The 288358-nt window shown below is 47.9% G+C and overlaps 2 protein-coding genes and 1 long non-coding RNA gene across 13 annotated transcripts in view; all 3 read right to left on the bottom strand.

The window, feature by feature from the left end:
• Positions 1-4870, bottom strand: part of LOC149327964 (uncharacterized) — an 11053-nt gene extending 6183 nt beyond the window's left edge. The window contains exons 1-2 of the long non-coding RNA XR_016286303.1: positions 4773-4870; positions 3425-3502 (exon numbers count right to left, since the gene is read on the bottom strand). This is a non-coding gene — a long non-coding RNA (uncharacterized LOC149327964). The remainder of the gene's footprint in view (positions 1-3424; positions 3503-4772) is intronic.
• A 132170-nt stretch (positions 4871-137040) lies between these two features.
• On the bottom strand, positions 137041-259224 carry LOC149327962 (uncharacterized). Of its 9 annotated transcripts, none has more exons than XR_016286233.1 (13): positions 258998-259224; positions 251519-251636; positions 248475-248632; positions 247991-248151; positions 242953-243092; positions 237014-237154; positions 235975-236026; positions 235440-235586; positions 234210-234337; positions 230045-230192; positions 229170-229352; positions 227828-227987; positions 227248-227539 (listed from the first exon to the last, which is right to left on the bottom strand). XR_016286233.1 is itself a non-coding variant. In XM_089563236.1 (5 exons), the coding sequence occupies exons 1-4, from the start codon at positions 232798-232800 to the stop codon at positions 227842-227844; spliced, it is 444 nt and encodes a 147-aa protein (XP_089419362.1). In that variant the 5' UTR covers positions 232801-232862; the 3' UTR covers positions 137041-137470; positions 227828-227841. The 9 variants fall into 9 exon arrangements, 4 of the variants coding, with proteins under 4 accessions (XP_089419362.1, XP_089419361.1, XP_089419364.1 ...); XR_016286236.1 differs by having other exon boundaries at positions 229170-229263; XM_089563236.1 differs by lacking the exons at positions 227248-227539; positions 234210-234337; positions 235440-235586; ... (5 more) ...; positions 251519-251636; positions 258998-259224 and adding exons at positions 137041-137470; positions 232745-232862 and having other exon boundaries at positions 229170-229263.
• On the bottom strand, positions 151042-195243 carry LOC149327963 (uncharacterized). Of its 3 annotated transcripts, none has more exons than XM_089563231.1 (15): positions 194610-195243; positions 188138-188255; positions 186618-186775; positions 185904-186064; positions 180901-181040; positions 176474-176614; positions 175436-175487; positions 174905-175051; positions 173918-174045; positions 168509-168602; positions 160890-161033; positions 159524-159643; positions 157895-158004; positions 154977-155079; positions 151042-151173 (listed from the first exon to the last, which is right to left on the bottom strand). In XM_089563231.1, the coding sequence occupies exons 10-14, from the start codon at positions 168569-168571 to the stop codon at positions 155049-155051; spliced, it is 468 nt and encodes a 155-aa protein (XP_089419357.1). In that variant the 5' UTR covers positions 168572-168602; positions 173918-174045; positions 174905-175051; positions 175436-175487; positions 176474-176614; positions 180901-181040; positions 185904-186064; positions 186618-186775; positions 188138-188255; positions 194610-195243; the 3' UTR covers positions 151042-151173; positions 154977-155048. The 3 variants fall into 3 exon arrangements, with proteins under 3 accessions (XP_089419357.1, XP_089419358.1, XP_089419359.1); XM_089563232.1 differs by having other exon boundaries at positions 151055-151173; positions 153171-155079; XM_089563233.1 differs by lacking the exons at positions 151042-151173; positions 154977-155079 and adding an exon at positions 169335-169482 and having other exon boundaries at positions 157899-158004.
• Positions 259225-288358: the final 29134 nt, after the last annotated feature.

The following is a 288358-nucleotide window of genomic DNA, read 5'->3' as shown; positions in this document are numbered from 1 at the left end:
CCTCCAAATATGTGCACAAGCCGTCCAGGAAGCTCATCAGACTATGACCTTGACACATATGAACTCAGGATCTCTGGAAAAAAAATATCCCACTACGAACTGCTTGTTTACGCAGTAATGCCTCTTCTGAGTGATTATATTTAATCGAAGTTTGTACCAGACTGCTGAAATCAATGTTTGAAATACAGCAGACATTGCTCAATAAAGAGTATACCGAAGAGTAATTCGCATCATTTGCGTTGAAGTGTTTCTTCCAAATTTTCATAATTTAATGCTTTTCGGCCGTATGAATTCCGGGACAAGGGGCGAGGGAATCACCCATTATCAGGAGGCCCATGATAAAGGGAATGTAAGCTAGCGCAAAGAGATATCACCTGTTTTGCGGTCTCCACAAACGCGGGGGCTGTCTGGTTCAGTCAGCCGAACTGCGCGCGCGCGCGCATCGAGGCACCCTAGGCAGGGAGGGTTGGCTAACAGCGCCACGAACTGGCGGCGGTGAAAGGTGAGAACTAGCCCCGAAGCGCAGGCCGTAAGAAAGAGCGCGCGCGTCACCCCTCTAGCCCGGCCATGCCGGTGGTGGCACCGCCACTACTCGCAGACGGCGCGAGATGGTCGCCCAGCTCTTCGGCGTGACGTCACACAGCGGTCATGCGAAAGGTCAATGGTGGCACCGCACCGGCACGGCAAAGGCTTGAAAGTGCAAGTAGTATTGCTTCGCAATAAAAAAAGCTCTGCCTTAATGAGCTAAGGCCCATACATCCACAAAGCCATTTTATACGTTACATTGATAGATCGCTGGGAGTTATACATCATGGTGCAGTGTTGAGCTGTTAGTTAAGCGATGAGCCACTACCGTGCGATGGCAGGTGCTCCAAGTGGCAGGCCTTACGGAGCGACCAATCATTAAAGACTGTCACGTGTCACGATGGACAGCTTGCGCACTATGCGGTGGGCGGGTTGTGATGACGCAGCAAGGTCACGTGACCTAGGTGGCCAACTTGCCTCCTCGGTTGATCACTTGGCGCCACCTCCTTGCCGACCACGCTGACGCTGGGTTTCTTGCAAAACGGGGCCTTTTACGCTATCGCTTTAAAAATGCAAAATGTTTCATTATTAAAAAAAAAATCTGAATGTAATTGTTTATGCGCTACTTTATTATAAGTTTATTTGTTACTTATTCAACAAAAGTGATTGATTTGTGTTAAGGGCTAAGCAAGATCAATTCTGTTCTGGTCAAATGTTTAGGAGAATCCCCCAAGGTGGAGTAGATTTTGTAACAAGGGAGTAATTACTCATTGACGTCCACACAAGCGCAGCCATACGGCTATAAAGGAAAGCTAAAGAGCTTTCACAGAAACTTCGCAGTTAAAGGAAAATTGCCGTCCCAGTTAGCTCAGTTCGTAGAGCGACTGCTCCGGTGAAGCGTTGGTCCCGGGTTCGAACCCCGGACCAGGACGAATTTTTCACAGGAGCACGACTTTCAAAGTAAGTAGGTATCAGAAGATTGGTTGCCCATTAGGCTGAGGTGGGTATGCAGAGGCAAAGCATCCAAACGCAATATATCGCTACAGTCCGATTGCAGTAACTTTAATGATATATAGGCTTTCGATACAGGCTGTCGAACCAAAGCTTGAAACAATGCCAAGAGAAACGAAATACTGGAGGAACTGTAATATGGTTTTAGGCAGATGAGACATTGGGAGGATAACCTCTGTGTGCTAAAACACTCTAAGTAAATAGTTACGACGTTGGACTTCCTTCCCTAAAAAAGGCGCGTACAATAACTTCACCGCTCAATAGCACCATGACTTTCCCACGGAAGAGCGGTTTGCTTGGGACCCAATATTGCTCGTAAGATTTATATACAACATTATTGGCTTCAAAAAGGCTTAGTAGATGAAGCCACGGAAAGAGTCAGGACAGGGGTGCCCCTTGCACTCAATATTCATAATAAGTACATAGCTCGGAATAAAGACATTTTACCTTTAGCACAGCTTGATTAATAAGAAGCTGAACCAAAAACAGCCCATTGTCACCTGAGGTTAATTCACTTGAATAATGACGTATATGAGCTACATCTGCTCCCGGATATCTGTGAAACGCGAGCCGCCAATATTGTATTCCGAATCCTTCCTTGAAAATCCGCAATTGTGATAAAAATGGGAGCACAGCTGTTATAGTATAAATACCGGTATATGGTGCACTGGAAAGTGCGAATATTTCGTGGTGTGAAATCATGAAGAAAGATAATAGTTGAAACCCGCGAGGAACGCATCCAGATTAAACGAAAGAAAACGGATCCTTAATGTATCACACACTATTGTGAATATAGAGTGGACGTGAAGTGGTCTGAGGACTCTGCAGCGGTAGAATTTTCTCTGTGGAATTTTTTTCTAAATGGGTACTGCGCCTGACATCCACTGTGCTACAGACATGAGAGCTTAACTAAAGAACGATGCCAAATAACCTCTTGGGGCCCATGGAATGACAACAACCGAAGCTACACAAGCTTATATGTCTAGGTAGTGTTTTCAGACACGAGAAGTATGTAGAAAAATATCCTTTGGGAAGCGCCTGAGAAAAAAAAATTGTAAAGACCCGTAGAGCTAAAGCCTTCTTGTAGAGCAGGAGCCTGAATACATCGTGAAGGAAAAGTAAGAGAAAGCTTAGAAGGAAATAAAAAGGCGAAAGGACAGAATTGGAAATCATAAAGAACATGGGAAAGAAAATCCGCGAAATCAAACTGTTAACTCTAACAATGAAGTGGCAGCTCAAAAATAAAAAAAACAATGCGAATACAGAGTTGCAAAGCGCACATTGTGTACTTAAATTCTGCATGAAAAATCAAAAACTGGTAGTACCTATGATCAAAAACATATATTTGTTTCGCGTAAGGAAGCAATGTTAGAAACCTTAAAATGTTCCAGCTGACTGTAAAGCTCTACATCTGGATATAAAAGAGGACTTAGTGAGCTTTTCAAAACCTGTGGGTGTCAAGGTGAAAGCAAAAGAAATTCACTTATCAGCATTGGAGACAATCAAGGGAAGACTGTATCAGTTCTAGTAAAATGATTAAGGAATACTTTCATAAATAGGAAGAGAAATATAATTAATATTGTGAGAGAACAAAAGTGAAATATCTGGGGGTAATAGAAATGCAATGTTTGAAAGTCGAAAAAAGAAGGAAGAAGAAAATAAAAAAATCGGTCACATTATTAATTATTCCTCTCTAAGAATGCACTCTGCGACGCCAAAATTTTACATTTATCTCTCTATATAACACTCCAGCAGCATAATAGAGGGGTCTCAAAATTCCCAAAATATTAACCAAATAGTCCGCGTAGCCTGCCCTCAAGTATTCCTTCGGCTGACGCTAATGATTTTGTCCCATTTGGAAGGGTAGTTTTAAAAATTTCATACATACCGAATATCACCAGCGCCACCAGCACAATTGCACGAACTGAAGACATAGTTGTAGGCTGCGGCTGGCGCTAGGCAATCCCTAAAAAAAATAGGCGAAACTATTATAATCAAAAGCCCAAGATCCACTGGATATATTAAAGGGATCGAGGAAACACTTGTATTTCAATATTTCGCTGAATAAAAACGAATCGTCTGGCTGCCTCTGCCTGCCTGACATTTAATCCGCAGCAAGAGACACATTTACTGTCGTTTACTGTCGGGAATTTTTATTCAGAATCTATCGGCCAGCACATTCAAAAGCACTGGATCCATACCGACATGTGCATCTTCCCGCCGTTATTATCTCAATGCAGCTTTAGCATGACTTACTGGACCTGCTGTAGAAAAACTGTCTCGACGCCCGCATTTCACTTGTAATATCGTCCGGTAAAGCCGATATCTCTATTTCGTTCTTCGGGCTTTTCAACCTGAAGAAAGCTCTGCTTTCGGTGAGAGTAGTGTCTTTGCTATCGGAATGCGGTACCCTATTCATAGCAGCAAACTTCTATTTTTTGCCTCTATTCCTTTATGGTATCGTGATTTTGAGTATAAAATGTCATATTTGCGTAACAACAGCATCTCTGGCCCAAACAAACGCATGTTTTGCCAGTGCGAATCCAGCGTTGTCATTTTACGGCACTGCTAGTTAGCGGAGTGGTACACTCATCCAATGCCGCGCGATTCCTGAAAGCACAATTGCGACGCTACTCAAAACCCTTCATCTTCTTCTTTGGGCTAGCGTATCGCAGAAAAAATAATGATCTAAGTAGTAACTTGCACAATGCATATATCAACATATTGACTTTTCGAGCAGACACTCATACTGGAAGGTTATTGCTGATATTACCACTTTCCGAGATATAGTCGTCAGTTATCAATAACATGCTTTCACAAAATTTTGAAATTCCAATAGCCACTGGTAATTCTTGATACCGACGAAGGCAAACGATCACATTAAGCAGTTTTCATGCCCCAAAAAATTTCGTGACCCGCTTTGAAGGCAGCCGGGAATAAATATATGCACACAAACTAATATCAAGCAACTTACACACAGCATCATTAAAAATAAAACAATCCGCCCCTCAAATCAGAAAATTGAATATCCTTGGCCATTATCGTCTTCTCTTCATAGTGCCGACGCCGGCACTTTTGTGTACATCGTTTACAAAGTTAGAGCACCCAATTTGCACCTAGCAGGTGTCTGAGGTAGAAACCAGAAACCTTAAAATATTGATGTTTTCATGCTCTACTTTAAGTTTTCATGCTCTACTTTAAGTTTAAATTTTCTAGTGCGACTGCCGGTTTCTCACCTTTCTTCGAATCTTGTATTTGAAGATAACTGACCACAGAGATAGCACTGAAAAGTGTGAAAGCCAACCTTGCAGTCCTCTTCCCATACGCCGATCGGCCGTATATTTATAGCAGCTCTCTCTCTGTGAGCCACATTGACGCGACGGAAATAGCAGGGGTGACTAAACGGGAACAGACCTGACTGAGCTGCTAAACATAGACGCGTCAGCTGCTGTGCGCCCATTGTGAAAGCGACGGAAGTGAGACGTGTTGTTGAACTGTCTGATTGCAAAAAACAACGCGAAAAAGCTGGAGGTCAAAGAAAAAAGGCAAGAGATGCCAGCAAAGTAAATACTGGAAGAAAAAAAATGTCACACTGTTAGTCAGCTACTTTCAAGAAATGCCCTAGTGTACACAATATCCACGCTGTCAAAAAGTTCGCCCTTGGGGAGGGTAAGGCGTAGACCGCCTCAACTGTGACCCGTCTTCCCACTAGAGAGTACTAAAACACATTTATTTCATTGGGGCAGTCAGCCTACACACAGTGTCCATCAAAACTTAGAATTCGGTGCACTGCGGTTTGCACACATAAAAAGAGCTGCATAAAGTATAGAGGAACCATAAACATACAGCATGTATACAAGACGAAAATTTACGGCTCAGAAATAACAAAACACTGAGGCACAAAGCATCAGTTCTGAACAGAGAGGAATAATTCAGAATCGGAGTCAGAATCAGCTTGCAGTTATAAAAAAGAAAATACAGGGTGTACATATTTATATAGAAGTAGGTCCCGTGGTCAGTGACTGTCCTGGGACCTCCTTACAATTAATTATATTTACAGACTAATAAATTATAAATAGTTTCACGCAAGGAAACGGGAGGATGCAAAAGTGAATAAATATGCCAGAGTAGACGTGCAAAAACAATAAAGAGGAAGGAAGAGCGAAATAATTGTTCAGGCTTGGTTCAAGATCAGGAAAGTTGCACCTTGGATGTGAACTAAAGACGGCGGAGGTTCGACTCCGCGGATCACACACGACAATCTGAATCTCTCCAAAGCGCACTGCTTTTACGGGACGGAGCCCGCCTCTTTATGGGCATCTCTAGATTGCGAACTCTAGATTTTCTGGTTAATTCTGGATTGCTAAATGCTGCGAAGGCCCAACATTATTACCATATATCGATATTGGTATACTAACATCGTCTTTCGCTGGAAGAAACCTGATTCTATCGGCGTCTGTTTAAATATGTTTTCTCAATGCGCCATTGTCAGAGCCCTGCTGGCATTTTTATTCAATTGCCAGATTTTACGGCGCTTTGGAAAACTTCACGTTCATTGGCGCTCAACCATGCGCCAGCAGTTTGCGCGAACGCTTACAAATGCAGGCTATTTAGTGCGCGAGCCCAAGTATGGGAACGTGGCAAGTTGGAATAACAGCTGATAAACCGCTTGATCAAACTTGACATCTGATTTGAGCAACTTATGCAGTGTCAAAAATGATTTCAGAGAATTTAAAATTACGCCAAACCTGCTTCCTCTCCATATGTTCAAATGCAAGCCTCCTGTGCTGTGGTACTAGCTTGCGCAGCTGCGCACATAGGACGCCAGAAATCCGCGGCACACGTGATAGATTCCGTCACCGTGGATAGAAGGCACCAAGAGTCGAGCCTATATGCTAACACATTCTTCTCCGAGTAACTGGCTCTGACCACCCGTGATTAGTTTTGCTTGCCTTTAAAATCTTCCCTGAAGTCAGAGTTGCCCAGTGGTCAGTTCTCATTTTCAGGACCTTCATAGATTATGCGCCGGATTTTAAATTTGTGCTTACATTTCCGGATAGTTCGGAGGTTTATTTCTTAATTTGCAATTTATTTCAGGAGTTTGATTTTTGATAGATATTTTTCAATGACTGCTACACCAATCTTTCGGGTTTTATACTCGGCTGTTAGAACTTGTTAAAGCAAGACACGATATGCCTGCTTTCTAATTGTTGATGGGGGCAACACCACAACACAGCATCTTTCAGTGCGTAAATTAGGCAATTTATAGGAATGTTACGTTTTTCGATACAAGCATCGCCAATATGCACCATTTGCAACCGTATGTTATCAGTGATCCACACATCAAAACCATACAAATGGCAAGCTGGCTATGCCTGCCTGCCTTCCCTGAAGTTTGTTGTTTATTAGAACAGAACCACAAATAATTTTCAAAACTTCTCTTCCTGCACTTTGCCCACTGATGGCAGTGAGGCCAAAGCCAAGCAATCTTCAGGTAGAAGACAGGAAATAGGGCTTTTTAGTAAGGCATATAGCGCCCATAGCAGAGACCGCAGTAAGTGGGTTTTCAGATAAGTATTCAGTCACATAATTATGGATGATGTTTTCATGGTTTTGGAATTTGCTTCAAAAAATATTTTCTAACATTTCGTGCAGAGTCCTCCTCGATTCTAGGGGCCCGTGTATGGAGCGATGTTACGCTACGTTAAAGAACCCCAGGTTGTCGAAGTTTCCGGTGCCCTTCACTACGGTGTCCCTGATAGCCTGAGTTGCTTGGGGACGTTAAACCCCCATAAACCACAACGCACATCCGGCGTTAAGTTTAGCCTGTTTTTACAGCTGTGTTCTGGCTATGTGCATGTTGGGTAAGCTAGACACATTAGATGGTAGAAGTACGTCACAAGGAACATCCTGCATAGCGTTTAGTAAGCTTTAAATACATGTTGACGCTAAACGTTTTTTTTTGTGTGTGAGATATATTGCGGTGCACTTTGTGAGTTTATAGCCCAGAATAGCGCGAAAAAACAAGGTAGTAGTGCTGCATGGGGTCAGGTCAGTCAGAGTTCAGCAGCGGTAACATTGACAAGAGTATATTGGCCCTCGATTTCGAACAAACATCCGGTGACGATGCCACCCTAAGAGTGAGTCATTGACCTCGAGGCAACGTCAAGAACTCTTATCACATACGGACATTGCGTCCGATTAGGTATGATTTTTTATGCAAGTTTAGAAAAGGTCTTTCCTCAACTTGTTTCCAGAGTAGCTTTTACCTGGTTCATCATATTACTCAAATCTCTTCACTCGCCAGAACCCCCTGCGAGAGGCATGATCACCCACGTTACAGTTCATGATATCTCGAAGCCAAGTACGGAAACCAATTGTCATCTATAAGGAAAGCTTTTGAAAGCTGGTCATATACTTCAAGCATTGAAGTGAGGGTTAAGATCTAAGCCGAGAAAACGCACTGTTATTACAATGATGATGTTAGAAAAAAATGGCATCTTGTCTTTCTGGCCGCATCGTAGCAGCTAATAGCATGGACCTTTCATTCAGTCACGTCCGACCACCTTCTGTTCTTGAGGTACCTCTTTACGCCGGGGGTCATCAGAGAACTATTTTGTTTACACAAGCTATGATATTAAAAAGCAATTACGGCGCATGACGTATAGTCCACTCCAGCTATGTATACCCAGGCATAGGGCTTCATGTTTGCAACGCCGGTTGCATTTAGCTAGCTCTTGCAGATCACGCCTGTGTGATTCGTTCAAGAAACTCAGTTCCTGCTGTGATAATAAATGCAAAGCTGCTTCCAGGCGGCTAGAAATGCGTAATGATATCCCTGCACGTGCGGCGATACTCACAATCAGTATTGGTTTCAATTGTATGGATCGCGAGACAGGGTTTTTACCTGCCCTATGCTAAAAAGGTCCCATCAATTTTGTGTTTTCCGTGGGAAGCCGATAAGAGCTACAACGGGTGTTTCAGAGAAGACATTAATTTTCAAAAATAGGTTTCGTCAAAAATATTGCTTTGCGGAATAGAGTTACCAGTGCTGGTGGACACCGGAAAGCCGGTGGAATTTCTTTAGAAGTAAGTTGTTTAACAAATTTCAGATAATTAAATTTTTAATTATCACAGGTATTCAACTGGTTGCAAATAGAGGTTTGAAGCCGGTAATTAGTGATAGCCATATCAGTTCTGAGAATTTCGAAGACGCGATTATCCTTGGCACTGTGGCTCGATAAAATACGGCTACATCGCGCGAAAATACATGCGTCTTCGAGCAGCGTGCAGGCAAGCCAATCTTCCAGTGCACGCAAATTATAAAAATAGCCAAATTTTTTAAAGCCACAGCACAAAGGTAATCTCGTGTTCAGCGTTCTAAGAACTCATATAGTTTTTAGAACGCTATGGGGGATTCTCCTAAACATTTCACCAACGGCCGGCTACAAAACTCATTGTTCTGTATCGTGCGCTGTGCTCCAACGTTTGCAAAACAAACACAGCCAGTAATTACAACTAGGCGCCTTACTCTAAGAGTTTAAAACATCATCATTGAAAAATATTTAGGCACCTTACTACGGCTCTCCGCTTTTTGGGTGTTCGTCAAAACTGGTAATACTACGCTGCAAAAGCAAGATTTTTACCACCAAGAACCTATCTTTGAGAATTATTCAAATGGTGGAGACAGCTAGCTCCGAGTAGCAACGCGTTGGCTTCACCATTCGTTTTAGCTTTGAGCGCATCGAAACTTACGAGCGTTGCGCTATGCTTCAGTTTTCTTTGTTTTGTTCGCATTGCCGGCTCTTTGCATTGGCTCACGCTAGGGGAATGAAGAGGGATGCGGAAATACTTAGCTGGAACGGAGTTTAGCGCGAGGATCAAATATCCTGTGTAGTGACCCCGAAGAGAGGTTGGTGTTTCTTTTATTAATTTCTCCATTATTTCTGACAGTAATTGCTATTTGCTTGCACGCAATTCTTCGAAAAAAATGCATTTCAACTGCTTTTCAAAAGTAATTTTCCATGCATGACGTACGTACAACAGCGGTCTTATCAGCTTCTGAAGGATGCGTGCGCATGTAAAGGAAAGATTCTCCACCTCCTCTACAATCGACTACCGAGAGCGTCTCTCCGAAGGCTCTCTGTTTCATCCTCCTCCTCACCAGCAGGATCTTCGTCGCTTAAGTCCATTTCTTTCCTGATACCCCCTTGCGCGAAACACACAGCTAGCCTCAGTCATATTTTCCTGTCGTCTTGGCTGTTACGCGATCTTTCTTTTTCGCCGAACACTTGCGCCGCATTCAGGATGTCGAGAAGATATTGGTTTCATTGGCGTGGTTCATCGGTTTAACATCCCAAGGCAACTCAGCCTGTGTGGGACGCCCTAGTAGAGGGCTTTAGAAATTTCGGTCCTCAAGCATTTCGCCTCCATAAAAGTGCGACAGCCGCGGCCGGGATCGAACTTGCGTCTCCCGGTTCAGCAGCCCAGATCCATAACCACCGAGCCACCACAGTGGCATGGGTGACAAGATATATGTCCAGCTGAGGGCGGCCCACGTTGCTGAAGACAGTGTTTCGCTACGGCTGTCACTCATCTTGCCGGCGCCAGCGTGACGACTCCCCCTCATGTTCGCGCTGTTCTGTAGCACTCAAACTGCTATTCTTCGATCCGCACGTAAGCACAACTACACAAAGGGCTCGCTACGTTTGCTTGCGGGGGTGATTCGACCACGGACCGGAAATTTGCCTCTAATCTCTGAGGCGTGTTTTACTGGAGAAAAATGATCAGGAATTAACATTATTTAACAAGAATGACTCTTTGCACTCAGATATTCAAGGAGAAAAATGATTATTACGACGACATACTGAGAACTCCGAGATGTACTGCCACATCAAGGCAATGTCTGCTGCGTGGCCGCATCTACCCGTGTAAAGAGTTAGAAAGGCTGGGGATTATTCGCTGCATATTGTGGGGAGATCCAAATACGAGCTCCGTAGGACTGAAATGTCTAGATTACAAGTCTGGGGTAACGCCCAATGCTGCACGAAGGCCGATTCAAGGGTTTGCGGCTTCGCAGGGTCATACTGTATGCGTTCTCAGAGATGACATGAAGTCAATCAATCACTCCCAACACTTTTGAGCTGCTCACGAAACAATATCAAATTGTGTCAGATTGCTGTCCATATTTTATTTATTAATGTGTGTTTGTTAACGCGGTAGTGCTGGGGCTCCCGTTCTGCTGAAACTCCGGTGTCATCAGTGGTGTCGGTGTCGTCATGATGAAAATAGCAGATGACGCACAAGCGTGCTAGGGCGCGCAGCCTTGTAAGTTCATTACAGCGTGCGCCCCATGGAATGTGCCAACCTGAATTGCAGTTCAAAAGTATCTTCTGCAGAGCTAGTTGGTCTGAATCGTTCATATTTAAAACTTCGCGAACAAAACAAGGACCGAGCAAGAACACAGTAACACACACAAGCGCAGACTTTCAACTTTTATTCGAAAACATTGCCGCAGTCTTTTTATACCCTCTGTGGATACCATCAACACACCCCAAACAATCCGTAACATTTAAAACACGTGCGCTTATCTCCTCTAAATGTCCCAAACAATCAATGATAATGGTCAGGCGCCTTAGAAGCACACAAGTGAATCAGAAACACGCGCAAATTTTACCTCAAATAAGACGAAGATCGCGAGCCACGTGCCTTGTCCACGACATGTCGAACACGCCAAGAAGCATAGATAATAACAACAAAATGAAGACATAAACATGGTAAAAGGCAAAGGAGAGATCACTAAAACCTCAGCAAAAATGCGAGACCAACAGGAACGCGGAAAAACAACTATGAGGCCACTAAATTGGAGCTAAAAAATAAATTGGAGCTAAAAATATTGATAATCTCATTCCTCAATGAACATAAGCCATCTAAAACATGAAAGTAGTGTAAAGTGAGAACCTAAACAGAGAAAGCTAACAGAGTGACGCATGAACCCTACAGGACTAAGAGGAAGGCGAACATCTAACCATGATGGTATGCATTTCTCCCTTCTAGAAACTCGATTTCTTTATCAGACAGGTGAATTGACAGCGTTCTCACACATCGATCTGCACTCTTAGCAATAAGAAAGGCCTTAATTATTTCTCTTTCTGTCTTTCCTCCGGCTTTTGAAAGGAATTCAGCATCTTTTAAAACCCCCCACAGTCGCGTTTTACGCACTTCACGCAGTGAATGGCCATATTTCTTCCTGATTTACTTGACGAATTGCGCTCATGCGCACTCGCCCTTTCATTAAAGTAACGCCCTTTTTGGCCGATGTGCGTACATCTGGCCACAAGATAAGAGAACTTGATAAACGACTTCAGAGGCGCATTATGTGTACATGGTGTTGTGGCTTACTCTGCACTCTTGTCGCCTACCTTCACTATTCATCATGGCGCACACCCTAGACAACTTACACGGTGCCGAGAACACATGCGGACATCATATCTGCCTGCTATTTTCTTTAGATTATGCGACCATGCATTCACCGCGTGTCATGAGTGCTTCCAACACTTTTTAAAATTATTGTACGTGTTATTTCTCTTCGAGATAATTGGTCTTCAAATACTGCATAAGCCGAAGCCAAGCTAATGTACCTACTTTAGACAGACGATTACCACTACGAGTAGAAACTAAGTATCGAAACCGCACAATTATCTAAAAGGTGCGAAAGTAAAATTGATCAGCCGGTTATCTTCGTAATATACGCTAGACTATGCTTCGTGACTCGTCGAGAGGGTGCCGTAGCCATGGCGCAAAGCTGAAAAGAAAAACAGGTGTGAAAACATAAAATATTTATAATTTCCACAACACTTGTGAAATAGTGCTTTATGTGGATGGAAACTTGTGCGGCCCCCATTATGGGTTTTATTGTGCGGCCCCCATTATGGGCCCTTTACTGCCAGATGAAAACAGATACAAGAGGTAATCTACGGCTCCTACGAAAGTTATTCATTAGTGCGAACTGTTTAATCTTACTCAGACTGTCCTTTCAGATAGAATGAAAAGACCACAGAATGAACAATAGTAATTCATATTATGCAGTGTTGTCGGCCCGGTCAGTATTAAAGATAGAACTTATGCAGGCGTTGCAATCACAAGACCACCTAAATGACAGAAGCTCTGCGTGCATCCACATGCGATCCAGTCACCAGCGACCAGGAGTACGCCCGAGGCCTCCGGCTCAGTTGTAGTTCGCCCTAACAACTCAGCCATCACCTCAGTTGTGTACATATATATGCATTCGCTTGTGTAGTAAGCAATGTGATCTAGTGATTGACTATATGAAACAGAATTTCTTTGTCATCCCTGTGACCGGCTTCGATTTATGCAATTGCTTGTGGTCCATAACGCGACAAATAAATAAACTACCCTAACAACATCTCTCTGAACCATGCCTCTTCTGGTGCTTATTAAAATAAAGAAAAGACAGTTAACCGATAATGCTCCCCCCCCCCCCCCCAAGTTTTCTGCCACATAAAGCCCTATTTCACAAATCTTGTGGAAATGATAAATATTTTACATTTTCATGCTCGTTTTTCTTCTCAGCTTTGCGCCATGACTATACCACCCTCTCGACGACTCGCTAAGCACGCTCTAGCAAATATTATGAAGAGCTTCGGCTGATGAATTCTACTTTCGCAATGAGGAAAAAATTTCATGTAATTTTACCTCTGAAATAATTGTGCGTTTTCGATACTACTTATGTTATACTCGTAGTGGTGCTCATATGTCTAAACGAGGTACATTAGCTTGGCTTGAGTTTAAGTAGTATTTGAAGACCAATTATCTAGAAGAGAAATAACACGTACAATAATGTAAAAAAGTTTTGGAAGCACTCATGACCACTTGTGGAGCCTAACAAACTTACAATTGCAATGAGTCGTCCGAAAAAATCATAGCTTCCTGCTAACTTTTTGCCTCATATGTCGCTGCTTTACAGAAGGCAAATTTCAAATTTTAGTGCTGTTCAGTACAAAACCAAACATTTTGTATGCTGTTTATTTCATAGGTGTTGTGTTGCTTTTTATTTTAACCCTATAGTAGCCCTTGCTTCTAGTCTCTCCAAAAATTGAATTCTAACGGAGCCTACATAATGTGGGTGTTTAAATTCGAAAGAAAAAACTTCCGAGCTCTGCCCACACCGGGCACATGTTCTGGTTAGACATTTTTGACCACTGTTGATGACGAGTTTCTTTTCATGAGACATCTAGTTTTTTGGTTTATGCAGCATATTTGAACACTAAGATGCGATAAAAACATGCAAGGGGCACTTAATATCCGCCTTAGGGGTACAACGCCATAGCATTATTGGTTTATTGCCTATCTGCGCTTAATTGACCAATCTCTACTTTACTTTCATAGATCGCTGGGAGCCCTCATACCACTCCTGGCGCCGTGGTGGAGCGGTAATAGAATCGCCACTTACCCGGGTAGTGGCTTTTTCAAACAAAGCCACTGGTGGGGCTGGGGACTCAAATTGTTCTCTACGAGGAACATGACGCGTTCTGTCATTAATTTAACCGCCGCCTTCAACGGTGCGCACTTTGCCCACATCCCGTTATTTATGTTGGCACATTCCATTGTGAGCAGGCTTGGATGACCTTACAAAGTTGCGCGACCTAGCACGGTTGTGCGCCATCTCCATTTTTCCGTCATGACGACACCGACACCACAGACGGCACAGGAGTTTTAGCAGAACGGGAGCTTCAGCACTATCTCGGTAACAAACACAAATTATTAAATAAATTACGGATACCAATTTCAGACAATGTGATAAGGTTCCGTGAGCAGCACAAAAGTGTTGGGAGTGATTGAGTGACTTCATGTCATCTCTGAGAACGCAGAGAGTATGACTTTGCGAAGTCGCAAACCCTGTAATCGCCCTTCGTGCAGCATTGCGCGTGACATCAGAGTTGTAATCCGGACACTTCAGTTCGGTGGAGCTCGTGTTTGCATCTCATCACATTATGCAGTGAAAAATGCCCAGCCTTTTTAACTCTTTGCACGGGTAGATTCGGCCACGCACCAGATATTGCCCTGATGTGGCAATACATCTAGAAGGCCTCAGTAAGTGGTCGTAATAATCATTTTTCTCCTTGAATCTCTCTGTGCAAAGAGTCATCCTTGTTAAATAATGTTAATTCCTGATCATTTTCCCCCAGTAAAACACATCTCACAGATAGAGGTAAACTTCATGTGCGTGGTCGAGTCGCACCCGCAATCAATCCTAGCAAGCCCTCTGTGTAGTTGTGTTTCCGTGCGGGCTCGAAGAATAGCAATTTGCGTGTTACAGAACAACGCGAACATGAGGGATGGAGTCGTCACGCTAGCGCCGGCAAGATTACTGGCAGTTGGAGCGACACGTTGGCTTCATCAACGCGTGCCGCCCTCAACAGGCTATCTCATATCATGTCGCCGAAACCAACGCGGTGGCTCAGCGGTTATGGTTCTCGGCTGCTGACCCGGAAGAGGTGGATTCGATCCCGGCCGCGGCTGTCGCACTTCGATGGGGGCGAAATGTTTGAGGCCCCTGGGCTGTGCGATGTCAGAGCAGGTTAAACAACACCAGTTGGCCAAAATTTCTGAAGTCCTCTACTAGGGTGTCCGTCGCAGCCTGTGTCGCTTTGGGAAACGAAACCAATCAAACCAAGGTCATATCGCCATCCTGAATGCGGCGCAAGTGTTCGGCGAAAAAACAGGGTCGCGTAACCACGAACAGTTTCCAAAATACGACTGAGGCTAACTTCGTGCTTCGCACAAGAGGGTATTAGGAAGGATGGATGGATGGATGGAAACAACTTTATTAAACACATACACAAAAAATCTTCCAGAGTGGTCCCCTACTGGCCCAGGAGTTTACGGGCTTGTGCTTCACGTGAAGCCCGATCCACCAGCCATTTCTGGCCGGCGGGCTGAGCGGTCTGTAAAGCAGCCTTCCAGGAAGAATGGGTGAGATTGGGGAGGGGGGGGTACTGCCTTTGGGGAAGGACATTCCCAAAGGTAGTGGAAAAGTGTGGATCTGGGCACGCCACAGGTGGTACATTCAGGAGGAAAGGTGGGGTGAAAGCATGAGAGACGGTGGGGGGAAATAAAACAGCCTGTCTGCAATTGTCGCCATGTGGCGCTGGATGAGATCGACAAGGTATTGTCGGGTGGTGGCAGTTTCATGCGGCTGAGTTTGTAAAATGTGGTGATTTGGTGATATGTAGAGAGGACCGATGGGGCTTCTTGCGCAGGGTTGGGTGCCTGATCATCCGGGGTCCGGGAGGAGAGTTCTCGGGCCAGCGCGTGAACGCGCTCATTACCGGGGATCGAGGCATGCTCAGGGACCCACGACAGAGTAACCGTTCGGTCGAGAGAGATGACTGTGGCAAGAATACGGAGTGCTGCCGGCGTCGCCACGCCCTTTAGGTAATGGCGGTAGGCTGCCTGGGAGTATGCAAATTTCGGTTACGTTTTTGTCAATGGTGGAGTGGGCGAGAGCTAGTGCGATGGCGGCTCCCTCCGCTTCTGCAGGCGAATTAGTCCGGATAGTGGCGGCCGCCCCCACTGTGCCGTCTTCATAGGCTGCGACTGCCGTGAAATATCCTGGTTTAGAATTTTCTGCCGCGTCGACATAAAGGATATCGGAGCGGTTGCTGTATGTTTTCGCGTAATAGCTCGCTCGTGCCTGCCGCCTACCCTGATGGAGACTAGCGCTCATATTGCGCGGTAGAGGCTTCTGATATATGTGATCCTGAGTGCGCAGAGAAATCATGTAAGGTGTAGGACTCTTTGCGGTGGGAATGGGTGGATTGAGACGTAGCTGTCTCAGTAGGCATTGTCCTGTTTCCGTGCGACTCAAGCGGACTAATTGGTTGGTGCGTTGAGCGTCTATTAATTAGATCACTGTATTGTGGGTACCAGTGACCAGGAGACGTTTCGTGCTAACCGTCCGTGGAAGACGTAGGGCAGAGGTGACAGCCGTACGTAGTAGGATGTCTGCCTGCTGTGTTTGCCGCTGAGTGAGTATGTGGTATGGGAGGTGGGAGCAGTGTACTTCAGCGACGAAGTTCCTGCCGATGAGGAGGATGCTAAGGCAGAGCGCCTTCGGCGAGACGTTCGCGGTGGTAGATTTTAGAGGAGAGTGGTGAAATTGTCCTTTAAAAGCGACCGCAACCTGAAGTGGCTGATATAACCGCGTTTGTACGTCATGCATGCATGGAAAAATTACCTTTGAAGAGCAGTTGCAATACACTATATTTCCGAAAAATTTCGCGGATTGAAATAGAAATTACTGCCAGAAATAATAAAATTAGCAGAAGGGACACCAACCTCTCTTCAGATGCACCACATAGGATATTTGATCCTCGCACTAAACTCCGTTCCAGCTAAGTATTTCCGCATCCCACTTCTTTCCACTTGCATGAACCAATGCAAAGAGCCGGCCATTCGAAAAAAAAACAAAGAAAATTGAAGCATAGCGCAACACTAAAAAGTTGCGCTGCGCTCAAAACTAAAATGAGCGGTGGACCCAGCGCCTTGCTGCTCAGAGCTGGCTGTCTCCGCCGTTTTAATGATTCTCAAAAATAGGTTCTTGGGGGCATAAATCTTGCTTTTGCAGTATAGTGTTAACAGTTTTGGGGAACACCAGAAAACCGGTGAGTCGTAGTATGGTGGCTAACTAATTTTTAATGATGAAGCTCTAAAGTATTATAGTTAGGCGCTTAGTTTCAATTACTAGCTTCATCTGTTTCGCAGAAGTTCGAGCACAGCGCAGGGCAGGAAACAATAGGTTTCGTCGCTGATCGTGAATACTAGCCATATCAGTTTTTAGAATGTTAAAAACAAATTTACCTTTGGTGCTGTGGCTTGACAAAATTGGGCTCATTGGCGTGTACTGGAAAGTTTGGCTTGCCTGCACGCTCTTTGAAATCGCATGTATAGTTTGCACGATGTAGCTGTGTTTTATTGAGCCACAGTACCGAGGATAGTCGCATTTTCTAAATTCCAAAAACTGATATGGCTATTACTAGCGACCGGCTTGAAACCTGTGTTTGCAACCAGTTGCCTACCTGTGCTAGCGAAAAAAGTTAATTATCTGAAAGTAATTAACTAGCTTACTCCTTTAGAAACTCCACTAGCTTTCTCGTTTCCGCCAGCACTGGCAACTGTATGCCGCAAAGAAATATTTTTACCCCAGAATGCCTCTTTTTGAAAATTACAGTCTTCTCTGAAACACCTTTTTGTAGCGCATATCAGCTTCCAACAGAAGACACTGAATCGAGGCGACCTTTTTACCATCAGGCAGGTAACCACCCTGCCTCCCGTGAGTACAATTGGCAATGCATGCCATCCAAACCAGTACCTAATGTGTGTATCATGACACGTGCAGGGATATTATCAGGCAATTCGACTGCCTGTAAACAGCTTTGCATTGATTATCACAGCAGAAACTGAGTTTCTTGAACTAATCACACAGGCCTGAACAACAAGAGCAAGAGCTAGCTAACAGCTACCGGCGTTGTACACATGAAGCACTGTGCCTGGGTATACATCGCTCGAGTGGACTGTACGTCCTGCACCGTACTTGCTTTCGAATATCATAGTAGTTGTCTGATGACCCGCGGTGTAAAGAGGTACCGTATGAACATAAGATGGTCGGACGTGACTGAATGAAAGGTCCATATTATTAGCTGCTACGGTGCGTGCCAAAAAGATAAGATTCCATTTTTCTAACATCATCATGATAATAACCGTGCGTTTTCTCCGCTTTAAATTTTAACCCTCACTTCTGTGCTTGAAATATATGAGCAGCTCGCAAAAGCGTCCCTTATAGTTGAGAATTTATCACTCTGCATGGTTGCCGTATTTGGCTTCGAGATATCATGAACTGTAACGTGGGTGACCATGCCTTTTGAATGGGGTTTTGACGTGCAAACTGTTTTCAGTAATATGATAAACCATATGAAAACAACTCTAGGAACAAGTTGAGCAAATTCGTTTTCTAAACTTTCGTAGAACATTATACCTAACCGGATGCAAAGACAGTATAGCAGTTCTTGTCATTCCTTCGAGGTCAATGACTCACTCTTAGCGTGGCATTGCCACCGCATTTTTGCTTGAAATCAAGGGCCATCATGCTCTTGGACATGTTAGGAGCTCCTGAACTCTGACTGACCTGGTCCCATGCAGCAATACTACCTTGTTTTTTCGCGCAATCCTGGGCTATAAACTCACAATGTATACGGCAATATATCTCACATAAAGAAAGTCTGCCGTGAACATGTTTTTAAACCTTACTAAACACTATCCAGGATATTCCTTGCCGTCTATAGTGTCTAGCTTACCCAAAATACACATAGCCAGAACACAGCTGTAAAGCAGGCTAAACTTAATGCAAAATGTGGGTTCTTGTTTATGGTTTACAGGGGTTTAATGTCCCACAGCAACTCAGGCAATGAGGGACGCCGTAGTGAATGGCTCCGGAAGTTTCGACCACTTGGTGTTCTGTAACATGGTCTGGCATCCAGAATTATGCCTCCATCGATATACGACAGCCGCGGCCGGCAGCGAACCCGCGTCTTTCGGGTCACTGTGTTGTGTCGGCTGCTGCAGCTCATCGAAACTGTTAGGCACTGGCATGTCAGCCTCCTGGAAATATTCTGTTGGGTATAACAATTGTTTAATGTTAAAGGAAAATTTCCTAGCGCAAGGCCGGTCAGAGCGTAAGCCAATGCCCTTTGAAGTAAAGATGGTGCTTGGCCAAATGTTTCTATTCGGCAGAAAAAAAATACCTATCACGTTATAAACAAAGAACGGGAGACAGAGAAAGCGCGAGGCAGCGCACAGTTTCGTCCCAGCATTAGTGGTGAAGGTAACCATACAGCAACATCTTTACAAGTCCGATTCAAATAGAAAGACTTAGAAAGTGAATAAAAATGATAGGTCCGGCATGTGGCACTGATCATAGCAGGCAGGTGTAAACAAGCGGTTTTACAGCACAATAACAACCTAATTTTTGTTATTTTAACCTTTTATTATTTGTATAAAGCACTGAAAACCATAGATCGTTTTACCGACTAATCGGCTGCATATCTGGCAAACTTCTTATTGGATCATTTTATCCTTCTCAGATATGTTAGGCGAAGGAGTGCGGATGCGGAGTGACAATGTGGAGATTCCACTCCACGATTAAGTGTATCGCGCACTGTTCACAATTCGGTGAGCTATTCGGTAGCGAACGGTTTATTATTAAATAGAAACAGTATTCCCATCGAAGCATCCCGCCGTGGCACTGCTTGCAGAATAACACGCCAAGTCACCAGACGTGGCTTCTGACCAGTCCATATCGCGCGATAACGACTTATACGGAAAGTGAGCGTCAAATTTAATTTGCTACAGTTATCTGCAAATGAATAGAATTATTTTCGATTCCTGAGACCAAAGTATAGGAATACGAAATGCCTGCTGCATATAGACGCTAAGAAGCACTTTAATAGCGGTGTTGATCACGCGGTTCTTTTTTATGTTCTCCCCTTCCTGTTCTGCCGGGGGCATCGGACATTGATTAATAAACTATCCACAATTTATTACCGTCTATTCAGAATGCAAAACCTTCTCCAAAGTCTTTGTGCGGCCCAAGTATAGGCCCAGGTATTCGTTCTATCCAGTTGTCTCCATTGGTGGACTGCGTATCCTCAAGCGTTTCTCTTCCCCTCAAGGTTCTGCTGACTCAGTGGTTCTTTCATTGTCTCCTACCTTCAAATTGCAACACAGCTTGCTCGTTTCATATGGCTGTGCGGTCGTGTCCGCTGCGTGCTCCTGCGACCAGACTTCTTCCGCTGGTAGGCTTCAGAATCCCTAACCAGTCGGAACTGTTCAGCTGTAAAAAGTGCCTTCCACTTTGTGGACTAGTTATTCGTACTCAGACAAATATTAATTCACATGTACACACTGCTCTTTTCCTTGCGTAATTGTGCGAAGGTTGGACGGACATGAACGTCAAGACCTTTTACAACCCGCATAGCTGCCGTGGTAAGGCGACTACCGCCTCGGTTTATAACCGACAAGTGAACTGTAAGGAAGGAGATCCGCAGTGACAAAATCGTCCACGTTATTGTCAGTCACTTACCGTTCACATCTAAAAAAATTATCCGTTATTGCACTGGTCATAGTCTGCACATCGAAACGAATTTATTAAGCTCATATTCCTCCGTCTGTATTTCAGAGCCCCCGTAAGATGTCTTCACCTCGAATAATTTGATGCATTAGACAACGGGAATCGGACCATGGATTATTGTAGCATAGTTCCTTCACTGGTACAGTCAGAACAGGAAAACAAGTGCCAGTCATGGAGTCAATAAGAGCCAGGTTACGGCAAGCGCCTTATTTTACAGACGCGCGACAGTGATACACCGTGTTTATTGCCTGAAAAAGCCCAGACATCTTTATTGCGCAGTATATATCCTCTCCTATGCAACCTATCTCAATGGTCTTACCTGTATTCCTCACTAGCCATTCTTTTTACTTCACCTTGCTTTTTCACGTGTTTACCTTGTCATTACCCTCTGAATACTGCCTGCCCGCTCCTTCACCTGAGGCCTGAACGAAGAGCAGGAAGACAAAAGCGACGAAAAGAGTCGAGGGGGACTCTGCACGGAACGTTAGAAAATATTTTTTGCAAGCAAGCTCCAAACCATGAGACCATCATCGATGATTATGTGATTGAATGCTTATCCGAAAACTCACTGTGCTCGTCCATATCTGCGCTATATGCCTCACTAAAATGCAATGCTTCCTATCTCCTACCTGCCGACCGCTCGGAATTTGCTTCACTGCCATCTGTGCGCAAAGCACAAGAAGGAAATGTTTGAAAATTATTTGTAGTTCTGTTCTAATAAACAACAAACTTCAGGGAAGGCAGGCATTACCAGCTTGCCATTTGTATGGTTTAGATGCGTGGATCACTGATACGATATGGTTGCAAATGGTGCAGATTGGCAATGCTTGTATCGAAAAACGTAACATTTCTATAAATTGCCTAATGTACGCACTGAAAGATACTGTGTTGTGGTGTTGGCCCACATCAACAATTAGAAAGCAGGCATATCGTGTCTTGCTTTAACAAGTTCTAACAGCCGAGTATAAAACCCGAAAGATTGGTGTAGCAGTCATGGAAAAATATCTATCAAAAATCAAGCTCCTAAAAATAAATTTAAAATTAAGAAATAGTCCATTCGAACCATCGGGAAATGTAAGCACAAATTTAAACTCCGGCGCATAATCTATGAAGGTCCTGAAAATGAGAACTGACCACTGGTCAACTCCGACATTAAGGAAGATTTTGAAGGCAACCAAAAATAATCACGGGTGGTCAGAGCCAGTTATTCGGAGAAGAATGTGTTAGCATATAGGCTCGACTCGTGGTGCCTTCTATCCACGGTGACGGAATCTATCACGTGTGCCACGGATTTCTGGCGTCCTATGTGCGCAGCTGCGCAAGCTAGTACCATAGCACAGGAGGCTTGCATTTGAACATATGGAGAGGAAGCAGGTTTGGCGCAATTTGAAATTCTCTGAAATCATTTTTGACACTGCATAAGTTGCTCAAATCAGATGTCAAGTTTGATCAAGCGGTTTATCAACTGTCATTCAAACTGGCCACGTGTCCGAACTTGGGCTCGCGCACTGAACTGCATGCATTTGTAAGCGTTCGCGCACACTGCTGGCTCGTGGCTGAGCGTCAATGAACGCGAAGTTTTCCAAAGCGCAGCAAAAGCTGCCAGTTGAATAAAGGGGCAGCAGGGCTGTGACGACGGCGCATTTAGAAAACATATTTAATCAGACGCCGATATAATCAAGTTTTTTCCAGTGGAAGACGATGCTAGTGTTGCAGAATTTGTGTATGGTAACAATGTTGGACCTTCGCAGCATTTGGCAATCTAGAATTGGCCACAAAATATAGAATTCTCTATCTAGAGGCGGGCTCCGGCCCGTAAAACCAGTGCGCTTTGGAGAGATTCAGTTTCTCGTGCATCCTCCACGAAGCCGAACCTCAGCCGTTGTTCACATCCCCGACGCAACTTTGTCTTGAACCAAGCCTGAACATTATTTCGCTCCTCCTTTTTCTTTTTTGTTTTTGCACGTCTACTCCGGCATATTTATTCACTTTTGTATCCTCCCGTTTCCTTGCGTAAAAGTATTTGTAATTTAATAATATGTAATTGTAATTATTTGTAAGCAGGTCCCTGTACAGTCACTGACTACGGGATCTCCTTCTGTATAATTCAGTACACCCTGTATTTTCTTTTTTATAACAAGAAGCTGATTATGACTCCGATTCTGAATTATTCCTCTCTGTTCAGAACTAATGCTTTGTGCCTCAGTGTCTTGTAATTTTTAAGCGGTAGAGTTTTGTGTTGTATACATAGAATATGCTTATGCTTAGTCTATACTTTATGCAGCTTTTTCTACGTATGCAAAGCTCAGTGGCCCGAATTTCCTCTTAAAGGGCAGCTGCAGCACTTTTTTGAAAATTTCGCGATATTCAAGGATTCAAATCTGCATAGGCTGTGGGTAAAGCATGCCAAGTGTTTTTGCACTAGCATTTAAAATAGTAACGAAATCGACGATTTAATTTTGCGCTTCTCCTCAATGCACCGGCGGAGTGCAGGAAAACTCAGCGTGACGTCACAGAAGGTATGATTTTAAATTACCGCTGTCATCAGCCACACCCTGCCCTGACGCGTTAGACGCTGCCAAACAACTCTCGCATGGTTCGCATTCGGTGACGTTGGTTTTTTTCCCTCAAAGCAGGCGTTTGTGCGTTGGAAATGCACCGATACCTTCGATGACGTCATCATGCGCCCCCCTACTTGGTGTTGTGCGCTGCGGAGAAGCTTGAAGGGCATCCAGATTTTAATCGGCGATTACTTCACTATTTCAATTGCTAGCCCAAAAAGACTTTGCATGCTTTACCTGCAAGTTTCACACATTCGACTCTCTCAAGCTCGTTGATTTCTAAAACCTATGCAGTTTCCCTTTAAGGGAGGGGATGAGAGAGGATTGCTATAAAAACCCGGCCGATCGGCGTACGAGAAGAGGACTGAAAGGCTAGCTTTCACAATTTTTGTTCTAACTCTGTGGTCACATATTTTGAGTTAGAAGATGCTAACGAAGGTGAGAAATTGCAGTCACACTAGAAAATTGAAACTTCAGTGTGCGAAATCTTTGCCTGCGTTGTTCTTTCCGTCTAAACATGAATATTTTTAAGGATTATAGTTGCTGCCTAAGACACATTTTAGGTGCGAATTCGGCGTTCTAACTTTGTAAACGATGTACACAAATGAGCTAACGTCGGCATTTTAACAGATTATGGTATTGAAGAAGGTTATTTAATTTTCTCATTTCATGGGACGATTGTATGAGGTCTGATGGTGCACTGCATAAGCTGCATTATAAGATCTCGTGTGCATACATTTATTCCTGGCTGCCGTCAAAGGTGCAACCAAATTTATTTTGGGGCAGGAATACTGGTTTTCGTGATCAGTTTCTTTCTGCGGTATCGAAAATTACTAGTGGCTGTTTAGAATTTCACTATTTTTTTAGAGCATGTTATATATAAGCGACGACTAGATCTCTGAAAGCGATAATATCAGCAATACCCTTGCAGTGTGAAAGTCTGCTTGAATAGTCGATTTGTTAATATATGCATTGTGCAAGTGACTATTAAGATCCCTATTTTTTCTGCTAAACGCTGGTCCAGAACTGAAGATGAAGGCTTTCGAGTATCAACACAACTGTGCTTTCAAGAAGCTCACGGCCTGGGAAGAGTATACCGCTCAGCTGACTACAATTGGCATAAATGCCAACCTTTTATTCGCGCTGGCAAACATGCATTCATTTGGGCCTGAGATACTGTTCTTGCGCACATATGCCATTTTTTTTACTCAAAATCACGATACTCTAAAGGAATACGAAGAAAAATAAAACCTGGCTGGTACGAATAACGTACCGCTTTCCGATAGCCGACATCACTCTCACGAAAACCGGAGCTTTCTTCAGGTAGCAAGGCCTGAAGAAAGAAACATACAGGTATATATGGAATTTACTGTACTATTTTGCAAGCAAAATGTGGTTATTGAGACTCTATTTTCTACCGCAGATTCAACAAGCTATGCTAAATCTTCATTCGCGTCCCTCATAGCCTGAGTCGCTTTGGGACGTTAAACCCCAATAAACCAAATCTTCATTGATATGCAAAACGGTTGATCGCTGCACATTTCGGGATGGACCGAATGCTTTTGATGTGCTGGCGGATAGATTCTGAATTCAAATTCCCAGCCATAAATGTGCCTCTTGGTGCGGAATAAATGCCAAACCAGGCTGAGGGAGCCAGACTATCTGTTTTGATTTAGCACAACATTGCGATGTATTGTTTTCTTGATCTCTTGAATAAGGCCACTGGAACTTGGGTTTTTGCTTACGATAATTTCACCTGTTTTTTTAGGGATTGGCTAGGACCAGCCATAGCCTGCAACTATGTCTCCAGTTGTTGCACTTGCGTGGCTGGAGCTGGCAGTATTCGGTATGTATGAAATTTTGCAATCAACCCTTCCAAATAGGAGGGCACATTCATTAGCGCTAGTCGAAGGAACATTGGAGGGCAGGTTAGGTGGAGTGTTTGGAAATATTTTCATGAGAAAAGTTGACCACCAGGTTCTTTCTTTTTTACGTTCTGCTGTTCTGGTTCAGACGTGGAGCTATCAAAATTAATTACAGAATCCACAATTTATTACCGTCCATGCATAATTTCAAGAGAGAACTTCTAGGTCTTTTTGAGGTCTGACTGGAGGGCGCGCATATTCGTTCTATCCTGGCATCTTCCTTGATCGACTTCGTTATCTCGAAGCATTCTGTCTGGTTCCTGCACTTTCAAGTCTACCTTTCAAGGAAGGTGCATGCTCCTGAGGCTAGCGTTTTTTCTCCGCAGCTAGCGGTCCGCCCGGCGCCAGCCCTAGGAAACTTCAAACAGATGGAACATATTAAGTACAAGAAGTCATTGCCACTTCCGAGGTCGTTTTTTTCGTTCACAGAGAAAAAATAATACACAGTTACACTCACCACTCTTCATTGTGCACGGGAAAGAAGGTAAGACGGACGCGAACGTGAAGTTCTTTTTCATCCCGCTAAGGCTCCATGCTAACGTGACTACCGCTTCTGTTTCTGCTTGCTAAGTAAACAGTACGGGAGTAGAATCATCGTGACTCAGTCTACCTGGTTATTCCAGTTAATTTCCGTCCACCACTGAAAAGAATGATCCGCTATTGCGCAGCTCATAGTCACCATGTGGAATCAAATTTCTTCAGCTCACATTTCTTCGCATTGCAGAGACGCACCTAGATTTCTCTTTACCTAGGGTAATTTGAAGCACCCTGAAGAGAACGGACAAAATAAAACGCGGCATGGATATTCAGAGCTCGGTTTCCAAACTGATCCAGTCGGAACAAAACAAGTCTTGCCAAAGAGGAGGCAGGAAGAAGAAACAAGCTGGTGTGCACGTATGGTGTTGATTTAGGGATCGGTATATATCAAGTTCCGACCCGCGCCTGCTGCACAAATGCACGGCTGTAAAACAATGCGTATATTACCAAAAATGCGTCGAGCCATATTTAGTGTGTATTAGATATAATAACCTAACGCAATCATCTCCAAGATTTCAAATGGGTTACTGACCTGCAATTACTCTTACTACATGTTGCTTTCTTCACTTGTACGCGTAAGAGTGCAGGCAGCATTATCATTACCCATGACTGCTGCCTGCGCTCTTCTTCACCTTCTGAGACCTGAACGCAGAGTACGAAGCGCAGCCCTACGAGCAGAATCAAGGATGACTCAGCATCAACTATCACAAAATTGTTTTGCGACCAAGCTCTAAAACAAGACAGCATCAACCTCATTTTAGATAATAAATACTTTTCTCAACATTCACTAATTGTGCTTAGTGAATTACGCGAGGGATGCCGATCTAAAATCCAATATTACCTCTTCCTGCCTGCCGACCACTGGGCTGGGAATTCTTAGTCTATCTGACAGCGCAATCTTACTATCAGTGCACAAAGCGGTCCCAACAATTTTTTCAAGTTATTCGTGGTTATGTGCCCATACAGAACAAATGCAAGACAGTCCAGGAGGGGATTACCTGTTTGCGATTGACATGGGCTTCATTCGTGGATCACTAAAAATCAAGCTTTGTAAGTGGAGAAAATTGGCGATGCTAGTAGGGAAACAACCAACTTTCATTAGGGCCTCCTGATTTGCCCATGAAAATCCGCAACCACATTTGCTCAAGGCCTTCGGAAGAGTTTCACTTCGTACGTGAAATGGCACCCAATGAACCTACACTTCGATCTCTTTTCGACAGGTGTCAGTAATGACACAGTAGTTGCCTTTCATCCTCAGGCCTGCGGCCGTAAGTACCGTGTCCTTCGCCTCATGGGTACAGAATCTCAAGAGCCAGAGATGACTCATCTGCTATGTACCAATGCGCTGATATCCTTAAGCACACCGACTTCTAATGGTTGTTTAAAGCCTCTACTCAATACGGATGCTTCAAAGTGTCATCGTGCAAGATAATGCACAAATGCATATCTTCTTCAGGTGGCAGCGTCGTTAGCAGGAAGCGATAACCAGAGGGTGGTCCAGAAACCAATTCATCCCGGCAAACAAAGGCTGTTGCTACACCTCGCGCGGAGCGAGCCATTCCTGCGCCCCTTGTCCCTTTTAAATATCTAGGTGTTGCTCTCGACAGGCATCGAAGAACAATGAATTTTGGATGAAGAAAATTCAAGAACTGTCCACGTGTATGTAGAAATGGTTGGGAAGGGACCTATACATATTCTGGTACAGAAACAAATGAAATGGATTCTTGATTTGAAAAGTTGCTTCTGTTGCAGGCCCTTCGTGCTCGCGACTTACCATCCAAAGGTTATATCGTCCATTCGCAGTTTTTGTTTGCCAGTCGTCACAGAAGAGGCCTAAGCGTGATAGCTTTTTTTTTTCTGGTTGAGAAAAGGTGGTCTTACTTTGCCACATTTGCGCCTGAGGCAGGTGGTGTCAAGATTAATGTATGTCCTGGATCAATGCGACAATTTTCTGCGGGCTTTTAATTAGGTTATTTCCATGGTCAACGGGATGCGCTAGAGCGCGTCGAGTTTTGTAATAAGTGGACTCTTCTTTCCGGTTTCTGAATGCTCGCTTCAGTTTGGAATACCTTGCAAATGACCCACGTAAGCAATTCATCAAGGATTTGGCCTCCTTGAAAGACCCTACAGGCCGCCTCGCTCGCTGGAAAAAGCAAGCTCGAAAACGCAGAAACGTTACCCCAACGGAACAGGCTACTCTGAACCACTTAGCTTCTAGAACCGATATAGTCATTAAACCTGCAGACAAAGGAGGTAGCATAGTTATCCTGCCAGCCGAAAAATACAAAAAAGAAGCTTTTAGGCAACTTAACAACCCTTGTCATTATAGTAAATTAGATTCAGATCCCACTTCAGAGTTCTGCAAATTGATTCTGAACAAACTGGCAAACTTACTATCAAGAGAACTAATCACGCAGTCCGATTACCACTTCTTAAATCCGCTAAACAAACAGGCAGGACGCTTTTACCTACTTCCCAAAATCCATAAGGTTTCCGCAGAAGACTTGTTTACCGCAGATATCCCCGGCAGACCTATCGTTTCAAACAATAACACGCCCACAGAGAACTTATCAATTTTCCTGAACAACTATCTTGCAGATATTCCCACCCACCTCCCTTCCTTTGTCGAGGATACACCGCACTTTCTCCGCATAATAGAGTCTCTGAATGACGCTTCCATTATCCCAGCAGATAGCATACTTGTCACACTTGACGTCGCCGCTTTGTACACAAATATTCCCATTAATGAAGGCATCGACGCACTCTTAAAAATTCTAACTCAAAGTCCTCACCCGCACGAAACTGAAGTGTACCTCACGCTACTTGAATTGGTACTAACACTCAACTACTTTGAATTCAATTCTTCTTACTACCTTCAAGTATTTGGAACAAGCATGGGCACTCCCTTCGCACCCACCTACGCGAACATTTTTATGGGGCTACTAGAATCTAAACTTCTAAATTCATTTCTAAAAAAACCACTCATATACCTGCGGTACATAGACGATATTTTCATGATATGGGAGCATGGGGCTGAGACCCTGAAGGCATTCGTCACACATTTCAATTCATTCCACCCCAGCATTAAATTCACCTTCAACTCCTCGAAAACGCAAGTCAATTTCCTTGACACCACTGTCCATTTAGAAAATAGCAAGCTCAAAACCACACTTTACAGGAAGCCTACTGACCGACAACAATACTTAGATTTCACTAGCCATCATCCAAGACACTGCAAACAAGGTATATTCGTAGGACAGGCAACGAGACTAAGAAGAATATGTAGCGCCGACGATGACTACCTGAAACACCTCCACTCGCTAAAAAACACACTAATCACCAGAAACCATCCACAGACAACCCTTAATAATGCGTTCCAACGAGCAACCACTTTGAAACGAGATGTAGTTCTTAAAAAACGAACAAAAGCTAACAGTCAACGACCTCCTGCACTTATAACGAAATACTCAAACGCGCTTCCAAACATAAACAATATCCTGCGGAAATACCACCCCATTTTAACTGGTAACGACTGTCTCAAGAAAATATTTCCCGACGCACCAAGGGTAACATACAGACGCAACACAAACCTGAGGGACATCCTGGTGCATGCTAGGCTCGGTAAGAAACCACCACCGACAGTAACTTCATGCTCTCGACCCAGATGCAAGACATGCAAACATTTACAAAGGGACACTACGGTTAAAAGTACGGCAAGCGATTTCAGTTTCGATATAAAGACCAGTTTTGACTGCACATCGTCCAATATTATCTACATGCTCCAGTGCTCCTACTGCCAGAAACAATATATCGGAGAAACCGGACAAACAATGAGTGCCAGATTAAACGGGCACCGGGCTGACACAACACGGAATGAACAGAAGGCAGTGTCGACCCATTTTAATCAACGCCATCACAAATTCGACGAACTCAAATTGTTCATTCTTCAGTCAGGCTTCAAATCGACTAGGGACAGAAAATACAGAGAAGCATTCCTAATCCACAAATTTAAAACACTGCAACCAACAGGGATCAACATGTCCAGAGGAAACCTGGAATCTCTCAGGTACATTCCAGGGTCAGCATAATTTTAAATTAACAAATGTCATGCACGTGGTCAGACTATTTCCTAGAACCTCACATAAGTATATTGTCGCTCCTTACACCCTTCCCAAGTCATATCTTCCACCCCATTTCCGGCCTTGTCACCCTCTTCCTTTGTTCACCTTTTTTTTCTTTTTTCTTTTTTCTTTTTTTTTTCTCCTAATCCCCTGCTACCAGTTCTCGGAAACCATGACACTCCTGTTACCCCCTCTGCCCCCACTTTTTGGCTTTCTCTGAACACGAGCCATCCCCCCCCCCTGCCTTGTCCTTCCTTGGAAATGCCCCCCTTCCTTTCTCCTTCCAGTGCCAGCCCCCCCCCCCCCTTTTTTTTTCCCCTTGTTATCATTTCCCTGTACCACGCTGACTAATCCTTTTATCTGAGTTTTGCAGGTTCACCCAGCGCCTCCCCCCCCCCCCCCCCCGTCGCAGCCCCTTCAAAGCCTTTTGTTCATTGCATACCCCCCGGATATAGGTTGTTGCACTATTGCAGCCTAGCGAATGATGATTCACCTCCCTCCCCTTCCTGACACGCATCCCCTCCCACACCACTTTCCTTCCCCACCCCCGGGGCCTTCCTCCTCGGAGCGAAGGCCCTATATAATCCCTGCCGATGATGAACGCTTTGCCCAGACGAAGACAAGTCCCCTTGTCGAAACGTTGGCTCTAGCAAACTGAGGTTTTCCCCTCCCTTGTTCATTTTGTGATCCCCTACGCCTACAAGAGTACGATAGCCGTGCCATCTATCGCTCCGGCCAAAAACACAACGACGCTGACGCTTTGTCCCGCTCTCCACTGCTGCCTAACGCTGTCTGCCACTCACCAGTCGATTGCGCTTCGTTGTCGTTTCCAAGAGATACCATGGGTAGCGAGCAACAAAAAGACCTCTGGATATCTTCGCTTGTACGCTTTCTCACCATTTCCTCGCCGGCACCTGTGCTTCGTGCCCTACGCCACCTGGCTGCTCACTTCGCCACTCGTGATGGTGTGCTGTATCGCCGGAACTACGTCTCTACCGGCCGGAAGTGGTTGCTTGTCATCCCTACCCATTTACAGTCGACATTCTGCGCTCTGTTTCACAATGACCCGCAGTCGGCTCATACCGGTGCCTTTAAAACATACACGCGACTACGTCTCCGCTATTATTGGCGCGGTATGTTCACCTACATCGGAGAGTACGTCCGCTCGTGCCCTGACTGTCAACGTCGCAAGCCCGCTCCTCACAACTCAGTCGGCCTGATGCAGCCTCTCCCTTGCCCTTCCCGTGCTTTTGAACAAGTTGGGATTGACCTCTACGGCCCTCTTCCTTACACTGCTGCTGGCAAGCACTGGGTTATTGTGGCCGTCGACCACCTCACGCATTACGGCGAAACCGCAGCCCTTCCTGCTGCTACGGCACCCCACATTGCCTCTTTCATCTTGCATCACTCCATTCTTCGCCATGGAGCGCCCCGGGAACTGCTGAGTGACCGTGGATGCGTCTTTCTGTCCGAGGTCATGGAATCTCTTCTCAAACAATGTCGAATCACTCACCACACCGCCACGGACTATCATCCTCAGACTAACGGTTTGACGGAGCGGTTTAACCGCACATTGGGCGATATGCTGTCGATGAACGTGTCTTGCGACCATTCCGACAGGGACAAGATCCTGCCGTTCATCACCTACGCCTACAACATCGCAACGCAGAGAACCACCGGTTTCTCGACTTTTTTAAGGCGAAAGCCTTTAATGTCTCATCGTTGTGAGCAGCAGTTGTCGACAGAGAATGTCACGCTTTTCAGTTGGTCGAAACGGTCGTGACGTCACAGTGCGCCAATTTCAAAAGGGGCCAACTGTACTTTGGCTAGTAACCATGCAACCAATTGAAGGGACCATATAGTGATGCTCCAAGTAAGTGGGACTGAGCTGAGTTAATTGCTTAATTACCCAATTAGCCTAATTAACTTCTCTAGTCAGGCTATATAAATAAATAAAACCTAGTAAGAAATTGGTCGAGCTCGGGAATTGAACCCCGGTCTTCGGAGTGCGAGACGAGCATGCTATCCACTCCGCCATGCCAGCTCGATGGTTTGGAATGAACAAAGGCACGTCTAGGGAATACGGTGTCTTCGCTCACTGCCATCCTCCTCCCTTCCCTTCCGGCGAGGTTTAGGTGTCCACCGAGATATGAGAGGGAAATACATTTCCTTTCCTCAAAAACCAATTTACCGACGAGCGAGGCGAAGAACCGAATGGGCGATGACGTTCTATGGACTCCCTGGCAGCGTTGCAAGACGCTCTCGCGTTCCACTCTTAGAGGCGAAGCTTAACATCTTAACCACACATCAGTGACCACACTTTAGGTCAAAAAAGTGCACCCCCCCCCCCCCCCCCCCCTGAATTTTGACGGGTGTCCACCGAGATATGTGAGACAGTTACTGCGTAATTTTCTTTCCTCAAATACAATTTTCATTTTCTTCATTACGGGCCATCTTCGTCTTTCTTCTTTCACTCCCACTTCCTCCGTTCCTCTACGGTGCGGTTCAGGTGTCCACCGAGATGACAGAGATTTACTGCGCCATTTCCTTTCCTCAAAAACCGTTGCGTTTAAACGGCAAGGCATCGCGCCGAACGGGTGGTGGCGTTCCGTGGACTCCCTGGCAGCGCTACAACACGCTGTCGCGTTCCACTCCTAAAGGCGAAGCTTAAGCTTAAGCTTAATTAGCAGTTAATTAGTATTCAGGCATTAATCAGTAATTAACCATTAATTATTGATTTGTCATCACTTAGTAATTAGTACTCAATTACATGTGACGCCACCAGTGCCACAGAAGCACTGAAAGTGGTGCGGAAAACGCTTTCGCCTCTACGCACTTTAGAAAGTCAAAGTGCCCCCTGAATTTTTTTTCTTCACCGCTCGACAATGTACTTGCTTAACGGACTAACGAGTCTGAGAGCACCACCGTTTCGGAGCCTTCCAGGCATGCCGAGGAGTGTCGCCAATTGCTCGTTCGTTGACATCTTTGGAGCAGGGGCGTCAAAATTTCCGCTTCGACCCCACCCACTCTGCTGAGAGTTTTCTACCCGGCTGTATCGTCTGGTTTCGCGTGCCGTCTACCACACCCGGCCTCTGCTCCAAACTTCTCCCCAAGTACCACGGACCTTACCGCGTCGTGGAGCGCATTTCCCCGGTCAACTAAACTGTCAACCCCGTGACACCCGCAACAGATCAACGGCGACGTAGCCGCGAGACTGTTCATGTGTCACTCCTGAAGCCATACTATGACCCGTGTTTATTGTTGTCTCCCTGGCTCGCCAGGATGACTTCGCCTTCAGCCGGGGGTGATTGTAAAGAGGAAGATGGGCAGTGGCGGCAGCCGCACCATCAGCGCACGGCGCAAGATCGTTGGGTTGATGCCCCGGAGCTCGGACCACCATTTTGGCTAGCTGTTCTTAGGCTGTTTCCCCGGAAATCTCGCTGCACTTTGTACGATTATTTTGTTCTAAATCAAGGGCGACATTAGGTTAGGAAATGTTGGCGGTTCCTGAGCCCTGAAGCAGCTGACTCGATGCAGTGGTGCGCGAAGATTACGACTCTCGTTTTTCGCATTACTGTGGACTATAAGCTCACAAAGTATACCCTTATACGGCGCACAGTCAAAAAAATTCCTCGGAATAGAGCTTTAAAACTCACTAAACAAAGTGCAGGACGTTTTTATTACATACTTCTACCTTCTACTCTACCTATCCTACCCAACAAACAGGTAACCTGAGCACAACTGTGCAAGTTGCTAAACTTATTTCCGGATGTACGTCATAGGACGCTACTAGCGGTCACCGAAGCTGTCACTGACATGCCGCACTGAAAAATTCACTCGAGATGCGAATTGATCAAAACCAAGAAAAAATCCGAACGCATGCCCGACCAGTCTGAAGTGAATGTTCAACGAAACGCGGAGGCTGCTTAGCTAAATGTTCCTGTTACGAGAAAAATATTAACGTTCACGTTTGCAACATGAAGCTGGAGAGGACGAAAGGACGCGTTGGCGCATCATTTCGCTCAGCCCATAAGGGTTATTGAACACAAATCGGCACAATCTTTACATGTGAAACGAAAGTCTAGACATTTAGAAAGTGAAACAAAAGATAATAGGTGCGGAATCTGGTGATCATCATAGCAGGTGGGCACAGTGTAGCCGAACCTTTCATTGTTATTGTAAGGTCTTGAAAAACATAGCCTCCCTTATCGACTAATGAGCTTCATTTCTGTTACACTTCACATTATGTCTTGTTATCCTTCACGGATATTTTGGGCCAAAACGTTCGCTTGCGAAGTGGTAGTGTAGGAAATCGAACGAGAAAATTAAGTTTATCGTACTCTGCTATATCTTCGGTGAGATCTTTGGTAGAGAACGGCTGCAATAAAAAAAAATGTATTTAAGGGGAATCATGCTGTCTTGGCACCAGTTAGAGAAACAAGTCTCAGCTCATCAAATGTGGCTAACGACGTGTACATATCGCGCGATCAGCCCGTTGGGGGAAATAAACCGTAACACTGACCACGGATTGAATGACTTTCTGGCTCAGAGATAAATCCGTAGCAATATGAAATGCTGAACGGACAGCTCCTTCCTTTTTTCTGTTCGCCTGTTCTGATTCAGCCGGACGCACACACAAATGAATTGCACACTTTGTGCTATCAAGAATTTGCAAATGTCTATGCAGAATTGCAGAAAAGAACTTCAGGCTCCTCTGGCCTAATGTTACAGTACTAACCTTCGGTCTATCCTGCTGTTTCTCTCGGTCTACTGTGTTTCTTCGAAGCTTTCAGTTCCCCTAAGGACCCTCTCCACCTAGTGGTTTTTCAAAGTAGCTTACCGTCACTTCGCGACACGAATGTCCTGTTTGAGATGGCCCTCCGATCAATAGTCCCTTTCAAGGGCGGTGCGTGCTCTAGTGGTCAGCGTTTTTCACTAATTTCTAGCCGTCCGTCCTGCGCCAGCCGTTCGAACTACTAGCGGCTTGAACGGCTTCACCCTGATAGGATAGGAAAGGAAAACTTTTATTGTCCAACAGAAAGAGGGTAGCCAGAGGGCTACCCGCCTAGACGACGGCCGAAAGGTCTTGACTCTCGGCGGCGGCTTCGGCCAGTCGGACGAGTTGTAACTGAGTCGCCGGGTCGGAGCTCAGTAGCAGGTCTCCCATTGATCTTTTGTGTTTATACCTCGTCCCTCCCGGGGAGCATGAGGACATTCCCATAGTATGTGGTCCAAGGTGGCCCTAAGTTCGCAGTTTGCGCATATTTCTGAAAATTGCCCTGGGTACATAAGACTCCAGAGGGCCGGGTTTGGAAAGGTGTAAGTTTGTAACCGGCGCCAGTTGATGGCTTGGTATCTGGACAAGGATCTATCCGCTGGAGAAAGTCTAGCTTGTTGGAAACGATAGTGTTGTGTAATTTCTCTGTAGGTCACCATGCGATCCCTGTCTGTAAAGACCACCTCGCTCGGGTCCGCCCGGAAAGAAAAGCCTCGGGCGAACTCGTGGGCCGTCTCATTACCAGGCAGGGATGCATGTGCTGGTGTCCAGACTAGTGTAATTTTAGTGTAATTTTCCGGTCTATTACATGACGGCCTAGAATTGTATTTGTTAGAGGGGAGACCCGGCCCCTGCTGAAATTTAGTATGGCGACTTTGGAGTCACTGATGATGTATCTCGCTTTTGTGCCTACACAGGCCAGTGCTATGGCCGCTTCCTCTGCAGTCTCTGGGTTACCCGAGAGTATGGAGGCACTTATTTTGAGGAGTTGTTTGTTATTGACGACCGCGACGGTCATCGCGTTCTTACCATACTCAGCGGCATCCACGTAGACCACGTCCTCGTCTTTGTAGGAGCAGAAGCGTTTCTCTAGCGCCTCTGCCCGCTTGGCCTGGCGCACTGAGTGATGAATAGGATGCATATTCCTGGGTAATGGGGGTACAACTATATTGTCTCGAATTTTTCCGAGCATGTCAACTTTGGCGGTTGTTCTGTTATCTCGGCTCAGATTGAGTTTTTCTAGAATGGCCCTGCCGGTTGTGGTCCCGGCTAAGCGTTCGATTTGGGACGTTCTCACTGCTTCCGTAATTTCTTCCAGGGTATTATGCATTCCTAGCTCTAGGAGGCGGTGAGTGGATGTACGGATGGGCAATCCTAGAGCTTGTTTCGTGCATCGCCTGATAATTCCATTTATATTTTCCTTTTCTGAAACTTTAAGATCAAGGAAGGGGGAAGCATACGAGATACGGCTTACTACGAATGCCTGTACCAGCCGTAGGAGATTATGCTCTTTCATGAGGTGTCTTCTGTTGGCAATCCGCTGTATGAGCCGCATAGTTTGTTGCGCGCAGTTGTTGCGCCCCAAAATATGTAGTCAATGTAGTGTCTGGTCGTCTGTGCTTGTGGATATGGTGTCCGAGTGCCCGTATCTGGACAGTTTCGCGTATGGATCCCCTCTCAAGAAAGAGATTTTAGTTGTGCGTTTTTGTGAGGTGGGAGGTGCACAAATTCCTATTTGGGAGCAGAACACTGAAGACCTCCGCGGAGGGCGTAACAGTCGCCTTTGATCGCCGCTGCTTGCAGGCTGGTTTAAATGTCCCCTATGCTCCCCTGCGTGGTCCACAGGGTGCTGTCGTCGGCGTACAGTGCTTCACCGCGAATACATTGTCATCATCCTGAAGCACCAGGTTAGCGTCACTTTCAAGGACGACGGGAGCCATCGGCTCGCCCGCGAAGTTCACCACCCTACGAATGGGATTCCCTGGCCTTACCACCGACGTGTGACACTATTCTCTACTGCAAACATAAATAAATCTTCACTATGACAACATTGGGGATACTCTTCGTACGCTTCCTGTTCGGGACAAATCTCTCACCACTACTCAACAATGTATTCTTTGACGCATTCACCTAAACAAACTGCTTAATCATGCCCGTTCATGTCTAGCGTATCCTACACTCCCCCGGTTGCCCGAATTGTATTGAATCCTATGTTAATTTGGAACATTGTATTGAATCCTATGCTAATTTGGAACATTGCCTTTTCTCGTGCCCCATTGCCACTTTGTTCCCTTTCGTCCCATACCCTTGGCCTTCAACGGGGTGGGTTTGGCTGGCCTCGACCTGACAGACTGACCAGTTAGCCCTGGTTATCCTGGCTGAAGACTTCATTTTCGCTTAATATTTTGTTGTGCATCCTCCATATGGAATCCCCATCAAATATACCTCATAAATGCCCTCGGATCCGTCCAGAACCGTGCCACTAGATTCATTCACAATACCTATTCATACCAAGTCAGCGTGTCGTCTTTAAAAGCAGAATCTGCCTTATCAACCCTTGTTATTCGTCGCCGCATTGCCAGCCTAAACCTGTTTGATAAGTTCTTTTACAGCACCCACGGTTACGCAGGCTATGTCACATCACCAGCTCGCATATCGTATCGCACTGGTCACATTCTTCAAGTTGCCCGGCCTCGGACCCATGCGACCACGTTCGCTGCCTCCTTCTTCCCCCGAGCAGCATTAGATTGGTACGGCCTTTCCCACAGCATCGCCGCTATCTCCTGCCCATCCAACTATTCCAAAGCACTAACAGATTATATTGTATGTTGAACCCACATGGCAACCATTGTACAGCCTCCCTGATTTTTAATAATATAGCGCGAGCGTCGACCGAACTGCTGGTCAGCGCCTTATAACGGCGATAAGCGTGCAACAAGGCGAGAGTTCGCGCACGCGCACGAAGGCAGAGTGTCGTCTGCTATGCTGTTCCGAGCACGAGGGCACACGCCCTGCCACAATATCAGTTCGCTAGATCCCGCCAAGCCGTAGAGCGCATGCGCATGATTAATATGTGAGACTGCATGAGACATGATTTCTTTCCCTCTTTTTTTTTTTGCCTACTACGGGAGGCCAGCCTGGCGATGCAAAGTTACGATAAGAAAAAATAAAAGGAAAGAAAGTATCACATATTAATCATGCGCATGCGCTCTACGACGTGGCGGGATTTAGCGAACTGATATTGTGGCAGGGCGTGTGTCCTCGTGCTCGGAACAGCGTAGCAGACGACGCTCAGCCTTCGTGCGCGTGCGCGAACTCTCGCCTTGTTGCACGCTTATCGCCGTTATAAGGCGCTGACCAGCAGTTTGGTCGACGCTCGCGCTATATTATTAAAAATCAGGGAGGCTGTACTTATTTTTCTGTATAATCCAGCCCTTATGTAATACCCCTACGGGGGTCTTTAAGGTAATAAACTGAACTGAACTGAACTGAAATAAGTGTTTATCTCTCCTTTATGCAACGAACTTTGCCATGCGTCATTTCTGTTCCGGTACGATTTGTTGCCCATGAGTCAGTCATTTCTAAACAGACAATATCTCTGAGATACACTGCACTGCCATAGAGCCAACGATATATAATGTTTTCTGAGGAGAGTAAAGCAATAATCAATGGAATAATATCTGTATGCCTGTCTGGAACTCAGCGGCACAATACGCTTGAGATAGAAAGGATAGTTATTTGAATTGTGTGATGCGGCTAATAAGACTCCAAGCACATGAGGCAGAGCATAATGAGTGCTTTTGCTGAAATAAAAACCTGGCTGGCGAATAGGGGTAAAGCCTGTTCCTCAGTGACGAGAGATCCGGTGAGGAACATTGCAAGAAAGAATGCTGCAGCGAACTGGAAAGAGTTCTGTTTTCAGCACTCATCACCGTGTTCGCTCGTTGTGGAAAAATATGTAAGCTTGCATTGCTTCTTAAGCTGGAATTAGGAATCAAGGACGATAATCTCATGATTGTGTTCAACATTTCGTTGCAAAAATTATCGACAGTAAAAGGTAACGACCTCTGCAGATGGCAACGTAATGCATGCGGATCTAAATACGCAGATCAAAATTTTGATACTGCCTTTAAATTTTCAGTCATGTTTATGAAATAAATTACCAATAGTTGAAATTTTTGCCCTCCTGCGCACAAAGTGTGATTAGTCTGGAAGGGAAAATAGAAGCCGTGTATGCAATTCGGAGGCCAAGATCCAGGAAGAATTGTGATATTCTGAAATTGTATGCCTATTTTGCCCACAAAAGGTGACGGAAAATGAAAGCCTATAAAGTTTTGCAAAAAAATAGCAAGCCCTGCAATCCTGCTGCTTTATTTACCCACCTTGGGCACTGGAAGTTAACTATTTCACTAAAGCCCGAAATTTTCTCTCGTAGCCAATATTCGAATGAGAATACGGAGTCCAGAGAGTATGCCGCGAAATGGAGGCACGAGGATTATGAGAGTCAATATTTAGAAAAGTGCCTAAATTACACAACAGGGAAAATTTTAAATCCCCACTATTGAAGCGTATAGGTGTCACCAAATTCGGCGCATTCTTAAAAGAAACAAACACAATCAGCGCCGCTCAGACGCATTTTGCCGGCGCGGTTGTAAAACGGGGGAGAAGGAAACCGCTAGAGAGCGACAATAGCCTTCTCTGTGTGTGGCTGCCCCCTCCACCACCGCTCGCCGGAAGGGATGAGTCAGCCACGACGCCGATTTCTCTAGAACGACGGAGTCGCTTCTACTGCTAACCGGGGAAAAGGGCGTAGCCTTGCGTGCACTAAGACCACCCTCCCCCTCTTCCCCCGCGCGTCGGCGGCGGCGCCGCAACGGAAAGATCTCGATGCTACTGGAACCCGTCACATCGGTTTGACCAATGAGGATGCGCAGCCGGCGTGAGAAAGAAAGGAGACTGAACGGCCGGCACTGAGTGTACGTGCGCGCCTACTTTGGCGCGTAGAACAAACAGACGCAGACCAAGCCTATATAAGAAGGGCGTTGACTGCTGTCAGGCTAGTCCGAACCGCCGTTTAAGCTTCGGAGAAGCGCGCCCGTGCGACTCCCGGAAGAACACCACTCGGCCAGCATCGGACCAACGAGGCAACGTGCGCCAGTCGGCGGGACGGCATGGTCGTGGACCTCTGGTCGTCGGACTGTCGCAGTGCCCTGTGAACAAATTGTGTTTTGTTTGTCTGCCTCTCTCTTGTGTTAGGGCACTTTAGATGCAATATCCATTTTGTTTTGCAGTCTTTCTCGTGTTTAACTTTGCGCTAGTTGCATTGTTGCGTCAATCACTTTGTATGTGTTTGTACTAGTGATTGTGTAATCCTGTGTATCGTACCATTGCTGTATAAACATTGTTTTGTTTGTGAACCTTTGGCTCCGACCCATTCTCTGGCTTGCGACGGGCGAAAGCTGGGACCAAACGACCAAAAACCTCTTGTCACTTGGTAGCTGCTCTCCGCTGAGCTTGCCACGCTGAGTCGAGGGCACCTCCTTCGAGTCCCAGACCGCTACCCCCACACGCTCTAATGGTGTTTGGGAACTCACGCTTAAAAGTGCGGAAGTTGGGTTACAATAGGCATTGACCACCATGTATACTCCACGTCTAACAAATAGCGACGATTAATGAAAATTTACTTCCTTGCCTTGAACAATGAAGGGAGACATGCTTGCAGATTTATTACATCAGTCTCTCTCCCTTAATCCGTCACTCGAAAATTTAGGAGCCGTATTTTTCTTTCTGGGACCGCGGTAGTCAGAAAAGTTTTTGTTTTCTCTCTGTCGCTGAATACACTTCGCTTCAGTTTTTATGTGCCCGTGTTTTTCTGATTGTGACAAAGTACAGCAGGATTTTGTGTGGTCATTTGAAAATTTAGATTTTATGCATTGCGGGATTCATGGAATGCAATTCTATGTCATTCCTTATTTTCTCTTTTGTTACTGCACGTTTAAAGGTCAATACACAGGATAATGAACAAGGGAGGGGAAAACCTCAGGTTGCTTGAGCCAACGTTTCGACAAGGGGTCTTGTCTTCGTCTGGGCAAAGCGTTCATCATTGGCAGGGATTAAATAGGGCCTTCGCTCTGAGGAGGAAGGCCCCGGGGGTGGGGAAGGAAAGTGGTGTGAGAGGGGATATGTGTCAGGAAGGGGAGGGAGGTGAGTCTTGATTCTTTAAGCTGCAATAGCGGAAAAACTTATATCCAGGGGGTGTGTAATGAACAAAGGCTTTGAAGGGACTGCGACGGGGGGTTGGCGCTGGATGGACCTGAAAAACTCAGATGAAAAACACATATCCCCTCTCACACCACTTTCCTTCCCCACCCCCGGGGCCTTCCTCCTCGGAGCGAAGGCCCTATTTAATCCCTGCCAATGATGAACGCTTTGCCCAGACGAAGACAAGTCCCCTTGTCGAAACGTTGGCTCAAGCAACCTGAGGTTTTCCCCTCCCTTGTTCATTTTTGTGATCGCAAAGGACCATCAACCACACCCTCTCTCTACAATACACAGGATAGGCAGTTTATAAACTGCAAACTCCTATTTTTATGTGCTGCGGGGCATGGGGCGTAAAAAACGAGTCTACTCTTAAGGCGACGGAAAACGTGTTGACAGCTGGTGAAGGTGGTATCATGTTCACATTTATTAGGCATTTATTTTACTCCGGTAGGCTTTATCTTCCGATCATGGAAGCAGCCTGGAAGAACCTTTGTAATTGCTCCGAGGCCGTCAACTCCTTTTCTCCCGCCACCAAGACAAGGAGCTCAGAAAACGTGAAAAAAAAAATGGGCTGTGGTTTAGCTGTGCTTAAACCTGGAGGGCTGCGAAAGCAAGATCTGCGCGTAGCCATATATTGTTGCGTCAGCTACACTGCCCACAGTCTCGCCGTTTCGCGTGCTCTTGCACAGCCATACTGCGCTTGCGCGAGGAGCAAGCGACGTCACTACGCACAGCTGGCGTGCCGGGGGTCCTGGCACGCCGGGGGCCCTGTGCGCCACTACTGAGCGTCGGAGTGGAGAAAGAGAGAGGCGATGGAGAGCGCGCGGCAGCGGCGGCGACCACGGCACGCTAGCTATGCGGCGCTACAGCACATGCGCAACTGGCGAGCGCAGCGGCGGCGCGCTAGCTTTGCGCCGTGTGACATTCCTGCTGCTCGCGCATGCACAGTATGGCCTTACCTCGGCTCCGCGAAATGGCTTCTCGACTAGCGTATGTTGCTTTCGCAACAAAAATTCAAAGAAGACGTGAGCAACACATGTTATTGAATAGAAATACTGAATTAAAACCTGCATGACAACTCAATGTGGGAACCGTTAGCTTTCATTAGCAGAAGCAGCCTGACTACGCCGAGTGCAGTGCAAAGGCCTCTCCCATGCCTTTCCAATTAATCTTGTAGTTTGCAAGCTGCGGCCACCGTAGCCCCACAAACTTCTTAATCTCATCTGAACACCTAACTTTCTGCCCCCTACTTCCCCTTCTTATACTTGCCTTCTCTTGGAATCCACTCAGTTAACCTTAAGGACCTGCGATTCTCATGCCTTCGCATTACATGCCCCGCCCAAGTCCATTTCTTTCCACTGATTTCAACAAGGATGTCATTAACGCGCGTTTGTTCCCTCACACACTTCGTCCGCTTTCGGTTTCAACGCTACGCCAATCATTTTTCTCTCCAAAGCTCGCTGCTTTGTCATTAACTTGACATGAACCCCATTCGTTAGCCTCCACGTTCCTGCCCAAAAAGAGAGTACCAGTAAGGTACAGTTGTTGTGTACTGTACTGTAAAGGTATAAATCTGCATATCAAAGAGGCTATAGTGAGCTTATCAGTAGTTATGAGTATAAGGTACAATGCAGTAAAAATTCACTCATCAGCATTGGTCACAATGGAGAGAAGACTGCATTACGGTTGTTGGAAAAGAGTAACGGAACACACACACGGAACACAAATCAAAATCTTATCATAGAGATAGAAGATTACTGTCATTGCAAAATGCAAAATATATGAAGTTTCAGTGTAAAAACAAGGAAAAATAAAGAAAAAACCGAATGATTCATTTTGCAATATGAACGGACTGCCGAGGCAACTAATTTATATTTATGTTCTCATATAATACTCTCTCAGCGTTATTTTAAAGTTTAAAATATTTTGAAATTCTGCACCTACTCCGCCCCTTTTATATTCTTTGGTTCAAAGAATGCACATGTCATTGGAAAAATTTAGTACATACCAAATATCGCCAGCACCAGCAACTGAATTCCACCAACTGCAGACATTATCGCAGGCTATGGTTGACGCTAGGAAATCCTTCAAAAATGGACAAAATTAGTGCACGCAAAAACCCTTCATACGCAAGTTAATTAGAGGGACGCAAATAACAGTTTATCGCAGTATTCTGCTTAATAAAAACGGGCTAGGTTTTTCTCGCTGCGAAGACGTTTGTCCGGCTGCAAGAAAAACACTTATTGCCGTTAGAATTGAGTTTTAACCTCTGCCAGCAGGTCAAGCACGTTAGGTCCTTACCGAAAAGGACAACGCTCTGTTCATTTTACATGAAGTGCACTAAAAATTAGCTTGTTTGATGAACGCCACAAAAACAGTGTCGATACAGCATTTGGAGAATTGGCTGGTAAAGGCGACATCTGTATTTCATTCTTCGGAATTTTCTATGTTATGAAAGAGGCTTGGTCGGCGAGAGTTATCTCTCTGCTCTCGGAATGTGGTACAGAAATGATGCATGCCTACTTCTAGAGTTCTTCGCTGTTATTTTAAGCTACGGTTACTTTGAGTAAAACGATGGCCATGTTTGCGCACCACAGCAGCTGTGGTCCAAAAGAAGGCCCGTTTCGCCATTGCGAACGAAGCGTCGACCACAGGCTACTTCCAGGTGGTAGAGTCATATACTCTACCCTAGCGGCGAAATTCCTGAAAGCACAATCTTGTTTTAGGCCACCGTTCAAGAGAAAGAATAATTCTCGTAGCACCCTTTTGCTCAAACTATATTTTCAAATTGACTGTTGACAAGGACATTGATACAGTAAAGTGACTGCTGATCTTATCATTTTGACAGATTTATTAGACAACTCTCGAATTAGGCACCTCTCGATCACCTAAAATAATGTGACCTCAGCAGTCACTAGTGGTTTTGATACTGAAGACGGCAAATGCTCCCTTAGAAAAATATTCGTACCAAGAAATAAATTTCGTGACCCTCTTGCATGGCTGACGGGATTGAAGATATGCACAAGAATTTAGATTATGCCGCTTACGCAGTGCACCATTACACCTGAGCTAGACAAACCTTTAAAGATGCCAATTAAGCAACCTCGTCCAATACCTAATCTGTGAAGCCTGACGGTGTGTGCACATCTGCGAAGATGACTTACGAAGATTAAACACCGAGTTTGCATCTAGAAGCTCTCTTAGCTAGGAACAAGAAACCTCATAAATATGAATGCTTCAGAGGATAAAATCTACAAGGCGAACAAAAGTTGGCACTGGTTTAAAATCTCAATTTTTCTGCTGCGAATACTGGTTTCTCACCTTCGTTCGGGTGTTGCAATTAAAGACTAGTTGGCCACAGCAGCTAGACTACAAAGCGTGAAAGCTCTCATTGGACTCCCGTGCCCGAACACCGTTCGGCTGGATTTTTATAGGTACTCTCTCTATGAGTGATACTGACGCCACAGAAACAGCATGGCTTTACTCCACAAGAGCGGAGGTGATTGAACTGCTAAACATAGACACGGGGTTGCCATCCGACCGTTCTTACGGTAGTAAAAAGGAGATGTGTAGCTGAAATAAGTGATTGCACAAAAAAAAATATACGCAAGAGGCGAACGACAGTAAAAGGCTAAGGACCACAAAAAGTTTGCCAGGAACAATAGATCATTATAAATAGAGACACTATTGGAAGCATTAAACATGACGCTCTCATAGCCGCAAGCCTCCCAGAAATTGATATATAGTACATATTAGTAGTAGTAGTAGTAGTAAAAGACTTTTAATCGACCATAATTTACAGGCCGAGAATTTCGACCGCCTGGGCGACCAGAAGCCGCTGTTCTTCTTCCCCTTCAGCGCCAAGCCAGTCGAGCCAGGTGGTGATGGATAGAGAGGGTGGGGGGAAGGAACCCGACTGCTGAGCAGCCGGGCAATAGAAGAGGCAATGGGCCAGGTCCGCATAGATACAGGGGCAGTTGGGACAGGAAGGCTCCGATCGATAGCGATAGAGGAAGAGGCGGGACGGAGTGATAACTGCATTCATCTGAATGTGCCGAAGAAGGCGAGACTCCGGCACCGTGAGTGAGGGATGAGGGGGAGGGTAAAGGCGTTTGTCGAGGCGGAGCTCAAGGTAGACCTCTTTTATGGTGCGGCGAAGGGTGAGTCTCCCACCGTCCTCCGAGGGCTTGGGCCAGGGGATCAACGGCGCCCGGAAAAGTGTGTCGCGGGCGAGCTGATGGGCCAGCTCATTGCCATCAATCCCTGAATGCCCAGGGACCCAGCGGAGGAAAACGATGGAAGGCTGCAGTGCGGAGACCGCTCGTTCGACCTCCTGTTGGAGAGAAGGGGTCAGGGTGCGTTTCTGTATGTGGTGTATAGCGGCTTGTGAGTCCGAATAGACTGTGTACTCTTGGAGAGAGGGAAGGAGGGAAAATGACTGGAGGGCATGCGCAATGGCGAGGACCTCGAGGGACAATGCGTCTGGAGGGTGTAGATACGGCCCGCTGGTGTGGGTTTCAAGAGCAGGGAGGTGTGGATGGTACAGGGCGTAGCCGCAGGAACCTCGAGGAGCCACGAAGGAGGCATCCGTGTAAGCTACACCCTGGGTATCAAATAGAGGGGAATGGTGCTGTGCGGCCGCATGACGACGTCCGGCGTGCCGACCAACATGTCGTTGGTCGGGAGGGGAAGGATACGAAGATTGGGAGCGGGGGTGGGAATAGGAGAGGTTAACGGGGAGATTGGAATGGGCGAGATACCCGCTTGAGTCAATAACCACTGACCCTGACGGGTAAGGGAAAGCCGGGAAGCTGCGAGTCACGATGGAGACTGAGAAGAGAACGAAGAGGATGGAAGAGGCCTGTGGCAAAGAGCTGAGTGGTAGAGGTAGTGATAGGGAGGTTCAGAGCTGCCTTGCAGAGGCCCACAAGGGCAGTCTCGAGAGCGTTAAGTTGAGTCTGAGTGAAGGAAGCGTAGGGTGCAAAGTACAAGACCTCGCTGAGGGCCAGCGCGTGGGCAACTCGGCACGCGTGAGCCTCGTGGAGACCTGAGCGTCGAGTGACCACGCGCCGCAGGATGTGAGTTACAGAGTGGCAGGTGGTGACAGCGCGGTGAAGGGATTGCACATTCTTAGCCGCATGCAAAGGGAAGCCAAAAACTTTGCACTGTGTGACGACAGGAATGGGAGAGCCAGAAAGGTGGAGAGAGACGAAGTGGTTGAGTGAGCGCTGGTAGGAGGAATGGTTGAGAAGGAGAAGCTCGGATTTCTCAGGAGCAGGAGAGAGGCCAGCGGTGGTGAGAAAGGAGTCGATGAGATCTAGGCCACGTTGCAGGGTGTCCTGTACGCGACCGGGAGAGCCAGATGAACACCAGAGAGTGATGTCATCGGCGTAAAATATATGATGCAGGTCGGGAATTTCAGCTAGCTGGGAGGCTAGAGGGGCCATAGCGAGATTGAAAAGGGTAAGAGAGAGAACAGCACCTTGAGGAGTGCCACGGGTGAGGTGGTGTGGGTTAGACAAGTGGGTATCTACTCGAAAGCGAGCCACACGTTTAGAGAGGAAGGAGCAGATATAGGAGTACATGCGGGAGCCACAATTCAAAGAGGCGAGTTGAGAAAGGATGTGATCGTGGCAAACACCGCCAAAGGCCTTGCGAACATCGACGGTCACAAGTGCGTAAATTTGAGTAGGTGTAGGGGTCAGGAACGTTTGCTGGAGAATCAGAAACATGTCCTGTGCACAGACGCGGCGTCGGAAGCCAATGAGAGAATGGGGGAAAAACTCCCGTGCCTCAAGAAAATCAGAGAGGCGAGTCAGAGCCATTCGCTCAAGGGTCTTACCAACGCACGACGTCAGGGAGATTGGGCGGAGGTTAGAGAGAGAGGGAGGTTTGCCCGGTTTTGGAATCAGAAATAAGGGAGGATGTCCAGGAGCTCGGCAAGCAGCCGCTCTCCCAGGCCTCATTGTAGGTTTGAAGGAGGAATTCTTTGGCGCAGTCAGGAAGGTTGCGAAGTGTGGTGTATGTAATGGCATCCTCACCGGGAGCCGAGCGTGTAGAATTAGCAGCCAGAGCAGATTCGAGCTCCCGGAGAGTGAAGCATTGGTCCAGATCGGGGTTAGGTCCACCCGAGTACACCGAGTAGGAGGGTGCCAGAGGGGGCGGGAGGTAGAGAGAGGCGTGTTGATCAAAAACTTCGGAGGGAGTCTCCTGAGTGAGGGCTTTAGCTAGAGTGGGAGCAAGGGCAGGCTTAGTGCCAAGGAGGGATTTAAAGAGAGACCATGCGGATCGCGAGCGCAATGCAGAATCAAGGCCATCACAAAGAGCACTCCAACGAGAGTGCTCGAGGGAGGCGCAGTGGGCGACGATCTCGGCCCGCAAAGCAGTGATCCGGGAGGAAAGTTGGGCATTGTGTGGTTGGGAGCGAAAGGAGCGTTGAAGACGTTTACGGCGACGCCATAAACGGAGAAGGTGAGGATCTGGGTCTTGGATTGGGTAACGAGAGCGAACGCGACGGCTACTGGACGTGAGCGCTGCAGAGATGCGCGACGTCCAGTCGTCGTAGGATTGAAAGGAGTCCGAGGCGAGATTAGTGCGAAAAGCATGCCAGTCAGTGTGAATAATCGGATGACAGCGAGGGATGTGGGAGAGAGAGGTGATGATATGGATGAGAAAGTGGTCACTTAGAAGAGTTTCGGCTGTCACCTGCTAGTGAAAGGAAAGTGAACCCCGAGAGAAAGTGAGGTCGGGTGTCGTAGGGCGTTGTGAGGCAGTGCCCGCTCAAGTAGGAGAACCAGGAGTATTAAGAAGGGTGAGGTGGCGTTCCTGGGCCAGACAATGGAGGAGGCGGCCGGGTTTGAGGGTTTGTGGGTAGCCCCAGAGTGTGTGAGGCGCATTAAAGTCACCACCAAAGAGGAGATGGGAGGTAGAAGAAAGACAGTGAAGGAATTTGCCCAGTGCAGAGAATAAAGAGGAAGTGACAGGTGGGTTGTAAAAAGACAAAAGGACGAGTGAGATGTGGGAAGAAGGGTGGTAATAAAGCACACCAACTAAATATTTAAGGAGGGTGGAGGGGATGTCAATTTGCTCTACGAGCACGTCACTGCGTACATAAATAGAGGCAAGTGGTGTGGCCGTAGTGGCATGGTAGGCGCGGTAGCCTGGGACATTGCGGGCCGTCCGGGTCTCCTGGAGAAGGAGAAAATGAGGTAGGGAGGGGCGGGTGAGTAGATACTGGGGGAGGGGGTGTTATTGTGGCAAAGATTTTCTCAGTTCCTCTGCACAATCTCGAGGTCCTCGCCAAACGCCATTATGATAGTGGAGAGGAACGCGATGGTACGCGTTCCTTCTTTTTTGCCGGGGGCAGTGACTCATGGACGGGTTGGAGCATAGATGCGAAGGATTCCAATTGCTTTGATTGTTCTTGGAGGGTGGTAAGGATCTGGAGAACCGAAGTTTCCAGCTGAACCAAGCGAGTGTGATGTGCCTGTGTGGTGGTTTCTACAAGGTCAGCTAAAGGGGCGATCTGGGCGCTGGAGGAAGGAGTGGTGAACGTGGCAAGGTGCTCATTTAGCTTGCTAAGCTGTGAGGTAAGAGAGGAGGTGGTTGTCTGGAGGGTTTGAGTCAAGCCATGTATCTGCTGTTGTAGATCGTGGGAAATGCGCTGCTGCTCTCGCTGCTGGCGTTCCAGCATTGCGAGCCGGAGGTCGAAGGAGCGGCTCTCGTCAGTCAAGGATGGAGAGGGTGGTGTAGTGGAAGAGAGGGACGCTGGCACCGAGGATCCTTTAACTATGGCGGCGTAGGAGCCTGGTGGTGACGTGATCGGAGATGATGGAGATTCATGATTAGAGGAGGAGGAGGAGGAGGAGGCGGGGGAGGAGGAAGGGGTGGTGGGTTGAGTGGCCCGGCGCAAAGCTAGGCGTCGGAGGAATGCAGCTTTAGCACACTCGCGTTGCTGAGCAAGGATGAAGGGGCAAGTGGGGTCGAGGGAGGGGTGGGTGTTCACCTGGCAATGAACGCACCAGGGCTGGGCACACACATGAGCGGAAGGGTCACCAGGTAGAGGAGCAGCACAGCGACGGCACTTGGCCGGAACGCTGTGCTGGGGGCATTGGTGGGCGCGATGGCCTAGAGTGAGACAACGGGTGCAGGTGGGAGGCTTAGGTTTATGAGGACGGCACAGGAAGGCAACGCGTTTGAAATAAACAAAGTGGGGGATGATGGTACCAGCGAACGTTATGAGCACTGATTGAGTGGATCCCATCATGCGAGCAGCGAGAATATCTGTTTTGAAAGATTCCAGGTCATGCATGAGGTCATCAGGAGTGAAGTGGCCCCCGACGTTATGGATGACGCCGAGGCATGAGATGGAAGGATGGGGGGTGTAAGTTTTGATGGTGACAGGCTTACCATGAAGCTGAAGATGCGTGACAGAGAGTAGGAGGTGGGCGGTGGGAGGAGAATGAGTCTTTAGAAACACAAGGCTTTGGGCTGGCCTGGCCTGAAGGGTGATGTCGGCACTGGTCTTCGAGGAAAGTTGTGTAGCGGAGGCGACTGCGGCGAGTACGTCGTAGAGAGGTAGCTTGGGGGTGAGGGTTCCAGGGGGAAGCTGGATGGCAACTGTGATGAGCTCGGCGCGGGGTCGGGCTGCGGTGGCAGGCTTACGGTTGGCACCGATGGTGGTCCAGTCGATTTCCTGGGAAGGAGTGTCGTCTGCCTGGGACGTCGTAAGGTCCATGTCTGAGTCCTCAGCCGGAGTCTCAGTGTGCGACGCGGGTGGCGGGCTGGAGGTATTGGTGTCAGTGGGACCTTTGGCTGGAGTAGGTGCAGCGGCTCCAGCGGCGGCGACGAACGCAGCCGGCTGCGACGCGTCTATGGCCCCGAAGGTCTTGGCGTCCCTTAGAGCGTGGAGTTGGCTAGGTGTGGACGCTGCGCCGACGACGAACGCTGCCGGCTGCGCCGCGGCCGTCGATCCGGTGCTCCCAGCGTCGCTCAAGGCGTGCAGTGCGGCAGGAATGTGCTCGGTTGCGTGTGCGGCGTTGAACGTACCCGTTTGAGAGACAGCTGTCGACGTGGTTGGAACAGGCCCCGCGGTGGCGGCATCGGTGGGTCTGGGCTGCAGGGACTTGGTCAGACGCTGCGTTGCGGCGGTGCAGGCGCGGCGCGTTAGGTTTAGCGAGGCGCCGCGCCGCTTCACAGTTTTGGAGACGCTTGGAGGGCCAGTTCTGCAGCGGGCCGTGATGCCGATGGTTTCCACGTGCTTCGGGAGCCTTCCTGAAGCGATTGAGTGTAAATCCAGGGGCGGGCGAGGCCCTGGACCAGGCCAGGGGCAGGTTAAAGCAGAGCGCGGTAGGCAGCCAGCTAACCAGGGCGGCGCCACCTAGCGGAATCCCTTTCACCAAAATTATCGTACATATTATTCATGGTGTAGGAAATTTCCTCAATACGTTAGGCTAGGTAAGGCGCGGATGCACTCATCGGCTACCCGCCTTCACACTACGGAGCTCTGACACACATTGATATGATTAGGCTGGTTCACCGGTGTGTCGATTGGCTCGGGAAAAGAAATTCGCGGAACGGCGGTTTGCACTGTACAAAAAGCGACAGGACGAAACTGTACAATTTCTTTTAAATAAGATGATATCAAGAGGGTTTCAAATTGGCTAGTTGGTGGTTAACATGGTCAAACATAATAGCTCTTTTGAAAAAGACCTGGGACAAAACAGGGACGACACCAACTCTCGTGCGCAAACTGTCAACTGAAGTTTTATTGCGATGAGCACACATATTTAAGCTTCACGTCATAACAGAAATCACCAAAAAACGGAGTTAAGCAGCAGTTTTTCAGTCATGTCAACAAGCATCAAAAAAGATTTTGTCCCAGCTGATTGAATTACAATCGCTAATGCTTATCCAAGAGTTGCCTTTCCTGTTTGGAAAGCAAAACAGAGGGGTCACTTACAAAGGTCTCTTTTTACCGATTCCATGCAGTAAGCTTCCCACAGCTCCGTGATTGCCCTATCTCTGGATTTCAGCAGAACTGTGGTCTGTTGGAAGTGGGGTTTGCAGCTATCGCACCTGGCGCAATGCGCCGCCCGATTTCCAGGTGAGTTAACCTGGCGACAGTTGCGGTTGTGTTCTCTCAGTCTTTCATTTAGGCATCTGCCCGTCTGGCCTACATATGCTCGGCCGCAAGATAGCGGTATCTTGTAAACCACCCCTTCATAGCACTCGACGAATCTTTTTGTGCGCCTGAAGCTAAAAGATTGCTCTTCTCTAGGACTGGCTTCTTCGTTCACCTTCGCGCACATTCCTTTTAATTTTCTTGGTGCCGAAAAAACTACTTGCACCTCATGCATCTGAGCAACGTTTTTCAAGTTGTGGGAAAGCGCACAAATGTAAGGAAGTACCACAGGTCTTTTTACCACAGGCACGGAGAAAGGCAAAAAGCAAGAAAACAAAAGGCCTGTGGTAGTACTTCCGTACATTCATGCTCTTTCCCACAACTTGAAAAAAGTTGCTCAGAGGCATGAGGTGCAAGTAGTTTTTTTCCGCAACAAGAAAATTAAAAGGAACTTGCGCGAAGGTGAACGAAGAAGCCACTCGTAGAGAAGAGCAATCTTGTGGCGTCAGGCACAAAAAAAGGTTCGTCGAGTGCTTTGAAGGGGTGGTTTACAAGATGCCGCTATCTTGCGGCCGAGCATATGTAGGCCAGACGGGCAGATGCCTAAATGAACGACTGAGAGAACACAACCGCAACTGTCGCCAGGTTAACTCGCCTGCAAATCTGGCGGCGCATTGCGCCAGGTTCGATAGCTGCAAACCCCACTTCCAACAGACCACAGTTCTGCTGAAATCCAGAGATAGGGCAATCAGGGAGCTGTGGGAAGCTTATTGCATGGAATCGGGAAAAGGGACATGTGTAAGTGACCCCTCGGTTTTGCTTTCCAAACAGGAAAGGCAACTCTTGGATAAGCATTAACGATTGTAATTCAATCAGCTAGGACAAAGTCTTTTTTTGATGCTTGTTGACATGATTGAAAAACTGCTGCTTAACTCCGTTTTTTGGTGATTTCTGTTATGACGTGAAGCTTAAATATGTGTGCTCATCGCAATAAACTTCAGTCGACAGTTTGCACACGAGAGTTTGTGTCGTCCTTGTTTTGTCCCAAGTCTTTTTCAAATGCGCAATTTTGTTTGACCAAGAAAATATCGAGTCACAAACCTTTGGCCGTGAACACGCAGGAAGAATTATAAATAACCTCACGCAAAGTGTAGGCGGATACGAGTAGTGATGAAATGCAGATTTACACAGGCAAAAACAATAGGAGCGGAAACGATATAATTGTGAAGATAAATTTCAAGGCAAGAAAAGGAAGGTATTGGAGTTGACGGCGGTGATGGACAGAAGGGTTGTGATGGAATGTCGGCGGTGGATCGGATCCACGGAAGACATCCGAGGAACTGAGTTTCTCCAAAGTGCTCTGTCACGACGGGACGACGCCCGCCTCTCCATTCCCTTTATCGAGTTAGCGTGGTGCGGCCGTCAAGGCCGCCAGCCTTTGTGTCATTTCTCTGAGGAGCCAGTTGGAAGAAGTGCGAATGTCCGGGTGGCTCACCGGTATTTTACGGGATTTATGAAGACGCTTGTGATACATGGTCTCATATGTTATTTCACTGTACCTTCCTACTCTATAGAAGTAGGCTCGTTCCTGACGTGATAAGAGAGTGTAATTTCAGACCTGATGCTGGAAGCGAAATGGTAGAACGAATAACAGCAAACAGCCGACAGTCAGTGCTTGATACCTACCTACTTTCCTGCTTTCGAGCGTAGTCAGCCGTTACAGCGGCAGTGGCTTCTTTCTAATCTCTGTTGTCAGACTTCTGGAGCATTGCCGCAAAATCTACCCATTGAAAAGTGCAGAACTAGAATTTTCCGGTAATTCTGGTCAGTTGGAACGCTGTATATGCATTTCGAAGAACGCAGTCTGGCTCGGATACAAACTAGCTCGGCTTTAAAAATTTAAAAAGGGCCACGAAGATTCCCGGAAGGACAAAGAAACTGAAGTGTAGGAATTCTTCAAAGGCTCCCAATCCAATTTACAGCCCTTCACAGCGCAATGCACTGTTTTTATATGTGGTCGAATTTTTTCACCAGAGTGAAATGGCTTTTTAACGAGCTGCGTATGTGAACTGAAAGAAATTTTAGAATTCATATTTTGCCGCCTGTTCTGGTTTCCACTGGGTTTAGATAGGAAGTAGGACTGATTATACCGACTCCAGTTGATTTCATTGCGCTTGTCATCAACGACATTATTTTCCGCTATAGTTGATCCCATCTCCGGATCTTAGATTTCACTCCGTTAGAATCCAAATGCCAATGCGAGTCAATTCCGGCGCTCATCTGTCGGCGCACAGCCTTCGCGAAAGACAAAAAAAAGATATACTTGAGGTGAAGGTCGGCATTCAATGTAGGGGCGATGCGATGGGCAGAACCTCATTCTCCGCATCTTTTGCGCACTTCGCTATCGCCACTTTTTTTTATTGCGAAATCTGGAGACGAAAACGTAGCGACATACCAAAGGCGCACGTGGACACAAAACGCTAGACAACCATAAAACAAAAGTTAAAATTCTGGCAACGAATTTAAGGCATCCATTCATGAAAGCGATTCTGCTTAAGGCCGCTGTATCTCACACTCCTCGATGGCGTTGCTGGTGGATTCATGAAACTAAGTCTTAAAAAGACCCCGCATCCTTTTCGGGGTATCTAGCTGTCATTTCTGATGGCGAAATGATGTGAAGACCCAGCAGCATTATCATATCTAGCGGGATACAAACGCCACCTTTTCGTGGCAGAACCCTCATTCCATAGTCGTCTGCCTGAATGTTTTTTTTTCTTTGTGTAATCGTCACTGTCTTCCTCTCAACGTATTCAATTGGCAGCTTTTTGCTGTTTTCCCCTCTACTTGAGTGGCAAACGCCGTAGGTAAGTGATTGACCAGGGTACCTTTCATATTCTGTCAGCTTCCTCTGTTGTGTTTCGAAAAAACTTGGTAAATTGGTAAATTGGTTTTTGAGGAAAGGAAATGGCGAGTATCTGTCTCACATATAACGGGACACGTGAACCGCGCCGTAAGGGAAGGGAGGAAGGTAGGAGTGAAAGAAGAAAGAGAAGAAGAGGTGCCGTAGTGGAGGTCTCCGGAATAATTTCAACCACCTGGGGTTCTTTAACGTGCGCTGACATCGCACAGCACACGGGCGCCTCTTGCGTTTCGCCTCCATCGAAACGCGGCCGCCGCAGTCGGTTTCGAACCCGGTTGCGGCGGCCGCGTTTCGATGGAGGTGAAACGCAAGAGGCGCAACTTCGTTGTCGTTACGCGAAACCCTGCGAAACTGGTTTGGAGCGACCACTTACAAATGCAGACAAAGCAATGCGCCAAACAAAGGTCGCGCATGTGGCGGGTACGAAGCTTATACTTGATCAAACTTGGCCTTTGATTTCAGCAAATTAGGTAGTATCACAGATGTTTTCAAACAGTACAAAACACCCCAAGCGTCCTTCCTGCCCGTATAATTACCTGCAAGCCTCTCGCGTTGTGGAGCTTGACTGCGCAGCTGCGAACATAGGACACCACAAATCCGGGGCGCATGTGGTAGGCAACGTATCAGTGGAGAGAGGCCGTCACGAGTCTGCACTATTGAAATGAGAGCCCAAATGGTGATGCATTACACTCCGCATGAATCGCTTAAATCACCAGTGAATATTTTTTGTTGTCTTCCAAACTTACGATAAGGCGCAGTTGAACAGAGGTTTTTCTTTTTCTAGATCCTCATTGCAAATGCAACCAGTTTAAATTTGTGCTTCCATTTCCCATGGTTTTAAAGTTAATTTCTTAATTTTCAGTACCCTTTAACCAGCAAGTATATCTAGCTATATATTTGCCACGACCGCCACACCAATCTTGCTTCTTTTATTCTCGTATTTTACAATATCTTTGTCAGAATGTCTGAAATGCAGAAAACACCAAAACAGCGAGTTTTTCTAGGGTAATTCAGGCGGCTTATAGGAATGTTATGTTGTTCGTTAATAGCATCGCAGGTCTGCGCCATTCGTAAAGCTGGTATTGTAGCTTTTCAAAGCTTTCATTTGCAGAGCTGGTATTTTAGTTACCCACGTATCGAACTCATCTAAAAAGCAAAATGATGAACCAAGAATTGGTATTCTGGCGTTTGTACTGTACTAAGTATCACGAACGATTTTAAAAGCTCCATGCTGCGCGTTGCGGAGTCATATTAAGATTTTGCCGCAACATACATTAAGAACCCCGAGCCCAGTGGGTGGCAGGTAGGAAGAAGGAAGAACTGCTGTTTAGTCATGTACATATAGCGCTGGCATATGGCATATGGCAGGTTCTCTCAGATGATGAATGGTAGCTTACCAATATCCCTGAAGAGAAAAGTATACATCTGTATATCTTACAGGTACTCACCTATGGGGCAGAAACGTGGAGGCTAACAAAGAGGGTTCAGTTTAAGTTAAGAACAACGCAGCGAGCTATGGAAAGGAAAATGATAGGTGTAACTTTAAGAGATCGGAAGAGGGCGGAGTGGGTGAGGGAACAAACGCGGGTTAATGACATCTTAGTTGAAATCAAGAGGAAGAAATAGGCTTGGGCAGGGCATGTAAAGCGAAGGCAAGATAACCGCTGGTCCTTAAGGGTAACGGAGTGGATTCCAAGAGAAAGCAAATGTAGCAGGGGACGGCAGAAAGTTAGGTGGGCTGATGAGATTAAGAAGTTTGCGGGGATACAGTGGCGGCAACTGACAAAGGACAGGGTTAATTGGAGAGACATGGGAGAGGCCTTTGCCCTGCAGTGGGTGTAGTCAGGCTGATGATGATGATGATGATGATATAGCGCTGAAACCAGGGCGCTCAGTCAGTGAACTTTAAAAAAAGCATTCATTTTCCTAAACGCGGCTGATGCTCTCAAAGCTCAGAGATGCGTTGCAAAGTTTGCCAAAATTTTCTAGCAGAGTTATCCTCGATCCTCCCTGTCGCGCTTCCTTTCGTACTCAGCGTTAAAACCTCAGACAAGTAAAGACAGCGGATGCAGCACGAGATCGGTAAGGAGAACGTAAATACATATAAAAGGAACATGAAATTAAATTAATGAGGTGAGAACCAAAACCGTGGACATATACGGAGCTTTGGTATGATGTAAAATACGGATTAAAGATGGCTTCAGTCGTTTGAGGCTTTAAACGGAGTGCATGACTGTGGCGCGCCTCTGTAGAAGGCGCCGGACAGAATCTGACTCTTGGGACACGGCAGGCAAAAAATCAGGCCCTACGTGCGCAGGCGACACTTTGATCTTACCGCGCTATATTTGACGGCAGTTTTGCTTCTCTTTTGTGTCAGTTCGGAAACCGTGCTAAAACAAACCATGCTACATTTCCCACTGTCCGTCGTCTTCGCAGTGCATGAAAATATAGTAGGTGAAGAGGAATTAGAGGGGTTCTGAAACCATTTTTTTAGTTGTCGACGCAAATTTACTGAGTGCAAAGACGTGATTTTATCACGGCGGTGTCTCTGGTTTACTGTTTACCTCTCGATAACCAACAAGCGGTAGTCATGTTACCGTAGAACCTGTGTGAGATACAAAAGACCTTGACGTGATCGTCTGTAAGATCTTACCTCGGATACGCGTGGAAGAGTGCTGTGTGTGCTTTAGTGGGCTTTTGGGTGTTTGGAAGGGCGAAAATTTCCCGAAGTGGTCGGCACTGGCTAGGGTGAAACTGTTCAACCGGTTAGCAGTTTGAACGGCTGGCGCAGGACTGACAGCTAGAAATGAGTGAAAAACGCTGACCACTGGAGCAAGCACCGCCCTTGAAAGGGACTCTTGATCGGACAGCCATCCCAAACGGGACATCCGTGTCGTGAATTAACAGTAGGTGACGATGAAAAAACCGCTAGGTGGGGAGGACCCCTAGGGGAACTGAAAGCTTCGAAAAAAAAAAACATAGTCGACGAAGAGAGACAGCAGGATAGACCGAAGATGAGTACTGTAACGTAAGGTCACAAGAACAACGTGAAGCTCTTGTCCACAATTCTGCATAGGCGTTTACCAATTCTTCATTGCATAAACTGTGCAATCAATTTGTGTATGCCTCCGGCTGAATCAGAACAGGCGAACAGAAAAAGGAAGAAGCTGTAGATTAACTCTGCTGCTTCAGTGCTATGTAATATCCATGTAGAACATACATTTTATATTCCTGCGGATTGATCTCTGAGCCGGAAAGCCAGTCAATTCGTGGCGCGATATCTAGCAAATTCAGCGTTGCGGTTTATTTCCGCCAACGGGCTGATCGCGCGATATGTACAAGTCGGTAGCCACATTTGATGATCTGACGCGTCATTCTATAATTGGTGCGAAGGCAACATGCTTCGACTTAACTACATTTTTTTTTCATTACAGCCACTCGCTACCAACGATTTCACCAAAGAGACGGAAGTATAAGATGAACTTATTTTTCTCATTACATTTCCTACACTACCACTCCGAAACCAAACTTTTTGGCCTAAAATATCCATGAACGGCCACAAGACACAATGTGAAGTACAACAGAAATGGAGCTCATTAGTGGATAACGGAGCCTATGCTTTTCAAGACATTATAATAACAATGAAAAGTCAGACTACATTCTGGAGTAAGACAACTGGAAGAAACCCTGCTGCTCTCATGATCACCAGGTGCCGCACCTATCATTTTTTTTTCACTTTCTAATGCGCTAAAATTTCAGTTTACTTGTATAGATTGTGCCGCCTTGTACTCTTGGACGCTAAATTTTGGGTGAAATTATGTGCCAACGCTTCCTTTCCCCGGCTCCAGCTTCTTGTTTCAAAAGTGAAAATAATTATCTTTCTCGTAACAGGGACATTTAGCTAAGCATCCTCCGCGTTTCAAAGAATATTCGTTTTTAGGGCTGGCCGGGCATACGTGGAGATTTTCTGTTGCCATTGAAAAATTCCCAACCTCGACTGAATATTTCGGCGTGACATGTCAGTGATAGTGTCGATGACCGCTAGGAGCGTCCTGTGACAAACATCCGGAAATAATTTTGGCAAGTCTCACAGCTATGTACAGGTTATCTGTTTGTTGGGTGGGACAGGTAGAGCAGGAGGTAGAAGTATGTAATAAAAACATCCTGCACTCTGTTTAGTGAGTTCCAAAGCTCTATTCAGGGTATTTTTTTTTTCTCTGCGCGCCATATAGGATATACTTTCCGAGCTTATAGCTCAGGACGGTGCGAAAAACCGCGATCGTAATGTTAGCGCATTCCTGCACGGTGTCAGCTGAAGCAAAGTTCAGGAACCGCCAACATTTCCTGAAGAAATGTCGTCCTCGATTTATAACAAAATATCCGTGCAAAGTAGTAAACATCTGGTGTCGATAACACACGCTAAAGTGAGTGAGTCTCCTGAAAGCAATGCCCCAAAGTGATACAAGGAATTTTGCATCAGGTTTAGTACAATTGTCAAGACATGTTTCGCAAATATTTTTCCTAAATTTTTTAAAAGAATAACCGGAGTACGGGCTCGATTATTACTATAATCAGGTATTATCTCTTTAATATTTCATTATGCATTAATGTCAACTTTCCAATCATATCCGTCCGACCACCATTTATCTTTGTGGTACGTGCTTACGCCTAAGGTTATTAGAGAATTACTTTGGTAATTGCTTTGGTAATCAGTTTTTTTCCTCCATGAAAGCCCCCCAAAACAAGGTTTCAGTTAGTTGTGTCAATTCATCCTGCTTCAGCCGTGTTCTGTGCGTATGCCGTGTTGTGTGTAGTATACCCTTCCCCTCGCGCGCACACTCGACAACTCCGCACGCACACCGCTTATCGTTCATGCATCTTGTCTACACCTTGGCTCCGTTGAATGACATAGACTTAGGAGCAGAGAAAAGACACAAACACACAGAACACAGACATACACGGAGAAAAGCAAACGGGTGGTTGCCGGGTCCGCGCTTCGCCGTGTGTTTCGAACAAAACCGACTCCCGCCCCTCCGGTTGTGAAAAGATGTGGAGACCCAAAAAAAGTAATGACGAGGTGGCTCGCTAACTGGGGTTGACAAACAGATGTATGAAAGGATGCGCTGGATAACAAGCTTAGGTGGTCGAGCCCATCGAGCCTCTCGATCGTTCAGTTTGCGGAGAAAATGCAACGACGCTGTTTCGTCGTTGGATGCGTACGCAGCGACTGGAGTCGAACCACGATCCGGCACAGATTGCCAGGAGATTATGAGTTGAGTCGTGTCTGGCTACAACGCATCGACCTTCCTGACATAACGGTAAAGAATGTGGTGGTTTGCGGAAGACACTTCGCTCTGGACGACTACGTCCACGACCCAAGCAACTGGGGAGAGGAAGGACAAAAGAAAAAAACGCGACGACACACCGCGAGGAGACCCAAAGAGCAAAATAGACAAAAGACCCGCCTTCCCCCCCCCTCCCCCCACCCGAAATAGACCGGGTAGCAAAATCCAACAAAATAATTCTTTTCAAGGCGGGACCATGATGTAGACCTGTGACGCACACCACCAGACACCACGCCTCGGCTAACATCGGAGGAGGAAGGGCGATTTTCCCTTGACGAGGCGCGAGACGAGGCGCGAGAGAGAAAAATCTCGAGGAGGGAACGGAAGGAGAGGAGCCTCGCTACCAGAGACTTAGAAAGTATTTTCGACCAGAGGGTGGTCCGTGGCGCTTATTTAAGGAAGGAAGATGGGAGTGAAGGAAGAAAGCGAAATAGGTGCCGTAGTGGAGGGCTCCGAAGTAATTTCGACCACATGGGGATATTTAACGTATCCGCCGCGGCGGGTTAGTGATTAAAGCACCCAGCTACTGAGCCGTAGTTCTTGTGTTTAAACGAGTCCACGGCGGCCGTGTTTTGATAGAGGCGATACGGAAATTGCGCCTCTTGTTTTGCGACGTCACTGCACGTAAAAGATCCCCAGGTGGTCGAAATTATTCTGGAGACCTCCACTACGGTACTTCTCTGTTACTTTCTTATTTCACTCCCTTCTTTATCCCAGGAGTGTTTTTTGCTTGAGTGTGGAGATAATTAGATTTCAGTGCTATATCAGAGCCGACGTATCGATAGTAGAATGAAGGAGATCAGCCTTACTGTAGAGATTGCTTATATTCGAGAGAAGTAAGGATGCACAAGTAATCGTCGAAAAATGAACATATCTCATTCAGATTACCAAAATGTTAAAACTGACGAAGGCGCTCGGTCTGACACATCAGCATCGTGCCTCTGGCATACAGCGTTTGGCAGGTTACCTTCTATAATTGTGAGGCTGACATTAGCAGTAACGTTTATTTTCTAGTAAAGGTAAGTGACATATGATTTAACAAAAAGCTAAGTGAGCACAGGGACTTGTACGAAACGTGGCGAGCATCGGTCTGGCGTACAGTCTATCAGCCGTGCTAAGGTGGTTGCACATCGCTCCAGTGAAGAATCTCGCCATACCCGTAAACACGTTCCCTATATCAATCTAATTAACTTCACTCCATCTGAAGCAGCTCCCGAAGCTTAGGCGCCGTCTGGCTGTGTGGCATTGAGGAAATGTCCTACAGTCATCCCTGCAGCTGGACTGTACTCCGAGACTAGGCTTAGGGCCTCCGGTGACGCGCTGGCGGAGGTAGCTGTGACGGTGTCGCTCGTCGCGACGGCTTCACAAGTACCTTTTTTGACACGCAGCCTGGGCTCCAGCTCCTGGTTCCTGCTTCCGGTAAAACAGTGGCTGCACACAGTCCGCCTACCCCAAATGCTCCTCAGCCCATGAGCGATCTGCCCTCTGGGCGGAACGAGGCAATGGCTAACCAGGCTCCACTTCTGGATGGGGCTTCAACCGCGCTGCTTGAGGAGGAGAGTTCTCCAATAGACCTGTCTTCATCACCTGCATCCGTGACGCCGAATTTTAGCGCTTCTCAAAACAATCCATCAGGATACACTGCAAGGATTCTTATTCGGCCAACAGCAGCTCACAAGGCATGCGTTCCGGCCTTGCGAATGCCAACCTGGTTGTGTCGACACCGAGATTGGTATCGTATAAAGTGGCCATTAAAGCTGTGGCAAACAAAAGCCTAGCAGACATTCCGAACAGGATTCTTCGGGCGAACCTGGACAAGTGTCTGGGGACCAAAGCTTTCCGTGGCTTCAAGGCTAGAACGAAATCTAGTACCATGGCACTGAGGCTCCCGACTTCGGCTGCTGTCGAGCGCCTGCAAATGTTCAAGTGTATATCAATTACAAGAGAGATGTCGGTGCCGGTCCAGGTATACCGAGTAGAAGGTTCGAACCTACAACGCTGTGTTGTTTACAACGTCGACGTTGCCGAAGACCAGGCCACCCCCAGGCTTGAGCTATACTGTCCTCCGTACCTTGTTATCCAGCTCTTGCATCGCCACACTGCAAGGCCCATCACCTCCTCCAGAAACACCTTTACTACTAGAGCTGTATTCTGCGGCCTCGGCCATAAAAACTGAGCATTGTCTAATGCTGCAGTTGTGTCAGAAGTGGCCACATGCGCCGATCACGCCCTTTTACAATGCAAGATCAAGCTAGGCCACAAGGCGCACCGTCTTTGCAAAACCGACGACCACGAGATCGCCTCTCCAACTAGCCCCACAAAACAAAAAGCAACTGAAAAGTTATGGCGTGGGATGCATAAACTCGTGCCTTCACCTGAAAATACAGCCCGATACAGACGTCCAAAAGGTTTGTGGCTACACAGTGAGATGACGACGACTGGCCGGTGCTTTCTCAGCCCAACCCATTTGCAACCCTGCCCAAGTGTTACACTTATAAAGTTCTCAAGGATCGCGGTCGCCTTGAGGCTACGCACAAGCACAGCACGCTGAAGCATCTGCATGAGGAAATGCCGCAGTTGACGGCCAAATTTCACACCTTTTAGCCGACGTTTCTAAGCTACGACAACGCCGTGAACTGCTTGCTTGTCGTAGACCAACAGAGGAATCCAGAGGAACAGAGGAACAGGTCTTCTACTGCACTGCTTGATAAGTCTACAACAACCCTCCTCCGATTTATGGTAACACAGTTACCTAGTAACCTGACATCAGTTCTTTTACAACGCTTGGACGCTTAATCGAAAATGGCTAGTACACGCTGTTGTAGAGTGCTCCAGAGGAACTGCAGAGGCCTCTCCACAAAGCTGGGAGAGCTCAAATATCGACTACGCATGAACAAGGTCTAGGTGTGAGCCCTGCTACTGCAGGAGACCAATGCCTGGCCATCCATTGCGGTCTTTAATGGATAAATGTCTTCTTCAAAGAACATGGTAGAGAAAGGGTGTGGTTGATGGTCCTTTGCGATCACAAAAATGAACAAGGGAGGGGAAAACCTCAGGTTGCTTGAGCCAACGTTTCGACAAGGGGACTTGTCTTCGTCTGGGCAAAGCGTTCATCATTGGCAGGGATTAAATAGGGCCTTCGCTCCGAGGAGGAAGGCCCCGGGGGTGGGGAAGGAAAGTGGTGTGAGAGGGGATGCGTGTCACCAAGGGGAGGGAGGTGAACCTTGATTCGTTAAGCTGCAATAGTGGAAAAACTTATATCCGGGGTGTGTGTAATGAACAAAGGCTTTGAAGGGGCTGCGACGGGGGGAGGCGCTGTAGGACCTGAAAAACTCAGATAAGAGGATTAGTCAGCGTGGTACAGGGAAATGAGAAGAAGGCAAACAACATAGGCTGGCACTGGAAGGCGGGGCATTTCCAAGGAAGGACAAGGCAGGGGGGGGGGGGGGGGGGAATGGATCGAGTTCAGAGAAAGCCAAAAAGGTGGGGCGGAGGGGGTAACAGGAATGTCATGGTTTCCGAGAACTCATAGTAGGGGATTAGGAGAAAAAAAAAAGGGGGCTGAGTCACAGGGAGACGGTGAGAAGGCCGGAAATGTGGTGGAAGATATGACGTGGGAAGGGTGCAAAGAGCGATAGTATACTCGGAAGTACTTGTATTTGGCCGTGTTGGTTCATAACTTTTCAGGAGGACACAGGGGCGCGACAAAAGACCCGGACATAGAAGCAGACAGGGACAAGCCCTTGTCCCTGTCTACCTCCACGCCCGTGCCCCCCATCCCGCCCCTGTGTCCTCCTGAAAAGATAATATACTTATGCGAGGTTCTAGGAAATGGTCTGAGCACGTGCAAGACATTTGTTAATTTAAAATTATGCTAACCCTGGAATGTACCTGAGAGATTCCAGGTTTCCTCTAGACATGTTAATCCCTGTTGGTTGCAGTGTTTTAAATTTGTGGATTAGGAATGCTTCTCTGTATTTTCTGTCCCTAGTCGATTTGAAGCCTGACTGAAGAATGAACAATTTGAGTTCGTCGAATTTGTGATGGCGTTGATTAAAATGGGTCGACACTGCCTTCTGTTCATTCCGTGTTGTGTCAGCCCGGTGCCCGTTTAATCTGGCACTCATTGTTTGCCCGGTTTCCCCGATATATTGTTTCTGGCAGAAGGAGCACTGGAGCATGTAGATAATATTGGACGATGTGCAGTCAAAACTAGTCTTTATATCGAAACTGAAATCGTTTGCCGTACTTTTAACCGTAGTGTCCCTTTGTAAATGTTTGCATGTCTTGCATCTAGGTCGAGAGCATGAAGTTACTGTCGGTGGTGGTTTCTTACCGAGCCTAGCATGCACCAGGATGTCCTTCAGGTTTGTGTTGCGTCTGTATGTAACCCTTGGTGCGTCGGGAAATATTTTCCTGAGACGGTCGTTACCAGTTGAAATGGGGTGGTATTTCCGCAGGATATTGTTTATGTTTGGAAGCGCGTTTGAGTATTTCGTTATAAGTGTAGGAGGTCGTTGACTGTTAGCTTTTGTTCGTCTTTTAAGAACTACATCTCGTTTCAAAGTGGTTGCTCGTTGGAACGCATTATTGAGGGTTGTCTGTGGATGGTTTCTGCTGATTAGTGTGTTTTTTGCGAGTGTAGGTGTTTGAGGTAGTCGTCGTCGTCGCTACATATTCTTCTTAGTCTCGTTGCCTGTTCTACGAATATACCTTGTTTGCAGTGTCTTGGATGATGGCTAGTGAAATCTAAGTATTGTTGTCGGTCAATGGGCTTCCTGTAAAGTGTGGTTTTGAGCTTGCTATTTTCTAAACGGACAGTGGTATCAAGGAAATTGACTTGCGTTTTCAAGGAGTTGAAGGTGAATTTAATGCTAGAGTGGCATGAATTGAAATGTGTGACGAATGTCTTTAGGGTCTCAGCCCCATGCTCCCATGTCATGAAAATGTCGTCTATGTAACGCAGGTATATAAGTGGTTTTTTTAGAAATGAATTTAGAAGTTGAGATTCCAGTAGCCCCATAAAAATGTTCGCGTAAGTGGGTGCGAAGGGAGTGCCCATGCTTGTTCCAAATACTTGAAGGTAGTAAGAAGAATCGAGTTCAAAGTAGTTGAGTGTTAGTACCAATTCAAGTAGCGTGAGGTACACTTCAATTTCGTGCGGGTGAGGACTTTGAGTTAGAATTTTGGAGAGTGCGTCGATACCTTCATTTATGGGAATATTTGTGTACAAAGCGGCGACGTCAAGTGTGACAAGTATGCTATCTGCTGGGATAATGGAAGCCTGATTCAGAGACTATTATGCGGAGAAAGTGCGGTGTATCCTCGACAAAGGAAGGGAGGTGGGTAGGAATATCTGCAAGATAGTTGTTCAGGAAAATTGATAAGTTCTCTGTGGGCGTGTTATTGTTTGAAACGATAGGTCTGCCGGGGATATCTGTGGTAAACAAGTCTTCTGCGGAAACCTTATGGATTTTGGGAAGTAGGTAAAAGCGTTCTGCCTGTTTGTTTAGCGGATTTAAGAAGTGGTAGTCGGACTGCGTGATTAGTTCCCGCGATAATAAGTTTGACAGTTTGTTCAGAATCAATTTGCAGAAGTCTGAAGTGGGATCTGAATCTAATTTCCTATAATGACAAGGGTTGTTGAGTTGCCTAAAAGCTTCTTTTTTGTATTTTTCGGCCGGCAAGATAACTATGCTACCTCCTTTGTCTGCAGGCTTAATGACTATATCGGTTCTAGAAGCTAAGTGGTTCAGAGTAGCCTGTTCTGTTGGGGTGACGTTTCTGCGTTTTCGAGCTTGCTTTGTTTGGTCTATAATTTCTTTCGAGACAGATTTAATGTACAAGTCTAATTCGGGACTCTGCTGCGCTTCCGGCGTCCATGTGCTTTCGGCTTTAAGAGGGATGGGATTAAGGCTGGTTACTTCAGTAGGGTGAGCACGTGTTGACCACGTGTTACAGGAAAGAGCTAGGTTAGTAATCGGGGTATTCGTCTTTTCGGCAAAGAATTCCTTAATTCGCAATCTTCGCGCAAATTCTGTGATATCTCTGTGAAGTCCATACTCGTTAAAATTATTGTTAGTTGGACTAAATGTAAGGCCATGCTTCAGAATCCGTTTGTCGCTATCACTTAAGGATTTGGAAATATCGACAATGTTGCTGTCAGTGTCCTGCGGCGGAAGAGGCGCATCTTTTGTCTGTATCGAAATTGGCGGTCGGTTGTTAAACTGTCCAGATGTATTTATATCTAGCGGAAATTTATCTCTAATTTGTTTACGCTGTTGTTTATCGTGCAGCTTTCGTTCCTTTCTGGCTAAAAAATCTGCTAGTGCCTGGCTTTCGTCCGAATTTAGTTCTATCTTACTAAGTTGATCATCGAGGGAATTTAACTGCTCTTGACAATGTTCTTTTAAAATAGCTATGAATGAAAGGGATGCGTCCTTGGAAACCTTTTCCCATCGAGCGATGAGTTCAGGCCTGAGCGCACCGAGGGAGCACCTAACATTAACTCGAAGTCCTTTGGGTATTGTTCTGTGCTGCGAGTAGGATTTGTAAGCGTGTAGGTGGAATCGGTAGTTAGTTTGTTTAGTGGCTAGTTTTCTGGTGACCAGGAAAATCCGTCTTTTGGGTTCGGGGCGATTGGTGCTGCCAGATGTAAGTCATCTGTGCTTACGCCGAGTGGACCTCCTGATGGGTGTTGTGTGTTTGGGGGTGGTATCGGTTTTGAGGTCCGCATCGGTGACAATCTGGGTGCTAGTGTGCGCCACTAAACGCGTAGGTGTCTGCGTGAAGTGGTGGCTTTGTTGTTTAGTGGCTACTTTCGATGGGATTCCTACGTGCTGTTCCGCTGGTGTGGGATCCACGGTTACCGTCTGTGTGCCAGCGTCGCGAGTCTCTGGAGTGAACTGTGTGGAGGTGTCCTGGGTCCTAGCGGGGGTAGGCGGTGTTCGTTCCTGGGTGTTGTCGCTTTTGTGGGTGGTCTGTTGTTGAGTGTTGGCCAGAGTGGGAGAGGGAGCATGAGTGGGCTGTAGCGTCCGCTTAAATGTATTTCCCAGCCGGTACTTTATGTTGTCTGCCATTACTTGGACGCCAAATAAATTAGGGTGAAGTCCATCTCTGGCCAGGAGTGCCTCAGGGTCATGATGGATCTGAGCGTGGTGGATGATTTCAACGTCTTTCTGGTAATGTTCCATGTCCAGCAAAACATTGTTGAGCTTAAACGAGTCCTGTGCGTGAGCTGCGAGTTGGCGGGATTGTGGCATGTGTCTGTGGTGCAAGTTGACTACCCTAGGAAGCACGGTTGTCAGGTGCAGTTTCGTGTTTGGTCTGTTGGCATGGACCTCGTGTACTAGTGTATTTATGGCCTCAATGGTCTGTTCCGCACTGCTGTGTTTCAGGTCATTAGTCCCGCAATGAATGACGAAGTGCGTGATGTTCTGTGGTGCTGCGGCTGTCAGTTTCCTTATGTCATTGGTTTTGGCGCCGCTCTCAAACCTAATGTATGGTGCATGTTCTCCGGGAGGAAAGTGATTGTGGATGTGCTTGTATTGACTATCACCTATCAACGCTACATGTGCCAATGAAAGAAGGGGGAGAGGCTTACCTTGCTCCGTCATCTTCCGTCGACTGGAGTCCATGGTAGAGAGAGGGTGCGGTAGATGGTCCTTGGCGATCACAAAAATGAACAAGGGAGGGGAAAACCTGAGGTTGCTTGAGCCAACGTTTCGACAAGGGGACTTGTCTTCGTCTGGGCAAAGCGTTCATCATTGGCAGGGATTAAATAGGGCCTTCGCTCCGAGGAGGAAGGCCCCGGGGGTGGGGAAGGAAAGTGGTGTGAGAGGGGATGCGTGTCACCAAGGGGAGGGAGGTGAACCTTGATTCGTTAAGCTGCAATAGTGGAAAAACTTATATCGGGGGGGTGTGTAATGAACAAAGGCTTTGAAGGGGCTGCGACAGGGGGAGGCGCTGTAGGACCTGAAAAACTCAGATAAGAGGATTAGTCAGCGTAGTACAGGGAAATGAGAAGAAGGCAAACAACATAGGCTGGCACTGGAAGGCGGGGCATTTCCAAGGAAGGACAAGGCAGGGGGAGGGGGGGGGGAATGGCTCGAGTTCAGAGAAAGCCAAAAAGGTGGGGCGGAGGGGGTAACAGGAATGTCATGGTTACCGAGAACTGATAGTAGGGGATTAGGAGAAAAAAAAGGGGGCTGAGTCACAGGGAGACGGTGAGAAGGCCGGAAATGTGGTGGAAGATATGACGTGGGAAGGGTGCAAAGAGCGATAGTATACTCGGAAGTACTTGTATTTGGCCGTGTTGGTTCATAACTTTTCAGGAGGACACAGGGGCGCGACAAAAGACCCGGACATAGAAGCAGACAGGGACAAGCCCTTGTCCCTGTCTACCTCCACGCCCGTGCCCCCCATCCCGCCCCTGTGTCCTCCTGAAAAGATAATATACTTATGCGAGGTTCTAGGAAATGGTCTGAGCACGTGCAAGACATTTGTTAATTTAAAATTATGCTAACCCTGGAATGTACCTGAGAGATTCCAGGTTTCCTCTAGACATGTTAATCCCTGTTGGTTGCAGTGTTTTAAATTTGTGGATTAGGAATGCTTCTCTGTATTTTCTGTCCCTAGTCGATTTGAAGCCTGACTGAAGAATGAACAATTTGAGTTCGTCGAATTTGTGATGGCGTTGATTAAAATGGGTCGACACTGCCTTCTGTTCATTCCGTGTTGTGTCAGCCCGGTGCCCGTTTAATCTGGCACTCATTGTTTGCCCGGTTTCCCCGATATATTGTTTCTGGCAGAAGGAGCACTGGAGCATGTAGATAATATTGGACGATGTGCAGTCAAAACTAGTCTTTATATCGAAACTGAAATCGTTTGCCGTACTTTTAACCGTAGTGTCCCTTTGTAAATGTTTGCATGTCTTGCATCTAGGTCGAGAGCATGAAGTTACTGTCGGTAGTGGTTTCTTACCGAGCCTAGCATGCACCAGGATGTCCTTCAGGTTTGTGTTGCGTCTGTATGTAACCCTTGGTGCGTCGGGAAATATTTTCTTGAGACGGTCGTTACCAGTTGAAATGGGGTGGTATTTCCGCAGGATATTGTTTATGTTTGGAAGCGCGTTTGAGTATTTCGTTATAAGTGTAGGAGGTCGTTGACTGTTAGCTTTTGTTCGTTTTTTAAGAACTACATCTCGTTTCAAAGTGGTTGCTCGTTGCAACGCATTATTGAGGGTTGTCTGTGGATGGTTTCTGGTGATTAGTGTGTTTTTTGCGAGTGTAGGTGTTTGAGGTAGTCGTCGTCGTCGCTACATATTCTTCTTAGTCTCGTTGCCTGTTCTACGAATATACCTTGTTTGCAGTGTCTTGGATGATGGCTAGTGAAATCTAAGTATTGTTGTCGGTCAGTGGGCTTCCTGTGAAGTGTGGTTTTGAGCTTGCTATTTTCTAAACGGACAGTGGTGTCAAGGAAATTGACTTGCGTTTTCGAGGAGTTGAAGGTGAATTTAATGCTAGAGTGGCATGAATTGAAATGTGTGACGAATGCCTTTAGGGTCTCAGCCCCATGCTCCCTTATCATGAAAATGTCGTCTATGTAACGCAGGTATATAAGTGGTTTTTTTAGACATGAATTTAGAAGTTGAGATTCTAGTAGCCCCATAAAAATGTTCGCGTAAGTGGGTGCGAAGGGAGTGCCCATGCTTGTTCCAAATACTTGAAGGTAGTAAGAAGAATCGAATTTAAAGTAGTTGAGTGTTAGTACCAATTCAAGTAGCGTGAGGTACACTTCAGTTTCGTGCGGGTGAGGACTTTGAGTTAGAATTTTGGAGAGTGCGTCGATACCTTCATTTATGGGAATATTTGTGTACAAAGCGGCGACGTCAAGTGTGACAAGTATGCTATCTGCTGGGATAATGGAAGCCTGATTCAGAGACTCTATTATGCGGAGAAAGTGCGGTGTATCCTCGACAAAGGAAGGGAGGTGGGTAGGAATATCTGCAAGATAGTTGTTCAGGAAAATTGATAAGTTCTCTGTGGGCGTGTTATTGTTTGAAACGATAGGTCTGCCGGGGATATCTGCGGTAAACAAGTCTTCTGCGGAAACCTTATGGATTTTGGGAAGTAGGTAAAAGCGTTCTGCCTGTTTGTTTAGCGGATTTAAGAAGTGAAGAAGTGAACAGAAGGCAGTGTCGACCCATTTTAATCAACGCCATCGCAAATTCGACGAACTCAAATTGTTCATTCTTCAGTCAGGCTTCAAATCGACTAGGGACAGAAAATACAGCGAAGCATTCCTAATCCACAAATTTAAAACACTGCAACCAACAGGGATTAACATGTCTAGAGGAAACCTTGAATCTCTCAGGTACATTCCAGGGTTAGCATAATTTTAAATTAACAAATGTCTTGCACGTGCTCAGACCATTTCCTAGAACCTCGCATAAGTATATTATCTTTTCAGGAGGACACAGGGGCGGGATGGGGGGCACGGGCGTGGAGGTAGACAGGGACAAGGGCTTGTCCCTGTCTGCTTCTATGTCCGGGTCTTTTGTCGCGCCCCTGTGTCCTCCTGAAAAGTTATGAACCAACACGGCCAAATACAAGTACTTCCGAGTATACTATCGCTCTTTGCACCCTTCCCACGTCATATCTTCCACCACATTTCCGGCCTTCTCACTGTCTCCCTGTGACTCAGCCCCCCCCCCCCCCCCCCCTTTTTTTTCTCCTAATCCCCTACTATCAGTTCTCGGAAACCATGACATTCCTGTTACCCCCTCCGCCCCACCTTTTTGGCTTTCTCTGAACTCGAATCATTCCCCCCCCCCTCCCCCTGCCTTGTCCTTCCTTGGAAATGCCCCGCCTTCCAGCGCCAGCCTATGCTGTTTGCCTTCTTCTCATTTCCCTGTACCACGCTGACTAATCCTCTTATCTGAGTTTTTCAGGTCCTACAGCGCCTCCCCCTGTCGCAGCCCCTTCAGAGCCTTTGTTCATTACACACCCCCCGGATATAAGTTTTTCCACTATTGCAGCTTAACGAATCAAGGTTCACCTCCCTCCCCTTCCTGACACGCATCCCCTCTCACACCACTTTCCTTCCCCACCCCCGGGGCCTTCCTCCTCGGAGGGAAGGCCCTATTTAATCCCTGCCAATGATGAACGCTTTGCCCAGACGAAGACAAGTCCCCTTGTCGAAACGTTGGCTCAAGCAACCTGAGGTTTTCCCCTCCCTTGTTCATTTTTGTGATTCTTCAATGAACGACCGTCGTGTGCCCACTGCTGCCACTCCAGGAAAAGCGGCGATATATGCTGTGACGCGTTTTCCTCAAGTTCGCCTCTCTCCGGAAAAGTGGTGTACCTCATATCAAGAGGTAGTTGCAGTGGCCATGAAGTTTCCCAAGCCAACTGTTGCGATCAGGTCCTACTGCGTGAGACCCGCCGGTGGAGCTCCATCCCGCATCAATGTGGGGCGGTTATTAACTCTCCGACGACAACACCCAGGGCGCCCTATTCTATTGGGTGGTGACTTTAACACCCTCACCCAGGGTAAGAATACCCCACTTCAAGTCCCCGTGCAAGCGTGTGCGAGACGCCTTCGCGGATGCGTTGTTTCTTTTACTCAACCATGTCGATTCAGCAACGCGGGGCTTGTGCCATGCTCATAGTGAAACATGTGTCCCGGACCTTTCGTGGTGGTCAGGTCCGGGCACTGCGTCATGGCATCTGCAGCCTGAATGCTGGGACAGTGACCAGCGCCCTATCATCATCAGCGGTCATCATCTGTTACGGGCCCGCCTATTATGCCATAGGTGTTCCGTGGTCAATTGGGACAGCTTTAGAACCACCCTCGAAGATCCGCAGTCATCTACACTAGTTGTGGACTGCATACAAACTGTGCGTAGTAAGGCTACAACTGTCAGCTGGACAGACGTAAATCGGCCGGCCCCGGATATGGGTCTGCTTAACTTGTGGGCTGCTAGCCAAGAAGCGGAGATGACAGCCACCCGAGACTCGACTTCTGCACAAGCACGCACAAAGCTGAATTACCTTACTGCGAAGGCTCTCAGATATGAACACGAACTCTCGCGACGACAGTGGCATGCGTGGTGTGAGCAGTTTTCGTCGAAGTCATCGAATGGTTCTATATGGCGGACATTTCGCGCAACGGAACATGCGGCCACAGCACGCTTCGCTGCTAACTTAGCTCCAGATGATTTCGCAAGAGAAGCAGCGCGGAAGTTTTTCCTCAAGTATGATGTGTTGCCTGCAAGGATCACATGAGCCTACTTGGCTGGAATTCCAGCATAGGTCGGTAGGCTACCATATAGAGCCGACGGCAAGGAAATCCCAAGCCCTATTTCAATGCCCGTATTGCTTCCAGCAATAGATGAGACCCGTCGGAAGACTGCACCCGGTCCGGACTGCATTCCGTACGAGGTGTACAAGAATTTCACTTCCGCTTTGCTCTTGATCTGCTCGCCATCATTAACGATTTATAGACGGCGTCGGAACCACAAACGTGGAAATAGGCTATTGTGATCCCCATCCCAAAGCCGAGGAAGCGGCCGACAGACCTTCTTAATTTTTGGCCTTTATTCCTTACGCCCACTTTGAGCAAGCTTACCGAAAAAATGCTTGCCACACGACTGCCATGGTAGCTTGAGCACCACGGTTTCTATCACCCCACCCAAATCGGCTTGAAGACGTCCGTAGGTACAGAAGATGGATTGGCTGTTTTGGCGTCAATAGTTCTATCATCAACTCGCGGCCACAATGTACGTACCGTACTCGCCATGGACGTTGAAAAGGCGTACGATAACATCAGTCATTCTGCTATCCCGTAATCTCTTGAACGCTGAATTTTCCCGTTAGAGTGCGGAATTTTGTAAAATCCTTTCGGGAAAGTCGACACATTGCCATACGCCTCGGTTGTGAGGCCATCGGATCCTTTGCGCTTCTTCTTGGCGTAACCCAGGGATCAATATTATCGCCAACATTATTTAATATTACTTTTATCCCCCTCGCTTGTCGCTTACATCATGTGTCTGAAATTATGTTTTTATTGCACGCTGATGACATCGCTGTGTGGAGTACCCCCCCCCCCCCCCCCGACCTGTTGACTCAGGCCTCCGCCCTACAATCAGCCATGGATATTACGTCGACTTATGCTCCTCCAATTCGTCTTCAGCTTTCAGTGAGCAAAACTGCGTGGGCGTCAGTCGCCAGCCGCTGGGGATGCCATAAACTCGCTGCGACACCTATTCGTCTCCATCTTTCCGGAACTCCCCTCAAGAAAGTTCCACCGTAAAAATCTTGGGCTTGATAATATGCGTGTCCGGGACAGGGACTGCTTGTCTTTCTCGAGCTAAACAGCATGCTATTCAAGCGCTAGGTCTGATTAGACGCATTGCTCATAAAACAGGCGGCGCCCGCCCTCATGTTGCACGGCATCGGTGAGGGCGGTTGTGCAACCGCCCCTCATTTACCGAGCCCAAATGCAGCAATCGACGACTGCGCAATGGGATCGCCTTGAAGCTGTTAATCGAGAGGCAATGAGGGTCATCACTTGCGGTCCCCGCATCACTCCGACGGTGGCGCTGCAAGAACATGCCCAGCTGAGTACGCTAGATGAGCTGGTGCAGCAACTTCTTCCTCGCCGGCTCAAGTCAACCTTACACACTCACCTTTGCACTGAGGTCATATGCTTCATCGCACTCCATTCTACAACCGCCGCCGCCAGTTCTCCCTCCCTGGCGTTTTGTGCAGCTAAGCGACAGCAAACCAACTGATCTACATCGGCCATCATCTACCCTCACTGCCTCATCATTTCACGAACAAATTACAGAAAAAAACGCCCATCTGCCGCATGGCTCCATCGTTTTATACATCGACGCAAGCATCCAGGCCTGCGAAACGACTGCAATTTACTGCCCTTGCAAGCCTGCCCTGAACACAACGTCCAGGTTTCACCTCCCAGAACCTCCTTCTTCTTTCTGTGCGGAGATGCTTGCGGTTAAAGAGACACTTTTGTACGTGGCCGCCGTTCCCCTGCTATCCGCGGCCAGCATTGTCATACGCACCGACACCCTTCACGTCACACGCCTACTACGACACATCAGTCGCACCCCAGAAATTTGCCAGGACATACATTGTCTCGCGGCACGAATCCTGCAGCCAATCTGAATTGAGTGGGTCCCGCGAGACCTGCGAAGCTCACAAACCCGTGCAGATTCTACGACTCGCCATGCAAGTCCAACCTCGTCTTTGCCTGGAGTCCTCACTCTGGATGACAGCACCATCCTTTTAACAAGAAGGAACAGCTCCGGCGCCGCACAGGTGCTCTAATCCCTCCGTGTGCGGTAACTCCCCCGCGGTCTTACCCATGCAGAAGAGGTAGCGCTTCAGAGGATCCGGATCGGGGATGCCCTAACTCCGTCCGTGACACGAAAGTGGCCGCAATTTGAGGTTTATTTCCCCAACTCGGGTGCCCAGTCTGCATCAACAGAAATCTTGAGGCCGACATTTACTACCTGCTGTGGGTTTTCCCGGCGCTGAAGCCTACAACAATTCGCCACCTTGCGGCAGCGGGTCTTCCGCCCAACAATAGTGCTTCATACACCATTTGGACACATTGACCTCATCATCGTTCACTCCTCGATTCCATTAAATCAGCGAACATTTCCTCATTTATTTATACATTCTCATCTATCATTCACATAACGTTTTATGCCCTGAGGCAATCAACATCGCTTGAAAAAATTCACAATTTTCTTCATGGTTTTACAGTCGCCGCTGTAGAAATCAAATCACATCCCAGCTATTCGTGTAAAAAAATTGTAGTGGTTTAGGTCTGGTTAAACCTGGTTGGTCGCGAAAGTAATGCAATGCTATGCTTGGTCACACACAGTCGTACTGATTGTTTGTTTGTTTAGAGTGCACATCCTTGGTTTTCATCCACTTTTCAAGACGTTCGGCCCATTGTTCTTCTGTTTTCTCGGCACGTCTTCGTCTCCTAGCTTCATGGCGTATAGCACGGCTGGACTCAAATTCTGAATTTGAAGTGGCTTGCTTAGCTGCTTCTAATTCTCGTCGTTTTCGCAAACGTTCTTCTCGTTGTTCCTCTGTTTCCTGGGCACGTTGTTTCCACTTGGCTACATTTAATTTAGCTTCCCTAATCCCAGCTTCTGAACTCGATACAGCTCGTTTAGATGCTTCGGCTTCTCGTCGTTTCCGCAGTCGTTCTTCTCGTTGTTCTTCCATTTCTTGGGCACGTTGTAACCTGTTCCTTGCATTCTTTCTAGCTTGCTTGGCTGTCGCCTTAGAGTTAAACTGTTCACAAGCAGTAGAGCAACTAGATTCAGATATAGACTCTTCGTCGGTGACTTCCATGGCGAGACGTCTCGAGGAGCGCGGCATGACCGGCTTCTGCTTGCTGCGGTGGAGAGAGCAAGCTGACGTCACGCGTCGCCATAGCAATCGAGAGGCTACGTCACACCATCTGTTAGGCGCGGCGGCGGCTCCTCAAGGAGCAGGGGGGTCCACGGACCACGCAACTAGCGGTTAGACCTGGCGTAATATACACCAGTAATATACACCATCTCAATGCGCTGAATGAAGCGTGCTTGTTTGCATCGAGCAAGAGTCAGTATTGCGCCAATGTCATTTTGTTCTCGCCCACGACATTTCTAACTTCTCCATCATCAGTGATATATTCGGTGACATCTATTTGGTTATCAGCACAGTTCTTTGCAGACAAAAATAAATCCAGGCAGCAAAATGAATACCGTATTTGGGAGCCATTGGAATATGTCTTATACTGTTCATAAAAGAATACACAGCTCACGAATAAACTTGTTGCAGGGAAAAGCAGGGCGGGAATAGGAAGAACAATTTAGAACAATACAAGACCTGGCGTGCATACAATATCTGGCGTGTATAGGAAATCTAGCAGCAGGCAGATCTCAGTAACTGGTTTCAGATAACAAATCTCCCTTGATTTTTCGCGCATTGGCGTCTTTCGGCAGGGTATTCACATCTCTCCGCATCTTTGCATCGCGCCATTGATGTTACGAATTTGTAAGGGCACAATGGATTATCATGTCTTTAGGCCTCCCAATATTTGGTCACGCTCTTATTGTGCACTGTTATGGTACAATATGACTAGCACTATGCGGCAAGAAGCTTCGCAACCGTTCAGTGGACCGGAGAAGGGCATATATCCAAATCGACATGGTATATAATACCCAGAAGGTAGCACTTGACGATCAACAGTCCGTCTTGTCAATAACCAAAGAAAGTGAGAATTCACAAGTTAGTGCGTCTCTTGCTGACCGCTTCCGTCCCATGTTTTTATGAAGCAACAAAACGCTAATTCGCCGATATGCAGTATTCTTTCCGAGGCTAATGCAAGTTGATATGTTAGGCACATTTGAGTTGTATGGTAGCTTGTGTCGCGTATTAGATGAATTCCGCGTACTCTAGTCCTGGCGAGGCACATTCCGCCACTGTTACGCAGATATGCCAACTCATACGACAGATTTATGCGACGGGTGTAAAACCATATCGAGCAGATATGAGTTACTTAGCTTTGCGACACGTATTAATGCACATGCAGGGCAAATAACTTGATAGGAGACACATCAGTGATGTGCATGGTGAGGTATCTAGGTAATGTGAATTCTAGTGAAACGCGTTTGAGACTCATATGCCTCTTATGTAGCCCATATTGTCAATCCGCGGGAGATATTGAATCGGTATAAAATTTTTCTGCAGGTCAGGTAAGCATTCTGCCTCCTAATGCACACAATTGATGTGGTTTCTCAGAATGCATTCACTGCCCAGCTGTAGGTTTGAGGCTACATTAGAAAGGTGTAGAGAAAAACGCGAAGTAAAGCCAGGGCTATGTCTATGGGAGATATTCTTTTCATTTGTATTTATTTATTAGATAGCTCGCTTTCTTTTAATTGTTGTGCTTTCTCTGGCGGCTCCAGCAAAGACCACTCTGAAGATCGAGGTGTTTCACACTGGGGGTGTGCGTATTATATCCAGGTTGTTGTGGACAGTCACTGGGAGCAGTGCGAATAGCACTTATGCGTAATGTATGCATACGAACAGCTAATCCCAATCAGGTCGGCTGACAGTTTATTAAGACATGCACTGAAAACAACAGGCTGTTTTTCAACCTAGGACTTCACACGTCTTAAAAACATGCTTTTTGAGATAGAAGGGTGCTTTTCATAGCAAAGCATTGTCAGCTTTGTAGCACATCATAATAACGTTAGACGGGCTAACGTTAGGCTGGTTAACTGATATTTAATAGTTATCACTTTGACTATTACTGTTACGCTTCTTATTTATTGAGGTGCGTGTAGCCCACCTTAAGTAATAATGATATCACTTTCGGAAATCACAAATATACGGTTTCCCCGGGCGATGTGGCCCAACAAATTTTGGCTATTGCCACCATTTACGCGCATTTTAGAGGCGGCTTGCCTGCGAGTTTTTCGAAAGGGCATTAATTTTATGCTCGATGTAGCTAGAATTGGGTACGAAACTTAACCGAAGGTTTAAAGATTTGAAGGTTTATTAAAACGAAATACAAATGAGTTGTAAGTTCCATAAAAAAGTTAGTAGAGTAGGAGGTCCCAAAGTGAAAACTGTCTGGGGCACCTCCCATCAGGAATACATAAGAAAAGTGCACAAGTTTGGCAGGGGAGCTGGAAGAAAAGCATACAATCGAGTTAAAACCTATTAGTGTAATCTGCGGCAATGAACAAGTTATACAATAGTTAGCGGGCATAATTTAACAAAAAAAAGGCATAAAACAGCAAAGCAGAAGAGCAAGAGAACACAAAAAGACATCAGAGAACAATGGGCATTGAATAAATGCAGATATAAAATAGAGGCGGAGAAAACAAAAAGAGGTGCCAGATGAGTATCAATATGACGTTTGCTGTCAGAGTGGGGAACAGAAAATAAGATTAAGGCAACCTTAAGCATGGCATTAAGCTGAATGGGTTGATAAGAGATGTTTTTTTAGTAAAGTGTAGAAAGCGGGCTGCAAATGTGCGGATTTGATTGCTAGTGGCAATGAATTCCAGGTTTTGATGGCGGAGGAAAAGCAGTTTTTTTTCCGTAATTTGTGTTCACTTTTGGTAGAAGCATATTGTTTTGTTCAGAGAATCTAGTGTTATTGATATTACCAAGGAAACAGAGAAATTGATTATTATCATTGCGAGCGCGGTAGATTAGAAGACCTAACCTAAGATTAAGGAGGCATTTCAACGGCACAATGTTTAGGTCATAGTAAAGAGGTGAAGCAGAGGCTGTGTATGGGCCGAAAGATAAAATTCGAAGCTCTTGATTTTGAAGATGAGCAATACACGACATATTGCATGAATAGGTATTACCCCATGATGATAGGCAATAATTAAGGTGACTGTTAATGAAAGCATAGTACAGGGATAAGAGAACATGGCGTTGAAAGAAATGTCTAGTTTTTATTAACACCCTTATTCCAAACAAAATTTTTTTACTGATAGATTTGGTGTGTAGATGAAATTTCAGACGACAGTCGAGCGTGATGCCGAGAAATGTAACCGATTCGGAGGCAGTGATAGTATGATGTCCCAGATAAATGGGTGGGCTCGGGATGACATGCTTTTGATGAGAGCGGAATATCATGAAAGTGGTTTTTGTAGGATTAAATTGTAGCAAGCTATTTTCACACCGTAAAACAATATTCTGTTAGTCCATGTTTAAATTGTTTATTAGGCTTGTGAAATTGCTGTCCTGAGTGAATAATGTCGTATCATAGTGAATAATGTCCTGAGTGAATAATGTCGTAAAGTATACATAAAACAGTAACATAAAGCAGTAACAGTTTAAAAATTTACTTTTCCCTATTAGTGAACCAGGGTGCCTTGTTCTGAGAACTTTAAAAACTGGCATGGATAAAACTTAGCGTGGACTACGCGCCTCTCAACAATTCGGGAGCCTAACAGTAACAGTTTAAAAATTTACTTTTCCCTATTAGTGAACCATCCTGCTAGTTAGCGTGTCTTAGCTGTATACAGATGTGCGGCACTGCCGACAATGCTAGGCCGAGAAAGTGCTATTCTAAGTCAAAGGGCCTATTTTCAAGGATTGTGTAAAGTTTTAGGTGGAGCACCCTGTCTACTGACCGTTGTTGTTAGGATAGATCAAACAGCAACTATCTTTTCTTCTACGTCAAACTTACCCTTGCACACGAAGTCATATCGAAGGATGAATGGCTGCAATCCAAGAATGAACACCCGCGGAACAAGAATGTTGGGGCCTACTAAGAACTTAAAGAGCGGTGCTATAGGAATGGACAATCATCATGCGAATACCGCCTACTGCCCACACAGCTACGAAGGGCTAAAAAAAGATGCCACCCAAAAGCTAGTATCAAGACTGGAGCTAGGTATTGAAAATAATTGGTTTTACTTTCATTTTCGTTAACAAATTTGTGACTATGAAGTATATTGCGCAGCTCTGTCCGCAATTTCTGATGGAATAAGCGCGCTAGAGCTAAACATTACACGAGACAAAACGGGGCACAATGGAAAAGGGCATCCAGATTTTCATAATTTTCTCTCAACTAATTTAAAGTGTAGCACGTTAATTCAATAAAAATATGCATCCTAAAAAACCCATTGCTGGCACAAATAGCAACTGAAACTATGTTCTGAAGTTATGGCCTTCATAATATTTACCATTGCTCTGCTCCTGTCAGATGCATTGTTTTAATGTTCTGTTTATTATTCGTTGCACTTCTATCGAAAGTCAGAGTCAGAGTACGTGATCTTATACCAATTAATAAGTTCTGCAAACCACTGCCCTTAATATCCCTGTAAGTGCCAGATTATTATCGGGCATTTGAAGCGGGCTGGAAATAGCCCTGCAGTTATAACCATTGCAGAAACTGAGTTTCTTGAACGACTAATGCAGCAGGAAAAGCAAGCTGACATACACCATTGGCAAACATGAAGCATTGTGCCTGGATATGCATCGCTTGAGCGGCGTTGACGTCATGCGCCGTAATTTCTTTTGATTGTCATAGCTCGTCTACGTACACTAAATGCCGTATAACTGCCGCCGGAGAGCGGTACCACACGAGTTGAAGATGGTCGGACGTAAATGATTGAAAACTCCAATTTATTAGCTGCTGTGATGCGTCACAATGACAAGATGCCATCGTTTCTAACCTCGTCATGGTAATAAGCGAGCATTCTTTCAGCTGGGATTTTAACCCTCAATTCAGTGCATGAAATATATGGCTAGCGTTTTGAAATGTTTTGGCTTTAATAGCCGATTTCTCACTATGCAAGCACGCATATACGAACGCCGAATTTTGTTTCGGATATGAACTGCAACATGCTTGATCATGCCTCTTGAAGCTGATTTTGACGGGAAAATACACAGGCGTAAGTTTCTGAATCAGATGAAGCTATTCAAGGCATATTTTCTTAACTTGTTTTGACAATTACGCCAAACCTGATGCCATGTCCGTATGAAATATTAGTATCTGATATGGTCTCGAGGTCAATGACTCAAGCCTTGCGTGTGGCATTTCCACCGGATGTTTGTTCCGACTCGATGGCCAAAATGTTTCAGGAAATGTTGGCGGCTGATGAACTATGACTCACCTCATCCCATGCTGGGGTGAGTGAGCAATACTGGCGTGTTTTTGTGCACTGTCCTCGGCTATAAACCGAGAAAATAAACCGCAATATGGCTGAGAGAATAAAAAATTTACCCTTAATGGAGTTTTTAAAACTCGTTAGATGCTGTGCAGGATGTTGGATATTGCATGTTCCTATTTTCTGCTGTGTCTAGCCTACCGAATAAATACGTAGCCGGATTATAGCCGTAAAAATTGGCAAACATACTCCGGATGTGCATCGTTGTCACTGATAAAGGTCATCGGAAGTGTCGCTGGAGTACCACCGCCGGGAAATTTTGTTCAGCTCAAGAATTCTTATATGACAAGAGAAAATCCTCCAGCGCAAGTCCGGGCGGCGTGGGCGCGAATTTTCATTATAGTAATGATGGTGCTTGGCCAAATGCTCATATTACACAAAAAAGTTTCTGTTGAGGTCTTAAACATGAAACGGAAACGGCGAAAGCACGAGGTTGCGCACAATTGCACTCCAACATTGGCGGGAGCAGCCGATGTGTCTTAGTTGTTATGGCGCTCGGCGGCTGGCCCGAAAGACGTGCGTTCGATCCCGACCAGTGCGGTCGTATTTCGATGGACGAGAAAAGGTAGAGTCCCGCGTACTGTGAAATTTACGTGCAGTTTGAAGAACTGCACCTCAATGAAATTCGCGGAGCCCGTCTCTGCTGCGCCCATAATAAACTGAGTCAGCTTTGGACTTTTAACCACTATAATCTAACTAACCGGCCAACCTGGGCGTTGAATCGAAAAATACTGCATCTGGTTTACAAGGTTTGTTGAAATAAAAAGAATTGAAGTGAATAAAAATGATAGCTTCTGCATAGGCCACTCATCCTTACCGGAGGGCGTCATCAATCAACATTACAGCACAAACACGATCGAGCTTTTCTTACTGTTTCTTAATGTAAAGTATTGAAACCCATATGTTCTCTTACCGACTAATGGGCTACATTTCTGCGGCTCATAGTATTGTGTCATTTGACCCTGCACGGATATTGCAAGGAAGGAAGTGTGGCCGCGGCTGGCAATGACGGAAAAGGAAGCCCACGCCAGGATTAAGTTTATCGCCCGCTATCCAGTATTCGGTGAGCTCTTCGATAGCGGGCTGTTCAGTATGGAAAAAATATATTTCTTTAGAAGCATCCCGCCTGGCTCCGCTAGCAGAATGACACGTCAGGTCATCAGACGTGGCCTCTCACGTGCCCACAAGGCGCCATCATCCCTTTGGCGGAATGACAGCGTTGTGTATAATTTACTGCAGTTAACTGCACAAGAATAGAAACATCTTCCACAATTGAAACCAATATATTAGAAAATCAACTGTCTGCTCTGAATGAATAGTATATAGCGCTTCAAGAGCATAGCTGACCACGAGCTTCGCTCTTCTTAAACTCTGCAGTTCTCTGATTATGCCAGGGAGCTGCGAAAATAGTTTTCTTACAATTCACTAACTTTTTTTGCATGTTTCTTCGTCCTGCCTATCTACCGCTGGACTCGAGAATGTTAGTCTATCTTGCGGAGAAATCGTAATATGACACCGCAACGCGCAAAATCATTCGCGATTCAGTATTAATACACTGAGAACAGTAAAATACCTAGATGAGGTTTATCATTTTGATTATTGCATGGGTTGGATCCGTAGTTCACTATTATACCAGCTTTGCAAATGCCACAGATCTGGAATGCTAGTAGCGAACAACATAGTATTCCTACAGGCCGCCTGATTTGTCAATGAACAGCCGCTTTCTTGGTGTTGTGTGCATTTCAGCCATTAGAAAGCAGGCATAATGTGTTTTCGTTTACGAAGCTTAAAAATACAGAAATAAAAGAAGCAAGAATGGTGTGGCGGTCGTTGCAAAAATATAGCAAAAAAAACATGCTCGTTAAACGGTATTAAAATTTAGGAATTAACTTTCAAACCATGAGAAAATTAAAGCACAAATATAAACTCCACGCGTTTCTCTTGAAGATGTAGAAAAAAAAAACACTTTTCACCTGCGCCTTATGGTAAGTTTCAAACACAAAAAGAAATATTTCACTGGTGATTAAAGCTATTGATGCGGAATTGCATGAGTCCGCATCTGGGCTACCCTTTCAGTTGCGCAGACTCGCGGCGCCCTCTCTCCACTGATACGTTGCCTAGCACATGCGCCCCGGATTTCTGGTGTCCTATGTTCGCAGCTGCGCAATCTAGTTCCACAACGCGAGAGGCTTGCAGGTAAGTAAGTGTACGGGGAGGAAGGACGCCTGACGTGTTTTCCTGCGGCTTGAAAAGAATTGTGATACTACCTAAGTTTCTGAAGTCAAACACAATGTTTGTTTAGGTGTAAGGTAACTTCTTACGGGCCGCATGTCCGACCTTTGTTTTGCGTGTAAAAGTGCCCTTCTATGTAAATGATCGCGCCACACCGGTTGTGCTGGATTCCACGTAATGAATATGCAGTTTCCCGAAGCACAACAGAAGAAGCTGGCAGAATACTAATATATTTTCTAGTTGTAGTCATTCGAGTGTTTTATTTCGCTTTTGTTTTCCAAAAAAATCCTTCCTTGGCATTCACCACCATACGTTGGCGAATCCCCCCGCATGGGTATGTGCCATGTTTACTGAGGTAAAGAAGAAGAGGATGCAAGACACCCTTTCTAATCACTCACCTTCGGTGTGTGCAATTCAACCAAAGGCCAACAACAACAACCTGGCAGTTGATTACGTGGGGAGGAAGGCAGTGACGATGAGACAAAAAAAAACAAACTGATGAGTATGGAACCAGGTTTCTGTCAGGGGAAGGCGGCGTTTGTATCCTGAAAGATATGATAATATTGTTGGGTCTTCATAGAATTTGGTGATCTGAAATGGCAGCTAGACACCCCGTTGGGGATGCTGGGCCTTTTGAAGTCTTATTTTGAAAAATACACCAGCAACGCCTACGATGAGTGTAAGATACAGCGGCCTTAAGCAGAATGGTTTGCAAGAATGGAAGCACCATGTTCGTTGCCAGAATTTTAACTTCTCTTTCATAATTGTCAAGAGCTTCGTTTCCACACGCGCATTTGGTATGTCGTTCCGTTTTCGTTTCCAGATTTGGGAATAAAGAAATAAAGTGGCGATGGCGAACTGCGCAAAAGACGCGGACAGTGAGGTTCAGCCCTTCGCATCGCCTCGACTTCGAATACCGACCTTCATCATAAGAATGATATCTTTTTTTCTGTATTTTGCAAAGGCTCTGTGCCGACATTTGAGGCCGGATTTCGATTCGCATGGCATTTGAGTTCTAACGCAGTGAAATTTAAGATCAGAAGATGGGATCTGCTCTGTCGGAATATATTGTTCATGACACACGCGATGCAACGAACTTGAATATGTATAAGCAGTCCTTGTTCCTATCCAAACCCTATAGAGACCAGAAGAGGTGCCATATTATGAATACAAAAACTTCGTCGTGTTCCCGTACGTACCTTGTTAAAGAGTCATCTCACGATGGTGAAAAAATAGACCACATAAAAAAACGATGCATTGCCTCACAGATGACACGCCTAAAAAGGCTGTAAATTGGGTGCTGAGCCCTTGAAGATTTCTACACCTCAGATTCGCTTTCTTTCTTGCAATGTGCACGGCCCTTTCTAAATGTTTAAAGCCGGGTAAGTGTGGTTCCGAGCCAGACTGCGTTCTTCATAGTGCATATCCAGTGGCCCAACTGTCCTCAATTAAAAAAAAATGGCAGAGGCTTAGCTTGGTTAAGCCCGGTAAGTTGCGAAAGCAATAGCCCTGGCTGCCCCTGGTTTGGCTGCTGGTGTGTCTTGGCAGTGCTCTTAGTAAAGCTTAGGTTTATCAAAGTTTTGTCCATTTGTTTTACATGACATTATACTCAGCAAACGAGGGCCCCCACGTGCTGGGAGATTTATGCGTGCCTCGGTCGCCAAAACGAGCGGCTGGCGCTAACGGATGATTGTCTAGAAGCTCCGAGCTACGCGGATAAAGCCGGCGGCCGAGGTTGCGGATAACCGCTGGATGGATGGAGAGGAGCGCCCCCTTTGAAACGGGGTGGTGGCAATTGCCACCATGCTCACCTTTTCTTTCTTCTTTTTGTTTACATTTATTTTATTTTTAATTGATGTTTTATTTTTATGTTTTTATTACTTATTATTTATTTCTTTATTATTATTTATTTTTTCTACTTTCGGTTTCTTTCTTTATATCTTTATTTTTTTTTATTGGCGGCAGCGGCGCGCAGCTGCTGCTCGGCGCACCGTGGTTACGCTGGGACGACCGCGACGAGACGAGTTGGGGCTCTGTCTCTCTCCGTCCGGCGTGACGTCACAGCGGAGGTCATGCTAAAGGTCAAACATGGTTACACCGCCGGGGCGACGCTGAAGGACTCAAACTGCGAGCAGTATTGCTTTCGCAATAAAATTTCAGTTCTGAACATTTCGGTGGGTAGATCTCGCGCCAATGCTCCAGAAGCCTGCCAACACAGATTAGAAGGAAAGCAGTGTGGCTCACAACTGTTGATTACTCTTGAAAGTAGGAAAGTTCGTAAGTAGGAATTATCGTGACTGTCGACTGTTTGCCGTTATTCGCCCTACCATTTCACCTACATGCACCGGGTCAGGAATTACACTCACTTTTAAAGCAATGAAGGTGCCTACTCTTTAGAGCAGGAAGGTACGGGAAAATAGCCTATCAGGCCATGTGTCACAAGCGTCTTCCTAAATCTAGTAAAATACTGGCGAGCCACCCGGACGTTCGCAGATGTTTCGACTGGCTCCTCGAAGAATTGAAACGGAGTCTGAAGGGCCTGATGGGGGCACCGCGCTAAATCGACGAAGGGCCAGGAGAGGCGGGCTTCGTCCCGTCGTGGCAGCGCACACGGGAGAAATTCAGCTTCTCGGGTGCATTCCGCGCAACCGATCCTCCGCCGTCATTCCTTCGCAACCCCTCAGCACAGCATCGGCGTCGACTCCAATGACTTCCTTTTTTTTGCGGTGAAATATTTCATCACAATTATTTAGTTCTCCGTTGCTCTTTATTGTTCTTGCCTGTGTACATCTGTATATTTATTCACTACTTGTACCCTCCTGCATCTTCGCGTGAAGTTATCTGTAATTGTTCCTGCGTGTTCCCGGCTAGATGTTTGTGACTCAATATTCTCTTAGTTAAAAAAATTGTAAATTTTCTTCTTCTAGGAATATACAACTTTTTCGTGGTGTGTAAACCGTGCTTTCGTGAATTCATTGTTTTGATCCACGCGACATACTGGTGAACCAGCCTAATGATCTCGATGGGTATCAGGGCTCCGCAGTGGGAAGGCGGGAAGCCAGTGACTGCACCCACGCCTTAACCTCACCTATTACAGAAATTTGATACACCATGAATAATCTGTACAATAAATCAACTTCTGGGAGGCTTGCCACAAAGGGAGTGTACAGGTCGCTGTGGAGGTCGCCCAGGAGGCGACCGCAGCCAAGTTTATATGAGGGCTGCCTGAGAAGAGGTAGCGGCAGAGCAGCGGCGGCAGCGTCCGGCCGAGGCCGAAGTCCAGAGCGTTCCCCTGCGCGAGCCAGCGTTCTCCTCCGCGTGCCCACCGCTTCGTCTTCTTCCGCGTGCGGATACGGTGGCCCTACAGGAGTGTCATATTTTATCCTTCCAATAGCGGCACTCTATTTGCAGTTATCTCTTGTTCCTTGCCAATTTCTTTTTTCCTTAGTTTCTTACGCGTACTTTCTCTAATTTTATTTCAGTCACAAATTACAGCTACACGTCTCACTTTTACGGCTGGCAAAATGGACGGATGGCAACTGCTGTGTCTATGTTCAATAGTTCATTCACCTCCGCTCTTGTTGAGTAGCGGCATGCTGTTTCTGTGGCGTCAGTCTCGCTCACAGAGAAGGCTCCTATAAAAATGCTGCCGAACGGCGATAGAGCACGGCATTCCACGGCCAGCTTTCACGCTTCTCAGACTGGCTGCTCCGGGAAATTAGTTTTTATTTGAAACAACCGAACGAAGGGTGAGAAACGACCAGTCGCAGAAGAAGAATTGAAATTTTAAAGCAGTGTAAACTTTTGTTAGCAATGTAGATTTTTTTCATGTGAATCATTCTAATAATGAGGCATCTAGTTTCTAGCAAAGACACCTTTTAGATGCAAACTCTGTGTTTATTCTTTGTCAGTGATATTCTCCAAAGTGCACACGCCGTCAAGCTTAACAGATTACGGTATGGGACAAGGTTGTTTAATTTGCTGCTTTAAGGGGAAGTTTAGCTCCGGTCTAATGGTGCATTGCGTAAGCTGCATATCTGAATTCGTTTGCATATCTTGAATTCCGGCTGCGATCCAAGGGAGAGACGAAATTTGTTTCTTGGCTTTCACACTGTTTTACTGGAGCATTTGCCTCCTTTTTATCTAAGACCACTAGTGGGTGATTGCTGTTACATTATTTTAGGTTATTCAGAACTGTCGCATAAATCTGGGAAAATGATAATATCAGCAATGACTTTACTGTATCAATGTCCTGAACAACAGTGAGTTTGCGAATGCATATTGTTAAAGTGGGTGCTAATGCTATTACGTCTTGTGCTGAACGCTGGCCCAAACCAAGATTGTGCTTTCAGGAAGCTTTCGACCAGGATAAAATATATTGGCTTGGGGTCTACGCTTCGTTCGCAATGGCAAAGCGTGCGTTCTTTTGTACTAAAGCAGTTGTGGTGTGCCAATATGGCAAAGGGTTTATTCAATGTAACTATAGGTTAAAGTAACTGCGAGAAAATCTAGAAGAAGGCTTGCTTCATTTCTGAAGAGGAAAGAGGCAATTCTCGCCGAGAAAGGTGCTTTCATTGCCAAGAACAGATCGAGAAATGAAATACAGGTGTCGCCTTTACCGGCAAACTTCGAGAAAAAAATCCTATCGTCGACCCTGTTTTTCGGGCGCACATCCAATAAGGAACTTTACAGTGCCATTCACTTAAAACGGAGGGAACGTTACCCTTTTCGGTATGAACTTAAAGTGCTTGAACGCTCTGGCAGAAGCAGTTTTGAACTCAATTCTAACGGCAACATGTGTTTATCTTGCTGCCGCACAAACGTCTACGCAGCAAGACATCGCTAGAGAGTCAGTTTTTACTAAGCGCAATATAGCAATGAACTGTTTTCTGGGTCCCGTTAACGTGATTTCCGTGTGTTGAGTTTTTGCATGTACTAAATGTGTCTATTTTTTATGATTTCCTAGCGTCATCTATAGCTTGCGATAATGTTTCCAGTTGGTGGAATTCTATTGCTGGTACAGGTGGCATTCGGTATGTACTGAATTTTTTCAATGACATGCGCATAGTTTTAACCAAAGAATGTAAAAGGGGCGGAGTACATCGGCGTTTTCAAACTATTTTTAAGTTTCATATAATGTTGAGAGAGCATGATTTGAAAAGATAACTATAAATATTTATTCCTCGGCTGTGCATTAGTATTGCAGAATAAATTATAAGGCTGTTTTATTTACTTCTTAATCACTCTTGTTTCTTTACATTGTTATGTAATATATTTCTATTCTCCAATTTCTCTATGATAATATTTTGACTTGTGTTTCATGTGTGTGTTCCATTCTGCTTTTACGACAACCGTAACGCACTTTTCTTCATTGTGTCCACAGCTGATGAGTGAGTTTTTACCGCATTGTCCCTTGTCCTAGTTTCTCAAAAGCTCGCTACAGCCTCTTTGATATACATATGTCTACCTTTACAGAATAGTAAACAACAGCTGTATCTTATTGGTATTCATCTATGGACCAGAAAATTCTAGGATAGCGAAATGTGCTCAGTTTAAGCTGAGGACAACGCAGTGAGCTATGGAAAGGAGAATGATAAGTGTAACGCTAAGAGACTGGTAGCGAGCTTTGCGGGTGAGGGAACAACCGCCTGTTTATCATATCCTAGTCGAAATCAAGGAGAAGAAATGGGCTTGCGCAGGGCATGTAATGCGAAAGCAAGGTAACTGCTAGTTCTTAATGGTAACGGAGTGGATTGCACGAGAAGGCAAGGGTAGCAGAGGGCGCCAGAAAGATAGGTGGGCGGATGAGATTAAGTTTGTGGGGCTACGGTGGCCGCAGCTGGAAAAGGAGAGGGTTAAGTGGAGAGACATGGCAGCGACCTTTGCGCAGCAGTGGGCGTGGTCTGAGGCTGCTGCTGGTGACGATGATGATGACTACCGGTTCCCATTTTGAGTGTTCATGCAGCTTTGAACTCCGTATTTCGTGCATTCGAGCTCACAATTCGCAATGATTATTTGTTCCTTTGTTTATGTTCTTTTCTTTTCAGCCTCGATCACGCAACCTGTGTTTTTGGTTTTCATTGTAACTTAATTTTTCTTCTTGTACCCTATGTAACCTTTCGTAAGTTTCTGGTCATTTTCCTTCATTGTGTGTCAAGGTTACCACTGATAAAAAATACCTTCAGATTAAATACCTTAAGAGGTACAAACACATCCTCTTATCAATAATTTGTCTCCTCTCTCCTCAAATGATATTTTGCTGTGTAGTTCTTGTGCCGAAGAGGTGACCATGCGGTGTCAGCCTTTGTAGCTTTATTTGTTGTCTGTTCGTCGTTTGTCGCTAAATATCAGTCTCTAATATCGGACTTCACGCACAAAACCGATTTCACAAACATTCACCGCGGAGTAATTCTAGCCTTGTAGAATAATAAGATTATTTCACATCTGCACTTTTTCTGAAAATCGGGCTGGCAGCGGCATCCTATAGTTTTTCATGCTGTATACTGGAATATCGCATCCAATTAAGGCGAAAACAAGCGCGAATTGCCTTTTTTAGCCGAAATATGCGGCCTGTGCCGCGGGGCACGCCGCGCGGAGCGCCGCCGCCCGTGATTGGTCAAGAGAGGTCGTGACGTCACTTTGAGGACTGGAGAAGCTGCCGATGCGGATCCGGCGCTGCGTTGAGGGCAGATCGCAGCTTTCCGTGTCGTTGTAAAAGCGAATAAGGCGACTATTTTTTTTTACTGACCACCGAAGAAAAGGATACTACAGTTTGCTCATTCCGAGTATCGCCTGAAACCAAAAAAAACACAAGCAAAAATTCTATGCCTAGCACAAGCATACGCCAGCGTCAAAGACGCGATACAGACCATGCGTAAAAGGTGCCAGCACAACATCGGCTCGTATTCTCGGAAAGGAAGGGGTGCGAACAATACTCAAGTCAATTACCACCACCGGACGCCTCCTGGCTCACCCGGAAGAGCGTCATCCTAAAGAAAAGGCCCAAAGCACTGTGTAAATCTTGTTCTCAGTACCCGGCGTTGCAGGTTGGGGCAAGAAAGTATTTCAAGTGAACGATGAAGGAGCACAAAGTTGGTGTCAAAATTAGCGAAGCGCAGTGGCCAAGCACTGCGAGGCATGTGACCACAAGATAGTGACGCAATCATGGTGCGCTGGAAACCAAGCCAAATACGCGCACAAATACGCTTCACTCCTGGCGCGTTCAGCAGATGCCAGAAAATATTAATCGCTGCCTCGGAAACGTTCGCCCTTCCTAGATTTGCAGTTTAGGTTCAGTGATGTAGTTGCCAACTATATGTGTGTTTAAAAGCCAAGCTAGCTGCAACTTGCCCGCTGCCACAACTTGATGAAGAAACCGAGTAAGGTTGCGTTGTTTTTTTGCAAAAACTCGGTTGGCATTCATTTCCCTCATAAATTTGCATCCGAAATCAACGTCGAACGCTTTCATTTTAATTGCTTAGCTAGGATTAAACGAGATGCCGCATATGAAGAGCTTCGATGCTTGCTTGCTTTGCTTTATTGTGCTTTGCTCTGCTTGCTTGCTTGCTTGCTTGGAGACGTCGAACCGAGTATAAAATCACTAACCGAGCCTTGCTGAGCACGTCTCAGGTGGTCTGGCCGCACCTAAGCTGAGGAGAGCGACACATGCTTAAGCCTCTATAAGGTTTCTTCAGGGGCTAAGTGAGCATGTTTCTACTTTTAAAAGAGGCGCTTCTTCGGAATGGTGACACGCCTCTTATGCGCGAGGAAATCGATGGAACTGTGTCATGGTTCAGCCGCGCCTTTTCGACAGAAATCTCCAGAGATCACACTAGGACAAGCTCTGCCTGTAGCCGCTTTTACGAAAGTGTTTCGAGCAGAGTAAGCTTGCTTTAGTCGGCTTGAATTCTTTGTCACAGCAGCGAGCGGTTGCGCTGCGAGCTTGTGGTCTTGCGGAAAACAGTGGAAGACGACACAGTCGCGGCCGTAGTTGTTCGTGGACACGAACGCAGAGTAGTACCTGTTGAATCTGATTCTCAAGGTCGGCTGACACGCTTTGTACGTCGCAACGCTCGCAGTACGAGGAACAACGCATGCAGCACGAGAAACAACGCGCGCTGAAAGCGCGCTCGCGTGCGCCGAAGCATCCCCGGCTCCTCAACATGACGTCACGCTGGCCGACATGGACGAGGTTTCCCTCTCCGCTGTTCCCCTCTCCTGCGCTCGCGCGGGGCGCGGGAAATTTAAACATCGCGTTTTTAATTGGTGATTGCGCCACTGTTTTAGCCAAAATCGAAAAAATAATTTCACAGACGTGATCAGCAATGACACTACTTCAAAACCCTAGAAGGTTAGCTGATTCGAAAACCGCCTCAGTATCCCTTTAAGGCCACGTTTCTATTTTCTTTCTTCTTGGTATATCCTTCACTGGCTTTGAATTTTCTCTTGTTTCATCAGTTCGCATCACGAGATAATTGTGTTTAGGTACTTGCGACATATGATACACCTTTATTGATAATCTAATAGCCTCGCTGTCTTTATTACCCTAATGATCAATTTTTCAACACAGAATTCAAAAGCACTATTGGCGCTTCCTGTCTCGCAGGTATCCCAGAGCAGATTTATAGCATGTGGGGGATGATTCAAGTGCAGTAACCCAATCGGCAGTGGGCGTTTCGATTCAGCTTTAAATAAGCCCAGTTGAACTTTCAGCTGCCATCTGTTTATACCGAACTATACATATTATGACAAAATGGACGAGAGAGGGCACACCGGCTCTAAATGAATTATATTTTTCAATCATTAATATTCTTTAAAATATTATGACTCTATAGTGAAGTTATTACCAGGACTAAGTCGGATTTGCGCGCCTTTTGCCTTATATTACTATATATCAGTGACGACACTCCAATCTCTTTGTATGAATCTTAGAGCGTATGGGGGTAGCAGTCTTGGTCACAAAGGAGATGCCCTCGACTCAGTGTGTCCAGGTGACAAGAGGCTTGGTCGTTCGGTGCCCAGTTTTTGCTGGTCGCAAGCCAGAGAATGGGTCGGAGCCAAAGGTTCACAAACACAACAAACTTTATGCAGCAAAGAGACGATACAGAGGATTTCACAATCCCTCGTACGAGCACATACAAAGTGGTTACCAAACACTGCAATTCGTGCAAAGTTACACTCCAGAGAGATTACCGTATACACTCGCTTAAGGGCCGCGCTATTTTTCCGCGATTTCGATGGGGTGCGGCCTTTCCACTGACGTGTGAAATTTATGTTCAATTTTCAATCCACTTATAGAAAAACCTGTTTATTCGTGCCATATGTACCTAACAGTAGGATGTCTTCATCGGTATCACTGCTCGGGCTCGGCTCATCGCCGCTGTTCGAGTCCTCCACACGTTCATGTATGCAATCGCCCTCAGTGCCGTACATGACATCGGAAATCCCGGTGATCTTAAAACTCTTTACAATAATGTCCGTGGACACCGCACGCCGCGCGTTTCAAATCCAAGAGCAGATCACCTGAAGTGACGCCCTCCTTAGTCGTCGGGTCAGCGTTTTCTGGTGGCGGCCAGCTGCCATCCATTAAGAGTACTGGCGTCTCAATTCTGCCTTAAACGGCTTATTAATACGCACATCGAGTGGTGGCAGCATGCTTGTTATACCGCCGGGGATGACCGCGACATGCGTACGAGCTTCTGCAAGACGAGCCTTCACGCGCTCTCTGACGTGGCCACGAAAGCTGTCCAATACGAGCTGGGCCTTCCGTCGCAGCAGGCCTGCCGGCCGGTTAGCCCACGCAGTTTTCACCAAGTTCACCACTAGTTCTTCGGACATCCAGTCCTTTTCTTACACTCTGACGACGATTCCATTCGGGAAGCTCTCCTGGGTTCGCGTCTTTCACTTAAACTGTACGCACGGGGGAGCTTCCTTCCATTCGTTATGATAGATAGCATTACAGTGCTACGCTGACGCTCGGCACCTTTCGTGCGCACAGGCACGCTCATCGGGCGGGTTTGGCTGACCGTCGTGTTCTCAGGAGCACTGAAGAAAGCAGGCGTTTGGTCAGCGTTTCCTACTGGTGTAGCTGCCGCTCGTGGTCTGCTCGCAGCGCGTTAACAAAGCGGTAAAACATGGTCACTTTGTCATCGTACTCTCGTGAAGTCTTTGGAAGAGTGTTGTCCGGCGGCGGATGCTGAGTTGTTGTCGCTTCATAAATCTCCAAAGCCATCCCTCGCTTGCCTTGAAATTCGTAGTTGAAATGTTCACGTGGCGTGCTATTGCAAGCGCGTTGATGCGGAGCATCTCGGTTGACAACGCGCAGTGGTCTTTCCTGATGTTCGTGACGTATTTCATGAACTCCTTCTCGAGTGTTGGAAAGTTGCAAGGCTTGCCGGGGAATGGATTCCAAGTCATAGAGTAATATAGAAGTAAAGAGCGGACACTCCCGTAGGCCCCAGCGGCCGACTTTTGTGCACAGCGCACCTAGCGGACCCGGGGAAACGCACTGGCCTCAGAGATGATAGACCACAACAGGAATCTTGGAGGCTCTACTTTCATTGCGTCTTGTGCGTTCTCCACTCTCGCGGAGGAGGCGGTGTCACATTGCCCAGCTGAGCAGCCGGCCACCAGCGTGACGATTACGGAGCACGCAACGATTATCCAGGTTTCGACGTGCAACGCTCGTCAAAAGCGTTTGGCTTTGATCGCTTGCCTGGACGCCGCGGCGAACACGTCACCCACAAGCCGCAAAGGCGTTATGCCACGCATCGCGTGCGCTTGGCAAGCGGCAGTGAACCTACTACGTGCATTCTGTCAGGGTGACAATGAGCGCATCAGTCACTCCGCAGAAGGAAGCCAAGACATGCCAAGACCATACTCTTTTTCTTTTTTTTATTTGCACGTTCAGTGCCATCTGGCGGAAACGGGGAAGCGCCGAACTCGGCCGCGAAAGGGCCCGAGTGTCCGCTCTTTACTTTTATGTTACTCTATGTCCAAGTCTTGTTTGTTGCGGCCAGCTATTCCTTTTGGTCGCAGCAGCGACGCACGCACTTGTGGTCGACGTGGATAGACCGGCCGGCTGCACGTTTTCCATTGTGTTCTGCGTAGGCGACAATTTAAAGTTTGAACGCAGCATCGTACGCGGTTAAGCGTTTTTTTCTTTTCCATTGCAAGCGGTTGTGCTGCAGGCAGTCGTCAAAATGAACGGCGGCACAAAGGATCAATGGCGTCGGCGAGAAAAGCGAAAAGATCTCGCAGATAGTGCCTCGCGCTCGAAGCTCACAGATAGCGCCGCGTGACGAAGCCGCAGGACAGCTATTGCCAACGACGCATCTGGCTGCCGCGAAATGCATCATACCGAGAGGCGACGACGCTGTCATTTGCGTTCGAGATTTTTTTTTTTTCAAAATTTGTACTCCCATATTGGGGGAGCGGCACTTACATCAGCCCTTAGTCGAGTGTATAGGGTACAATACCGAAACAATATTGCACCTTAGGTGCACTGTCGCTAGCTAGAGGCAAACAAACAAGACAAAAATTGTTCACCGGGCAGTGCGACACTCTGGAGACCAGAGGTTCACGACGAAGTCGTCCCGCAAACTGGCACGCGCTGCGTCGTTGGACAGTGGCTGGGCGAGCGGTGTTGTGCCGGGAGCCTGGCAGACGCGCTTCACTGAAGCTTAAATGGCGGCTCGAGCTGACAGACAGCGGTCAACGCCCTTCATATAAAGGCGAGCTCCGCGTCTGTTCGTTCTACGCGCCCGGGCAGGCGCTCACGTACACACAATATCGGCTGTGCAATCTCTTCTTTTCCTGTATTTCTGTATTTTTCCTGTACTCAGCAACATCCTCGTTTCTGTATGGACCTCTTTACTTCTATGTCTAGGCACGAATTTGCATCTGATACTGAAATTTCCACTTCCACAAAATGCCAAATTTGCTTCTTGATCATTGCATCTCACCATGACGATGTCTGTGTGTTTTTGCCGTTCTCCGCTGTTCTTAGCGCAAGAGAAGCACCTTTACTCACCTCAGGCAATCCTTGGCATTGCCTAATTTTCAGAAACGAGCTAAAAGTGTTGCTGACGTTCTCCATCATTTTTTTTTTCACTTTTTCAGAGCTCCTTGTCTTGGTGGCGGGAGCACGAGAGTTCACTCCAGACAACATAGCTAAGATCGCGATTTCGAACGGCTTGGGAAGATAAAGCCTACTGGAATAAAATTGATTTGTTTTGATTTGATTTCGTGGGGTTTAACGCCCCAAAGCGACTCAGGCTCTATGGGACGGCGTAGTGAAGGGCTCCAGAAATTTCGACCACCTGGGGTTCTTGAACGCATACTGACATCCCACAGTACACTGGCCTCTAGAATTTCGGCTCTATCGAAATTCAGCCGCCACGGCTGTGATCGAACCCGCGTCTTTCGGGCCAGCAGGCGAGCGCCGTAGCCACTGAGCCACCGCGGCGGGTCCTGCCGGAAGAAATGAGAACATAATAAATACGCACATGATATCAGCTCCAGCAGCTGCCAACATGTTTTCCGGCGCCTTAAAACTACTCTTTTGCCGCCTCATACCCCGCATCACAACGTACAGTCAGGCCGGAATGAAACGCGAACACGCATATGTCATACATTTCTGCTTTGCAGCGAGATATTCCTTTACAACCTATTTTCGATTATGCATTTCAGTAGACCCTTTACCCAGACACATGAATCAGGCTAGTTGTACACTTCAGCTGAAAGTAGGCAGGTAAAATATTTTGTTTTCTTGACATGCTCTGTTCGCGTTTCATTCCGGTCTGACTACATATGTTAGATAAAGTGCCAATCCTATAGAATAGTCTTTACAAGTGAAGCAAATAAATATAAAAAAGCAGTGACATGGAATTGCGTTGCATGAATCCAGCAATGCGTAAAACCTAATTCATTTCAAATGACCACACAAAATTCTGCGGCGCATTGATCTAAACAGCAACACGGCTGTACACAGAGGCTGAAACGAACTACATTCAACAAGAGAGAGAGAACAAAAAACTGTTCAGATCAATGCGGTCCTAGAAAGAAAAATATATGTACTAAACTTTCTAGCCGCGGATTAAAGGAGACAGATCTAAGCAATAAATCTGCACGCATGTCTCATTGCATTGTTCAAGGCAAGGAAGTAAATTTACATTCATTGCTGCTGTTTCTTAGATGCGGCTTATACATGGCGTGTAAATGTCTAGGCGCCTCCTCAGTGAGAATTTCAAATTTTCCTGTTGTACCCATTTCGGCATATTTAGTACAGAATAGTTTTCAATTTCTCCGTGCCTCTATTTTGTTGTATACCCTCTGAACTCCGTGTTCTCATTTTTATATTGGGTATGCTAAAAAATTCCAGGTTCTACTCAACTATTTAGCTTCCAATGCGGAGTCTGGGTAAGAGGCTACCATTATGCATGCTATATTGTTTATCCTTTCGTTTTCCGTCACCTGTTGCGGAAAAAATTGACATACATTTTCAGAATATCAGATTTCTTCCCGCCTCCTGTGCAGCGAATTGCATACAGAGCTCCTATTGCCATTAGCATTACCTACCGATTTATTACATACCAATGACTCAAAGTTTAATGGCACAATCAAAATTTTGATCCTGCTCTTTAGATCCTCCTACATTACCTTGAAATTGACAGAGATGTTTATTTTTCATTGCTGGTAATTTTTGCAACGAAGTGTGGAACATGATATTCAGATTATCGTACTGCATTCCTAATTCCAGCTTAGGAACTTCTGCAAACTTACTTAATTTTTTAGGAGTGAATATGGTGATAACAGCCGAAGGAGAATCCTTTCTAGTTCGCTACAACATTCTTTCTTGCAACTTCTTCAGCGGATCTTGCGTTGCCGCAGAATAGGCTTCATCAGTGCTCGTAAGCCAGGTTTTTATTTCAGCGAAATAACTCACTAAATTTCGCTTCAGAGGCTCAAAACCTTATCACCCGCATTACACAGTTCATATAACTATCCTTTCTATGTGAAGTGTATTGTAATGTTCGGTTCCAGGCGGGCATATAGGCTTTATTGGATTGACTATTGCGTTACTCTTATTTCGTATGCTCTACGGTAACCTGATATATCTGAGAGGTACTGAATGTTTAGAAATGACTGATTCGTTCGATACCACTCGTAGTAGAACTGAAACGACGCGTGGCAAAGTTCGTTTCAGTAAAAAGCAGAAAGAAACCTCTAATTTAACAGAATATTAAGCGTACATAATGTCTTGAGCCAGGGTAACCAGGGCCAACTGGTTCGTCAAGCGGTTAATCCAAGCCCACCATTTTGAAGGGGAAAGGTATGGGAAGGAGGGGGAGTAAATGGCAAAGGGGCATGAGAAGAGGCAATGTCCCAAATTAGCATTAGATTCAGGACAATTAAGGCAAGCGGTGGAGGGTCGGATACCGTAGAGGTGAACGGGCAGGAGCAAGGACTGTATTTAGGCGTATGCGTCGAAGAATTAGGAACAGGAAGCGTACGTAGAGTTTCTGTAATGTTGTCACAGTGAAGATTCATTTCTTGTTTGTATTGGAGAGCAGTTTAACACATGGGTGGATAATGCCAGGTTATCCCAGGCGCCCAGTGCTGAACTTCGTGGGCGAGCCGATGCACCACCTCATTGCCTCGGATTCCAGCAGGACCATGAATCCATCTTAGTGTGACAGTGCAGTGACTTAGTTTGGCGAGAGCAGTTTGCAGGCCATCCAACAGTTGTGCAGGAATCCGAGCCGTGTGAACTGCCCACATATACTGCATTTAATCGGTATATATAGTATGCTGTGAATAGTTACGGGGCTCTAAGGAGACTTCCCGAGTACTGTTGATCGTCGGGAGGGTGTTTTGGGTGGCTGTTGGAGGGCCTGGCTCAATGTAAGTATATGATGCGTATGTGATGTTCACACGAAATCGTGGCGGGGGATTTTCCAACCTGGTGTGTCGACCGTGGTGCGTCAGATAGCCGGGAATTGCGCGTGCCAGCTCGGCCTTGCGCATTTGCACGGTCGAATGGTGTTTGCGAGGTGCCATCAACGAAGAGCGCGGAAGGCACGAGGAGTGGAGAGCAGACCTGTCAGGAAACAGAGGCAGGAAGGAAGACACCGCAGCGGAAGTCTGGTCATTCAAGCGTGAAGGTGGCAGCCGTCGGACGTTCGGTCCGTGCCGCCGGAGACTGCCCTTAGATCTCCAACGCAGGCCTACTGCGTCCCTTTCAAATTCGGAAGTGGCAGCCGATGGAGTAAGGGTCCGTGCTGCCGGGGCTCTCATGGATGGGCTGCATAAGCTTACGGACGCCTCTTACCATCCCTCGAAGCCAGCGACGGTGGCGGTAGCTCTCGCCCCTCACCGCAGCTGGTACACAGTGCAGAAACAGTCACCGCTGCAGAGGAGGTTGCCATTGCGCTAGCGCTAGCTCACCCTGATACCAAAGTCGTCATCAGTGATTCTCAACAGGCTATCCGCAACTAGCATGCTGGCCGTATCTCTTGCCAGGCGTTGCACATTCTCCTTTCTACTGCACCCACTTCCAACTCTCGCTTACTTCTTTGGGCTCCAGCCCACGAGTCACTCAGCGGAAACGCCCAGGCGCACGCTCCCGCCGGATATCTCAGCTGCCGAGCAGAGTGTATGATCAGCCTCCCTGCTTCCTCTGAGACTAATATCTCACGCGCTTCTCTACTCACCACTTCCACGGAAATACTCCAGCACTACCGGCTCGAAAGATGTCGCTATCCTTCCGCACACCGTGACCTAACAAGACGCGAGGCCGTTCAATGGCACAAACTACAAACTGGCAGTTTTCCAAACCCCCTCTTATACAGCAGGATCTTTCCGCCACAGATAGACCCCAAGTGCAAACACTGCTCAACTCCAGCCACTCTCATACACATGGCGTGGACTTGTACACATTACAACACAAACAACTCAAACACCCCAGAGACGTGGGAGTCTCTCCTTCGTACTTCCGAGCCGGCAGACCAACGCCAGCTTATCCAGCGCGCGGTGGAGGCGCGACATCCCAAGAGATCCCCGCCGACCTCCTCTAAGCCAGCGCAACCGGTCCTTGGACTGGTCCCCTGTTTTTGGGAGTAATAAAAGAGATCACCACCACCGCCTGCATAAGCTTACGGTGTATCGGGACGACGTCGACGGGACCTGGATATGGTTTTCCTGCTGCAGCTGCTAAGATCTTGGGGGCGGCTGACAGGAGTTCATCAGCGTCTCCCGCCTTCATCTCCGCTTCTTACCACCTTGATCGCTACCGTCGCTTCCTCCGACGCAGCGCCATCGACGCATCGTAGTTCATCAACCCGCGTCCTTGCTGCCAGCAAGCCATTGCCGCTTCACCTAGGACGCAGCATAACTGGTACACTCTTTCCTTTAATCTGTAGTGTTGTACGCGTGTTGAGTACGTGTGTTTTTTGGTGTTTTCGTTTTTTATTGGCTTCTTTCCTTTAAGTTATAAACACGGCTTCGTTTCGCTTTGTTTGATCTGTTTTTGGTTTGGTTCAAACCTGCACGAGATAGGATTCAACTTTGGCAGTCGGGGACGCGTTACCAATTCGCGACAATGCACGAAGGGTGTTTATCGTTGCGTAGTTGCCAGTCGCAAGTGATTAAGCAGCTGCTCCAGCGTGAGTTCGTGATGCAAGTGTATACGATTCTCGAATCAATAGGATAGACGTGATTGCAAAATGTGCGCGGAACGTCTGCCTAGGTTGGCATCGGTTGCACCGTTTTTCTGAATAGCAGAGATTCGAAGCGAAGAAGGAGGGGTAATAATAGGGAGGTCAGTAGGCTTAAGAGACACTTGTTGCAGCATCCAGCGTACTTGATTTTTGCTAGAAATATGCTCCATTTTCCACTCACGACGTTCTTCTAAGAGGTCTAGGCCTAGTATAGGCGCTCAGTGGACGTATGTACAGGAACCTTAAGGGCGATCTTGTACAATGTGTAAAGGGCAACCTATAGTTATACTATGTCTTGTTACAGGTCAGAGTGAGATATGGCGCGGTCTATTGTATTTTATAGGGCTAATGCATGGACCAAATGCCTGACTTGACCCTTGAGCAGCCCAGCGTGCTTATTCACATTGTGGCGGGCAAGAAGCGCAAGCTGATAGCAGACTTTACCGGCAGCAGTAACGCTGGTAGGATTAGATGACTCACGGATATGAAGCCCAAGAGTACGGCAGGGCGACACACGATGGATATGGTGACCGACCCACCATTGTGAGAATGATGAGGTGGTTGCATTGGCGTTGATATCGGATTGTCGCATTGTATTGGAATTCGGATTTGTCACGTGCGGGAGAGAGCCCTGCTATGTGGAGAAAACTAGTGACTGCATCGATACCTTGCTGTAAGATGCCCGAGTAGCACAAGGTGGCGGGCCCATGCGGGTCCGACATGGGCAATGAGGACTGGTGGCTGCCTGCAGTGAATCCACATGGGGCCCTCGTGGGTGCAGTGCTGGAACAAAATGCTTGTGCTGTCCGCTTCATGCCTAGTGGAACCATCCTCGGCAATGCATGGGCTTAAACACACTGGACAGCTCACCTAGGTCCCAACGAGATACATGGGGGCTAAGATGAGGGCTCTATTATGGTGAACTGCGGGTAACCCCAAGAGGGGATGGCTGTACATTACCGTAAGGGAGCCGCGGTGATTTTGTGTGGGCAGAGAGCTGGCCTTCCCGCCTTCAACCTACATGGGTCGCACGTAGAAAATATAGGGCTATACTTTGAGCTTCACAGTGGCGAAGCGTAGGCATGCAGTTTGGGCTATCTGAGCAATTGCGAGGGTCCCGCATGGGCTGGGCATGAGCATGTTTGCCATTCCCATATGCCATATGCAGTTCGTGTGCATAAAAAATGTGGTTACATGATGGTGAAGTGCGGGCACCGCCAATAGAGGCTGCCCGTGCAGCCCCCTCAGGGAGCCAATTAGGCTCCGCGTGAGCTAACACCAGTATTCAGAATCAGAATATATTTATTTAACATCATGGCGATGTTGGGTGCACCGGCAAAAAGCCAGTGGCAAGGCTTGACGAGGCCGGCGCACCCTACAGAAGCTTGGCAGTGATACACTTGTTCACGTTAACAAAACAAACGAAAGAAACAATACGAGGGCACTAGTCCTCTCGGGTCCGGCGTAGGTAATACTTGGGCTGGGCGTGGGCACATTTGCCATTTTCACATCTTCCCCGCCTGTATCCTTCATATCTAGTAGGAAAGGGCTAAGCGTTGGCTGTTCAGTGGCGAAACGTGCAATGAGTGCATGAAAGGCGTGGGCTACATAACGGTCAATTTCGGGCATACGCAACAAGGGATTCCCGTGCAACATCCTGACAAAGCCAAGCCGGCTGTGTGTGGGAAAACATGTAGTACATTCTTCCTGCAGCCTTCGTATGTCTTGTGCAGATAAATGTGGGCTTCACAGTGCACAAACGTCATGCGCCATTAGCGAGTTGCCGCGCAACACCTATCGACTGTCCTACGCACAATAGTTGCACAAGAGAACAGCTGACATTCTCATATTTATCCTGCCTGCGTATCCTTCATCGGACGTAAAAGGCTAAGCGTGCCCAAATAGCGAGAATTCGCATGTTTCTCGCTTGTGCTTAGATGCAGTTTGAAAGATATAGGAACAACAAGAATAAAAGCTAGCTTCTTTATCTGGAACTTTCTCGTGCTTTTTTGCGCATATCGCATTTAATTTTTTCTGGGGTGCTACGCTCGCCACGGAGAAAGCTACCAGTATGACGTGTCTTGCTTGCTTCAATGCACTTCACTTACGACAGCACTACAAGCGCTTTCGTCCTCTCCATACAACGTCGGGCGCATGACCTTCACAACTAGCCGCCACGGTGGCTCGGTGGTTATGGCCCTCTGCTGCTGATCCTAAAGACGCAGGTTCGATCCCGCAGGTTCGATTCGGGCTAGAGAAGAGATGCAACGCTCGAGAGAACTAAACAAAACAAAAAACACTACCAGAAACTTCACACGAGTGGGAGGCTTTTGCGCAAATTGTTTTTCAATCTGTTTTCTTTCGCCTCACCGCCACCTTCCCTGCTTTGGCTGGGCCCGCTCGCAAAAGCAATCCTGCTTATTACCGCTTTTCCTGTCGGCGTTTGTTACTTCCTCCAGGGCTCCTCGGTGTCTCTGTCCTGTTCCTTCCAGTAACCTTTCCCCGAAATGGCAACGAGGTGCTCACTCTACAACCCACTACTAAACAGTTCAAGCTGCGCTTCCGCCTACCCTATCACGGGACGCTTCCAGGAAGTGGCGAGGCGGCTCTGAAGCTACTTCTTCACTGTGCCCAACCACTGCGCGTTGACGTCAAGCACAAGTACTCTCCCGCCTTTCCCGCTTTGCATTGGGACAGGTTTTTTTTTTCTCCTGCGGAACGCTTGAGCGCGAAGCGAAGAAGGGAGCCCCGAAAACACGCGGTGACAATCGCTCGTCTTCGTTCACTCTGTGTCATACAGTGCTTTGCGCATTTCCCCGTGTTTACTTATTCAATCCACGATCCAAGATGACAACGCCATGATTTGCGTACGTCGAGTGCGAAGATGATGGAACCCTATCGTCCCTGTTTCAGTGATGAAGGATGTCAGTCCGAAAGACGTGAGGGGTGAACAATAACATTTGCTGACGTTTGAGCGGTAAAGGCTACGATGGGGAAGAAGGATTTTATGACGGTGACATCGTGGTACTAGCATGGAAGTACGCACTTGAAATCACTCTGTTGCCTAACTGCTGTCTCCGCCTCGGTTATATGATCGACTTCGACAGAAATTTGCGAACACTTCAGCGCCTTTTTTTGAACCGGTCATTTGCAGATTGTACAGAGTAGATGAACAAAATACCGCAACTTTTTTTTTTCATTTTCATTCCGAAATTTCTTGCCTTTCATGGTAACATGGCTAAAATTAGTTTGATGTTTTATGTTCTTTCTTTACAGAGCATATGGTGTATACGCACCACAGCAATAAGCGAGAAGCGTCCTGAGGGAGAGCGGCTCAAGGCACTGAACAAACATCTTGCTTCGATGCAGCGGAATGTGCCGCAAATAAAAGAGGATGACCACGCAAGCATTAGAATCATCCGAGCCTGCGCACAGTTCATGTAAGGCTCGATGCCTTGCGACATCCGTCGTGGTTCTAAAACGGAGAAACGTTTTAGGTGCCTCATCGTATCGATCGGTACAGCAAATTATATGCGGCGCCAGGCAGGCATCGGTTCAACTATTGATTTGTAACTCGGGATACCCGTCGCGGCACAGCGATATGGATTCGAACCGTCACTTGGCCGAGTCGAACGCGAGAAAACATTCTACGCTCTCAAAACGCTCATCGGTTGAAATAGGGCTCCGTGACGTCGGGTTCGATTCGCTGGGTTGTATCAAACGGGATAGAACATTCTACGCGGTGCCAGATAGCGGTTCGTTCAGTTAGGGCTCTGAAACATGGGGAACACGTAGTGGCTCAGAGAGACGTGTTTGAAGTGTCGCCCACTGTATCAAATGCGACCATATTCTGCCCGGCACCGAAGAGTATTAGGCCTAATAGATCTGAGCTCGAGGCACGCGTCGTCACACAAGATTTCGCCGCATTGAAAGTGTCACTTCGTTCAAGCAAACACGACCTTCAATTGCAAAACAATTTATTTCGTCAATAAGATCTTGCTGGTCAAGAGGGCAGTGTTAGGGGGTCGCTAGTCCATGGCTGTTGGCGACCTGGTTGGTCGATTCGACGGCCCGGACTTACATTTTCGGTTCTGAGCTGGCCAGCACTTCCTCCCACCGCTCGAGAGAAGAGATTTGTACTTGTTCCGCCTGAGGCGGCTCTTCCCTACATCCACCATGGACACCATCCTTCCCTATCGTCCTGAGCCTTTCGAGACAACATCCCTTTCCGAAGCTCACATGTATGCCGAAGAATGTCGACAGCTTGCGCGCTCTTTCACCACACAGCTCCAGCGGCACCAGAAGCACCGTCGGGACCCGTCGGACCCTCCCGTGTCATATCGCTCCAGCGCACTCGATTGGCTCTGGGTGTCTTCCTCCACTCCCGGCCTCGCCACGAAACTGCTTTCCCGCTATCACGGCCCTTACCGCGTTCTACAACAAACTTCTCCCGTGAATTACATAGTGAAGCCCCTTGACCCATCTCCGGATCATTGTCGCCGGGGGCGTGAAACTGTACACGTCGAGCGCCTTAAACCCTACTATGACCCGACCACTCTTTCGTCCCCGTAAGTCGCCAGGATGGCTCCTTTTTGCCGGAGAGGTAAATGTAATGGGAACGACTGGCAGCCGTTCACGCGGTGCGACTAAGAGGTGAATGAAGTGCTGTGTTGGTTCCGGAGCGACTCCTGGGTGTGCGCCTGCCGTGGCGCGTGTTCGATCAACGGCTTCCGACCTGAGCGTTGAAGACGCACACGTACACTATATATATATATATATATATATATATATATATATATATATATATATATTGATGCGGGTAGCCGCAGAGCAAAATTACACCATTACTGAGCGCGAGTGTCTTGCCCTTGTTTGGGCAGTAGCTAAATTCAGACCCTACCTGTTCGGCCGTTCATTCGCTGTTGTCACTGATCACCACGTTCTCTGTTGGCTGTCTTCACTAAAAGATCCCACCGGTCGCCTTGGTCGCTGGGCATTGCGCCTCCAAGAATACTCATACTCCGTCGTGTACAAGTCAGGGCGCCATCACCAGGACGCTGACTGTTTATCCCGATACCCTGTGGAACCACCTGACCTAGAGGACGCTGAGACCCTGCCCTGCCTCTTAGCTATCTCCGATCTTGTCGATATTGCCAACGAACAGCGCCACGACTCATCTTTACGTCCTACCTTTGATGGCATCCGTTCTGCAAACCGATCTCCGTCTCTGAACCTTTATGTGCTCCAGAACGGCATTTTGTATCGCCGAAACCTACACTCCGATGGCCCTCCGCTACTGCTCGTGATACCCCAACGTCTACGCTCTTCTGTCCTTGAAGAACTGCGCGATCTGCCGAAAGCCGGTCACCTTGGCGTGTCCCGCACGTACGCTCGGGTGCGGCATCGCTTCTTTTGGCCTGGTCTCTATCGTTCCGTCAAGCGTTACGTGGCCGCTTGCGACCTGTGTCAACATCGGAAAAGGCCCTCCACTTTACCTGCCGGTCTTCTGCAACCCATCGACATACCTCCGGAACCTTTTCACCGTGTTGGCCTCGACCTTCTTGGCCCTTTTCCGACGTCCCTCTCCGGCAACAAGTGGATCGCTGTCGCAACTGATTATACGACTCGGTACGCCATCACGCGTGCTTTGCCGTCCAGCTGCGCTACCGATGTTGCCGATTTTCTACTGCAAGACGTCATCCTTCACCACGGCGCCCCTCGTCAACTGCTCACCGACCGCGGTCGTTATTTTCTATCCAGAGTAGTTCACGACATTATTCGTTCGTGTGACACGCAGCACCAGCTCGCACAGCTTACCACCCACAAACCAATGGGCTTACGGAAAGGTTCAACCGCACGCTCACCGACATGTTAGCCATGTACGTATTGCCAGACCACCGAGATTGGGACGCAGCCTTGCCTTATGTGACATTTGCATATAACTCTTCCCTTCATGGCAGAACAGGCTATTCTCCTTTCTACCTTTTGTTTGGTAGGCATCCCACCTTGCCTTTGGACACACTCTTGCCGCCTTCTTCAGCCCCCACCACTGCTTACGCTCGGGACGCCATCTCCCAGGCCACGCTGGCGCGCCAAATAGCACGTAGTAGGCTCCAAGCCTCTCAAGTTTCCCAGAAGTCAGCCTACGACCGCCGTCACCAGGCCGTCGAATTTACCCCAGGATCACTTGTCCTTCTCTGGACGCCCTCTCGCAGCGTCGGTCTCTCCGAGAAGCTCCTTTCGCACTACCGTGGCCCTTACCGTGTCGCGCGCCGTGTTACCGACGTGAACTATGAAATTGCTCCCCTTGAAACCTCGCTATCGTCCTCTGGCGCCACCACCGACATCGTCCACGTCTGTCGCCTTAAACCTTATCACGACGCCCATACGTCGCCGCCCTAACGCCGAGACGGCGTTTCAGCAGCCGGGGGTCCTGATGCGGGTAGACGACGACGACAAAAAGCGATGGCACGAGTGCGAAGAGTAGAAGACGACAACGAAGTTCGGACTGTGTTCTCGGTGCCGCTCGCAGCTGTTCTTGTCTATTTGTAAATATCTGTAAATATATTCTTTCCCGCAACAATATATATAGTTTCAGCAGGTCTTGTCGTTTAATGGGCCAGGAAGACTTGTAGAAGAAGGGGTCACGACTTCGCAATTATCTTCATTTAATACCGACAGTTTCGAACGGAGGACCGTCCTTCCTCAGGGTATACACACGAATGACCACAATTTCTCATTTCCTAGGCACCGTACGCGAAAAGAGAGGTGAAACCACTCTCTCTCCCGTTAGAGGAAAGGGACGCAAAGTCAGTATAAGACGCAAGTGCTCCAGTCCATTTTGGGGGAAGAGGGTGAGGGTTGCGAAGGACAAGGAAGGGGAAAAATCATTTATGCATAAAAATATATAAATGGAGAAAGCAAAAGTAACATTAAAAAACAAAAATAAATATAGGAAGACAACGGCAGACGCTTTGGTAACAAAGCTATAGACCAGAATTTTGAGCCTCTCCCGGGCGCGGCCATTTTGCACCGACTGGCGCGCCGCGGTGCGGGCGTTTCTTTGGGGACTGCGGGGCTGCGGCAGTTCCGCGGCCGCGCCTGCATATAGCCGCGCTTCGGGAGCTAAAAAAACATTGTCGAGCATACTTCCGCTGCATGGCTGTATTGCAGGAAGTATTTACGTTATCAAAGCGATAACATTGACGCGTTTTAATGACATTTAGTTTGACATTCAGGTTAATTGTGCCGGCGCTTAGAACGTGCTCGTGCTTATATCGAATTCCGTCTTAGTGCTCCACCGCAAAGAAACTTTTTGTTCAATATCAAGCATTAGGTGTTCGGCTAGCATGCAGTTCCAATTCCCAGGCACTCTTATTCCTTCCTGCCGGCCAGCCATAAAGCCCCCCCTCCACAAACAGGGCTTTCTTGTCGCCGCGCCAGTTTATCAACAAATTACCGCTGTGAGCTCAACTGAGTCGCAGCGCCAACAGAAAACAAATTTTGTCATGGTTTATGCAAACTGGTGCATAAAAACGTACTTTCGCTTAATTTATCAAAGCTTGAATAGATATGCGCAGCTATCCAGCTTTCACTAATTCTGAGGTCTGAAGTCGCGTTATTTTATTCAGGAGCTCTCGCCGCGTGTGAGAGCGTTGCGTAGCCGTTTGGCTAAGTGTAGAAAATGTAATGAAATCGCGCATATTTTCCTATGAATAAGGTAGATACCGCACCGCTGCGGTGGCTTAGTGGTTACGGCTCTCGGCTCTGGCCCAAAAGACGCGGGTTCGATCCCGGCCGCGGCGGCCGAATTTCGATGGAGGAGAAATTCCAGAGGCCCGTGTACTGTGCGATGTCAATGCACGTTAAAGAACCCCAGGTGGTCGAAATTTCCGGAGTCCTTCACTACGGCGTCCCTCATAGCCTGAGTCGCTTTGGGACGTAAAACATTAATAAACCAAACCAAACTATAGTGTAGGTATACCAACAGCAGAAAGATACTATAGATAAACCTTTACCCCCCAAATCTCTCTGACATGCGTGCGGGAAAAGCAGCTGAAATCGGTAGCGGTCATGCTTACAATCCTGTGCATGAAATGTGTTTAATGGGAACAAGAGCAAGCTCAGCGCAAGGATGCCGAACACGTACTGGTGATCGAAAACACGCGCTCCGTGGGGACAACCTTCAGTCTGCAGCTCGCCTATCCAGTTACTACTCCACTGAGTCAAATCAATAGATCTACATTCTGATGCATAAAATTATCATAGATGATATCGCACGTAAAAGGCGGCAACAAACGACACGACAGCGCAGAAATCTACTTAGAAGTGCCCGTTTCCAGTCTGTACACTACCTGGTCGACTAACCTCGAATGTCACGTTAACGAGTAACTGCGCACAAGATAACGGCAGTACTGTCTGGAAGAGGGAAAATGTGAGTAGTGACGCACAGCACACATCCTCATACGTTAGCTGATGGAGCACAACAACGGCAGAAGCGAACACGTAAACATGCGTTCTACGCGCGGCGCCGGCGCGACCCGCAGTCCCTCGGGCCGCGCGCGCCGACAGATGGCGACTGGTGTCGAGAGTAGGAGCGCGCCCGCAGCCTGCGTGCGAGGGTAAAAAAATCTGGTCTATAGAAATAGATAGGGAGGGAACTAGTTGCTTCTCAGAAGGCGTCAGCAAGAATGTTTCGAGAGAAGCTTCCTTCGGTGTGGGTGGTGAACCCAGCAGAATGAACAAAAACAATATTCTAACAAGGAAAGTACAAAGCAAAACCACAAAGAAAACAAAAACGGAACACAAAGAAAAAAGAAGAAAGAAACAAGCGCACGCATGCATATGTACAGAGAGAGAAACAACTTTATTGCCATAGATTGGCGGGATTTAGGGCAGGTGGGCTTGGTGTGGCCCCCAGGTGGGCGCGACATCCTGGGCCCACGAAATGAGTGCCAGTTGGACGCTCTTGTCTGGCCTTTTGAGGAGTTGGTTCCATCCTTCTTCGGAGGGAGCTGGCAGTAAGGTTCGAGGGGGCGGATTTCCCGCGCAACCCCAGAGGATGTGTGCCTGGGTGGCGATTTCTCCCTGGTAACAATTTTGGCAGACGGGGTCGTATTCCCCGTCTGTGATGAGTGAAAGTCTAGAATGGCTAAGGATGGAGTGCGTCTGCAACCTGCGGAGCAAGCTGGCTTGCGCTCGATTCAAGTCGGGGTGTGGAGGCGGGAACTGGCGTCTCATCTCTCTGTAGAGGTTGGTAATTTCGGCAAAGGTCTGGGGAGCCTCGGCAAGAGCGTCTGGGTCGGTGGGGCCGGCCGCCCGGTTGGTTAGTCCTCGGGCTAGTAGGTCGACCCCTTCGTTTCCAGAGTTTCCCGCGTGGGCGGGTACCCAGACCAGTTGATCTTATGGTCGAGAGTGCAGCCGCGAAGGATGCGTGCAGCGGGGTGGCAGATAATACCTGCCGAGTAATTTTGTATCGCTCTTTTGGAGTCGCTTAGGACTGTGCGCGTACGTGGGTCAGCGATGGCCAGCGCGATGGCGGTTTCTTCTGCCGCTGTCGGAGAGTGAGCTACTACTGTGGCGGTGGTGACGAGAGTAGATTGTGGCGTGGTTGCACAAGCCACGTATGTGCTTGCACTCTGCCGTGCAGCATCTACGTATATTGCGTGTTCGTCGGCAAGGTATATGGCATCTAGTGCTTGGGCTTTCAGCTGACGGCGCGTATCATGGCGGCCAGGTAGCATGTTTTTGGGGATTGGTTTTATAACTAGGCGGCTATAGACCCCTATCGGAATGGGCGTCGTGGGGTGGACGTCGCCTATGGGGTTGATGTTGAGGCGGTCAAGTATGAGCCGCCCGTGTTTAGTGCGGGAGAGGCGGTGGATTTGTGTGCCTCTGAGTTCTGTGAGCGTGTTGTAGATGCCGAGTTGGAGGAGGTGCTGTGTGCTGGCGTACTGAGGTAGCCCCAGTGCTGCTTTATACGCTGAACGTATAATGCTGTTCACAGCTTCCTCGTCCTTCCGGCGGAGGTGATAGTAGGGGTAGGAGTAGACTATCCTGCTAATGAGGAAAGCTTGTGTGAGCCGACAGAGGTCATCCTCCTTCATACCTCTCTGGCGGGTGCTGATGCGGCGGATAAGGCCGTTGATCTGATTGGCTGTAGTGCGGAGGCGCTGAATGGCCTCCGAGTTTTGCGTGTTGTTCTGTATTAACATACCCAGAACGCGGATGGTGCGGACCGGAGGTATGGGATGTGTGTCGACTTGAAGCACAATAGGTTCTGGCGGGTCGGGGACGGGCAAGCGAACTCGTCTGTCCCTGATGACTAGTAATTCGGACTTCGTGGAGGAGCATGTGAGCCCGTTCGCCTGTACAAAAGAGTGTACTTTATCGATTGCTGTTTGGAGGGAGGTTTGGATTTCCCCGTCAGAGCCAGAGTTGGTCCACAGGGTAATGTCGTCGGCATATATAGAGTGTTTAATGTGAGGTATCTCTTCCAGGAGCGGAGGGAGGCCTCTATTTGTAGTGTTGAAAAGGAACGGAGATAGGACTGCTCCTTGTGGTGTTCCTCGGGTGCCTAGTGTGATCTTCTCGCTGTGGAGGTCTGCAATGTGAAGTTCTGCTGTACGGTTATGAAGAACGTCGGCGATGTAGTTGTAAGTGCGAGTGCCTACATTCATTTGTGAGAGGTTTGCCAGGATGGAAGCATGTGACACGTTGTCGAAAGCCTTGCTGACATCTAGGCTTAGGATGGTTCGTGTAGCTCGGATGGGTCTGGGATCGAGGATGTCGTGTTGGATTTGCCACATAATGTCTTGAGTGGAGAGGCCGGTCCTGAAGCCGATCATAGTGGGGGGAAAAAGGTCCTCTTGGTCTACGTTAGTGTGGAGTCTATTGAGTATGACGTGTTCCATGACCTTTCCCAGGCAGAACGTGAGCGAGATGGGCGTAAGGTTGCCCAGCTCGAGTCGTTTGCCTGGCTTAGGTATGAAAATCACTTTGGCATGCTTCCAAGTGTCTGGAAGGCGACCCTCATGCCAGTGTTGGTTGAAGAGGTCCGTGAGTGCCTCGACGGACTGATCTTCGAGGTTACGAAGCATCTTGTTGGTTATGTGGTCGTCGCCAGCGGCTGCGGTGGTTTTAATCTGGTTGAGGGCGGCGCAGACTTCTCCTGCCATGATGTCGGCGTCCATGTTGGTGTTCTGAGCACCCGTGTACCCTGAAGGGATGGGAGTTTCAGTGGAAATATTGATGTATTTGTCTTTCAGGGTAGCGAGGAGTTCCTCATTTGTTTCCTGAAAAGCGTGTATGACACGGGTGAGGTTCTTGTGAGATGTGGATTTGGTGTGAGTTGGGTCCAGTAGATGTCTGAGCAAGAACCACGAGTTTTTGCATCCTAACTGGCGGTTAAGACGGTCGCAGGTTTGATGCCATTGCCCCTGACTCAGTTTGATGGAGTAAGCTTCGATCTCTCGCTCGAGGCGAACGAGACGGAGCTTTAGGGATCGATTGTGTTTTTGGCGCAGCCAGCGAGGGCTAAGAATGCGCTGGGCCTCCCACATGTGTATGAGTTTGGCGTCGGGAGAGGGGTCATCCTCGTCCTGGGTAGTCGTGGAGGTGGCATTGGCGATGTCTTTGAGCAGCGAGTTTGTCCATGTGTCCAGGTCGTCTACGGGGGCCGAAGTGCGTTTGGCGCGCACGTACCGGAAGGCGTCCCAGTTAGTGTGCCTGATTGTTCGGTTGGGGGCTTTGCTGTGTGTAGCCGTGAAGGTTGTGCTGAGAACATAGTGGTCGCTACCTATGTTCATGCCAAGGTTTTCCCAGCGTGCGTCTGGGATGTTGCGGGCGAAAGTGAGATCGGGGCAGCTGTCCTGTGTGACACTGTTTCCAATGCGAGTAGGCCTGTCGGGGTCTAGGATTAGTGTCAGGCCCAGTGTTTGGGCTGTCTCCCACACTTTGGCTCCCTTACGATCGCATGCTTTGCGGGGGTAGCCCCACTCGGTATGCGGCGCGTTGAAGTCACCTAAGATGAGTAGCATCCCTGTTTGTGCAGCCGCGCAGGCCTTACGAACGAGGGTTGCCACTCGTGTGCTTTTGTCGCTAGGGGGGGCTGTAGACGTTGAGGATGTGGAGTGGGGCTTGTGAGCGGTTGCTCGGTAGGACCTGTACGAAAGTGTGCGGAACCTCGGGGTAACTAAGGTCTATATGATTAGCTGCTAAATTTCGGTGGACCAGGATGGCGGTGTTGGGCCGTTGGTCTGGTGTCGTTTGTTGGTTATATGCGGCGTAGCTGGTAAGTTTCGTGTCCATGTAGGTTTCCTGAAGTGGGATGATGTGGGGGGTGTGCGGCTGGGCCTGCAGGGTGTGCTCCAAGGCTCGCCGCTTCGCCTTGAAGCCCCTGCAGTTCCATTGCCAAACTGTCAAGGGGGAGCTAGCCATCGCGTTTCCCGTAGGGTTCGGGGCGCTGTGATAGCGCGACGGGTGATTTAAGAATGCCGCCTGCACGTGAGCGCGCGGTTGCACTCTCCGATGTGGCGACAATAATGGGTGCTGGGTAGTTAGGAGGGGTTGTCGACTTCAAAGGGGTTGCGGATATCTGGGGATTCGTGAGGGTATCGAGCCTGGCATGAAGGGTTTGGATGTTGGCTGCCATTGTGGCGCAGCTTTCTACTAGACGGTCAATGGGGGGGTAGTCGAAGGAGGACGCCCTCGAATCGGGCCATTCGCGTATCAGCTGCCTCGAATTTGGCATCTATGTCTGCTTGTGAGGATGGGGGAGGTGCTTTGCGCTTCGTGCGTTTAGACTGTTCAGTGTCCATGCGTTGATCACCTACGGGGTCGGATGTGGGAGCGTGAGCCACCTGCTGCGGTTGCAATTGGGGGTTTGCCTGTGCTGATTCTAGGCTAAGAATTTTGGCATTTGCTTTGGCCTATTGTAGCTGTAGTTCCTTGACCATGTCTGCCAGCTCCCTTACCTGTGAATCTGGTGGAGAAGCGGTGACTTGTGCAGGAGTCTTCCATCCAACTTGTTTGGCTGCTTTGGTCTCCGGCCGGCCTTGAGAGCTGGCCCGAGAGCTGCGTGAGGCGGATGTGGAACGGCTGCGAGTGCGGCTGGAAGGGCTGTCGCTGCCGAGCGGGGGGAAGGAGTCGTCCCGCAGTAGGTTGTGGTCGCTGCGGTTGCGGTCTCGGGACCGGGACTGGCGTCCGGGGTTTGTCGAGTTGGAGCCGTTATCGGTGTCAGGGAGCGATGGGGAATACTTGGGCCGAGTGGAGGACGTGAACCGGTATTTGCAGCTTCTGCTGCCTGTCGGGTGGGCACCTTTGCAGACGATACATGAGGCTTGGCACGTGGGCGGTTGGCCAGCTGGGGGAGGGTCATGTGCTGCGCCACAGCGTCGGCAGGTTGGTTGTCGTGGGTGGGGGCACACATCCGCCCTGTGCCCTAGCTTCCAGCAGTTGAAGCATGCCTCCGGCCGGCTTTTGTAGGGGAACACCTCAGTAGTGAATCCGAGATACCTCACGTAGAGGGGTAGCTTGGCATTAGCGATAGTCACCACGAAATGTCGTGTGCGGCCCATGCGGCGTGCGGCGACTACGGGGAGATCGGGGTTTCGAGCTTGGAGCTCAGCGAGGATCTCAGCGTCGGTCTCGTGACTGTAGGCTCTGTAGATTATTCCTCGCACGGAGTCATCGGGGGCTGGGGCGTACGTGGCTACCAGGATTGCGTTGGAGTCAATGGTTAAACTTTGTATTTTAACATACAGGAACGCCCGGTCTTTGCCCGGTGTGCTGATGGTGACAGTGTTGTTTATGGGATGGATGCGGATTTGGTCGGCGGTGATTGCAAGGCGGCCGTCGATCTTGGCGGCGTTGTAGATGGCCATCGCTAATTTGGCCGGGCCGACTGCGTTGAGGTCAACGGTACCTTGAGGTCGGAAGACGATTTTGTAGTCCTCTGAAGGCAGGCGAGGAAGTGGTCGTCGTTTAGTCGGCGGAGGTGGACGGCCGCGGGGTCGTTGGTCTGACAGGACAGTGGTGGCTGCGGGCGTTTGGGTGGTGGCCGGCGGCGTTGCCGGTGGTGGCGGGCGTCTGTAGCGGCGTTGCATTTCGAGCGCCGTCCAAGTGCCATCGGCCAGCTCCGCGGCGGTAACATCCGTGCTGGTGACTGTGTACTGCATCTTTAAATGCAGGGAAGCGCCGTCGAGGCGAAGCGGGCGTCGCCGCCGCAGCTGGGAGCAGAGTACGCACTAGGCGTTCTGAGCCGTTAGGCCTAGCTCCCGCGGTCGGGCGTGGCCGCAAATCGGCCGTAAAGTTGAAGGCACTCGCCTGAAAGTGGTTAAAAGTCCCACAGGTGACGCCGGATGGGTGGCGGGCCGTCCTGTGAAAAATTGGTGGCTCTAAACAGCTGGAAACTGATGAAATCGCCGGAAACTGATGAAATCGCCGGAAAATCGCAGACCGCATATAAGATGCGTCCGCTCGCTCCGAGCGCAGTCGGCTCTCTGCCCTTGCGAATCGAACCCCGGTCTCCGGAGTGCGAGTCGAGCACGCTACCACTCCGCCATGCCAGCTCGATGGTCTGGAACCTGCATATGTACAGTACATTGCATCACAGAACGGACCGCTCCCCAGCGGTGCAGGTGTTTTGGACCGTTGTAACGTGAGTTACGAGTCAGCCACAACAGTTACAGCTGTTTAAGACAAGCCCGTGATCGGCACGGCGGAAGCGCGGCGCCGCGGTCGAGGGAGGCAGGGCGGCCGGCCAGACGGCGTGCGGGAACTCGATTCCGCAGCCGAGTGCCGCGGTGTCCGTCCCACAGTAGGCCATTCCCTTCGTGCTATTCGTCGCGAAGGCATTCGAGTACAAACTGGCTCGAAATTAGTACAAAAGGCTCTAAATTGGATGCTGAGCCTTTGAAGCATTTCTAGACCTCAGTTTCGCTTTCCTTCCAGGGATCTGCGCGGCCCTTTTTAAAAATTTCAAGCGGAGAAAGTTTGCTTCCGAGTCACTCTGCGTTCTTCGTAACGCATATCCAGCGTTCCAACTGTCTTGAATTGCAGCACAATTCTAGTTCAGCACATTTCAATGGGTAGATTTCGCGCCAATGCTGCAGAAGCCAGGCAACGCAGATTAGATGTAAACCACTGAGGCTCACAACGATTGGCTACGCTTTAAAGTAGGAAAGTGGGTAGGTAGGAAACAGTGTAACTCTAGACTGTTTGCCGTTATTCGTCCTACAGTTTCACCTTCGAGCATCGGGTCCGGAATTACCCGCTCTCTTGACGCAATGAACGCGCCTACATCTTAAGAGTGCGATGATACTGGGAAATAGCATATGAGGTCATGCGTCAGAAGCGTCTTCCTAAATGCTCTAAAATGCGGGTGAGCCACCAGTACATTCGCAGGTGTTCCAACTGGCTCCTCGGAGAATTGACACGGAGGCTGGTGGCCTTGACGGGGACACCACGCTACCTCGACGAAGGGCATGGAGAGACAGGCCAGGCGTGGCAGTGTACTTCGGAGAAATTCAGTTTCTGGAGTGCCTTCTGCGGATCCGATCCTCCGCCGACATTCCCTCACAATCCTTCTGTACAGCATCGCCGTCAACTACAATTTCTTCCTTTTCTTGCCTTGAAATAAATCTAAACAATTATATCGTTTCCGCTGCTCTTTATTGTTTTTGGCTGTGTACTTCTGTATATTTTTTCACGACTTGTATCCTCCTGCATCTTTCGTGAAGTTCTTTGTAATTATTCCTCCGTGTTTACGGGTAGAGGTGTGCGGCTCGGTAGTCTCTTAGCTATTTTTTGTTTAAGGGAGGCGTAGCGCGAAAAAAGACAGGGACGAGAGAGACACAGGACACAAGACCAGCGCTTTTGCGTAGTGTGCAAACCGCAGTTCCGTGAATTATTTGTTTCGATCCACTCGACACACTGGTAAACCAGCCTAATGGTATCAGTGCGTATCATGGATCCGTGGTGGGAATGCGGATAGCCAGTGACTACAACCGCGCCTTAACCTCGCCTCATGAGGAAATTTGCGACTCCATGAATAATTTCTACTTTATATCAATTTCTTGGGGTATGCGACTAAAACAGTGTCATATCTAATCCTTCTAATAGTGGTTCTCTAATTTATAGTGATCTCTTGTTACTTGCGTACTTTTTCTTGGGCTTAGCCTACTGTGCGTATTTTTTTGCAATCACACATTTCAGCTAAACGTCTCACCTTTTTTACCGCCACAATGGCCGGATGTCAAAGGCAGTGTCTATGTTTAGCAGTTCGTTCACCTCCGCTCTTGTTGACTAAGGCCGTGCTGTTTCTGTGGCGTCACTATAGCTTACAGAGAGGGTTCCTATAAAAATCCGGCCGAACGGCGTTAGGGCACGGGAGTCCAGGGCAAGCTTTTAAGCTTTGTAGTCTGGCTGCTGCGGCAAATTACTTTTCAATTGCAACACCCCAACGAAGGTGAGAAACCAGCAGTCAAAGAAAAAAAATGAAATGTTAAAGCAGTGTAAACTTTGGTTCGCATGGAGATTTTTTCCTCTGAAGCATTCATATTTATGAGGTTTCTAGATTCAATCTAAGGCACCTTCTTGATGCAAATTTGAGGTTTAATCTTCATCAATCATGTTCGCAAATGTGCACAAGCCGTCAAGCTTAGCAGTTTACGATATCGGACAAGGATGTTGAATTTTCTACTTGAAAGGGCTACTTAGCTGAGGTCTAATGATGCACTACGTAAGCTGCATCATCTGGATTCGTGGTCATTTCTTGAATCCGCAGCCTGCGGTAATGTTTCCAGCTGGTGGAATTCTGTTGTTGGTACAAGTGTTATTCGGTATGTACTGAATATTTTCCAACAATATGTGCATTGTTTCAACGAACGAATGTAAAAGGGGCGTAGTAGGTGGACCGTTTCAAAATATTTTCAATTTTCCTATAATTCTAAAAGCGCATTATATGAAGAGATAATTCAATAACAACATTCATTTCATACAGACCTCTTTACTTCTCTGTCTCGGCAAGAATTTGTCCTTCGTACAGAAATTTCCATTTCTATAAAAAGCCTAATTTGCTTTTCATTGTAACCCACCATGGCCTTGTCTGAGTGTTTTTGCCGTTCTGCGCTGTTCTTAGCGCAAAAGCAGCAGCTCTATTCACCTTATGTGATCTTTGCCTTTGCCTACATTACGGAACGAGCTTAATATGTTGCTGATGTCTCGTTGAATTTTTTTTACACGTTTTCAGAGGTCCTTGTCTTGGTGGCGGGGGAGCCGGAGTTGACTCCATTCGAGAAAGACCAATTGGCGCTTCTTTCCATTATGGGAAGATAAAGCCTACCGGAATAAAATGAGAGCGTAATAAATGCGCACATGATATCACCTCCGCCAGCTGTCTACATATTTTCCACTTCCTTAAGAGTAGGCTTGTTCATTCGCGCGTCATGCCCCGCAACACAACGTACAGCTGTTAGTTTCTTCGTTTTAAAGTGCCGATCCTATCTAGTAGCCTTTACACGTGTAGACTGCATGTGTTATCACTGACAACAGTGAGCAAACTCTCACGATCAAACATTAACTGCCCCTGCCGGGGTGGCAAGGCCTCAAACATTTCGACCATTTTATAAAGTGCCGATGCTATGTAGTAGCGTTTACACATGTAGTAAAAAAAGACAGAATAAGCAATTCCATGAAACTGCGTTGCATCAATCCCGCAATGCATAAAACCTCACTGATTACAAATGATCATACAGAATTCTGCAGCGCATTGTCACAGTCAGCAGTACTCGAGGACATAAAGGCTGAAACGAACTATATTCAGTGAGAGAGAGAAAAAAACAAACTGTTCACACCACCGCGGCCCTAGAATGATAGATATGACTCCTAAAGTGTGTGGCAATGGATTAAGACAGCCCGAAGTAATAAATCGGCAAGCATATCACAGTTCCTTGTTTAAGGGAAGGAAGGGAATTTACATTCATCGCTGCGATTTGTTAGTTGCGGAGTTTACATGGTGTGTCAATTTCTAGATGCCTCCTTAGTGAGAATTTCATATTTCCCTATTGTATTCATTTGGGCATAGTTGCTAAACATTTGCTCTAAATTTCTCCATGCCTTTATTTCGCGGCATACCCTCTGCGTTCTGTGTTCCCATTCCTGTAGTGGTTATGATAAAAAATGAAACATTCTAGTCTAATATATAGCTGCCAGGGCAGAGGCTGGGTAAAAAAGGCGGCGCAATTGTAGGGCTTCCATCATGCATACAAAATTTTGTAGGCTTTCGTTTTCCGTCACATGTTCGGGGAATATAGACAGACACTTTGAGAATATCAGAATTCTTCCTCCCTCTTGGTCTGCGAATTGCATACACCGCTTCTATTTTCCCTTTCAAACAACTCGGACTAGGTGTGCAGGAAGGGCAATAATTTGAACTATTGGTAATTTATTACATACCGATGACTAAAAGCTTTATGGCACTATGAATGTTTTGATCGTCGTCTTTAGATCTTCGAACATTACCTTGCGATTTGCACAGATATTTACTTTTTATTGCCCGTAATTTTTGCAGCGAATGTTCGGATTGCCATACTTGAATCCTAATTAAAGCAGAACAATTTCTGCAAACTTACATAATATTTTATAAGGACTAAACATGGTGGTAACAGCCGAAGAAGAATACTTTCCAGTTCGCTGCAGCAATCTTTCTTGCAACTTCCTCAGTAGATCTTGCGTTACTTAGGAATAGGCTTATCACTCTTCGCAAGCCAGATTTTTATTTAAGCGAAAGCACTAAGTAAGTTCGGCCTCAGGAGCTCGGAGCCTTACTACCTGGATTCCAATGTTCATAAAACTGCCCGCGGTGGCTCAGTGGTTGTGGTACTCGGCTGCTGACCCGAAAGACGCGGGTTCGATCCCGGCCGCGGCGGTTGAATTTCCTTGGAGGAGAAATTCTAGAGGCCCGTGTACTGTGAGATGTCAGTGCACGTTAAAGAACCCCAGGTGGTCGAAATTTCCGGAGCCTTCCACTACGGCGTCTCTCATAGCCTTAGTCGCTTTGGGACGTTAAACCCTATAAACCAAACCAAACCAAACCAAACCAAACCTTTCTGTGTGAAATATTTTGTGCTGTTCAGTTTTAGGCGGATATATAGGCTCTATTGGATTGTATATTGCTTTACTGTCGCCAGGAAACTTTATATTTCGTAGTCTGTAGCGTAACCAGATGCATCTGATAGATACTGTCTGTTTAGAAATGACTGACACTTTGGTGATCAACCGTACCGAAAAGAAATGACGCATGGCAAACTTCGTTGCAATAAAAAAGAGGGAGAAATCTTTATTTTAACGGAAAATTAAGTGCAAATGATGTCTTGACCCAGGGTAACCAGGACCAACTGGTCTGTTAGACAGTTCACAGCAATCCCAGCCCGCCAAGTTGAAGGGGAAAGGTGTGAAAAGAAAGAGGGTTAAATGGCAAAGCAGCACGAAAGAGGCAATGTTCCAAACTAGCGTAGGATTCAGGAGAATTCGGGTAACGGGGGAGTTTCGGATACAGTAGAGGTGAACGGACAGGAGTAAGGAGTGTATTTACGTGTACGCGTCGAAGAATACATAGCTCAGTGGTGGTGAGAGATTTGTCCGGAACAGGAAGCGTACGAAGAGCTTCTGTAATGTTGTCATAGTGAAGATTCATTTCTTGTGTGTAGTCGAAAGTAGTGTCACACGTGGGTGGATAAGGCCAGGGAATTCCAGGCGCGCGGAGTTGAACTTCGCAGGCGAACCACTACATTGCCTGGGATTCCAGCGGGACCAGCAATCCATCTCAGTGTGACAAAGCGGAGACTTAGTTTTGTGACAGCTGATTGCAGATCGTCCCACAGTTGTGCAGGAATCCGAGCCGTATGAACTGCTCATATATATGGCATTGAATCGGTATATAAAGTATGCCCTGAATGGTTAAAGGGCGCTAAGGAGAGATCCTGAGTACTGCTGTCTATCGGGAGCTTCTCTTGAGTGGCTGTTAGAGGGGGATTAGTGTAAGTACCAAGGGTGTTTATCGCTACATAGTTGTCAGTCGTAAGTGAAGAAGCACCAGCTCCAACGTGAGTTCGGGATGTGTCTGTGTATACGATTGTCGAATCAATAGTATGGACATGATTGGTAAATTAAGGCTGCGATTTCGGCATAGTTGGCATTGATTCATAGTGAAAACAGTGCGAGAAAACGAGACGAACGAAGAAAAACACAACATAAGCGCTGACTCGCAACTGATTTTTATTGGAATGAAACGTTCTTCATTGTTTTGCTATCCAGGAAAGCACGAAAAGAAAAGCAAGACAACCAAAACTACTGGTCATACATAACACGGGAACCACGCTCTCAGCTCTGAAGGGCGGGTTTTGACTCCGTCAGGATCAATAAAGCGTGCAGACCAGGCAGTATTCAGAGGAGGAACGAGAAAAGCCACTGCGCAAGCTATCTTATCTTGTCCGCAGGATCATCATTAAAATTTGAAGATGGCGGGCACACTCTGCCCACCACGTTGCTGCTAAAGTATAACTGCGTGATAGAGCACAAGTGAGGAACTGTGATCGTACAGCCGAGGACTACCGAACTAAGAGTATTAAGTGCCAAATAAGCTCAGAACTGAGATATCGTTCGAAGCCGCTGCTGAAGGGTTCGCGCAGCTACAGTCTCAGAGCAGCCAGGTAGCATTAGTAACCTTTGTTAAGTTACAATGCTACTAGGTTTCTATAGTGACTCGCGAAGTACTGCACTGTTTCTTGTCTTTCTGTGCGAAGTTTCCAGATCTTGAAGCTGTGATTCCAAAAGGGACATTATAGGCAGTTGGTACATTATGCGACTAATCAACAGCGCTTCATAAAGTCTGCTAATTATTGAACGGTGGTTTCCACATTGCTAACTTGCGATTCTACGGATAACATTCAGACGCGAAGATACAGATGAGCCAATCGAGCACACTCCTCGTTGCTACCGTCGACGAGAGCCTACAATGGCGTCCACAACGCGCAGGTGTCTGAATTACCGAAAGCAAGATTGGTCCAAGTGTATCTTCAGAAGCGCGTACCTTCTTTCTGCGCCTGGAAACAGAACGAAGCCGGATTTTCCCAGTCCCACACCTTGAAGTTACTCGAACAAAAAGTATTGCTTGTCGAGATATCAAGGCTAATCAATTGTCTTGGTAACCGGTAAACCAAAGGCAAATATCGTTTGGATCGACATATGCACATGCCTGCAATTTTTCTGCAGTGAATCAGGAAGGCCAGCCATTACCACGTAAGGAGCGTGAGGGAAAACAACATTTCCTTTAGGCACACCTCGCGATACAGCCATCTCGGTGCTTACGGCACACCCTAACCGCACTCGAATTTGACGGGTAAGTTTCCTTAGAACATGCTTAAAGTGCACTCGCTTGACATGTCGACGTATACTAGCTCAAGTTGCCTGGAGTGCATTGACGACGTGATAGCCCTTGCTATTACAGACGGAAATGCGCAACCAAAGTGCAACCATCGCGTCCAGTCCCAAGCTGTCGGCAGCGCTCCGCCATGTCATCTACTTTGCCCCATGCGCAAAAGCGTGCGGTCGTCACATGCATTACTTTACCGGTGCAGTTGTAACCCCTCGTAATCCTAACTGTCGGCGCGCTGCGTCTTCTATGCTCGAATGCGTGCCATTTCAGAATCTCCGTTTTATCGTCTTCTCCCATCGGCCGTCACGCGCAATTAGTTGGTTTAGTTGGTTGGTTTATTGGGTTTAACGTCCCAAAGCGACTAAGGTTATGAGAGACACTGTAGTGGAGGGCTCCGGAAATTTCGAGCATCTGGTCGTCACGCGCAATTATTCGTCATCGCTGTGTCACTGTTAAACACGTCATATACCGTACAACGCAAGACTTTTTATTTATTTTCTGAAAAATGTATGAATAGATAGACACAGACCTTGACATCTCAACCTTAGCGCAATCTCTTCCAAAAACGATGGGTTTTAATAACTGAACAGTATCTGAGTACAAATGAAAAGTCCAAATGCTCAACACTCCAAATGAAGACACCGCTGTAAATTACGACATGGCATTCACTGAACGCCTATAAAATGGATACGTTCTCGCATGCACTCCGAACGTGTTTTGTGGTAACAGTTCAGTGGAGTGAATTAATGCACCCAGGTAGTGGAACGGCGCATCCCAGTGAGACCACTAAGCAGCCACTCCTATGTATGCGAGCAGTTCTATCCCTGACCATGAGAACATCCCACCTGCGCATCTCATGGTACGAGGCACCAAAGGCGCCTTCAATGTCAGTGAAAAAGACTAAACCACTCTCCTTCTTGCCATTTCCTTTGCCCTCTCACCTTGTATCATGATCTTTTGCACAACTTTTAGCAAAATAAAGGTATGGTATCCTTGACGGCAGCTAATCCTCGTGCGCCTGCCGTCACGTACGAGCCGATAGTACAGCTCAGGAAGCCAGGAAAGCATCCGCGTCAAGCTTATTCAAGAATATGCGATAAAAAACAGTGTAGCCTCCTTAATCTGAAATGTTATTTTATGCAGATAAGTGCGCATTCGCTCACTAACTTCCTTCTAAATAAACGTGCGAGAGTGTTTTCCAATACACTTAGGGACAGCCCCACCCTGACCTCTCTGTCTGTACGCTCGTCTGTGAAACGTAGACCTCGAATATTCTAGAAACCATACACCACCATCTAGCCGATAAACGTGTTTTATTAAGCACAAGTAGCGCTTTCGTCTTTTGTTGGGCTATACTGAAAAGCCTGCTCCAGTTTCAAAATCAAGATGGTCCATTATTGTTAAATAGCGCGAAGCACGACGGACAAGAACAAGAAGGGCACGGGACGAATAAGAAGGACAGTGCTCGTCCCATGTCCTTCTTGTTATTGTCCGTCGCAGTTCGCGCTGTTTTGCATCAATGAATCTGTGCCAACTCGCCCAACTGAATGTTCTGCTTAAAGATGGCCACTTCGTACTCTACCTGGAATGTGTGTCGTCCTTCTGCCAACTCCAGAGCTTCCTCTTACCCTGATTTGCCCCACTTAGACCCTGCGGCTCGAGGACGAGTTCAAATGGACACGACCTTGATCATCGGCGCAGTGCTTGTCCAGATGCACAATGACATCCAGCATGTTACCCCTATCGGAAGCCGCACTCAAAAGAAAGCACAACGCAACTACATGCAGACAGAAACGGGTCTTGTCGCGGTCATGTTCGCTACCAAAGAGTGCGGTCGGTTTTTAAGTAATTCAGAGCGGCAAGAAGTCATCACATGTTACGTTGGCTGGTTGATTAGCCAGATGTTTCACCGTCGACTAGCTTGCAACGGCCTTCCGTCTTAATAATACGACTTTTCCGTATCTTAATAGGGTAGTCGCCGCAGTGCCGATGCCACCTGTTCGTGGCGGTCGGTAAAGGTGATCTTGACGGCTGCCTCGCTTCTCTGTCCAAGAGGTTTCCGAACCACGACAATCTCCAGCAAGGCTAACGCGAATATCCTGCTTTTGAACCGTTTTTTCGAAGGCCTCCACCACCTCCACTTAGCATGGTCCTCGTTATTTCGAAAGATTCGATTTTCAAGACAGCCCGCCGCGATGGCTCTGTGGTAATGGAGCTCGTCTGCTGACCCAAAAGACGCGGGCTCGATTCCGGCCGTGGTGGTTGAATTTCTATGGAGGCGAAATTCTAGAGCCCTGTGCACTGTGCGATGTCAGCAAGCCTTAAAGAACCTTGGGTGGTGAAAATTTTCCGAGCCCTTCACTACGGCGTCCCTCATAGCCTGAGTCGAAATTCTAGAGCCCCGTGCATTGTGTGATATCAGTGAATCTTAAAAACCTCAGGTGGTCAAAATTTCCGGAACCCTGCACTTAAGAATCCTTCTCAGCCTGAGTCGCTTAGCTCGTTAAAGCCCCATAAACGTAAACCTTTTCGAAACTATTCAGCTCCAGGCTCCCATATTCTTCTCACCTCACTGACGTTCTTCTGTGGCGCTGTCGTGCATACCATGCACGATAACTTGACCTCGGGTTACTTTGCTTTTTCCCATACCCTCTGTAAAATGCCAAAACGTTTCTTCTGGTCCCGACTGTCCAGGACAGCACCGACCTACGTTGTAAGCCGTGATATGGGCGCGCGCCTGAAGCCGTGCAGTACTCCTTCCGAGGGTATTCTGCAACCATGGAAGCCATCCGCACGAGTTTTCAAAGCCACCTAGTTATGAGTGCATGCACATAGTAGTAGTAGTAAAAGACTTTTAATCGACCATAATTTACAGGCCGAGCATTTCAACCGCCTGGGCGACCAGAAGCCGCTGTTCTTCTTCCCCTTCAGCGCCAAGCCAGTCGAGCCAGGTGGTGATGGATAGAGAGGGTGGGGGGAAGGAACCCGACTGCTGAGCAGCCGGGCAATAGAAGAGGCAATGGGCCAGGTCCGCATAGATACAGGGGCAGTTGGGACAGGTGGTGGTGGTGGTGGTGGTGAAAAACTTTAATCAAAGAGAGCTTGAGGGTTAAAAAAAAATAACCCTGCTGCATGGTCGGTATCCTTAGTCCGGGACACCGCATGGCGAGGCCCCGTCTCGCGCCCGCTTGACCAGAGCCCTTTGGGACTCCAGTGTGGAGCAGTTGAGGAGGGCAGTCTCCCATGCCTCTCGGGTGGGGGTGGGGGAGGGGGGAAGGTGAGGATTCTGAGTACATGCCCACACCATGTGAAAGATATCGCAGATCTCTCCACAGTGCGGGCAGCGCCCATCTGTGTTCGGATCGAAGTGTTTTGCTAATGCAGGACAGAGAAGGGTTCCTGTCTGCAGGCGCCGCAGAGTTCGCTCCTCCGCCTTACTCAGCCCCTTGGCAGGTGCCGGGTAGAGACGGTGGCTGTCGCAATAATAAATTAGGATTTCGCGGAACCGCAGAAGCGGTTTATGAGCTTCTGAGCCATGAGAGCTAGGATGAGGAGCCCGGTGTGTGAGCGCTCGGGCGGCCGCATCAGCGGCCTCATTGCCTCGTAGACCCTGGTGGCCAGGAGCCCAGATCACTTTTGTGCGAGTTGGATCGGCGACAGCGCGTCTTAGAATTTGCGAGGCCAGAGGTGATATTTCGCCTGCAAGATAATGTTCACAGGCCCGGCGAGAGTCTGTGATAACCGTTTTCGATTTTGGATCGGCGGCAGCGAGAGCTATTGCGACTTCCTCCGCTCGTGTTGAATTTGGGGCCCGAAAAGATAGCCCATCGACATTCATTCCCCGGTGGACTACGGCAGCCGTGAAGAATCCCGCGGGCGACGGCCCTGTGATGTCCACGTAATAGACGCCCTCTTTATACCCATATTGCCTCTCAAGCGTGCGAACCCGCGCTTGTCGTCTGCCTTCATGTGAAGCCATGTCCATGTTACGCGGGAGCGGAGCGACCAAGAGCATGTGGCGCCACAGCACCAGGATGTTCTCCGTCCCCTCTGGTATGCATGTGTGTTGGATGTGTAAGCGGTTTAGCAGGCGGCGCCCAGGCACCGTCTGCGATAGCCGCGTATATTGGTTCACGAGGTGGGCCTCCCGCAACTCCTGATAGGAGTTTACCACTCCCAACGCCTTCAGTTTGGCGTTGGAGGTAGCCACCGGAAGGTCCAGTGCTCGCTTTGTTGCCTTCCTGATGATGGCGTCAATGCGCTCGTCTTGTTGTTTGGTGGTGCGTAGGTACGGCACGGCGTAGAGGATCCGGCTGGTCACGAAGGCATAGGCGAGCCGTAGCGTCCCTGCCCCGCAGACCACCCCGCTTGTTGGAAACACGGCGGATCATGCGCCCTACCTGTTCACCTATGCTCTTGAGTTTCGCTATAGTAGAGTCCGGCCTAAGTTTGTTATTGATGAACAGACCCAGGATCCGGAGCTCCGCCACTTCTCTGATGGGACCGCCTGACAGAGGTATGTGTAGAGACGTGTTGTCCTTGTGGTTTGTCCTGACGTGTAGAAGCTCTGATTTGGCGGGAGCACATTGGAGACCACAGTCGGCAGCATATGCTTCGACTATGGTGGCGGCCTGCTGAAGGCGGTCCTCTATCTCCCCAAGGCTCCCCTCGGTGGTCCACATTGTAATGTCGTCTGCGTTGAGTGCGTGTTATATGCTATCTACCTGAGCCAGTCGGCCGGGCAGGTGCATCATGGCGATGTTGAAAAGGAGCGGTGATAACACCGCCCCCTGTGGTGTACCTCGTGTACCCATAGAGTACGGGCCGTACTCCTCGTCCTCGAACCGGAGGAGTGCCTGACGCGCAGAGAGGAAGTCTCTGACATAGGCGAAGACCTTCGCCCCGCAGTTAGTGGTGTTCAAGTTAGAGAGTATGGTGGCATGTTTAACATTGTCAAACGCCCCCTTAAGATCGAGGGCGATAATGGCCTTGTCGTTTTGTTGCATGGCTGTGGGTCGTATTATGTCCCTGTGTAGTTGGAGTAGGACATCCTGTGCAGACATGTGCGGGCGGAACCCGAACATAGTGTCTGCAAAGAGGCCCTTACCCTCCATGTATGGAGAGAGGCGATCCCGAACCATCGTCTCCATGAGCTTTCCCACATACGAGGTTAATGAGATGGGTCTCAAGTTGTCCGTAGTCACGGCTTTACCTGCTTTGGGGATGAACGTTACAAGGGATGTTTTCCATTCGAGTGGGAGCGGACACCCATCCCAGATCTGATTTATGTATTGTAGCAAATGAAGATATGCACAGTCGGAGAGGTTCGCCAACAGTTTCACTGTTATGCGATCCCGACCCGGTGCCCCACCTCGGCGCATTTTAGCCAGGGCCGCCTTAAGGTCATGCAACTCAAAAGGGGCGTCTAAATCCTGATTTGGCTTGCCGGAGTACGTGTACTCGGGCCCAACCGGGTCGTTTGTGCGGCAGAGATACCTGTCGCACAAAGTGTCCGCAAGTTCCGCCGTCGTACCTTGGTACCCGTGCAGAGCCCGCCGGAGCTGTTTTTGCGTCTCCCCTTTCGTTTGAGAAGGGTCGATGAGGCTGCGCAAGAGACGCCAAGTCCCCTTCGAGCTCATCTGACGCGCTGCCGAGTTGCAGCGTTCTATCCAATTGGTGTCTGTGAGCTGGGCGGCATATGCCGCAGCCTGCTCCGTAAGTTGTGCAATACGAGCTCTAAGCTTGCGATTCGTCTTGTGTTTCTTCCATCGTTTTGTTAAGCTCCGGCGCGCCTCCCACAGATGCAGGAGGTGATTGTCCACTGCGGGGATCTCGTCGGTGGTGTGAAGTGTTTGCGTGTGTTGTTTCTGTATGTTGGTGACCTGTGTTGCCCACTCCGCATAGCCGTCAGAGAATAGTACCGGAGGGACGTCCTGAATTCGAAATTGATGCGAATTGGTTATTTTCGCCTGGCCCCATTTTTTACGGGCTGCCTTCGCCAAAAGCCTGATGCGGAGAAGCAGTGGTCGCTGCCCAGGGTATCCCCCAGGTTCTCCCATGTGGCGTTTGTAGTGTTCCTAACCAGAGATAAGTCAGGACACGTGTCACGGGTGACCGAGTTGCCCACACGTGTGGGGCAAGACGGATCCGTGAGCAACGTAAGACGAAGGGTGGAGATGAGCTCCGCCAGCTTGCGTCCCCTGGATTTCTCGAAGTGATAGCCCCAATGTAGACTGGGTGCGTTGAAATCCTCAATGATCACCAGGGGTTCATTGTCAGCCGACTTGAGAGCACGATAGAAAATTTCGCTGAAAGTAACACGCGGCGTATGCGGGGGGCAATACACATTAAGCACATGTATTGACGGGTCGCGGCGCCTGAGAGGCAGAACCCTCACCATGGTGTATTCTTGCTCAGTCTCCAGATCAAGATCGACCTGAATCGCGGTGTATGCTTTATGCACCAGGATGCAGGTCGAGGGGCCCCCCTGAAACGAGCTATACCCAGAGAATTTAGCATCATTGCCGGGCTCTTGGAAAGCAAGAAGCGCCGGCATGTCACCAAGGGACTGCAGGTAGAGCTGGAGATGTGACCGTTTTTTGCAGGCTCTGAAACCCCTGTAGTTCCATTGAATGATTTCGAATTGGTCTAATTTTTTTAGCTTTCTGAGAAGGTTTGCCAGCCATATTGATGTTTTTATTTTACAGTGCTGGGTAGCCACTCGGTTCGGGGGCCGGCGCAGCCCCAGGTACGGGTTGCATCAACGCCGCGGCTATCGGCCCGGAACCGCTTTCTTCCGCTGCCTGTCGAGGAGCTATTTTACGTTTTAGCTGCGGGGAGTCGCAGGAGAGAGAATTTTTTATTTGGAAGCTGACCCAGGGCTGCACCGCCTTAAGGATAGAGTCAGTCACCTGGGCCGCAATGTCGGGAAGCATTGTAGCAAATGCGGAACTGAACATGTCCTGAAAGGACTCGCGGACCGCAATCATAATTTGGTTCGGGAGCGCTGCCACCCGCTCCTCCAACTGCTCGGCTTTACGCTCCAGGGCCTCGAAGCGGCCGGCGTCCGCGGGGGCCGAATCGACCACCGTGTCCGCGGTTTGCCGCGAGACGCTAGTTAGGCAAGATGATACGGAGGATCCGTCATCACTATCCTCGGGCTCAGCGTTCTGCATGGGCTCGGACTGCCCGGCCTGCTTAGCTTCTAATTCTTGAATTTTACGGGCGAGAATTTGATTTTGGCGCCTGAGCTCCTCTACCTGCCGCTGTAGGGCGGATTCGGTGGGGGAGGGAGGGGGGGTGGGCCCAGAGACTAACCCACTCCAACTGCTCACCTGATTTTGGCGCGGTACCAGAGGTGGGAAATCCTCGGCTTTCAGGACCGGTGGCCTCGTCGGGTTCCCGGACTTCACAAATTTTGGCGGCCCGGACTGGGCCTTCTTGGGTTCGGGCTTGGGCCCCGGGGCCTGCTTGGGTCCGGCCGTGGGCGTCTGCGCCTTTTTGGGTCCCGGCGTCTGCTTCTGCTTTGGGGTGGGTGGGCGTCCCGGCTTGACGACCTTGCGGTACTTGCCCGCGCAGCCAGGCGCTCCGGTGGGATGGCTGCCTCCGCAGATGAGGCAGCACGGGGAGCATTGATGTTCAGCTGGGCCACCGTCAGGAGCAGCAGCAACCTGAGCCCCGCAGCGTTCACAGCGTCCAGGCTGCGGCCGCGGGCAGGCGTCGGCCCGATGCCCCACCGTGCCACAGCGAGGGCAGGCAGGGATCGTTTTCTTATAGAAGCGGACGGGGAGACGCTCGCAACTATAAAGCACGGTCCGCGGCACCCTTGTCCCCACAAAGGTGACCACAGCAACCTGCGTTTTGCCCAGTTTGCGCACGGATACTACGTTGGGGTCCTCACTGAGTTTTTTCTTGACAGTCTCAGATGTCTCGTCCGGGGAGACGGTGATGACGCCCTTGCAGAATTCGCCGGAGAGCTTAGGGTGGCCCCGGAATAGCAGCGTGCGGCCTCCGACCGGCAGCATGACGTCCCGGAGCAGCTTCTCCGCAGCTTCCACTGATTTCAGTGCGCACACGAGCACATTTTGCTCCCACACGGGCCACACTGCAAGCCCCACACTTGCGGCGTCCCCGAGGATGCTGCGAACGGCAGCGCCGGCTTGTCCGGGACCTAAGGTGGCCTTCAGGTCGATGGTTTCTCGTGGCTTAAGCACCACAATGATTTCGTCTTTCCGGATGCGGGGCGTGTGTTGCGGCCGCCACCGGGCCTGTTTTGCTTGTTGCACAGCTGCATGTTGAGCGTTCTCGCCCTGCACATGTGGAGAGCGTCCCGCCACCCGTTGCTGGCCGGCGTCCGTGTTGGCGTCCCTGGAGGCCTTGGTCTTCCTGCGTCCGCGCCATACGCGGACCATGTCTTGGAGGTATTCCTCCTCGCTGGGAAGAGGCTCTTCATGTTGAACGGTTTCCATGTTAACGATCCCTATGGAGGTGGGATCGTATCCGGTGACTTGGCCTTGGACCGCCATTGCCGAGGAATCCCAGAGGAAATCCCGAACGCTGCCGGCGCAGGCCTTGCCACCGTCAGGCTTAGCGCCGCAGAGATGGGGCGAGGTCTTCAAAGCACTGAAAATGGAACAAAATTCAGCGCACCTTGGCAAATGTGGTCTCCACGAATGCCGCTTAGGTTGCCGGAGACGATGGTGCCAAGCTTTCTACGGGAAGGAGTTGAGGACCGCAAATAACAGCGATCATTGGTAGGAAGGGTCCGATCGATAGCGATAGAGGAAGAGGCGGGACGGGGTGATAACTGCATTCATCTGAATGTGCCGAAGAAGGCGAGACTCGGTCACCGTGAGTGATGGATGAGGGGGAGGGTAAAGGCGTTTGTCGAGGCGGAGCTCTTTTATGGTGCGGCGAAGGGTGAGTCTCCCACCGTCCTCCGAGGGCTTGGGCCAGGGGATCAACGGTGCCCGGAAAAGTGTGTCGCGGGCGAGCTGATGGGCCAGCTCATTGCCGTCAATCCCTGAATGCCCAGGGACCCAGCGGAGGAAAACGATGGAAGGCTGCAGTGCGGAGACCGCTCGTTCGACCTCCTGTTGGAGAGAAGGGGTCAGGGTGCGTTTCTGTATGTGGTGTATAGCGGCTTGTGAGTCCGAATAGACTGTGTACTCTTGGAGAGAGGGAAGGAGGGAAAATGACTGGAGGGCATGCGCAATGGCGAGGACCTCGAGGGACAATGCGTCTGGAGGGTGTAGATACGGCCCGCTAGTGTGGGTTTCAGGAGCAGGGAGGTGTGGATGGTACAGGGCGTAGCCGCAGGAACCTCGAGGAGCCACGAAGGAGGCATCCGTGTAAGCTACACCCTGGGTATCAAAGAGAGGGGAATGGTGCTGTGCGGCCGCATGACGACGTCCGGCGTGCAGGACGGGGGACATGTTGGTCGGGAGGGGAAGGATACGAAGATTGGGAGCGGGGGTGGGAATAGGAGAGGTTAACGGGGAGATTGGAATGGGCGAGATACCCGCTTGAGTCAATAACCACTGACCCTGACGGGTAAGGGAAAGCCGGGCAAGCTGCGAGTCACGATGGAGACTGAGAAGAGAACGAAGAGGATGGAAGAGGCCTGTGGCAAAGAGCTTAGTGGCACAGGTAGTGATAGGGATGTTGAGAGCTGCCTTGTAGAGGCCCACAAGGGCAGTCTCGAGAGCGTTAAGTTGAGTCTGAGTGAAGGAAGCGTAGGGTGCAAAGTACAAGACCTTGTTGAGGGCCAGCGAGTGGGCAACTCGGCACGCGTGAGCCTCGTGGAGACCTGAGCGTCGAGTGACCACGCGCCGCAGGAGGTGAGTTACAGAGTGGCAGGTGGTGACAGCGCGGTGAAGGGATTGCACATTCTTAGCCGCATGCAAAGGGAAGCCAAAAACGTTGCACTGTGTGACGACAGGAATGGGAGAGCCAGAAAGGTGGAGAGAGACGAAGTGGTTGTGTGAGCGCTGGTAGGAGGAATGGTTGAGAAGGAGAAGCTCGGATTTCTCAGGAGCAGGAGAGAGGCCAAAGCTGGTGAGAAAGGAGTCGATGAGATCAAGGCCACGTTGCAGTGTATGCTGTACGTGACCGGGAGAGCCAGATGAACACCAGAGAGTGATGTCACCGGCGTAAAATATATGATGCAGGTCGGGAATTTCAGCTAGCTGGAGGCGAGAGGGGCCATAGCGAGATAGCCAGTAACCTTAGGAGAGTTTAGTTCGGCTTTAGTTATTTGCGGAGCAGAACAGTTATATCGCTTAGAAGTTTCCAGTGAAATGATATTGTTTCGGAATAATGCTTGACATAGCCATCCACACTGACTTGAACACTTCGCGTGCATTCCTTTCATGGTGCCAGAAATGGGGCATTGTTTGTGAAAAAGTAGCAAAGAGGCATATTAAGTCATGGCACTGTGATGTGAACGGGTTGTGCGGTAGATAAGGTGACTCAATTATCAAAAACAACGTATATAGGAGAAAAACGCGTGAAGCTAAACTCACAATGCAGGAACCATCGGAGGCCGCTCGGAATCTGCTTACGTAGTACGTCAGTTCTTAAATGCACACCACTGATTCAGTGATCTCCACTGTACAGTTAAGGCAACTTTTATCGAACGTGACAGCCACGCGGATTGCGTTAGTTGTGCCCGATATTCGCAGTTAGTGGACTTGAACTATTAAAGTGAAAAATACATTCACGCAAACGAGGCCTTTATTTTAAAAATTCCTTGGCCTAGAAAGGTTCTGTGGGCGGGGACTCGAGAACACCGGAAGTGATTGTGGGGCCCAAGACAACTTCTTACTGCAGGTCCACATCCTTGACTTCGATACTTCACAAAGTTTTAAAGCAATAGCCAAAAGATTGGCGCAGCACATGTGCGTTCTGAAGGTACATCCTGCGCCATCCTTGTGTAAAGCGCTCGAGCAGCTCATGGAGCTCCATATAAACGTATGGCCGAAGAGACCAACAAGTTAGATGGGAGCTCACAAACCATCGGCCGCCGCAGTGGCTCAGTGGTTATAGCGCTCGGCTGTTGACCTGAAAGACGCGGCATCGGCCCGCGGCCGCGGCGGTCGATTTTAGATTGAGGCAAAATTCTAGAGGCCCGTGTTCTGTGTGATCTCAAAGTTGAATGCATTTCTGGGCTTCAGTTCGCACTGCTGGGGCACAGGTGTCTATAAGTCAGTTGGTTTACGCTGCCTCCCAAAGCTCGCCCAACCGTTTAGTAATAATGAACTGGCCTGCACCAAATGTACCAAAAGCACATATAACTTCTTGGCATCTAACTCCCACCCTATTAGCCTAAGGAACTCCTACTGCCGTGGTGGACATGTGATCCCGCTTCGTAATCATGCGACCAAACCGGGAACGCTGCTCTACCACCGCGTTTTGTTGAGCCCAAGGCGTGATCCGCAGAGCCCGCAGAAGTAGAAAAAGGCAGAGGGAAGGGGAGGGATGCTAACCAGCTACCTTGCAATGGGTAAAATGGATGAGGAGACAGTGCGTGTGTGTGTGTGTGCGCGCGTGCGTGTGTGCGTGCGTGCGTGCGTGCGCGCGCGTGTGTGTGTGTGTGTGTGCGTGCGTGCGTGCGTGCGTGTGTGTTTTTAATGAAAAACTTCCATTCACCAAGGATCGGCTTTACCTGGAGCAGCTTGCTACTGGTTTCATCACCCTGTCTTCTATTTCTTTATTCGTTAACTTTTACTAGTTTTAATGAATCTGTTGAATACTAAATTTCTCTTTGCTTACGCTAGGTCGTACCGAACAAGCACCGGCTCTTTTGTTATCGGCTGTGCCGACGCATCTAGAGACCCAGCATAATTTTTTCTTGCCTGTATGTTTCGGCTTTTTCTATACTGTGGAACTGGACAGCTGGGCATGTGGTGCCGCCTAAAGGCGCTTCCGTGGTCATTGGAATGGGCCGGCGCCGGACTGCGCCGTGGAGTGACAGCCTGTCGTAGTTTTATGTGGAGTTTGCTTCAGTGCTTTCAATTTAGGTGGTTTTGTGCGTGAATACGGCCGGTGAAACGTAGTCTAGGCAGGCGTGTTGTGTTGTTGGCTGCACTAACAGCTACGCAAACTTGTCAGAGGCTTCTAAGCCGATTCATTTTTTCCCCATTTCGGCACCTCATTTTGCATACACACTTAAATGCAGTAAATCACTTTTGCTCGCGAAACGCTGACTGAATAAAATGTAAGTATGCGCTTTTTTTTCCTGCCATAAAAAGTAGCAAGTATGTGCACTCTGTGCCCTCAAAGATCATATGCTCTCGAGGAAGTCATAATATGAGCCGCGAAAATTTCAAAACTGCAGCAAAATTAGGGACCGCTCTATTCGAGTGTGAAACTGACGGAAGCTCTTCGGAAGCTAGCAAAGAAACTCCAGGCATTAATAATGCAAAAACATTTCTTGTCTTACAATCGAGTGGAGTGTACAGGACCTGTCATCAGAGCGTCTCGGCAGTGTGTGTCATCAGAGCCTGTCCGCACGAACTGTCAATCATTCATTAACGGATTAATTAATAAAATAATTTATTCACTAAATATTTTTATCACGCATGAATTATGAGGTCACTAAGATGATTAATTAAATGGTAAATAACTAGTTTGGCGAAGTAAATGGATTACCTCAGTTAATTCACGAATCAAGCGGTAATTTAATCGAACCTGTGAAATAGTTACTTACTTAATTAAATAAACAACTCAGTTGCATTGAATTCAGTTGCCATCAAAATGATTAATTAACAGGGTAATTAAATAATATGCAAATTATAGGCCGTAAATTTGAAGTCGACGTTTCATTTTCATCTATAGTAGGATACAACTTAAAAAAAAAAAAACAGCTGTTGCTAACGCTGAGCCGTGGTCCTCGGCGTCCAGTATTACTCCACTGGCCAATCGCAACTGTAAACGAAACCAACTTTTTATTGTTTGACTGTATCAAACAATCCATGTATCAGAATTCTAGAGCTCATAATTTTTTTCTTGTGATAGGCTTCTTGTTTACGTAACAAGAAGCGTTTAAGCAGGGGACTACTTTTTCATCGTGGAGGAGTTCTGTGCGCGAAGGCTGAATGTGGGCGGAGCTTCACTGCAGACTTAACTTGTATCCGACTATAGAAGAAAATTTGGTAATATTTGCCAGGCTGTGCAAAGAAGGCATGAGTCCCTACTAGGTAGGAGGTTTAGTTTATTTTATGGGGTTTAACGTCCCAAAGCGACTAAGGCTATGAGAGACGCCGTAGTGGAGGGCTCCGGAAATTTCGACCACCTGGGGTTCTTTAACGTGCACTGACATCGCACAGGACACGGGCCTCTAGAATTTCTCCTTCAAAGAAATTCAACCACCACGGCCGGGATCGCACCTACTCATTTCTATAGGTAGGAGGGCCTAAGGGGAATGTACCATTAACCATGCTGAAAGGAGGGTCGATTGCGTAAAAGTGGTTTTATATACAATCCCCCTGTGTTGCGGCGAATGGTATGTTGGACAGACGTTGATTCGTTGGACAAAGCAGGTAGATCAAATTTAGCTGTGCATTGCAGACAACGTGAACGCACCTGAACTCCTTTGCTTCAAGAGACGTCTGTAATTTTTAAACACAGAGATCAGACGGTAAGAGAATTAGTAGAGGCGTATCACATTGGTATGGGGGGTTCCGCGTGTGTTGCAAAACCGTCGTTGTCATTGATTAACCATGAATTTGCCTTTCTTGAGAAGTCTAAGGTAGGATAAGTAGCCTTTTCACTGTCTTTTGGCGGGATTATGTATAAATGTCGTTCGTGATAATAAATCTTATTTAAAAGTCAGTGCTCGTGTTGTTGGGTGTGTAAACATCGTCGTTTTTTTCGCGCTGTTAAAAAAATTGTCAGCAGAGGTGTCATACTTTTCAGTTGGTGGAAATGGTTATGACGTCAAAGTGCGCGAATTCGGAGTAATGAGGTTACCCTCGGAAATAACAAAAACTAAGAAAATATTAAAGGCAAACATAACCAGTAAAAAAATTTAAAGAAACCAAAATGAATAAAAAAATTAAAAAAAAACACAATAAAGTAGTAAACGAAGAAATAAAAATTAAAAAAAAACACAATAAAGTAGTAAACGAAGAAATAAAAATTAAAAATCAAAACATTAAGAAACAAAATATTAAAAAGGAAAAATGAAAAAATAATAATAAAGAAATCAATGCTGAACAGTGCTTCAGGAAAGGCTTTCGCCTTGCAGCACTTTAGATAGCCAAAGTGTAACCTGAATTTTCGGCATAGCTGTAGGGATACGGAAGACGCATAGCATCGCAACCAATCAACGTGCCGTCTACAGTACTTAGTAATAGGCTAACGATCACCATTAAACGGCTTTTGAGGACCTTCGGCGGTGGGAATGACATTGTTACAGCTCTGCAGTAGCCTCTCTCTGCATAGGATGGACTCACACCATTTGCTTCAGTATCAAGCGTTCAGTCTTTAGACGGCGGCATTCTTTGGAGGAAGGATATTGAAGGCAATGGCAGTTGACGCACTTCAATGCAGTTGAACAACAGATGTCGCCACTTTGTGGCCCCGAGAATCTCGGGGGCAAGGTGTTGTTGCAGACGCCGCTGACGTGATCGACCCTCATACACTTCCTGCACTATAGCTGCATATGTATGAAAGGTCCGAATGGGTGCCAAAAATTCAGGGGGGCACTTTGTTGACCTAAAGTGCGGTGAGGCGAAAGCATTAAGCGTGTAGTTGCTGCTTGTGTCACTGATGCGTTGTTAAGAAAGAGTGAAACGCGGCAGCGTCTTGCAACGCTGCCAGGGAATCCATAGAACGCCATCGCCCGTTCCGCTGTACGCCTTGCTTGTCAGTAAATTGGTTTTGAGAAAAGGAAATGTATCTGTCTCGCATATCTGGGTGGACACCTGAACTCTGCCGTAATGGGAAGGGAGGAAGATGAGAGTGAGCGAAGACACCGTATTCATTAGACGCGCCTTTGTTCATTCCAAACCATCGAGCTGGCATGGCGGAGTGGATAGCATGCTCGTCGCGCACTCCGGAGACCCTGGTTCGATTCCCGAACTCGGCCAATTTTCTGCTCGGTTTTATTTATTTATCTGGCCTGACTAGAAGAGTTAATTAGGCTAATTAGATAATTCAGCAATTAACTAAACTCAGTCCAACTTACTTGGAGCACCACTATACGATCCCCTTAATTGGTTGCATGGTTAATAGCCAAAGTACAATTGGCCCTGTTTGAAATTCGCACTCTGTGACGTCACGACCGTTTCGACCAATTGAAAAGTGTGACATTTCTGTCTACAACTCCTGCTTACAACGATGAGGCATTAAAGGCTTCCGTCTTAAAAGTACATAACCTTCACGTATTTCGGTATACAGTCACCCTTGATGGTGGTCCACCTGATGCATTTAGACCTTCTGATGTGCTGAACATGAATTATTGAAATGTTTTTGGTGGCCGTCGAAACATAGAGAAATTGCTGTGACAGATGGCGATGCCGGCGTTGCAAACTACGCCAGTTGTAATTTCGCTATCTTGGAGTATAACAGGGCGTACGCTGATATTGCATAGTTTCGTGAGGGAAGGGGGGGGGGGGTAGGACATTCTGGTGCACTTCGCTCCTAGGCATCAATGGAAATGATGCATTTATAGGGGTTTATACTTTCGCAGAACATATGACAGGCTTGCCTGGTCAGGAGGTTCAGGTTATCTGTTGGTTGCATTGCCATAAACAAATCGGTATGTGCCGGGGCACTTCGCACTGTCATGATCATTGAGACGAGTGATGACAGCTTGTCTCCGTCGTCTGCCCTTTGCCTTTCTGCTAATGACCGGTACGAAGCCGTCGTAAAAAATTCAGAGGGGGGGGGGGGGCACTTTGTTGACCTAAAGTGCGGTGAGGCGAAAGCCTTAAGCGCCGTGCTGCTTGTGTCACTGATGCGTTGTTAAGAAAGAGTAAAACGCGACAGCGTAAGCAACGCTGCCAGGGAATCCATAGAGCGCCATCGCCCGTTCAGGTGTACGCCTTGCTCGTCAGTAAATTGGTTTTTGAGGAAATGAAATGTATCTGTCTCGAATATCTAGGTGGACACCTAAACCTGGCCGTAATGGGAAGGGAGGAAGATGAGAGTGCACGAAGACACCTATTCACTAGACGCGCCTTTGTTCATTCCAAACCATCGAGCTGGCATGGCGGAGTGGTTAGCAAGCTCGTCTCGCACTCCGGAGACCGGGGTTCGATTCCCGATTTCGACCAATTTTCTACTCAGTTTTATTTATCTGGCCTGACTAGAAGAGTCAATTAGGCTAATTAACAATTAAGCAATTAACTAAACTCAGTCCCACTTACTTGGAGCATGACTATAGGATCCCTTTAATTGGTTGCATGGTTACTAGCCAAAGTAAAATTGTCTCCGTTTGAAATTCGCGCACTGTGACGTCACGACCGTTTCGACCAATTGAGAAGTGTGACATTTCTGTCAACTCCTGCTTACAACGATGAGGCATTAAAGGCTTCCGCCTTAATAGGTCCGCGAGAACATGCGGCATTTGTAGTGCCTCAGCAGCTCTTTCGGGCTGGATGAACTTAGTTGCATTAGGTATTTTCAAGATAAACGCAAGGTTGATTTACGCCGGCGCGAAGTAACGCCGCACTGTAATTCCTACAAGGATTCGTCGAAAGCTTCCTTTCTCCAACGCAGGAGGAGGAAGGATAAATGTACATTTCTTCTCAATGAACATTTACCTCATGCACAAAAATTTTGTTCGATAAATTTATTTATTTTGTCTCATGGTGCCTCAGGTACGCAGCAAAGGTGGACAACCTTGGCGTTGTTGCAGCAAGAAGATGGCGAGTCCACGTTGGCGGTGGTTTGCAGGCACTGCTATGTGCTTTTTTTCCTAGCCACTCTCATGCTCGTGTGTCGTTGCATGTCGTCCATCCGGCCAGTGCGCGTTGACATGGTACTGGCTTTTGTCATGATGAGAAGCGCCAGCTCGCTTTTACTGCAGGACAGCTGCAAATGCAAAGCACAGAAAAAAAAATGGCTGAGGCTTAGCTAAGGTTAAGCCTAGTCAGATGCGAAGCATATTGATGGCTAGGCTTGGTAATACATGGCTTTCCTTGGTTGAATACTTCGTCATTTTATACAACCACTAGATTTGTAGCAAGGATTGCCGTGGCAGCTATATACGGGATCATCGGTGAATTCAATGGAGAGTGTAGAACCGCTGCCCCAGCACCGGCTACAACAGCATTCTTGGCACCCATGCAAAGTACATTGGAAAGCTGAGGCAAGCTCAGCTTTATACCGCGGCTGTAGCGTCACGTGGTCAGGTGCAGCGCCTCTGATGTGGAGCATCCACCGCCGCGGCCGACCGCGCGAGCCGGCAGCCCATTTCTCCTCTGCTGTCATGTCATCACGTGGTCAGCCGCCGCGCCTCTGATGTGGAGCCTCCACCGCCGCGGCCGACCGCGCGAGCCGGCAGCCCATCTCTCCTCTGCTGTGACGTCATGTTGTCACGTGCTGTCACGTGGTCACGCTAAAGGTCAATGGTAGCTCCACCGCCGCGCTCGACGGGCTATAGTGTAGCTCTAGTAATATGCTTCGCATAAAAAACCTTCTACAGCGCTCAAGAGTTGAGCTGCTCGAAGCACACGAAGAAAAGCTGAGTGCGGACGCTAACTCTGCGGGAATGTGCACTGACTTCGTGGTTTGTAGGTCGGTGGGGCTGCATTTAAGAGCGTTCAGTATCACTTTCTCTGAAAAGTCAAAGCAGTGTTTCAACTTTGCCTGATCAGGCAGTGTTTGAGAAAGTAGCCCAATGTTACTTATCGCTGTAAGTGAAGCTGCGTACATGAATGGCAAAGATGCAACTGTGTCTAGATTAGTGACAAAAGCGAGACTGGCTGCTAGTAATTCTTACCAAGGACACTCTGCTCAGCTCCGGCCCAAGTTGTACAACTCCAGGCCGTCAAGCAGGCCAAAGAGGGCTTCCGGACACCTAGTGCTGTTAACAACTCTCAAAACTCTCAGCCCTTGCAGATGAATAAAGTTTTTCCTTCTCCGCTTGCTCAAAGGGACATCCTGATATGATGCACAAATACTCATTTCGAAACCGACGTCATTGGTGCATTCCGGGTGCTTCACTATGTTCACAGTAAAATCACTACATAACACCCCTCATGATGATGTCCTCAGTCTCTGGATTACTGGGAATCACAAGGATGAAAGTTGCTCAAACTAGCCACGTACATTCACACATACGTGTAGCTCTCATCTATGAAACCCAACCCGTTGGAAATATATTGTTATACAATACAGTAAAATAAAGATCATTCTGATGCAATAAATGTTAGGTCTTGATAATAAATTTTAAATGATATCAGCTGCTTATTCATTTATATACAAATACTGCCCTCACTTTTCTTAGAGGCAGAGCAGAGGTGGGTTACAAAACATTTTGAGCAATTTCAAGTAACATGGTTAGGCTTTTGTTAATATATTAGTGAGGTATCCATGAGTGCAGAGAACCATCTAAGCTATTTAATATTCAACAGTATAGAAAAAGGAAAAAATCTAAGGTTGGGAGGAAAGGTAGTTTGTTAAAACTAGCGAGTTTGATAACTTTCCGGAAAGAGTATATGCCCTAACTTTTGCCTGAGTCAATTTTACCATGGAGATGGTGGAATTGGAGACCGTAGTGAGATATAGTTGTCTTTATCTGAAAGGGTGCATGAGGAACCTGTGGCCACAAGCAAAGGGATTAGTAAATGAGCCACCACCAATCTTTTTGCCACATTTAAAACATTTATTGTGCACTTTTAAAACCATGCATTGTTCAAGAAGCGGTATGCAGTGACACCCACGGCACTGGGTGTCACTGCACTACGATAACCGGTTGACACGAGAAATCATAGAAGCGGAATGGATATCAATTTTGAAAGGTGATTGTGTTAGTACCTCCTCTGTTTCATTGCTGGCAAAAGAGCTCGCATATCTGGCTGATACGCTTTGCTAGCGCATGGTTTGACGGCGTGTTGGTCTTGATGTCCATATAAATCAACTTTCCTTTCTGAAATAAACCAGTGTTGGAAGTTAGCGCCGTGGGTTGGCTGTCTTTCTGTGTCCTCGTCTCTTAGCGCTACGTTTTTACCGTTCAAATATGAACCAACAAGCCCAAGCATATATCCTTCTGAAGAATTCTTGATTGTTTGCTGTCCTATGACAGCAATAGATATCTCACAGACATATTTAAATCTCGCAAAATCAGACAGCCGGAGGGAATTTCAGACTTGTCCAAGACTGCAGTCATAACCTAGAGAGTGTTTTGGGGGGTTTCGAACCAACCACCTCTGCAGCTGAAGCGGACACCTTAGCCACAAAGCCAACAATCGCCGTCCACCACCTATCTATGATATCCTCCTAAAAGTGGACCGCAGCATTTTCCTATTTGTACTTTCCCACTTGCCTTCGTTGGAAGGTGGCGCTCTGGACGGCAACGACGACGGCTGCATGCTAAACTGGGGTATGAGCAAGTCAGAGCTAAAACTCTAAAGCTGATGCTTCGGCATGGGCTATGCGACATGACAGAAGAAATTTGGACTCCACTGAGCTGAAACTTCAGTGATATAATGTGCGCAGAACAAATTTAGGTTTCAACTGCAGGTATCAGGAAATGATTATGTCAAGGTAATTGTGAACACAATCTTATGTCTAGTTTTCAAGTTTCCATTTCATCTTCATAGAAACGTGCAAATAAAAGATTTACACACCTTATCACACTTCCCCATTCTTTTTGAGCAGATGCCACGATAAAGACTCAGCAGGGCGAGTTACACTTCCGGACATTGAAAAGACATTTTTTTTTCTCGAAGCTGCATACCTCTATGAAAACACAGTTCTCTTAATTGCACTTTTATCTTAATCTCTCGTTTAATTGCATGTTTTTTTCGTGTGTTCAGTTTTATTCTCGACGTGGTCATGACGTTATAGTCGTCCGTGACGACTGCACTCATGCTGCTATCAGCAGAAGTGGCCGCAGGCCCTGGCATTACGTAGTTCAAGCTGGTCTTCTGTATGACGTCAGAGCGACGACAAGGGCAGTACAAAAGGAAGTAAATCTTAATCTGCCGCTTCTCCTGTGGCCGACACATTGGCTTAATGCTCTTCATTTTTAGCCCAGGAAGTGAATGATGACTCATGAAAATGAAGTTTTTTTCAAAATTTAGAACCTCGCGCAACCGTGGCTGTAGCGGGTGCGCTGCCGAGCGACGATACTGTTTTTAGCAGCGCTTGTCATCACCGAGGTTGTGCCGAGTGCAGATGCATGTACATCCAAAACTTTATGAAATTAAACTGATTTTCATCGCTGCCTCGAGGTGCTTCTAAGCCTCGAGGAGTGCATTCTGCATGGTGAGCCGGTAACCGCAAAACGTAGCCTTCAGTTTCAATCAATCAATCAATCAATCAATCAATCAATCAATCAATCAATCAATCAATCAATCAATCAATCAATCAATCAATCAATCAATCAATCAATCAATCAATCAATCAATCAATCAATCAATCAATCAACTTTATTCAGCATTTTTTGTCCTGAACAACAGAAAAGAAATGCTAGAAATGGTTGCATGCATACACTTCTGAAGAATTAAGCTGAATAGTAATTTCTTTGTGGACACGTTCAACCAAAAAGGGCGTTAAAGTGAACAGCAGTGAAATTTACAACAATGAGAAGCCTGGAGCCGGACGAGGGGCCAGTATGAAGCCTGGAAGGATTGAGTCTGGTGTAAGTTGCAGCCGATTGCGCATAATGGTGCCATTTAGATATCTCTTTACCACTGCTTCCCGTACGCCTCGCATAGACTACTGCTTTATCGTCTGCTTCTTGCAATTGTCGGAATTGTTATATAGCTTCACGCTGGAATGACACAACAAGAAGGAATGATTTGCGATAGATGGCGGCGGCAAAGCGTTTGTTGTGGCTGCTCCATGAGACGCACCCTGGTATGACGTCCATGAAAAGCACGGCGAGAACGCTGTTTTGGTACCCGGGTCTGGATTCTGACATAGAGCGACTGGTGAAATCATGCTCTATTTGTGCACAGGCCGCTGCGATGCCACCAGCACAGACACCTGTGGCGTGGCCAGAAACCGGGGAAAGATGGAGCAGACTACACGCAGATTTCGCAGGCCCAATGGGCGGACATATGGCAATGGTCGCCGTAGACTCTGAAACAAAATGGATAGAAGCAATTCCAATGAAAATTGCCACATCGCAAACAACGGTGGACTGCATCACGCCCGGTGAGAAGTCGGCAGAAAGCCAGCCAAGAGTAGGTGCGACTAAATTGGATGTGGGAGAACCCGTCTGGATGCGCAATTTCGGAGCAGGTCGCAGGTGGATTCCAGGAGTAATGCATGGTCAACAGGGCTCCAGGATGGTCTGCGTTGACTCGGAGCAAGGTCTTCAGTGGCGGCACTTGGACCAACTGAGACGTCGGACTGAATCAGAAGACAGAGCCCCTGGAGAAGTTGGCAAGCGGGAACCTGCGGACGACGCTCCGACCACGTCGCAAGATAGCCCAGAAGCATCCGGGACGGAAACTGGCCCGCCTGGTTTGCGAAGATCAACCAGATAGCGACGGCCACCTGTACGGTTTTCTCTTTAAGGGGGAGAGAGATGATGCGTCGTCGGCAAACCTTGTGATGACCACGTGATCACAACGTCACCGCACCGGCGGGCTATAAAAGGAGCTGCCTGAATAAATCGTTCCTTCTTGTTGTGTCATTCCTGCGTGATGCTATGTAACAGGAATGACAGAAGAGATGCCAATTGTAGGCGCGACTGTGAAGAGTTACAAGGGCTGCTTATCTTTCGTTTCGATAGCTGCGCCCGTTGTACGCCGCACGCCCGAAGCTGTTAAAGGAAGAACGCAGCGCTGAAACATCTAGCGTCTTCATGCTGTTGACATCTTAGGCACAGCTTGGGTTGTGCAATAATCGCTTGCATTCGCTGATAGTTGTTGTGGCTATGTTGGAGTCTGCTATGCTGTGGACGCGCTAAACATCCCAAATCAGCTGAGGCAGTTATGAACGATGCCGTAATAGTCGGGGCCGGATTAACATAGATTGCCTGTGGTTCTTTAACCTGTAACACCATTCCATAGCATGAAGACATTTCTGTTGTCCAGCACAGTTGAAATGCAGAGCAAGTAGTCTAACTGACCAAGTTCAGGACGGACAAGGCGACATAATTAGCCCTGCTTCGTAGATGTAGCACATACAAAACGCTGATGCGTACTGCAAAAAGCATGAACGTACTGTATAAACACTTGTAAGACCCGTGCATGGGCCGCAGACTGTTTACACGAAAGAAATATTTAAAAACATATTTGTTCAATGGCCTCAGCCAAACTTTCCCCGACGAACGCGGGAACAGCCTTCGAAATGCATGCGACGCGTGGACTTCGTGATCAGCTCCAGCTGCAAGCAACGGCGCGCTGGGTAGCGGCGGCAATGCACGTGCACACTAGCTTCTATACTCCGTTTCATACATAGCTGTCAACGCTGCCAAATGTACGAAAGTAGTCCGCTGCAAAAAAACAAGCAAAATGTGTTCGTCCGCCTCGCGTCGTGGCTGAGTGGTACGAAGCGCGCGCCTGTGCGTTCATTTTACAAATGGCCTAGGTTCGACTCCTGGCTCAGGTGGTTTTTTATTGTTTTTTTTTATTTCTCTTAAAATATTCATTAGGTAGAAACTTGAAACTGTGAAACTCTAATACCTACTTTGAAAAACACAGCGCTGTTTACTTGTCTCGAAGGGAAAAGGCAGTGTAGTGTACGGCATACATACGATGTAACTCGAGTCGGATTGCATTGACTGCAAAGCTGTCATATTTAACACTGCTAGAGCTAGATATGGTCACCTTCCTAGGTCGTTTTTGTGGTGATCTTATTCCAGTAGCGAGACCTTCCTTCTTGAACCTCGCAACTATCCGAGGGCTCACCCCGGTCATCTCGCCCACAGTTTCGAGAACTTCACGCACTTTCTTCTCCGGGAAGCGCTTCCTTACGCTAGAGTAAACGTTGACAATAACCTGCTTGGAGTCTTTCGGAATTTTCGGAGATTTCAGCTTAGAGAACGGGCGAGCAGGAGATGTTTTTGAAGCCGCAGTGGGCGAAGAAAACAAGCGAGTAGGCGATAGCGGTGCCATTTCCGCATACTCGGAAACTGAAAGACGAAAGCAGACGACATCGCCGGCCGGCTAGCTGCGAAAACCTGATACAGGAGTAGCCGAAAAAAACCAGAAAACTAAGGCACTCTGTTTTGAAGAACATTAAAGAAAAAGCAATCTTTTTGCAAAATAAAACACCATTATCATTATACTGCAATATCAACCAACATTTACTTTAATTTTGAGTTCATTACTCTTTTCACTTTCGACGCACTACATTACGATGCGGACGAGGAGCGCGAACAGGCGCCGCAGCCTTGGCTGTGTTGACAGCTATGTATGAAACGGAGTATAGGAACCACCAACACATGGCGCCCGAGACCATTCATCAACATCAACTTTTAATCTGCCGCGAAGCCACGAGCTCATTAGTATCACCAGCTCCAGCTGCCGAAGGCGCGAGAATAGCGGTAGCGTGTTAGTTAACCATAGTTGTGGCTTTCGCGTGCTGCCACCAAGCGCTGCAATTTTAGCATGGTGGACAAGTACCTTGATAGTCACATGGCCAGGAGTTAGCCCTCGAACACTGCAAGCGTGCGGTGGGCAGGAAATTCAACGTGGCCGAGAAATGCGTCCGAGGATGATGGAACCAAAAGGATGCATTGAGAAACAGAGGCTGCAAAAAGCGCGCTTTCCGAGGCAAGCCGCGCGAATTTCCCGACCTGGAAGAAGAGCTGCTCTGTTATGCGATGGAAGTGCGGAACAACGGCTATGCGTTGACAGCGAACGTGCTGCGCGGCTTCTTGTGGGATGAACGTGCACCAAAGCGCAGCTTCAGTTCGAAGTCGAAATACTCCGCGAGTGATGATAAGTGAAGATTGGGCGTACAATAACTGCCACTCATTCGCTTATTGGTGTGTTTGTACTTAGAAAATTTTTTTTCTGCACACACCGCGTGTGTGGGCCGTATCCCGAAAATTGGCCCTCAAATTTGAAAACAAAAGTGCGGCTGTTACACGCACGCGTTTATATGATATATCCACATAGGTTGGTCCCTGTTAACGGCCATGCATCTAAAGCTCATAAGAAGCACTATTTAGGAGATGTCTCATGTTATGCTATTAATAGCAAGTTGGTACCCAGATTGGGAACAGGTGCATTGCTTGCAAGTGTTAAGGTTTGCTCAAATGTTCTCGAGACACACTATCTGCTCTTGAGCACTGTAGCCAAGCCATTGCTACATCCCCAGAGTATCCTATCAAAAGCGGGGAGCAGTGTCATCCCAAGGAGCTTTGCAGCCTTATAGACACGTCACGTGCCCTCGCATCTATGTCCACATGCCGTCGAAGGCATATGAAAGCTTGCTTTGAAGAAGCAATTAAATTTAGTTCGATGGAAGAAATTGCTTCAGATTTATTGCAGCTCACTGTTTCTTACGGAATCCGCTTTGGGCCGCATATATATTACATTCCAGTCTGTGTTAAAGAAGCCAATTAAATTATTTTCCTCCAGTTATTCTTTCCCAGAACTGCGCGCCGCTTATATACCGACATGAGAAGTTTTGTCTGGGTCACGCCACTGTATTCGTGGCACAACGGTCAACCGTCATGTACTTCCAGGTTTTGCTGTTCACGGTCCTGGGTGGCCTGTCGCCTGCTGACCCTTTCTGTTTCGCCGAGCCAGCTCCCGATGAACCGGCTGCCTTTCTCGACCAACTATCAGCGAACTACAGCCTCCCATCAAGCCCGCCGCCTCAGCTCCCACCAAGTCTGGCCAAACGGCTCGCTTTCGGCTGGCAACTGGGGACAGCATCGGCTCGCCCTTTCCCGCCTCCATATAAGTGCGCTCACTTCAACGCCCCTTCGGGTCACGGCACTGTCTTCGTGGCACAACGCTCAACCGTCATGTACTTCCAGGTTAGTTACAATGCTGCTCAAAGTTGCTACTTGGCCAAATGTTCGTACGAAACGAATCATGTAAAACAGCGAATAGCCAGCGTGAGTGCTGAAACTAATGGAGTTAATGTTGTAGCTGTCGACAGACGCAACATTGATCTCCACAGGAAAACCTGAAACAAGAAAGTCGAATAATAACTCGTTGCCTGTCTTTTCATGTGCCTTAGAAAATTATCTTTTGCAAGTGATGAGAACGGAGGACAAGCTAGCGCCACATTTGAATTTAATGCAACGTTTGCTGAATTTGCTGAACCCTGAAGCATCACCTATTCTTGAAGGATACGTCTGAGCACTGCACACTGCCACACAAATGGAATGCTTCGCGGAGCAGACAAATAGCGACATCATGTGGTGCGGCATCGAACTAAGCACTAGTTTTAAAGCGCAAGTTTACTAGCCTAGCGGCGCTGGTTTCGGTGTGTCTGCATGAATGATCTTTTACAGGAAGAGCAGTTTTGCTTAAGCAAACACGCGACATACCATATGAGTCTCAGCAGCTGTAGGTCCACGCTGCCTATCCAGTGTCTCACGATGGACGAAGCATGGATAAAGCTTCCTGGAGCGTGTGTATAATTATTTTGTAGATCCTTTATGACTTCTGCACAGGTGCTCACGTTTTAGAGCCTTTTTCACGTCTGTGTTATGTGAGTGCCGATGAACAGGTAGTTTTTTATAACCCATCCACCAAAACGTCATGAGGACGTCCTTAAATGATCAGAACGTCCTCATTCCGAACAGGACATTCTGAGTATTTTGTGTGCAACACGAGTGAACGTCCTCATGAAGATGTTCTATGTTTTCATTCGCTTGACGACTCGGGGATGAAAATTTCTCAAATGTCCTGTAAACGTCCTGTCACAGGACAATATTGTGACATTGAACTTAGATAAAACAAGCTTTACTCCTCGAACTCGTTCTTCATTATTTAAAAACTATAGGTTTATAGAAAGATACTTGTGTAGAATAGTGATATAAAGAAAGAAACCAATGTTACTGAAGAAAGTGTGGGCCTTAAAGAGAAAAAAAATTTTAAGATATTTTGGCTTTTAAACCTGTTCTTATGTACTGCATGATTCTGATTGGGTTAGACTGTATAGATTTTGGGGCCATTAGTCCAAGTAGCTTTTGCACTACGGTTACAGAGTTCAAATCCTGAAAGAGTTGTAGTCGTCAGTGCATGAAAATATTGCATGAAGAACAATTACCCTGTATGTACCAACAAATATGGGTAACGAACCAATTTTGAGCAAGGCATAATTTTTGCATAATTTGTTTGCTAGAATCCAGGACAATGAAGTAAAAAAACTGCTTTACAGCCTCTGTGCACACTGCCTACAATTAAGCAATATAATGACCCATAATCTGAGAGCTATATAATCATCTGACATCCTGAAAACGTACTAAAAATGTCCTTGATGGGAAATTTGAGGATGCCCTGAGGACATACTCAGGCCGCACAACAGCACTATGTGAGCACTTATTGAGGATCAGTACAGGACGTCCTGAGGATAACAAATGTCCTGAAAAATAATCCGCAGGACGTCCTGAGGATGTATTTGTGTTGTCTGGAGGTAGTCTGAATTGGCGAATAGTTTCTACCCGCACTTTATGCATTCCTTTTTCATGAGTTTTATTTGTGAATAAATGCGGCTTTAGTTCTTGCTTTAAGTTAAGTGATTGTTTGCTACCTTTGTCAAAAGTGTTGGAGACATAATCGTTGCTAGTCCTAGGCTACACATCAACTACTCAAAAAAAAAATAAAAATTGCTGCTGCTTCTCCTCTGCTCTCAACACACCCCACTTGAAATTTAGACCCCCCCCCCCCTCCCGCCCCCCTTTTCTCCGGATTTCAAATCCTGTGGAAACTCCTGCTTCTCATGTAGGGCCAACGGCAGCCTGTGGGAAGTGAATGAGGCGCCGCTAGTAAGCAACGAGCAAACAAGCGCTAAAGATCTGCAGTGGATGGGGGGCGCTTTGTGCGAAGCCAAGGTTGTGGTCGGCTTTCCCGCACCTCCATAAGCAACACATATAATAAAAGGCATTTTCTTCCTTTGTGTCTGCATTGCCATTCATTCGTCCCAACATTTGCGTATAGCATGTTACCAACAATTTGTACCAACATTCCTTAAAATGTTTGCGCCTCGAGGGAAAAAAACACGAGGCCATAAGAAAATTAGCGCACTATCCGGCGGTGCCTGTGAAACTTGCATCATTCTCCACACAACTTGCACACCAGCTGCCTTGGGCTCGCAGCATATGCACTGCTTGGAGGCTGCCTCCGATCATCAGTGCAGGCAGCAGGCAGGCAGCAGGGTGGTATCCCCTGTTGTAATGATCGGAGCTGAGCGTATGATCGGGCCCAAAATTGGCTTCCAACAAAGACAACCAGGCTGGAGGAGAGACGTAAAGACAAGGTTGCAAAAAACAGTCTTGGTAGACATGTTTCACTAAAGATTGTATTGCATAATTAGAGACTGGTGACACTCTAGGCATCAACTTCATATGTGGCACCGAATAATAACCTTTGCTCAACGACGCAAACCTTCAAGTGGCCTGTGAGAGACGCCACTGTAAAAGGCTCTGTGAAATTTAGCCACATCGGGTTCTTGACCAGAGTTACATCGTATCACAGCACACGGATAATTTTTCACTTTGCCTTCACTGAAATGCAGTCACTGAGTCCATGGTTTATCCCGGGACCTTGGCTATAGCACACGGGTGCCAGACCTCAAAGTCAGAGCTGAGGATTTTCACGATGCTTTGTGCTGCTTGCGCATATTTCCACACGATTCATTCGAGTTGTGCGTCTAGATCAGGTTCCCCAAATTTTTGGCAATTGATGTGATCGGTTTCTGCAAATGCAGTTAGTTTCAAGATTTATTTGTCCATACACAGGGTAATATCAAAAATATATAGATATATTATACTTTTTGAATTTGACCCTGTGGCCCCCGTACTATACAATATCACTGCACGTTAAAAGACTCCTGGTGCCGGAAATTGTCCACAGCTCTTCCTTTTGGGCATCCCCATAGCCAAAGTCCCTTCGGGGCGTTAAACCCCTTCAAATCAAATTGAACAGGTATAGCTGAACATGCACTTGAGGAGCTTAAAAAACTGGCACTAATTCTATGCAAGTCTGCTAGCCTGACCTGCATTTGGGTACAAAGGACGCAAAACCCATAAGCGCGGCGAGTTTACTTGTGGGCCCACCTGAGCTTCGCAGGTTTACCGCAACAACAAAACTCATCATATCCGTCAGGCGCATAGGAAGCGACGACCGTTCAGGGGCTTGAAATGTGTAACCATAGAAGCTTGTACAACAATCAACAAGGAAGACGGTAGAGCACAGCACAAAAGCCAAGGAAGAGCAGAACTTGGTTCGTACCAGGCCGGGGTTTCAGGGTTTCGATGGAGTAGAAACGCAAAGGCGCCTGTCTGGTGTGCAATGCAAACATACGATGATATGGGCCCCGATTTTCTTCATTCCTCGCGCATCTCGCACAACCGTCAGCTTCGTTTAAAATATAACGTGAACAGCGCCTGTCAAGTGACCCTCTGCAGTTGCATGAGAGACAGCATGCAGCTATCCGAGGGCGCTCTACGCTGGCCGATCACGTCAATGCTAGACGCTACTGACCGGTAAGTCGACAAGCGCCCACGGTGGCCAACTTGATGAGAAGTAAGAACAGGCGAAATGGGATTAGTGAGCTCTACGAATGCTAGACCACAACAATGGACTAGAGCATCGTCCTCGGTGAGGCAACAGCACAAATCCGGCTTTGCTGTAATATGTATTGCAGCGTACGAAACTATTTTTAGTGTATTGTTTACTTTGTTTCCACCTGCGGTGTGGAGGATAGTGGTAATGTAGCGTTACTATCACGGCTGGCATTGAAAACAAGACGAAGCATCAGGCATGCAGCGAGAACTTTCATGGCTCCTGAAAAGTTGATGGTTCTGTCACCTGGCGGCCGCACGTCACCATGCTGTGCGCCACGTTCAGTGAATGTGCTCACTAACTGCACACGCTGCACTTGAATTCCATCTGTTCACTAGCACCTCTCTCAACGGCAGGGTGTTCCAATGTAGATGGATTCAACGACTGCCTCTTGACATTGTCAAGATCGGAAGGTTAGCAATACAGCGAGTTCTTCCTTGGCAATGGAACAATGTTCTCAGAAAGTGTCATAGAAACAACACTCATTATGCGGAACTCCCTGGCAGGTCGTTCAGCCCGCGGAAGATGCTGCCAATGTAAAACTTTTCCAGTATAGCATTGGACAACAGTCGTTGGCGCTGCAGGTGTTGGAATGAGGCTTCGCACTCTAAAGCTATTTCTCGGCTACATTTATGGGCTGTGTGCTCCCTGCGGGGGTCATGCGCTTTTGCGTTTCGGCTGCTAATCTTAAGGTGCCTGTTCCGATGTCTTGCCACAGCAGTCGCTTTTCGATGAGGCGAAATGGAAAAACATCCCTGTGCTGTGGATTGTAAGCACACACAAAATAAATCCAGGCGCAATTTATCCCATAGCTTTGCACTATCCCATATGTAGCTGAGAGTATGAAAAGCCTGCACAAAATTGCTTCAAATAGGATTGTTTTCTTCCTCTCGAGATGTTTTGCTTTGTCTAAAAACCCATCCCTTAAGTAATGAGTCGTGCGGTGAACTTTAACTTTATACAGTGAACTGAACTCATTCAGAGCTCTCAAAGAGATGGCAGCAGTTGTGCACACGTTCGAAACCTACGCAAGTTTACGAACGGGAACGTGCCGAGCAATATTTAGCACACTTCAGCACTTCTAGGAGGGCTGTCGACACGTATAAACAAATGCTCAAGCAACAACTATTGTAATATTACTGTATGCTTCGAATATTTCTCAAACTGGCATGCATACGGCATGACATGGCATGCAGGCAAGAGTTCAAAACGCAGCACGAAATACCACAGTGATGTATCTCTACATAACTTAGGCTGCAGGTCTCAGGGGGATAAATGACGGCGGCGGTCGTCAGTAAAACGAGTCACAGCAAAGGACCCACAAGAATAACACGGGATGACAGAGGAATGAGCTGTGCGTAAAACACAGCTGCGGGTCCCCGTCACTTGGCAAGGTAACAGCATGCGGCAAAAAGTACCAAGCTCTTGATGACCTCCTCTTGCGGAGTCCTGAACAGCTGTCTCCATAGCGCAGAGGGCTCCGCATCTGTTTCCTTCTCGCGCAATAAAGTCACACGAATCTTCTCACCCATGTCATTTTTGCGTTTATAGCAGGGGTGTAAATTCGCTCCAGCCCAATGGGCACCAACACTCCTTGGGACGTCCTGGGGACGTTTTGAACGTCCGCGGACGTCCAGTGCAGTTTCAGTGCCCAATGGGAGCACACAGTATAGAGGACAATGAAGCAGTCTCTTCTCACCTTATACACCCCAACCGCTTTTAGAATGAAGCCAGGTTGTCCTCGGGAGTCGTTTCCGCTGACGCGAAGAAGTCCCTGCAGGCAGCTGGCACTGTGCCGCTGCTGCAAGGTGCCGGAGGGAAGGTGATAGAGCCTGGATTTGGGTTCCAAGAGGGGCACTGAGCCTGGGTTGGAGACGGAAGTGAACGACGTTGAGAAGTTTGCTGCGGAAGGTAGCAATAGAAGAGAGACGATAGGTGGAAATAACGTTCAGCAAAGCAGAAATCTGGGCGAGTTGGTAAGTATTCATGATATTTTTCACAGCGCAACAAGAACGGGAAAAACGAAAGACGATAGAGTAACACAAACAAGCGCTGACTATCAACTAGTTTTTATTGCAGGAAAGAAAGGGTATATATAGAAACACCTATCAGGCACACAGACGTTTTCTGGAAGGCACGTGATGTCTATGTATCAGCAGCCCTTTGATTGCCTTATTCGAGAGGGAGTTAAGGTATCTGAACAACCACGTTCCTTCCAGAAAACGTCTGTGTGCCTGATAGGTGTTTCTATATATAACCTTTCTTTTCTGCAATAAAAACTAGTTGATAGTCAGCGCTTGTTTGTGTTACTCTATCGTCTTTCGTTTTTCCCGTTCTTGTTGCGCTGTGAAAAATATCATGGATAGGTGGAAAGCCAAGGATAATGAGATGAAAGTGAACGCCACTGACCAAGTGTTTCAGATATAATGTTCTAAAATTTTGAAAGATAGAATTTTTGGGACAAAAATATAGCTTTTTCGGTGTAGTATTAAGTGTTGGTGGACACCGGGAAGCCTGTGAATCGTCATGAGCTAGGGAACTAAATTTTAATGTCTAACATTTTATCTATCACAGATGGGCAACTGGTTGGAATTAAAGAGATCTGTAGCAGGTGATTAGTAACAGCCATATCAGTTTTTAGAATTTCGAAAACTCGATTATCCTCGTCGTCGTGGCTCAACAAAATCTGGCCTCATCTTGCGAAAATACATGCGGTTTCGAAAGCATGCACGCAATGCAAGCTATCATTTGCATGAACAAGTCAAAAAAGTAAAATTTTGTACAACCACAGCTCCAAGAGTAATCACGTTTTCGAAATTCTAAAAACTGATACGGCTATTACTAACATCTGGCTACAGCTCTCTAATTACAATAAGTGCATAACTCAAATAATTAAAAAGTCAACTGCAAAAAAATTAGTTAACCAGCTTACTATTACAGATGGCTCACCGGTTTTCTGGTTTCCACCAACACTGGTAACACTAAGCCGCTATGTCACAAAAGCCATATTTTTTCCCAAAAAGCATACTTTTTTTGCCTCTCTTCACGGATGGAAACACGCAAGAAATGTTCATTGAAACAACCGGTATAAATCGAGGATAGCAGCGTGGATAGGCAATATGTGTTAGGTGCAGAAATGGCAATCGGGTCATTCTATACAAACTAGCGCGAACTTGGTGGTCAATGATCTGATTTTTTTAAAAAGAAAATCATGATTCAGTGAGTTGCTATATCAAATATTATGTCAGCTTGTTCTTGCGAAAAAATGTTTCATGCTGTGGTCACCATCTGAAAGTTTTCAAACATTTCGGGTGTGGCTTTTAATTTTCGTGTGTGAATAAAAGCAATTACGCTTTCACAAGTGTTGATTTTAAATGAATGTGTTTTATTTTTTTCTGAAACATGAGACAGAAAAAACATACTAAATTATGGAATTATAAACTTTTCGAAATTTTTGTGTTCTTAGAGCAGTCATTTCAACCATTTTTCAAGTTTTCGGCAAGACAAAAACTGACAGGAAAGTTTCAGCGATCAGAAATCATAAGCCGCGCCAGAAAAAAATTCGTTCCTTGAGGATGATTTCCCTTTTCAACATATTCAGCCTTCAGCTACAACAGAGGGCACGCACTACATTGCACAGTGCCAAAACTGCACATGGGAGGGGGGGGGGGAGGAGGTATGTCAGTTAGGGGCAAGTATATTTCCTTGCTTTGGCAGTCAGCGGATTGTTTACTCGAGCTCTTTCATAACACTTGTCTAGCATTTTCATGCAGAGACAACGTGTTGTAAACCGATGGCAAGGGTGGGCCACAAGTTTAAGTTTAAAAGACTATCATGCTTCATGAGTCGACGAGACATACTGTTTAGCGGTCCTGGATACGCCAATGTAACAGGCAAACAGTCGTTAAGGGCGCCATTGGTACTGACAGCCCTGCGAACAGGCAGCACAACCTTCTGTTAATATGTTAATGAACATGCCATTGGTAACTGACAGCCCTGCTAACAGGCAGAACTACCTTCTGTTAATATGTTAATGAACATGCCATTGGTAAATAACAGTCCTGCTAACAGGCAGCACTACCTTCTGTTAATATGTTAATGAACATGAAATTTCGCTGCGGATATGGCCAAATACCTACGCTGCCTACTGAATTATTGCAGTGAATAACCGGGGTTTGCAAGTTGCGGATGATAAGGAGGCGTTAAACTACCAAGCAAGGCAAGCAGAAGCCTACCGCTTAATTTTTTTTAAAAGACGAAGACATAATAGTTCCATTGGTGTGAGTGTTACACTCTATAAACTTTTCAGCGAATAATGAAAAGAACCATATATGACGAAAATGTGCCTTGCAACGTACTTGGAGAAGTGCATATGTCAACAATATTCATGGAGCAGGAAAGTGTGTTCTAAGACTTGAAAAATTGACGGACGATTTCGATACTCCCTATTAAGAAATTTCAGAGCAGCTTGATTTTGCAATATATTGAGGCCGTTAACTTGCTCTACGCGGAAGTGGCATTTAAGAGTACGAATCAGTGTCGCTTTGAAGCAGAAGGCCTGTAAACTAACGCACTAAACCAAAGCTCCTCAGCTGCATGGTACAACCTCTCCCAGTTTTGACTTCATCTAAAGCGTTTGCTGATCCTGGCTAGCGTGCGCTGCAACATGCTTGTTTCGTTACTTGGAGGAGGAATACTGAAACAGTGAGCACTCCACTACGGCAACTTCACCCATTCCTTTATCCCTTCTCTCATCGCACATTTGAGATGTCCACCGAAATGTGAGATAATTATTCCTCCAGTTGTTTTCCTCAAAAACAAGTTCTTTTTCTTTTTCAGGGAGGAATGTTGAAGCCACAAAGGATGAGTCTTCGTTGGCAGACGAGCGAGCACGTGGCCTGCACATTCAGAGCAGCGCGTGTCTATTCTCATGGTAAACGGAGTGGACTCCCCAAAGCACCACAGATAATTAGCCCTGTATTGGAAATGGGTGGTGTCCCTCTTGTCTTTGCTAGGACCGGCCTTCGCCGATACGTTTTAATGACTGAATAATAATTAACTGCTAATTAATGACGCTTAAGCTTCGCCTTCAGGAGTGGAACTCTAAAAATTTGGCCGATTAGCTAAGCTGCTTGGGCCAGGCACGGCCACCACAGGCACCTATGTACAGGGTCTGTTGTGAAAGTAGTAGGGCTCATTTTTTTATAACATTTATTCATGAGAATAGTACAAACGATTGGAATTTTTCAAAACAGCAACCTTCAACACCTACACGCTGCTGCCAATGAGATTTCCACTTTTCGTACGCCTCCACGACCGCCTGGACCGGAATGCTGTTTAGCTCCCTCGTCACGGCCTGTTGAACCGCCTCTACAGATCCGTGATGTTTCCCCTTGAGCGACGATTTTATTCTCGGGAATACAAAAAAGTCTGGCGGGTCCAAGTCGGGGCTGTAGGGGGGCTGAGGCAGCGTTTCCGCCTTGTGCTGGGCAAAATATCGGGGTCCTCATTCACATAATGAAGATCCTGGCGGATCGCTTTCAGGTTGGCCTTATGCTCCTAACACTCCCTGCACCAGCTTCGCGCACACTTTCCTCATGGCTACGTTTTTCTGTCACGATCGTGCAGTTCATCAAGGGCTATACTGCGCCTGACGCCATACTCACGGGCTATGTATGTACACTGCAGAGCCCAGTGCGACAGCTGGTTGTGCCTGCGCGTGACGTGACGGTGGCTTTCTAAAGGGACTGGAATAGCGGCTGGTGACACCTGCAGAGAAGGAATGATGAATATCAGGCATAGCGCTGCGGGAACGCACTGACACAACGGCACACTGAGACGCGGGATCACAGCACTGTAGACGTGCCCACAGAGTTCAGGAAACAAAAAAAGGCAGTAAGGACAGAAAATACGGCTATCGCACGCGTGTTCTGGGAAAATTCACGATGCTAAATGGACTTATCATACAATTCGCCGATAAAGTGACCAGTGGTATGCGGCAGCGAAGGCGCAGACAAGGCAGGGATTCCAAAGCATAAAAGCTGTGGCAACGCCTTGACGGAAGTCCTGCTCCCTTTCAAAATGGGCCGCCGCGGTGGCTCAGTGGCTATAGTGCTCGGCTGCTGGCCCGAAAGACGTGGGTTCGATCCCGGCCGCGGCGGTTGAATTTCTTTGGAGGAGAAATTCGAGGCCCGTGTACTGTGCGATGTCAGTGCACGTTAAAGAACCCCAGGTGGTCGAAATTTCCGGAGCCCTCCACTACGGCGTCTCTCATAGCCTCAGTCGCTTTGGGACGTTAAACCCCATAAACCAAACCAAACCTTTCAAAATGGCATTCATGCAGATATGGTTATGGCAAAATATTTCACAGGCAAAAAAACAAAAGGAAAACAGAAGCATTGCCAAGATTGTAAGCAGTTATTGAGGACGCAGCAGGCATTGAAAATGAAAGTGAGTGGGCATGTACAAACAATTGTCACTGAATAGAATTATATGGGAACGACTAAAATATACTACAGACTTCGCATAGGTAAAGACGTCAAAAAAAAATTAATCATGGAAATACGATTACAAAAAGGATCTAACAACTCTTGTTGCAACCGATTTAAGAAGAGGGAAGCTTGTATGATAATGATTCCTTGCAGTAGTTTTCTCGTGGCATGGGCACATTCCATGTTTCACCATGACGGGTCTGGCGACAAGATTCATTCTTTTTCAGCCACTAAGATGCTATCGCTGGTTTTAATCGAGGACTCTAAGCATACCAGCAACCAGTATTTATAGATTTTGAAAATGGGAGAAATATCATATATGGCAAAAAGAGATCATTGAAAGTATAAGGGTAAGGAACATCTGATAAACAAGGCTTTTTTCTAGAGTAAGTGCAGATTAGACAAATTTGTGTCACCAATAGTGCCCCAAACGAGGTAACAATATTGGAGTCAAGACAACACTAGGAAATTGTACAGCATGATTTTGAATTTTCCGGGAAGTATGCTTTTGAATCTGCATAAGACATGTACAGTAGAGGCTACTTTAGAACAAAGATGTTCTATGTGCTTATTCCATCTTAAGCGCACTGAAAGTTGACACCAAGGACCTTTACAGAATCAACTCTTTGCAATATATTGGTGCCTAACTGTATATTAAGTGGCTCGGTAATGTGTTTTCTTTTCCGCAAGTATAGCACAATCATTGTTTTATTTGGATTTATCCCAAGATGATTTGCATCAACCCGTGTCTGAATGTCGGCCAACACTTTATTTGCACAAAGTTCGATGCCACTTTCACAACTACCTGTATTCAAAAGAGATGTATCATCCGCAGAGGATACAAACTGCACATTGTTTGTGTAGCGGATTAAGTCGTTTAAGTAAATGGAAAATAAAAGTGGTACTAGAAAGCTCCCCTGTGGTATCCCGGAGTTAATGTGCGGTGTAGATGACTTCACATTGTTTAGTTCTGCATATTGCGTTATATATTGGAAACAATTTCAGCAAGGCTTGCGCACTCCCACGGCAACTGTCAGTGTGAATCTTGGAAAGGAGAATATTGTGATTGACTGAATCAAATGCATTTTAAAGTTCATGTATGCAGGGTGCCCCAGCTAACTTGGGCCCAGATTTATAAAAAAAAAGACCTAACCGTTCTTCAGAACTAAAATCGCGTGGATGTTGTTAGGGCTTATTTCAAGTTACAGTACCATTTTTTTTCGCGCGTCCTATTTGAATAATTTCTCGATATAAATAAATTAACTTTTTAAATATAGCTTGAAATGTCAATAGGAAAGTTGTGGAGCTCCACAAATATTGTCCGACCCAGGCACTTCCAACGAGATAGAATTAGCGTGACTGTTTTTATTGGGGAAAACGAAAGCCCGCAGAGTTTAAAAAATACCACGTGACAGCGCGCTCCGTGCTCCCGGATGCGCCGCGATTACAGCGCTCTCATCCGTGCTTTGCGAAAAACGTCACTCGCTTCGCGCCTTTCGTGCCGCCCAAGACAGAGCGTCGTGTTGTGCTTGGTTTCGTGATAAGCGTCAGTGGGTACGGGCGGCAGTTGAAAGAAAGCACGGCTCCCGTTTCTGCGGTGATAATTGCATTGTCACGTTAGCAGAATTCATGCGGAGGAACGGTGGATATTTAATGAGTTCGAATTTGGGAGCAAGATCTAATCTAATCTTATCTAATCTTAACTAATCTAATCTTATCTAATCTAATCCAATCCAATCCAATCCAATCCAATCCAATCCAGTCCAGTCCAGTCCAATCTAATCCAATCCAATCTAATGGAATCAAGGCCAAATGAAGGTCAGTGGTGGTGACCGCCGCGGCACGATGGTAGTCACCGCCGCGGCACGGCACAGGCATGAAAGTGCAAGTAGTATTGCTCTGGGGGTCACCGCCGCGGCACGATGGTGGTCACCGCCGCGGCACGGCAAAGGCGTGAAAGTGCAAGTAGTATTGCTTTCGCAATAAAAGAGAGAGGAATAATGAGGAAGAGGAATACATGTAGCACGACACTGCGAGATCATTGGTTATTCGGCTGGTGCTCTAACTCCGTGCGGTGCGCTGAAAAGGCTCACCCCTCTCGTGTGCTGCCTGAACCGGCCCCCGTCTCTCGCAGGGCCTGGCCCAAGTGGTTGTCGGCCGACGCTGTGGGGCTGGGCAGCTGCCGAGATTGGTTAGCCACCACCTGGAGTGAAGAATGATTTCCACAAATGCCAACTCAATGGGGGATCCGATTAAGGGGCGGATAGGTACAAATGTCGCAGTTGCACTCTTCCGGGAATGAGGAGCAGGTGACAAAATTCCCGACTGGGTCGTTCCTCCCGAAATCTTGGCCTACTTAGAAAATGAATGCGCAAATGCTACACATAAAAAAAGTGGCAGCTATATACATTTCCTTTGCTGCAGTATGACTGCGCCTCGCTTGATGGAAATAAACAGTCACTACCATATTTTGAACATTTGTGTACAGACTCGCACGCCTAAAGAAGCATACATAGGTAATCCCCTCGAGAAAAACCTACAACACACTATTGATCAATAACATTTCAGGCACGTATGTTCTTGCAGATATTTGGTATTACAAAACACGGTGCCCTTTCAACATGCACTGATTACAGATGCACAACAACGCAAACAACACTTATCTACAAGCTCACATCCGCGCACGCCTCTGCCCAAGGAAAATTACAAATTTTTAAGCCGGAATATGTTTTAGCGCAGGACATAAAGGGAACAAGCGTGGACTGGAAGCGTTTTTTTACCAGATAAAAGGCTGATGTGTGTATCAGCGACACCTGAGTGTGGCTGAAACGAAAACGATATTTCTCGGCGATATAGGCGTAAAATTGTGAAGGTTATTGCATAACGAATGACTGCATAACTCTATATATGTACACGCGTTGTATCTACACAGTTGTGAATTTTAACACATGTCTTGTTCCCTTATGTGCTGCACTAACTATTGCGCTTTGAAATCATGAACCAAGTAGGCCCTAAGCAAACGCTGCTTAAATAGCTGAGATTGAGAAGCTATAAAAGCGAATGACAAATAGATTCGAGTAGAGCCATGTGGACAAGTTTACAAGACCTCGTCTTTCCTAATAATAGTATGCAGCCCTTACGGACGACCCAAAGGAGAAGCAATGCCAACGTGTGATTCAGACTATCCATACAGTATTTCTTTTCTCCCTACAGCTTCAATTTGAGCTGACTGACGCCGAATGTCAGTGCATAAAACCAGTACACACGTCGCCTACGTATATTAAGCAGTGGAGCTTTCGCAGTTCCGTCATTTGGTGGGAGCACACGTTACTAGCAACGGTTCTGTAGAGTTACATTTATTGTCACAGCGCGCGTAAACAAAAACGCCAACGGGGGTGGCACGGCAAAATCCCAGCGGTATTTAATTGCCTACAGTACACTGGACCATATCTTTTGCAGTTATTTCGTTACTGCAGCGATGGTCACCACTAGTGACCATCGCTACTCCCTCGCTTTGCCCTTCTAGTTGGTGGTCGGATGAATTGTTCAGTCGACTTCAGTAAAACTGCTTCGTTCGCACATGCCACTTGCAGAGAACGTCGTTTGTGGGAAATAAAAGAGTGGTTATATCCAGGTTTAACTCTGCTGTTCGTCCCGGTTCTTCCAAAGCGAAGACTAGTCGAAGTCGCGAACGAAGTACGCGGACATGAAGCACCGCCCACCTTGCTGGTCTGCAGCACGGAAAGGCTGATGCTTCGTCGCACAGGCCGCACAATGGCACCTCCCACTGAGCGATGTGTGGGAGATGGTGTCTGCATCCTGGCTATGATCTTCCTCTGCACCTGTAACGGCACACCGAAGCAAAAGTGTCGATAAGCGCGCTCATGAAGTCGCGTCTGGGGGCACGGGAAGAAGTGAAGGCTAGAGCCGGTGAAAAAGCGTATCTCAGAGAGTAGCTGTATTGGTTGGCAAAGCGGCAACACGCATCTCTCATGTTCAGTGGAGCGACTTCCTGCATATGAAGAGCTGCGCAGAGCGTGAAGACTAATTGAAGGTAATTAAGCAATTAACTCAACTCATTTCCACTTACATGGAGCATCACTATACGATCCCTACAAATGGTTGCATGGTTATAGCCAAAGTACAATTGGCCCCGTTTGAAGTTCGCGCGCTGTGACGTCACGACCGTTTCGACGAATTGAAAAGCTTGGTTTTGGTTTTGCAGGGTTTGACGTCCCAAAGCGACTAAGGCTATGAGAGACGCCGTAGTGAAGGGCTCCGGAAATTTCGACCACCTGGGGTTCTTTAACGTGCACTGACGTCGCGCAGTACACGGGCCTCTAGAATTTCTCCTCCAAAGAAATTCTAGTCGCCGCGGCCGGGATCGAACCCGCGTCTTTTCGGTCAGCAGCCGAGCACCATAGCCACTGAGCCACCGCGGCGGCGAATTGAAAAGCGTGGCATTTCTGTCGAAAACTGCTGCTTACAACGATGTGGCATTAAAGGCTTCCGCCTTTAAAACCCGACACAGGCACTTAAGGCTGCATATGTGTGAGAAGGAGCAAGCCCTCCCGGTCACTTTATGAAGGCGCTCGCCGCACGCGCTTCGGCCTGATGTAACCTGATGCAACGCAGCTGGCAATTCTACCTCAGCATGGCTCTGCGCAACCGCCGCAGCCGTCCTGGTGGCGCGCTAACTTTGTGTAGGCAGTCGCCGCCGTACTGCGGTCCGCGCTCTAACTTAAGGGTATGACGTGATAGCTGATGGGTTAGTGCCGGTATATGCACAGTACAGATTCCTAGGAGTCTTCCTGGCGCAGTGCAGCAGCGGTTAAGCGCAGCGTCACTGCCTTCAGGTGGAAGGTGGTGCCGCCCGTGGGACTTGTGCGGTAACTCCTTCCGATCAACCTCGCGTGACCCATCATTAATTTGACCGCCTTCTTTTAAGTGTATCATCGAGTGTTATCTCACACACACATTCACACACAAAAAGGCAGGTTTCCTCACAATGGGGCAAGTGAGGCCGACGCCAGAATAACAGGGAAAAGGATAAGCTGCGTAGCACGATACTGGTGTCATCTGACTGACCTCACTCCGCCCTTTCTCCACTCTGGTGGAATTAGATGAAACCCGGGCTGCCTGCGCCATTCGTTCGACAGGCCGCGAAATGAGCTCGACGAGAGGCCCACGGGGATCAGCGCGTGAGCTTGGCACAAGCCGGCCTCGGCTTGCCTGCATTTTGAGAGAAGCATGAGTTTAGAAGAGAAAAATTCGGAGTGTGATCCAGCTTTACGGCGGCGCTGTACACGAGACACCATTGCATGCTTCCAGAAGGGAGGAACAAATGTACATTGGCCAGCAAGGCCATTTCTTCGAAAACGCCGATTGCTTTCACCCGAATTTCATGACAATGCCGTAACAAAACAACCAACACTGATGTTCATACTTACTTGTTTTGGTTACACACGCATACATAGGTAATATGAGCTTGGAGCATAATAGCCTTAGCTGTTTATGCGCCATTAAACCCAACACAAGAAAACACATAGGTATTAACTGAGAGGGAAACAGATAAAGAAATTTTCGATGAACACTTCAAACACTTATCAAGATTCGCATTCGCATTCTGTAATGCGGATTCTGTAATGCGCATTCCGTAATGCGCATTCTGTAATGTTCGCATTATGTAATGCGAACGAAGGCCGAAATAACCACTTTATAATCTTTACAAGGAAAAAGAAAAGAGCTCGCGAGAAATGAGCAAGGGACCGGGAGATACCAGAACAAAAATACGGCAAGCGAAAAAAAAATTGACCTGAGAAAAAATTCACAAAAAGGAAATAGAACTGCCGTTATCGGGAATTTGCGACGCTACTAGCAGCTCCCTTAAGCGTTACAGCCTCTGCGGCTTCATTAGAAAAAGTCGTATAATTTGGTACAACTGATCGTACAGACAACGGACGAGGTTTTTTCTCCTGGGTTAGATTCTATAGCTTACCCCCAGTATAACTCACACCCAGCCCCGTTTCAATGTCTCGTCCATTGTTCGTTCGAAAACTATTCTACGTTTAAACAATGCGCGCCTATGGAAATGACCAAAATTCTTAGTAGTTTTGGATGCCGATTTCTGAATGATGTACAGTTCTGATCGCTTTTCTTTCAGGAGCTTAAAATTGATCAGGATCTGCATGACCATTGCAGTTCGCGGGGCGCGCCACGAATACGAACAAACACAGCCAGACAAACTATTAGCAGAGTAGAAAGGCCGGAGTTCCTTATAACGCAGTAGGTGAGCCCCGCCGCCGGGTTAGTTTAAATTCAAAAGTGATGTTCCAGCGCTCTGAATAATCTGTGTAAAAGTATGCAGACAATGTTTTGAAAATCTTAAACGGCGTTATATGCCAGTAAGCATCACGATTTGCGACCTAAAAGGGAAAAAAATTAAAAAATTGAAAGATAAAAAAAACAATAAAATTACAGTACAGAGAGCGGAGTCAAATGGCCGACCTTCCATACGCAACACGTGCCTCTAATCCACTGCGCCATAGCGGCGATGTCAAGCCGTCGTTCTGAATGAATATTTATAACCAGCCTTAATGGTGGCTGCTACCTGCCGGTGGGCGGCGCTGTCATCGCTGGCTGTACCGGCTGCATTTGGCGAACACGCCGCCGGGTGGATAAGAGCTTGTGCGCAAAAGCGACCCGGTCAGCCCGTTGGACGAGTCGAACCTGAAGGCCCAGCTCCGAGCTGCGCAGCCCGGTCTTTCGCTGCTCCTCGGCAGTGATTAAACGGAAGGGGATGATAGGGCAGGTCCACATGATGTGGGATAGGGTAGCGTGGCGTCAGCAGAATGTGCAGTTCGGAGAGGAGGGGGTAGGGTGGATATAGGAGAGAACTGTGCGATTCGGAAAGGCGTTCCTTTGAAGCTGGAGCTAGGAGATTTCGTGCGTTGTAGGGACCTGTCGAAGTCGGTAATTTCGGGTGATATCCTGATAAGGGGTTAACCAGTCTCTCGCTAACCTCGCTCTCTGGTGGGGACAGGGGCTCGGCCCTGCCCGGATAGATAATGCTTCGGGCGTGTGAGTGGGCCGTACGTTCCATTCAAGGGAGGAGTGTGCGTGATAGATTGTAGGATGTGGAGCGTGACGGGAGAGATGCGACATTTATAGAAATTATTGTGCTCTTGGAGTCACTGATAATAAATTTGGGGATGAATTTAATGCACTGCAAGCCGCGCGCAACCATAGGCGCATCTCAGAGCAGGGCCCAGGTCTTCCTCTCCCCGCGACCTTGGGGAAGCAGGGCGCGCGCGGCCCTCTCGAGGAAAGGGTGGGAGCGAGACGCTGCTATCAAGGAGTACTTCGGTTACTCCTCTCTTTCTTGGAACAGCCGCCCGCTTCTAAATGTTTCGGATAAGGTGACGTAAGAGCTTGTTGCGTGCTGTTATGTGGTAGAATGGAAAGTTGGGCGAGTTGGTATACGTTCATTTTGGGTGGAAAAAACAGCGCTAAAGGGACGGAAGACAAAGATGAAGGAAACCACACGGACGAGCGCTGACTCACAACTATTTTTTATTCAGAAAAAAACAGACATTTATAGTTAAAAATTCACATGACCTGACGTCACTCACGCACATGCCTAGAATACAAGTCTAAGAACTATATCATGAGTCAAGATTAAAACCTTACAACGCGTTTTCAGAACACTGTGATTAACCGAAAAAACACGAGACAGCCAGAAACAAAAAAACAAAGGCACTAAAAAACAAAACACAAATCACGTGTTATCAAGAAATTCGACCTCTTTATGGACAGTCAATAAGGAAGGCTGACTGACGCATTCATCCCGCCTTTTCCGAATATGATATGCCTCAATGAGCTCCCTTGTCGTCTTATCTCTATGGCGGAATAAAATACGTGTGTGCGCGACTAAAGGTCTGCATACTTTCTTATTTTCATTCTTGCAGGCTTTGTAGTGCTCTTTTAGATGCGAATAGTTTGAATCTGATAGTGAACGAAGATGCTCCCTGCCGGCCGATGCAGCAGACCGGCGGATGTATAAATATTCGACTTTGGGAGCATCTTCGTTCACTATAAAAAAATAAAAAAAAATAGTTGTGAGGCAGCGCTCGTCGGTGTGGTTTCCTTCATCTTTGTCTTCCGTCCCTTTCGCGCTGTTTTTTCCACCCAAAATGAACTGTTATGTGGTTCTCGGTCAGGCTTCGTGGAAGGAAGTGGACAGGTCCCGGCTTTCGAGAAACAATGAAGAGCAGGCATTAAGGTCAAGGGCCACTTATTTAGTCAGCTTAGGAAGCTGTGTCCAAAGCGTCTAGTTCTTCTTTGTATATTTCTTTCTATATTGTTTTCGAGATGCTCATATAACGTCCAATTCCTCTGTTCGTCCGTGTCTCATCGCTCGTCTATCTTGTGGCTGTCTGCTTCACGTCCAACGCTGAATCGACGCGCACCCTGAAGAAGTGATTCGCGAAAAGACCCTGAACTTTAATAGTGCTTTCTATTGTTCAGTACCATACTCGTCAAAACAAACTGAAAAGTCGAAATGTGACTTTCGCAAAAATTTCCCTACCTAAGCATGCAGAGCTACAAGCCAGTGCGTCCACACACACGTTTGCGTGACACGAAAGCCGAGTGGTCGCACTCTTACATAGAGCCTTTGCTGCCGCCGGGTATTCTTTTTTTTGCAGAGAAATATGCAGCCGCTACTTTCTTGTAGTGCCCCACCTGGTGGCGAAACAAATAAGTGAACTAGACCGCTTTCCCGAATTCGTGGTAGCGATGGCTTCAACGTCAAGCCAGTTCATCGCCAGTCCGTTCGCATTATTCGCGAAAATGCTCTCTATACAGTATCTACAAGCCTTCCGTTGAACATCTGCGCAGATTGTTTCACCTAAGACATTCCACAAATTTTAATAATAGGCTTTTGGAGTTAGAAGAGCGTTTTTTTCAGCATAGCATTGTCAGCAATGTGGTACATCAGAATAAAGTTAGGACGTACTAATTAGCGTGCTCGTTAAGTAATACCGAACGGCTAACGTTTTTTTACTATTACTGTTAGGCTCCTTAATTACTGAGAGGCGTGTACCCCACCGTCAGTAATACCCGTTTCAGTTCTTGAAATGTGGAAAACGCGGTTGACCCCGGCGCTGTGATCAAATACATTTTTGACTATTTTGACGAGTTATACATGCACCGGATAGGTTGCTTTGTCTGGAAACTTCTCGAAAGCACATCTATTTTTGGAGCGATGTAGCCAAAATTTGTTGGGCCACAGCGCCGAGGCTAACCGAGTTTTTGAAATTCTAAAAACTGATATTACTTACGGCGGGCTACACGCCTCTCACTTATTTAAAAGGACCCAATTGTGGTCGTTAAAAAGCTCACTGTTAAATGTTATTCAAAGCTATCTTTTAACTCAAAAAGCCTGCGTTTAAAAATTGTGTGATGTCTTACGTGAAACAACGTGTATATTTGTGTACTAAAGCACCAGAACGGCAGCCCTTGAAACGCCAAATTCAATCATTCCTCATTTGAAGTGCAACATCGAAACAAGGCATCAAATGTAGGTGTGCACTCCGGTCCGTATGCATACTGATTATTTTTTACATTTGAGCAAATATGCACCCAATGCCTATGCAAAGTATAGATTACATTTTGCATTATAAGAAATAACTGGTGCAAATATTTCTTTAAGAGCGCTAGTAAGTGCAGTTCCCTTACCCAGTTTGACATCAAGCTCTTCTAAGGTGCTCCCATACTTTAGTGAAGAGCCACAAGATGCCATTTTAACAGATGTCTCCACGACGAGGCGACAAATTCTATTCCGCAAACATTGGGAGCGAGAGCACGTCATTGCTCAAAAACAGTTCCTGAATTCGCAGCATATCTTCTGACCCGCAAACGTTTTTCCTGACCCTGCTTTCATCATTGCACACTCGAAGTCCCTCATCTTGCGTTTCCCTCCCACCGTAACAATCTTTAAGAAAAAATCTAAGACACGAGCGTACTCGGCTTAGAATTCTGCCGTCCACTGCGGCAATACCGAAGCTGTGCCCGCGAGGAGCTCTCAAAATGCAAATCCCGGCCACACGTCCGGTCTAGTATATATCAGAGCGACGACCCCTCTCATTGGCACGCGATCTGATAAGCCTTAAAAGCAAGCCGCTAACTCATAAGGCAGCCAAAATGCGTTTGTGCTCAATAATTTGGCACCTATTAAAATATTTCTAAATCTATCACGACGTAAGCTGCGGTGACGTATCCACAACACCTGCATTGCTAAAATAAAAATAAGAAGTCCTCCTGGAAGACATCAGTGATGAGTACATATTACACAAACACGCTTCTCATCTTCAGGACAAGGCTCAGGAGAGATAGTACTGCGTGCAAAGTACCTCTTTGCCCTTTCCATTTCTTCTTATATATAGAACACGCTTGCAGAAGCCAGAGCAGACGGCTCGGATGCAAACTTCCGGATATCGACATGGAATTTGTCGCCATGATCAGAGGAACTAAAAAAATTGACACACGATTACGGTAGCGGGCAATGCAAAATTTGAGGACAGCTCTTCACACATTCAATTTTGGGTTATGCTGAGGTAAAGAATTTCAGGCAGGCGTGTTTCTATATCTGTTGCCACCCTTCGGAATCTTCCCATGGCAGCACTGCCATCATCCTGGCGTCCCTACTCCTTCTCTCGCCGTTTCAGGTGGCGTGTCACTGCTACTACCTGCCACGGCTGTCAGGTAGCGTGATACGCCGATTACGCCAAGGCCGACGACTACAACGCGGAATGCAGAAAAAGGCGCCTAAATGTTGCGCTCTCAATTAATTATATGCATCCTGCATTTTTTTTTCTCAGACGCTTTCTTAAGCAACGCCCCGACATGTTCCATTGTCGGCAAAAACTAAGCGGGACACAAGTATTTCCAAAGAACAAAGAACAATTTTAGAAAAAAAATATCGGTGATAAGCAGCGTCATCTATTCGAAGCGCACTCTGAACTTTACGATGCCTACGAACTTTACGATGCCTACGACACATAGCGTATCACAGCACCAGTTATCGCGGTACCCGGCTTAGTTCATCAGCACCTCTTTATAGCCTCACCTACACCTTTTCCTGGGCTGAATGGCTTAAAACAGCTTTACACTGTCGAGCACAGAAGTGATAGTGCCCAATGCTGCTTACTCTAAGATATAAAAATACCAGAAAAATTTCTCTAGAATTTCAAACCGAAGTGATCCGCCCAGCCCTCACGGGGGAAACCGGACTTGCGAACAATTGTCGTCTTCGTTGTGTGCGGTGACGTTCACTTTTTCGATGTCACGAAGCGGATTTCTCCACAGGCTGCTGTCGATTCATGCTTGGCCGGAAACTGCCTCCGTGTCGTTTTTCGCGCCCTAACTTCGGTTTGCCCAAGTTCGAAAGGGCAAACCTGAACGTGGGCAGCTTAAGGCATGGGAAATGAGGACATGAGTTTGAGATCATCATCATGAGCCTTTACTGCACGAGGAATCCTTCTGCTGTACACTCCTGGAGGGTAAGCAGAAAAGATGGAAGTGGGCCTACACTCTAAACACGAGTACGCCTAACAGAATGTTAAAAGGGAGCAAGCTGTTCTCTGGCGTACTTATTTTATATAATAGGGAGTGCGCTGTAGAACATCTTAATCCGCATTTACTCCTTCCTGTTTAGAGAGCAAGAACTACTTGGAGAGACCTCACGAGTGCATCATCATTATCATCATCATCATCATATGTATTTTAATGTGCGGACATTTAATACGACCTTGTCGAAGACGCCAATTTAAACACTAGCAAAATTACACGAATTTACGAGCAGAAATCGTCTCCGGACTAATGGGTATAAAACAAAAGCTGTATTATATTGGAACTAAAGACAAGCATATACTAGCAAGCAAATCTATCTCATTAAATGCAACACTATTGAAATTACTTCCAGTATTAACATTAAATGCATCCGCCAATGCTCTCCCCCCCCCCCCCCCCCCCAAAATGTTTTACCTGCATTCTCGATAACACTGGGGTGTTTTTTTCATATTAGGATGCAGAAGAGTGTTAAACTTTTTCCACTTTATAACAGATCAGCACATTTTGTCGTTGCAGAACATATTTATAGAGTAGATGTCTTCGGATTTTTTAACATCGCTGCTAGTTTATTGCGGAATGATTTGAACTCTTTGAATATTATTGGATCGTTGAGAGGTTAGAACTTCTGAGGCAGCTGCGACTTTGAAGGCTTCATCAATGTATTCCTCGTGGGCGAAATCAGCACTCTAGGCACACACCTGTTATAACACGTGGCGCACACGTTCAGGCAGTTGGGAGGAACAAGCCGTCAAGTTTGTGCTTGGAGATTTCCTGCACGGCATCTAAACATCTCTGGTATATTTTTAAAACTTATGTGTCAATTTGGCAGACGACAAAGATGGCTGAATCTGCTTAAGAAAAAAAATGGATCAGTGAATGTTGCTAAGGCTAAAGAGAGACGCGTTGGAGGAAAATGCTTGCACGAATGTCTCGGTGTTACTACAAAGTTTGACAGCCTCTGTACACGAAATTTTGAGATACTCTCCACTGATTTTGTACCTCCCAGTTTGATATTGAAACTCTTGCCACGTGTTGCATAGCCGAAACATCGCCGATTTTGAGAACGCCATACATACCGGTGTCTCCATGGGCTCGGCAAGGAGGTGTGGCCCCCGCACCTCCACTCGTCGGCTGGGCATCGTTCAGGGATGTCATGACGACCAGAGAGAACTGGTGGCATTGAAAACAAGGCGGCTGCTGTAGCAAGACAGCTGCCGACTGGCAGCCTGTGGCATGTCAATGACTTTTGAAATGCCCACCTGAAAAGTACAATCAGTATTTTTTTAAAATATGGTTAATGGTTTATGGGGGTTTAACATCCCAAAGGAACTAAGGCTCTGATGGACGACGTAGTATAGGGCTCCAGAAATTTTGAACACCTGAATTTCGTCTTCATAGAAATGCAACAGCCACGGCGGGGATCGAACTCGCATTTATTGTTTTTATTACCGAAGAGGGGCCAGTAATGAAACCGTTGTTAGGACCTCCATGTTCATGGAATAAAACAGCATCAAGCAATTTTGACACAAGTATGAAGCAACCAACAAAAATCGTGCACAAGAAATTGAATACATTGTGTTTAATGCAGCCATGTTTAAGGAATGCATAATTGTCAGCAGTGAAGGAGTTCCGGAATATGTGTGGGTGTTTTAAAATGAATACTTTCTTTAGCAGACTAATGCATCGTTATGAGCATTCATTTTAGGAAAAGGGAGACTTGGTTTGAGTGCGCGCCGAATTTTTCGCACGCATATGTGCGCTGCAATGTGCGCAGAGAACAAAGTTTACACACTTGATTTCATCCGCATAACTCTTGTGTCTCGTACAAATACAGCGGGCATTACCTCAACACGCGTCATCATACAGTGCGTGGAAGATTCAAAGGGAGCATCTTAACCTCACCTCTTGCACCGCAGCCGCCTTTGGCTGGCCGCGGATGCACCGCTGTGAGTTGCATCCGCTGAAGTGGCAATGTGCGTGCAAAGGCAGGAAAGTCTGCTTCAGCTGGAGCGATTGAGCCAGGCATTGGCATCGAAGGAAGACAACCAGACTGGAAGGCATAAGTGAAGCCAAGATTTAGAAATGCAACACAGAGTAACTTGGGCATTCCGGCTAGAAGAATTGCATATTACGCGAGACTGACGACAGTGTAGGTTTTTCATTGCGGTAATTGTGCTCCTGAGTAGTCCCTAAAGTGAACTATACTTGAAATATAGGAGGAGTAATTACTCATCAGCATCCACAGAAGTGCAGCTTTAGGGATCCAAATAAGGCGAATTGAAGTGTGAGTAACTGGTTTCAACTGGGAGTAACTGGTTCCAACTGGAATCCAGCTGGTTCCACCCTGAGACCCAGTTGCGGCCTAGAGGGCAGCAAATCTGTCTAGTTTGCCACCAAATGGGACACATCAGTTTCCAGTCAAGAGCCAAATGGGAGGAACTGGGGACCAACTGGGAAGTAAGTGGTTCCATTAGTGGGTCGAGTGGGACAGAAAAATTCTCATTCAGGGCCAACTGGGCCGAACTAGGCATGGGTAAAAACCAAATTGGAAGTTTTAACGCACGAGCATGAAACAACGGCCCCATGTCGAAGAAAAGCCGGTGTCGTCAGCAGCGTTGGCCATGAGCAAACAATCAAAGAAACATTAAGAAAGAAAACTGAGTAGAAAATTGGCCGAGGTAAGTAATCGAAACCAGGGCCCCCGGAATGCGAGACGAGCACATTAACAACTTCGTCATGCCATCTCAATGGTTTCGACTGAACAAAGGCACGTCTAGTGAATACGCTGTTGTCTTAGAAGGGTGCTTTAGAGACATGTACTGGGGTGTGTATTAGTAATTATGAGCATGGAAATTACAGAAGTCGCAGTTAAGCTAGTAGCAAAGTACGTTTCCGCTACTTTGCCTCCGCCTCATGCACACGTAGCGCCATCAGGCGGTGCCCACTGAAACCGCTCCCTCCTCCTCTTCCTCCTCGCAATGTACGCGACTCCCCCAATAGACAGCACGGGACTGCAGCACCTCCCGCTCGTCTTGTTGGGCGCAGTGGGGCCGTGCGGGGGCGCAGGAAACAAGCGGGAAACAACACACTAAACATCTAAGGTGCGTTCACCACGAAGCTTGCGACTTGCTGCCCGTTCGTTCGTCGTGGAAGCTATGCTGCCGTTTGTTGCATCGAGTTTGTCGAGAACAATGTGGCGACGAACTACGACTACAACTTGACTTTAGGTGAGAAATGAGAAAGGAAAGGAATGAGAACAGGAACAAAGAAGGAAAAGGGAATATCGCGTCTACTCTTAAGGAGAAGCTTAAGCGTCCTTCTGATTTTATTAAAGTCCCTGGCAGTCTTCCTGTGCAGTGACATTATACCAAATCGCGCAGAAAATTTGGCGCTTCAGTTCCATCGCAAATGAGGTCCTTGTGGCAGCAATTCTATTTTAAGGATCTTGCGCTCAGTAGCGAACCGCTATAGTCGCCAGCCTTGGCTTCGATGTGAATCGTTAATTGTGGCTTTCCAAGAGTGATACATGAGCTATAAAAGACGGCGCACTTGATGGCTCCGTATTCTTTAGACCATGTGTGGTTCTTTAATGTACGCTGGCATCGTGGGTCAGATGGGAGCCTTTTACGTTTTGCCGCCGTCGAAATGTGGTCGCATGTGGTTTCGCTCGAGTGGTTAGTTCTCGCGGGGCCGCAACGCACTTCAAACAAACTTTATTGCTGCTGCTTAGACCCTGAGATAGGAAGCAGCAACCGGAAAAAAAAAAACATGCTGTTTCACAGTATATGGCAGAAGTGCAGCTGAACTGGAGATTTAGTGTCCTGCACAGTTCAATTGGCTGATTGTCATTAGGAAAACAGTTACTCCTTCGTGGGTTCGCTGTTAAATTCAATAGGCCTGTTTGCATTACAAAAACAGTTAACCTCTCGTATTTGCCAGTTGAATTCAATAGGCTAGTTGACATTAACAAACAGTTTCTCGCTTGTAGGTTACTTGTTAAATTTAATAGGCCGGTTGACATTACAAAAACAGTAGCTCCCTTGTAGGTTCCGAGTTAAATTCAATAGGCCGGACGACATTACAAAAACAGTTACTGCCTCGTACGTTGGTTGCTAAATTCAATAGGCGTGTTGTCATTACAAAAACAGTTACTCCCACGCAGGTTGCTTGTAAATTTAATAGCCCTGTTGACATTACAAAAGCAGTTACTCCCTCGTAGGTTGTGTGTTAAATTCAATAGGCCTGTTAACATTAGAAAGACGGTTACCGCCTCGTAGGTTGCTTGTAATGAACCACGAAAAGCAGTAGATATGCAAAGTACTATACCGGGCACTACAGAATTATCTTTAGCATTCGTTGCTTGTGCCATAGAGTTCCATCGAGTGCAGTGGCCTGCAAAATGCGGCGGCGTCCAGGACGCTGATCAAAGAACTCATAATTTCGCAAGAAGCACTTAATCCTAACACAAAGTTAACGTCTCTTGATTTTGTACTGAGTAGATGTCATCGCGTACCGTGGAATCAAATTGGTTTTGAAATTTCTGCCATAATGATATTTTGCGCATGCCCTCACACGCCAACTATTTAATTCTCAAAGGGGAGCAGTATACAATACTCCCACAGCTGCACTTCCCCACCTTTTAAACACTGCAAGCACAAGCGTCGTCCGGCCATTAGAGGAGCGCCCTCTCATGTGCCGACCCCTTTCTGGATGGCAGCGCGACCAGCAGCTTCCCGTTGCGGCAGCTACGCATATGAGGGGAATTGCGATGCGGTTTCGAAGGAGGTTATGGCACATTCCGAGACGACGTTAGCTGGTCGATGTAGACGCAGCCCCACTTAAAGAGAAAATGGTTTACAGAAAGCTCATTTGAATACTTAAAAATCGAAAGGCAGTTGAAAGACTACGGCTAAAGGCTGACGCTGTTTAATTTGCCGCACACAGAACACGCATTGCCGAGCATCGTTGGCTCTGTGTTTCGACTGGGACAGGGCGAAATTATACCTCCGATCAGTCTCGTATCGGGCGAACGGCCCATGCGCTTTCTAGCTTGCGATTCTCTGGCACCACCTCTGGCCAGCGGCGCCTATCTTACCGACGAACAGACCACGGCGCGTGCTACACTGGTGCCGCGGGTGGCAGGCCCACAATCTGCCTGCAGCCTATCACACCCTTCTCTTCAAGCTTCCGTCGCTATCAGCAGGGGGCGTGTGCAGAGAAAAGCGCGTATATAGCGGAAGGTAAAACCACCACCCTAGAATTATCAAACTGTTCAGCCAAAATGTGGAAGATAATACAAATTTATACAAAATCAGTTATCCACAATGAATACAACGAATAAGAAAAAGAAAAATGAAGTAGTGTCGTATGCGAGTAAAAAGAAGAGTACTGTTGAGAGCCGTGTGACAGACTTCACTAACTTTCTTCGAAGTTAATTTGTGAAGTGATTACAAAATTTGTAAATACTGCTATTCGAGTAAAAGTGTAAATTCGCAAGACATAGATCACGTGAAAAAGGAGCAACCTGAAAGATTAAGAACAAGGTACCATTTAAGATCATCTTTTGGGAAACAAAAAAGAAAGCCTACGGAATACAAAAGTGATAACGTTGTAATCGTGTTACTTGAGTGCGCCATGACGCGGTTTCTGGGGAGAACAGATACCGCTCATCGTCAGAGTGCGTTCCCCGACATGACTGTGTTTGCAGTGGGCCCAAGATACTCGGCAGTAACTGTACGCTCGTCGGCGGCATTCATTTTGGGGCGGTTAGAGAATGTACGTATATGATACTATCTTATAAACATTCCAGACTGCCGTTTTATGCGAAGCTTACTACTTTAGCTACCACTTCAGCCCTTCACCGTGGTTATGCGCCTCCAAATCACGTGATACATGATGTCACACCACGTGACACGATGACGTCACGACAGTAGAGAAACGAGGGCCCACCGCGCGCCGTCGCTGTGGTTGTGCGCCTCCAAATAGCGATACATGACGTCACACCACGTGACACGATGATGCTTCGCATTCTCCAGGCTTAACCAAGTTAAGCCTCAGCCATTTTTTCGTAACGATCTACAACTTCTGCATACATAAATTTTTCCCGAAGACAATAGTAAACAATTAAGGTAATTAGCCTTCAGTGTTCAACAGATTTTAAAAAAACGAGAATTACCGACGACTAGGACAAACGACTCTTAACGTGTGCGTATAGCAGAACGTTTAATTTTAATTAAAAACTCTCTTACATTTAGCTGACGCAGCCGGTACATTTTAAACATACGGCTAAATTTGTAGTAATTTAATATGGCTCATTACCAAAATTTTATTGCGATTCATAGTAAGAATAGTAATACTTATATGGATACTTATTTGCTCACATATTTGAACTTTTATTCATTTTTATCAATATATAATACAAATTTTGTGCCCCAATGTAGCAAGAAGAGGAACATATTTAAGAAAAAGTATGCTAAATATTTCACCTTGGCTTTAAAAGCACAAGAGTTGCGTCGACCGTCCGTCCACGTGACGACTGCGGTGCAGATGATGGCGGCCACTTGGTTCGTTCGGTGAGCTCTCCGGTGGCCGCCAGCACCAAAGCACGTCCCTGCTATGAAAGGAAGCAGTACTGTGAGAAACCACTTCACAATAGGCTGGCAATGGATTGTACGTGTCATAATTACAAACACACGAAACTTTATGCAAGGCCACCGTCATCATTTAACTCCCTTTCAAGAACCAAGAGCCAATATCTTGCAGCTGTCCGCAATTCGTCCATATGTGCCTTTTCTTTCTACCGTACACGCATGACTGACGCAGAGCCTTGTTTAGCATCGGAAGTACGGAGAGAAACTGAGCGAAGCACGCATGTGTTTCAGCAGGGGTCTAGTCGTTGAATTGCAAGGATAACACAGCACACATTTCCTCCTTCCCTGGTTGATTCTTTTTCTAAATGACACAAAAAAAAGCTTCTTGTTACTGAACAACCAGTAAAACTGACCACTTAATATTTTGCTTTCACTAACAGAAATGGAACGAACTCCAAACGGTAGGGGGATGTCTTAATATAGGAAGTTCCTCGCCAACCCCAAACGTCGTGCATGCGTTTGATTAGATGGACTTAGCGTCAGCTTTGAGAGCGGAGACCTCGAAACAAAGGCTTGTCACAAGTATTCCAGCGAGTGCAAAAGCCAGAACTCTGACTCTCTTTATGATTCCGAACAACTGCGCTCACTTACTGAAATGAGAAGGAAGGTTAGGAACTAAGTGCAGTGCTTGCCGCGAGTATTTGAATAATTGGAATTGCCTATCTTTCAGCAACACGCCTAACAAGTTTCAGCGAAGTCAATTCCCATCCTGTTTGTGTTTAGGCTTGCACTCTGTGCCTCAAATTTCACGTGTTGTAGCATGGAAGACTGAGCTATGGCTGCGTCTACTGCGTGCACAACGCCATTGGCAGTCTTTCTCACCTTCAGGACGCCTTTCCCACCATAGTGGGCAGGGAATGGGCGCTGTACAGGATTCAGAGGTTAGTGGTGCTTTCGTGATGATAACAGTCCAGTCACAGAAGGCGCATCTTGCTCCCACACTTGTGGATGGCTCGTCCCAGAGTCAGACTGTACATCAAGAGAGAGAACGTTAGTGGCACGGTTCCAGCTCGCGTTTGTCTAGTTTAAGGAGCAATGACAAAAAAGTTATTGCAGCATCGACGCGACTGGCTATAATTGCCGTCACATTTGAATTATGGGTTTATCTTCCCGAAATGATGCACTGGATATGAGCAACGTCATTATCGAGGGTCTCTAACTAATTTATACTACCTGCGGTTCTTCGAAACGTGCTAATATCACATACCGCTTGCGCGCCTTTTAGTGCAACAGAATGCATATTAAATTCTCCTACATACCCATATGTACTGCAGAGTGGGTAATGAAGCATCAGAAAGGGGCATAATTATTCCCCAAGAGAATGTCAGAGGTAGAGCAAAGTTATCCACATACCCATCATCGTGGTTACGCCGTGAGGCTGACGCTAAACAGGAGCAGCAGTTATCTGCAGAAGAAACGATGTGGAATTAACACGTGTGATAACTCACCTGCAATAAAAAAACAAAATAGTGCGATTTGCCTAAGGTGTCAGCAGTGTTTCTTTTGACCAGTTCAGGAAAGTTGCCATACAGAGGTCAAGAGTAGCGAAATATCGCCAATCTTTTCGGTCAGCGCCAAATTTGTCACCATTGGCGTGCAAACATGTACTACGCCATGTGATCGCACATAGAAAACAGTTCGTGTTAATTTTCTGCCAAAAGCCTCTTGGACCCTCAAACTTTGACGAAATTTTGCCCTACAGCCGCAATCTAAACATGTGTCAGAACAGCCACGATTATCTCCAGCTCTATATAGTTCCGGTGTTCGGTTTCCGTCAAGGCTTCTCACGAAAAAAACGGTCCGACCGACCTTTTAAACGTGGCGTCCAGTTGCATCATCCTGTAAATAGCAAAAATTATCACCCCTCACTTGGTTCATATCGTCCTTACAATGAAATAGCACAACGTTTTCTTGCAGAGAAATAGGTGGAGCTGATTAAGACAGCTTTATCACTTTCGCGCAGAAAACTGAAAATAAATCAAACGCAGTACATAACCCGAGCATCTCACAAAAGACATGTTTTGCGCCGATTATGCACTTTCATTTTCTTAATACACTGATAAAGCTGAACATCAGTGATAGATATTAAGAATATGAGCGTGCTTAGTGACATTTACCGCAAAAAAAGCTTGTAAGTTTCACCCCCTCTTTATTTCAGGTAAAACCATGCACGGTGATTCCACTGGAGAAATGGCAGTGCCGCACACGGCACTCGTATATCACGATTTGTGTAAACTTGATTTTGAGTTTCAAGCTATGGATTTTACGTTATTACGAAATTATGTATATTCGAGCCTTGTATGAAGTCTTTTAGTTGTGGCCTTCACACCGTGGACCACCGAGTCGTGTTTGCATCTGCTAAGTGGAAAAGTCGCGTGCAACCGCACTCACTTTCAGCCAATATTTCTGCACGGCCGAGTCAGTAGGGGCTGCTGTACAATGGCCGGCCGTTGGCGGCCCCCACGTGATGATAACACTCCAGACGCAAGAGGCGCCTCCGGCTTATACGGAGGGCTTGGCCAAGGGCTCGAGCTGCCAATCAGGACGGAATAACAAGAACGTCAGTGACTCACGGAAAATTGAACTTGTGCAGTATTCTAAAACAACCCACAACAGGCGGTGGTTTAACGTCCCGAAGCGACACAGGCTACGGGGGGACACAGTAGTGAATGACTCGGGGTAAATCTGGATGCCCAGGGGGTAAGTAATGTGCAGTGATTTCGCAAAGCATGCGGGCGCTTTTGCGTTTTGCTTCCGACCAAAGGGACGCCTCAGGGAGCAATCCTTTCTCCACTGCTCTTCAACGTTGCTCTCATGCACCTGCCGGAACAACTTAGTGCCATAAAGGGAATCCGGCACGCCCTCTACGCGGATGACATAACCATATGGGCAACGGAGAGAAACTTTGGACAGATTGAGGAGGCCCTCCAAGAGGGAGCCAGTACGGTTCAAGAATATGCAGAAGAATGCGGACTGTGCTGTTGCCCGGACAAGACGGAGCTCCTCGTCCTGCGAGGGAAGGTGGATACTGCATCGCTGGGGATCTTGGTCCACGATACACATATTCCCGAGGTGGAAACAATAAGGTTTCGGGGGCTGCTCATTAACCACAATTGTTTGAACACAGCTCCCCCCCCCCCCCCCCCCCCCCCAAGCTCCGAACGGTGTGCGAACAAGCAAGAAAAACGGCATGGAAGAACAGGATACCCTTAGACTAATACAGGCCTTTGCCATCTGCAGGATAGTGTTCGTGGCTCCGTACCTTCGTATGAGAAGACCGATCTAAACCACCTGGACGCTATCATTCGAACCGCTTATAAGAAGGCACTCGGCTTAGCCATGAAAGTATCTACGGAGCGTGTGCTAAAACTAGGGGTACACAATACAGCTGATGAATTGATTAGCGTCCATCTTACAAGCCAGGTAATGCGACTGGCCACAACTACGACCGGCCGCAGAGTCTTAGAAGATTTAAACATTAGCTTTCCGGAGCAAGTGGCTGGGAGACAAGATATACCTAAAGAGTGTAAGAGCAATTCCTTGCGCTTCCGCTTCCCAAAAACATGCACCTGGAGCATGATCATGCTAGACGAGTGGCGAGGAGCAAGAAGTTGAACGAGTGCTATTTAAGAGAAGAAGGAGCCTTCTTCGTGGACGCTGCGGGTCCTGTACAAGGAATATCAACAATCTTAGTGGTGCACCAAATGCAGGTCGTGGACGGGCTTTCAGTTCGTAACGGGGATACACAGCCTATGGAGGAAGTAGCGATAGCACTAGCCGATAGCACTCGCATCACTAGTAGCGATAGCACTCCGCATCGAAATACACAGTTACAGATTCCCAGGCGGATTATATAAACTATATGCGTGGCAGAATCACGCCGCTAGCCGGCAAGATTCTCCGTCAGTGTAGGACTTCAGCTGAACGGAAGGAATTATTATGGGCACCAGGTCACCAGGGAGTTGAAGAAACGAGCGGGCACACGCTTCGGCCAGAGCTTTTCTTCCCCGGAATCCTTCTACGTCCTCCCTTACTGATCAGGCTCTCCTTCTCCGATAACAACATATTCAGAGACATTACAGCATATGCGCCTTGAAAGGCAGACACTCCCGAGGCCCGCTAAGTGTCTTAGTAACTAAGAAGAATGCGACCTTCGAAGGCTACAAATTATGTCGTTTAATAATCCAGCTAAGCTTCACGCCATTGAGCCCGAGAACTTTTCGGCACAGTGCAAACATTGTGGCCAGAGGGCAAACTTATACCATATGGTATGGACTTGTCAGGCAAATAATAGTATTGACATCATAAATCAGCCAACGCAGGAGGGCTGGCAGGCGGCCCTGTGCAGCTCAGACCTCGAGGAACAACGAGCTCTCGTCGCCAGGGCACGGAAAGCGGCTTTTACCAACGGCGTCCCGGACTAGGGACCCGATCAGCCTTCCCTTAAACTAAGTCATTGCGGCTTTAAATAAACGTTTTCATCATCCATCATCGACCGGATTGAAAAAAAGAGTCCTCCAGTTCAGCACGGAGCGCAGTAAACACCGAGTTGTAATAAAGTGGTTTGTGCTATAACGTGCACATTACTTTAAGAAAAAAAATCCGCCGCGGTGGCTCAGTGGCTATGGTGCCCGGCTGCTGGCTTGAAAGACGCGGGTTCGAACCCGGCCGCGGCGGTTGAATTCCTTTGGGGGAGAAATTCTAGAGGCCCGTGTACTGTGCGATGTCAGTGCACGTTAAAGAACCCCAGGTGGTCGAAATTTCCGGAAGCTCCACTACGGCGTCTCTCATAGCCTTAGTCGCTTTGGGACGTTAAACCCCATAAACCAACCAACCAAACCAACTCTAAAAAAAAAATTACGCCTCGTAGCAAGTACGTTAGGTACATTTCTTTTACGCAGCAAAAAAAAAAAAGCTGTAAATACCAACGTGACATCCCAGTGATTACTAAATGAAAACATGACAAAATATTCACATTCATCTTCAGGAAATCGGAATGCCTTAAAAGCAATGAAAGACAGCAGGCTAGGATATACGCATTTGATCCGCATCGCACGAACACTTATGAACTAAAAAAGCGGAAACTGCCGCATGATTCAGGAATGTGGTGCATTTTGCGCTATAGTACTCGTCAGGGTTATGGAGTGTAATAAATGTCGAAGTCCCAGTTCTCACCGAGTCTGGACCTCTTATGTTTGGATTCAACCCCACAGATAAAGGGCACAAAAATGACTGAGTCCGCTCTATAAGTGGCTCGGGAATGGAACCACCGGTGTTGATGCTGGTGTCATGCCACTACCATTTCAAGATTAGGTTAGTTGCTACTATCAAAGAAAGAACACAGCATGAATGAAGTTACCATTCACTTCACGTGACTAGTTTTTGAAGGTTAGGTTAGTTATTAGTAGCAAAGAAAGAACCGAGCAGAAATGCACTAGCCTGTCTCTTCATGCCACTAACTTTTGCAGGTTATCACAAAATGAACAAGGGAGGGAAAACCTCAGGTTGCTTGTGCCAACGTTTCGACAAGGGGACTTGTCTTCGTCTGGGCAAAGCGTTCATCATTGGCAGGGATTAAATAGGGCCTTCGCTCCGAAGAGGAAGGCCCTGGGGGTGGGGAAGGAAAGTGGTGTGAGAGGGGATGCGTGTCACGAAGGGGAGGGAGGTGAATCGTGATTCGTTAAGCTGCAATAGTGGAAAAACTTATATCCGGGGGGTGGGGATTGAAAAAGGCTTTGAAGGGGCTGCGACGGGGGGGAGGCGCTGGGTGGACCTGGTAAACTCAGATAAGAGGATTAGTCAGCGTGGTAAAGGGAAATGTTAAGTTAGTTTTCAGTATCAGTATGTTAGGTTAGGTTAGTTATCAGTAGCAAAGATAGTAGACAGACAGAAGAAGTGCAGTCACCTGTGTCGTTATGCCGCAACCTTTTGAAGGTTACTTTAGTTATTAGTAGCAAGGAAAAACCACACCAGAAATGCAATAACCTGTCTCTTCATGGGACAGCATTGTTAAGTTAGCTTATTAGCAGGAAAGAAAGAATGCAAGAGAAAGGCAGGAACCTGTCTCCTAATGTCACTAATTTCCAAATTAGGTTAGCTATTAGTAGCAAGAAAGAACACAGCAGAAATGCAATAACCTGTCTCCTCATGCCACTAGCTTTTGAAGGTGAGGCTAGTTATTAGTAGCAACGAAAGAACACTGCAGGAACGTAGTAGCCTGTGTCATCATGCCACTATCTTTGAAAGGTTAATCCAGTTGCAACATCCTGTAAATAGCAAAAATTGTGACGCCTCGCTCGGTTCATAGCATCCTTATAATGAAACAGCACAACTTTTTCTTGCAGAGAAGTAGGCGGAGCGTATGTAGGCAACTTTATCACTTTCGCGCAGAAAACTGAAAATAAAGCAAACGCAGTACATAACACCAAAACGTCACTAAATAGATGTTTTGCGCCAAACGTGCACTTTCATTTTCTTAGCTTCATTGATTAAGCTGAACATCGGAGGTGGATATTAAGAATACGAGCGTGCTCAGAGACATCTACCGCAAAAAAAGCTTGTAAGTTTTACCCCCCCCCCCTGTATTTCAGGCAACACCGTGCACGTTTATTCCAGTGAGGAAGATGCTAAGCTGAGAAGTGCAGTATTTCACGATTTGCGTAAATGTGACTGTGTTTTGTGCTGTGGATTTTAAGTTATTACCAAATTCTGCATATGTCTAGCCTTGTCTGCAGTTTTTTAGTTGTGCCCTTCAGACCATGGACCACAGAGTCATGTTTGCATCTGCTACGTGCAAAATCATGTGCAACCGTACTCACTTTCAGCCATTATTTCTGCACGGCTGAGTCAGTAGCGGCTGCTGGATGACAGCCGGCCGTCGGCGGCACCCACGTGATGATAACAGTCCAGACACAAGAGGCGTCCGCGGCTTGGACGACGGGCTGGCCAGGAGCTCGAGCTGCCAATCACGACGAAAAAACAAGAACGCCAATGACTCAGTTACTGCCAATTTAACTTCGCAGTGTTCCAAAAAAAAAAAACTACAACAGGCGGTGATTTAACCTCCCGAAGAGACTCGGGCTACAGGGGACACAGTAGTGAATGGCTCAGGGCAAATCTGGATGCCCACGGGTTAGAAATGTGCGTGATTTCGCAAAGGATGCGGGCGCTTTTGCGTTTTGCTTCCGACCAAGCTCTGTCGTCTCGACCGGATTGAAAAAGGAGTCCTGCAGTTCACCATGGAGCACTGTAACCACCTAGTTGTACTGAAATGGTTTCTGTTACAACGTGCACATTACATGAAAAAACGACGCATCATAGTATGTACGTTATGTGCATTTTTCTACGCAGCAAAAAAAACCTGCAAATACCAAAAAGTGATATCCCAGCGATTACTAAAAGGAAACGGGACAAATATTCATATTCATCTTCAGGAAATAAGAATGCTTTGAAAGTGATGAAACGCAGCAGGCTAGTGTCTACCCAGGAACGATCCACATCGCACGAATACTTATGAACTAAAAACGCGGAAACTGCCGCATCATTCAGGAATGTGGTGTATTTTGCTGTATAGTATTCGTCAGTGCTATGGAGTGTAAATAAACGTCGAAGTCCTAGTTCTCACCGAGTCTAGACCTCTTACGTTTGGATACAACCCCAAAGACAAAGGGCACAAAAATGAGTCAGCTCTATAAGGGGCTCGGGAATAGCTCGACCGGAGTTGATGCTGGTTTGAAAAGGGTATAAATACTTCTCAGACAGTCCATGCCCATGGGTGCATTCCAAGCACAACAATGACTAATTTCATAGCTCTGCTAGTAAACTTCAGTTTCTTCCTGCAGGACTCCTGCAGAATAACACGCAAAATTCCCTTCCCGCTAACAAAAGAACATCTAGAGGTCGCTCTGCTGGATGCAGCAAAGACAGGCTCTACAACGCATTTCGTGTTCTTTTCTTATCATAAAACACTTCAGCAGCAAAGTTCAACTAGGCCAGCAGCAGATTTCCTGGAAGATGTCAAATCTGCTCTCGGTTCATTCTCTGTCGTTCACGCAAAACTACGTTCGCTCAATATATGTACGTCACTTCTGTCTGATGAAAAATTCTTTCTTGCATCTGAGTGTGTCACGATTCTTCTTGTTAACAAGTTTAATTCGTCGGATTTTTTTTCCGAAGAGGTAAAAACAGTACAATGTAGCAAATAGATGCAGAAACAGCAGTGCGGCAGCTACTGGCACTTACTCCTGTTCTTGACGAAACAAAATGGGTAGATCTTTTCTAGTGCATGTTGTTGTGCTTCTGAGCCGTGCAGAGTTGCACCGAAGGAAGACCTGAAGCTAGCGCGCAAAAGTGGTGATATAGATAGAAGTTAATGAAAAATTCTAAGTAATCTGCAATTCGCTCATGGCATCGCCTTGCTTAGTCATTCAGAAGATGAACTGCAAAGCATAATCAATGAGTAAGACAGGCAAAGGAGAACAGTGGGTGTAAAAATCAACATTCAGAAAACCAAAGTAGCGTTCAACAATATTGCAAGGGAACAGCAGTTGGCAATTGGTAGCGAGCTGCTGGAAAAGGGATTATGTCTAGTAAGGACAGGTAGTGATTATTGATCGGGATCATGAGAGGGAAATAGATAGAAAAATGGGGTGGAGCACATATAGGAAGTCCTTCCAGATCACGAATGGCATTTACGGATAACTGTCAAGACCAAAGTATACAACAGCTTTACCTCACTGGTACTCACCTATGATGCAGAAAAATGAAAGCTAACAAAAAGGGTTCTGGTTAAGTTAAGGACAGTGCAGCGAGATATGGAAGTTAGAAGACCGGAATTAAGTCAGGAGACCAGAAGCAGGCACAGTGGGTGAGGCAGCAGACGCGGGTTAAAGACAACCTAGTCGAAATCAAGAGGATGAAATGGGCTTGCGTATGACATGCAATGCGAAGGCAAGATAACCACTGGTCCTTAAGAGTAACATAGTGCACTCCGAGCGAATGCAAGTGTAACAGGGGAGGGCAGAAAGTTAGGTGGGGGATTAGATTAAGAAAAGAATAACAAGCTGGCAAAGAACAGGGTTAATTGAAGAGGCACGGGAAAGGCCTTGGCCTGCAGTGGGTGCAGCCTGGATGATGATGATGATGTATATGGGTCTAAAGCAGGCCACGCGACCAGAAGACGAATGACGCTGCATATGCTAGCGTTAGTGAATAAATTTACAGAGAAAAGAATGTTTTGTGATAGAGCAAGGATTGTTTTGTTGAGGGTAGCCTAAGTAATAAGGGCTAAAAGATTTTCAGGGCAAATAATGGCGCAAGAAAATTCGCGTACAGGCTGTTTGCCAGACATTCAGGCGATAATTATTTATTGCAAAGGACTTTGATGGAGGGAGCATTTATTGCAGATGAGTTTTACCCCTAAGTTCGCGGTGATAATTATCTTAGGAAAACACACTTTAAAACGCAATTTTCTTCAGCGGCAGAATTGTTTCACCAAACACTGGCAGCGACACAGTTTAGTAAAGAGAGAATTCTAAGACAATGGAGTAATTTTTATCAACTTCAAAGCCGTGTACTGTGCGATGTCAGTGCACATTAAAGAACCCCGGGTGGTCCAAATTTCCTGAGCCCTTCACTACGGCGTCCATCATAGCTTTTGTCTCTTTCGGACGTCAAACCCCCACAAACGATAAACCAAACCAACTTCAAAAGTGACAGACATTAACAGCATCCACTCGTGTACCGAGAGACTTTGATGCCGCTGATTGTCGTAGGGAGAGACTTCCATAGCGAATTAGATTTTCGGGGACGGAGTGTTCACAGCATTAGATATATAGGGAACACCTTCATGAATAAAAAAAAAAAACTTGGTTGGCGGCAGGATTGTTCGTCATCTCTTAAACCATCGATAAATTTAGCTGGGAGAATTGGTATACGCCTTGGTATATACCCGAGGAACACATGAGCTTTGTCCTTTTTAAAACTTTAAGGCAATGTATACCAGGTGCTTCCGGGAGGACGGCCCCACTAATCCTAGGCAAAGAGTTTTTGTGGTAAATAGAAGCTTTTTATGGAATAGTAATACAAGCGTTTGCTGACGTCAGAAAACAGAATCATGTTAAAAATCGAATAATTATAATAGCTAGCGTTTTAAGCGTTACCGAGAGGCACCTGATCGCAATTTGATATTTCTGGCCAGTCGTTAGTAATAACCATGTCAGTTTTTAGAATTATAAAGTTGCGATTATCCTAGCTCGAAGTGGTTCAAATAATTTGGACCGTTTCTTGCGGTATCGGAAAACCATGCGCTTGCGGGAGGGTGCCAAGTGATATCAATCCAAATGCGACTCTCTGTGCCGCACGCACCAAGGGACACTCTGAGCCCCACCCAAGCTGCAGTGGACCCCGCTCCTCACCCCTTTGCTGCTGCAGAGCTGGTGGGTAGAGAATGGCACGTTCTACGTGCTTCACAAAGTGCAGACTTTTGATCGGCGCAGCTGCGTAAAGAACAGGCGCGTGGTTTTCGAAGGGTACGTGTGAGAAACAGCTAAAATTAGTCCAGCCGCAGTGGCAAGAGTAATAGTGTTTTCAAAACTGGTATGGCTGCTACTAACGTCCAGCTAGAAATCCTTAATTGCAATCAGGTACCTATGTGTAGTAGTTAAAAAGTGAACTATTAGAATTTAGCTATTCACTTTACTAATTAACGTGATTCCGTTCTTTTTTGACATTCGCCAAAGCGGCTATTATTATTCAGGAAAAAGCTCCTCTTCTCCTCAAAAACCCTATGTTTAAAAATAATTAGCCGGCTTTCCTGAAAAACCTGGCATATGCTTCGCCCCTCTATGCTTCAGTTGTTTTTTGGCCAGGCGAGGATGCATAGTTCCTTTTTGAAAATGTTTTGCCCAGGCACTCAAAACTCCACAGACGTAGAATGATCCTCTGCTTCTCAAAGCATTACACGAGCGCAGTTTTAGGTTTAAAGGAACGCAACCTGGCTTACAATGCTTCCGCAGATGGCACAGCTACTTGCAGCAAGCTTGTATCAGGACATTCCGCTAGGATATAGACATAAAAATAAGTGCGGGAAACACAATAGGGCAGTTAAACTTCAGATGTTCGAACTAGGCATGCTCAGGATCGCCCTATTTTGTGCGCAGTGAGCTGTACAAACTATGGAAGACAGTAAGAGAAATGCCTATAATTTTCACAGCAAGAGCAGGCATCCTCCACAACCAGTTATTTGCCTTGACTGCAGATTCATCATCGCCCGTTCTCTGCAAGAATCCGCATAATGCACAAGTGTACTAAACTCCTCTCTTTCCATGTATTCGGTCAAAGTGTTCTTCAGGTTCACACACAGAACGAGAGAAAATGACAGCGCCTTTTATTTCATAGTATTAACTGATCATCTAGAGCGCTTACTGACACGCTTGGTGTTAGCAGCGGCTTTTTTCGCGCGCTTTTTTTCTCATTACATATTTACAATCCCACAATATAATATGACGCCCTCAAACAAAAATTAAAAGGTAGTGCGCTCATTTAGTTGAAGTAATGGTCCCTTAAGTGCAATTTGTCCCGGTAACTGGCCCTCCTAGACTTGATAAGTACCAACACAGATCACTCCCATTTACGTTCAGCATGTTCAAAATTTTCTGTGCTGAATAAGAAAAAGATTAAAGACCTGGTACAGTTCCAAATAGGGTTGTATGCATAGCTTTGTTAGGCGTCAACGGCACAGTGAAGTGGCAAGAGAGAGCGCCCCCATTCTTGGGCTCCTCGCTTGATCCAACTGAACCCAATTATTCATGGTGCTGCTCACCTCTAGGCACCAATTTTACTCTCCTCATCGTTGTAGTGGAGAAGAAGCGGGCCTGAGCTTCCGCTGACACCCACGTGACGAATGCGCCCAGTGCTGCCAATGCACATGGATGGCTTCTTCCGTCTCAATGAGAGTTCGATGAGCACGGACTCTTGCCACTGCTGGAAGACACAAGGTTTTGGTTTTGGTTTTGGTGGGGTTTAACGTCCCAAAGCGACTAAGGCTATGAGAGACGCCGTAGTGAAGGGCTCCGGAAATTTCGACCACCTGGGGTTCTTTAACGTGCACTGACATCGCACAGTACACGGGCCTCTAGAATTTCTCCTCCAAAGAAATTCTAGGCGCTGCGGCCGGGATCGAACCCGCGTATTTTGGGTCAGCAGCCGAGCACCACAGCCACTAAGCCACCGCGGCGGCTTGGAAGACACAAGGAATAAGATCAGTATTCATATCACAGTGACTGGCGCAGCTCTAGAGAAGGCTTAACCAGTTTTGGGAACGTTTAGTTTAGTTTATAGTGGCTTAACGTCAAAAGCTACTCTGGCTATGAGGGATGCCATAGTGAAGGGCGAATAAATCTATTCTCTAGAGCACTTACTGACGCACTTGGATTCAGTAACGTCAACAGCACAGTTAAGCGGTAAGAGAGAGTGCCCCCATTCATGGGCTGCTCACTTTATTGACTTGCACCCATATATTCGCAGTGCTGCTCACCTCTAGGCACCACTTTCACTCCCCTCATCGTTGCGGTGGCGAGGAAGCGGACCGTAGGCTCCACTGGCACCCACGTGACGAACGCGCCAAGTGCGGCCAAGGCGAATGGCTTCTTCCTTTCTCAATGAAGGTCCGATGGGCACAGACACTTGCCAGTGCTGAAAGACACAGGAAAGAAGGTCAGTGTTCATATCATAGCAACCGGCACAGCTCGCAAGACGGCCAAACCAGTTCTGAGAACGTTTAGTTTAGTTTAGCTTATATGGGTTTAACATCCCAAAGCATCTGGGGGTGCCACAGTGAAGGGCAAATAAATCTATTATATGTGATTACTACTTAGCCTCTACACAATCGGTGACATGTGGCTGCAAAAGAAACCGTGATCTATTATCTGCTAAAGGCAGCATAACACGGACCTCAGAGGAGACAAAAGGTGGCACATGGCACCGGCAATGTGAAAAATTTCGTTTGGTTTGCTGTATGGGGTTTAACCTCTCAGAGTGATTTGGGCTCTGAGGGACGCTGGAGTGGACGGCTCCAGATGATTTCGGCCAGCTGGGATTCCTTAACGTGGGTTAACATTGCACAGCACACTGGCGCCTGGAATTTCGCCTCCATCTAAATGAGAATGTCGCAGCGGGGATCATACCCGCATCTTCTGAGACAGCAGCTAAACACAACTATCGAGCCATCACGGCGAAAATTCGCTTTGAGTAAAATAATGGCAGTTAACGTCTGCATTGAGCACCGACAGAGATCTTCACTTTCCTATCTGATTTGGACAAAAAATTTTTGACGCACTTGAACACGTGCTAATGTATGTCCCATAAGACATGCATTATTCATACTGCACAACACTGCCTCTAAGAACTAAAAATGAATGTAACTCGAGCATTTCATGATCGTATTTATATCTGTGAGCGGGTGGGCTCATTAACTACTTATATTTTATGCTGTGCTCGCAAGTAATTACATTTCATGAAAAAACACAAAAAGAAAGGAAGAAGTAGGTACTTTTGGAAAAGAACAGGTCTCCGAGAACCATCAGTCCTTTTGGAGACTAACCGCTAGCGGTTTAACAGTTTATCCCTATAACAGTGCAGTATAATAGTATAGTACTGTAGTAGTATAACAGTATAAAGGAAACAAAAGCCTTACTAAGTGCCACGTGAGACGCGGGAGGAATTTTCCACGGGCGTGTTTGGAGCATTCTATGAAATGCAATTGACCAAAACATTATCACTTCTATGTCTGAAAAACAACCAATACGCTTATATCGTAAAATTCGCGCAAGCGCTCCCGCCCCCGCAAGTCGAAATTACTGGTAAAGTACAGGGGGCCCTATCCTGGAACAGCGCTGAAATTCAAGATGGCGGCGACATTTTTTTTTGCCAACTTTTTTTTTGACATAAGCAGAGTAATAGGTACCAACAAACAGTGCCCACATTCTCTTGTTGGCCAGGGAACCGTAGTGACTATAGGACCGGACCAATTCCTCTCGTCCTAACCGTCTTCCTTACCTGTGGTCTTCTGTTTCGCTAGTTTCATCGCCTTACTGCCGATCGAAATCGTGGGCGTCAGCATCCGGCCGCACCCACGTGACAACTGCACAACGGACGCTGCCGACACATGCACCGTCTGCATCCACAAAGAAGGTATGATCAAAACAGGCTCCTGCTGCTTTTGCTTGAAAACAAACATCTGCACCGCGATTATATACAGCCAGCAGCACTGAAGCTTTGGAGTTACAAAAGAACGGTTGGAAAAATATCAGACTGGAATATTGGCAGTATTCTTCTGCAAGGAGGCGTCGCCAGTCACAGCGATATGATTTAAAAGCGCAGTGCACAATCCATCTCCTCGGACACCGTGAGACTGCCTAGCAGGACTTTCGGCGCCTTCATTGCAGCTCTTGAGTCCCAACAGTGGAAATATTATCCAGAATGTTCTGCACTGGAATCCCAGATGGGCAGCCTCGAAAGGAGGCTGTTTACTGTAAGAAGTGGTATATTAATGTATGATGGGGTAGGGTATGGGCAAAGTTTTGTAAGGCATGATGGTATGGTTTGGTATGATAAGATATGGTAAGGTATGGTAAGGTATGGTAAGGTATGGTATGGTATGGCAAGGCGTGGAAGGTACGGTAAGGTACGGTATGCTTTGGTGTGGTATGGTAAGATATGCTAAGGTACTGTAACCCTTCGCTGGACAGCGGGACTCATAAGTCCCACTTTTTACACAGTCATGTTTCGCTTTTTGGGCTCGAAACCGCTCAATTAATTTCACTTAAATTTCCGCTGCAGCCTAGTGGATGTTGAAAGAAGCTTTTTTAATAGCTATGTTGAATGTAGACGCGCGCTTAGAGCACGGACATGCGTCTGAAACGAACCGTTCCACTTGCGCGTGCTGCGTGCTGGTTTCAGCAGATTTTGGCGCTCTGTGCAGCCGGTTCGTTATGAACGATAAGTTTCAAAAGTTTTCTTTTTACTAATTCTGAAATCTGCTTTATACATCATTGCCTTTTGTCCTGTGTGTACTTTTTGTAAAAAAAAAGTTTTGCGAAGTCAAATTAAAAGGTTCTCAGCAATATATTTCTTGAACCATATCTACTATAACTTTGTGTGCCGCCCATCAGTGCATGGGAGTTTCATTTTGCTTCATGCACGTAAGTCTCTGTCCACGCAGGAAGTAGTTGAGCTGGTGTTCAGACTCCTGGACGTCTTAGGTTTGGTTTGGTTAGGTTTATGGGGTTTAACGTCCTAAAGCGACTAGGGCTATGAGAGACGCCGTAGTGGAGGGCTCCGGAAATTTCGACCACCTGGGGTTCTTTAACGTGCACTGACATCGCACAGTACACGGGCCTCTAGAATTTCTCCTCCAAAGAAATTCTAGCCGCCGCGGTCGAGATCGAACCCGCGTGTTTTGGGTCAGCAGCCTAGCACCATAACCGCTGAGCCACCGCGGCGGCGGACGTCTTAGGCGACAGTGAAATTTATGCGACAGCGTGGAGGATGAGGATGATGCAAATCCATCGTTGGCGACTCACGTGTCCTACTTTTTTCGTGGTTGCACTGACTTTTGAAGTGGAAACCTCGCGAATCAATTTCGTTTTAATTTCTACTGCCACCTCGTGGATGTTCAAAGAAGTTGTCTTGATGGCTGTTTAGGAGATAGCTGAGCGGTGGCAGCACATACCTGCGTCTCAAGCGAACCGATCCCCTTGCGTGCGCTGCATGTTGATTTAGAACATAGTTAACTTGCAAAGTCTGTGACGTGCCCCTTTGTGCAACTTGCTTCTTGCCTTTCCACGATAGAAAGTAGACAGCGGAAAGCACGCCCGTGTTCGTTTTCCGAATGTGACATTGAGTGCATGGATCTAGAATGACATTCTTTAGATTTTTGGTCTTAGAAAGTAGGCTTTTGTAATCTCTGTGCTTTGTTGCTTGTAGTCCCCCAGCAATTTCAAATTACAAAACAAAACTACTTTTTTTCTTCTTAAGCGGCTCTCCTTCAGAGGTCAGCGGGACACATAGGTGCCACTTTCTCAAATGCACTCATGGCGCGGTGGGACTCCAAAAAACCGCTAACTCTAGAAAACTCGAATTTTGCATAGTTCATAAGAAGCTGATAAGAACAAGAATCCCGCCGTGAATAGCCGGCGTGCATTGCTCCCAACTTCATGTCTCATAAAGGAGTAACGCAGTATGGCGTGGCAGGGTGAGGTAAGGTAAGGTATAGTATGGAATGTGATGAGGGCTTTACCTCTAACTAGTTAACATCGGCTCTAAAAGACGCCGGATGGCAGGGCTTCAGATTAATTTCCACGACTTGGGTTCCATGAATACAAGTTGACAGCAAAGAATGCGACGCCGTTGTATTGCACAAAATATGCGTTGTTATATTCTTGAAAATGCGTCGTTTCCTAACAGATGAACATCTGTTAAAAGGGGAGGCCTGAGTCAACATGCACAATTAGCGGTGGCGGTCAAAAAGCGCAGGTGAAACAAAACGCGTTTCAATGCGTCCCAGAGCAATTTTGAGCACCAAAATAATAAACACACATTAACGTGATGGTAACTCTGGGCTTCGTGCGCACTTCAATAATTTCAATATTTTCAGATAGTTCATGCACAGAAATTCTAGACTAGCGCGTGTTTCAAGGGAAACTATTCATGAATGAAACTTTATCATATATCGCGAGATTCCACTTCATAAAAAAATATCCGAAGATCTCACCTCGGCAGGCTGGTATTTTTGCTCTTAATGTTTTTACTGTTGCCAGAAACGTTTCTCATTGCTTTTCTATGGCTGTCTTAACTACTCGACACTTGCAATGAACAAACTTTTGAAACAAAGATTTCTTACGCACAGGAAAATTGAACAAATATCTTCAACATTTGCATAACGATGCCTTGTAATATTCCCGAGTTGCCTCAAAATAAAATAGGTGTCCATGAGTGCGGTACTTGTGGCCATTTCAATGCACAGACTGAAAGTTCCAAGCACCTCCGAACATACTGCATTTGTGCCTCTGGACTAGAGATGATGTTTGGCTCGTTCGAACACATTTAGTGGGAGAATTTATTCATGTCTGAAGAGAATATATGGCAGCACGGTTGGAGTAGACACAAAGCCACAAGGTGTCTTCAGGAAAAACATGGCCAGCTAGCATTAAAAAAAGGATGTAAATAATGCACGAAGCGCAAATTTTGCACCTAATGACATGAGAGAAGCAAAAAAAAAAAAAGAAATCAGAGGAATCATGGTCCAGTACAATGCAGCAGCTTGAATTACCACGTTGACACGCCAGAGAACCAGAGCGCAAATACGCGTATTCCGCTTCGCAAGGCGCACACGGTAGAGATCAAAATATTAACGAAAGCCAAAAGGACGAAGACACGCTTAATTGCGTACTGGTGCATGGCCCACTGGAATCCGTAGCACAGGGCATGGGGCATAGGTCAGTCACTGCGTCCGGTTTCGTAGCCGGTGCGCCAGTCACAAAAACGCAAGCAGTATTTCGCTGCCTAGTTTCGAACTCTATATAAAAAAAAATTGCCGACGATTATGTTACTTCCTGATGCGAAATATGAGCGCAGTTCATCAGCTGTTTCAGCTTTATGATAGAATGAGGCGAAGAATTCGAGCAAGACATATATGTACAATTACAGACAACTTATTTTAAACACATATTACTTCTTCAAGAAACACTCCACTCTTGTCATGAAGGAAGCTTTGCGGTCGCAGAAATAGATGGATAATATCCCCGACTTGCTGCACCAATGCATGATTCTCAAAGACGAGGTCTATGCAAGTGTTTCGCGAGGTAGGGCTTCACGAGCGAGAGGAACGGGATGTTCTCCCGCATAAGCGGTACGAAATTCCTGTTCGTCTTTATATCTACATTGAAGTCCCAACCCACCCTGCCACCCTTGCAGGTGGCAGATGGTTGATCACGAGAGTTCGATCACCGTTGTGAGCCCTTTACGCATGCAGCCCACATCTTTCTCATCACCCCACCTACTATCGCGCTCAGTGTGAGCTATATAGAGCGCGATAGTAGGTGGGGTGATGAGAGCTACACTGAGCGCGAACTATAAGCGCGATCCAGGCATCCACTCACCCAGGGAGCCAGTTATGCGCACTTTCCTTAAAATAATCAGAGTGTAAAACATTGTCAACGCCAACAAAGAACGGTGACGGCCTATGGCTTTTACGCCGCGTTTCTGGCACAGCATGTCAATGCCAACGCATGCAGCGCACATCCGCAACTGCCGCCACGTAGGTTAAAGCACCATTCAGGTGTCCACTGTTCCAATAGGGCAGTTCATGTAGGGCTCGGTACCTTGGAACGCCCAAACGTTTTCTATAACGAGGTCACGTTCTAGGTGCCGTTTCATCGTATAAAAACGCTACAGATAATTATGTGCGGCACAAAATGCGCATTCGATGAAATAGTGCTCCGTAACGCGCGGTAACCATCGCGGCACAACCAGGGTTAAGGACTCGAGCTGTTGCTTCGTCGAATCGAACGCGGTAAAACATTCCACGCGGCACAAAGCGCGCATCGGTTCAAATAGGGCTCCGTAACGCGGGTTCCCGTAGCGGCACAATCAGCGATATGGATTCGAACTGTTGCTTCGTGGAATCCAATGCGGGAAACATTCTGCACGGCACAAAACGCGCATCGGTTGAAATAGGGCTCCGGAACGCGGGGTAACCGTCGCGGCACAATGTAGCCGTTCGAGCTGTTCCTTCGTCGAATCGAACACGGTAAAACATTCCACGTGGCACAAAATGCGCATCCGTTTAAATACGGCTCCGTAACGCGGAGTACCCGTCGCGGCACAATCAGGGATATGGATTCGAACTGTTGCTTCGTCGAATCCAACGCGGCAAACATTCTGCGCGGCACAAAACGCGCGTCGGTTGAAATAGGACTCCGTAACGCGGGGTAAACGTCGCGCCACAATCAGAGATATGGATTTGAGCTGTCGCTCAGTCGAATCGAGCGCGACAAAACTGTCTACGCGGCACAAAACACGCATCGGTTCAAATAGCTTCGTAACGTGGGGTACCCTCTGTGCCACCATCAGGGAGACGCAGTATCGCTTTGTTCTATCGGACACGATAGAAAATTGTACGCGGCGTCAAACTGGCTGTGGTTTTAATAAATTTTAACGCAGGGCACCCGTCGTAGAACCATTAAGATAACGCACTGGAAGTGGCTTCTTTCTAACGAATGGGACAAATTGGTATACGGCCCCAGACAAGCATCGGTTCAAAGAGGGCTCCGTAATGCTGGCACCAGTCGTGGCACAAGGGAGACGCGCTCAATGTGTCGCTTCGCAGTAAGGAACACTACAGAAATTCTACACGCCGCCAAACAGGGCTTAATTAGTTCAGATTTAGAACTTAACACGGGGCATACGTCATAGCACAATAAGATGACGTGTTGCAATATAACTTCGTTTTAGCGAACGCGACAGTAAAATATCATGTAGTGCCAGAGAAGCATCGGTTTCAAGAGGGCTCCGTGGTACGGGAACCCTTCGCGGCACACTGTGACAACACATCCCGAAGTGTCGCTTTCGCTTGAGGAACGCAGCAAAAAAATTATGCGCAGCGTCAAACAGGACGGAAATATTTCTTCGTAACGCAGAACACCCGTATTAGTACAAGTATGGAGACGGGTTTGTTTCTTCGTATCGGTACCGACTGAAAATTTAATGCGATGTCATGGAGGCAAGGTTTCAAAGAGCGCCGTTCCACTACGAACCCGGCGCAACGCAGCCGAAGAAACGCGCGCTGTCCGGCTTCGTCGTGCCGAATACGATTGAAAAATTACGTGTCTCCAGAGACGCCAGAGTTCATAAGGTTCGATAATAAGGTGCGCCCGGCGTGGCAATTTCACGGCGACGCGCTCTCGAATACAAGAGGAAAATCAATGGAACGCAAGAGACGCTGCGATTCGTAAGGCCTGACATACAAGCCCGACGGGGCCCAACCACGCAGACGCTCTTTATGTCTGACTTCTTCCCGGGAACATTAAAGCACATTTTAGATCTCAGACGCGGATTGTTCGTAAGATACCTTAAAAGGAGCGCCTGGGTGTGACGGAACGACGGCCTCTCTAAGCCTTGTTTCTTCCTCTCGAACGCAAACATTTTATGTGGCACTATATACTGCGCCTGGGTCGTTGGGCTTGGTAGAGCGGGGCGCCCGGACGTCGCATTCTTGCTTCGCTGTGTCGCTCGCGATAAAAATTTCAGTGCGACGCGTACACACGGCCACATACCACATCTCATGCAGCTCCATCAGATAGCGGCTCTATCATATCGAATAGAGTACTCAGGTCGCAAAAAGGAAGCTCACCTGAACAATTCGTCGTGACATACAGAAGGATAGCACAAAATGATGAGCTGTTAAAGGCGTCACAGAAAAAAGAAGCTTTTTAAACCACTGTACTTGCCTGCAGTGTAACGAACTCACCACTGAACGTTGACCGGGAAGTCCGCATTCGTCGGCACCGCTGTCGGATGGACAGGTCCTTGGCACAGGCTGTCTTGGGCATGTGGGCGTCCGGAGTTCTCGAACATCCGGCAGTCATTCTACGCTGACGAGTCGTCGTTGTGACTGAAAGACGAATGGAAGGAAACTGCACGGGCCTGTCCACTGGCTGGCGATGACCTGCAATCGCTGCCACGTGCAGAGTTAAAATGAGACGCACGAGAGAAGATTGTTGGTAGAGGCGCGTCCCTCTCGCGTTCTGCTTTTATAGCTTCGGCGTTAGGGGAACGTTTTTGACGAAAGGAAAGGCGCTGAAGTTTCGTCACATCTCGGTAGACACCCTAAACGCGCTGTAAGGGAAGGGAAGAAAGTGAGTGAAAGAACAGACAGACAGCTGCCTTCCCTACGTTCTCACAGAACCTGGTGTGGCTGACGAAGCTGTACCCGCCACGATGGTTAAGGCGGTTAAGGCGTGGTTAAGGCGTTCGTCTACTGAGGCGGAGTACCCGGGTGCGAACTCGACCGCGTCGGCCGCGTTTCGATCGAGGCGAAACGCAAAAGGCGCCCGTGTGCTGTGCGATGTCAGTACACGTCAAAGATGGCGAAGCGGACAGTAATATGCCGGTTTTACGGTGGCAACGATCGTCAGCGGCCACGGCAATCTCGTGACCACTTTGCGCGGGCGGAGCATAGAAGTTGTCGAGGAATATGCGATCGCGTTAGCTTGCGTTGGAACAGAAGCGAAGTTTGTCATCTGTGACAGCAAAACTACCATAGAAAATTTTAGCAACGGAAGGATCTCGCCATTAGCGGCCAAAATCGTAGCCAGAGGAAACTTGATAGGCAAATTCACACAATTTGGACTCCGGAGCATGAAGCCGCCCCCGGCAACGAGGCGGCCTACGAGCTGGCTCGAGATCTCTACCGCCGAGCCCCTACAGGGCCCCTCGATGACCGAGGGGGTGGAGAGCGCATACTTAAATAAATTGAGGGGCACTTTGACTGTCTAAAGTCCGTAGAGGCGAAAGCGTTTCCCGCACCACTTTGCCTACGTGACACTGGTGACGTCACGGTCATCTAGGTGGATACCAGAACCGCGCCGTACAGGAAAAGAGGAACGCCACCACCCGTTCGGCGCGATGTCTTCCCCTTTGAACGCAACGCTTTTTGAGGAAAGGAAATGGTGCAGTAATTTTCTGTCATATCGGTGACCACCCGAACAGGACCGTACAGGAAGGGGGGAACGCCACCACAGGTTCGACGCGATGCCTTGCCCTTTGAACGGAATGCTTTTTGACGAAAGCAAATGGCGCAGTAATTCTCTGCCATCTCGGTGGACACCCGAACCGTGCCGTACAGTAAGGGAGGAAGTGGGAGTGAAAGAAGAACGAGAAAGAGGGGCCGTAATGAAGAAACTGAAAACTGTATTTGAGGAAAGGAAATTAAGCAGTAACTGTCTCGCATATCTCGGTGGACACCCGTCAATACGCGGACACATCTGCCGACACGGCTGTTGACACGGATGCCGACGCGGCTGTCGACGCGGCTGCTGACGACAGTATGAGGCATTAAAGTCTTTCGCCTTAATATGGGGAGACTATGTAGCATATAGATTGAAGCGTATAGACTGGTAAGATCGCCAGACGCGAAGTTAAACAATCAGTCGCGTGGAGGCGACTGCGAACTTGTACGTATCCGCACCCGATAATGGCGAACCACATGTTCCCCGATGCCAGGAGCGATAAATGTAACCTTTGTGGCGCGAGAGGGACCCTCGACCACATAATATGGGAATGCCCGTACTCTCCCGGGGGGACGAACAATACAGAGAGTAGACACCTGGGAGACCCTGGTGCGCAGCTCGCACTCTGAGCTCCAGCTCCTGCACGTCCAACTGGCTGAAGAGTCTGCTGGGACCTAAGACCTCCTAGCCTGCATCTGAGGCGGCGGGACCCCCGCAGCGCGCCCGGGCTGCGGCAAACGCCAATGGGGTACCAGACTAGGCATCCCACCTAGTGGTTGTAAGCGCGTGACCCTTCAAGTCACAACCCCCAACACCTCTCCCTATGATTTAATAAATGTTTTCACCACCACCACCACCACCACCACCCTTCCCCTGACTTGCGTGTCGGCAGGTGGGTAGATCACCCTATCCATTGGACAGTAAAGGTTATTCCATCCATCCGGAGACTGCCACTACGGCACCTCTTTCTTTTGGGTGTATTTGGGCTCCTGGCCACCAGGGCTTACGAGGTAATGAGGCCGCTGCCGCGGCTGCCCGAGAGCTTACTCACCGGACTCCTCATCCCAGCTCTTCTGGCTCGGAGACTAACCAGCCGCTGCTGCGATTCAAGGATATTATAACGCATTATAGCGACATCCACCGCCTTTTCCCGGCCCCTGCAAAGGGGCTGAGTAAGACGCAGGAGCGAACTTTAAGGCGCCTGCAGACAGGTACTCTACTCTGTCCTGCAATCTTAAAGCATTACGATCCTAACACGGATGGGCGATGCCCACACTGTGGGGAGACCTGTGATATCTTCCACATGGTGTGGGCATGTACTCAAAATCCCCACCTCCCCCCTTCCCCTACCCCTTCCAGAGAGGCATGGGAGACTGCCGTTCTCAACTGCTGCTCGCTTGAGTCCCAAAGGGCTCTGGTGAAACGGGCTAGAGACGGGGCATTGTCATGCGGTGTCCCGGACTACGGACGCTGACCATGTAGCGGGGCCACGCTGTGGCTTCCAAACTCTATTTCAGTAATTAAAAGTTTTCACCACCACCACCACCTCTTTCTTCTTTCACTCCCGCCTTCCTCCCTTCCGTTCCGGCGCGGTTCAGGTTTTCTACCAAGATATGTGGCAGATACTGCGTCATTTCCTTCCTCGAAAACCAATTTACCAACCGTTTGCCGCAGAATGTTCCGGGCGGTGTCATAACGATTCGTCGTTTCATGCAGCATTAACATACTGGTTTATGGTTTATTGGGGTTTAACGTCCCGGAGCAAGTCAGGCTATGAGGAACGCTGTAGTGAAGGGCTCTGGAAATTTCGACCACCTGGGGATCGTTAACGTGCACTGACATCGCACGGTGCACGGGCCTCATTAACATACTAGTTAAAACCTAGTTCGCGGCAGGGATTCGAACCGGCGACCTATAATGGGAAGTTGCGTGTCATGGACGCGGCTCAGGTGTTCACAAGGAAAAATAAGACTGCTGCATTTCCTTCCCTAAAAAAATGGCTGAGGCTTAGGTAAGGTTAAGCCTAGTCAGATGCGAAGCATATTGATGGCTAGGCTTGGTAATACATGGCTTTCTTTGGTTGAATACTTGGTCATTTTAATACAACCACTAGCATCCTTCGTCGTGGGGGAAGACAACGGCATGGCTACAGCGGAACGCCGACTAACCCCGAGACGCGCGTTGGGTGAGCGCCTGGATTTCCACGGAAGCCGCGTCCGCCTGCCCGCTGGAGCGAGCGTTTCACCTACACCGAGTGTGAACGCGCGTGTTCGAAATGCGCGGGAGTGTGACGTCACCATACCACGTGAATCACACGGTGTGCAACCGCAGTGACGGCACAAGTTGGAGCCCCGTCTGTGATCTGTGGTGACGTCATTGTGTCACGTGGTGTGACGTCACCATACCATGTGGTCTGCACGGCGTGCAACCGCAGTGACGGCACAAGTTGGAGCCCCGTCTCTCATATGTCGTGACGTCATTGTCAGGTGGTGTGACATCACCATACCACGTGGTCTGAACGGCGTGCAACCGCAGCGACGCCACAAGTTGGAGCCCGGTCTCTCATCTGTCGTGACGTCATTGTGTCACGTGATGTGCACGGCATGTAACCGTCACGAAGGGCTTGGGTTACCTATTGTAATATGCTTCGCATAAAACCAATATTTCAATTTTTCCGACGGGCAAGGTGTCGCGCAGAACGGGCGAGGGTATTCCGTGGGCTCCCTGGCAGCGCTGCAAGACGCTGTCGCGTTCCACTCTTAAAGGCGAAGCTTAAGGCAGGTAGGTAGGAAAGACTTTTATTGCTCTAGAAAGACGTGCTAGAAGCAGACGAGAAAGAAGAGGTACATCCTCTTTCTCACACGGTCGGTGCCCCTATTCCAGAACTCCCCTCAGCTTCTGCTCGTTGGGCGTGCTGGATCAGACCTTGTTGACAACCCACTGTTCTGCACTGGGGTCTTTGCGAAAGCTGTCGTTCATTATGCATTCCCACGTGATGTGGTACAACGATGGTTTGCTGCCACGCCACGGACAAGTGTCCCGATATTGCGTCGGGTAAATCTTGTTAAGGATATGTGGGAATGTTCCTGTCTGCAATCTTCGCCAATACACTGCCTCTAGTTGATTTAGATCAGGATGAGGCGGCGGATAGCGGATCCGTGCCCCTTTATAGTAGTTGAGAATGTCTGAGTACGTAGGGCCGACTTGGTCGGGTAGATCGTCCGATTGGGAGGAAGCTCGGCTCGTATACCCTCGAGCTACCTCGTCGGCGCGTTCGTTCCCCGCTATGTCGGTGTGTCCTGGCACCCAGTAAATGCAACGTGTGACTTTTGGTGCGGTCGCGCTCTGGAGGAGCCGGAGCACAGCGCGACCTATGCGGCCGTTCATGTAGTTACGGCACGCTTCTCTCGAATCTGTAAGGATGGTAAGGGATGTGTTGCTTCAATAACCGGCTACCGCCGCTAGAGCTACGGCCAGCTTCTCCCCTTCGGTTACCGTGCAATCCCTGACTGAGGCGCTAGCTAATTTCTTTAGGTTAGAATCAATAGCTACCGCCACTGTGTTGTTATGTGAGCTTCCTGTATACGGAGCCGCGTCCGTGTATACCGTTATGGATTTTGTAGCTAGGTTTTGTTGTACATACCTCGCCCGGGCTGTCCTACGGGCCGCATGCAGGTTGGAGTCCATGTTCCGGGGAAGGGAGCGAACCTTTAGCGTCTGGCGAATTGCGTCCGGTATGCTCGCAGTACGGTTCACGATTTCCGCAGCTCCGCCTAGCCCCAGTCGTCTAAGAAGCGAGCGCCCCGTAGGAATCTCAGAGAGAATGGCTAACTGCGTGACCAGTTGGGCTTCTTTGATCTCTTCGCAGGTGTTGTGAATTCCAAGAGCCAGTAGTTTTGCGTTGGAGGTGTTCATTGGTAGATGCAGGGCTGTTTTGTAAGCTTTGCGGAGTATGGTATCTGCACTATCCACTTCTCCTTTGTTGAGGTTGAAGTACGGGAGGGCGCAACCCACGCGACTGACCACCAGGCTCAGAACCAGGCGCAGGGTATCCCCCTCTCGCATGCCGCTCCGCTTCTGCGACACGCGCGTGATCATTCTGGCGACCTGAGTGGTCGATTGCTTGAGAAGGCCGCGCGTATGGCCGCATCGCTGGTTGCTCTGCAGCCACATTCCCAAGACTCGTATCTTCAAGGAGAGGGCTGAGTCGGGCTGGTTGGTTCATGTTGAATGGTACGGCAAAACAGCGCTGACGGACGGGACGGAAGAAGATGAGACAAACACATGCGCATGTGTTTGTCTCATCTTCTTCCGTCCCGTCCGTCAGCGCTGTTTTGCCGTACCATTCAACTCGTATCTTGTCTCGTTCGGGAATTAGCTGACCTTCGAGATAGACATTGAGGGACCCTTCCTTGTGTTTCCCTTTGTGTACTCGCAGGAGTTCGGATTTTTCGGTGGAGCAGGCGAGGCCTCGTGCACTGACATATTCTTCCACGCAGGTAGCCGCTGCTTTCAGTCGTTCTTCTTTCTGGCCGAACGACCCAGCGGTAACCCAGACCGTGACGTCGGCAGCGTATATTGCGTGCTGTATGCCTTCGATCTTCTCGAGTTGTCTCGCGAGTTCGATCATGGCCACGTTGAAAAGTAGTGGCGAGACGACGGACCCTTGAGGTATGCCTTTGTTGAGGGTCGAAAATTTAGCGCTGCGAAGGTCTCCGAGCCCAACCGTTGAAGTGCGGGTGGAGAGAAAGGCCTTCACGTAGCTGTGAATCTTCTCGCCGCAGTGGAGGTTGTCGAGTCCTTCCATTACAGCCGTGTGGCTGACGTTGTCAAAGGCCCCTTTGATGTCGAAGGCCATAAACACGTTCTCGCCTACGCTCGGGACATTGGTGAGGACTTCCTCTTTGAGTTGAAGGAGGATGTCCTGGGTGGAGAGGTGGGCTCGGAAGCCGAACATACTGTGGGGGTACAGGTCTTCGTCTTCCATGTAGCTTTGGAGCCTCCGAGTAACGACTCGCTCGTAAAGCTTGCCTAGGCAGGAGGTGAGTGAGATAGGTCGGAGATTTTCGATCTGGAGTTTCTTACCCGGTTTGGGGATCATTACGACCTCTGCATGCTTCCACTCTTCAGGAACCGTTCCTGCGGCCCAGTGCCCGTTGAGGAAAGTGGTCAGTTGGTCGACCGCCTCGTCGCAGAGGTTGCGTATGAGTGCGTTCTGGATCTTGTCTGCTCCCGCCGCAGTGTTGCGCGTGCATGCCTTTATTTCAGCGAACACTTCTTCCCTGGTGATCAGCCTGTATAGGTGGGTGTTCGGTTTCCCCAGGTATGGTTTCGCGTACGCCGCAGGCAAGGTCGTGCCGTAGCATTTCTCTTTGGCTTTAACTAGCAGTTCCTCTTCCGTACCCTCGAAGGTGTGGATGCGTCTGCGGATAGCTTTCCCGCTTTCGGCCCTGGCTTGGGTAGGGTCGAGGAGGGTCTTGAGTATAAGCCACGTTTTGGCCGTGCTGAGGGTACCGTCCAGCGAGCTACTGAACTGCTGCCAGCTCTCCCTGGCCAGTTGGGTCGCGTACTCCTCCGCTGTCTTGGTGACTTCTGCGATCTTGAGCTTGAGCTTCCTGTTAAAGCGCTGTTTCTTCCAGCGCTTGGTCATTCCTCCACGTGCCTCCCATAGCCTGAGGAGCCGAGGGTCCACCTCTGGTGTTTGCTTGGTGGGATCCACTTCCTGAGTGTATCGCTTTTGGATGTCTTTAAGTTGTTCACACCAATCATATATGGAAGTAATCCCCCTTTCCGGTGCTGTGGCGCCACATGCTCTTGGTCGCTCCGCTTCCGCGTAACATGGACATGGCTTCACATGAAGGCAGACGACAAGCGCGGGTTCGCACGCTTGAGAGGCAACATGGTTATAAAGAGGGCGTCTATTACGTGGACATCACAGGGCCGTCGCCCGCGGGATTCTTCACGGCTGCCGTAGTCCACCAGGGAATGAATGTCGATGGGCTATCTTTTCGGGCCCCAAATTCAACACGAGCGGAGGAAGTCGCAATAGCTCTCGCTGCCGCCGATCCAAAATCTAAAACGGTAATCACAGACTCTCGCCGGGCCTGTGAACATTATCTTGCAGGCGAAATATCACCTCTTGCCTCGCAAATTCTAAGACGCGCTCTCGCCGATCCAACTCGCACAAAAGTGATCTGGGCTCCTGGCCACCAGGGTCTACGAGGCAATGAGGCCGCTGATGCGGCCGCCCGAGCGCTCACACACCGGGCTCCTCATCCTAGCTCTCATGGCTCAGAAGCTCATAAACCGCTTCTGCGGTTCCGCGAAATCCTAATTTATTATTGCGACAGCCACCGTCTCTACCCGGCACCCGCCAAGGGGCTGAGTAAGGCGGAGGAGCGAACTCTGCGGCGCCTGCAGACAGGAACCCTTCTCTGTCCTGCAATAGCCAAACAATTCGATCCGAACACAGATGGGCGCTGCCCGCACTGTGGAGAGATCTGCGATATCTTTCACATGGTGTGGGCATGTACTCAGAATCCTCACCTTCCCCCCTCCCCCATCCCCACCCGAGAGGCATGGGAGACTGCCCTCCTCAACTGCTCCACACTGGAGTCCCAAAGGGCTCTGGTCAAGCGGGCGCGAGACGGGGCCTCGTCGTGCGGTGTCCCGGACTAAGGATACCGACCATGCAGCAGGGTTTTTTTACCCTCAAGCTCTCTTTGATTAAAGTTTTTCACCACCACCACCACCACCTCTGGTGTTTGCTTGGTGCGATCCACTTCCTGAGAGTATCGCTTTTGGATGTCTTTAAGTTGTTCACACCAATCATGTATGGAAGTAATCCCCCTTCCAGGTCCGTGCAAGCCTTGCGGAAAGCCGGCCAGTTAGTGATCTTGGCCGTGCCGAACTTGCGCTTGATGTTGGTGGCTGCTATCGTGGTCTTCAGGATATAGTGGTCACTGCCTAGATTCTCCAGCAGATTCTCCCACGTTGCGTGTTTCACTCCCCTGACAAACGTTAAGTCCGGACACGTATCTGGGCAGATCGAAGTGTCAAGGCGCGTGGGTTGAAGTTCGTCTGTTAAGAGGGTACATTGGATCGCTTCCGCCGCGTCCTCGACCTGAATACCTTTCTGATTATTAGTGGGGTATCCCCATTGCTGTACACGAGCGTTGAAGTCGCCTACTTTGAGCAACGAGTTGCTTTTCGCAAGTTTGCTGGCCCCTAGAAAGAGTGTATGAAAATTCGCGTCCCGCTGGCGAGGCGGGCTATAGAGGTTTACGAGAAAGACACTCTTTTCCTTACGCTTCTTTTTGGGAGTAATTTCCGTCACTAAGTGCTCAATTTTGGTGTTGGGAATGGGGTCATGGGCTATGGCTACCAACTTTTTGCTGACCAGGGTGGCCGTGCGCCCGCTATCGTTGCACGTATATCCCCTGATTGACGGTGTCGTGTTAGTTTCCTGTAAAGCTATTATATCGGGTGTGGAGTCTCGCCGATGTAAAAACTGCATTAGGAGTCTCTACTTTTCGCGGTACCCCATGCAGTTCCATTGCCAGATTTCGGGTGGAGTTTGTTTATCCATGGTTTTGGGCATTGTTCTGACTGGAGCCTTCAGTGCCGAAACGGCGCTCGTGTATGAGCCTATCCCGGGCCTCGTTTGTTATTCGTTGCGTATTTTGCCTTTTGACGTGGTTGCTGAAACTTTGGTCCTGCAACGCAACTTTTTGCTGTAGTAATGTGACGTTCTATTCTGACAGGTTGAGTTGGACCTGCATAGCATCTAATCTTGCATGAGTTTGGCGAAACTGTCCTTCGGTGCGAATCATGAAATCCTCCACGCGCTGCATGAAAGCTCTTAATTATTCGGGGCTCACTTCTAAGGGGGTTGGAGATCGTTGCACCTCGACCGGCGGAGTCGCGGCTGCGGTAGCTGCCCTGTTCTCTGAGCCTGCATCTCTTTAATGAGGTCGTCGATTTTTTTTTCGGAGAGATGCATTCTCCTCTCTTAGAGCTTTAATCATTTTCGAGTTACGCGTAATATTCGGTTGATCAGAGTGGAGAATCAGTGGGTTTGGAGAGCGCGCTCCCCAATTCACGTTGACGCCGCCCTTCTTGTGTTGTTTCTGCGGTGGCTGCTGCTGCTGCTGCTTCGGCTTGGCCGTTGATCGGTTGAGCGGCGGGAAAGAGTCATCCCTGGATCGGCTCTGGCTGCGATCTCGCGGGGTGCTACAGCCTCGGCTCGAGGAGCGGCCATGGTCCCGCTCCGAGCTAAGCCACCTAGGTCGGCGCTCTCGACTCAGGTTCTGGTTCCGCTGCTGCTGCTGCGGTTGTTGCTGCTGCGGCACTTGCTGCTGCTGCTGCTGCCATTGTTGTTTCCGGGACTGCCGGCCGCCGGTCGTGCTGCCACGGAGCTCGTCAGTAGTCTTCAGGCGTCGACGGCACTCCCTGGTGACGTGGTCGCCTTCGCACACCATGCATTTGGCCTTGCAAGGGTGGCCTTCTGGTGGGTCGTGTGTGCCGCACATCCTGCAGAGCCTGGTGTTCGCCGTTGGACAGGTGTCCGACCTTGCTCTCCGCACACGTAGCAGATATGCCTGGTAGGACGATATGGGTAGGTCTTGAATTCTCCGGAGCGGTAGATGACCCACTGCGGGATATAAGGGCCGTCGAACGTGATGAGCACCGTTTCCGACTTCCCAGCATTCTCACTTCGAGGATCTTCACTCCTTGGGATCGAAGCCACAGCCTCGATTTTAGTAGGGCCGGTGATTGCCCCAGCATGACGCTGTGGATTACCGCACTCTTCAAGTCGTACGGTAGTGCTGGATAGGTGTTGGTTGCATAAGTTTGGTCATTGATCGCGAGCTTTTCGATTTTCCTGAGCACGTCGGCGATGTCCACGTCGGGCGTGCACGCAATCATGGTGTTCGATCCGGGTCGGAGTCTCATGATGAAGTCTTCTTCCTTGATCTTTCCTCCGCTGGCCTCGACGAGGGCTTGCGTTGCCTGGTCGACACGGATTTCGGTGATTTTGGGGCCTCCCTTGGGGCGATAAATGATCTTGATATCATCCTTCGGTAGCGGCGGCGGACGTGGCCTTATCTGCCGCTGCGCTCCCGCCAGATGTGGTTTTAATGTAGAGCGCGTCCCGCCACTCGCCTGCGTCTCTGCTCCGCCAGCTGCGGCTGTCGGCGCTATTTTGTTGCTTACTTCTTCGCGGGGATCACCTGGCCCCTTCGAACCTTTCTTCGAGCCTTTCCTTTTTGGGCGCCGTTTGTAAGAAACAAGTTCCCAACGATCCATATCTTCGTCTTGCAGTGAGTCGATGTCGGCCCCGTCGTCCCGCTGCGGTGGCGATGTCTCCATGGCCTCGGTCACTGCGTCCCCGAGTCCGGAGCTCGCATTGGTCGGCGGCGCGGCAGAAGATTCGTCCGTATCTTGAATATTCGCCGAGCATTGGGCCGAGGTCCGGGTAGGTTCATTCATGATAGGGTCGTCAGCGTCCCGGTGTTCCTTGCTGGCTGATGTCGAGACACGCAAGCACCGCACGGTACCGCCCCGGGAACGCGCTAGGCCTGCGCTAGGCTCAGCGCTCCCGGCCGCGGCTGGCCACTAAAAAGTCCTTTAAAAGTCCAAAAAATGGGCCTACCGGCTCAAGAGTGGTGTCGCGGTGGTCCAGGTGACGTTATCCGTCGATGCGAAGCTTAAGCGTCCTTCAAATTTTATAGCGCAGCTCTTCGGCTCCCGTTTCTGCGTTTCACGACGTCGCCGTTGCCGCCGCCGTTGCCCCTTGCACCCGTTGTAACCAGCAGTGGACACCTTATTCGCGCTTTAAGCAGCGAAACCGATGGAGCGGGAGCTTGGAAAGCAAAGGATAAAAATTGGCAAATTGGATTTTGAGGGATGGAAATGGCGCAGTATCGGTGTCACACATCTCTCTGGACACCTGAACCAGAGTTAAGGCGCATAATTACCCTCTTGGAAGACTGGACACCTCAATCGTGCTTTAAGCTACGTGGCGGTAGTGAGAGATGTGCGCTGCATGCGTTGGCAATGACAACGCTGCACCAGAAAAGCGGCGTTGAAGCCATAGACAGTCGACGTTAGTTGCGTTCATTGGCGTTGGCGTTGACAACGCTTTACACTTCAATCATTTTAATGAAAGGAAGTGCTGATAACTGGCTCCCTGGGTCAGTGGACGCCTGAATTGCGCTTATAAGCACGTGGGGCGATGAGAGAGAGAGAGAGAGGAAAAAAACTTTTATTTAAAAACAGGAAGGTTGCTCGAGCAACTTGGGTGGCACCCCTAGTCCAAGGCGCCACTGGCTTTAGCTGACTGACGGACTTGCTGAACCAACTTAAGTTGCTGATCCAGGGTCTCGCTGGTCAGGGCCACCTCCCACTGCTCATATGTCGGGTTGGATACAGTTAAGTGTTTTGGTTTCGTTGTACATTCCCACGATATGTGGTAGAGCGTAGGGCAAGCTCCACACCAAGGGCATGTATTCTGATATTGAGTGGGGCTAATCTTGTGTAGGATGAACAAGTTAGGGAAAGTGTTGGTCTGAATTTTCCTCCAGTCTATGGCTGCGGAGGAGTCTAGTTTTATGTGAGGGGGTGGGTATTTTCTGCGCTCCAGCCGAATATGTTCTAATCTGTCACCATAGGTGCTAGGCATGGGCGTGGGGTAGGGATGAGGATCCGCCCGGTGGGTTAAATCTCGGGCTAGATCCTTGGCTACCTCATTTCCAGCTAGTCCTTCGTGACCAGGTGTCCATGTTAGTCTGTGTGTTAGGCTGAGATTGCCAAGTAGCTGTGTTGCTTTTGAGGGAAGCCTGCCATTAAGAAAGTCTCGGCAGGCTTGTTGGGAGTCTGTTATAACGTGGGAGGACTCTCCTCTTTGGTCTTTATGTTTGATGGCGATAGCTATTGCCAGAGCCTCTGCAGAGGAGGGGTTTTCTGCATATATAGAAGCTTAGAGAGCCGGTTTTAGTTGGTGGTCAATCGCAGCGACTGAGAACTTTCCCGGCGTGGGGTAGGCCCCAATGTCTACGTAAACGGCTTTACGGTCGCTTTCTAGGTGTTTCTAAGTGCCTTTGCTCGCGCTTGTCGTCTGCCTTGCTGATGAGCATGATGCATGTGACGTGGGATTGGACTAACGGTGATCTTTTCTCGGGTTTGGAATGGAAGAGAGGTTTTACTGCCTCTTGTCTCCAGCCCCGGCCATGTCCCTAATTTAGTCAGGATCGTCCTTCCCGCATTGGTTTTTAGAAGGCGTTCTTTTTGGCTTTCCCAGAGGGCTTCTTGGAGCTCGGTAAAAGTGTTGTGCAGACCAAGCTCTAGGAGTCGTTCTGTAGAAGTGGCTATTGGAAGATTGAGGGCAGTTTTGTAAGCCCCTCTTATGATTGTATCGATAGCTCTGGTTTCCACAGTGCCCAGTTTTTGGTAAGGGAGGCCGTATATTATCCTGCTCAGAACTAGGGCCTGGACGAGTCTAAGGGTGTCCTCTTCTCTCATACCCTTGCGGTGCCAGGTAATGCGGCGGATCATTCTTGAGATTTGATTAACTGTTGTTTTGATGGTTCTGATCATGTGGTCGGATCTGAGGTTACTTTGAAGCCAGAGCCCCAGTATCCGGATCTTGTCCTCTTCATTAATCTTGCGTCCACCCAGGAAAAGCTCAACTTCTCCTGGGGATGTGTAAGGGAGTTTGTGGAGTCTAATGACCTCAGACTTCTCCGGGGCACACTCCAGACCACTTTCCGCAGCAAATTCTTCAACCCTGTGTATGGCTTCTTTTAGGGCTTCTTCTTTTTGGGCTAAGGAGCCGTGTGTGGCCCATAGAGTTATATCATCGGCATATGCCGTGTAGCCTATGTCGGGCTGCGTTTAAAGCTTTCTTGCTAGCTTTAGCATGGCAATATTGAAGAGGAGGGGGGATATTATAGCCCCTTGAGGAGTACCCTTGTTAGGCTTGGGGAAGGGATGAGAACGGACTTCACCAATGCCTATGGTGGCGGTTCTGTTGGAGAGGAAAGCCTTGATGTAGTTAAATATCCTCTCTCCACAGTTTAGACCACTCATCTCCTCTAGGATAGCCTGATGGGAGACGTTGTCAAAGGCTCCTTTTAAATCCAGGGCTAAAAGAAGGTTTTCTCCGTGGGTGGGTATTGTATTAAGCACTTCTTCGCTAATCCTTAGGAAGGCATCTTGTGTACAGAGACCTTTTCGGAATCCCACCATAGTGTAGGGGTAAAAGTTGTTATCTTCTATATAGTTCTGGAGTCTGGTGTGTATGATTCTTTCATACAGTTTGCCCAGACAGGAGGTTAAGGAGATTGGGCGGAGGGACTCTACTGCCGGGGGTTTCCCGGCCTTTGGAATCATAATGATGTCCGCATGGCGCCACTCAGCTGGAACCTGGCCTTTCTCCCATAACTCCTTGTTAATGTATTCTGTTAGGTCTTTCAGATGGTCGTTGCTGAGGTTTCGAATTATAGCGTTGGTAACCTTGTCTCCGCCCGGTGCTGTGTTCCGCTGAGCTATTCTTGACGCAGCATAAACTTCAGATACCGTTATGGAGGCGTCTAAGCTTGGATTTTGTTGTCCTTCATAGGTCAGGGTGCATGGAGGGGTGTGGTCTCCTATGTACTTGCGAAGCATGGCTGTTATGAGGTCTTGGTCTGTGCCTTGAAACTTATGGGCAACTGTTTGGAGAGTTCGGCTGGTAACTGATTTGGCCTTATTCGGGTCGAGCATGCATCTTAAGATGGTCCATGTCTGGGCTGTGCTTAGAGTGCCTTTCAGGGAGCACAAAACTCAGTCCAGTTTTGTCTACACAGTTGTATAGCATATGCTTGCGCTTGCTGTGTAATCTTAGCAAATCGTAGTTTTAGTTTTCTATTGAGACGCTGTTTTTCCAGCGTTTAGTGAAGCATTTTCGAGCCTCCCATAGATGCAATAGGTGGTGATCTACGTCCGGTGCTTCTACGGTCCGTTGGATTGTTCGAGTGTTGCTTGAGTGGGCATCTTTGATTAGTTGAGTCCACTCTTGAATATTTTTAATGCCTCCTTCAGGCGGCGGGCAGTCTCTGAATTTTGTCCAGTCCGTGATGTGTACATTTCCCAGAGCTCTTCTGATTCTGGCAGTTGGTATAGAGAGACCTATGATGTTGTGGTCGCTGCCCAAGGATTCCCCTAGGTTAGTCCAGGTTGCGTGATTAATGTTCTTAATGAAGGTGAGGTCTGGGCAGGTATCTCGGCTAATACTGTTCCCTGTTCTGGTAGGAGAGGTAATATCAGTGACGAGTTCTAAACCTAGCATTTCCACGGCTTCAAGTAGATTAGCACCTTTTTGAGAGCCGCTTATGTAGCCCCAGGAGCTGTGTCTTGCATTCATGTCTCCCAGAACCACCAAGTGGTTGTCCTGGGCTATTCTGGTGCATTCTGTTAGTATAGGCCGAAAATCTTCCTTCTTGCGGCTTGGAGGGCTGTAGATATTTAGGATAAAGATGCTCTGCTTTCCCCTCTTTTGCGGCAGAACTTCAACTAGAACATGGTTAATATCTATGAAGGGGAGTTGATGTGGGACTGTCGTAACTGATTTGGCCACAAGAGTAGCTACTCTCGGCGAGTCCGTAGGTGCCATTGTATAATATCCACGAAGGTAAGGATCCACGCGGGTTTCCTGGAGACAGATTATATCCGGGGGTATAGGAGACTTTTGAATGAACATAAGCAAGGAACTGTCCTTATTTTTGAAAGTTCTACAATTCCATTGCCAGATTTCTAAGTGGTTTTGTGCTTGTTTAGGGGAGGGGGCCATCTTGACTGCTAGCAACGGATTCACAATCGCTGACGTCAGCCACGCTTGTATGTCTTCTGTTGACTTTGGCCCGGGGGTTGTCAGTCAGTCCTGCGCGTTTCCTGACTCCCTGCGTGACGACTTGGATTTTAGAATTTAATTCTTCTTGCACAGCGGGAATTTGCTGTTGCATCTGGAGGGATTCTTGTTGCATTTGTTGTTGCAGAGCTTGCATCTGAGCCTGGATTTGGACCATAATTTGTTGGAGAGTTGGTTGTTCAACATTTGTGTCAGGGGGAGGGCATTGAACAGAGGCTTGGGGAGTTGTGTTCTGCGTCTGAGGCCGTAGATTGCTAAGTTCTTCAGTTTCCATGCTTGCTGGGGCTGGTAATGCTTGTACTAGGCTAGGTGTTGCTGAGCGAGAGCTAAGAAGTTGGTTGACCTTTTCCTCTAACCTTTGTATGCGTTGGTTTTGCTCCGCTATTTTTGCTCTGAGCTGTTTGTTAGTATTTTCTAGCTGTTTGCAATCCTGGCATGTATTAGTATTGTTTGGAGCAGGGGAGACAGCAACCTGAGACCAGTTTACCCGTTTGTCGGGCGAGTCCATTTTCTTCCCTGATGGAGGTCCTTGGCCCTGGCTGGTCTTGGTCTCCTGCTTCGCATTGTCTTGCTTGTGTTTTGGGAGGGAAAGGTCTCCTGGCCTTGACTTGGACCGGGAACTAGATCGCCCTCTGGATCTGGATCGAGAGCTGGAGCGGTCGGTATAGTCGGCCTCCTCGTCTTCCGATGAGAACCACCTGAAATCTCGCTTGGACTTGTCGATTCGGCTGAGCCAGCCTTGCTTTTTGGTGTTTTGGGGGGAGGTGGGAGGAGTAGTGTTGGTCTTCAGACGCTGTTTGCACTCATTGGATCCCGTTGGGTGTTTTCCCTCGCAGATAGCACACTTTACTGTGCAGGGATGGTCTTGCTCGGGGTTGTGTTGGCCACAATTCTGGCATATTTTGATGTTGGGGGTCGGGCAGCCGTCCGATCTGTGCCCCAGTCTCAGGCACACATGGCATACTTGTTGGGTAGGTCTGAACGGATAGCAGGCCATCTCACCCCCGTAATATATGGCATAGCGGGGAATGATCGGGCCGCGAAACATAATGACCGCTGTTTTAGTCTGGCCCAGCATGCGGGCTTGTAGTACTTCTGCTCCCTGGGTTCGGACACGGAGGTTGGCCAAAAGTTCTTCGGACGGTGTTCCTGGGTCAACTCCGTGAATCACGCCCCGCACGACGTCTTCCGGCGCTGCCACATAAGCATTGACGTGATATTCCTTGCCCCCTAGGACCACCTTGGTTATGCAGCGGAGAGCCTCAGCCGTGTCGTCATAGGGAGTACTTGCGATGATTATATTGGAGCCCATGCGAAGTCTCACCAGGGATTTGGGAGATATATGTGGGCTGAAGGCAGTGACAACGTTGTGCCAGAAACGCGGCCCGGAAGCCATTATGTTCATTATGTTAATTGGCGTTGGCACTGGCAACGTTTGACACTCCGATTATCTTAATGAAAGGAAATGCATAACTGGCTCCCTGGGTCAGTGGACACCTGAATTGCGCTTATAGGTACGTGGGGTGATGAGAGAGAGATAGGTCTGCACGCGTTAGGGCTGACAACAGCGAGCGAACTCTCGCGATCAACCATTAACTGCCACCTGCCAGGGTGGCAGGGTGGATGAGGCCTTTAATGTAGATATAACGACAATCAGAAATTTCTTACGACTTATGCGGGAGAATATCCTGTTCGTCTCGCTCGTAACGCCTCCCACGGTTGTGACAACCTCGCGAAATACTTGCATAGACCTCGTCTTTGAGATCCAAGGATTGGTGCAGCAAGTGGAGGATACACACATCTACGTATTTTCCGACCACAAAGCTTCCTTCATGACAAGAGTGGAGAGTTTCTTGAAGAAAGAATATCTGTGAAAAATAACAAGTTGTCTGTAATGCATATACATGTCTTGCTCGAATTCTTTGCCTGGATCTATCGAAACGCTGAAGCAGCTGATGAGCTGCGCTAAAATTTCGCATTAGGAAGTAACGTAATCGTCGGTAATTTTTCACGTCCAATTTCAATAGGCCGCTGGCGTTAATTGAGTTCATTGGCATTCTCGTTCTCAAGTTTTAGGCAACATTGATTGAGGCCATGCAAGATGGTGCCGCTTCGTAAGATGGCGCTACATAGAGCTCCGGAATCTGCCGAGCATAGCCTTGGCGTCGCCCGCGGGGATGTCAGGGATGTGGTGTTTGAGTTCTAGAAAGACGTCCTGGGTGGATAAGCCTAGGCGGAAACCAAACATGCACGAAGGCATGAGGTTGTTATTCGCCAGATATCAGGGTGTGGCGAACGTACTCCATGAGCTTGCCCACACAAGACGTAAGAGAGATGGGACGAAGGTTAGCGGGGAGAAATGGTTTGCCGGATTTGGGAATAAAGATTACTTTGGCGTCTTTACACTTAGGTGGGTGGGCGCCACGCATCCAGAATTCATTGAACTAGTTGGTTAGGGCTTTGCCGGAGGGTGAATCGAGGTTTCGGAGTGCCTTGTGCACTCCGTCGGGGCCAGGAGCTGAGGACGTGTTGAGGAGTTGAAGTTCTGCTCTGACTGCCGCCTCGGTGGTCAGTATCTTCTGTATCCACCTGACAAAAGCTTTCGACAACGTTACCCAAGCAGCTGCCCAAGAAGGCCTCCACACCCTAGGCATTGGCCCGCGGATGTACAATTACGTCCGTGACTTCCTCTCCGAACGAACAGACGCACTCACCCTGGGCGATCACCAGCTCCCCGGTGTCTCACTTGGAGCACGGCAACGCCTCACGCTGCTGTGCAGTCTCCTATCCCCTTCAACTCGTCTTCAACATAGCCCTTCTCCAACTCCCCCACCAACTCTCCCAAGATCTCGACATACATTTCAGCCTCTATGCTGAAGACATCACTGTCTGGGCTAATCGACTCAGTGATGCCAACATGGAACACAACGTACTGTCGGCCCTCAGCACCATCGACTCGTACGTTCGCAAACGCGGCCTAGCCTGCTCCCCTTCCAAATCAGAACTCTTCTTTCACCGCCCCAGGCCGCACGACCCCACCGACCCTCCCTCCTATCTCACTTACACTGCGCTAGGGAACCACCCCATTCCGCTAGTCTCCATGATTCGCATCCTGGGCCTCGTCCTTCACTCCCACGGCGCGCACAGCGACACCGGCCAAGCTCTCCAGACCTCCAGACCCAAACCCAGCAAGTCACCCGTAAGTGCCGTAGAGAAATTATCTGCAAGTGCTCGGACATCGTTTGTGCCGCGGAGTTGCTTCAGTGCAAAATTTCCGGCTCATTGCCGGTGGAAGCATCCATTCCCGAACAGCTTGCATGTGTCAAGGGTATTTATTGTACGCGGTGTCGACCCAGCATCTTCCCCGCAAGAAATTCTACAAGAATTTCAGGATGCAGGAGTTGGAGTCCTTTCAGTTTATCGCTGCAGTGGAGGGGTAAATGGCTCGCGTGTCTGCTACTGAGTCCGTAATAAAAACCTCTTCTGGCTCTTCCTGAACTGATGAACTGAAAATGTGGCCGATTGTATCCGTGTAGACAGGCTGCAACCGCACCCTCTTCAATGCATCAACTGTTGGCGGTTCGGGCATAGCAGCAAAGTATGCAAGTCCGAGTCCCGCTGCCGTTTCTACGGAGAAGGTGATACTGCTGATAACTGCACCTCAGAGCAGCCTCATTGTTGCATGTGCAGCAACAACCACCCAGCAGATGGTGCCGATTGCGTAAAACGAAGTGAAGAGCGTAGCTTGTTAGATAATAGCAAAGACAAGGTGCTCACGACAGTCCAGTGAACAATATGGCAGCGTCAAGGCTCGCTTATTGCAAAGGAAACATGAAGAGAAAACCTGAGCCCCTAACTTGAGCCACTGCAGTTTCGACAAGCTGGTCTGCAAACGGGTACCAACGAGGAGGAACACGGCCAGCGGATTCCGCCACTGTTTCTTGAACCGGTTGCAAGAGGTTTTATTGCGAAAGCAACACTACGCCAGGTCTAACCCCTCGTCGCGTGGTCCGTGGCCCGTGGACTCCTCTGCTCCTCTAGGAGCCGCCATCGCGCCTAACAGATGGTGTGACGTAAGCCTCTCCGTTGCTATGGTGACGCATGACGTCAGCTTGCTCTCTTCATCGCCGCCAAGAGGAGCCGGTCGTACCGCACTCCTCGAGGAGTCTCGCCAAAGAACTCACCGACAAAGAGTGTATATCTGAATCTAGTTGCTCTACTGCTTCTGCATTGTATTGCTTTCGCAACCAACTAGGTTTAACCAGAGCTAAACCACACCAATTTTATTTTTGTGGCGCCCTTACAGCCAGCGCACGTGGCGTATACACCAGGTCTTAGAATGTTCGGAGGTAAGATTTAGCCAAATTCACCGTAGATTTTTTAATGTATTTTTCCTCTGGTGCAACATCATGCCATTCCGCCGTTTCTTCGTGTTTCCCTGACAACATTCGCCAGATTATGTCGTAAAGAGTGCTTAATGAGTTTAGGGCTCAGCACGCTATAAAATTTGGCGCAGGTATTCTCTGAACATTTGTAAAAACATTTACTGATCTCTGTGACTCTACCTTCCTTTTTTCACCCATGTTTTTGTACAATTTCGGCCAACTAAGGAGAATTATGGGCTGAAGTAGTTATCCCTGAAATTTCGCATTACGTGCGCATGGGTATCTTTATTTCCGCGAGCAATTCTTCGTGCCCTGATTATTTTTTTTTTCTGGCATCTGACGCATAATCTCACTAATCATCGGAGTAGTATTTTTTCAGGCTGTTTTGTGCATTTTTTGCATAAAGTCATCGCTACAGTTGACGCACTGTTTACTGGAACATATTGGCTAGCGCTGTCTTATTCCATGTCCTATCCTTTTTTGCATTTTCAAAATGTGCAATCACATTTTCGTTTCTTGCGCAAGATTTATTCTTCTGCATAAACTGCTGTCCTTTCCCTCACTATTCTCACCCAGAAAGGAGGGTTAAGATTTAAAAGTATATACAACACGTGAAATAAATTATCACGTAATGTTACTTGTTTTCAAGGTGCTCGATGGTCAGCTTGTTATTCTCCTGCTTCAGCGGGGTATAGTGGAGGTGTCTCGCGCAGCCTGGTCCAGTTAATCTTCCCCAGTTTTTTTACTTTCTTTAATGTCATATTCTTCTCTCGCATGTGTCAAAGCCAGCGCATTCGCTATGGCCGTAGAATGACAGGTGCAGTAAAAAAAAACAACTGAAACTTCGACTTTTTTGTTTAAGCACTGTTACGACTCGCCTTCGTCGTGGGGAAGACAACGACATGGCAGCAGCGAAACGCCGACAAACCCCGAGACGCGCGTTGGGTGAACGCCTGGATTGCCACGGAAGCCGCGTCCGTCTGCCCGGTTGAGCGAGCGTTTCCCGTACACCGAGTGTGAACGCGCGTTGGAAACGCGCGCGAACGCCGCTCATGGACATTTCGGCGTCTGCGCTACGTGGTTGGCATCGTTCCCCTCTCCCAGCGCGTGACGACGGCGTGATCTCTCGGGAGTGAGTGAGTGCGTGCGTGTCGGTGATTGGTGCCAGTGAAACCCGGCCCCCATCTAGGGACCCTAGGGAAGAGAACTCTTAAAAAGCCGGCAGCGGCACGGCCGAAGAGCTTTTGTCATCATGGTCTCCTGTTGAGCTGTCGTGATGCAGCGTTCCTGCAGCTCACTTGTAAATATTCCTGTATAAAGTCCTCTAATTGTCTTTTCCCAGCAGCCTCGTCTCAGACGTCCCTCATTCACTCTCCGGCACACGATCATGCTACCTCGTCCGTAACAAACTGGTGGCAGCGGTGGGATCATGCTACCTCGTCCTTAACAGCACATAGGCACGAGCGTGAGCGATTATTCATTCGGATTCCCAAAGGTTGGAGAGAAAAGACAATAGCGCAAGATAATTATCAAGGAGTAGTGTCACGAGGCGTCGTGACAAGAAAAACAGCTGCAGTGCAGGTGCTTTCACTTAAATATTTGCGTATATGTTGCCATCACCCATCACTCTCGCTCAGATCTTGGGTATCGTAAAGGCTTTCAGGAGGCATGGAGCAAGTGCGTAGCTGGTGGGCACTGTGCTTGCTTTCTACGATCGCAGCTACTGCACAATCCTGTGCTTCGGACCCAAGGGATGGTAAATGACTGAACAGTGGTGTCAGAGTTAACATTAAGCTCTAAAGTTTAGATCGCAGTTCACCATGGTTATCGTTCCTGCGGTGTAAAACACCTACGTGGGCTGCTGTGTAGAATAAGCGAACGTTTACTTGTTCGTCGAGGAGCTGTGCTGCTTATGTATACGTTCTTGCACACTTATTCTCTTGGGTAGAACACATTCTTGGTGTACGGAAGAGAAGCGTGTGTTCTGTTTAACCCTGTTTCATGAACATTATGGTCTCCCCGTAATAGGAAAACATTTGGACATACAATAAAATTCCCAACTATCCACGTATAAGCCTCATCGAAATTATTTGCAGCCTTCTGAAACCAAATTGTAGTCAACCTCAGTGAACAGTGCTTTAGAATGTGAATTTTTCAAGGCCATGTTTTTATGCCAGCTTATGAGACCATTCACTATTCAACACTCACTTTTTTGCACAGCGAGATAGCGATACGACGCAAATTTTGCCTAGGCAAGCCTGCAGAAGTTACATGCTGCGACATAATTTATTGGAACACAAAATATTGTCACGGCTAGACAGTCGGGACGGCCAGGACACGTTTTACTGTGCAGCGCCAGGTAGCAGCGGACTCCCGAGGGGACCACACAGAAGAGAGGACGAAGAAGCAGCCCTGCCCGCCACCACGGCTAAGGCTAGCCAGAATAGCGGGGAAGGCAGTTCGACCGGGAGACGGCGCCACGAGAGTACCCAGGAATGTGGCATTGCTCCCCCCCTGTGGAACGCGCCGCCCTCGGCGCGGCTGGTCGTGTGGACCGACGGCGGCTTTCCCGCGCACGGGATTTTGGCACACGAACACCTGCTGTTCATGGGGTGCCTGTGCAGAGGGGCAGTAGTCCTGGTGCACGGAGCAGTTATCATCGACGGGCGCGGAATCCTGTCTCGGCCGTCTTGATCTCGTATGCGAGGAGGGAGAGACAGCTCTCAGTAGTCTGGACATTTGCTACTTCCAGTGCAAGCAGAACGCGGTCGGTTAGCGTTCCTGAAACCGAGCCGTGGGTACTCTGTCCGACGGAGTATTCAAGCGGCAGCGTGTTGTGGTTGGACAGCAGGGCGAGTGTGGGATTCCATAAGGCGGTTCTGGCCGACCACCATCTCGACGGGCGCGTACGCTGAACACCTTAGTGTTCGGCGCCCGCAGGTAGAGACGAGTGAGCTGCTAGCGGGCGTGGTACGGCTTCATTCGTGCTACATGCACAACTTTGTACGTTGGTCGTCGAGAGGAACCAACAGTTCCTTGAGGGAGAACTTCATAGTTTACCTCGCCGAGTTGGCGTATCACTATATAGGGGCCAAAGTACCGCCGAAGCAGCTTTTCAGAGCGCCCTCGTTGGCGGATTGGGCTCCACACCCAAACGTTTTCTCCGGGCTGGTATGTGACATCCCTGTGGCGATGGTTGTAACGGTGAGCGTCTTTTGCTTGTTGATGCCGGATATGTTGCCGAGCAAGTTGGCGGGCGGCCTCAGCTTCGTGAACAAAGCGGTCCGCCCCCACGACAGCGGAGTTTACACTACCAGGAAGAAGCATTGCGTCGAGCATAGTCGTGGCTTCGCGACCATGGACTAAGCTAAACGGTGTGAAGTGAGTGGTCTCTTGCAGGGCAGTGTTATATGCGAAAGTGACGTAAGGAAGTACTGCATCCCAGTTGCGGTGGTCGTCGTCGACATACATGGAAACCATGTCGGCGATCGTCTTATTTAGGTGCTCAGTGAGTCCATTAGTTTGCGGATGATAAGCTGTTGTTCGTCGGTGGCTGGTGCCGCTGAGCCGCATAACATCCTCTGTCAGCGCCGAGGTAAAGGCTGTCCCTCTGTCAGTTATAACGACCGTGGGTGCGCCATGACGAAGCACGATGTTGTGCATGAAGAAGGCGGCAATTTCCGCAGCTGTTCCACGGGGAAGAACTTTCGTCTCGCTGTATCGACTGAGGTAGTGGTTGGCGACCTCAATGTACCGGTTACCCAGGGAAGACTCCGGAAAGGGGCCGAGTAAATCCATGCCGACTTGGTAGAAAGGAACGTGTGGTGGATCAATAGGCTGCAGTAGTCCGGCTGGCTTAGTCGGTGGTGTCTTGCGACGTTGGCACTCGCGGCAAGTTCTGGTGCAACACTGAACAACTGCGGCAACCCTGGGCCAGTAGTACTTTTGGCGTATCCGCGCCAAAGTGCGGGAAAAACCCAGGTGACCAGAAGATGGGTCATCATGGCACGCCTGCAGGACTTCGTCGCGCAAGGCCGCAGGTACGACGAGCAGATAGAGAGCTTGCGTCGGGTGGTAGTTTTTCTTATACAAAACGCCATCGCGCAAACAGAACGACGACAGTCCACGAGAGAAGATTCGCGGTGGAGACTCAGCGCTTCCTTCAAGATACTCAATGAGAGGCCATAGTTCACTGTCGTCTCTTTGGTGTTGAGTGAGGACGGACGTGGAGATGGCGCCGAGAAAAACAAAAGTGGTGTCGGGATCAGCTCGGTTGTCCTCAACAGGAGCACGAGACAGACAGTCGGCAACACTGTGCTTCCTGCCGGACTTATAAACGATGGTGACGTCGAACTCTTGAAGGCGAAGGCTCCAGCGTGCAAGCCGTCCCGAGGGATCTTTGAGGTTCGCCAGCCAACACAGCGAATGTTGATCACTGACGGCTCTAAAAGGGCGGCCGTATAAGTACGGGCGAAATTTGGTCACTGCCCACGCAATTGCCAGGCATTCTTTTTCAGTGGTGGAATAGTTCGCCTCCGAGCGTGACAAGGTGCGGCTGGCATATGCGATTACGCGTTCGAGACCATCCTGCCACTGCACAAGGACCGCACCGAGGCCGATGTTGCTGGCGTCTGTGTGCAGTTCAGTGTTGGCTGACTCGTCGAAGTGGCCAAGGTACTTTGCAGACGATTCCGGAGGTCTTCGAAGGCCTGTTGTTGCTCCTGGCCCCAGGAGAACGGTTCGGCATCTTTCGTGAGGCGGATGAGGGGCTCAGCGATCTGGGAGAAATTCCGCACAAAACGCCGATAATAGGCGCAGAGACCCAGAAAGCGGCGCACACTTCGCTTATCGGTTGGCGTGGGAAAAGTAGCGACAGCGGCTGTCTTATCGGAATCAGGGCTAACTCCTTTAGCGCTCACGATGTGGCCCAGAAACTTCAACTCCTGGAAAGCGAAGTGATACTTTTCGGGCTTCAGGGAAAGACCAGCCGAACGAATGGCGGCGAACACAGCACGTAAGCGCCTCAAGTGCTCTTCGAACGTGGTGGAGAAGATCACAACGTCATATAGGTACACGAGGCAGGACTGCCATTTTAGGTCGGCAAGCACTGTGTCCATCATCCGCTGGAAGGTGGCAGGAGCCGAGCACAGTCCGAAATGGAGCACCCTGAATTCGTACAGACCATCCGGTGTAATAAAGGCGGTCTCTTCCCGGTCGCGCTCGTCCACCTCGATTTGCCAATAGCCACTACGTAAATCTAGCGACGAGAAGTACGTGGCGTGGCGTAGCCGGTCCAGGGAGTCATCAATCTGTGGCAGAGGATAAACGTCCTTTTTGGTGACTTTGTTTAGACGCCTGTAATCAACACAGAACCGTAGGGTCCCATCCTTCTTCGCCACAAGAACAACAGGCGATGCCCACGGGCTCGTCGACGGCTGTATCACGTCGTCCTGGAGCATTTCTTGAACTTGCTGGCGAATGGCGTCACGTTCCTTCGAAGAGACCCGATAAGGCGGCTGGCATAACGGTCGCTGGTTTGCGTCAACAATAATGCGGTGCTTTGTGATCGGAGTCTGCCTGACCTTGGAGCTCGAAGCAAAACAGTCGCGGAAAGATTCGATAATGCCCTCCAGGCACCGTTTCTGATGAGACGGGAGGTTCGGGTTCACGTCGGTCTTTATGGGAGTGGTCGGTGCCTCCACTGATGCCGGGATTTCGGACAACGCGTGCTGTCCCGCGAATTCACAAAGTTCTTCGAAGTACGCAATAGCTGTTTTGCCAGGTAAACACTGAGGTTCAGAACCAAAATTGGTCACCAAAAGTTCGGTTCGCCCACTGTTCAATTCAATAATTCCGCGAGCTATGCACACTTGCCGACCCAGGAGCAGCGAGATGTTGGTTTCAGCGATGCCACGAGTGCTGGGGCTGTTATCGCACTCTACGGTAACAAACATGCTGGCTCTTGACGGGATCAACACCTGGTCATCACAGACGCACAACTTAGCCCTGCGTGGCACGGTATCGTCGTCGACAGGGCCTTGGGTGGAAAACGACACGATTAGCTCCTGAAGATTGATGACGGCACCGTACTCCTGAAGGAAATCCAAACCGAGTATGAGGTCCTTGAGCACTCGGGTAACACAGCAAAGCAACCAGGGAAAGTAACACCGCGGATCTGGATTCGCGAAGTGCAGACACCAATCGGAGTTACGACATGGCCACCAGCTGTCCGGATCTGCGGCCCGGACCAAGGAGTTAGAACCTTCCTCAGGGCTGTGGCTAACCGACTGCTCATTACAGAAAAATCGGCGCCGGTATCGACGAGTGCGGTAACGTCATGGTTGTCGGCGGATACCGGAATTTCGGCGGAAACCAGTCGGTCGCAGCGCGTCGTTGATGTCGTCGGGTCACGTCGTCGTTGATCGGAGTGTCGCGGCGAATGTTCGGGTGGAGGCTCTTGACACGTTCCAGTAGCGGCGGCCCTACCCCCGGAGGATGCTGTCTTCAGATTTCCCGATGTGGGGATGCGCCTCTGAACTGGCCAGAGGACGACGGGCGGCCGGGCGAAGAGAACCACCTTGGGGATGGCGATCGGGACTGGCGTCGCTGCGGGCTCGAGGACTGCACGTTATCGGCCAGGTACAGCTCGATATCCCGTGGTCTTTCACCGTAGCGTGGTCGAGGTGCGTCAGGTGAAAACCCCCTTAAACCCATTCTGCGGTAGGGGTAGTGACGGAGGATGTGGCCGGGCTCTTCGCAGTGGTAACAGAGCGGCCGATTATTTGGCGTACGCCACAAGTGCGCTTTGCTCAAGGGGGGCCTGAACTCCTGCGGCATGGGTGGTACTGGCATGGCAGGTACTGGCAGGGATGGTACTGGCACGGCAACGACGGGGGAAAAGGCTTGCATCGCTGGCCTAGGACTTCGTAGTGCTTCGCTGTACGTCATAAAGGAGGGCGCCGGGTGTGGAGCGGGAGGCGGCTGCACAGCTCGTCGGATTTCGTCACGGACCACGTCCGTTACGGCAGCGACAATAGCCTGTGGAACTTCAAGGCGAAGTTTCGCCAGTTCCTCGCGAACGAGGCTTCTTGCAAGCTCCCGAAGCTCCTCGGCGGGCACCGACGTAGGCGTGTACTGGGAAGCGGCTGCTACGGTAGCCTGACGTCCGTAGTGCGCACCTCGTTCCTGCAGAGACCGGTCGATACTCGTTGCCTCCCTTGTGAAGTCGGCCACTGTTCTTGGCGGGTCACGGACCAGTCCGGCAAGGAGCTGCTCCTTTACGCCGCGCATTAGGTGGCGCACTTTCTTGGCCTCGGGCATAGCAGGGTCGGCTCGGTTGAAGAGACGCATCATGTCCTCAACGAACATGGTGACGCTCTCATTTGGCTGCTGCGACCTGGAGTGCAGAGCGACTTCCGCCTTCTCTTTCACTGTTGCCGAATGTCGCCAGCAACTCACGCCGAAAAACCTCCCAGGTGGCAAAAGAGGTCTCGAGGTTCTCGAACCAGATCTTTGCCGAGTCCTCTAGCGCGATGTAGACATTCCTCAACTTGTGCTCACCGTCCCACTGGTTGAAGGCTGCCACACGGTCGAAACTGGCCAACCAATCTTCAACGTCTTCAAACCTGTCTCCGTGGAACGTCGGCGGTGACCGGGGCGCGTGGAGCACGAACGGAGCGTCAGCTCCAAAACGTTGAGTGGTCTGGCTGCCAGTGGTTGTTGTCATCCTCCTTGGCAGTTTTGTCAGGCAGCTAAACTCTGGCTGTAGGCCTAGCAGGCGGCGGCTCGCTTTGTGCACGGGGGTTGTGTCTACGCCCTGAGAACTGGCTTCAAAGGCGTCTTCAGAGCCAGTGTACATGGGACGTTACCCAGCCGGCTCCACCAAATATGTCACGGCTAGGCAGTCGGGACGGCCAGGACACGTTTTACTGTGCAGCGCCAGGTAGCAGCGGACTCCCGAGGGGACCACACAGAAGAGAGGACGAAGAAGCAGCCCTGCCCGCCACCATGGCTAAGGCTAGCTAGATTAGCGGGGAAGGCAGTTCGGCCGGGAGACGGCGCCACGAGAGTACCCAGGAATGTGGCAATATTTAGTAGAAACCACCTATATCAGTCCGAAGCTCAGAAATTTAGTGACAGCCAGTGTCATATAATGGCTGCTGTTCCCGATCTCCTTCCCAGAATACCTAAGTGTAGTACAGTATGGTTTTGACTCGTTCACTTACTGTTACACACAACCATTATTGTAGCGGTTTAATCACTGCGAAACGTGCAGTACTTCACTGTAGGAAATCATACACGCCGTGGCGTATTTTGTTTGCTATTCATGCATTAGCAGTGTTGTCTCTAAACACTCCTTTACACGAACTATTCGTTACGCAACTGCAGCGCATCGGACGGGAGTTAACGGCGCATGATAGTTAGGTAGATAGCGATGTGTAATTCATGCCGTTCATATCCACAGGTGGCATCGATATGTACTGAAATCAGCTTCCACTTGTGGTGGACAGGTAGAGTGGTTGTTGAATTTTGGGATATTGAGGAGTTCACTCATGAAAAGCCGTCACAATGGCGCTTGCTTTGCATGAGCATTTAACTGTCCACAAAATATTTCGTTGTTTTCATTTGTCATCAGTGCACGTTTTTCCATCCGAAATTTCACATGGAAAATGCCGGTGTCTAGTGCAACCTCTCACGTTTGTCACTTGTTGCGGGAAATGACTCGAAATAAACGAGGCGTTGAATGAGGGTGGCCATGGCCAACCTGGAGAAACAAAATAAATATTGCCGCTACTTGGTTGTGATCCCGCAGCGACGCGAACAGATCAGCTTCCCTGGCCACTGCACGAGATAACTATGCTACTGCCGCCGCCCATCACGCCTCCTATTAAACTGCAACACACTCTCGCACTGATCACGGCACGTCGTCCTACTCGATCTGTGCGCAAATTTCGAAAGGAAAGGAAACGCGCTTTCAATAGCGCTTTGAGGAGCGTGGTGCTGGCGTTCACCTGCAAAAGAATGCCTTCGTTCAATATTTTTTCTTTAGCAAAAATAAACTGCGAGAAATATTTTTTGTAGTTCATTGTAACTCAATGCATTTATTCTTGTTCTCTCAGCAAAGCGGCAAACTTTTTTTCGGTGGCTTACTGTGCGCCAATCCTGTGTGCTGAACAAAATTCTTGGCAGAGCTGGTTGCTCTATTCCTTAGGAACAGTGCAATTGATGAGAAACAGTAAGTAGGATACCCCACACCTTTGTTGCGCTCTCGCAGCTATAACTCGCTAAAAGCGCTGTTGCTAATTAATATTGCCGTCGTTAGTACTTGCTAGCTTCTTTTATTGTTTCTTATTCCGCTTTTCAGCCGTGAAGCCATCACGTATCTATACTCATCTTAAGTGAAGTGCTTTCTACGACCAATAATATGACTACATACATTAAGCGCCAAGCTTTGACCAGTCGTCGACATCACTTTATAACATGGTTTACGCCTCTGTTTCTGCCAGCGTGACGTTACTGACTAAACTAAAACACGTTTATCGCATACATTCTTTCTATTACACAATACTCATCACAAACAGAAATTTCACTTTGCAGTTGTTTTCGCAGAAACAGTGACGAAATCAAAACGGTCTAATGTAGGCTGCTTAGAACAAGCACAAGATGAAGTAAAGGAAAAAAATTGCTGCCGATAAAGGGAACAATAGGCTCTTAATACCTAATATATTTGCAATTACTAATCATGCCCGAGGTTTTAGGTGAAATTCAGTAAAATTGTACAGCTTTTAAAACGTATTTTAAGGATAAGTTTTAATGCACAAAACAGACAAGATTTTTTTGCCTTGGTCAAATATTTTTTTAATTCTGCCGGCATTTCCGTCTGACCTTTACTTGCGTTAAAATTTCAATTTGTGCTTTTTGCCGCCATCACCTGACAGTGCACAATAGAAAACCCGTTGTGAAAACTGTGAGCTTTGCTGGGCTGTTGGCGATGTCATGTCAGGTGGGAAGAAACGCTGGCCTGTTTTCTCGCAGCTCTCTTTGTTTCAACTTCACCTGAACGCCTGACAAACCACATCGGGAAGAAATGCTTTCCAATAATGCTGACAATGAAGCCGTATCCTCCTGGTTCTCTCGCTATCAAGGTAATGTTCCTTGTCCCCAATCGCAAAAAATGTAAAAGAAGAAAGTGGCGTGTAAGGACCTGTAATTAGTGCGTGTCGGCAGTGTGTGCCATCAGAGCGGGTCCGCACGAACTGTCAATCATTCATTACCGGATTAATTAATAAAATAGGTTGTTTATTAAATATTTAATTACAACGGATCAATTATTAGGTTACTAAGATGACAGTAAATAATTAGTTTGGTGAAGTAACTGATTACCTGAGTTAATAAATTACTTAACAAATCAAGCGGTAATTTAATAGAGCGTGTGAATTGGTTACTTATCTATATAAATAAAGAATTCAGTTGCATTAAATTGAGTTGTCATCGAAATTGTTAATAAATAGGTTAATTAAATTATCAATGAATTAATCATCCCAATTAGTAAACTACTTCTTCAATGGCAATTCAACCTAAATGCTGATCAATTAATAAAGTATTAATTCATTAAATGTTTAGTACTATGGTGTTCTTGCTAGACAATCTAGCAACGGGACCAACGTCCTCGGATGAGAGAGAACCGAAGTTCGAGCGAAAACACGAGTTCGAAACTGCAAAGGCGTGAAATACCGAACACGCAGCAACAGGATCGCCAGCAGTCAGATAAATTTTTTCGCATTACTACACATAAGAAAACTTGAGTGCACCCTTGTCATTTTTGCTCAGTGTGAAGAAAGACAAGTTCGACATCGCGCTTTTTCTCCTCCAATTCAGCCATAAAGCACTGGCTCTCCGCATGAAGCAATTGTTTCCCATCAAGCGGTGTTTATTCTAGAAATGTATTGTGATGGGTGTTGTAAAGACCCTCGTATTACCTTGAAACTCGCCTCGATTCTGCCGTAAGTAATAAGGTTATGTACCATCGCCCCATGAGCACAGCCTTTCGTAGCGAAAGCTACATTTGCTACGAACTTGCGATTTCGCTGTGGCGGTGCTCCGAGGAGGCACAGAGACCAACCTTGAGCCGTTGCCTAGCAACTGCCGCAGCTGGCGGACGCTCCTCGCTCGGAGCGCCATCTGGCATGAGGTCACACCGCGCGCCTCGTCGTTGCGCTCGCCTCAGCTCCCTTCGCCAGCTGTGTCGCATGCCTGATAAGACGTCGGATTGAAAAGGAGAGCTCGCGTGCATCGCAACCACAGTTGAGGCGGCAGTATGGCAGAGTATCTCAAGCGCAAAAGGGCGGCGGATTCTGCCCACGTCTCCGCGTCGACAACGGCCATTGGTTCGGTTGCCTTTCATTCCGTGTAACCTGCCTCAGCCGAGCTGAGTCAGGGCCATTTTTTCCTTTCGGGTAAGTATCCTTGTCTAGTGCAACTGTGCTTCGTTTGTGTAGAGTTCAGTGTAAATCTCAAACTTTTCTTTGTGGTGGTGAAAACTTTATTTGGAGGGAGGGGAGTTTGGGACACGTAGGTCCTTGGGCCCCCGCACGGCCCCACTGCACTCAAACGTTTATTTCCCGGAGGCTCATGACGCTGGCAGCCCGGCCTGTGGCGATGGCTTGCTTGGCCGGGTCCTCTGTTTTCTTGATGGGCAAGGTACTCTTGAATGATGTGCGCTTGTGGAGTTCGCTTCTTACGAAAGCGTGTGGGGGATGATCGCACACTGCGGGGAGGTTGCATGATGGTGGAAGTGGTTTGAGCTTGTACGGCGTCCCTGGTAGTGGTAGTCCCTGGCACACGATTTCAAGGTATCAAATCACAAACTCAAATCACATTAGTAATGGCCTTAATGGATGCGCATGGCTGACTATGGGTAGCAGAAGTGCTCTGGAATTGTACTGATTCTAAGGGCATACGCCATGTAGGCATAGGTCTTCTGTATTCACGGCGAGGCTGATTGGTTTCAACATAAAAGCGACTTATGGGTGATGCTCTGTACACGCCTGTTGCAAGACGCAGCCCCAAATCGTGCGCCCCTTCTCAGAGTTTCAGGTAAGACGACAACGCTTATCCGTACTTCGTACATTCGTAACACCTAACATACTAGAGAATGGTGAATGTGTAAAACACACTCGGACTCCCAATGTTGGAGGAAGGGTATTGAAGGCAATGGCAGTTGCGCACTTCAATGCAGTTGCGCAACAAATGTCGCCGCTTTGTATTTCCGAGCATCTGAGGCACAAGTTGGAGTTGTTGCAGACGCCGCTGACGTGATCGGTCCACATGCAGTTCCTGCACTGCAGTGGTATATCTAGGAAAGGTCGAACTGGGTGCCAAAAGTGCCTAACCTTCACGTATTTCAGTATACAGTCACCCTTGATGGTCCGCTTGATGCATTTAGACCTTCTGCTGTGCTGATCATGAATTATTGAAATGCTGTTGATGGCCGTCGAAACATGGACAAGTCGCTGTGATAGATCGGGATGTCGACGTTGCAAACTACGCCAGTTGAAATCTCGCTGTCTTGGAGGATAACAGCGCGTATGCTGATATTGCATAGTTTCGTGATAGAGGTTGGAGATTCTGGTGCGCTTCACTCCTAGACATCAATGTCAATGACGTATTTATAGGGGCTTGCAAATTCGTAGAAAATATAACTGGCTTGCCTGGTCAGGAGATTCAGGCTATCTGTTGGTTGCATTGGCATAAACAAACCAGTGAGGGCCGGGGCACTTCGCGCTATCATGATCGTTGACGGGACATGACTCGGCTTGTCTGCATCGCCTGCCCTTTTCCTTGCTGCTAATGACCGGTACAAACCCATCGTAAATAGGTCCACGAGAACATGCGGAATTTGTGGTGCCTCAGCAGCTCTTTCAGGCTGGATGAACGTAGCTGCATCAGATATTTTCAAGATAAACGCTAGGTGGATTTCCACCGGCGCGAAGTAACCCCCTCCCACACTGCAACTCTTACAAGCATTCATCGAAAGCTTCGTTCTTCCAAGCCAGGAGGGGAGAGGATAAATGCACATGTACATTTCCTCTCATTGAACATTTATTTCACGAGCAACAATTTTGTTCGATAAATTTATGCTTTGTCTCATGGTGCCTCGGTACGCAGCAGAGGTGGAAAACCCTGGCGTTGCTGCGGCAAGAGGATGGCTAGTCCATGTTGGTAGTGGTTTGCAGGCACTGCTATGTGCTCATCCTTTTCTAGCCACTGCCATGCTCGTGTGTTGTCCCTTGCCGTCCATCAAGCCAGTGCGCGTTGACATGGTACTCGCTTTTGTCATGATGAGAAGCGCCAGCTTGCTTTTACTGCAGGACAGCTGCAAATGCAAAGCACAGAATAAGAACATTCGACAGCGCAAGCTGTGCGAAGCACACGAAGAAAAGCTGAGTGCGGACGCTAACTATGCGGGAATGTGCTCTAACTTCGTGGTCTGTAGGTCTGTGCGGCTGCATTTAAGAGCGTTCAATATCGCTATCTCTAAAAAGTCAAAGCAGTGTTTCAACTTTCAGGCAGTGTTTGAGAAAGTAACCCAATGTGACTTATCGCTGCAAGTGAAGCCGAGTACAGAAGTGACAAAAATACACTGGCTGCTTGTAATTCTTACCAAGGACATGCTGCTCAGCTGCGACCCAAGTGGTACAACCCCGGGGAGCCAAGCAGGTCAAAGACGGCTTCTGAACACCTAGTGCTCTCAACAACTCTCAAACTGTCAGCCCTTGTAGATGAATAAAGTTTTTCCTTCTCCGCTCGCTCCAAAGGACATCCTGAAATGATGCACAAATACTCATTTCGAAACCGACGCCATTGGTGCATTCCGGGTGCATCACTACGTTTACAGTGAAATTACTACATAACACCCCTCATCATGATGTCCTCAATATCTGCATTACTGGGCATCACAAGGATGGTAATTGCTAAAACTAGTCACGTACATGCACATATAGTGCAGCTCTTATTTATTAAAATCAACCAGTTTAAAATATATTGTTATACAACACAGTAAAATAAAGATAGTTCTGAGGCAATAAATGTTAGGTCTTGATAATAAAGCCTTCAAAATGCATGCGCCGCGCACTTATTGACCAGCTCTGGCTGCAAGCAATGATGCGCTCCATCGCGGAGGCAACGCATGTGCACACTAGCTACCAGGTACCGCCATCAGATGGCGCCTGAGGCTATGGCTCATCATCATCAACTTTTCCCTCTGTCATGACGCCGTGAGCTCCCGCTATATATATTGCCATCAGTATCACCAGCTCCAGCTGCCAAAGGCACAGGAATTGCGGTAGCGTGTTAGTGAACCGTAGTTGTGGCTTTCGCGTGCTGCCACCAAGCGCTGCAATTATAGCATGATGAATAAGCAGCATAGTAGCTACACGGCTGGGAGTTAACCCTCGATCACTGCAAGCGTGTGGCGGGGAGGAAATTAAACATGGCCGAGAAGTGCGTCCGAGGATGCTGGAACCAAAAGGATGCATTCAGAAACAGAGGCTGCAAAAAGGGCGCTTTCCAAGGCAAGCCGTGCGAGTTTCCCGACCTGGAAAAAGAGCTGCTCTGATATGTGATGGAAGTGCGGAACAACACCTGTTATAAAACGTGGCGCACACGTTCAGGCAGTTGGGAGGAACAAGCCGTCAAGTTTGTGCTTGGACATTTCCTGCACGGCATCTAAACATCTCTGGTATATTTTTAAAACTTATGTGTCAATTTGTCAGACGACAAAGATGGCTGAATCTGCTTAAGAAAAAAAATTGGATCAGTGAATGTTGCTAAGGCTAAAGAAATGCTTGCACGAATGACTCGGTGTTACTATAAAGTTTGACAGCCTCTGTACACGAAATTTTGAGATACTCTCCACTGATTTTGTACCTCCCAGTTTGATATTGAAACTCTTGCCACGTGTTGCATAGCCGAAACAACGCCGATTTTGAGAACGCCATACATACCGGTGTCTCCATGGGCTCGGCAAGGAGGTGTGGCCCCCGCACCTCCACTCGTCGACTGGGCATCGTTCAGGGATGTCATGATGACCAGAGAGAACTGGTGGCATTGAAAACAAGGCGGCTGCTGTAGCAAGACAGCTGCCGACTGGCAGCCTGTGGCATGTCAATGCCTTTTGAAATGCCCACCTGAAAAGTACAATCAGTATTTTTTTAAAATATGGTTAATGGTTTATGGGGGTTTAACATCCCAAAGGAACTAAGGCTCTGATGGACGACGTAGTATAGGGCTCCAGAAATTTTGAACACCTGGGGCCCTTTAGCATGCTCTCACAACCCACAGTGCATGGGCTTCTAGAATTTCGTCTTCATAGAAATGCAACAGCCACGGCGGGGATCGAACTCGCATTTATTGTTTTTATTACCGAAGAGGGGCCAGGAATGAAACCGTTGTTAGGACCTCCATGTTCATGGAATAAAACAGCATCAAGCAATCTTGACACAAGTATGAAGCAACCAACAAAAATCGTGCACAAGAAATTGAATACATTGTGTTTAATGCAGCCATGTTTAAGGAATGCAAAATTGTCAGCAGTGAAGGACTTCCGGAATATGTGTGGGTGTTTTAAAATGAATACTTTCTTTAGGAGACTTTAACGCATCGTTATGAGCATTCATTTTAGGAAAAGGGAGACTTGGTTTGAGTGCGCGCCGAGATTTTTCGCACGCATATGTGCGCTGCAATGTGCGCAGAGAACAAAGTTTACACACTTGATTTCATCCGCATAACTCTTGTGTCTCGTACAAATACAGCGGGCATTACCTCAACACGCGTCATCATACAGTGCGTGGAAGATTCAAAGGGAGCATCTTAACCTCACCTCTTGCACCGCAGCCGCCGGTGGCTGGCCGCGAATGCACCGGTGTGAGTTGCATCCGCTGAAGTGGCAATGTGCGTGCAAAGGCAGGAAAGTCTGCTTCAGCTGGAGCGATTGAGCCAGGCATTGGCTTCGAAGGAAGACAACCAGACTGGAAGGCACAAGTGAAGCCAAGATTTAGAAATGCAACACAGAGTAACTTGGGCATTCCGGCTAGAAGAATTGCATATTACGCGAGACTGACGACAGTGTAGGTTTTTCATTGCGGTAATTGTGCTCCTGAGTAGTCCCTAAAGTGAACTATACTTGAAATATAGGAGGAGTAATTACTCATCAGCATCCACAGAAGTGCAGCCTTAGGGATCCAAATAAGGCGAATTGAAGTGTGAGTAACTGGTTTCAACTGGGAGTAACTGGTTCCAACTGGAATCCAGCTGGTTCCACCCCGAGACCCAGTTGCGGCCTAGAGGGCAGCAAATCTGTCTAGTTTGCCACCAAATGGGAGACATCAGTTTCCAGTCAAGAGCCAAATGGGAGGAACTGGGGACCAACTGGGAAGTAAGTGGTTCCATTAGTGGGTCGAGTGGGACAGAAAAATTCTCATTCAGGGCCAACTTGGCAGAACTAGTCATGCGTAAAAACCAAATTGGAAGTTTTAACGCACGAGCATTAAACAACGGCCCCATGTCGAAGAAAAGCCGGTGTCGTCAGCAGCGTTGGCCATGAGCAAACAATCAAAGAAACATTAAGAAAGAAAACTGAGTAGAAAATTGGCCGAGGTAAGTAATCGAAACCAGGGCCCCCGGAATGCGAGACGAGCACGTTAACAACTTCGCCATGCCATCTCAATGGTTTCGACTGAACAAAGGCACGTCTAGTGAATACGCTGTTTTCTTAGAAGGGTGCTTTAGAGGCATGTACTGCGGTGTGTATTAGTAATTATGAGCATGGAAATTACAGAAGTCGCAGTTAAGCGATTGGAAAGTACGTTTCCGCTACTTTCCCTCTTCGCCTAATGCACACGTAGCGCCATCAGGCGGTGCCCACTGAAAACGCTCCCTCCTCCTCTTCCTCCTCTTCCTCCTCGCAATGTACGCGACTGCCCCAACAGACAGCACGGGACTGCAGCACCTCCCGCTCGTCTTGTTGGGCGCAGTGGGGCCGTGCGGGGGCGCAGGAAACAAGCGGCAAACAACACACTACACATCTAAGGTGCGTTCGCCACGAAGCTTGCGACTTGCTGCCCGTTCATTTGTCGTGGAAGCTATGCTGCCGTTTGCTGCATCGGGTTTGTCGAGAACAATGTGGCGACGAACTACGACTACAACTTGACTTTAGGTGAGAAATGAGAAAGAAAAGGAATGAGAACAGGAACAAACAAGGAGAAGGGAATATCGCGTCTACTCTTAAGGCGAAGCTTAAGCGTCCTTCTGATTTTATTAAAGTCCCTGGCAGTCTTCCTGTGCAATGACATTATACCAAATCGCGCAGAAAATTTGGCGCTCCAGTTCCATCGCAAATGAGGTCCTTGTGGCAGCAATTCTATTTTAAGGACCTTGCGCTCAGTAGCGAACAGCTATAGTCCCCAGCCTTCGCTTCGAGTGCTGCTGAGAGATTTAAATGTGAATCGTTAATTGTGGCTTTCCAAGAGTGATACATGAGCTATAAAAGACGGCGCGCTTGATGGCTCCGTATTCTTTAGACCATGTGTGGTTCTTTAATGTACGCTGGCATCGTGGATCAGATGGGAGCCTTTTACGTTTTGCCCCCGTCGAAATGTGGTCGCATGTGGTTTCGCTCGAGGTTAGTTTTCGCGGGGCCGCAACGCACTTCAAACAAACTTTATTGCTGCTGCTTAGACCCTGAGATAGGAAGCAGCAACCGGAAAAAAAAAACATGCTGTTTTACAGTATATGGCAGAAGTGCAGCTGAACTGGAGATTTAGTGTTCTGCACAGTTCAATTGGCTGATTGTCATTAGGAAAACAGTTACTCCTTCGTGGGTTCGCTGTTAAATTCAATAGGCCTGTTTACATTACAAAAACAGTTACTCCCTCGTATTTGCCTGTTGAATTCAATAGGCTAGTTGACATAAACAAACAGTTTCTCGCTTGTAGGTTACTTGTTAAATTTAATAGGCCGGACGACATTACAAAAACAGTTACTGCCTCGTACGTTGCTTGCTAAATTCAATAGGCGTGTTGTCATTACAAAAACAGTTACTCCCACGCAGGTTGCTTGTAAATTTAATAGACCTGTTGACATTACAAAAGCAGTTACTCCCTCGTAGGTTGCGTGTTAAATTCAATAGGCCTGTTAACATTACAAAGACGGTTACCGCCTCGTAGGTTGCTTGTAATGAACCACAAATTGCAGTAGATATGCAAAATACTATACCGGGAACTGCAGAATTATCTTTAGCATTTGTTGCTTGTGTCATAGAGTTCCATCGAATGCAGTGGCCTGCAAAATGCGGCGGCGTCCAGGACGCTGATCAAAGAACTCTTAATTTCACAAGAATCACTTAATCCTAACATAAAGTTACCGTCTCTATATTCTGTACTGAGTCGATGTCATCGCGTACCGTGGAATCAAATCGTTTTTGAAATTGCTGCCATGATATTTTGCGCATGCCCTCACACGCAATCTATTTAATTCTCAAAGGGGAGCAGTATACAATACTCCCACAGCTGCACTTCCCCACCTTTTAAACACTGCAAGCACAAGCGTCGTCCGGCCATTAGAGCAGCGCCCTCTCATGTGCCGACCCCTTTCTAGATGGCAGCCCGAACAGCAGCTTCCCGGTGCGGCAGCTACGCATATGAGGGGAATTGCGATACGGTTTCGAAGGAGGTTATGGCACATTCCGAGACGACGTTAGCTAGTCGATGTAGACGCAGCTCCACTTAAGAGAAAGGGCTTTACAGAAAGTTCATTTCAGTACTTAAAAATCGAAAGACAGTTGAAAGAGAGCGGCTAAAGGCTGACGCTGTTTAATTTGCCGCACACAGAACACGCATTGCCGAGCATCGTTGGCTCTGTGTTTTGACTGCGGCAGAGCGCAAATTATACCTCCGATCAGCCTCGTCTCAGGCTTGCGCTTCTCCCTTTCCTTCAAGCTACCTTCACTATGAGCAGAGGGCGTGTGCGGAGAATAGCGCATATATAGTGGAGAGGCGAAACCACCAGCCTAGAATTATCGAACTGTTCACCCCGAAATAAAGAAGATAAAATAAATTTATACATGGTCTCTTAGCCCAATGTATACACCGTTTAGGAAAAATGAAGCAGTGTCCTGTGTGAGCGAAAATAAGTGTACTGTTGAGAGCAGCGTGACAGTCTTCAGTAACTTTCTTTCAAGTTAATTTTTGAAGTGATTAGAAACTCTGCAAATACGGCTACGGCTATTCGGGTAAAAGTGTAAATTTGCAAGACGTAGATAACGTGAAAAAGGAGCAACCTGAAATATTAAGAACAAGGTGCCATTTATGATCATCTTTTAACAGACGAAAAAAAAAAGCCTGCGTAATACAAAAGCAACCGGGTTACTTGAGCGCCCATGACGCTGTTTCTGGGGGGAAAGAAACCGCTCATCATCAGAGCGCGGTCCCCGACGTGGCTGCGTTTGCAGTGGGCCCAAGATATTCAGCAGTAGATGCCAGCTCCTTGCCGTGATTTGTTTATGGGCGGTTAGAAAATGTACGTATTTGGTACCATTTTATAAACATTTCAAACTCCTCTTTTTCGTAATGATCTACAACTTCCGTATCCACGAATATTTCCCTAAGAAAACAGTAAACAATTAGGGTATTTAGCCTTTAGTGTTCAACAGTTATAAAAAAATGAGAATTACCAAAGACTGCGACAAACAACTCTCAACATCACTCTGTGTGGCTATAGCAGAGCGTCTTATTTTAAATGAAAACTTGCTTACATTTAGCTGACGCAGGCAGTGCATTTTAAACATACGGCTAAATTTGCAGTCATTTTTTATGGCTCAATGGCAAAATTTTTTGCGATTTATAGTACTAATAATAATTCCTATACTGATGCTTATTTGCTCACATATTTGGAGTTTTATTCATTTTTATCAATGCATAATAAAACTTTTCTGCCACAATGTAGCAAGAACAAGAGCATATTAAAAAAAAACATGCTAAATACTTCACCTTGGCTTTAAAAGTCCAACTGTTGCGTCGACCGTCCGTCCATGTGACGACTGTGATGCAGACGGTGGCGGCCACTTCGTTCTTTTGGTGAGTGATCCGGTGGCCGCCTGCACCAAAGCACCTCCCTGCTATGAAAGGAAGCAGCACTGTGAGAAACCACTTCATCATAGGCTGGCAATCGACTGTACGTGTCATAATTACAAACACACGGAACTTTATGCTAGGTGACCGCCATTATTTAACTCCTTTTCAAGAACCATCGGGCCAATATCTTGCAGCTGTCCGCAATTCGTCCATATGTGCCTTTTCTTTCTACCGTACACGCATGACTGTCGCAGAGCCTTATTTAGCATCGGAAGTAGGGAGAGCAACTTAGCGAAGAACGCATGCGTTTCAGCAGTGGTTTTCTCATGGCATTGCAAGGATAACAGAGCACACATTTCCTCCTTCCCTGGTTGATTCTTTTTCTAAATGAAACCAAAAAAAACCTTCCTGTTACTGAACAACTAGAGAAACTGACCACTTAATATTTTGCTTTCATTAACAGAAATGGAATGAACTTAAAACGTTAGGGGGATGTCTTGATATGGGAAGTTCCTCGCCAACCCCAAACGTCGTGCATGCGTTTGATTGGATGGACTTAGCGTCAGCTTTGAGAGTGGAGATCTCGAAATGGTTGGTTGGTTTATGGGGTTTAACGTCCCAAAGCGACTAAGGCTATGAGAGACGCCGTAGTGGATGGCTCCGGAAATTTCGACCACCTGGGGTTCTTTAACATGCACTGACATCACACAGTACACGGGCCTCGAATTTCTCCTCCAAAGAAATTCAGCCGCCGCGGCCGGGATTGAACCCACGGCTTTCGGGCCAGCAGCCGAGCACCATAGCCACTGAGCCACCGCGGCGGCTCGAAACAAAGGCTTGTCACAAGTATTCCAGCGAGTGCAAAAGCCAGAACTCTGACCCTCTTTATGATTCCGAACAACTTCGCTCACTTACTGAAATGAGAAGGAAGGTTATGAACTAAGTGCAGTGCTTGCCGCGCGTATTTGAATAACTGGAATTGCCTATCTTTCAGAAGTACGCCTAAGAAGTTTCAGCGAAGTCAATTCCCATCCTGTTTGAGTTTAGGCTTGCACTCTGTGCCTCAAATTCCACGAGTTGTAGCATGGAAAACTGAGCTATGGCTGCGTCTACTGCTTGCGCAAAGCCACTGGCACTCTTCCTCACCTTCAGGACGCCTTTCCCACCATAGTGGGCAGGGAATGGGCGCTGTACAGGACTCAGAGGTTAGTGGTGCTCTCGTGATGATAACAGTCCAGTCACAGCAGGCGCATCTTGCTCCCACACTTGGGGATGGCTCGTCCCAGAGTCAGACTGTCCATCAAGAGAGAGAACGTTAGTGGCACGGTTCCAGCTCGCGTTTGTCTAGTTTAAGGAGCATTAATGACAAAAAAAGTTATTGCAGCATCGACGTGACTGGCTATAATTGCCGTCACATTTGAATTATGGGTTTAACTTCCCGAAATGATGCACTGGATATGAGCAACGTCATTATCGAGGATCTCTAACTAATTTATACTACCTGCGGCTCTTCGAAACGTGCTAATATCACATACCGCTTGCGCACCTTTTAGTGCAACAGAATGCATATTAATTTCTCCTACACACCCATATCTACTGCAGAGTGGGTAATGCAGCATCAGAAACAGGCATAATTATTCACTAAGAGAATGTCAGAGGTAGAGCAAAGTTATCCACATACCCATCATCGTGGTTACGCCGTGAGGCTGACGCTAAACAGGAGCAGCAGTCATCTGCAGAAGAAACGATGTGAAATTAACACGTGTGCTAACCTACCTGCATTAAACAAACCCAATAGTGCGCTTTGCCTAAGGTGTCGGCAGTGTTTCTTTTGACCAGTTCAGGAAAGTCCATGGAGAGGTCAAAAGTAGCCAAATATCGCCAATCTTTTCTGTCAGCGCCAAATTTGTCACCATTGGCGTGCAAACATGTACTACGCCATTTGATGGCACATAGAAAACAGTTCGTGTTAATTTTCTGCAAAAGGCCTCTTGTACCCTCAAACTTTGACGAAATTTTGCCCTACAGCCGCAATCTAAACATGAGTGTCAGAACAGCCACGATTATTTCCAGCTCTATATAGTTCCGGTGGTCGGTTTCCGTCAAGGCTTCTCACGAAAAAAACGGTCCGACCGACCTTTTAAACGTGGCGTCCATTTGCATCATCCTGTAAATAGCAAAAATTATAACCCCTCACTTGGTTCATATCGTCCTTACAATGAAATAGCACAACGTTTTCTTGCAGAGAAATAGGTGGAGCTGATTAAGACAGCTTTATCACTTTCTCGCAGAAAACTGAAAATAAATCAAACGCAGTACATAACCCGAGCATCTCACTAAAGACATGTTTTGCGCCGATCATGCACTTTCAGTTTCTTAATACACTGATAAAGCTGAACATCAGTGATAGATATTAAGAATATGAGCTTGCTTAGTGACATTTACCGCAAAAAAAGCTTGTAAGTTTCACCCCCTCTTTATTTCACGTAAAACCATGCACGGTGATTGAACTGGAGAAAATGGCAGTGCAGTACACGGCACTCGTATATCACGATTTGTGTAAACTTGATTTTGAGTTTCAAGCTACGGATTTTACCTTATTACGAAATTCTGTATATTCGAGCCTTGTATGAAGTCTTTTAGTTGTGGCCTTCACACCGTGGACCACCGAGTCGTGTTTGCATCTGCTACGTGGAAAAGTCACGTGCAACCGCACTCACTTTCAGCCAATATTTCTGCACGGCCGAGTCAGTAGGGGCTGCTGTACAATGGCCGGCCGTCGGCGGCACCCACGTGATGATAACACTCCAGACGCAAGAGGCGCCCCCGGCTTGGACGGAGGGCTTGGCCAAGGGCTCGAGCTGCCAATCAGGACGAAATAAAAAGAACGCCAGTGACTCACGGAAAATTGAACTTCTGCAGTATTCCAAAACAACCCACAACAGGCGGTGGTTTAACGTCCCGAAGCGACACAGGCTACGGGGGGACACAGTAGTGAATGACTCGGGGTAAATCTGGATGCCCAGGGGGTAAGTAATGAGCAGTTATTTCGCAAAGCATGCGGGCGCTTTTGCGTTTTGCTTCCGACCAAAGGGACGCCTCAGGGAGCAATCCTCTCTCCAATGCTCTTCGACGTTGCTCTCATGCACCTGCTGGAACAACTTAGTGCCATAAAGGGAATCCGGCACGCCCTCTACGCGGATGGCATAACCATATGGGCAACGGAGAGAAACTTTGGACAGATGGAGGAGGACCTCCAAGAGGGTGCCAGTACGGTTCAAGAATATGCAGAAGAATGCGGACTGCGCTTTTCTCCGGACAAGACGGAGCTCCTCGTCCTGCGGGGGAAGATGGATACTGCATCGCTGGAGATCTTGGTCCACGGTACACATATTCCCGAGGTGTAAACAATACGGTTTTGGGGGCTGCTCATTAACCACAATTGTTTGAACGCAGCAGCAGTCACCAAGCTCCGAACGATGTGCGAACAAGATATCTCGGATCACAAGCAAGAAAAACGGCATGGAAGAACAGGATACCCTTGGACTAATACAGGCCTTTGTCATCTGTAGGATAGTGTTCGTGGCTCCGTACCTTCGTATTGCGAAGACCGATCTAAACCACCTGCACGTTATCATTCGAACCGCTTATAAGAAGGCACTCGGCTTACCCATGAAAGTATCTACTGAGCGTATGCTAAAACTAGGGGTACACAATACGGCTGATGAATTGAGTAGCGTCCATCTTACAAGCCAGGTAATGAGACTGGAAACAACTACGACCGGCCGCAGGGTCTTAGAAGATTTAAACATTAGCTTTCCGGAGCAAGTGGCTGCGAGAGAAAATATACCTAGAGAGTTGAAGAGCAAATTCCTTACGCTTCCGCTTCCCAAAAACATGCACCTGGAGCATGGTTATGGTAGACGAGTGGCGAGGAGCAAGAAGTTGAACGAGTGCTATTTAAGAGAAGAAGGAGCCTTCTTCGTGGACGCTACGGGTCCTGTACAAGGAATATCAACAATCTTAGCGGTGCACCAAATGCAGGTCGTGGACGGGCTTTCAGTTCGTAACGGGGATACACAGGCTATGGAGGAAGTAGCGATAGCACTAGCCGCAACGCACTCCGCTTAAAAATACACAGTTACAGATTCCTAGGCGGATTATAGAAACTATATGCGTGGCAGAATCACGCCGCTAGTCCGCAAGATTCTCAGTTAATGTTGTACTTCAGCTGAACGGAAGGAATTAATATGGGCACCAGGTCACCAGGGAGTTGAAGAAACGAGCGCGCACACGCTTCGGCCAGAGCTTTTCTTCCCCGGAATCCTTCTACGTCCTCCCTCACTGATTCAGGCTCTCCTTCTCCGATAACAACATATTCAGAGATATTACAGCATATGCGCCTTGAAAGGCAGACACTCCCGAGGCCCGCTAAGAGTCTTAGTAACTAACAAGAATGTGACCTTCGAAGGCTACAAACTTTGTCGTTTAATAATCCAGCTAAGCTTCACGCCATTGAGCCCGAGTACTTTTCGGCACAGTGCAAACATTGTGTCCAGAAGGCAAACTTATACCATATGGTGTGGACTTTTCCGGCAAATAATAGTATTGACATCATCAATCAGCCAACGCAGGAGGGCTGTCAGGCGGCCCTGTCCAGCTCAGACCTCGAGGAACAACGAGCTCTCGTCGCCAGGGAACGGAAAGCGGCTCTTACCAACGGCGTCCCGGACTGGGCACCCGATCAGCCTTGCCTTAAACTAAGTCATTGCGGCTTTAAATAAACGTTTTCATCATCATCATCGACCGGATTGAAAAAAAGAGTCCTCCAGTTCAGCACGGAGCTCAGCAAACACCGAGTTGTAATAAAGTGGTTTGTGTTATAACGTGCACATTACTTAAAAAAAAAATTACGCCTCATAGCAAGTACGTTACGTACATTTTTTTACGCAGCAAAATAAAAAGCTGTAAATACCAACGTGACATACCAGTGATTATTAAATGAAAAGATAACAAAATATTCACATTCATCTTCAGGAAATCGGAATGCCTTAAAAGCAATCAAAGCCAGCAGGCTACGATATACGCATATGATCCGCATCGCATGAATGCTACGAACTAAAAAGCGGAAACTGCCGCATGATTCAGGAATGTGGTGCATTTTGCGCTATAGTATTCGTCAGGGTTATGGAGTGTAATAAATGTCGAAGTCCCAGTTCTCAACGAAGCTAGACCTCTTACGCATGGATGAAACCCCACAGACAAAGGGCACAAAAATGGCTGAGTCCAATTTATGAGGGCCTAGGGAATGGAACCACCGGTGTTGATGCTGGTGTCATGCCACTACCATTTCAAGATTAGGTTAGTTGCTACTATCAAAGAAAGAACACAGCATGAATGAAGTTACCATTCACTTCACGTGACTAGTTTTTGAAGGTTAGGTTAGTTATTAGTAGCAAAGAAAGAACAGAGCAGAAATGCAGTAGCCTGTCTCTTCATGCCACTAAGTTTTGCAGGTTATCACAAAATGAACAAGGGAGGGGAAAACCTCAGGTTGCTTGAGCGAACGTTTCGACAAGGGGACTTGTCTTCGTCTGGGCAAAGCGTTCATCATTGGCAGGGATTAAATAGGGCCTTCACTCCGAGGAGGAAGGCCCCGGGGGTGGGGAAGGAAAGTGGTGTGAGAGGGGATGCGTGTCAGGAAGAGGAGGGAGGTGAATCTTGATTCGTTAAGCTGCAATAGTGAAAAAACTTATATCCGGGGGGTGGGGATTGAACAAAGGCTTTAAAGGGGCTGCGACGGGGGGGGGGGGGGAGGCGCTGGGTGGACATGGTAAGCTCAGATAAGAGGATTAGTCAGCGTGGTAAAGGAAAATGTTAGGTTAGTTATCAGTATCAGTATGTTAGGTTAGGTTAGTTATCAGTAGCAAAGATAGTAGATAGACAAGAGAAGTGCAGTCATCTGTGTCGTTATGCCACAAGCTTTTGAAGGTCACTTTAGTTATTAGTAGCAAGGAAAAACCACACCAGAAATGCAATAGCCTGTCTCATCATGGGACCAGCATTGTTAAGTTAGGTTATTAGCAGGAAAGAAACAATACAAGAGAAAGGCAGGAACCTGTCTCCTAATGCCACTAGCTTTCCGAAGTTAGGTTAGCTAGTAGTAGCAAGAAAGAACACAGCAGAAATGCAGTAACCTGTCTCCTCATGCGACTAGCTTTTGAAGGTTAGGTTAGTTATTAGTAGCAAAGAAAGAACAGTATGTTATGACTGCAGCAACCTGTCTCGTCATGCCACTAGCTTTTGAAGGTGAGGCTAGTTATTAGTAGCAAGGAAAGAACACTGCAGGAACACAGCTCCAGTCCTTAGCCACATCTGCAATCTCGTTTTTAAATCTGGCAGTTATCCCAAGCAGCTCAAGATAGCGAAAATAATACCGGTCTTCAAAAAAGTTGATCGAGCTTTGCTAAATAATTATCGTCCGATTGCAATTCTTCCTTTTTTTGACAAAATTTTAGAAAAACTAATTGAAGTAAGGTTGTCTAGTTATATTGAAAAATTTAACATATTGACAGATAGTCAACACGGCTTTCGGCGCGGACTATCTACAGATACTGGAATAGCGTCTCTCATAGATTACGTTAGGCTAACAATTGATAAAGGAATGTTCTCAGGAGCAGTTTACATAGATTTTAGCAAAGCATTTGTTTCCATTGATCACTCCGTCTTGTTTCACAAATTTGAATCTTAGGTATCACTGGACCTCCCCTAATGCTCTTGAAGAGCTTTCGCTGTGACCGAGAGCACATAGTCTCTATTAATGACCATACATCGAACATAGCTTTAATTAACAAGGGTGTTCCACAGGGCTCAATTCTTGGCCCTGTATTGTTTTTACTATACATTAATGATTTACCATCCTGTTTAAAGAATTGCAATAGTATACTATACGCAGATGACTTTACCATGCTATCATCGCACCAGGACATTAATCAGCTGATTCTTAGCCTACAGAATGATCTTAATTCTCTTGAGCGTTGGTGCCACATTAACCGCCTGTCCGTGAACGTCACTAAAACTTGCTTTCAGATTTTCCATCCCCCTCAGAAGTCATTGCCCATCACACCACTTCTATACCTCAATTCTGCTGCTATTTCACCGCAAGATCGAGTTTCTTTTCTTGGTGTTATCATTGACCCTCACTTAAAATTCCATCATCATGAAGCTGAAACGTGCAAGAAAATTTCTTATGGGTTACGCGCACTAATTAAAGCCCGAAGCTATTTTCCAGTCCTAACTGTATTACCTCTTTACTACGCATTCATCCACAGACACTTAAACTACGGTATCTCATCTTGGGGTAACGCCTATCATATTCATCTCTGGCCTTTAATAAAACTGCAAAAGCAAGCCATGCGCATCATAACCAATACCCCTCGAATGTCACCCTCCCGCATTTTGTTCATAGATTTAAACGTTCTACCTATCTCGGCCCTTTATTTTTACAACCTTGGTATCCTATTCTTTAAGATTCTTCATCATTATCTCCCGCTAAGCATATTTTCTCCCGGCACGATCATGAGCAACATCGTCACACGTTTTGCGCTGCGTAATAACTTTTTACTACCTAAGGTCAGAACTAACTACGGGAAACAATGCCTTCATTTTTCATCCGTATCATTTTGGAATTCTTTGAACATAGACATCAAACAAACTAATACGCTTTCTTTATTCAAGGTCAAACTAAAACTTTTCCTTCTTAATTTGTGATTTATTTTGTTATGTTATTGATTCTATGTATTGCGGCATCTGTGAGTGTTTTATTTTATATTATCGTGCATTACATTGTTTGTATTTAAATATTTCAGTAACTAATATTACACTATGTTCCTATATTTATTCTGTTTCGTCGCTAATTAATGTGTTGTGTATTTTATATTATGTTGCATATTGAATTTTATTTTCATGGGAGGTCCCGCCCGCGGTCTTGTACCATGGGACCTCTCGCTGTATACAATTCTAACTTTTATTGTATTACTCAATAAACTTTCAACTTTCAACTTTCAACGTAGTAACCGGTGTCATAATGCCACTATCTTTTGAAGGTTAATGCAGTTGCAACATCCTGTAAATAGCAAAAATTGTGACGCATCCTTATAATGAAACAGCACAACTTTTTATTGCAGAGAAGTAGGTAGAGCTGATGAAGACCGCTTTATCACTTTCTCGCAGAAAACTGAAAATAAAGCAAACGCAGTACATAACACCAAAATCTCACTAAAGAGATGTTTTGCGCCAAACATGCACTTTCAGTTTTTTAGCTACATTGATTCAGCTGAACATCGGAGGTGGATATTAAGAATACGAGCGTGCTCAGAGACATTCACCGCAAAAAAACTTGTTTTATCCCCCCCCCCCCTGTATTTCAGGCAAAACCATGCACGATTATTCCAGTGAGGAAGATGGTAAGCATAGCAGGGCCGTATTTCACGGTTTACGTAAATGTGATCATGAGTTTTATGCTGTAGATTTTAAGTTATTACCAAATTCTCCATATGTCTAGCCTTGTCTGCAGATTTATAGTTGTGCCCTTCAGACCATGGACCACAGAGTCATGTTTGCATCTGCTGCGTGCAAAATCATGTGCAACCGTACTCACTTTCAGCCAGTAATTCTGCACAGCCGAGTCAGTAGCGGCTGCTGGACGACAGCCGGCCTTCGGCGGCACCCACGTGATGATAACAGTCCAGACACAACAGGCGTCCGCGGCTTGGACGATGGGCTGGCCAGGAGCTCGAGCTGCCAATCACGACGAAAAAACAAGAACGCCAATGACTCAGTTACTGCAGATTTAACTTCGCAGTATTCCAAAAAAAACTACAACAGGCGGTGATTTAACGTCCCGAAGCAACTCGGGCTACGGGGGACACAGTAGTGAATGGATCAGGGCAAATCTGGATGCCCACGGGTTAGAAATGTGCGTGATTTCGCAAAGGATGCGGGCGCTTTTGCGTTTTGCTTCCGACCAAGCTCTGTCGTCTCAACCGGATTGAAAAAGGAGTTCTCCAGTTCACCATGGAGCACTGTAACCCCCGAGTTGTAATGAAATGCTTTCCGTTACAACGTGCACAGTACATGAAAAAACTGCGCATCATAGTATGTACGTTATGTGCATTTTTTTACGCAGCAAAAAAAAACTGCAAATACCAAAAAGTGATATCCCAGCGATTACTAAAGGGAAACAGGACAAATATTCATATTCATCTTCAGGAAATAAGAATGCTTTAAAAGTGATGAAACGCAGCAGGCTAGGGTCTACCCAGGAACGATCCACATCGCACGAATACTTATGAACTAAAAACGCGGAAAATGCCGCATGATTCAGGAATGTGGTGCATTTTGCTGTATAGTATTCGTCAGTGCTATGGAGTGTAAATAAATGTCGAAGTCCTAGTTCTCACCGAGTCTAGACCTCTTACGTTTACTCTGGATGCAACCCCACAGAAAAAGGGCACAAAAATGATTGAGTCCGCTCTATAAGGGGCTCGGGAATAGAACCAGCGGAGTTGATGCTGGTGTGAAAAGGGTATAAATAATTCTCAGGCTGTTCATGGCCATGGGTGCATTCCAAGCACAACAATGACTAATTTCATAGCTCTGCTAGTAAACTTCAGTTTCTTCCATGTACTGCAGGACTCCTGCAGAATAACACGCAAATTTCCCTTCCCGCTAACAAAGGAACATCTAGAGGTCGCTCTGCTGGCTGGAACAAAGACAGGCTCTACAACTCATTTCGTGTTCTTCCCTTCTTATCATAAAACACTTCAACAGCAAAGTTCAACTAGGTCAGCAGGAGGTTTCCTGGAAGATGTCAAATCTGGTCTCGGTTCATTCGCTGTCGTTCACGCAAAACTACGTTCGCTCAATATTTGTATGTCACTTCTGTCTGATGAAAAAAATCTTTCTTGCATCTGAGGGTGTCACGATTCTTCTTGTTAAGAAGTTTAATTCGCCGGATTTTTTTTCCCGAAGAGGTAAGAACAGTACAATGAATCAAATAGACGCAGAAACAGCAGTGCGGCAGCTACTGGCACTTACTCCTCTTCATGGACGAAACAAAATGGCTAGATCTTTTCTAGTGCATGTTGTGCTTCTGAGCTGTGCAGTGTTGCACCGAAGGAAGACCTGAAGCTAGCGAGCAAAAGTGGTGATATAGATAGGAGTTAATGAAAAATTTTAAGTAATCTGCAATTCGCTCATGGCATCGCCTTGCTTAGTCATACGGAAGATGAACTGCAAAGCATGATCTATGAGTAAGACAGGCAGAGGAGAACAGTGAGTCTAAAAATTATCATTCAGAAAAACAAAGTAACGTTCAACAATATCGCGAGGGAACACAGTTCGTTATTGGTAGTGAGGTGCGGGAAAAGGGAATATGTCTACTAAGGACAGGTAGTGATTATTGATCGGGATTATGAGAGGGAAATAGATAGAAAAAAGGGGGTGGAGAACATATGGGAAGTCCTTCCAGATCACGAATGGCAGTTTACGGATAACTGTCAAGACCAAAGTATACAACACCTTTACCTCACTGGTACTCAGCTATGATGCAGAAAAATGAAAGCTGGTTTGGTTTGGTTTATGGGGTTTAACGTCCCAAGGCGACTGAGGCTATGAGAGATGCCGTAGTGGAGGGCTCCGGAAATTTGGACCACCTGGGGTTCTTTAACGTGCACTGACATCGCACAGTACACGGGCCTCGAATTTCTCCTCCAAAGAAATTCAACTGCCATGGCCGGGATCGAACCCGCGTCTTTCGGGCCAGCAGCCGAGCACCATAGCCACTGAGCCACCGCGGCGGCTAACAATGAAAGCTAACAAAAAGGGTTCTGGTTAAGTTAATGACAGTGCAGCGAGATATGGAAGTTAGAAGACCGGAGTTAAGTTAGGAGACCAGAAGCAGGCACAGTGGTGAGGTAACAGCCCCGGGTTAAAGGCAACCTAGTCGAAATCAAGAGGAAGAAATGGGCTTGCGTATGACATGCAATGTGAAGACAAGATAACCACTGGCCCTTAAGAGTAGCATAGTGGAATTCGAGCGAAGGCAAGTGTAACAAGGGACGGTAGAAAGTTAGGTGGGTGGATGAGATTAAGAAGAGATTAACTAGCTGGCAAAGAACAGTTTTAATTGGAGAGGCAAGGGAAGGGCCTTGCCCTGCTGTGGGTGCAGCCAGGATGATGATGATGTATATGGGTCTAAAGCAAGCCACGTGACATAAGACGAATGACGCTGCATATGCTAGTGTTAGACAATAAATACACAGAGAAAAGAATGTTTTTTGATAGAGCATGGACTGTTTGGTTGAGGGTAGCCCAAGTAATAAGTGCTAAAAGATTTTCAGGGCAAATAATGGCGCAAGAAAATTCGCGTACTGGCTCTTTGCCAGACATTCAGGCGATAATTATTTATTGCGAAAGACTTTGATGAAGGGAGCTTTTATTGCAGATTAGTTTTACCCCTAAGTTGATGCCGATGATTATCTTACAAGAACACACTTTAAAACGCAATTTTCATCAGTGGCAGCATTGTTTCGTTAAACATTGACAGCGACACAGTTCAGTAAAGAGAGAATGTTTAGACAATGGACTAATATTTATCAACTTCAAAAGTGAAAGATATTAACAGCAGCCAGTCGTCTACCGAGAGACTTGGATGCCGCTAATATTCATAGTGAAAGACTTCGATAGCCAAATATATTTTCGGGGACGGAGTGTTTACAGCATTAAATATTTTGGGTAACACCTTCATGAATAAAAATAACTATGATGGTGGCAGGATTGATCGTCATCTCTTATCCAATTGCTAAATTTAGAGGGAGATTTGGTATATCTCTTTATACATACCCGAGAGAGCTTTGTCCTTTTTAAAACTTAAATGCAATGTATACCAGGTGCTTGAGGAAGGACGGCCCCACTAATCCGAGATAAAGAGTCCTTGTGGTAAACTGAAGCTTTTTATGGAATAGCAATACAAGTGTTTGCTGACGTCAGAAAACAGAATCATGTTAAAATTCGAATAATTATAATAGCTAACGTTTTATGCATTACCGAGCGGCACCTGATTGCACTTTGATATTTCTAGCCTGTCATTAGTAATAACCATGTCAGTTTTTAGGATTCTTAAATCGCGATAATCCTTGCCGATGTGGTTAAAATATTTTGGACCATTTCTCGCGACATCCGAAAACCATGCGCTTGTGGGAGGGCGCAAAGTGACATCAATCCAATTGCGACACTATGTGCCGCACGTGCCACGCGACACACTGAGCCCCGCTCGAGCTGCAGTGCTCCCCGCTGCTTGCAAATGTGTTGCTGCAGCACTGGTGATGTAGAGAATGCCACGTTCTACATGTCTAACGGAGCGTCGACTTTTAACTGGCGCAGCTGTGTGCCCTATTAGGACGCGGTTCTTGATTGGTGCGAGAAACGGCTCATATTAATAGAGCCACAGCGTCAAGGGTAACAGTGTTTTCAGAACTGTAAAAACTGGTATGGCTACTATTAGCGCTCGACTACGTGTCCCTAATTGCAATCAGGTGCAGAGGTGTAATAGTTTAAAAATGAACTATTAGAATTTTAGCTTTTCACTTTACTAAGTAATTATGACTTCCTTCTTTTTTGGCATCCACAAACGAGGCTATTACTATTCAGGAAAAAGCTCCTCTTATCTTCAAAAACCCTATGTTTAAAAATTATTAGCCGGCTTGCCTAAAAAACCTGGCATATGCTTCTCCCCTTTATGCTTCAGCTTTTTTTGACCAGCTAAGGATGCATAGTTGCGTTTTGAAAATGTTTTGCTAAAGCACTCAAAACCCCACATGCATAGAATGATCCTCTGCTTATGAAAGCATTACAAGAGTCCAGCTTTAGGTTTAAAGGAGCACAACCTGGCTTGGAATGCTTCCGCAGATGGCACAGTTACTCGCAGCAAACTCTTGTCAGTGCGTTTCGCGAGGATGTAGACATAGAAATAAGTGCGGGAAACAAAATTTGGCGGTTAAACTTCAGATGGCTATAATTTCTACAGCAAGAGCAGGAATCCTCCGAAACCGGATTTCTACCACGACCGCAGATACGTCATCGCGCGTTCTCTGAAAGAAACCGCAGAGTGCACAAACGTACTAACCTCCTATCTCCCTTCATATCTTCGCTCACAGTGTACTTCAGGTTCACATACAGAACGGGAGAAAATGACAGCGCCTTTGCTTTCATAGTATTAACCATCATCGAGAGCCCTTAATGACGCGCTTGGTTTCAGCAGCGGCTCTTTATGCGCGCTTTTTTTTCTCATTGCATATTTCCAATTCCACAATATAATATCATGCATTCAAACAAAAATTAAAAAGTAGCGCCTCATTTAGTTGAAGTAATGGTCCCTTAAGTGCACTTTGTCCCAATCACGTGCCGTCCTAGACTTCATAACTACCAACAAAGATCACTCCCAATTACGTTCAGCATGTTCAAAATTTTCTGTGCGGAATAAGAAAAAGATTAAAGACCTGGTACAGTTCCAAATAGGGTTGCATGTATACCTTTGTTAGGCGTCAACGGCATACTGAAGTGGTAAGAGAGAGCGCCCCCATTCTTGGGCTGCTCGCTTGATCCAATTGAACCCAATTATTCAGGGTGCTGCTCACCTCTAGGCACCAATTTTACTCTCCTCATCGTTGCAGTGGAGAGGAAGCGGCCCTGAGCTTCCAATAGCACCCACGTGACGAATGCGCCCAGTGCTGCCAATGCACATGGATGGCTTCTTCCGTCTCAATGAGAGTTCGATGAGCTCGGACTCTTGCCACTGCTGGAAGACACAAGGAATAAGATCAGTATTCATATCACAATGACTGGCGCAGCTCTAGAGAAGGCTTAACCAGTTTGGGAACGTTTAGTTTAGTTTAGTTTATCGTTTCGTTTAGTTTAGTTTATAGGGGCTTAACGTCAAAAGTGACTCTGGCTATGAGGGATGCCATAGTGAAGGGCGAATAAATCTATTATCTAGAGCACTTACTGACGCACTTGGATTCAGTAACGTCAACAGCACAGTTAAGCGGTAAGAGAGAGCGCCCCCATTCTTGGGCTGCTCACTTTATTGACTTGAACCCATATATTCGCAGTGCTGCTCACCTCTAGGCACCACTTTCACTCCCCTCATCGTTGCGGTGGCGAGGAAGCGGGCCATAGGCTCCACTGGCACCCACGTGACGAACGCGCCAAGTGCGGCCAAGGCGAATGGCTTCTTCCTTTCTGAATGATGGTTCGATGGGCACAGACACCTGCCACTGCTGAAAGACACAAGAAAGAAGGTCAGTGTTAATATCATAGCAGCCGGCACAGCTCGCAAGACGGCCAAACAAGTTTTGAGAACGTTTAGTTTATTTTGGCTTACATGGGTTTAACATCCCTAAGCACCTGGGGGGTGCCATAGTGAAGGGCGAATCAATCTACTATATGTGATTACTGCTTAGCCTCTACACAATCGGCGACATGTGCCTACAAAAGAAACCGTGATCTATTATCTGCTAAAGGCAGGATAACACGGACCTCAGAGGAGTCAAAAGGCGGCACATGGCACCTGCAATGTGAAAAATTTCGTTTGGTTTGCTGTATGGGGCTCAACGTCTCAGAGTGACTTGGGCTCTGAGGAACGCCGGAGTGGAGGGCTCCAGATGATTTCGGCCAGCTGTGGTTCCTTAACGTGGGTTAACATTGCACAGCACACTGGCGCCTGGAATTTCGCCTCCATCTAAATGAGAATGTCGCAGCCGGGATCATACCCGCATCTTCTGAGACAGGAGCCAAACACAATAACTATCGAGCCATCGCTGCAAAAATTCGCTTTGAGTAAAATAATGGCAGTTAACGTGGGCATTGAGCACAGACACATATCTATCTTCACTTTCCTATCTGATTTGGACAAAAATCGGTTGATGCACTTGAACACGTGCTAATGCATGTCCCATAAGACATGCATTATTCATACTGCACAACACTGCCTCTAAGAACTAAAAATGAATGTAACTCAAACATTTTTTTTTTCAAACTTTCTAAACCAAACTTTATTTATTTTACAAATGTGCATACAGTCTTTAGGATGAGCCACAGGCTAAAAGCTAAAGAAAATAGCTTGAAAATGCCTGTGGCTCATCTAAGAGCCATTACAAAATAATAAAATAAACACATGCATACAACGGTGGCAGATCGCATACGAGCACACTGTAGAAAGAATTTATAATATTTACGATTGAACTGATGGGTACACAGAGATGTAGTTTGAAACTAGAAAAAAACAATTAAAACTGAACAAATGCATTTCAAAGTTATACACTGCTGGGTTGATTACAAAGGGGAAAAGGACACCGATACATACACAAACTACAATATATGAAAAGAAGTTATGGAATATTATTTACAAAGTACACTTTTAAATCATCTGGTCGGAGGTTATACATGCTCAGCTGGTTAGATTCGTAGCTGTTTAGAACATTAGGTATAAGGAAGTTAAGTGCTTGTTTACCATAGTTAGTTCTAGCTCGTGGAAGTGTCCATTTTGCAGTTGATCGGGTTTGAACATACTTTTCTATGGGCTTTGACAATGCGATATTAAGCAAAAAATTACATATTGATGGTGAAGAAAATTTGAGATAGTATAATAGGCGGTACTCAAGAAAAACATTGACACGAATTACTTCATATTCATACTTAGTAAACAATTCAGCCGTATGGGCAGTAAAACTGGCACCTGCGATAATCCTGATAGCTTTCTTTTGGAGAATTAGAATTTTCTGTAGATTTGTTTTGGATGTGGTAGCCCAAATTATGTGGCAATAGTTAATGTGTGATTGGAATAGGGCATGATAAATCATTCGTTTTATACAGGGAGGAAATTCAGTGCGGTACCGAGCAAGAAAACCAACGGAAGGAGCTAATTTCTTGCGAAGATGCGTTGCGTGTGCGGTCCAGCTCATACAGGCGTCAAAAATTACACCGAGTGATTTGAAGGTGTCCACGATTTCTATTTTATGATTCCCAAGTTGAAGATCATCGTTTAAGTTAATTTTGACGTTTTTAGGCCTGAAGAAAACAGCTTTAGATTTATTGGTATTAATAGACAACCCATTTTGAACGGACCACGCATGCCAAGTTTTAAGAACAGCATTACCGCGATTTAATAACTGATCTGTTGAGGAGCCCGTTAAGAAAATACTGGTGTCATCTGCGTACAGAATGAATTTAACGTTACTGTCAATGTTTACGAGATCATTTATGTATACGTTAAAGAGAAAAGGACCTAAAAGGCTGCCCTGAGGCACTCCACAGTTTATAGCCTGAAGAGTGGATCCATGTCCATCACAGAAAACAGCCTGTTTTCGATCAGTGAGGTATGACCGTAGAAGATGGAGACACATTCCTCGAACACCATACATTTCTAGTTTAGCAAGCAAAATAGTGTGGTTAAGAAAGTCAAAAGCCTTAGTGAAATCAACAAAGATACCGAGAGTTAGACATTTACGTTCAAAATTTTGCAAGATAAATTCTTTTTATGAGAGGAGAGCAGATTCGGTAGAGCGTCCTTTTCGAAACCCGAACCCGAGCATTTCATCCGGCGGTGGGCTCATTAACTACTTATATCTTATGCTGTGCTCGCAAGTAATTACATCCCATGAAAAAAAAAACAAACAGTAAGGAAGAGTTAGGTACTTTTGGAAAAGAACAGGTGTCCGAGAACCATCAGTCCTTTTCAAGACTAACCGCAAGCGGTTTAACAGTTTATCCCTATAAAAGTACAGTATAACAGTATAGTAGTGTAGTAGTATAACGTGACACGCGGGAGGAATTTTCCACGGGCGTGTTTGGAGCATTCTATGAAATGCAATTGACCAAAACATTATCACTTCTATGTCTGAAAAACAACCAATACGCTTATATCGTAAAATTCGCGCAAGCGCTCCCGCCCCCGCAAGTCGAAATTACTGGTAAAGTACGGGGGGCCCTATCCTGGAACAGCGCTGAAATTCAAGATGGCAGCGACATTTTTTTTGCCAACTTTTTTTTTGACATAAGCAGAGTAATAGGTACCAACAAACAGTGCCCACATTCTCTTGTTGGCCAGGGAACCGCAGTGACTATAGGACAGGACGAATTCATCTCGTCCTAACCGTCTTCCTTACCTGTGGTCTTCGGTTTCGCTAGTTTCATCGCCTTACTGCCGATCGAAATCGTGGGCGTCAGCATCCGGCAGCACCCACGTGACAACTGCACAACGGACGCTGCCGACACATGCACCGTCTGCATCCACAAAGAAGGTATGATCAAAACAGGCTCCTGCTGCTTTTGCTTGAAAACAAACATCAGTACCGCGATTATATATATCCAGCAGCACTGAAGCTTTGCAGTTACCAAAGAACTGTTGGAAAAATAGCAGACTGGAAAATTGGCAGTATTCGCTGCAGGGAGGCGTCGCCAGTCACAGCGATATGATTTAAATGTACAGTGCTCCATCCAGCTCTTCGGACACCGTGAGACTGCCTAGCAGGGCTATCGGTGCCTTCATTGACTAAGCTCTTGAGTCCCAGCAGTGGAAATATTATCCAGAATGTTCTGCAGTGGAATCCCAGATGAGCAGTCTCGAAAGGAGGCTGCTTACTGTAAAAAGTGGTATATTAATGTATGATGGGGTAGGGTATGGGCAAGGTTTTGTAAGGCATGATGGTATGGTTTGGTGTGATAAGATATGGTAAGGCATGGTAAGGTATGGTATGGTATGGCAAGGCGTGGAAGGTACGGTAAGGTACGGTATGCTTTGGTGTGGTGTGGTAAGATATGCTAAGGTACTGTAACCCTTCGCTGGACAGCGGGACTCATAAGTCCCGCTTTTTACACAGTCATGTTTTGCTTTTTGGGCTCTAAACCGCTCAATTAATTTCACTTAAATTTCCGCTGCAACCTAGTGGATGTTGAAAGAATCTTTTTTAATAGCTATGTTGAATGTAGACGCGCGCTTAGAGCACGGACATGCGTCTGAAACGAACCGTTCCACTTGCGCGCGCTGCGTGCTGGCTTCAGGAGATTTTGGCGCTCTGTGCAGACGGTTCGTTATGAACGATAAGTTTCAAAAGTTTTCTTTTTACTGACTAATTCTGAAATCTGCTTTATACATCATTGCCTTTTGTCCTGTGTGTACTTTTTGTAAAAAAAAAGTTTTGCGAAGTCAAATTAAATGCGTTGCAGAAGAACTTGCTTTGGGGCTAGTTGGTTCATGATTGTAGTTCAGAATGGCGCAAAAGACACACACACAGGAAAAAAGGGGATGACACAAAGAGCGCCTACTACCAACTGAATTTATTTCAGAAACACCCTATTTTATAAGGCAAGACATATCAACCACGAACCGGAAGCAGAAAAAACACATATTCATGGTTTGAATTCATATTTCGAAACACCATTGGCAGAACCATTGGCAGAAAACACCACAAGCAGCTAGTGAGACTGGGTAGCGCTGGCTACCCGTGTATGATGATAACAGCGATATGTGAATCTCTGCTACAAAAAATCAAGGTCACTTCTAGCGGTGATACGCAAAGCAAGCAGGAAGACAAGAGGCCTGTGGTGGTAATTCCGTACATGCATAAGATAGCGCACAATATCAAGAAGGTAGGGGGTCGATATGGTGTAAATGTGTTGTTTTCAGCACCATGCAAGCTTGCAAAAGTTTGCTCCATGAAGAACAGATGACCCCGAAGATGCGCTATCAAACATCAGATACGGTTCACCGAATGCAAGTCCGAAGTCGTGTATCGCATACCGCTCAGCTGTGGATCCGCCTACATTGGCCAGACTGGCCGGTGTTTCAACGAGAGAGCTGGCGAGCACAGAAGAACAATTAAAAACAATGACAGCGGCAACCTGCCGGATCACTGTAGGGAGTGCAGAGATTGCGGACCGATGCTGGAACAGGCAACGTTTATCGGCAGAGGCAAGGAGCGATTTGAAAGAGAGATTATAGAAGCATACCATATACAGAAAGCTGGGTCCACGTGCATTAGCACTTCATCGATTAAACTATGCCGCCAGGAGCTGGGTTTCTTGGACGGGCACGTGTAGTTCTAGTTTCTGTTTTTTGTTCTTGTGGTTTTCTTTTCTGCCGATGGTGTTTCGAAATATGAATTCAAACCATGAATATGTGTTTTTTCTGCTTCCGGTTCGTGGTTGATATGTCTTGCCTTATAAAAGAGGGTGTTTCTGAAATAAATTCAGTTGGTAGTAGGCGCTCTTTGTGTCATCCCCTTTTTTCCTGTGTGTGTGTCTTTTGCGCCATTCTGAACTACAATCAAATTAAAAGGTTCTCAGCAATATATTTCTTGAAGCATATCCACTATAACTTTGTGTGTCGCCCATCAGTGCATGGGAGTTTCATTTTGGTTCATGCACGTAAGTCTCTGTCCACGCAGGAAGTAGTTGAGCTGGTGTTCAGACTCCTGGACGTCTTAGGTGACAGTGAAATTTATGCGACAGCGTGGAGGATGAGGATGATGCAAATCCATCGTTGGCGACTCACATGTCCCGCTTTTTTCGTGGTTACACTGACTTTTGAAGTGGAAACCTCGCGAATCAATTTCGTTTTAATTTCTACTGCCACCTCGTGGATGTTCAAAGAAGGTGTCTTGATGGCTGTTTAGGAGATTGCTGAGCGGTGGCAGCACATACCTGCGTCTCAAGCGAACCGATCCCCTTGCGTGCGCTGCATGTTGATTTAGAACATGCTTAACCTGCGAAGTCGGTGACGTGCCCCTTTGTGCAACTTGCTTCTTGCCTTTCCACGAAAGTTGGTAGACAGCGGAAAGCGCGCCAGTGTTCGTTCTCCTAATGTGACATTGAGTGCATGGATGTAGAATGACATTCTTTAGATTTTTTGTCTTAGAAAGTAGGGTTTTGTATGCTCTGTGCTTTGTTGCTTGTATTCCCACAGCAAGTTCAAATCACAAAACAAAACTACTTTTTTTCTTCTTAAGCGGCTCTCCTTCAGAGGTCAGCGGGACACACAGGTGCCACTTTCTCAAATGCACTCATGGCGCGGTGGGACTCCGAAAAACCGCTAACTCTAGAGAACTCGAATTTTGCATAGTTCATAAGAGGCTGATAAGAACAAGAATCCCACCGTGAATAGCCGGCGTGAATTGCTCCCAACTTCATGTCTCATAAAGGGGTAAGGCAGTAGGCGTGGCAGGGTGAGGTAAGGTAAGGTATGGTATGGAATGTGATGAGGGCTTTACCTCTGACTAGTTAACATCGGCTCTAAAAGACGCTGCATGGGAGGGCTTCAGATTAATTTCCACGAATTGGGTTCCATGAATACAAGTTGACAGCAAAGAATGCGGCGCCTTTGTATTGCACAAAATATGCGTTGTTATATTCTTGAAAATGCGTCGTTTCCTAACACATGAGCATCTGTTAAAAGGGGAGGCCGGAGTCAACATGCCCAATTAGCGGTGGCGGTCAAAAAGCGCAGGTGAAATAAAACGCGTTTCAATGCGTCACAGAGCAATTTTGAGCACCAAACTAATAAACACACATTACCGTGATGGTAACTCTGGGCTTCGTGCGCACTTGGTTGGTTGGTTGGTTGGTTTATGGGGTTTAACATCCCAAAGCGACTAAGGCTATGAGAGACGCCGTAATGGAGGGCTCCGGAAATTTCGACCACCTGGGGTTCTTTAACGTGCACTGACATCGCACAGTACACGGGCCTCTAGAATTTCTCCTCCAAAGAAATTCCAGCCGCCGCGGCCGGGATCGAACCCGCGTCTTTCGGGTCAGCAGCCGAGCACCATAACCGCTGAGCCACCGCGGCGGCTCCGTGCGCACTTCAATAATTTCAATATTTTCAGATAGTTCATGCACAGAAATTCTAGACTAGCGCGTGTTTCAAGGGAAACTATTCATGAATGAAAATTTATCATATATCGCGAGATTCCACTTCACAAAAAAATATCCGAAGATCTCTCCTCGGCAGGCTGGTATTTTTGCTCTTAATGTTTTTACTGTTGCCAGAAACGTTTCTCATTGCTTTTCTGTGGCTGTCTTAACTACTCAACACTTGCAATGAACAAACTCTTGAAACAAAGATGTCTTACTCACAGGAAAATTGAACAAATATCTTCAACATTTGCATAACCATGCCTTATAATATTCCTGAGTTGACTCAAAATAAAATAGGTGTCCATGAGTGCTGTACTTGTGGCCATTTCAATGCACAGACTGAAAGTTCTAAGCACCTTTCGAACCTACTGCATTTGTGCAGTATGAACACTGTGCAGTATGAGCATATGTGCAGTTAGAACACATTTAGAGGGAGAATTTACTCATGTCTGAACAGAATATATGGCAGCACGGTTGGAGTAGACACAAAGCCACAAGGTGCCTTCAGGAAAAACATGACCAGTTAGCATTAAAAAAAGGATATAAATAATGCACGAAGCGCAAATTTTGCACCGAATGACATGAGAGAAGCAAAAAAAAAAGAAATCAGAGGAATCATGGTCCAGTACAATGCAGCAGCTTGAATTACCACGTTGACACGCCAGAGACCAGAGCGCAAATACGCGTATTCCGCTTCACAAGGCGCACACGGTAGAGATCAAAATATTAACGAAAGCCAAATGGATGAAGACACGCTCTGGTGCATGGCCCACTGGAATCCGTGGCACAGGGCATGGGGCATAGGTCAGTCACTGCGTCCGGTTTCGTAGCCGGTGCGCCAAAGTCGCAAAAACGCAAGCAGTATTTCGCTGCTTAGTTTAGAACTCTATATAAAAAAAAATTGCCCACGATTATGTTACTTCCTGATGCGAAATATGAGCGCAGTTCATCAGCTGTTTCAGCTTTATGATAGAATGAGGCGAAGAATTCGAGCAAGACATATATGTACAATTACAGACAACTTATTTTAAACACATATTCCTTCCTCAAGAAATACTCCACTCTTGTCATGAAGGAAGCTTTGCGGTCGAACAAATAGATGGCTAATATCCCCGATTTGCTGCACCAATGCATGATTCTCAAAGACGAGAGGTCTATGCAAGTATTTCGCGAGGTAGGGCTTTACGAGCGAGAGGAACGGGATGTTCTCCCGCATAAGCGGTAAGAAATTCATGTTTGTCTTTATATCTACATTGAAGTCCCCACCCACCCTGCCACCCTTGGAGGTGGCAGATGGTTGATCACGAGAGTTCAATCACCGTTGTGAGCGCATGCAGCCTACATCTTTCTCATCACCCCACCTACTATCGCGCTCAGTGTGAGCTACATAGAGCGCGATAGTAGGTGGGGTGATGAGAGCTACACTGAGCGCGAAGGCACTTATAAGCGCGGTCCAGGCATCCACTCACCCAGGGAACCAGTTATGCGCACTTTCTTTAAAATTAGCAGAGTGTAAAACGTTGTCATCACCAACAATGAACGCCGACGGCCTATGGCTTCAGCGCCGCGTTTCTGGCACAACGTTGTCAATGCCAACGCATGCAACGCACATCCGTAACTACCGCCACGTAGCTTAAAGCACCATTCAGGTGTCCACTGTTCCAATACGGCAGTTCATGTAGGGCTCGGTACCTTGAAACGCCCGACGTTTTCTATAACGAGGTCACGTTCTAGGTGCGGTTTCATCGTATAAAAACGCTACAGATAATTATGTGCGGCACAAAATGCGCATTGGAAGAAATAGTGCTCCGTAACGCGCGGTAACCATCGCGGCACAATCAGGGTTAAGGATTCGAGCTGTTGATTCGTCCAATCGAACGCGGTAAAACATTCCACGCGGCACAAAGCGCGCATCGGTTCAAATAGGGCTCCGTAACGAGGGTTCCCGTAGCGGCACAATTAGCGATATGGATTCGAACTGTTGCTTCGTGGAATCCAATGCGGGAAACATTCTGCACGGCACAAAACGCGCATCGGTTGAAATAGGGCTCCGTAACGCATGGTAACCGTCGCGGCACAATCAGGGATATGGATTCGAGCTGTTGCTTCGTCGAATCGAACGCGGTAAAACATTCCACGTGGCACAAAACGCGCATCCGTTTAAATACGGCTCCGTAACGCGGGGTAAACGTCGCGCCACAATCAGAGATATGGATTTGAGCTGTCGCTCAGTCGAATCGAACGCGACAAAACTTTCTACGCGGCACAAAACACGCATCGGTTCAAATAGCTTCGTAACGTGGGGTACCCTCTGTGGCACCATCAGGGAGACGCAGTATCGCTTGGTTCTATCGGACGCGATAGAAAATTGTACGCGGCGTCAAACTGGCTGTGGTTTTAATTTTAACGCAGGGCACCCGTCGTACAACAATTAAGATGACGCACTGTAAGTGGCTTCTTTCTAACGAATGGGACAAATTGTTATGCGGCCCCAGACAAGCATCGGTTCAAAGAGGGCTCCGTAATACTGGCATCAGTCGTGGCACAAGGGAGACGCGCTCAATGTGTCGCTTCGCAGTAAGGAACACGACAGAAATTCTACACGCCGCAAAACAGGGCTTAATTAGTTCAGATTTAGAACCTAACACGGGGCATCCGTCATAGCACAATAAGATGACGCTTTGCAGTATCACTTCGTTTTAGCGAACGCGACAGAGAAATATCATGTAGCGCCAGAGAAGCATCGGTTTCAAGAGGGCTCCGTGGTACGGGAACCCTTCGTGTCACACTGTGACAACACATCCCGAAGTGCCGCTTTCGCTTGAGGAACGCAGCAAAAAATTATGCGCAGTGTCAAACAGGACGGAAATATTTCTTCGTAACGTAGAACACCCGTCTTAGTACAAGCATGGAGACGGGTTTGTTTCTTGGTATCGGTACCGACTGAAAATTTAATGCGATGCCATGGAGGCACGGTTTCAAAGAGCGCCGTTTCACTACGAACCCGGCGCAACGCAGCCAAGAAACGCGCGCTCTCTGGCTTCGTCGTGCCGAATACGATTGAAAAATTACGTGTCTCCAGAGACACTAGAGATCATAAGGTTGGATAATAAGGTGCGCCCGGCGCGGCAATTTCACGGCTACGCGCTCTCGAATACAACAGGAAAATCAATAGAACGCAAGAGACGCTGCGATTCGTAAGGCCTGACATATAGCCCGACGGGGCCCAACCACGCGGCCCAACCACGCAGACGCTCTTTATGTCTGACTTCTTCCCGGGAACATTAAAGCACATTTTAGGAGATCTCAGACGCGGATTGCTCGTAAGATACCTTAAAGGGAGCGCCTGGGTGTGACGGAACGACGGCCTCTCTAAGCCTTGTTTCTTCGTCTCGAACGCAAACATTTTATGTGGCACTATATACTGCGCCTGGGTCGTTGGGCTTGGTAGAGCGGGGCGCCCGGACGTCGCATTCTTGCTTCGCTGTGTCGCACGCGATAAAAATTTCAGTGCGACGCATACACACGACCACATACCACAGCTCATGCAGCTCCATCAGATATCGGCTCTATCATATCGAATAGAGTACTCAGGTCGCAAAAAGGAAGCTCACCTGAACAATTCGTCGTGACATACAGAAGGATAGCGCGAAATGAAGAGCTGTTAAAGGCGTCACAGAAAAAAGCAGCTTTTTAAACCACTCTACTTGCTAGTAAAGTAACGAACTCACCACTGAACGTTGACCGGGAATTCCGCATTCATCGGCACCGCTGTCGGATGGACAGGTCCTTGGCACAGGCTGTCTTGGGCATGTGGGCGTCCGGAGTTCTCGAACATCCGGCAGTCATTCTACGCTGACGAGTCGTCGTTGTGAGTGAAAGACGAATGGGAAGGAAACTGCACGGGCCTGTCCACTGGCTGGCGATGACCTGCAATCGCTGCCACGTGAATGAGACGCACGAGAGAAGATTGTTGGTAGAGGCGCGTCCCTCTCGCGTTCTGCTTTTATAGCTTCGGCGTTAGGGGAACGTTTTTGACGAAAGGAAAGGCGCTGAAGTTTCGTCACATCTCGGTAGACACCCTAAACGCGCTGTAAGGGAAGGGAAGAAAGTGAGTGAAAGAACAGACAGACAGCTGCCTTCCCTACGTTCTCACAGAACCTGGTGTGGCTGACGAAGCTGTACCCGCCACGGTGGCTCAGTGGTTAAGGCGTTCGTCTACTGAGGCGGAGTACCCGGGTGCGAACTCGACCGCGTCGGCCGCGTTTCGATCGAGGCGAAACGCAAAAGGCGCCCGTGTGCTGTGCGATGTCAGTACACGTCAAAGATGGCGAAGTGGTCAATAATATGCCGGTTTTACGGTGGCAACCTTCGTCAGCGGCCACGGCAATCTCGTGACCACTTTGCGCGGGCGGAGCATAGAAGTTGTCGAGGAATATGCGATCGCGTTAGCTTGCGTTGGAACAGAAGCGAAGTTTGTCGTCTGTGACAGCAAAACTACCATAGAAAATTTTAGCAACGGAAGGATCTCGCCATTAGCGGCCAAAATCGTAGCCAGAGGAAACTTGATAGGCAAATTCACACAATTTGGACTCCGGAGCATGAAGCCGTCCCCGGCAACGAGGCGGCCCACGAGCTGGCTCGAGATCTCTACCGCCGAGCCCCTACAGGGCCCCTCGATGACCGAGGGGGTGGAGAGCGCATACTTAAATAAATTTAGGGGCACTTTGACTGTCTAAAGTCCGTAGAGGCGAAAGCGTTTCCCGCACCACTTTGCCTACGTGACACTGGTGACGTCACGGTCATCTAGGTGGATACCAGAACCGCGCCGTATAGGAAAAGAGGAACGCCACCACCCGTTCGGCGCGATGTCTAGAACTGCCGACATGCAAGCCCGAATGCATCGTATGCGGGGGGCCACACAACACCGGCAGCCGGAATTGCAAGTATCGGCTGGCAAAGAAAGCACCTTTTAAAGCCAAGAACGACCTGGGGCAACTTGACTCCGGACACCAACCAAGACCGAAGACCAGGGACCACAGCGGCACCCGCCAAGGCCACCGGGAGAGAAGCAGATCGAGTTCCTTCCCACCATTACCGGGGACCGGAGGCGCCAGCTCGGGTCCTGACAGAGAGAGCAGCTCGAGCAGAGGAAGAGGCTCAAGCAAGGACAGAGACGCGGGCAAAAAGGTGAGCTGGCCAGATAAGGCCTCTTCTTGGGAAACCGCTCGGGAGAAGGAACTGGTAGAGCAGCTCGCTAAGAGGGACAGAGAGCTAGACACCTTAAAGAAGGAGATGGCGGAGCTGAGGAAACTCATTCACGCTAACACAAAACAGCCGAAGGTGGTCGAAAAACCTCCTTTGCAACAATCACAAAACGCGAGTCAGGCGCCCCCGCGTGACACATATGAAGGGGGAGACATTCAAAACGCAATGGATACAGACACCAGAGTCCCCTTGAAAAGACCTCTACCCAGAGAGGAAAACACAGACGACAGTACTCCCAAAAAGGCGGCAGAAAGTCCTAACGAGGACGCATCGGCTAAAACCCACATGAACGTTAGGCCGCACATGAACACACTATTGAAGCGGGTTGACGCTCAAGACGCTAGAATTGATGCCCTTACCGCTAGGGTAGACAAAATAGCCGAACGGGCTGACAATCTGACGGCGGAATTCGTCACGTTCAGGGAACGAACCATGGGTTGCTTCCAGCAAATTCTGGAACAACTAGCAAACATAGAAGCCAGGCTTCCCCCTGTTGCCGGCAACACCCTCCCCTCGCTGCAACCGCAGCAGCAGCCTCTATAGGACATCATGGCCCCTAGCCAACAAATTAGAATCTGGCAGTGGAACTGCAGAGGCTTCCAGTCCAAAAGATGGAACCTGCAGGCATACATTCAAAAAAACACAACCACACCGGACGTAATCACGCTGCAGGAGGCAAGCGGCATGGTCAAATTAAATGGCTACGCCGCGTACACCCCGCTAGAAGTGCAAAAAGAGCACAAACCCAAGTCGTTCACGGCCACGCTAGTGCATAGAAATCTAACGGCAACACAACACGCACTCGAAAACACAAGCGAGGACTACGTGATGTTAGAAATAATCCCAAACAGAAAGGGGGACAACAGTCTCTTTATTCTGAATATATACAACTCACCGAAAAACCGGGGCACAGGGCTGGCGGAGCTATTACGTAAAGCCATTAGACTATCTTATAAGAAGGGATTAGTAATCACGGGGGACTTCAACGCCCCGCATCCGGCATGGGGATATCGAACGGCCTCCCCTAAGGGAAACAAACTATGGACAGAAATCCAAAACTTAAGGCTCACGCTACTAAACAACCCGCAAGACCCCACGAGGATAGGCAATAGCGTCAGCGTAGACACGTCCCCAGACTTGACGCTAGGCAAAGACCTCGAGGGTGAACGATGGTCAAACACAGGACACACCTTGGGTAGCGATCACTACATCATAGAGATTGAAACACAAACCAGGCCGATGAAGGGGAAGCTGCGCGAAACGAAGCTGACAGACTGGGACACCCTCCGAAAAGTCCGGGACAGAACCGCTCCGAGGGAGATATCGGATCTAAATCAATGGGTTGAGACACTCAAAAAAGACGTAAACAGTAACACTAGACAGACCCCAACCACCGAACATGACATCACAGACTCGAGGCTAGCCCACATGTGGGAAGCCCACGAGAGCCTCTTGAAGAGGTGGAAAAAACAGAAACACAATAGAAGGCTAAAGAAGAGAATATCGACACTCGAAAAACAGATAGAAGACTACACAAACGAGCTTCAGCGTCAACACTGGGGACAAATTTGCGATGAAATGAATGGAAAGCTAGGGTGCAAGAACACGTGGCATCTTCTTCGCCACTTACTAGACCCAGGACAAACTAAGTCGGCAGTCACAGATTACCTAAATGAGATATGGAAACGAGGTAGTCTACCTTCACAATGGAAACATGCCAAAGTAATCTTTATTCCAAAACCCGGGAAGAAACTTGAAGTGGGCAACCTCAGGCCGATATCGCTAACGTCCTGCCTGGGGAAGCTGACGGAACATGTCATATTAAACAGACTCCAGGAATACGCAGAGGAAAGGGAGGTATTTCCTGAAACGATGCTAGGCTTCAGGAGCAAGTTGTCCACGCAGGACGTCATGCTCCAGCTCAAAGCAGACATCATAGACCCGCCCAACAAAGGGGGCGCCAAAACTATACTGGGCCTAGACCTACATAAAGCCTTCGATAACGTCAAACACGAGGTCATACTAACTAATCTGGCGGAGATTAAACCTGGAAAGCGGACCTACGATTACGTAAGGGACTTTCTAACCGGCAGAACCGCAGAAATAAATCTAGGAGATATCCAGTCAGAAACTATTAAGCTGGGAGATAGGGGAACTCCGCAGGGCTCAGTGCTCTCTCCTTTCTTATTCAACCTGGCGTTGAAGAACCTACCGCCGCTATTGAAGACTGTCGAAGGTATAAACCATACGCTATATGCGGATGACATAACAATATGGACGCATACAGGAAACGATGGGGAAATAGAACAAAATCTCCAACACGCGATCGATATTGTCCAGGAATACGCAGAATGGGCAGGACTAAAATGCTCACCAAGCAAATCCGAACTTCTGGTGATCCGGGGGGCTAGCAAACGCGATACCAACGCAGGAGACATTCACCTACTGGTAAATGAGACTCCGGTAGCCAGAGTTGACAAAATCAGGGTCCTAGGACTTATAATACAGGACAATAGAAAGAACACAGAGACAATAAACAGGCTTAAGTCCACAATTAACATGACAACCAGGCTCATAAGGCGAATAGCTAACAAAAGACGGGGAGTCAAAGAGAAAGATCTCTGCCGAATGGTTCAGGCTTTCGTGATAAGCAGAATAGTTTACGCCGTTCCCTACCTCAAGCTAGGGCTGGCGGAACAGAACAAAATAGATGGGATCATAAGGCAGGCATATAAAGCAGCATTGGGGCTGCCCCATTTGCACTCCTACGGAAAGACTTCTTAAACTGGGGATCTACAACACCACCACGGAACTATGCGAGGCACATATATTTGCGCAATTAAGGAGGCTTGCGACCTCACCCCCGGGGAGAAAGATCCTGAGCAACCTAGGATTACATGATAAAATTCCGGAAAGAAACGCGCAGGCAAAATTACAGACCAAAGTTAGAAAATTACTCACTATTAAACCACTTCCAAAAAACATGCACCCTGCTTTTCACGAAGGCAGGAGGAGAGCCAGAGCAAAGGCCCTTGAAGCCAAGCTCGAAGGCTCGGAACACACAACCTATGTAGACGCGGCGGAATACGAAGGAGGCGACTCCTTTGTGGTCGTGGCCGTGAACGACTCGGGTGAAACATTAACGGCCGGTTCGGTCAAAACAAAAAACTCAGGGACAGCGGAGGAGGCGGCTATCGCCATGGCAATGGCCAGCACCAAAGCAGTCACCATAATTAGCGACTCCAAGGTGGCTATCAACAATTTTGCGCGGGGTATGATCTCCCAGGAGGCAGAACGAATATTAAGACATAAAGACTGGGACCAAAGAGAGGTGGAACTAATATGGGTGCCGGCACACTCGGGGAACAGGGGAAACGAGTTGGCTCACAGTATAGCTCGAGGTTATGTCAGCCGAGCAGTGAGCCGGGTCGAGTCCCCAAATTTCACGAGAGATGCATTCATATCATTTCACGAATACACCAATCAGTTTAAACTGGAAAGGAGGATCTATCCGCCACCAGACAAAAAGCTCGACAAAAGCCAGGAGGTAACGTGGCGTCGGCTCCAGACGCGAGCCTTCTTTAGCCCGTCGAGACTAGCACACATGTATCCAACACAATACAGCGCTACTTGCAAACAATGCGGCGAGATAGCCGGATATGACCACATTTTATGGAGCTGCAAAAAGGCGCCGCCACCGGCGGACCTACTACCAGTCCCTTCTCTAGAGCGGTGGGAGGCTATACTGGCCAGCTCAGACCCGTTGACGCAAGTCCGGGCCACTGAGTGGGCTCACAAGGTCGCCAAGAGCCATGGGCTCGAAGCCACCTAGTATAATGCCCACTAGGGCTCAGTGCTGACAATAAACGTTTTCCAATCCAAATCCCCTTTGAACGCAACGCTTTTTGAGGAAAGGAAATGGTGCAGTAATTTTCTGTCATATCGGTGACCACCCGAACCGCACCGTACAGGAAGGGGGGAACGCCACCACAGGTTCGACGCGATGCCTTGCCCTCTGAACGGAATGCTTTTTGAGGAAAGCAAATGGCGCAGTAATTCTCTGCCATCTCGGTGGACACCCGAACCGTGCCGTACAGTAAGGGAGGAAGTGGGAGTGAAAGAAGAACGAGAAAGAGGGGCCGTAATGAAGAAACTGAAAACTGTATTTGAGGAAAGGAAATTACGCAGTAACTGTCTCGCATATCTCGGTGGACACCCGTCAATACGCGGACACATCTGCCGACACGGCTGTCGACACGGATGCCGACGCGGCTGTCGACGCGGCTGCTGACGACAGTATGAGGCATTAAAGTCTTTCGCCTTAATATGGGGAGACTATGTAGCATTATAGATTGAAGCGTATAGACTGGTAAGATCGCCAGACGCGAAGTTAAACAATCAGTCGCGTGGAGGCGACTGCAAACTTGTAAGTACGTATCCGCACCCGATAATGGCGAACCACATGTTCCCCGATGCCAGGAGCGATAAATGTAACCTTTGTGGCGCGAGAGGGACCCTCGACCACATAATATGGGAATGCCCGTACTCTCCCGGGGGGACGAACAATACAGAGAGTAGACACCTGGGAGACCCTGGTGCGCAGCTCGCACTCTGAGCTCCAGCTCCTGCTCGTCCAACTGGCTGAAGAGTCTGCTGGGACCCAAGACCTCCTAGCCTGCATCTGAGGCGGCGGTACCCCCGCAGCGCGCCCGGGCTGCGGCAAACGCCAATGGGGTACCAGACTAGGCATCCCACCTAGTGGTTGTAAGGGCGTGACCCTTCAAGTCACGGCCCCCAACACCTCTCCCTACGATTTAATAAATGTTTTCACCACCACCACCACCACCACCACCCTTCCCCTGACTTGCGTGTCGGGAGGTGGGTAGATCACCCTATCCATTGGACAGTAAAGGTTATTCCATCCATCCGGAGACTGCCACTACGGCACCTCTTTCTTTTGGGTGTATTTGGGCTCCTGGCCACCAGGGCTTACGAGGTAATGAGGCCGCTGACGCGGCTACCCCAACCGTTTACTCACCGGGCTCCTCATCCCAGCTCTTCTGGCTCGGAGACTATATAACCAGCCGCTGCTGCGATTCAAAGATATTATAACGCATTATAGCGACATCCACCGCTTTTTCCCGGCCCCTGCAAAGGGGCTGAGTAAGACGCGGGAGCGAACTTTAAGGCGCCTGCAGACAGGTACTCTACTCTGTCCTGCAATCTTAAAGCATTACGATCCTAACACGGATGGGCGATGCCCACACTGTGGGGAGACCTGTGATATCTTCCACATGGTGTGGGCATGTACTCAAAATCCCCACCTCCCCCCTTCCCCTACCCCTTCCAGAGAGGCATGGGAGACTGCCCTTCTCAACTGCTGCACGCTTGAGTCCCAAAGGGCTCTGGTGAAACGGGCTAGAGACGGGGCATTGTCATGCGGTGTCCCGGACTAGGGACGCCGACCATGTAGCGGGGCCACGCTGTGGCTCCCAAACTCTATTTCAGTAATTAAAAGTTTTCACCACCACCACCACCTCTTTCTTCTTTCACTCCCTCCTTCCTCCCTTCCGTTCCGGCGTGGTTCAGGTTTTCTGCGTCATTTCCTTCCTCAAATCCAATTTACCAACCGTTTGCCGCAGAATGTTCCGGGCGGTGTCATAACGATTCGTCGTTTCATGCAGCATTAACATACTGGTTTATGGTTTATTGGTGTTTAACGTCCCGAAGCAAGTCAGGCTATGAGGGACGCTGTAGTGAAGGGCTCTGGAAATTTCGACCACCTGGGGATCGTTAACGTGCACTGACATCGCACGGTGCACGGGCCTCATTAACATACTAGTTAAAGCCTAGTTAGCGGCAGGGATTCGAACCGGCGACCTATAATGGGAAGTTGCGTGTCATGGACGCGGCTCAGGTGTTCACCAGGAAAAGTAAGACTGCTGCATTTCCTTCCCTAAAAAAATGGCTGAGGCTTAGCTAAGGTTAAGCCTAGTCAGATGCGAAGCATGTTGATAGCTAGGCTTGGTAATACATGGCTTTCTTTGGTTGAATACTTGGTCATTTTAATACAACCACTAGAATCCTTCGTCGTGGGGGAAGACAACGGCATGGCTACAGCGGAACGCCGACTAACCCCGAGACGCGATTTGGGTGAGCGCCTGGATTTCCACGGAAGCCGCGTCCGCCTGCCCGGTGGAGCGAGCGTTTCACCTACACCGAGTGTGAACGCGCGTGTTCGAAATGCGCGGGAGTGTGACGTCACCATACCACGTGAATCACACGGTGTGCAACCGCAGTGACGGCACAAGTTGGAGCCCTGTCTGTCATCTGTGGTCACGTCATTGTCTCACGTGGTGTGACGTCACCATACCATGTGGTCTGCACGGCGTGCAACCGCAGCGACGGCACAAGTTGGAGCCCCGTCTCTCATCTGTCGTGACGTCATTGTCAGGTAGTGTGACATCACCATACCACGTGGTCTGAACGGCGTGCAACCGCAGCGACGCCACAAGTTGGAGCCCGGTCTCATCTGTCGTGACGTCATTGTGTCACGTGATGTGCACGGCATGTAACCGTCACGAAGGGCTTGGGTTACCTATTGTAATATGCTTCGCATAAAACCAATATTTCAATTTTTCCGACGGGCAAGGTGTAGCGCAGAACGGGCGAGGGTATTCCGTGGGCTCCCTGGCAGCGCTGCAAGACGCTGTCGCGTTCCACTCTTAAAGGCGAAGCTTAAGGCAGGTAGGTAGGAAAGACTTTTATTGCTCTAGTAAGACGTGCTAGTAGCAGACGAGAAAGAAGAGGTACATCCCCTTTCTCACACGGTCGGTGCCTCTATTCCAGAACTCCCCTCAGCTTCGCTGCTCGTTGGGCGTGCTGGATCAGACCTTGTTGACAACCCATATCGCCGCTGCAGAGCCGGCTCTCCCACTGTTCTGCACTGGGGTCTTTGCGAAAGCTGTCGTTCATTATGCATTCCCACGTGATGTGGTACAACGATGGTTTGCTGCCACGCCACGGACAAGTGTCCCCATATTGCGTCGGGTAAATCTTGTTAAGGATATGTGGGAATGTTCCTGTCTGCAATCTTCGCCAATACACTGCCTCTAGTTGATTTAGATCAGGATGAGGCGGCGGATAGAGGATACGTGCCCCCTTATAGTAGTTGAGAATGTCTGAGTACGTAATGCCGACTCGGTCGGGTAGATCGTCCGATTGGGAGGAAGCTCGGCTCGTATACCCTCGAGCTACCTCGTCGGCGCGTTCGTTCCCCGCTATGTCGGTGTGTCCTGGCACCCAGTAAATGCAATGTGTGACTTTTGGTGCGGTCGCGCTCTGGAGGAGCCGGAGCACAGCGCGACCTATGCGGCCGTTCATGTAGTTACGGCACGCTTCTTTCGAATCTGTAAGGATGGTAAGGGATGTGTTGCTTCAATAACCAGCTACCGCCGCTAGAGCTACGGCCAGCTTCTCCCCTTCGGTTACCGTGCAATCCCTGACTGAGGCGCTAGGTAATTTCTTTAGGTTAGAATCAATAGCTACCGCCACTGTGTTGTTATGTGAGCTTCCTGTATACGGAGCCGCGTCCGTGTATACCGTTATGGATTTTGTAGCTAGGTTTTGTTGTACATACCTCGCCCGGGCTGTCCTACGGGCCGCATGCAGGTTGGAGTCCATGTTCCGGGGAAGGGAGCGAACCTTTAGCGTCTGGCGAGTTGCGTCCGGTATGCTCGCAGTACGGTTCACGATTTCCGCAGCTCCGCCTAGCCCCAGTCGTCTAAGAAGCGAGCGCCCCGTAGGAGTCTGAGAGAGAATGGCTACCTGCGTGACCAGTTGGGCTTCTTTCATCTCTTCGAAGGTGTTGTGAATTCCAAGAGCCAGTAGTTTTGCGTTGGAGGTGTTCATTGGTAGATGCAGGGCTGTTTTGTAAGCTTTGCGGAGTATGGTATCTGCACTATCCACTTCTCCTTTGTTGAGGTTGAAGTACGGGAGGGCGCAACCCACGCGACTGACCACCAGGCTCAGAACCAGGCGCAGGGTATCCCCCTCTCGCATGCCGCTCCGCTTCTGCGACACGCGCGTGATCATTCTGGCGACCTGAGTGGTCGATTGCTTGAGAAGGCCGCGCGTATGGCCGCATCGCTGGTTGCTCTGCAGCTACATTCCCAAGACTCGTATCTTGTCTCGTTCGGGAATTAGCTGACCTTCGAGATAGACATTGAGGGACCCTTCCTTGTGTTTCCCTTTGTGTGCTCGCAGGAGTTCGGATTTTTCGGTGGAGCAGGCGAGGCCTCGTGCACTGACATATTCTTCCACGCAGGTAGCCGCTGCTTTCAGTCGTTCTTCTTTCTGGCCGAACGACCCAGCGGTAACCCAGACCGTGACGTCGGCAGCGTATATTGCGTGCTGTATGCCTTCGATCTTCTCGAGTTGTCTCGCGAGTTCGATCATGACCACGTTGAAAAGTAGTGGCGAGACGACGGACCCTTGAGGTATGCCTTTGTTGAGGGTCGAAAATTTAGCGCTGCGAAGGTCTCCAAGCCCAACCGTTGAAGTGCGGGTGGAGAGAAAGGCCTTCACGTAGCTGTGAATCTTCTCGCCGCAGTGGAGGTTGTCGAGTCCTTCCATTACAGCCGTGTGGCTGACGTTGTCAAAGGCCCCTTTGATGTCGAAGGCCATAAACACGTTCTCGCCTACGCTCGGGACATTGGTGAGGACTTCCTCTTTGAGTTGCAGGAGGATGTCCTGGGTGGAGAGGTGGGCTCGGAAGCCGAACATACTGTGGGGGTACAGGTCTTCGTCTTCCATGTAGCTTTGGAGCCTCCGAGTAACGACTCGCTCGTAAAGCTTGCCTAGGCAGGAGGTGAGTGAGATAGGTCGGAGATTTTCGATCTGGAGTTTCTTACCCGGTTTGGGGATCATTACGACCTCTGCATGCTTCCACTCTTCAGGAACCGTTCCTGCGGCCCAGTGCCCGTTGAGGAAAGTGGTCAGTTGGTCGACCGCCTCGTCGCAGAGGTTGCGTATGAGTGCGTTCTGGATCTTGTCTGCTCCCGCCGCAGTGTTGCGCGTGCATGCCTTTATTTCAGCGAACACTTCTTCCCTGGTGATCAGCCTGTATAGGTGGGTGTTCGGTTTCCCCAGGTATGGTTTCGCGTACGCCGCAGGCAAGGTCGTGCCGTAGCATTTCTCTTTGGCTTTAACTAGCAGTTCCTCTTCCGTACCCTCGAAGGTGTGGATGCGTCTGCGGATAGCTTTCCCGCTTTCGGCCCTGGCTTGGGTAGGGTCGAGGAGGGTCTTGAGTATAAGCCACGTTTTGGCCGTGCTGAGGGTACCGTCCAGCGAGCTACTGAACTGCTGCCAGCTCTCCCTGGCCAGTTGGGTCGCGTACTCCTCCGCTGTCTTGGTGACTTCTGCGATCTTGAGCTTGAGCTCCCTGTTAAAGCGCTGTTTCTTCCAGCGCTTGGTCAGTCCTCGACGTGCCTCCCATAGCCTGAGGAGCTGAGGGTCCACCTCTGGTGTTTGCTTGGTGCGATCCACTTCCTGAGTGTATCGCTTTTGGATGTCTTTAAGTTGTTGACACCAATCATGTATGGAAGTAATCCCCCTTCCAGGTCCGTGCAAGCCTTGCGGAAAGCCGGCCAGTTAGTGATCTTGGCCGTGCCGAACTTGCGCTTGATGTTGGTGGCTGCTATCGTGGTCTTCAGGATATAGTGGTCACTGCCTAGATTCTCCAGCAGATTCTCCCACGTTGTGTGTTTCACTCCCATGACAAACATTAAGTCCGGACACGTATCTGGGCAGATCGAAGTGTCAAGGCGCGTGGGTTGAAGTTCGTCTGTTAAGAGGGTACATTGGATCGCTTCCGCCGCGTCCTCGACCTGAATACCTTTCTGATTATTAGTGGGGTATTCCCATTGCTGTAACCGAGCGTTGAAGTCGCCTACAATGAGCAACGAGTTGCTTTTCGCAAGTTTGCTGGCCCCTAGAAAGAGTGTATGAAAATTCGCGTCCCGCTGGCGAGGCGGGCTATAGAGGTTTACGAGAAAGACACTCTTTTCCTTACGCTTCTTTTTGGGAATAATTTCCGTCACTAAGTGCTCAATTTTGGTGTTGGGAATGGGGTCATGGGCTATGGCTACCAACTTTTTGCTGACCAGGGTTGCCGTGCGTCCGCTATCGTTGCACGTATATCCCCTAAGTGACGGTGTCGTGTTAGTTTCCTGTAAAGCTATTATATCGGGTGTGGAGTCTTGCCGATGTAAAAACTGCATTAGGAGTCTCTACTTTTCGCGGTACCCCATGCAGTTCCATTGCCAGATTTCGGGTGGAGTTTGTTTAGCCATGGTTTTGGGCATTGTTCTGACTGGAGCCTTCAGTGCCGAAACGGCGCTCGTGTATGAGCCTATCCCGGGCCTCGTTTGTTATTCGTTGCGTATTTTGCCTTTTGACGTGGTTGCTGAAACTTTGGTCCTGCAACGCAACTTTTTGCTGTAGTAATGTGACGTTCTATTCTGACAGGTTGAGTTGGACCTGCATAGCATCTAATCTTGCATGAGTTTGGCGAAACTGTCCTTCGGTGCGAATCATGAAATCCTCCACGCGCTGCATGAAAGCTCTTAATTATTCGGGGCTCACTTCTAAGGGGGTTGGAGATCGTTGCACCTCGACCGGCGGAGTCGCGGCTGCGGTAGCTGCCCTGTTCTCTGAGCCTGCATCTCTTTAATGAGGTCGTCGATTTTTTTTTCGCAGAGATGCATTCTCCTCTCTTAGAGCTTTAATCCTTTTCGAGTTACGCGTAATATTCGGTTGATCAGAGTGGGGAATCAGTGGGTTTGGAGAGCGCGCTCCCCAGTTCATGTTGACGCCGCCCTTCTTGTGTTGTTTCTGCGGTGGCTGCTGCTGCTGCTGCTTCGGCTTGGCCGTTGATCGGTTGAGCGGCGGGAAAGAGTCATCCCTGGATCGGCTCTGGCTTCGATCTCGTGGGGTGCTACAGCCTCGGCTCGAGGAGCGGCCATGGTCCCGCTCCGAGCTAAGCCACCTGGGTCGGCGCTCTCGACTCAGGTTCTGGTTCCGCTGCTGCTGCTGCGGTTGTTGCTGCTGCGGCACTTGCTGCTGCTGCTGCTGCCATTGTTGTTTCCGGGACTGCCGGCCGCCGGTCGTGCTGCCACGGAGCTCGTCAGTAGTCTTCAGGCGTCGACGGCACTCCCTGGTGACGTGGTCGCCTTCGCACACCATGCATTTGGCCTTGCAAGGGTGGCCTTCTGGTGGGTCGTGTGTGCCGCACGTCCTGCAGAGCCTGGTGTTCGGCGTTGGACAGGTGTCCGAACGATGACCTTGCTCTCCGCACACGTAGCAGATATGCCTGGTAGGACGATATGGGTAGGTCTCGAATTCTCCGGAGCGGTAGATGACCCACTGCGGGATATAAGGGCCGTCAAACGTGATGAGCGCCGTTTCCGACTTCCCAGCATTCTCGCTTCGAGGATCTTCACTCCTTGGGATCGAAGCCGCAGCCTCGATTTTAGTAGGGCCGGTGATTGCCCCAGCATGACGCTGTGGATTACCGCACGCTTCAAGTCGTCCGGTAGTGCTGGATAGGTGTTGGTTGCATAAGTTTGGTCATTGATCGTGAGCTTTTCGATTTTCCTGAGCACGTCGGCGATGTCCACGTCGGGCGTGCACGCAATCATGATGTTCGATCCGGGTCGGAGTCTCATGATGAAGTCTTCTTCCTTGATCTTTCCTCCGCTGGTTTCGACGAGGGCTTGCGTTGCCTGGTCGACACGGATTTCGGTGATTTTGAGGCCTCCCTTGGGGCGATAAATGATCTTGATATCATCCTTCGGTAGCGGCGGCGGACGTGGCCTTATCTGCCGCTGCGCTCCCGCCAGATGTGGTTTTAATGTAGAGCGCGTCCCGCCACTCGCCTGCGTCTCTGCTCCGCCAGCTGCGGCTGTCGGCGCTATTTTGTTGCTTACTTCTTCGCGGGGATCACCTGGCCCCTTCGAACCTTTCTTCGAGCCTTTCCTTTTTGGGCGCCGTTTGTAAGAAACAAGCTCCCCACGATCCATATCTTCGTCTTGCAGTGAGTCGATGTCGGCCCCGTCGTCCCGCTGCGGTGGCGATGTCTCCATGGCCTCGGTCACTGCGTCCCCGAGTCCGGAGCTCGCATTGGTCGGCGGCGCGGCAGAAGATTCGTCCGTATCTTGAATATTCGCCGAACATTGGGCCGAGGTCCGGGTAGGTTCATTCATGATAGGGTCGTCAGCGTCCCGGTGTTCCATGCTGGCTGATGTCGAGACACGCAAGCACCGCACGGTACCGCCCCGGGAATGCGCTAGGCCTGCGCTAGGCTCAGCGCTCCCGGCCGCGGCTGGCCACTAAAAAGTCCTTTAAAAGTCCAAAAAATGGGCCTACCGGCTCAAGAGTGGTGTCGCGGTGGTCCAGGTGACGTTATCCGTCGATGCGAAGCTTAAGCGTCCTTCAAATTTTATAGCGCAGCTCTTCGGCTCCCGTTTCTGCGTTTCATGACGTCGCCGTTGCCGCCGCCGTTGCCCCTTGCACCCGTTGTAACCAGCAGTGGACACCTTATTCGCGCTTTAAGCGGCGAAACCGATGGAGCGGGAGCTTGGAAAGCAAAGGATAAAAATTGCAAATTGGATTTTGAGGGATGGAAATGGCGCAGTATCTGTGTCACACATCTCTCTGGACACCTGAACCAGAGTTAAGGCGCATAATTACCCTCTTCGAAGACTGGACACCTCAATCGTGCTTTAAGCTACGTGGCGGTAGTGACAGATGTGCGCTGCATGCGTTGGCAATGACAACGCTGTGCCAGAAAAGCGGCGTTGAAGCCATACACAGTCGACGTTAGTTGCGTTCATTGGCGTTGGTGTTGACAACGCTTTACACTTCAATCATTTTAATGAAAGTAAGTGCTGATAACTGGCTCCCTGGGTCAGTGGACGCCTGAATTGCGCTTATAAGCACGTGGGGCGATGAGAGAGAGAGAAAAAAAAAAACTTTTATTTAAAAACAGGAAGGTTGCTCGAGCAACTTGGGTGGCACCCCTAGTCCAAGGCGCCACTGGCTTTAGCTGACTGACGGACTTGCTGAACCAACTTAAGTTGCTGATCCAGGGTCTCGCTGGTCAGGGCCACCTCCCACTGCTCATATGTCGGGTGGATACAGTTAAGTGTTTTGGTTTCGTTGTACATTCCCACGATATGTGGTAGAGCGTAGGGCAAGCTCCACACCAAGGGCATGTATTCTGATATTGAGTGGGGCTAATCTTGTGTAGGATGAACAAGTTAGGGAAAGTGTTGGTCTGAATTTTCCTCCAGTCTATGGCTGCGGAGGAGTCTAGTTTTATGTGAGGGGGTGGGTATTTTCTGCGCTCCAGCCGAATATGTTCTAATCTGTCACCATAGGTGCTAGGCATGGGCGTGGGGTAGGGATGAGGATCCGCCCGGTGGGTTAAATCTCGGGCTAGATCCTTGGCTACCTCATTTCCAGCTAGTCCTTCGTGACCAGGTGTCCATGTTAGTCTGTGTGTTAGGCTGAGATTGCCAAGTAGCTGTGTTGCTCTTGAGGGAAGCCTGCCATTAAGAAAGTCTCGGCAGGCTTGTTGGGAGTCTGTTATAACGTGGGAGGACTCTCCTCTTTGGTCTTTATGTTTGATGGCGATAGCTATTGCCAGAGCCTCTGCAGAGGAGGGGTTTTCTGCATATATAGAAGCTTGGAGAGCCGGTTTTAGTTGGTGGTCAATCGCAGCGACTGAGAACTTTCCCGGCGTGGGGTAGGCCCCAATGTCTACGTAAACGGCTTTACGGTCGCTTTCTAGGTGTTTCTGAAGTGCCTTTGCTCGCGCTTGTCGTCTGCCTTGCTGATGAGCATGATGCATGCGACGTGGGATTGGACTAACGGTGATCTTTTCTCGGGTTTGGAGTGGAAGAGAGGTTTTACTGCCTCTTGTCTCCAGCCCCGGCCATGTCCCTAATTTAGTCAGGATCGTCCTTCCCGCATTGGTTTTTAGAAGGCGTTCTTTTTGGCTTTCCAAGAGGGCTTCTTGGAGCTCGGTAAAAGTGTTGTGCAAACCAAGCTCTAGGAGTCGTTCTGTAGAAGTGGCTATTGGAAGATTGAGGGCAGTTTTGTAAGCCCCTCTTATGATTGTATCGATAGCTCTGTTTTCCACAGTGCCCAGTTTTTGGTAAGGGAGGCCGTATGTTATCCTGCTCAGAACTAGGGCCTGGACGAGTCTAAGGGTGTCCTCTTCTCTCATACCCTTGCGGTGCAAGGTAATGCGGCGGATCATTCTTGAGATTTGTTTAACTGTTGTTTTGGTTGTTCTGATCATATGGTCGGATCTGAGGTTACTTTGAAGCCAGAGCCCCAGTATCCGGATCTTGTCCACTTCATTAATCTTGCGTCCACCCAGGAAAAGCTCAACTTCTCCTGGGGATGTGTAAGGTAGTTTGTGGAGTCTAATGACCTCAGACTTCTCCGGGGCACACTCCAGACCACTTTCCGCAGCAAATTCTTCAACCCTGTGTATGGCTTTTTGTAGGGCTTCTTCTTTTTGGGCTAAGGAGCCGTGTGTGGCCCATAGAGTTATATCATCGGCATAGACCGTGTAGCCTATGTCGGGCTGCGTTTGAAGCTTTCTTGGTAGCTTTAGCATGGCAATATTGAAGAGGAGGGGGGATATTATAGCCCCTTGAGGAGTACCCTTGTTAGGCATGGGGAAGGGATGAGAACGGACTTCACCAATGCCTATGGTGGCGGTTCTGTTGGAGAGGAAAGCCTTGATGTAGTTAAATATCCTCTCTCCACAGTTTAGACCACTCAGCTCCTCTAGGATAGCCTGATGGGAGACGTTGTCAAAGGCTCCTTTTAAATCCAGGGCTAAAGGAAGGTTTTCTCCGTGGGTGGGTATTGTATTAAGCACTTCTTCGCTAATCCTTAGGAAGGCATCTTGTGTACAGAGACCTTTTCGGAATCCCACCATAGTGTAGGGGTAAAAGTTGTTATCTTCTATATAGTTCTGCAGTCTGGTGTGTATGATTGTTTCATACAGTTTGCCCAGACAGGAGGTTAAGGAGATTGGGCGGAGGGACTCTACTGCTGGGGGTTTCCCGGCCTTTGGAATCATAATGATGTCCGCATGGCGCCACTCAGCTGGAACCTGGCCTTTCTCCCATAACTCCTTGTTAATGTATTCTGTTAGGTCTTTCAGATGGTCGTTGCTGAGGTTTCGAGTTATAGCGTTGGTAACCTTGTCTCTGCCCGGTGCTGTGTTCCGCTGAGCTATTCTTGCTGCAGCATAAACTTCAGATACCGTTATGAAGGCGTCTAAGCTTGGATTTTGTTGGCCTTCATAGGTCAGGGTGCATGGAGGGGTGTGGTCTCCTATGTACTTGCGATGCATGGCTTATGAGGTCTTGGTCTGTGCCTTGAAACTTATGGGCTACTGTTTGGAGAGTTCGGCTCGTAACTGATTTGGCCTTATTCGGGTCGAGCATGCATCTTAAGATGGTCCATGTCTGGGCTGTGCTTAGAGTGCCTTTCAGGGAGCACAAAACTCAGACCAGTTTTGTCTACACAGTTGTATAGCATATGCTTGCGCTTGCTGTGTAACCTTAGCAAATCGTAGTTTTAGTTTTCTATTGAGACGCTGCTTTTTCCAGCGTTTAGTGAGGCCTTTTCGAGCCTCCCATAGATGCAATAGGTGGTGATCTACGTCCGGTGCTTCTACGGTGCGTTGGATGGTTCGAGTGTTGCTTGAGTGGGCATCTTTGATTAGTTGAGTCCACTCTTGAATATTTTTAATGCCTCCTTCTGGCGGCGGGCAGTCTCTGAATTTTGTCCAGTCCGTGATGTGTACATTTCCCAGAGCTCTTCTGATTCTGGCAGTTGGTATAGAGAGACCTATGATGCTGTGGTCGCTGCCCAAGGATTCCCCTAGGTTAGTCCAGGTTGCGTGATTAATGTTCTTAATGAACGTGAGGTCTGGGCAGGTATCTCGGCTAATACTGTTCCCTGTTCTGGTAGGAGAGGTAATATCAGTGACGAGTTCTAAACCTAGCATTTCCACGGCTTCAAGTAGATTAGCACCTTTTTGAGAGTCGCTTATGTAGCCCCAGGAGCTGTGTCTTGCATTCATGTCTCCCAGAACCACCAAGGGGTTGTCCTGGGCTATTCTGGTGCATTCTGTTAGTATAGGCAGAAAATCTTCCTTCTTGCGGCTTGGAAAGCTGTAGATATTTAGGATAAAGATGCTCTGCTTTCCCCTCTTTTGCGGCAGAACTTCAACTAGAACATGGTTAATATCTATGAAGGGGAGTTGATGTGGGACTGTCGTAACTGATGTGGCCACAAGAGTAGCTACTCTCGGCGTGTCCGTAGGTGCCATTGTATAATATCCACGAAGGTAAGGATCCACGCGGGTTTCCTGGAGACAGATTATATCCGGGGGTATAGGAGACTTTTGAATGAACATATGCAAGGAACTGTCCTTATTTTTGAAAGTTCTACAATTCCATTGCCAGATTTCTAAGTGGTTTTGTGCTTGTTTAGGGGAGGGGGCCATCTTGACTGCTAGCAACGGATTCACAATCGCTGACGTCAGCCACGCTTGTATGTCTTCTGTTGACTTTGGCCCGCGGGTTGTCAGTCAGTCCTGCGCGTTTCCTGACTCCCTGCGTGACGACTTGGATTTTAGAATTGAATTCTTCTTGCACAGCGGAAATTTGCTGTTGCATCTGGAGGGATTGTTGTTGCATTTGTTGTTGCAGAGCTTGCATCTGAGCCTGGATTTGGACCATAATTTGTTGGAGAGTTGGTTGTTCAACATTTGTGTCAGGGGGAGGGCATTGAACAGAGGCTTGGGGAGTTGTGTTCTGCGTCTGAGGCCGTAGATTGCTAAGGTCTTCAGTTTCCATGCTTGCTGGGGCTGGTAATGCTTGTACTAGGCTAGGTGTTGCTGAGCGAGAGCTAAGAAGTTGGTTGACCTTTTCCTCTAACCTTTGTATGCGTTGGTTTTGCTCCGCTATTTTTGATCTGAGCTGTTTGTTAGTATTTTCTAGCTGTTTGCAATCCTGGCATGTATTAGTACTGTTTGGAGCAGGGGAGACGGCAACCTGAGACCAGCTTACCCTTTTGTCGGGCGAGTCCATTTTCTTCCCTGGTGGAGGTCCTTGGCCCTGGCTGGTCTTGGTCTCCTGCTTCGCATTGTCTTGCTTGTGTTTTGGGAGGGAAAGGTCTCCTGGCCTTGACTTGGACCGGGAACTAGATCGCCCTCTGGATCTGGATCGAGAGCTGGAGCGGTCGGTATACTCGGCCTCCTCGTCTTCTGATGAGAACCACCTGAAATCTCGCTTGGACTTGTCGATTCGGCTGAGCCCGCCTTGCTTTTTGGTGTTTTGGGGGGAGGTGGGAGGAGTAGTGTTGGTCTTCAGACGCTGTTTGCACTCCTTGGATCCCGTTGGGTCTTTTCCCTCGCAGATAGCACACTTTACTGTGCAGGGATGGTCTTGCTCGGGGTTGTGTTGGCCACAATTCTGGCATACCTTGATGTTGGGGGTCGGGCAGACGTCCGATCTGTGCCCCAGTCTCAGGCACACATGGCATACTTGTTGGGTAGGTCTGAACGGATAGCAGGCCATCTCACCCCCGTAATATATGACATAGCGGGGAATGATCGGGCCGCGAAACGTAATGACCGCTGTTTTGGTCTGGCCCAGCATGCGGGCTTGTAGTACTTCTGCTCCCTGGGTTCGGACAAGGAGGTTGGCCAAAAGTTCTTCGGACGGTGTTCCTGGGTCAACTCCGTGAATCACGCCCCGCACGACGTCTTCCGGCGCTGCCACATAAGCATTGACGTGATATTCCTTGCCCCCTAGGACCAGCTTGGTTATGCAGCGGAGAGCCTCAGCCGTGTCGTCGTAGGGAGTACTTGCGATGATTATATTGGAGCCCATGCGATGTCTCACCAGGAATTTGGGAGAGATATGTGGGCTGAAGGCAGTGACAACGTTGTGCCAGAAACGCGGCCCGGAAGCCATTATGTTCATTATGTTCATTGGCGTTGGCACTGACAACATTTGAGACTCCGATTATCTTAATGAAAGGAAATGCATAACTGGCTCCCTGGGTCAGTGGACGGCCGAATCGCGCTTATAGGTATGTGGGGTGATGAGAGAGAGATGTGGTCTGCACGCGTTAGGGCTGACAACAGCGAGCGAACTCTCGCGATCAACCATTAACTGCCACCTGCCAGGGTGGCAGGGTGGATGAGGACTTTAATGTAGATATAACGACAAACAGAAATTTCTTACGACTTATGCGGGAGAATATCCTGTTCGTCTCGCTCGTAACGCCTCCCACGGTTGTGACAACCTCGCGAAATACTTGCATAGACCTCGTCTTTGAGATCCAAGGATTGGTGCAGCAAGTGGAGGATACACACATCTACGTATTTTCCGACCACAAAGCTTCCTTCATGACAAGAGTGGAGAGTTTCTTGAAGAAGGAATATCTGTGAAAAATAACAAGTTGTCTGTAATGCATATACATGTCTTGCTCGAATTTTTTGCCTGGATCTATCGAAACGCTGAAACAGCTGATGAGCTGCGCTAAAATTTCGCATTAGGAAGTAACGTAATCGTCGGTAATTTTTCACGTCCAATTTCAATAGGCCGCTGGCGTTAAATGAGTTCATTGGCATTCTCGTTCTCAAGTTTTAGGCAACATTGATTGAGGCCATGCAAGATGGTGCCGCTTCGAAAGATGGCGCTACATAGACCTCCGGAATCTGCCGAGCATAGCCTTGGCGTCGCCCGCGGGGATGTCAGGGATGTGGTGTTTGAGTTCTAGAAAGACGTCCTGGGTGGATAAGCCTAGGCGGAAACCAAACATGCACGAAGGCATGAGGTTGTTATTCGCCAGATATCAGGGTATGGCGAACGTACTCCATGAGCTTGCCCACACGAGACGTAAGAGAGATGGGACGAAGGTTAGCGGGGAGAAATGGTTTGCCGGATTTGGGAATAAAGATTACTTTGGCGTCTTTACACTTAGGTGGGTGGGCACCACGCATCCAGAATTCATTGAACTAGTTGGTTAGGGCTTTGCCGGAGGGTGATTCAAGGTTTCGGAGTGCCTTGTGCACTCCGTCGGGGCCAGGAGCTGAGGAAGTGTTGAGGAGTTGAAGTTCTGCCCTGACTGCCGCCTCGGTGGTCAGTATCTTCTGTATCCACCTGACAAAAGCTTTCTACAACGTTACCCAAGCAGCTGCCCAAGAAGGCCTCCACACCCTAGGCGTTGGCCCGCGGATGCAAAATTACGTCCGTGACTTCCTCTCCGAACGAACAGACGCACTCACCCTGGGCGATCACCAGCTCCCTGGTGTCTCACTTGGAGCACGGCAACGCCTCACGGTGCTGTGCAGTCTCCTATCCCCTTCAACACGCCTTCAACATAGCCCTTCTCCAACTCCCCCACCAACTCTCCCAAGATCTCGACCTACATTTCAGCCTCTATGCTGAAGACATCACTGTCTGGGCCAATCGACGCAGTGATGCCAACATGGAACACAACGTACTGTCGGCCCTCAGCACCATCGACTCGTACGTTCGCAAACGCGGCCTAGCCTGCTCCCCTTCCAAATCAGAACTCTTCTTTCACCGCCCCAGGCCGCACGACCCCACCGACCCTCCCTCCTATCTCACTTACGCTGCGCTAGGGAACCACCCCATTCCGCTAGTCTCCATGATTCGCATTCTGGGCCTCGTCCTTCACTCCCACGGCGCGCACAGCGACACCAGCCAAGCTCTCCAGATCTCCAGACCCAAACCCAGCAAGTCACCCGTAAGTGCCGTGGAGAAATTATCTGCAAGTCCTCAGACATCGTTTGTGTAGCGGAGTTGCTTCAGTGCAAAATTTCCAGCTCATTGCCGGTGGAAGCATCCATTCCCGAACAGCTTGCATGTGTCAAGGGTATTTAGTGTACGCGGTGTCGACCCAGCATCTTCCCCGCAAGAAATTCTACAAGAATTTCAGGATGCAGGAGTTTGAGTCCTTTCAGTTTATCGCTGCAGTGGAGGGGTAAATGGCTCGCGTGTCTGCTACTGAGTCTGTAACAAAAAACTTCTGGCTCTTCCTGCCCTGATGAACTGAAAATGTGGCCGATTGTATCCGTGTAGACAGGCTGCAACCGCACCCTCTTCAATGCATCAACTGTTGGCGGTTCGGGCATAGCAGCAAAGTATGCAAGTCCGAGTCCCGCTGCCGTTTCTACAGAGAAGGTGATACTGCTGATAACTGCACCTAAGAGCAGCCTCATTGTTGCATGTGCAGCAACAACCACCCAGCAGATGGTGCCGATTGCGTAAAACGAAGTGAAGAGCGTAGCTTGTTAGGTAATAGCAAAGAGCAGGTGCTCACGACAGACCAGTGAACAATATGGCAGCGTCAAGGCTCCCTTATTGCAAAGGAAACATGAAGAGAAAACCTGAGCCCCTAACTTGAGCCACTGCAGTTTCGACAAGCTGGTCTGCAAACGGGTACCAACGAGGAGGAACACGGCCAGCGGATTCCGCCACTGTTTCTTGAACCGGTTGCAAGAGGTTTTATTGCGAAAGCAACTTTACGCCAGGTCTAACCCCTCGTCGCGTGGTCCGTGGCCCGTAGACTCCTCTGCTCCTCGAGGAGCCGCCATCGCGCCTAACAGATGGTGTGACGTAAGGCTCTCCGTTGCTATGGTGACGCATGACGTTAGCTTGCTCTCTTCATCGCCGCCAAGAGGAGCCGGTCGTACCGCACTCCTCGAGGAGTCTCGCCAAAGAACTCACCGACAAAGAGTGTATATCTGAATCTAGTTGCTCTACTGCTTCTGCATTGTATTGCTTTCGCAACCAACTAGGTTTAACCAGAGCTAAACCACACCAATTTTATTTTTGTGGCGCCCTTACAGCCAGCGCACGTGGCGTATACACCAGGTCTTATAATGTTCGGAGGTAAGATTTAGCTAAATTCAGCGTAGATTTTTTAATGTATTTTTCCTCTGGTGCAACATCATGCCATTCCGCCGTTTCTTCGTGTTTCCCCGACAACATTCGCCAGATTATGTCGTAAAGAGTGCTTAATGAGTTTAGGGCTCAGCACCCTATAAAATTTGGCGCAGGTATTCTCTGAAAATTTGTAAAAACATTTACTGGTCTCTGTGACTCTACCTTCCTTTTTTCACCCATGTTTTTGTACAATTTCGGCCAACTAAGGAGAATTATGGGCTGAAGTAGTTATCCCTGAAATTTCGCATTACGTGCGCATGGGTATCTTTATTTCCGCGAGCAATTCTTCATGCCCAGATTATTTTTTTTTTTCTGGCATCTGACGCATAATCTCACTAATCATCGGAGTAGTATTTTTTCCGGCTGTTTTGTGCATTTTTTGCATAAAGTCATCACTACAGTTGACGCACTGTTTACTGGAACATATTGGCTAGCGCTGTCTTATTCCATCTCCTATCCTTTTTTGCATTTTCAAAATGTGCAATCAGATTTTCATTTCTTGCGCAAGATTTATTCTGCATAAACTGCTGTCCTTTCCCTCACTATTCTCACCCAGAAAGGAGGGTTAAGATTTAAAAGTATATACAACACGTGAAATAAATTATCACGTAATGTTACTTGTTTTCAAGGTGCTCGATGGTCAGTTTGTTATTCTCCTGCTTCAGCGGGGTATAGTGGAGGTGTCTCGCGCAGCCTGGTCCAGTTAATCTCCCCCAGTTTTTTTACTTTCTTTAATGTCATATTCTTCTCTCGCATGTGTCAAAGCCAGCGCATTCGCTATGGCCGTAGAATGACAGGTGCAGCAAAAAAAAACAACTGAAACTTCGACTTTTTTGTTTAAGCAGATAGGCACGAGCGTGAGCGATTATTCATTCGGATACCCAAAGGTTGGAGAGAAAAAACAATAGCGCAAGATAATTATCAAGGAGTAGTGTCACGAGGCGTCGTGACAAGAAAAACAGCTGCAGTGCAGGTGCTTTCATTTAAATATTTGCGTATATGTTGCCATCACCCATCACTCTCGCTCAGATCTTGGGTATCGTAAAGGCTTTCAGGAGGCATGGAGCAAGTGCGTAGCTGGTGGGCACTGTGCTTGCTTTCTACGATCGCAGCTACTGCACAATCCTGTGCTTCGGACCCAAGGGATGGTAAGTGACTGAACAGTGGTGTCAGAGTTAACATTAAGCTCTAAAGTTTAGATCGCAGTTCACCATGGTTATCGTTCCTGCGGTGTAAAACACCTACGTGGGCTGCTGTGTAGAATAAGCGAACGTTTACTTGTTCGTCGAGGAGCTGTGCTGCTTATGTATACGTTCTTGCACACTTATTCTCTTGGGTAGAACACATTCTTGGTGTACGGAAGAGAAGCGTGTGTTCTGTTTAACCCTGTTTCATGAACATTATGGTCTCCCCGTAATAGGAAAACATTTGGACATACAATAAAATTCCCAACTATCAACGTATAAGCCTCATCGAAATTATTTGCAGCCCTCTGAAACGAAATTGTAGTCAACCTCAGTGAACAGTGCTTTAGAATGTGAATTTTTCAAGGCCATGTTTTTATGCCAGCTTATGAGACCATTCACTATTCAACACTCACTTTTTTGCACACCGATATAGCGATACGACGCAAATTTTGCCTTGGCAAGCCTGCAGAAGTTACATGCTGCGACATAATTTATTGTCACGGCTAGACAGTCGGGACGGCCAGGACACGTTTTACTGTGCAGCGCCAGGTAGCAGCGGACTCCCGAGGGGACCACACAGAAGAGAGGACGAAGAAGCAGCCCTGACCGCCACCACGGCTAAGGCTAGCCAGAATAGCGGGGAAGGCAGTTCGGCCGGGAGACGGCGCCACGAGAGTACCCAGGAATGTGGCATTGCTCCCCCCCTGTGGAAAGCGCCGCCCTCGGCGCGGCTGGTCGTGTGGACCGACGGCGGCTTTCCCGCGCACGGGATTTTGGCACACGAACACCTGCTGTTCATGGGGTGCCCGTGCAGAGGGGCAGTAGTCCTGGTGCACGGAGCAGTTATCATCGACGGACGCGGAATCCTGTCTCGGCCGTCTTGATCTCGTATGCGAGGAGGGAGAGACAGCTCTCAGTAGTCTGGACATTTGCTACTTCCAGTGCGAGCAGCACGCGGTCGGTGAGCGTTCCCGAAACCGAGCCGTGGGTACTCTGTCCGACGGAGTATTCAAGCGGCAGCGTATTGTGGTTGGACAGCAGGGCGAGTGTGGGATTCCATAAGGCGGTTCTGGCCGACCACCATCTCGACGGGCGCGTACGCTGAACACCTTAGTGTTCGGCGCCCGCAGGTAGAGACGAGTGAGCTGCTAGCGGGCGTGGTACGGCTTCATTCGTGCTACATGCACAACTTCGGACGTTGGTCGTCGAGAGGAACCAACAGTTCCTTGAGGGAGAACTTCGTAGTTTACCTCGCCGAGTTGGCGTATCACAATATAGGGGCCAAAGTACCGCCGAAGCAGCTTTTCAGAGCGCCCTCGTTGGCGGATTGGGCTCCACACCCAAACGTTTTCTCCGGGCTGGTATGTGACATCCCTGTGGCGATGGTTGTAACGATGAGCGTCTTTTGCTTGTTGATGCCGGATATGTTGCCGAGCAAGTTGGCGGGCGGCCTCAGCTTCGTGAACAAAGCGGTCCGCCCCCACGACAGCGGAGTTTACACTACCAGGAAGAAGCATTGCGTCGAGCATAGTCGTGGCTTCGCGACCATGGACTAAGCGAAACGGTGTGAAGTGAGTCGTCTCTTGCAGGGCAGTGTTATATGCGAAAGTAACGTAAGGGAGTACTGCATCCCAGTTGCGGTGGTCGTCGTCGACATACATGGAAACCATGTCGGCGATCATCTTATTTAGGCGCTCAGTGAGTCCATTAGTTTGCGGATGATAAGCTGTTGTTCGTCGGTGGCTGGTGCCGCTGAGTCGCATAACTTCCTCTGTCAGCGCCGAGGTAAAGGCTGTCCCTCTGTCAGTTATAACGACCGTGGGTGCGCCATGACGAAGCACGATGTTGTGCATGAAGAAGGCGGCAATTTCCGCAGCTGTTCCACGGGGAAGAGCTTTCGTCTCGCAGTATCGACTGAGGTAGTCGTTGGCGACCTCAATGTACCGGTTACCCAGGGAAGACTCCGGAAAGGGGCCGAGTAAATCCATGCCGACTTGGTAGAAAGGAACGTGTGGTGGATCAATAGGCTGCAGTAGTCCGGCTGGCTTAGTCGGTGGTGTCTTGCGACGTTGGCACTCGCGGCAAGTTCTGGCGTAACGCTGTACTACTGCGGGAACCCTGGGCCAGTAGTACTTTTGGCGTATCCGCGCCAAAGTGCGGGAAAAACCCAGGTGACCAGAAGATGGGTCATCATGGCACGCCTGCAGGACTTCGTCGCGCAAGGCCGCAGGTACGACGAGCAGATAGAGAGCTTGCGTCGGGTGGTAGTTTTTCTTATACAAAACGCCATCGCGCAAACAGAACGACGACAGTCCACGAGAGAAGATTCGCGGTGGAGACTCAGCGCTTCCTTCAAGATACTAAATGAGAGGCCATAGTTCACTGTCGTCTCTTTGGTGTTGAGTGAGGACGGACATGGAGATGGCGCCGAGAAAAACAAAAGCGGTGTCGGGATCAGCTCGGTTGTCCTCAACAGGAGCACGAGACAGACAGTCGGCATCACTGTGCTTCCTGCCGGACTTATAAACGATGGTGACGTCGAACTCTTGATGGCGAAGGCTCCAGCGTGCAAGCCGTCCCGAGGGATCTTTGAGGTTCGCCAGCCAACACAGCGAATGTTGATCACTGACGACTCTAAAAGGGCGGCCGTATAAGTACGGGCGAAATTTGGTCACTGCCCACACAATTGCCAGGCATTCTTTTTCAGTGGTGGAATAGTTCGCCTCCGAGCGTGACAAGGTGCGGCTGGCATATGCGATTACGCGTTCGAGACCATCCTGCCACTGCACAAGGACCGCACCGAGGCCGATGTTGCTGGCGTCTGTGTGCAGTTCAGTGTTGGCTGACTCGTCGAAGTGGCCAAGGTACTTTGCAGACGAGTCCGGAGGTCTTCGAAGGCCTGTTGTTGCTCCTGGCCCCAGGAGAACGGTTCGGCATCTTTCGTGAGGCGCATGAGGGGCTCAGCGATCTGGGAGAAGTTCCGCACAAAACGCCGATAATAGGCGCAGAGACCCAGAAAGCGGCGCACACTTCGCTTATCGGTTGGCGTGGGAAAAGCAGCGACAGCGGCTGTCTTATCGGGATCAGGGCTAACTCCTTTAGCGCTCACGATGTGGCCCAGAAACTTCAACTCCTGGAAAGCGAAGTGACACTTTTCGGGCTTCAGGGAAAGACCAGCCGAACGAATGGCGGCGAACACAGCACGTAAGCGCCTCAAGTGCTCTTCGAACGTGGTGGAGAAGATCACAACGTCATATAGGTACACGAGGCAGGACTGCCATTTTAGGTCGGCAAGCACTGTGTCCATCATCCGCTGGAAGGTGGCAGGAGCCGAGCACATTCCGAAAGGGAGCACCCGGAATTCGTACAGACCATCCGGTGTAATAAAGGCGGTCTCTTCTCGGTCGCGCTCGTCCACCTCGATTTGCCAATAGCCACTACGTAAATCTAGCGACGAGAAGTACGTGGCGTGGCGTAGCCGGTCCAGGGAGTCATCAATCTGTGGCAGAGGATAAACGTCCTTTTTGGTGACTTTGTTTAGACGCCTGTAATCAACACAGAACCGTAGGGTCCCATCCTTCTTCGCCACAAGAACAACAGGCAATGCCCACGGGCTCGTCGACGGCTGTATCACGTCGTCCTGGAGCATTTCTTGAACTTGCCGGCGAATGGCGTCACGTTCCTTCGAAGAGACCCGATAAGGCGGCTGGCATAACGGTCGCTGGTTTGCGTCAACAATAATGCGGTGCTTTGTGATCGGAGTCTGCCTGACCTTGGAGGTCGAGGCAAAACAGTCGCGGAAAGATTCGATAATGCCCTCCAGGCAGCGTTTCTGATGAGACGGGAGGTTCAGGTTCACGTCGGTCTTTATGGCAGTGGTCGGTGCCTCCACTGATGCCGGGATTTCGGACAACGCGTGCTGTCCCGCGAATTCACAAAGTTCTTCGAAGTACGCAATAGCTGTTTTGCCGGGCAAACACTGAGGTTCAGAACCAAAATTGGTCACCAAAAGTTCGGTTCGCCCACTGTTCAATTCAATAATTCCGCGAGCTACGCACACTTGCCGACCCAGGAGCAGCGAGATGTTGGTTTTAGCGATGCCACGAGTGCTGGAGCTGTTATCGCACTCTACGGTAACAAACATGCTGGCTCTTGACGGGATGAACACCTGGTCATTACAGACGCACAACTTAGCCCTGCGTGGCACGGTATCGTCGTCGACAGGGCCTTGGGTGGAAAACGACACGATTAGCTCCTGAAGATTGATGATGGCACCGTACTCCTGAAGGAAATCCAAACCGAGTATGAGGTCCTTGAGCACTCGGGTAACACAGCAAAGCAACCAGGGAAAGTAACACCGCGGATCTGGATTCGCGAAGTGCAGACACCAATCGGAGTTACGACATGGCCACCAGCTGTCCGGATCTGCGGCCCGGACCAAGGAGTTAGAACCTTCCTCAGGGCTGTGGCTAACGGACTGCTCATTACAGAAAAATCGGCGCCGGTATCCACGAGTGCGGTAACGTCATGGTTGTCGGCGGATACCGGAATTTCGGTGGAAACCAGTCGGTCGCAGCGCGTCGTTGATGTCGTCGGGTCACGTCGTCGTTGATCGGAGTGTCGCGGCGAATGTTCGGGTGTAGGCTCTTGACACGTTCCAGTAGCGGTGGCCCTACCCCCGGAGGACGCCGTCTTCAGATTTCCCGATGTGGGGATGCGCCTCTGAACTGGCCAGAGGACGACGGGCGGCTGGGCGATGGTGGTGGTGGAAAACATTTATGTACAGGCATAATACAGGAGGTTATGCATGAGCTGACCCAGAGGGGGCCAGCCCTTACAAATACTAGGTGGAGGTCCCTAGTTCGGGACCCCAGTGGCATCGGCCGCCGCCCAGGCTCGCGCGACCAAGGCCCGTTGGGCCTGCAGGTCAGAGCAGCCGAGCAGGGTCGCCTCCCAGTCCTCCCGGGTTGGGTTGGGGTGAGGGGGGATAGCAGGGTTGGAGGGGCAGGCCCACACCATGTGGTAGATGTCCGAAGACTTCTCCGCACAGTGCGGACAGCTGCCCGCGAAAGAAGGGTCGAAGTGTTTCAGAGCTGCCGGGCACAGCAAAGTATTAGTATACAGGCGGCGCAGAAGCCGCTCCTCCGCCTTTGACAGACCTTTACACGGGCGGGGATAAAGACCATGGCCAGATTGATAGAGTAAAACGATGTCTTTGAAGGTGTAAGCTGGAATAAATTCGAGTTCCTGATCGTCAGGGTCGGAGGGGAATGTCCGGTGAGAGAGCGCGCGGGCGGCGGCGTCAGCTGCCTCATTTCCCTCAAGGCCCATGTGAGCGGGAGCCCAAACGATACGCCGGTGCGCGGGGTCACCGGTGTAGACGCTGTTTGAAGAATGCGGTAGGCTAGATACGGTACCCAGCCCTGCTCGACGTTCGGACATGCCCCTCGCGAGTCGGAAATAATTGTTTTTGAATTGGAATCAGATGCAGCCAACGCAATGGCGACCTCCTCCGCGTGTGTTATGTCACGGGCTCGGAAAGTAAGGCCGTTCACTGTTG

This window comes from Amblyomma mixtum, chromosome 10 (genome assembly GCF_055824585.1).
Source record: "Amblyomma mixtum isolate Tamu chromosome 10, ASM5582458v1, whole genome shotgun sequence".
In the NCBI taxonomy this organism is placed as follows: Eukaryota; Metazoa; Arthropoda; class Arachnida; order Ixodida; family Ixodidae; genus Amblyomma; species Amblyomma mixtum.
Note: the sequence above shows the minus strand (reverse complement) of the source record. Positions and strands in the feature narration are given on the sequence as shown.

What these genes read in the sequence shown, in the direction of transcription:
- LOC149327962 (XM_089563236.1), bottom strand. Translation starts at nt 232,800, where the DNA reads ATGAGAGGGCGCTGCTCTAATGGCCGGACGACGCTTGTGCTTGCAGTG. An exon ending in CGGCGGCTGCGGTGCAAGAG is followed by an intron (nt 229,264 to 230,044) that starts GTGAGGTTAAGA and finishes CAATGCCACCAG; the next exon opens with TTCTCTCTGGTCATCATGAC. An exon ending in CCGAGCCCATGGAGACACCG is followed by an intron (nt 227,988 to 229,169) that starts GTATGTATGGCG and finishes GCATCATTTCAG; the next exon opens with GATGTCCTTTGGAGCGAGCG.
- LOC149327963 (XM_089563231.1), bottom strand. Translation starts at nt 168,571, where the DNA reads ATGCCCAGCCGACGAGTGGAGGTGCGGGGGCCACACCTCCTTGCCGAG. An exon ending in CCGAGCCCATGGAGACACCG is followed by an intron (nt 161,034 to 168,508) that starts GTATGTATGGCG and finishes CTCAAAATGCAG; the next exon opens with GCAAGCCGAGGCCGGCTTGT. An exon ending in CCGTGCTGCAGACCAGCAAG is followed by an intron (nt 158,005 to 159,523) that starts GTGGGCGGTGCT and finishes TCTTCACTCCAG; the next exon opens with GTGGTGGCTAACCAATCTCG.